At 39.4% G+C, this 288,358-nt stretch overlaps 3 protein-coding genes across 6 annotated transcripts; 1 reads left to right on the top strand and 2 right to left on the bottom strand.

The window, feature by feature from the left end:
* The first annotated feature begins 18,573 nt into the window (after positions 1-18,573).
* Positions 18,574-43,430, top strand: RNF20 (ring finger protein 20). 4 transcript variants are annotated; one of them, XM_061200171.1, is made up of 20 exons: positions 18,574-18,602; positions 19,766-19,920; positions 25,432-25,626; positions 25,747-25,894; positions 26,047-26,229; positions 29,610-29,728; positions 31,954-32,100; positions 32,275-32,352; positions 32,560-32,679; positions 33,805-33,984; positions 34,946-35,081; positions 35,787-35,908; positions 36,031-36,401; positions 37,639-37,756; positions 38,345-38,494; positions 40,039-40,251; positions 40,799-40,924; positions 41,092-41,232; positions 41,975-42,076; positions 42,328-43,430. In XM_061200171.1, exons 2-20 carry the CDS (start codon positions 19,792-19,794, stop codon positions 42,502-42,504), a joined length of 2,955 nt encoding a protein of 984 aa, XP_061056154.1. In that variant the 5' UTR covers positions 18,574-18,602; positions 19,766-19,791; the 3' UTR covers positions 42,505-43,430. The 4 variants fall into 4 exon arrangements, with proteins under 4 accessions (XP_061056154.1, XP_061056155.1, XP_061056153.1 ...); XM_061200172.1 differs by lacking the exon at positions 18,574-18,602 and adding an exon at positions 18,609-18,693 and having other exon boundaries at positions 25,459-25,626; XM_061200170.1 differs by lacking the exon at positions 18,574-18,602 and adding an exon at positions 18,609-18,693.
* An 8,176-nt stretch (positions 43,431-51,606) lies between these two features.
* Positions 51,607-216,692, bottom strand: GRIN3A (glutamate ionotropic receptor NMDA type subunit 3A). Its single transcript, XM_061201087.1, has 9 exons — positions 215,994-216,692; positions 152,427-153,031; positions 136,679-137,726; positions 98,456-98,601; positions 94,266-94,381; positions 85,669-85,820; positions 57,843-58,007; positions 56,415-56,491; positions 51,607-51,946 (listed from the first exon to the last, which is right to left on the bottom strand). The coding sequence occupies exons 1-9, from the start codon at positions 216,690-216,692 to the stop codon at positions 51,607-51,609; spliced, it is 3,348 nt and encodes a 1,115-aa protein (XP_061057070.1).
* On the bottom strand, positions 68,202-68,713 carry PPP3R2 (protein phosphatase 3 regulatory subunit B, beta). Its single transcript, XM_061201086.1, is given in 2 exon segments — positions 68,202-68,407; positions 68,410-68,713. Coding segments are annotated over 2 exon segments (510 nt in total).
* Positions 216,693-288,358: the final 71,666 nt, after the last annotated feature.

Genomic DNA, 288,358 nt, shown 5'->3' with positions numbered 1-288,358 from the left:
ACCAAAGAGCCCAGGTAGGCTCCAGTGTTGGGTTGCCTCAGGCAAAACAACCAACAGGGAGGGAACCCAGCCCCACCCATCAACAGTCAAGTGGATTAAAGTTTTACTGAGCTCTGACCACCACAGCAACAGTCAGCTCTACCCACCACCAGAGCCTCCCATCAAGCCTCTTAGATAGCCTCAAACACCAGAGGGCAGACAGCAGACGCAAGAAAAACTACAATCCTGCAGCCTGTGGAACAAAAACAACATTCACAGAAAGATAGACAAGATGAAAAGGCAGAGGGCTATATACCAGATGAAGGAACAAAATAAAACCCCAGAAAAACAACTAAATGGAGATAGGCAACCTTCCAGAAAAAGAATTCAGAATAATGATAGTGAAGATGATCCAGGACCTCGGAATAAGAATGGAGGCAAAGATCGAGAAGATGCAAGAAATGGTTAACAAAGACCTAGAAGAATTAAAGAACAAACAGAGATGAACAATACAATAACTGAAATGAAAACTACACTAGAAGGAATCAGTAGCAGAATAACTGAGGCAGAAGAACGGATAAGTGACCTGGAAGACATAATGGTGGAGTTCACTGCTGTGGAACAGACTAAAGAAAAAAGAATGCAAAGAAATGAAGACAGCCTAAGAGACCTCTGGGACAACATTAAACGCAACAACATTCGCGTTATAGGGGTCACAGAAGGAGAAGAGAGAGAGAAAGGACCAGAGAAAATATTTGAAGAGATTATAGTTGAAAACTTCCCCAACATGGGAAAGGAAATAGCCACCGAAGTTCAGGAAGCACAGAGAGTCCCATACAGGATAAACCCAAGGAGAAACACACCGAGACACATAGTAATCAAATTGGCAAAAATTAAAGACAAAGAAAAATTATTGAAAGCAGCAAGGTGAAAACGACAAATAACATACAAGGGAACTCCCATAAGGTTAACAGCTGATTTCTCAGCAGAAACTCTACAAGCCAGAAGGGAGTGGCATAATATACTTAAAGTGATGAAAGGGAAGAACCTACAACCAAGATTACTCTACCCGGCAAGGATCTCATTCAGACTCGATGGAGAAATCAAAAGCTTTACAGACAAGCAAAAGCTAAGAGAATTCAGCACCACCAAACCAGCTCTACAACAAATGCTAAAGGAACTTCTCTAAGTGGGAAACACAAGAGAAGAAAAGGATCTACAAAAACAAACCCAAAACAATTAAGAAAATGGTCATAGGAACATACATATCAATAATTACCTTAAACGTGAATGGATTAAATGCTCCAACCAAAAGACACAGGCTTCCTGAATGGATACAAAAACAAGACCCATATATATGCTGTCTACAAGAGACCCACTTCAGACCTAGGGACACATATAGACTGAAAGTGAGGGGATGGAAAAAGATATTCCATGCAAATGGAAATCAAAAGAAAGCTGGAGTAGCTATACTCATATCAGATAAAATAGAGTTTAAAATAAAGACTGTTACAAGAGACAAGGAAGGACACTACATAATGATCAAGGGATCAATCCAAGAAGAAGATACAACAATTATAAATATATATGCACCCAACATAGGAGCACCTCAATACATAAGGCAACTGCTAACAGCTATAAAAGAGGAAATCGACAGTAACACAATAATAGCGGCGGAATTTAACACCTCACTTACACCAATGGACAGATCATCCAAAATGAAAATAAATAAGGAAACACAAGCTTTAAATGACACAATAGACCAGATAGATTTAATTGATATTTATAGGACATTCCATCCAAAAACAGCAGATTACACTTTCTTCTCAAGTGTGCACGGAACATTCTCCAGGATAGATCACACCTTGGGTCACAAATCAAGCCTCAGTAAATTTAAGAAAATTGAAATCATATCAAACATCTTTTCTGACCACAACGCTATGAGATTAGAAATGAATTACAGGGGAAAAAACGTGAAAAGCACAAACACATGGAGGCTAAACAATACGTTACTAAATAACCAAGAGATCACTGAAGAAATCAAAGAGGAAATCAAAAAATACCTAGAGACAAATGACAATGAAAACACGATGATCCAAAACCTATGGGATGCAGCAAAAGCAGTTCTAAGAGGGAAGTTTATAGCTATACAAGCATACCTCAAGAAACAAGAAAAATCTCAAATAAACAATCGAAACTTACACCTAAAGGAACTAGAGAAAGAAGAACAAACAAAACCCAAAGTTAGCAGAAGGAAAGAAATCATAAAGATCAGAGTGGAAATAAATGAAATAGAAACAAAGAAAACAATAGCAAAGATCAATAAAACTAAAAGCTGGTTCTTTGAGAAGATAAACAAAATTGGTAAGCCATTAGCCAGACTCATCAAGAAAAAGAGGGAGAGGACTCAAATCAATAAAATTAGAAATGAAAAAGGAGAAGTTACAACAGACACCACAGAAATACAAAGCATCCTAAGAGACTACTACAAGCAACTCTATGCCAATAAAATGGACAACCTGGAAGAAATGGACAAATTCTTCGAAAGGTATAACCTTCCAAGACTGAACCAGGAAGAAATAGAAAATATGAACAGACCAATCACAAGTAATGAAATTGAAACTGTGATTAAAAATCTTCCAACAAACAAAAGTCCAGGACCAGATGGCTTCACAGGTGAATTCTATCAAACATTTAGAGAAGAGCTAACACCCATCCTTCTCAAACTCTTCCAAAAAATTGCAGAGGAAGAAACACTCCCAAACTCATTCTATGAGGCCATCATCACCCTGATACCAAAACCAGACAAAGATACTACAAAAAAAGAAAATTACAGACCAATATCACTGATGAATATAGATGCAAAACTCCTCAACAAAATACTAGCAAACAGAATCCAACAACACAGTAAAAGGATCATACACCACAATCAAGTGGAATTTATCCCAGGGATGCAAGGATTCTTCAATATACGCAAATCAATCAATGTGATACACCATATTAACAAATTGAAGAATAAAAACCATATGATCATCTCAATAGATGCAGAAAAAGCTTTTGACAAAATTCAACACCCATTTATGATAAAAACTATCCAGAAAGTGGGCATAGAGGGAACCTACGTCAACATAGTAAAGGCCATATACGACAAACCCACAGCAAACATCATTCTCAACGGTGAAAAACTGAAAGCATTTCCTCTAAGATCAGGAACAAGACACGGATGTCCACTCTCACCACTATTATTCAACATAGTTTTGGAAGTCCTAGCCATGGCAATCAGAGAAGAAAAAGAAATAAAAGGAATACAAATTGGAAAAGAAGAAGTAAAACTGTCACTGTTTGCAGATGACATGATATTATACATAGAGAATCCTAAAAATTTCACCAGAAAGCTACTAGAGCTAATCAATGAATTTGGTAAAGTTGCAGGATACAAAATTAATGCACAGAAATCTCTTGCATTCCTATATACTAATGATGAAAAATCTGAAAGAGAAATTATGGAAACACTCCCATTTACCATTGCAACAAAAAGAATAAAATACCTAGGAATAAACCTACCTAGGGAGACAAAAGACCTGTATGCAGAAAACTATAAGACACTGATGAAAGAAATTAAAGATGCTACCAACAGATGGAGAGATATACCATGTTCTTGGATTGGAAGAATCAATATTGTGAAAATGACTATACTACCCAAAGCAATCTAGATTCAATGCAATCCCTATCAAATTACCAATGGCATTTTTTACGGAACTAGAACAAATCATCTTAAAATTTGTATGGAGACACAAAAGACCCCGAAGAGCCAAAGCAGTCTTGAGGGAAAAAAACGGAGCTGGAGGAATCAGACTCCCTGACTTCAGACTATACTACAAAGCTACAGTAATCAAGACAATATGGTACTGGCACAAAAACAGAAACATAGATCAATGGAACAAGATAGAAAGCCCAGAGATAAACCCACGCACCTATGGTCAACTAATCTATGACAAAGGAGGCAAAGATATACAATGGAGAAAAGACAGTCTCTTCAATAAGTGGTGCTGGGAAAACTGGACAGCTACCTGTAAAAGAATGAAATTAGAATACTCCCTAACACCATACACAAAAATAAACTCAAAATGGATTCGAGACCTAAATGTAAGACTGGACACTATAAAACTCTTAGAGGAAAACATAGGAAGAACACTCTTTGATATAAATCACAGCAAGATCTTTTTTGATCCACCTCCTAGAGTAATGGAAATAAAAACAAAAATAAACAAATGGGACCTAATGAAACGTCAAAGCTTTTGCACAGCAATGGAAACCATAAACAAGACGAAAAGACAACTCTCAGAATGGGAGAGGATATTTGCAAACGAATCAATGGCCAAAGGATTAATCTCCAAAATATATAAACAGCTCATGCAGCTCAATATTAAAGAAACAAACAACCCAATCCAAAAATGGGCAGAAGACCTAAATAGACATTTCTCCAAAGAAGACATACAGATGGCCAAGAAGCACATGAAAAGATGCTCAACATCACTAATTATTAGAGAAATGCAAATCAAAACTACAATGAGGTATCACCTCACACCAGTTAGAATGGGCATCATCAGAAAATCTACAAACAACAAATGCTGGAGAGGGTGTGGAGAGAAGGGAACCCTCTTGCACTGTTGGTGGAAATGTAAATTGATACAGCCACTATGGAGAACAATATGGAGGTTCCTTAAAAAACTAAAAATAGAAATACCATATGATCCAGCAATCCCACTACTGGGCATATACCCAGAGAAAACCGGAATTCAAAAAGACACATGCACCCCAATGTTCGTTGCAGCACTACTTACAATAGCCAGGTCATGGAAGCAGCCTAAATGCCCATCGACAGACGAATGGATAAAGAAGTTGTGGTACATGTATACAGTGGAATATTACTCAGCCATAAAAAGGAATGAAATTGAGTCATTTGTTGAGACGTGGATGGATCTAGAGACTGTCATACAGAGTGAAGTAAGTCAGAAAGAGAAAAACAAATATCGTATATTAACGCATGTATGTGGAACCTAGAAAAATGGTACAGATGAACCGGTTTGCAGGGCAGAAGTTGAGACACAGATGTAGAGAACAAACGTATGGACATCAAGGGGGGAAAACGGCGGTGGGGTGGGGATGGTGCTGTGCTGAATTGGGCGATTGGGATTGACATGTATACACTGATGTGTATAAAACTGATGACTGATTAAAAAAAAAAAAGAAAAAAAAATTTTTCTAAGGGCCATCCAATCAGAGTCTTGAAGAGGAAAAATCCACCAAGGTAAACCAGAAGTACTGGACATAGACAGTTGACCAAAAACCCAACAATTGGATTGGTTTTTAAAAGTTTACATAGAATCATGCCCATGATAGAAAAACAGTTGAATTATACAAAAGTCCAGGAAATCAAGAAAACACTGTAAATAACCACATGCGTCAGGTTCAGCATCTTGGGATAGCTGTGTACTTCTGATGTCATCTTCTCATCCTCGTGTGGATTTCATTTCTTCTCTGTTTGAGCATTGTTTTAAGGTGACTTTCAGGTCAGCACCCCTCTCTATAGATCAGTCCAGTGCAGGGGTCCTTTTTAAGTGGGAAATATGAATCCAAGAGTCAACTCCCTTCAGTTTTGTTGTAAGCTAGTTAAGAATACATGATAAGGGCCTTCCCATCTATGCCGGAGAGAGTCCTTTAAATGATGTCTTTTCCAGTATATATAATCTCCTGGTTGTAGGTTATGGGGTATCTGATCTTCATCCAAAGATATATTTCTATCTTTGACAAACTTCAGAAACAGACTTATAATATCCTTTTAATAATTCAGTTAAACTTTGCTATACTGTAATACAGCAATAAGGAGCCATCTAGGAAGTGAGTTTAGGCTGTAATTACCTAACCTGAAATACAATTAGCAGCAGTAGAACTTAATATTCACTAAAACATTTTTTTTTCTCTATAATTACTTTAATTTCCACCAAACATAGTCAAATTAAGACTAATTTATTTGCAAAATAAGTTTGATTTCAATAAGTTTGACCTGATTATTTACATAAGTGTAACAAGAATGGCAATTGATCATGTAGGCTCCTGTAAATTTACTTTGATAGAACTTTTTATAAGGAATCTCAAATTGACTGTTGAAAGACTCCTGAGGCCAGGAACGTCATTCCAAGGACTCACCATGAGATTTGACTGTAATACCTATAGAGTTGGGTGAATTCCTTTCTTCTCAAGGCCCCCAAAATATCTTTAGGTTCTTACACCTGCCAGGAAGTGACCTTTCTTAGTCACCTGGTAAGGTTGCTGGGAACTCTGTAAGCAAGGTATCAGACTGTTTTTTTCTAAGGAAATGGCTCCATAAAGTCCATCTTAGTTCTTTAAAGCTGTCTGGTTATATCTGATTCTATGTAATTCTCAAACATGACATTCCAGTCAAAGCCTTGGTAATATAACCAATGCTCCCATTTGTGTCCTGTTATAAGGAGAACAGATTTTTATTGAACTTAGGCAAATAACTATACTGCCATAAAAATAAGAATACTAAGAATTTCAAATTCTGGAGAGATGTTACAGAGAAAAAGACAAATGTTTCAATTCTGCTTACAAAGGTGTAATTTACCAAACTTCTCCAAGTTATAGTTAGGTTAAGGGGGAAATTTTCCTTATATCTGGAAAAGGAAGATTAAAAGACAGTAATATTTCAGACAGAAAGTCATAAAAATGATCATTCAGCCCTGTGTAACTAATTCTTGTTGATCATGATTTCCGTTAACAGTTTATGAAGTCATAAATCTTTTCCATTAGTGTTCTGGAATTTCTTACCCAGTTCAGTGGTATTATCTAAAAGTTATCAGAAACCTGCACTTGTCAAAAAGTCCTTTCTATTAATCTTCTTGAAGAGCTTCATCTTTGTAAAAACATCAGAGTAAAACAATAACTGTCTGTAAATGACAAAAGACTTTAAATGGCATGGTTAAAGACATGACTACAACGCAATTGAAAAGGAAATTTTGATATTTCTGTGACATACAAAATTTTAAGATAATAACCAGAATTATGACTGACAACATACCAGCACATATCTGAATTTTAGGAATTTCATATAACTTCTAGAACATTTATATTAATAATATTTTCCCATACAATATAATCTAAGAAAGTTTATCATCACTCATTTGACAATGCTTCCGACATAATTCAACATACCCAAATAAGCCTCATGGGTTTAATACCTCTCTTTGAGATGTTTCAGGGAACCTCTGAAACACCCCAAAGTTAGCTAGAGGTCAAAAGGACTTCATTTAGAATTGATTTCGGGGGTTAGTCAAAGATATCAAAAGGTTTTAAAGCACTTGGAAACACTTGGTCAAACAGAATCACAGTCACTGTGAAACAATACTCAGTTAATTATTTAACAAAAGTGACACTAAAATGTTTCAAAGGTCAACTACAGAAAGTTATGACAGGGAACTTAAAAGGTAAAGAAACTTTACAATCTATTATCAAAAGCAGATCAATATTCCAAGAAAACTTTGTCCTATTAACAGAGAGAAAACCAGACTCTACTTTTGCAATATTAAAACTTATTCACTCAATTAAATTTATTCCAGTGTTAGCCAGTCCTGATCACATACAAAACTCTTTTCTCAGGGATTCTTTTCCACAAACCTGTAACTTCCTTTTTTACCTCAGATTTTGTCCCGTGCTTTCCCCTTTTCTCTATTTTTTAACCTCTCTTAGGACAAAATTACTTCCTTTTCCCTTAACAAAATGCATTTACAATCCTTAAACTCTTTTTTCTGTTGCATATGAAGATGTTTTCCTTATTAATTTTAGTAGTCCCAATTATATGTATTAATTATATTCTTAAAACCCCTAATCTCTAGAGAAAACCAAGAAGCAAGCAATTGTGAGCTGTCACACTAGCATTTCCTGATTGGAAAACTTATGAACATGCTCCACAACCTCTAGAAACACAGATTTTCTCATAGCATAATTTCTCTCCTTAATGTGGTACAAGATGTATGGGATAAACTCAAACATCTTTGGCTTCTTAATCTTATAAGAAGATGAAAGTAGTTAAACTTAGACATGCTCAACAATTAATGTTTCATTATTTTATCTTATTTGGAAATGATCTGGATATTCAATAAACTTCCATCATTTAGCTTACTTTAGAAAAAACTCTAAAGTTTTAAATTACCAAAAAGATTTGGAGAAACTATTTAAATAGACATATCATAATTTCTTTTTTTAAAGACCTCAGAAAGATTTTTTAAAATTGAAGTAACATTGGTTTATAACATAACAGAAGTTTTATGTGTACAACATTATGTTTCAACTTTTGTATACACTTACAGTGCACCTACCACCAAAAGTTTTGTTTCCACCCATCACCATACAGTTGGTCCCATTTACCCATTTCACTCTCCCTCTGGTAACCAGTACTTTGGCCTCGTTATCTATGAGTTTGTTTTTGTTTGGTTTGGTTTTATTTTACTTTTTAAATATTCCACATATGAATGAAATCATACGGAATTTGTCGTTCTCTGTCTGATTTATTTCACTTAGCCTAATAGCCTCAAGATCTATCCATGTCATAGCAAATGGCAAGATCTCATCTTTTTATAGCTGAGTAGTATTCCATTGTAAATATATATATATACAAAACATCTTTTTTTCTCATGAATGCTGTAATTTTTATTGAGATATAACTCACATGCCATAAAATTCACCCTTTTAAAGTGTACATTTCAGTGGTTTTTTTCACAGAGGTGTACAATCATCACCACTAGTTCTATCACCCCAAGAAGAAACCCTGTATCCATTAGCAATCACTTTCCATTTCCCACTCAGTCCCTGGCAACCGCTAATGAGCTTTCTATGGATATGCCTATTCTGGATACTTCATATAAATGGAATAATTACAATATGTCTGGGTGCCAGCAGTTTTTACTTTTAAAAAGGCTTCTTTCCCTCTTTTTTTTCTCCCTTTAGGTTTCAGGTTCTACCTGATTGAGTTAACTAGGCTCAGTCTCAGGCCATTTTGGGCTGTGTTTATATTTCTGATCTTGCAAATACTTGCAAGACAAAGACAGTTGCTTTCAATTTCCCAAAGAACTGGGGTGCTGCCTAAATGATATCAAAAGATTGACTTGCCCAACTCTTACCGAGTCCAAGCTCATACTGCTCACCACATGACAGACCAATCAATTGAGAGACGAGATGTTGGGGCAAAGAACAGCAACATTACTTGGAAAACCGGCAGACTGAGAAGATGGTAGACTCATGTCCCAAGGAACCATCTTGCCATAATTAGAATCAGGCTTCTTTTACACTAAAAGGGGAGGGAGTAAAGTCAAACATTTCCTGCTTCTGGTCAGCTTCCAGAGGGGATGTGTTAATTTCTTCCTTCCTGCAGTCATTCACAGGTGGGCCTGGTCAGGATGTTTCCTGTGAACTAAACAAAGGTATTTTAGCTTAATGCTCATTACCTGGGAAGCAGGGTTCCCAGAGATGTTCCATTATGTATAATTTAACTTATAGGCAACATCCCTTTACTGATTAACTTGTAATAGATTACAAAGGTTCTTCCCTATTACATAACTATATTTTAAAAATTTTTGCTTCCTTATATCCGTGAGAAGATTTCCCACTAAACCGGAAATCAAAAAGAGTTCCATGTTCTGGAACTCTAAGGTTCAATGTATCATGCTTTGACTCATCCAACTTTAGGTAGTACTGTATTCAAACCTTTGTTTTAATCCCATCAATGTCTGTTTTATCTATTCGATTTCTTAATGGCCATCTAAAGACTTCCATTCTGCTGGGACAAGTCCTTTTAAAATTTTCCATCTTGTTGGGAAGAGTCTCTTGACTTTCCTCTCAGCTTTTTATTCCCTTGTTAACTAACCTAATTAGCATTAACTTAGTATTTTTATTAACATATGTAAGACCCATTGAGGGGAAGGTGAGATCACAATTTCAATAAGTCTCCCCAAACCATTTTGTTTGTTTAAAATAAGGGAGTTCCTAAGGTTAGCCATTATATGTCTTTGTATCCACCTTTTAATTTGGTCTTTCCATAGGTACCAATAAGCAGTTATTCATGATGAGAGCTCTCTAAAAATTTTCCAGTTTAGAAGTTTATTACAATTTAAAGGGTCCCTCATCTAGAGGATCTTAATAGCAACTCAAATCAACAACACACAAGAGGTGTCCCCACAAGAGAGTGCGAAGGATGTAGCCCTTACAAGATCTAGAAAGCTTACTCCCCTTCAAAAAAAAGTCTGGAAAGTAAAAGGTCTTTGTTGTACAGGTGGATGCAATAAAGATTGAAATGACAAAGGGTCCCTTGTGGACTGGGACCCCTTATGACAAATTTTCCTGAGAGCTGGCATGGCCAGACAAAGAGACTGTCTGGAATCCCAGTGTATTTGATTGGCTGCCAAATGTACACCATATGCATACCTTTCAGATGGCAGAGACCAAAGAGAATTCTCTCACTGGTCAACAAACCAAAGAGGGTACCTCTTTCCTGAACAGCCTAAAGTTCAAGGAAACCCTACTCCTTGCAGCAAGGAGTTTATCAACCACCAGATAAAACTCAGGATTATCAACCAATGTGGGAGGTCTGAGACCCAGGAGAGATATACCCAGGTGTCTGGACTCCCTGAGGAGGTAGATGGGTACAAGGGGCCCTTGCTGGTACCAAGGCTCTGGATCCTCATAGAGCTCAGTTGAAGGAGAGAAATCTGCTCAGTTCCCTTCATGGTCACCCAAACTGTCCACTGAAAGAAAAACATACAATCTAAAAGTTGTTTCAGTTTTACTGACGGAACTTACTGAGGATGAGAGCCTGGGCAGCAGCTCTGAGGAACGGCTCCAAAGAAGTAGGGGAGGAGCCAGTATATATATGAATTTTGGGGGCTAGGAAATACATGTAGTCAAGCACATATCTTTGTAAAAGATTACTGCTAATCACAAAGAAAAGATATCTCAAGTTAATGAATTTAGTGATTTTCTGTGTATGGGAAGATGCAAGAATCTGGGATCCTTGAAATTCTTCCTCAGATACGTATCTTAACTATCTAGGGACCCATTCCAAAGCACAAAATGCTTCATCCTGTTTTTCCATCTTGATTCCCTTCAGGGTGCACTGTTGTTGGGCAACTGCAGTGGGTTTTGACTTAACCCTTTGTATAACTGGATGATAAGTGACACCCTTTGTTCTTTCTTTATTCACAGACGTTTTAGTTCAATAAGTAAGGCATAACAACTTAATCCATACGAAGGGGAAAGGTTACCTACCAGACTATGCTTGGGAGGAAGAATAGGGAAGGAATGTCATCTGAACTCTCTCCCACCTGCTCCAAATAAGATCATGTGTCTCCTGCTTTATAAATGTCTCCAACAGGAAATATTACCATCATCTTACAGTAAAGATCAAGCAAACTGCAAATGTGAATGAGACACTTGTGACAGGTAACACATCAGCTTAAATTCACAATAATCAGTATGTGTATGTGCAAGGTCAGAGTGTTTCCTGAGGTTCTGAGAAGGAGAAGAGAGAAGAGAGTTGGCTGAGGTATGACGGAGGTGATGGGAGTAGGAACACAGCTTTGAGGACTTTACAAGAGCTGGGATGCTGGAGGGAGTCTTGGCTGACTTCACAACTCTGTAATAACTGTAACGGAGTTAGTCATCAGTGTTGTCAGCCTTATTCTTCCTCTGAGGTGGAGAAGGAGTGCCAATAAGGCAAGATTCTAAACATCCATGGGGTCCTGGCCATATATTGATACTACTACTACAAGACCTTTCAGCTAAGTTTGGCCACATGACTTCAAGCCCCAGAAATTCGTAACTGAATATATCCAAATGAATGTAACATCTTAATACATGTAGTTTGTTAGAATCAATGAATCTTTAAATTGATATACTATGCCAGTTATATTGATATCAATTCTCCTTTATTGATCTCAGAATAATTTAAAAGATAGAGAATGAAAAAGACTAGAAATAAGTAATAATCATGAACCACACAAGACATATATATACAATTAAATAATAAATAGTATTTTTCAAATTTAAGTAATGTACAGATTCCTGTCTAAAGGAAAATAAACTTCTCATGGACCACCTAGTGCTTACGTAAATTATTTTTATTATAATGTTTGGTAAAAATATATCAACGTAATCTTGGTATAAATGCCTTATGCTTATATAGCTATAAAACCAAAACATATTTACAAATTCAATATAAATAAAGTCAAATAAGCTTCACCTGAACAACATTTGATGTGACACTTGATGTCGTTTTGCTGAAATTAAGATCCTACCCAAAATGTGAATTTGGTATGATATAGATTCTTTGGAGTTCAATGATCCATCTCATAACTCTTGACTGCGCATTGGGGAAGATGCCTGACCTCTGTCCATGTGGATTCTCTTGAGACTCCTATAAACTCCAAGGGTGGGGACAGGGAGTTGTGCCTGGAAACCTGACTGCCCCAAATTTGTGCTTAGAGGGGTTGAACTGAACAAGCAAGCACAATTACCCTGGGCTGGGATAATGATTATTGCATTATAAAAAAAATTTTTGGGGGGGATGGTGAGAACATTTAAGTTCTACTCTTTTAGTAAATTTTAATTATAAATATGGTTTAATTTTTTTTCATGAAAATGAGAGCATACTATTCATATTGTCATGGTGTTTCATATTAGCACTATAAATTTAGATACGTTTTCCATTGTGAAGCTGTATCATTATTTAGCCAGCCATTCTTGATATGTACCGTAAAAATAATACATCTAATCCTGCTTGTTTTCATTCCAGGTTCACAAAGTAGCCTTCTGATTATCTATAAATGTGGCTTCATGCACACACCAGCTACAAGAAGAGAAATTAATAGCCAGAGAATGAAAATTCTTGTCTTGTTGAAATAATTAACAAAAGGGCATTTTTGTTAGAACATTACATAGAAGTTTGGATAATGAGTGTTTTCTTTACTCCCTGATCACCTTTGGGGGTCCTAAAACTCTAATCAGTTTTGTGTTTGCCCCAGAATAGGAAATAAGGTGACTTCACCTACATACCACCTGGAGAGATATCTTTATGCTAACCAGCCAGCCTTCCTTAGGGGATGCCTCCTTCTTGCATTGCATTTCAAGTTTTAACACTACCTTCATTGTCAGAGTTGGTGAGTTTCGGCAGCAAGAGTCTGGGACATGATCTGGAAAGTCTTAATCAAAGGAATAGAGATTTGAATTGGGCCTTAAAAGACAGATATGATTTAGATGGGTGACCCAGATGGGGCATGGTGATTAATAAATGAGGGTCATATCACACAAGCAAATTCAGCTGTCAACTTCTGAAAGACAGTATGTAAGGTGATTGGCATGGACTGAAAACAAACATGGTAGGAAAATACATGTGGTGGGGGAAAAAAACATGAGGAAGGGAATCTTCAGTATCATCATTCTCTTCAAAACATAATGAGATAAGAAAAGGGATAAAAGGAGTATACATATTGAAAAGGAAGTAAGACAACTATTATTATTTGCAGATTATATGGTTGTTCTCCACCCAAAAAAAGGAAAAGGAATCCAAGAGAATCAACAAGAGAGTTTTGTAAGATAATAAGTCAAAAGCTATATATATGTATATATATGTGTGTGTGTGTATATATATATATATGCATACGCACACACACGTATACATATATAATATAGCACTGTCCTATACAGCACTTATAAACAATTGGAAAATATAATTTAAAAAGTCTTATTCTCAATAGTAGCAAAACCTATGGACTATCTAGATATAAACCTAATGAGTAATGTGAAAGAGTTATAAGAAGAAAACCATGAAATTTTACTGAAACATAAAGGAAGACCTGAGAAAATGGAGAGATATGATATGTTCCTGGTTGAGAAGAATAAATATTAGAAAATTTTCATTTCTCCCTAAATTAGTCTATAAATGTAATGCATTATATCAAAATCTCAATTATATCAAAATCTCCTGCCATAGGCTCCATCTCCAAATACTACCACATTGGGGGACACATATGAGTTTGAGGGGTACATAATTCAGTCCACAGCACTGGGTTATTGGAAGTGTTGGGAAATGGGCTCTTCTTCCATTTTTATCTCTGCAGGAATAAAAACAGAGCCATAATTTCAGAGTAAAATACAATAATCTCCATACAAACCATCATCTGAAGGGATCAAGGGAGTACCTATATGCTAGGAGTTAGACCACTTTTCAGCAAAGACGCCACACTTTCTTTTGCAGAAGTCAAGTGGGAGCCACCGACCTCTGTGTCTCTTAGCAAGACTAAAGTGACATTCTTTCAACTCTCATAGCTCTAGGATCTCCAGCACTGATTACCCCTATCCTTTGCTCAACCAGTGGATGCCATGGTGTGCTGCCAACATCTTCCCCACCCCTCATTAGAACTGAAGAACTCATTTTCCCCAGCTGCTGGGAATGTTGGACGTTGACAGCAGTGAGTTGAGTTCCCCTCCAGAGTTTGCCCTTGGCTGAAGGAAGCCACCTCGTTCAAGCTCCTGCCCCCTTCCCCAGGCCACCCAATATCCACATCCAATGACTGATTGATGTAGGGGTATAAAAGCCTGGTCTCCTTGCCTCAATTCAGGGCAACTCTGAAAGGCTTTCCCAGTTCTAGAGCTACCCATCCTACCAGTAGAGGCCTTTGTTGTGACAGCAACACAGTCCAACTTCTCCTTCTCCCCAGTCCTGCTTCCTTTACTTCCCTTAGGTATTAAACCTCTTGCACACAAATCTCCATCTCAGAGTCTATTTCCTGAAGACTCCGATAAGGAACAATCTCTTGTTCCTATTTGGCTTTGCCCGTGGCCTTTATGTATCCTTCCTTCACCCCTCTGCATTCTTTGAAATTCTTTCTAAGTGCCTTCTGGAATTCCTGATCAATCAGCAAAAATCTTTATACGAAGGTTTGAGACAGACAATATTCTTTCAGTACCCTGGATGTTAGAAGAGTTATATCTAGTTTACTCTTTTGGGGAGGGGTCTGTAATAGGCACCCAACCTTGATAGTTCCTGGGCTTTGTCTCCTGCCCCACCTTGCCCTTCAAGGCCATGAAAACCTAAGTTCATATTTGCCCAGTGTGACAAATACTGTGCTGCTGGAAATGAAAATTCCAAAACTCAACTTTGTAATTATGCTCTGTACCCCCACCCTGATGTAAGTACAGTACTCTCTGCAGGCAAAGTTTTACAAGAGGAACTGGGGGTGGAAGCATGTTGCCTGCTGCCACCTGGTGGCAGAAGTGTATATTTAACGAAGACAGGCAGCAAGTCTGAAGACTTGGGTCCTTTGAGAAATATTCATCAACTAGGAAAAATCACTTGAAATCTTTATGACTCTGTTTGCTCCTTTAAAAAAAGGACTATTACCATATTACTTAAATTATAATGTTGTTGATACAAGCAATTAGAACTTTCGAAGACAAGTGGTATAAAATAGCAAGTATTTTTATAGCACAGCAAACGTTCTGCCATTTAGTAGTGAGGGCCAAAATTATTTTTCCAGGGTTATTCTTTTTTTCTCTTGATTACGATTGTGAACATGTGGTAGCTGATCAGAAATTGGAAACATGGTCAATGAAAGAGGTCTCTGCCATCCTCCATTTCATCTATTCCATTTTCCCAAATCTCTAGGATTAGGCTATCTCTTTGGATCAGGACAGGCTATTGGGAAGGTGTCAGATGACTGTGGCTTTTGGAAAAGATAGATCTCACCAGTAGCTGGAGAATCTGGTTATCTACATGGTGAGAAGTGAAAGGTTTTGTAAAGGTCTGCTTTCTTCTCAATATCTTCTCCAGCACTCTGAAGTGTGGGTGGAGTAGGGGTGTCCTAGCTGAGTTGATCTGGTGCCACTTCCCTGTTAAAAAAGAAATGACAGGGCTTCCCTGGTGGCGCAGTGGTTGAGAATCTGCCTGCCAATGCAGGGGACACGGGTTCGAGCCCTGGTCTGGGAAGATCCCACATGCCGCGGAGCAACTAGGCCCGTGAGCCACAACTACTGAGCCTGCGCCCTGCAACAAGAGAGGCCGCGATAGTGAGAGGCCCGCGCACCGCGATGAAGAGTGGCCCCCGCTTGCCGCAACTAGAGAAAGCCCTCGCACAGAAACGAAGACCCAACACAGCCAAAAAAAAAAAAAAAAAAAAATTAATTAATGAATTAAAAAAAAAAAAAAAAAGAAATGACAGGCCCAAAATGGAGTCACCTGTGCTAAAAGGAAGACTTAATACCTGACCTTACTGCAGTTACAACCTTCTCCAAGAATGTAATCCTAACTGGTCAGTGTGGAATTTTCCGGTCAGCACCAATGAGGTAATCCTTTCCATCCTCCAAAAGGAAGATGAGGTAACCTGGCACATAGATCCCCTTCATCCCATATAGATACATTATCTAAGCCTGAAATGATCTTTATGTTTTGTTTTGTTTTTGACTTCCTTGTCTTACCTTTAAAAACCTCTCCCTTTCTATAGCCTTTTAGAGCTCCCCTCTACTTGCTAAGTGGGATGCTGCCCAATTCATGAATCGTTCAATAAAGCTAATTAGATCTTTAATATTTACTCAGAGTTTTGTTATTTAACATCCCTGAGATTCTCTTTCATCTCTGTGTTGGTTTCATTATCAAGCCGGGTAGCAAGAAGGCTCCAACAGTTTCAGGCCTCACAAGAAATTCAGAAGATAAATAAACTGCTTCAGTCCTAGTATTCCAAGCAATTCACCCTGATTAAACTATCCACTGTTTAGACTAGGACTTTGGCTTGGGGAATGGGATTTACTATTTAAATTAAGACAATCCTTGGAGATGGAAGTGAAGTCAGCTTCCTTCAAGACATATAGAATGAAGGCGTCTAAATGGATATAAATAATCATATGAATAAAATCCTGGTTGTGTTCTATTAAGAAGGTGAGAGGGGAAATGGATGCTGAGTAGGCAATCAACAACGTTCACTTAGTATCAGGGATTGACTTAGCACAATACAACACACAGGTGATAATGTTCAAATGAAATCCAACTAGTGTCAGGGAATCGATAATGAATAGTGGGGATCACGGCAAACAGGAATAAAAGAACAACCCAATTCTAGGCAATGTGGCCACGCAAGAATATAAACCCAGTCTTACTAGATCTTCAACATTTTCAAGAGAAGTTGGTAATCTGGATTTTTATGTAAAATATCTTATTTTAAATGTTGGCAACTAAGTCAGTTTTTGTTTTCAACCATAAAAGGCAGCTGATACCGTCCAAAATAAGCAAAGCATACCTGTTGGCCACATACAGCCTGTGAACCTCAAGTTTACAAACGTTGGGCTAGAATCATTGCTTGCCATTCAGTGGCTCTGTGGATGCAAGGCTTGCCGAGAGCAGAGCAGAGCAGAGCAGCCAAAGGAGGGAAGTCAGAGAATGTCATTATTTCATACAATGCTTTTCCGTGGTGGGTCCCCAAACACGGTTCTCAGGCTTCTGCTTCACCTAACAAAACGTGAAGTCCATTTGGAGCCAGTTACTTCTTTCTAGGCTAGGCAAAGTGTGATAGTACCAGGAACCGTGAACACTTGTATCCCATTGTTTACGTTCTGACGTTATTAGGTAGTATTTCATAGCTCTGCGAGGCATAGAGCTTTTTATCGATACATTAGATTGATTACCTTCCTATCATTAAAACACAGACATTTAGTTTAATTGGGCGGGAAATAGCAGTTTGTTATTAACTAAAAAAAATCAATGCTTAATTAGCTTAAAATAGGCTAGTGTTGAGATCAGAAACCACTTATTGATTCACGTTTATCTTTTCCCTGGTCAATTTCTGCTTCAAAAGAAGCACAAAAGCAATTGTCAATCCCGTTTGCACATTAGAATCTCGTGCGGGTGCGGGAGGGTTGGGGAAATGCTTTTTAAGAAAGTGTGTATGCTCAGGCCCTACCCTAGAGGGAACAGAACTCCCCGAGTGACTCTAATGTGCAGACAGAGCTCTTATACATTTCCCTGTAAGAAAAGTCTACAAGCGCCGAAACCTACCGAATCTCTTGGGTTTTCTCCAGAACCCTTCATTTCAGTAAGAAGGGGCTAGAAGTAATATTTTCCCCAGGTGTCTGAAAACCACTTCTTTCCCCTGGAGATTGACGGGGCCATCAGCCAATCGGCAGTCTAAGGAGAACCAATTGAGTCTCGGTAGAACCAATAATAGACAACAAAAAAATACGCACTTTAAATAAACAGGCACTTCATCTCAGTAGAAAAAGCAGGTCGCAGTAGCAATGGCCAACAAACAGAAAAAAGCAGGGGCACCCCCTCCGGCGTCAGCAAGGCCTCGGGACGCCCGGAGTTCTGAGCTGCCGCCGGGTCCCCAAGCGTTGCTAGAGAGACGACGCTTACTTCTGTGCCGGGGCGCCCTCGAAGCGCGTCACTTCCGCCCGGTTGGGTCTTGTGGTCCACTGCGCCAGGTTGAAGCGACTTCCTCTTTTCTTTCCCTTCTTCCTCTCCCTAGCCCCGCCTCCCGGAAGCCTCGCTTGGTCTTCGCTTGCGGGTAAGGGGTGAGAGGTGGGTGGGCTGCGCGGACCTTGGTGAATAACTGCCCAGAGTTCCGCTCCCGGGCGGCGCAAGTTGGAAGAACTCAGGTTAGATCTCTGACAAGGGTGGGACGGGACTCTGCAGGCAACGGGATCTCCACCCTCTCCAGCTCCCAGGCCTCCCTCTCCGGGGCCTGCAGTTGGCCCATCCGGAGGGTGGGGTCCTTGGCCCCTCTCGAGTTGGATTGAGGCCCTTGTCCTGCTCCTCTCTCTCCAGGCGAGGTCCCACTCAGGTTGCTGCCACCGATACCCTTCTCCTGGAGCTTGAATTGGAAACAGAGTAGTGTGCAGTCTCGTTGATGGCAGGGCTATTTCCTAAAGTAGCAAAGTGCTTTGGCATCTATTCCGCCTCCTTTGAGCTCCGAAACCTTGGGAGGCAAGTAGGGCAGACAGAATATCTGTTCGCTTGCATTGTGCATATGGAGAACTCACTCTTCCAAGGCAGCATGGCTCCCTAAAAGTTAGAACTGGGATTCACACCCAGGTCTAGCTTCCACAGGGTTGCACAAATTCGTGGGGAGAGCGTTTGGAAATAGAGAAGAAACTGCAAATATAAAAAGGAGAGCTAGCATTTCTGAGTGCATACTTCATGCTAGGCATTATGCTGAGTTCTTTCTGTACTTATTTCTTCCTTATAAGGAGCATAGGAAGCTTATATTGTTGTTATTTCTGGTTTAGGAACTTGAGGCTCAGAGATGATAAATGACTTGTCCAGTATTAGCAATTTAGTAGACATCTCCCAGGTCTCTTTCAGCTCTCTGATTCTCCCAACACTACAGAATTAACTTCTTTTCTAATCAAACTGAACTTTTCAGATGTTGACATTTCAGGAAATGAGATTGCTGAAATTTTTCTTGGTCTCTTCACCCTTTGCCCATTGTCTTATTTCTTAGCAGCATCCTATTTAGAAATTTGTAGTTCCGTAAATTCAGCTGTGACTCTTACTCCACAATTTTTCTCTTTCCAAGAGGAACTTAAGGATCATGTTGCTGAGTGTGGAATTAATGGATCCAGGTTAAAGGATTGGCCGGAAAAACTGCTAGTTTTTACATCATAGGTGGACCCTCTTTAGTTCTCTTTGCAAAACTTAACTAAGTTTCTGTCTTTTTTTTCTCTCCAGGAAAAGAGCTATCATCTTGTGCCAAGATGTCAGGAATTGGAAATAAAAGAGCAGCCGGAGAGCCTGGCACATCTGTGCCTCCGGAGAAGAAGACAGCTGTTGAAGATTCAGGGACCACGGTGGAAACAATTAAGCTCGGGAGTGTCTCTTCAACGGTATGTGGAAACAATGCTGTGAGAGTGTGTTTTTCGTCTGTCAGTGGCAACCTGAAAGTAATAATTTATGGAAGCCTTCTGGAGTAAGGGAAATTGATTTGAAAAGAAGAGGGAAATAAAACAGCCAGAAGTAGATGAAATGATGCATTGCTCATTTCTGAAGAAGAAGTATATTGACATTTGATCTTTATTTTTAAAGGTATGTTTATATTCTCTGAAGAGTCTGGTCCCTGATACAGCATTGAGGTATTTAGCATTATAGGCATTTAGCAGTGAGGGAGCTATACACTGATTTTTCATTCACTGAAAACTTAGGTGCCAGGTACTAAGAGACAATGTAGCAAAATCACTGAGAGAGTGTCTTCTTATTTCCTTGTCTGTAAAATGTAATTATAGTGCCTAACTCACTGGGTTTTGGAGAGGATGAAATGAAAGAGTTCCTGTTAAGGAATATTACCTTTAACATGGTAATGTACTATTAATAGTTTTTATTGGGCTAGATATTGTGGCTATAATGGTGAATAAAATAGATATGTCCTTGCTGTTATGGAGTTGACAGTTTTATTAGACTGTTATACACCAACAGCTTATAGTAATGTTATATGTCCATTAGACATCAGAAGCTCACTATAGTAGGTCAGGAGTCTGTATTTTGAAACTCAGCCATGGTGATATGGTGTAAAAATGCTTCACATTTGTATAGCCTACAAAACCACATCTACTCTTTGAAATTGAGGATCAGAGAGAATAATAGGAACATTCAGAGTAAATTGTTGTTAAGTATCATTTCTGAAGTTGTCTGGGGTTCATCAGCCTCCTGTTGCCAGGAGGTGATTTTTGTCTTGGACTGTCTCACGTCATGCATCCCAAGGACATTTATTCATTCAATAATAAATATTTGTTGAGAATCTGTTATTTGCCAGACACTGTGCTTTACCCTAAGGACAGCCTGTGGACTTCAGTTTGTAGGTTGGCACTGAGAAGGAAACAGACTGTCATAACAGAGTGGGAAATGTGCTCTTCACAGGGATAACCACATGTGCTAAGGGAAGCACCGAACACACGTCCCATTTTGGACTTTATCTAGAAGGCAGTGAGAAGCTACTGGAAGGTTTTAAGCAGGGGAGTAACATGCTCTGACTTAGGTTTGGAGAATAGACTGTAGGGGAGCAAGGGTTGTAAGCAGGAGTTCAGTTAGCAAAATTCTTCCCTCATTCCTTCTCCCTCTCCTCCCTCCCACTCTCCCTCTCTAAGGGTGGGGAGCTGGGGCATGTATCCACTGATCCCTGCCCCAGTTGGTTGAAGGTCGCCCTTGAAGGCAATAACTCCTCCTTTGCACTTTGAGGTTGCTGTCGTAAACAAACTGAGATTGTGGAGCAAAAAACTTTGAGACTGCAAGGTATGCTTGAAGTGGGACACTGGTAGGGTGACTGGAGCTGTCCACCGGAGGTGTGCTGAAGGCTGGAAGGCTGACAGATCGTGGCATGGGACGCAAAAGTGTCTGCTACATGTAGGAGGCTGTTGCCGTAATCTTGAGGGATCACGGTGGCTTGGGCCACTGTGGAGGTAGTGTCGACAAGATTTGCTCCTGGATTGGGTGAAGTATATGAGAGGAAGGAGGCACGATGACCCCAGGATTTTGGAAGTATGGAGTTTTCATGAACTGAGCTAGGGAGGGGTGTGAGAGGAGCAGATTTCTGGGAGCTGTGGGGGATGAATCATGAGTTTGATACTGGACATATAAGTTTGAGGTATTTATTAGACCTGTGAGTGGATAGGTAGTTGGATGAGGTGATCTGCCGTCTGTGGAGAGATCTGGGCTAAAGCTGTACATTTGATAATCATTATTTTTTAACTGGTATTTAAATCCATGAGACTATAGGCTCTCCCATAAGGAATGAGCATAGATAAAGAAGTCTGAGGACAGGGCCCTGGAGCACTGCAACCCTTCACGTCAAGGAGATGAGAAGAGACTAATTGAAGAGGAGCCATTCAAGTAGGAGGAGAATAAGAGAGAGGGGGGTCCCAGAAGTCAAAAGAAGAAAGTGTTTCAAGAAGGAGTTGATCAGGTGCTCCTGTTGGGTTGAGCAAGGGGAGGACTGAGACTTTAGATTTAGCCATAGAAATTTCACTGGAGACTTGACAAGAACTGTGTTGGTGGAGTGGCGACAATGGCAGCCTGACTGCAGTGAACTTAAGAGAATATGAGAGGAGGGGAGTTAGGGAAAAGAGGGCAGAGATGTTGCTTTGGAGGAGTATTGATGTAAAGCAGAACAAAGAAAATGGGGCCTTAGCCAGAGGGAAATGTGGGGTTGAGGGAAGGTTTTCTTAATTTGTTTTTTAAAGTAGGAGATATTACAGCATTTTTATTTATTTATTTATTTTAATTAATTAATTTATTTATTTATCTTTTTGACTGTGTTGGGTCTTTGTTTCTGTGCGAGGGCTTTCTCTAGTTGCGGCAAGCGGTGGCCCCTCTTCATCGCGGTGCGCGGGCCTCTCGCTATCGCGGCCTCTCTTGTTGCGGAGCACAGGCTCCAGACGCGCAGGCTCAGTAGCTGTGGCTCACGGGCCCAGTTGCTCCGCGGCATGTGGGATCTTCCCAGACCAGGGCTCGAACCCGTGTCCCCTGCATTGGCAGGCAGATTCTCAACCACTGCGCCACCAGGGAAGCCCCATTTTTATTTATTGATGAAATGATTTGCTAGAGAGGATAAAGTTGATGATGTAGCAGAAAAAGAAGACAGTTACTGGTGTGATGTCCTTGAATAGAAGAGAGAATGTAATATGATGCGCAAGTGGGAGAATGGACCTTGACTAGGAGAGGGACGGTTTATCGACAAGAAGGAAGGCAAGGGATGTGGGTTCAGATGTAAGCAGGGCAGTAGTGAGGGTTGTGGGAGATGGATGTGGACATGCTCTTCTGATTGCTTCTGTTTTTTTTCAGTGAAATCAGAAGCAAGACTCATCTGAGAGTGAGGATGGGGGAGGAAGTTTTGGAGGTGCGAAGAGACAGGAGAAGGTAGGAAGTAGTCATCTTGAAGAGAGAATGGACTCGAGAGAGGGAGTAGGGCTGCTGGGCAGCACTGAGGACCTACCTGAGTCTGTGAGCATGAGTTTAAAGTGAGGCCAGTCAGCATGGTGCTTTATTTTTTCTAGTCACATTTAGCTTCATGGATGTAGGTGGAGAGTCAGATGTTACCAGGATTGGGGTTTTTAGCAGGCAAATATGGAGCAAGGGAGGAGAAGGTTATAAAACAGTGTGACTGGTCATGGAATTTAAGTTTGACAAGGAAGTGAGGAAGTGAGAGGAGTGAAAGACATAGGTACAGGACGAAGGTATAGGACCAGTGGATTGTATAATAGATCCTGGAGGAGTTGAAGAATTGTTGGAGTTGATAAACTAGAGAGAGTGAGCTGGAAAAACAGGTGGTAATTGTGGAGAATGGGATGTTTGAAATTGAGCTTATAGAGAACATCCAGGTACAGCTAAGACCAAGAATAGGAATAACTGGGAGTTTGGTAACTGAGGGAGGTAAAGGACAAGATCATTGGAGGAGAGGAGGTCAGGATACAGGATCTGAGATACAGGAACGATCATCTATATGGGAATTGAAATCAGTAAGAAGTACAACATGAGTAGTATTGGATAAAGTGATGACAAGCCAGGTACTAAATCTTCAGGAAATGTGGGGAAGTGACCTGGGCATTTATAGGTGAGTGCAGCAAGGCAGGGTGGCAGGTGGTCCAGACCAATGGCATGAGCTGCAAAGCTAGGAGGTTTTAGGGAGCAAAGTGGATAATGGCTTAGTGGCAGTGGAGAACAAGGAGGACACCCACCTGCCTCCAGGCACAGGGCTTCAAAGCGTGTGGGAGAGAAACAGCCATCACTGGAGAAGCCTGCAGGGAAACAGTGTTCTTATCCAGGTTTCAGGTGGAGCAAAGAAGGGGAAGGTGATGCTCAGAAAAGAGGTTAAAGATATAGTTTATTAATAGTATTCATAAACTGGTACAGTTGGGAAGCTGTTGACTGTTTTGGTGTATCAAGACTGTTTAACCAAATGGAAGAGAGAAAGTAAAAGTGAAACAAGAAATTGGTGCTCTAATAAATGGTTCTTACTTTAAAATATTCATTAATTTCTAAGTAAAGTAAAAATGTAATCCTTTCGACATGCTGTTTCTTTGACTGAGGTTCTCCTTCCCTCCCCCCCCCACCCCCCATCCCCCCACCAGCTTTTCTTAGAGAGAGGTTAAAGATACTGAGAGGGGTATACAATTACTGATGGAGTGACGTTTTGGCAGAAACAGAAGAGAATGGGGTCCTCTGCACAAGTTGAGGTTTTAAGAATATGGGCATAAGTTGGTAAGTTGTGTGGATGGGTTTAGGAGATGGGAAATTGAAGAACTTTCCATCTGATGGTTTCTGTTTTCTCTGTAAAACGGAGGCCAAGTCACCTGCTTAGGGTGATGTGAGAGGAGACAGGGTTTGGTAGTTTGACGTTGCCTCAGTGTAGAATAGGAGCTAGATCACTTGATCCAGAAAGAAACATTTCCGGACAAATGATAAGATCTGCTCAGGTTAGAATTCATTTTATAAAGGCACCAGTCTCCCTGGTTTAATGACCTTATCTAGAAGTCTCAGCATACTGGATATAGGAATGGAATAGTCTAATACGTGGATTAATTCAGATTGGGGTTTGTTCGCAGAGGTAAAATAAAAAGATTAAAGGCAGAGAACTTGAGGAGCCTGATAGGCAGGAGTTTGAAGGAATGTATTATAGGGTATAGTCAAGGTATGGAAGATAGTGGAGACAGAGGAGAAAGGAGAAAATTCAAGATTTTGGAGATCCAGATGAAGACTGGTATATTGAGATAAGAACATGAGCTATCTGGAAAGATGGTTTTATTCAGAGAATGGAAAGTTGGAATTTAAGATTTCAGATGTGACACAGTTCTAGATAATGACAAAAGTCTAGGATGTGGCTTTTGAAATGTCTGGCTGAAGCACAGTGAAGGAAGTGATCATTGGAGTTAAGGAATTCAAAATGCTGACAGTGTAGATGCTAGAGGATTTGATGGTTTGTCCACACACGTACATGTCCACATGTATATTGAAGTCACCAGATGTGTTGACGGGGACTGGGATACAGTAGGACCTGGTTGTCAAAGTCTTGAATAAATGACGGGCAGTGGTTAGGAGATAGCTGATTGATTGGAGTAGAGGGTGATCTAGCTGGATGGTGGAGCCTCACAGTAGCAGTATTTTGTGGATGTACACGTGACTAGAACAGTGAGCTGGGTGAAGTCAAGGTTCTAGTGTATTTGTGTGTGTCATTCTTTCCTCCCATCATCACAGACCTTTACCTTTATGTATTTCTTCTGCTCCTACTTCTTATCTCATTATTTGCTGTAAGATTTTTTTAATAAATAGCTTTATTCATAGGAACTAAGTAATGCACATTTTAACCCCTGTTGAGTTTAACCACTGATTTGTCTAATTTCTTTATGGAGATTAATAAGACTGGTTTCCTGGGGCAGGAGGAGTTAGACATTCGAACACTGCAAGCCAAAAATCGCAAACTGGCAGAAATGCTGGATCAACGGCAAGCCATTGAAGATGAACTCCGTGAGCACATTGAAAAACTGGAACGAAGACAGGCCACCGATGATGCCTCACTATTGATCGTCAACCGGTACTGGAGTCAGGTAGCTAGCTTGTTAATGTACTCAGGTTTTTATCTGAGCATTGTAGTTCTCCTTAGCAGTCTCTTTATTTCCAAAGTTGCTTCCTTTTGTATTTTCGTAACTGTACCTTCCCTCCTCCAGTTTGATGAAAACATCCGTATCATCCTTAAACGTTATGATCTGGAGCAGGGTTTGGGAGACCTACTCACAGAAAGAAAAGCCCTTGTTGTGCCTGAGCCGGAACCAGACTCTGATAGCAATCAGGAACGGAAAGATGACCGAGAGAGAGGTGAGTGTTGGTGGCGGATTTGCCACTTCATGCTTTCTGGGTGTTTGAAGTAGAGCTTCGCTTTGAGGCTCTCCATTTGAGGGGAAAAAATAGATTTTGATATTTCCAGTTTTATAATTTTAGGGGCTTCTTTTTTCCCCCTGTGTCCTCAGGGGAAGGGCAAGAGCCAGCTTTCTCTTTCCTTGCTACTTTGGCCAGCAGTTCCAGTGAAGAGATGGAATCTCAGCTGCAGGAGCGCGTGGAGTCCTCCCGCCGAGCTGTGTCCCAGATTGTGACCGTCTATGATAAACTGCAAGAAAAAGTGGAGCTCTTATCGCGGAAGCTGAACAGTGGAGGTGAGGCAAAAACCAGGAGACTGGAAGCAGAGGGTGAGAAATAGGAACTCACCTTTGTATGCTAGTTTGTAGTTTTCAAACTCACATATTTATTTTAAATTAAATTTCTTGGAGTCACTTTTAATATGTCCTTGATTTTTGTTTTTCTGTTATCTCTAATATTTTCAAAAAGAGTTGACTCAGGCTTTAGAATTGTTAGATTTCAGTGTTTAAAAAGATAAAACAAAACAAAATATTATAGGGATAGAAAAGTGTCTATTTGAAATAAAAGTGTTATTTTATGTTACTAATTAGATTTAATGCAAAAACTTATATTTGTTCAGTGTAGTTAAGTATTTGTGTAGTTAGGTTGCATCTTCTTTTTTTTTTTTGAATTTATTTAGTTTTGGCTGTGTTGGGTCTTCATTGCTGCACGCGGGCTTTCTCTAGTTGCGGCGAGCAGGGGCTACTCTTCATTGCAGTATACGGACTTCTCATTGCAGTGGCTTCTCTTGTTGCGGAGCACGGGCTCTGGATGCGCGGGCTTCAGTAGTTGTGGCACGCGGGCTCAGTAGTTGTGACGTGTGGGCTGTAGAGCGCAGGCTCAGTTGTTGTGGTGCACGGGCTTAGCTGCTCCACGGCATGTGGGATCTTCCTGGACCAGGGCTCGAACCCGCGTCGCCTGCATTGGCAGGCGGATTCTTAACCACTGCGCCACCAGGGAAGTCCAGGTTGCATCTTCTTAAGTGCCCTGATTTCATGCTTTAAATAATAATCCTGGTCTAGTTGTAATATCTTAATTTCTCTGATTGTCATTAAGATGTTTAACCTTTCATTTCTGAAAGAAATATGTGGAATGCAATGGAGTTTGAACCATTGGCTGGGAAAATAAGAATTTTCTTACTCTGTAATTTTGTTTTTAAAGATACTTGGGCTAAATTATCAATAGAATTAAAAGAAGAGGCATATTAAAGACTTGTGAATATTTTGTGGGCAAAGGTTTCCTTTGCTTTTCCAATAAGGTGTTTGTGTATTTCTGTATTTTATTATTTGGATAACAGATACTTGTTTTAAGATATACAAATCAGAAATCACATGAAGTACACTACAAAAGTCCTTCCATCTTACTTTCCAAAGACAGCCATTGTAAACAATATTATTCGTGTCCTCCCAGACTTTTGTGTTCATATATTACATCTACTTGTGTGTTCCCAGCTAAGCTATGTCTCTTGGTGCAGTGCCTTGCCTCACTCTTCTTTGTTTCTCCATTTTCTAGCACTGTTTCTGGTGTCTAGTGGGTGCTTACATAATGGTGAATGAATGGCTATAAATCTTCCCTGTCACCTAATGTAAACCGAGCTGTATGTTACTTCTTTCTCCCTTGGCTCCACTTGAATAGTTAGAAGGTATTATTAAACATTAGTAATAAGCCACACGGATATACCACATGCATTATGGTTTATACAATATGCATGGTATACCAGATAATATGCTATGCTATATAGCAGAGGCTATGTCGTTATTAAACTTGATTTTATAAATGAATATCAAGTAAAGGAATTGCTGTATTTAAAAAGGAACTAAAATGAGTAGCGCATTAAACAGTACTTTAAAATTGTTCTTTTTGATGGCATGCATTTTAAGGTAGGATTTAAGTTAAAAAATAAAAACATTCATTACAAGTTACAAACTGCTAAGCTATTATTTATAACGTAAAAGGCAATTGCCATTGATGAGCTGAACGTTCTAAGAGATAAAGGTGTATAAAGTATGAATTGTAGCATCAACTGTAACTTTTGGCAGTTCATTTTTTTCTTCATTTTTTTTGGTCCTTGATTCAAAAGAATTACATTTATCAGCTTATTAATTCACTAAATATTTATTGAGCTCTTATTGTATTCTGGGCCTTATTCTCAATATTTTAAGATATTAAGAGGACTAAAATTCAGCCCCTAGTTCTTAGCTTGGGTTATGAATCAGAATCACTTTGAGAGTTTTCGGAGCATACTCTTTTTTGGCCCTGCCCATGTTTATTCTTATTTAGTAGGTATAGGATGGGTCCTAGGTAAGTATCTAATTTTAGAGGTTCCACAAGTGATTCTGATGGGTAATCTTGGTTGAAAACCATGAAAGCCACTGCATGACCAACCTGTATTATGTTTCTAAGAGTGGTGCCAATTTTACTTCCTGATAACTGTCTCTAGGGGCAGTACATAACCCGAGAGTATGTGGTTTCATTTACTAACATTTGGATTTCAGCTATAGTATTTGTGACTCTGATTTTAAACATACTAATTTGGTATGGTATAAGTTCTGTAGATTTACTACCTTCTTTGTAAATAATACTGCACACTTTGGTTTTTGTTGTTTGTTTTTGTTGTTTTTTTTAACATCTTTATTGGAGTATAATTGCTTTACAATGGTGTGTTAGTTTCTGCTTTATAACAAAGTGAATCAGTTATACATATACATATGTCGCCATATCTCTTCCCTCTTGCATCTCCCTCCCTCCCACCCTCCCTGTCCCACCCCTCTAGGTGGTCACAAAGCACCGAGCTGATCTCCCTGTGCTATGCAGCTGCTTCCCACTAGCTATCTATTTTACATTTGGTAGTGTATATATGTCCATGCCACTCTCTCACTTCGTCCCAGCTTACCCTTCCCCCTCCCCGTGTCCTCAAGTCCATTCTCTAGTAGGTCTGTGTCTTTATTCCCATCTTGCCCCTAGGTTCTTCATGACCTTTTTTTTTTTTTTTCACACTTTGGTTTTTGAGCCTCAGGAGTGCCTCTGGCATAGTATTTCAGAATAGGATAAGTAATTCTATGCTCTTGTCTTTATTCTTCATGATTTTATAGGTGCTCATTTGTACAAGGAAATTACTGCTCCCTGCCCTGCCCTTCCCTTCTCTCCCAACAGAGAGATGCTTCATGTTGGTGTTAGTGAATAATAGGAATTTTTGACAGCCTTAGAAAATAGAATTTTATTGCTATTAAGTCTGACATTGATTAGAGATACTTCTGTCTTGTCTACAATTCTAAAATGCAGTTTTTTTGGGTGATTGTGCCTTATCTGAATAAAGTTGTAGGACCTCTCCTTTTCTTTTCTCAAGGCATTTTAATTTTATAGAAAGGGATGGGCGTTAGGTGACCTTGCCTCTGTGTCTACCTCTACAGAAGCACAAGGTTGACTTATTTCCTTAAGCAAGAGCTTTAACTAAGGACTAAGTCCTCTCAGCAAGCCTGGGTTCTTAATCTGTCATGTGAAGATAATAAAAACCAGCCTACTTCTTGAAGTTTTCAGGAAAATAAAGTGAGATAGCACGTTAATGCTTTGGTGGGATACACAGTTGTAAAATCTGACACTATAGATGCTAAACTAAAGTACAGTTCTTCTCCCTCAGATAATCTGATAGTGGAGGAAGCAGTGCAGGAGCTGAATTCCTTCCTTGCACAAGAGGACATGAGGCTACAAGAATTGACAGACCTCCTTCAGGAGAAGCATTGCACCATGTCTCAGGAGGTACTTGACCAGAAAGGAGATGGCAGTTTCCAGTGGCCTGTGGCAGACATTGACTCAGAATACTAAGTGCTTCAAACATCATCTTACTTTAGAAAGTCTGTTTTTATACTGAAGAGCATGCAGGGCAGGTTAAAGCAACCAGCTCTGAGAAATCAAAATCCGAGGAAAGGTTAAGGGAAGGAAATAATTGAATGTTTCTCCTTGACTCTGCCTCTGTTTAAGTGGACATTTTAGGATCTTAGTTTTTAGGAAGAATTACCATCATGGAGATTTGCAAAACAACACACCAAACCCCCAAATATTAAATTACTCCAAATATAAAAGACCATGTACAATGTTTCTGAGGAATAGGTTGGTAGAAATTTATCTGAGAATGGAGCAGTAGGAAATACTGCATTTATGATGACCTACGAACTTGAGGAATGTGGGTTTTCAATCCAAACTTGGACATAAATAGTGCCACGACCAAACTATGTCAAGATTTGGGTGTTTGCTTATTGTATAAAATGATTGAGACAAAGTGGTGATAAGCCTTCTGCTGAAATTTGACCTACCTTAGTTTGGCCACCCAACTCTTATGCTTATTGGTAAGTTACTAGTTAACCGTTTACTTAGTGCCTAGCACTTAAGTACTTTACGAATATTATCTCTCATGGTCAAATAACTCTCATCTTACTGCTAAGGAAACAAATTCAAAGAAATTGGTGACTGGTCTGAGGGCAGCCAGAAAGTGATTGAACTGAGATTTGAATGTAGGTCTGTTTAACTTCAAAGCCTATGTTCTTCATTATGCCCTCTTTCCTAAACTGCAGTGCCAAGGTGCATGCTGGGCTGGTTGCATGGGAATCATTTGGGAAGTTTATTAATACTTCTCATCAACATTCAAAGGGGTTAGAGTATAGTGGTGCTTATAAAGAAATTGAAGTGTAGTAAAAAAAATCAGTATAACTTTCTGTCATGTTTTAAGGCATAAGCTAGGTGCTACCAAGATGAAAAGGCCTTCCTTTACCAGCCCTTTCCCAAATCTCATTTAGCATTACTAAGCTGGAGAGACATATTGCTCTGCTCAGCTGAGCTGATATCCAAGATGGCTCTCATGGCTGGTTGTTTTTTTGTTTTGTTTTTTCTTGTTTTTTGGGTTTTTTTGGCCATGCCATGTGGCTTGTGGGATCTCAGTTTCTTGACCAGGGATTGAACCCGGGCCACGGCAGTGAAAGCACTGAATCCTAACCACTGGGCCACTAGGGAACTCCCGACTCATGGGTGGCTGTTGATGCTGCCTGTCAGCTGAGAGCTCATCTTAGTTGTCCACTGGAGTGTTGCCTCTCCAACACGGAAGTTTCAGGGTAGTTGGACTTCTTACATGGCAGCTGACTTCTTCCAGAGAATGAGTGTTTCAAGAATATCAGGCAGAACCTGCATGGCCTTTCAGACATAGCCTTGAAGTTATGTAGCATCATTTCCACTGGGTCACCAAAGTTGACCCAGACTTAGGAGGGGACAATGACCTCGCCTTTTGTTGGGAGGACTGTCAAAGAATTTTGGGGCCATATTTTAAAACCAACACAAAAGATACGTGGAGATTAATGTGAACATGTAACAGTTTTATAATTAAAGTATTAAATAGCATTAGCTGTGTATATCTCCTAAATAAGCAGAGAACAACATAGATTTTTGTATCTTTATAGCATCTGATTCTAGATTGCCCTGGGCTCAGCTTGAAAAAGAGAATGGAAGTTTTCCTTCCATTCTCTTTGGATTATCATTTGTTGGAATATGGGAAGGGAAAGTAGAGGGTAAAGATAGCTGTCTTTTCTAAAAAAATATTTGAATTTTTATCTCCTAAAATATTTGTCTGGTAAAATCAAGGATGTTATCTTTTGTCTCTTAAAAAACATATTTTCTGATGGGTTTGTGGTCTATATAGGGAAATGGTGCTTCTCAGAGGTAGAAAAATTATTGAATCTTAAGTAGTCTTTTCTTTGTGAGAGTTCTTGTAGACTTGTATAGTTTTCATGATTGTGACTTACCCAGAACTGTTAAACCTGTGATTTCAGTTTTATACTCATGTGTTGGGAAGAGGGTGAAGTAGCTTTTACTTAAATCTTTTCTTTAATGACACATAAGCAAGGGTTAATTTTGTGGGATTTGGGATATAAGGCATTCCTTTTCTAACTTGGTCCTTTTTTGCTGTATTTTTCTGAACACCTGTGTTTGGGATGTAGTTCGCCAAGTTGCAGAGTAAAGTGGAGACAGCTGAGTCACGAGTATCTGTCCTGGAGTCCATGATTGATGACCTGCAGTGGGATATTGACAAAATTCGAAAGAGGGAACAGCGACTCAATCGACACTTAGTAGAAGTCCTAGAACGGGCAAGTGCTGTTTTATGCATAGTTTGAAGACTAGAATCATTTTAAGGAGTCTACTCAGAAAGGATGGACTTGGGTAGTAGTACTTGGAGAAAAAATGGACTTCTTTGAAAGTACTTTGGTTATCAGACTAAAATTTTAGGGTCTCTCACTAAAGGATCTTTGTCTTCTCCATAGGTGAATTCAAAAGGTTATAAAGTATACGGTGCAGGGAGCAGTCTCTATGGCGGCACAATCACTATCAATGCCCGGAAGGTAAAATCGCGACTCCCTGAGGGTGTGTTTTTTTGACCTGGTGTCAGGTATTGTGTTCGGTACTTAGGATTGTGTTCACAAGTTCACAAGTGACAGCGTGGGGTTTTGCTAGAAGAGTGGATCAGTGGAGCTGGAAGCTTAGGAATGGGAATGGTTTAGAAATTCCTTTTCTCTATTCTCACTTTGCTATTTCCTCCTTTTCTCCAGTTTGAGGAAATGAACGCAGAGCTCGAGGAGAACAAAGAGTTGGCTCAGAACCGTCACTGTGAGCTGGAGAAACTTCGGCAAGACTTTGAGGAGGTCACTACACAAAATGAAAAGCTGAAGGTAGGAGACACAGCTCTGAGGGGCAGTAAAATGAAACTTTTTGCTGATCAACTCACATATGTGTTGTGAACTGTCATAATTTATTATGGAAAAGAAAAATGTAAGTTTTGTTGCTATATCCATTTATTTAGTTATATATATATACTTAATATTGGTACCCTGCCTTTTCTGAGAAGGATTTAAAGCAACCTACAAAAATGCATTGGCTGAATCAAAGTGCACTAACTTAAGAATTGTTGAGAAAAAATGAGGAGTAGGGTGAACTAAGGTGAGGATCCAAAGTGGGTTTTCAAAATGGGGCTTGTATACAAGATATATGCAAGAAGCATGTAGCTACCGTACGTAGGCCACTCCCATGTCAGTAATTGCCAAATGTGGGCCACAGAATTTGCCTCTGCAGTTTCTAACTGCCAAAACAGAGAAAGAAACATGGTCAGTGATCCTGTTGGTTTTCAAACCTGCCCATTAGAATTTTCTCTCCCTGGTTCTTGCGGGGAAGAAAGTAGATTCCGAAAGTCTTCCCACCCCTCTTTCAGTCACAACCACCCATCTTTTATAATTTGATTTGTTTCTAGGTAAATATATGAATAAAGATGTTTGAACTGAAAAGACCAAAAAAAAGAACAGAAACAACCTGAGTTGAATCAGTTGAAGTGTTTGGGTAATTAAAGTAAACAGTTACTTAGGAGAAGCATAAGTATTTTTGATACAATAACAAAAATATTTTTCTCCGTGACTGTCAATAAAGAGAGCAAGTTAGTGGCTAGGGTCCTCAACTATGTTCTTAAAATAAGTATCCTGACAAATTTCATAGTGCTCTTCTCTGTCCCTAGATCTGACAGATTTCATAGGGCTCTTCTAGTGTCCTTGGATCTCGGTTGGCACATAATGTAAAACATGTATCAATTAAAACAGTCCTTGGGTGGAAGAATACAGGTACCAGATACCACCTCTTGGAGGGTCTAATTTAAGTTAGGATAGATTTTATGTAACTAGAGGAATAGGTAGATAGATTTCATAAAGTTTGTCTCAGTTGCACAAGACGTCAGAGAGTTTAAGATTTTATTTCCAGGCTAGCATCCTAGATTCTGCCTCTGACTTTCCTTTTCTTTGGGCCCTCCTAAGGTGGAATTGCGGAGTGCTGTGGAGGAAGTGGTCAAGGAGACTCCAGAATATCGCTGCATGCAGTCACAGTTCTCTGTCCTGTACAACGAGAGCCTGCAGTTGAAAGCCCACTTGGATGAGGCTCGGACCCTGCTTCATGGCACCAGGGGGACCCACCAACGCCAAGTTGAGCTCATTGAGGTAACAGCCTAGCTTTGTCTTCTGTATATAAGCTTTCTCCCTCATAAATTTTATAATTTTACTCTCTTATGCTCAATCTTTTATTCATTCAGCAAACATTTATAGAGCGGCTGTAGGTCTTTACTCTGCTAGATGGTGGGCATCCTGCCATCAGAGATCTTACAGTCTAGTGGGGAGAACAGTATCCAGTAGAATGCAGTGTGTTGCAATACAGCATATCCAAAAGGTGCAGTGTTAAAGGAGACAGAACATCTGATTTGACTGTGGAGCCGTCCTGATTCCACTTGCCAAAGTGCAGTATGACTCTTAAGGATAAATACAAGTTTACTGGTAGATAAAAACAGGAGAAGGGCATTCCCAGCAGTGAGAACAGCAGATGTAAAAAAAATAGTTTAGTATGGCTGGAGTCTTATGTGCATTGGGGAGAATAGTGTATAGAAGCTATATCACTGCTTACAAGCCATTATATCATATAATGACATATGTAAGTAATTTTTTTAAGGCAGAAACTTTCATTCATGTGTTCACTTCTGTATTTTCCATTGCCTTTAAGGTTATGTTTATAGTAGTTGGTCTTTTACTGTATGTCTGCCAAAGAGTTGAGTATATCTTACTTTGCTGTTTATATACTGTTTTATTCTTTAGTTCTCCAACCAAATTGTAATATTCTCAGAGTTAGAAGCCATTTCCTGTATTTCTTGAGTCTCCTGCTAGTTCTCAGATCAGTGTTTTGTAGCTGTCTGGTGCTCGTTAAGTATTGATTGAATTGGAACTTTTCAGAGTAATCCCTCTTTGCTTGATATTTTCTCTTTTTCTTCTTAGATCCTTATAGATCAAGGATCTATATACATAGATAAGGAGCTTGATCCTTATAGATCAAATTTAGGAAACAGTAATAGAATATGATGACATGTCCACATTTTGATAAGAAGTTTTGATTGGTTCCTTTTTCTGTGCGTAGCGAGATGAGGTTAGTCTTCATAAGAAGCTGAGGACCGAAGTGATCCAGCTAGAAGATACACTGGCCCAGGTCCGCAAGGAGTATGAAATGCTGAGGATAGAATTTGAGCAGACCCTTGCTGCCAACGAACAAGCAGGTACAGTTACTCTGGCTCCACCCTGTCGTTCGTCTGCTGCACATGCCTTCCTTGAAAGACACAGCGTGGTCACCAGGGTTTGTTATGGAGCTCAGAAGTCCTAAAGAACCTTAATTCAAATCCTGTCATTCATTTTGGTTTACAGCCTGGGTGCTTGGGTTTTTCTTTGTTTGTGTTGTTTTTAAAATTTATTTATTTATTTATTTTTGGCTGCATTGGGTCTTCGTTGCTGCGCGCGGGCTTTCCCTAGTTGCGTTGAGCGGGGGCTACTCTTTGTTGCGGTGCACGGGCTTCTCATTGCGGTGGCTTCTCTTGTTGCGGAGCACGGGCTCGAGGCGCGCGGGCTTCAGTAGTTGTGGCTCGCAGGCTCAGTAGTTGTGGCTCGCGGGCTCTAGAGCGCAGGCTCAGTAGTTGTGGCGCACGGGCTTAGTTGCTCCGTGGCATGTGGGATCTTCCCGGACCAGGGCTCGAACCCGTGTCCCCCGCATTGCCAGGCGGATTCTTAACCACTGCGCCACCAGGGGAGCCCTGGGTGCTTGTTTTTTAACTCAGATTGGCCAGTTTTGTTTTCATCTTCTGAGAAGGAATCTTCCTTTTGTCAGTTCTCCCTGTTTCTCAGAGGTCCCTCACGTGTTCTACACTTTCTTTCCTTGTGCCTTTGCCCTCGTCACAGTTCCTCCTGACATTGCTATTGCTGTATTTAAGGCCCCATAAACCGGGAGATGCGCCACCTCATCAGTAGCCTCCAGAATCACAATCACCAGCTGAAAGGGGAGGTCCTAAGGTATAAGCGGAAACTGAGAGAAGCCCAGTCTGACCTGAACAAGGTAAACCAGGAGGAGGAGAATAAGTATTATTTTCTGTTAAGTTTGCAAAGCTGTCTTGGGGTGAGGAGAGTGGTGTGGTCACCATAAGTGTGGGTGCTGCTTTCCTTTCTCTGCCCTCCCAGACACGGCTGCGCAGTGGGAGTGCCCTCCTGCAGTCTCAGTCCAGTACCGAGGACCCTAAGGACGAGCCTGCAGAGCTAAAACAAGATCCTGAGGACTTGTCTGCCCAGTCCACCGCATCGAAGGCATCTCAGGAGGAAGTCAACGAAATTAAGTCCAAACGCGATGAGGAAGAGCGAGAACGAGAAAGGAGGGAGAAAGAGAGGGAGCGAGAAAGAGAGCGGGAGAAGGAAAAGGAGAGAGAACGAGAGAAACAGAAACTAAAAGAGTCAGAAAAAGAGAGAGATTCTGCTAAAGATAAAGAGAAAGGGAAACATGATGATGGAAGGAAAAAGGAAGCAGAAATTATCAAACAATTGAAGATTGAGCTCAAGTAAGAGCAATGTTTAGAGTAACTGTTTCTGACTTAAAAGCTAAGGTTAGGACATCATGCATGAAATGTTTGAATGATGGCATGGCTTATTCAATAATTGTAATGTATCAGGTGTAACTAAATGTACAATTAATGTGGTCTCAATTCTTGATCAAGTGTACAACTTCAGTGGCCTGTGTGGCTATCGTATAGTCTGGTTCAGTGATCAGGTCTCAGTAAACCCCATTGTTGTAGCCTTATTCTTCATGAATCCAAATTAAGGAAAAGGATGTCATGATTGAGGTAACACTCATGAGAATTATTGGAAATAAATACTGCTGTTTACTAGATTTGGGCAAATTGTTGGCATTAATTATAATTTAAATTATAGTAGGTAGAATATGTATCGCTATAACTTGAACAATATTGATCTCTTTGCCTGACAGTTAAGTAGTCTGTGTATATATCAGATCATTTTAAGAGATTTCTAGGGGGTTTACTCCTACAGGCATTGAAATGGTAAGACAGACCTTTAAGTCGAGAAACACTGCCATAATCTCACATATCGCCGCTTCTCATCCTGCTCAGCCGTACCTTTTCTGATAGAACTGGTTCCTTCTTGCTCCCCATTGGTCATGGTTGAGCCTTTATTGATGTTTGGATTTAAGGGACTACTGTGCCCAAAACATTTGAACTTCTTTGGTATATAAAAGGATAGTTAAGAGGTTCGAAAATTTAGTAAGATAAAGTTTTAGCCTTTAGCTGATGGTTAATCACTCAATTGTCAAATCTAGGATTAGCAGTATATTTTAAACTTTGAATTTTCTCCCTTTTTTTCTCTCTTCCTCTTGCTCTCTTTAAGGCAATTTTTTTCTCCTCCAAGTGTGGTATCAGAATCATTTGGGTGACTTACTTAAAATACATTCCTGGACTCCATCCCAGACCTACAGAGTCTCAGTTTCTAAGAGTGGCGCCCCAGAACTTTGCCTATTTAACAAGTGCCATAAGTGTTTATTTTATAACTATGTTGGAGAACTTGGTCTGACGGGAGAAATGAGTCTTTTATACAACTTTTCTATACTTTCTGAGTGTATCCAGAAATCTCTTGATAGTCTGTGCAAAAGTTTTGTCTTTTAGATGTGGTATATAAAGTGTAAAATAGAACTGTTGTAAAATATTTTGCATAATTCAAAACTCCCTTGCTCTGATGCCCTTTGTTTTCTCATTACACCATTCCCCTCTACCACCCTCATCATAGGAAGGCACAGGAGAGCCAAAAGGAGATGAAACTATTGCTAGATATGTACCGCTCTGCCCCAAAGGAACAGAGAGACAAGGTTCAGCTAATGGCAGCTGAGAAGAAGTCTAAGGGAGAGGTAATCTAATCTGCCATTACCTGTCATTCTGGTCAAAATCTTCCATTTGTGGGATTTTCCTTCACACTTCTGAAGGCTGTAGTTTCTTTAAAGTTGGCATTTAAGACTTAGCAACATTTTCTTCCCTTTCAAAGACCATCTAATATAGAGACTTCCAGATTTTCCACTAGGTGGTAAGGTACATCAGAATTACGGGGAATAGGAGTAACCTTTTCAAACTTTTTGTTCCCCTTTGTGCCATATAAATCATTGTCATACTGATTTTTTTTTCTGGTTACTTTTGGGAAGAATGCCTTATTCTTTTAAAATTGGGAGGCTAGGAAAAAAAAGGGTGAGAACTATTCTAAAGAAAAGTACATTTGCATTCCTCAGAAATGCTGCTTGCAGAAGCGTGTGATGTTGGAATGGAGTGATGTTAAAGCAGGGTTGTGATGTGGTGCACTAGTGTATCATTTGTCTCCTTCCATAATCCTATAAAGGTTCTTTTGGTGTTATGGGCCCTCCATCTGTGCACAGTATTAATTGATTTTTGAAATTGTATTATAGCTTTTTTGTTTTTCTTTTTGTGTGATTTCTTTCCTCCTATAGTTGGAAGATTTAAGGCAAAGACTCAAAGATCTGGAAGATAAGGAGAAAAAAGAGAACAAGAAAATGGCTGATGAAGATGCCCTGAGGAAGATCCGGGCAGTAGAGGAGCAGATAGAATACCTGCAGAAGAAGCTGGCCATGGCCAAGCAGGTGGGCATACTTTCTTTATTTAATGAGCTTTTTAAGTAAATTTTACTTGATAAGTAAGTTATTGACAGTGAAATTTACCCTGTCATTCCAGTCTTTTTTTTTTTTTTTTTAGTTAATATTTTTTTCTCCTATATGTTTGTTTTTACATTGAAGTCTCTCATCCTTCAGTTACTTTGTTTTGTGTATTTGTGAGGAAGGAAATTTACTTCCATTTTCAGATGGATAGCCAGTTATTCAAAAACTGTTTCTTGAGGGATGTATCGTTTCTCTGCTGATCTGCAATCAGGGGATGTAATGAATATAAAATTTTATAAAAAGATATAAAATTTTATACACATTATGATTATAAATACATGAAACCAAGAAAAACATGTTCCCCAAATAGGTTACAAGTAAATAACCAGTATGTTAACTGTAGTGGTTTCTGGATCATAGAACTATAGAGACTTGTCCCCTTCTCATAAGGAACATATATTTCTTTATTTTTAAGTCCCAATGAATTTTATTAACATTCGATAATAAAGATACCAAAAATGGTTGGAAAAACCATATAGGTACATAAATAGACCGAAGTACACATGGGTATTTAATATGTGCAAAAGATATAGTTTTAAATCAGCAAGAAAAAGGAAGACAATTAAATGTGGTGGGCAAAAACAAAATAATTTTGGAAAAAAGTTGGAGATACATTTGAACACTCTACACTAAGATAATTTCCAAATGGAACATATATATAATGTTAAAGAAATCCATAAAAGAGCCAGAAGAAAACAGATAAATTTCTTTTTAAATTTGAAGTGGAGAAGACCTTTCTAACTATTAATAAAAGTCTAAAAAATATGAAAGATAAGATTGATAATTTTGATTTATGAAAAAAACCACACAAAACTACATGGCAGCAAAGCCAAAGGGTAAATGAGAAACCTGGAAAAAATATTTCTAACTCTTATCATGAAAGGGCTTATCTTTCTAATATATATTTAAAAATCCCCAAAAAATGATAGGGAAGAAGACTCAAAAGCCCAAGAGAAGAATAGACAAAAGATATGAATAATTCATAGAAAAACAAATGGCTCTTATACGTATGAAAAGATGCTCAGTGTAATTTATAATAAGACAAATGTAAATTAAAACTATTTTTACATTCAGTTTTTCACCTATCAGATTGTTATGAAACAGATGTTTTCAGAGTTGAAAAGTCTGTAGATTCAAGTCAGTATTATAATTGTGGAAAAGTATGAGAAAATGTGAGGTTTTATGACAGAAATTTTCTTAACCAACTCCTACTTGATCAGTTTGCTAGATTATGGTGTATATAATTTTAGTCTGCTTCAGCTGACCTCTAATGAGCATCAGACCAACAATCAATGCCAATGGCTTCAGATTCCTAGGGCTAACCTAGTGACAAAACTAAGCTTCTTAAAACTGTCTTCTCTGTCACTAGGTTATTTCCATAACAACAGTAGGAAAGTTTAGTTTCCTATGTGCATTTCTTTGGAGTTAGAAGATTCTATTAAAATGAAGGTTCTTCTTTCATATTTTAGGAGGAAGAAGCTCTCCTCTCTGAGATGGACGTCACAGGCCAGGCCTTTGAAGACATGCAGGAGCAAAATATCCGTTTGATGCAGCAGTTGAGGGAGAAGGATGATGCAAATTTCAAGCTCATGTCAGAACGTATCAAGTCCAATCAGATCCATAAGCTGCTGAAAGAAGAGAAGGAGGAGCTGGCAGACCAGGTTTTGACTCTGAAGACTCAGGTAACTAGAATGAAAAAAGCTTTCCAGAATCCTGTTGAAATAGGGTGCTTTCTACACGAAGATACAAGTAAAACAATGATTATTGTGGCATTTTTTGTAATAGGAAAAACTCCCCAAAACTAATGTACACGATTAGGGTACTGGTAAATAAATTATACATCCCTACAGAGGAGTACAGGGCAGCTGTTAAAACAAAAGTGGATCTGCTAATAAGGAAAAATGTTTAAATATATCATTAAGGGATTCATCTGTTTATCCCTTTTGTGTTAAAAATGTGTATGTCTTTTGTGCATGTGCTGTGTATCTTAAAAATTTCTGGAAGGCTGCATGAGAAGCTGTAAGAGTGGTTACCTGATTACGTCTGAACGTTGGGATGAGAGAATTACCATAGTCTTGCATGTAATTTGAAGGGTTCATGGATAAAATCAGTAATAGTTCGAGTTTTCTAACAAATTCTCTTTTGTGGGCCTGTGGATTAACAGAGCCTAGTCAGTTTTTTGTTTTTTTCCTTCCTGTTTGTGTTAAAATGTGATTTTCTTTTTCTAAGGTTGATGCCCAGTTACAGGTAGTGAGGAAACTGGAAGAGAAGGAGCATCTGTTACAAAGCAACATTGGCACAGGGGAGAAGGAGCTGGGTCTTAGGACCCAAGCCTTAGAGATGAATAAACGCAAGGTATGATCGATAACTCTGTGGTCTAAAGTGACAGTTAGTCTTCAGAGGAACAAATAAGTTTAACACTGATGAAATTACAGTGTTAAATTATTCCTTGGGCTTGGTAACATTTTGTCTCACTGGAAATAAGTGGTGATAAGATAATGTTGTTCATACATCCCTCATAGGCAATGGAGGCAGCCCAGCTTGCAGATGACCTCAAAGCACAGTTGGAGTTGGCTCAGAAGAAGCTACATGATTTTCAGGATGAGATTGTGGAGAACAGTGTCACCAAAGAAAAAGATATGTTCAATTTCAAACGGGCCCAGGTCAGTTGTTTTTTCTTCACTTTTTGCCTTTTAGGTATTTTCTGAGCTCTAAAATGACCTATGTTATAAAAGAGTCATTGGTCTATCGTATCAATATGTCATTTCCTATTTAACTGTAAGTTCCTTGAGTGAAGAGATAGTCTGTTTTCTTCACTGAAAACTATCCCCAAAGCCTATCATGGTGCCTGCCACCTAATGGGCATGAAATAAATACTTATTTATTTAAATGAATGAGTTAGTGAAATCATAAAGAAGTAGCAGCAAGAAACACACTAGAGAATTTTAAAGTTCTTCTTTAAATTCTTCTACAATTTTTCTATTTTTTGCATGCCACCTGTTTCTCATGATGCCTTTCTATACTTATCTATAAATCTGTAAATTTTGATCCAATCTATCTTCAGCTTAAAAACTAATTGCCTTAAAATAAGGTGGCCTATCAAGTTTTCATCTTTTTTCTTTTTTTTAAATTTAATCCCTCTAAACTTAGACTGGAGTTTCGCAGAACTGAACTGACAGTAGTTAGATGCAACTGAAGTTTGGTGATATGATTATGGTTGCCTGTTCCGAAACAAAAGAAAATAGCTGGTCATTTGCAATTCTCTACATTCCTAAAATATAGTTAGGCATGAAAGGACAGAAAGTCCTTTCTTTCTGCAACAGAAAGTTCAGGTTGGAGCAATTAATTTTTCTCAAAAATGACAGATCTGGGGGAGTGTGTAACGGGTATGCTATCCCACCACAGGAGGACATCTCTAGACTTCGAAGGAAGCTGGAGACCACAAAGAAACCAGACAATGTACCCAAATGTGATGAGATTCTGATGGAGGAGATTAAGGATTACAAGGTTAGAAAAACTGCCTCAGTGATTTATGTGTGTTTTTTTGTTTTGGCCTACAGTGGCCTACTAACAGATTGGGATAATAAATACTGAACCTCTTTACTTGAAGGTAACAGAGAATGGTTAATTATGTGTGGGGGGGGGGCATGCGGTGCTATTATTGTCTTAGTGCTTAGTGGATTTTTTGCTTATATATAAGAGCCCTTTGGGTCATAAACCTTTATGGTTGCTCTGACTCTGATTTCTTTTTTTTCTAGGCACGCCTGACCTGTCCGTGTTGCAACATGCGTAAAAAGGATGCTGTACTTACCAAGTGTTTTCACGTTTTCTGCTTTGAGTGTGTGAAGACCCGCTATGACACCCGCCAGCGCAAATGTCCCAAGTGTAATGCTGCTTTTGGTGCCAATGATTTCCATCGCATCTACATTGGTTGATCCAAGCCAAGAGAAGAAGAGGGGCAGGCTGGACAGGCACTTAGTCATTAACCACCAAACCTCTACCTCTTCTCTCCTTGACTGTCACCCACAGGGCAGTTTGTCTGTCAACTCCCTTTCCTTCACAGACTTTACGTCCAGGTTCTCCTCTCTAATACCTAGGTGACTTCGGGAGGAAAGGACTGGTAATGGAAGTCTTGGGTTTTAGAATGAATTAGAAACAACTTTTACTTGTCTTCCCTACCAGCTTTGTGTATTTCCTGCTTTTAGACTTTTCAACATCTTCAGGCTTACTGTATAATCTTGGATTGTCCATTCCTCCTGAAGAAGTCAAATTGGTATTTTTGACACAGAGAGAGAAACAAAGAAGAGTAGAGACACATGGCTACTTGCAGTGGGCAGTGATCTTTTAGAAATAAGCTGTCTGCAGGCATAAACAGTACTTGATTTGGGCAGTAAACTTTTTGTAAACTTGGATTATAAAATGGTATCATCATGCTACTTATTCCTGGATGGTTTGAAGCCTTAATGAAATTTATGTCCAGGATGATACAATCCATTTCCTATTCACTAGCTAAGTAATTTGTTAAGGTCAGCTGGCCTCCTTGTTACAGTTATGTAAGTTTTGAATGTTCTACTCATTGATGCCCTTACATTTCTCGAGGCCAGAATAATTTCAAATACTATAGCCCCTTTTATCTAATAATGAAATCAAGATTGGAGAGGATGGAGCACAGGACTGAGATGGTGAAGAGATCTTCTGGGTACTCTGGGACCGAAACAGGGTGGCCTTGGTGAGCTATGAATTACTCTAATCTGCCTCTCCATGGGGGTTGTCGTGACTCCTGTTTTCCAAGAGATTCTCTGTAATGTTTCTGTAGGACTTTATACTCCATAAGCTTCAATTAAAGCAGGATTCAGTTTGCTTTTGTTTTCATGTTTTCCTTTGAAATTTTTCTATTTGTCAGTATTAGTTGATTTTATATCTGCTGTTTTAGAATTGAATTCTCTTGAACAGAAATAATCAACTTAGATTAAGGGGCTAGCTCTGTTTCAAGTATTTATTTCTCTGATTAATTGAAGCACTTTTCTCCCAGTTGTTTTATTGAATCTGCTCTGGGGAGAGATTATGCCTAAAATATGATGGCTTATTTGACTATTTAGTTCTCTCTCATAGTTCGCTATGGGGGTAAGAGATTGTGATTTGTTTTCCAGAGGGTATCAGACTGCCTGGCACTTTAGTTTGAGAGTTCTTGAAGTATAAGATTTATAGTAACCAGAAAACCAGAGGTTTTCTATATCTCTGGTACGGGGTTGTGTAAAATGGATCCCTTCTTGATCACTACCTGTCCTAGAAGATGGGTAAGGACAAATTGCATGTCCTTCTGTGGTCACTACCTGTAATTAGAAGGACTTGCGATGGGTTCTACAGAGTCGTGTGGAATGGGTTAATAAATGAGTCTAACTGAGAAACCTTACAGTGTCATCAAAGAGGTCACGGGCCTCTCGATCCCCCCACCCCCCTACCCAACACACACACAGCCATAAGGGGGTCTGGCCCTGCTTCAGGATACACGGTGCCTTTGCATTCATTAATAGGGCACTTTCCCCTTACTGTTCTCTTCTTACAAGGCAAGCATGAGCATAAGTTTGTTGTGAGGGCAAACAGACTATTTGGGCAGCTAGTGGTTTGGGTTTGGATATTAATTGTTTATGACACTTGGCTAGGAAAGGCAGCTGCCCAACATCAGGGGACCCTGGAGCCTGTGGAATGTTGTGGAAGAAACCAGGAGTCCCATGGGGAGCTGGATTTAGGAGAAGCTCCTCTAGGTGGAGAGAGCAGGGAGCCCCTGGTCCCAACAAACTTCAGGTCCAGGCAATACAGGAGGAGCTCTTAAAGTCATTTTTAGGTAACGACCAAAAACGGTGGTGACTTGGTGCACTCCAGCTTCTCATTAGAGAAGAGGTCAATGAATGGGCTTCAGGAATACCCACAAATGGTATACGAAATTTTGTTTGTGTGTATGTACATTAGTCATAGCTTTTTTCAGATCCTTAAAGAATCAAAATTTCTTAAAGGAATTTTGAAACTTACCAATACCAAAAAAGTTAAGAATCACTTCCCTAGATGCATAAGAGATTTTTTTGAGGATTTCTTTAAAGTAATGCCTATAAATGCCAGTTTCAAAGATTATTGTAGAAGTACTAGAGTCTCTCTTTCTCTCTTTTTTTTAAACATTTCAGGTCTTTTAGAGATGGTCTATTATTCTTTTTTCTTTAGTTGTTACCTTGGAAATTATCTTGGCAATTTGGACCAAAATCAGGGTTGATGTGCTCTAAGGCATATATCTTAACTGCATGGCTTGGCTCTTATCTTCTTACCTACTCTAGGGATCTTTTTCAAAGGTCTTTGGCTGTTTCTGCTAGTGACTGCATTCTCATATGAATTTACACTGGGATTTCTTGGTTTTGTTTGTTTTTTTTTTAATTATTTATTTATTTTATTTTATTTTATTTATTTAGCTGTGTCGGGTCTTAGTTGTGGCATGAGGGTTCTTGGTTGCGGCATGCATGTGGGATCTAGTTCCCTGACCAGGGATCAAACCCGGGTCCCCTGCATTGGGAGCGTGGAGTCTTATCCACTGCACCACCAGGGAAGTCCCTAGGACTACGTTTTATTCCTTTGTTTAATGAGAGTTCCCATAGCATTTTGTTCTAGCGTAGAATTGAACCAAAAGGATCTTAGATTTCTCCTTGCTCACCCAACCCATGTATGCATTTGTGGAGTGCTTATTGTGATTCCAGGCACTATGCTAAACGTATTTCTCACGAAGTCAGACTTGGGTGAGTATGGCCCAGCTGCTTAGCAAGTTACTTCAGCTCTCTCTGTTTCAGATTCTTCATCAATAAAATAATAACTACTTTGTAGGATTGTTTTGAGGATGAAATGAGACAATATATACAAAAGATTTAGCCCAGAGCTTGGCACCTAGTAAATGCTCAAAACAGCATTTTGCAAATAAAGAAATTGAGAGGTCAATTTTTCTTTCTTCTACATTTTCTTTCTGTTTCTAGGAAAAACAAGACTGACATTTTCTTTGGAATCTAGGCCATGTGTGTTTATCTGTGTCTGTCTGTCTCTAAGTCCACCTGTCCCTGTTAAATGATGCCATGGCCAAGTCATTCCAGAACATCAAAAGGTTAGCTTCATTTGCTCACTGCCCTGCAAACAAGTGCATGTGAATGACAGCCACGTCCACCTAGTGGTGAGGATCCCGATCTTTTCTCAAATCCGTTTTCAGCTTAAAATCCTTGAATGATTCCTGTAGTCTTTGGGATACAAATCCAATTTAGCACAGTGATCTTGCCTCTGCTTTTCTCTTTCTGGACCTGATAGCTTGCTACCCACCTTGTGCTTTATGTTTCTGTCATACTGAACTATTTGATGTTCCTAAGTGCCTTGATTGCCATAGTTTCCCAACTCCAGAACTGCACGTGCTGGTTTTTTTTTTTAACCTGGGATGCCTATTACCCTCCACTCGATTTCTCCACTGCACACTACATACACACACACACACACACACACACACACACACACACACAGGAAAAAGGGAAAAAGTGTCTTCTTTGCTCCCGTAGTACCCGATGTGCATTTCTTTATCAGAGTACACGCCACATTGTTTTCCCAGTTTGTGTCTCCCCACTAGACTGAGCTCCATGGGATCAGAATCTGCTTTATGTCTTTCTATCTCCAGCAGCCAGCCCAATGCCTGGCTCAGAATAAGCATCGAAAAAATGAATGACTGAATGATGCACAACAGACTTGGGTAAGTTGGTGGTTGAACTAGGTTATAGTAGGTCTATATTTTTGTAGGATTTGATTTGGGTATATGCCAAAAGATTGTGTGGGAAGAATGCAGCTAATCGCAAAATGCCTGAGACCGCAGGACTGCTGAGTGATTTGCAGCTGTGTTTGCACCAGTTCTTGGTTGGACTAGAAAGCAAAAAGAGATGCCTGAAACAGTATTTCTGTGCTACTCAAGGGCTACAGTGTGGAGTTCAGTGGACCATGGCAGGTGCAATTACCACGTGAGCTTTCTGTGGATCTGGGGACCAGGCTGAGGCATGGGCAGGAGGCAGTATGGCAGAAAGACTAGAGAGGGGGAGGGTTAGAGGAAGAAGGGGAAGTTGTAAGGAAATAATCAGTGTTCTGACAACATAGTATGGTTGTTTGGGAATTGCACTGCTTGCATATGAATCTCTGCCACTACTCTTACTAGCTGTGGGACTTTGCATCTATAAACTAGAAGTCCAGTTTATCTACTCTAGACTAGGTCTAGAGTACCAATCTCACGGAATTTTAATGGAGATTAAATGAGATCACAGTTACTAAAATAGGTGCTCAATAAATGTCAGCTATTATATATAGTATTATCAGTTTATGGGTTGTGAAAAGGACAGATGAGAAGGTCCCTGAGGTTAAAGACCATGCCCATCTTATGATGGTCTCCAGCACTTGACACATAAATATAAATTCTTTAACAAATGTTTGTTGAATTACTAAATGAGGGGGTTTGGAGCAGAGTTTTTTAGAGATCTCTTAATAGTGTGGCTTTTCCTAGAATGTCTCAGACGAAGCTATTGCAGTTTAACTGCATGATGCCAGGGCTCTGAGTTTGCTCAGCACGTTTTGTGTCGCTTTGGACTATACCAAAGAAATAAGCATAAGTCACAGCATCACTGGGTCTCCTGTTAGGAAGGGGCTGGTATCATGTCAACATTTGAGTCCCCAAAGACAATGCCAGCAGTACATCTGGACGTGAAGTTTTTATCTCAACATTTATTCCACAGTCATAGAAACTGAAGATGGAAAAGGCTTGAGGACATCTAGTCCATCCACGTGGTTGTACAAGAAAAGTGGCTGGAACAAAACAGCCTGTTCACCTCATGCTCACAAGACAGCATTTCAGTTCTTCCTGGAGCGGAGCGATTGCAAACACATTAAAGTGAAGACACAATGCAAACACTCTTTACAAACCTTAAGAAAATACTTATAGGTACGTTATTTTCATAAAACGATTAGGAACTAAACTCAAAGCATGAGGGAATCCTGGATTAGATGGGTGTGGGTGGGTGAAGAAAGGAATAAGTAAACACTGCAGAGTGAAGTGGTTTTGATGACTAGAAAGCAGTTCCTTCTGAAGACTGGATGGATTTTCTGGTTTGCCTATCAAATATATGAGTTGGGAGGAAGAGAGGCTAGTAGTTTCTTCCCCCTTAAGTCTTTATCCGTACTGAGGAAGTGGTCACTAGCTCCAAGGCTCTAACAGACCCAGCACCATCACCGAGAAGTCTGTTGCCCAGATGACATAGCTCTGTCCTGCTCAGCAGCTGTGCCACTTACCACTTAGCTGGTTGGCACAGAAGCAGCAGCTCCCATATAAGGTTTGTGCAACAGCAAGATCCGTGGATAATGGAGAGTCACCTCCAGGCACCTTAAAGACCTCGACTGATTGGGTCCCTGTGGCTGCCTCACTTGTCTGTCCCAGTCATTCTTCCAACCTGTCTTCAATTGTTGGAGGGATCCCCCTGCTCTTCCACCCTGGGCAGCCACACTCTGGGGCCCTTATTTTCATTATTTACATGAACCAATAGCCCTATCTGTTCCAACTTGCCCAGTCCTACTTTATTATATGCTTCCTGTGCCAGGAATTCCCCCTTGGAAAACAGGGTTGGGGGGTGTGATAGTGGACTTGTCGTGCACCTGATTTCCTAGCATCAGAGCTTGGAAAAAAATGGAGGTCTTGGGCTTCCCTGATGGCTCAGTGGTTAAGAATCCGCCTGCCAATGCAGGGGACACAGGTTCAAGCCCTGGTCCGGGAAGATCCCACATGCCACGGAGCAACTAAACCCGTGCGCCACAACTACTGAGCCTGCTCTCTAGAGCCCTCGAGCCACAAATACTGAGCCCACGAGCCACAACTACTGAAGTCCGTGTGCCTAGAGCCCGTGCTCCACAACAAGAGAAGCCACCGCAATGACAAACCGGCGCACCGCAACGAAGAGTAGCCCCCGCTCGCCGCAACTAGAGAAAGCCCGCGCACAGCAACGAAGACCCAACACAGCCAAAAATAAAAATTAAAAAAAAAAAAGGAGGTCTTCCTGATCTCATGAAAGAGAAGCCCACAGTAGGAGGCAAGGTAGCATCCCTTATCTCTTTCTTCTTTACCAGAAAACCACCCTCCACCTGAAGACTTCTGATCTTTGTGTTTCTGGAGCCTGAGGGGAGTTGAGAGAACAGAGATGGAAAAGAACAGGAAGGAAGGTTTTCAAAGGACCCACCATTTCATGAAATCTTTTTACAAAACACAACACACTGTTTCACAAATTGCAAAACACTGTTGAATTACCATTCCTACTTAACATGAAGACTGCATCATTTCAACACAAGCGATTATGCTTTGTTTTTCTTTGTCCAGAACATGGAGGCATTTCAAGCAATGCTGACGGCAGTAAGCCTGCTTTCAGCTCCTGCTGCTTCTGGCCACATCCTGGCCGCAGTTTTGGCCAAGTAGTTCCTCAGAAGATATTCGAGGAGCCATGCCCTGGTCGTCTACTTTTTTGTGGGTAGGCAGGGTGGTCTGGCATGTTATCACCACTGCTCAGAATGCCTCCGTAGAGAAGCTTAAGGTAAACCTGATGTACAAAAATCCAAACTTACAAAACAAATACATTAAGGGGTAATTAATTGCATTACAAAAGGATTCTTTACAAAAGAATTCACCTCTGGGTTCCTTTAAATAGCCAACTTCTCAAGTACAGTCAGAATCTGAGCTGCGTTATAAAAAATGTCCAGGTACAACATTAGGAGCATGGCTGTTACGTGAGTTGAGGTACACCTATACGTCAGCCTTCCAGGCTGCGACAGGTTAGGGGTGCAGAGCATGATGGCAGAGTCTCTAGAGCATCCTTAGCTGTTGCAGATGGGCGGGGATGGCTAAGAGGCATAATCTTCCAAAGGCAGTTGCAAACCTCCTTTTGTGTCTGGGGTGAGAACATGGGAGGATGGGCATTTCAAAGCAGAGCTGTCCTTTCTGTTTCCAGGGATCGCTGTTCCCTCATTGTTGAACTGTTTCATCTGTGAGGTTGATGAAGTCTAACTTTAGAACCCGTCCACCTCCCTCATCAGAATCTCTAAGCCTATATCCACCCCAGGGTTTTCTCAGACAGCTAATTGCTAGAGTGTTATCTAATTGCAGCTTAAAGTGTTATCTTTCCTTGGGGGACTGGGCAGCTCTTGGTGGAAATACAGGGACTGCATCCAAAAGTAGGGGAAGAAATTTTGTGGTTGAGGAGCCTTCCCAATGACCTGCAGCTTACAGAGCACGGTGCTTGGCACAGAGCTGAGCACTCTTTTTAGGCCTTCAAACTGATTGGGGCGGAGCAAAGATGATAAGCAACTGAGAAGATAAAGCAATTAATTGATAGACAAGGAAGTCTAGTCCTACATGGTGTCCTGGGGTGGGCGTGGCTGTGTGGACAGTGAATCATCAGGTGTGTGCTGAAGCCTTTTGAGAAAAAGGCTCTTCTCAATTCTCCCCATGCCTGGAGCAGCCAAATTTCTAGAACAATGTTTCTTGAAGAGTAATTTTTAGACCACATGTCAGTCACCTGGGAGTGTTGGTAACAGGTTTCTGAGCCCACATCCACCCCCTTTCCCATCTCATCCTTTGGGAGAAGAGCCCTAGCAGTCAGCATCCTAACGAGTTCCTAAGCGACTGAGAACTGAAGTTCTATAGTTCACGTATTCCTTTCCCTTTCTGCGTGTCCAAGCCTTTGCACACTGGGAAAGGGATGCCTAGGCAGAGGGGAAACAGCTTACTCATATCAATCTCTTGGGGGCATTAGATGGGGTTTGGGGGAGAATCAGAGGGACCAGTGCCCGTTCACAGTTTCTCACAGATGAGGGGGTGTGAGGCTGCAAGACTGACTTGCTAGTGATCCATATAGGTATGAAAAGCACAGGGCACACTCCTGAATGTTTAAGCTTGTGGTGTTCACAGGCTTGAAGTTCACTTCCGGGATTCCTACAGCTAAGACATAGGTGACTGCTGATCTGAAAATAGCCAAATATATGGCTTGCAGAACATCTTCCCTTAACTCACAGTGCCAGCTCACATGTCCTGTGCAGGCAATTAGCAGGAATATTCCAGTTTCATCCTAAGGCCACATCCTTGCCTTGCTTTTCTCTCTTTCCTTTATGAAAGGCACACACTGTAGTGGAGATGCTTAATTAGATTAGAAGTATGGGCCTATTCATTCCTTAGCCAAATTGCTTTTCTGGCCCAGAGCTTTTGTTTGAAAAGCATGGGATACATTTTAATGCCTCTTCTGCCTGTGCTCTTTCCGCTTACCACATCCCTGTTCCCTTTCATAGTGGCACGTAAACATGTTCCTACTAAACGTTAGGATGATGTTGGAGAGCCAGGACCCTTTCAAAAACATGGCTCTTGCCTGATCCAATCAATCCTTGGCCTGCTATGATGTGAATGAGTTCAGTTAATTTTTCTAAGTACCCACCTTCCCGTCCTAAGTTTCTCTAGCTCTTCCCTGGCTCCCCATTCAGACTGTAAGAACAAATCTACACTGGGGGGTTATAGCAAAAGTCACAACCCTGAATAATCCCGCTCTATACTAAGATTAAAACCAACAACCCAGTAAGACAGAGGTGTGAGTAACAATTTTATCTCTTGTTGATAGTGCAGAGAAAGGGCTAAAAACCAGAAATGTTACTGTGGCACCAGGTGAAAAGATTAACAGGAGCTGGGGTTGTCTGGTTCTTCACAGATCCCTCACACGGTGTTTACTTCTGACTAATGTAAGATTCCTGCTCTGAAAAAGACTCCTACCCTGGAGACCTACGAATGAGCTTGAGAAGACTGGCTGCTGCTTTGCAGGCTAGGGAGAGCAGACTTGACCTCTAAGAAGACCCACACCTCAGCTTTCCCCCCACCTTGGTCAGTAGTTACAAAAGAGCATTACAAAGTGTCTTAAGGGCTCAGAGGAAGGCCAGGAACTGAGAAAAGAGAGCAGCGTGGCCACTTAGGGCTCACAAGTCCGATTTGTCCTTTGGTACTCTTCCAACTCCGTTTTCCTGCTCACAGCCAGCTGCAGCTCTTGCTGGATCACCTGAATCTGCTTCTCCAGCTCTGAGAGCTCCTGCATCACTGAGTTCCGAGCCCCATTTAGGGAGTCTGCTTTCCCATTGGTGGTCAGCGAGGCAGGAAGCTCTCTTCTTCTTGGTGGGAGAGGGATGTCTTGGTGGGTCCGGAGGCTCAACTGGTTTTGTCCCCCCTCATCACTGAAGGTGTATTTTCGTCGATTGTCATGACTCAGATTGGACGTATTCCACACAGTGAGCTGACAGGGTCCCACATTGGACCTAGGAAACCAAGAGACACTTTAGATTGACTTTCTACTCTGCAGCTCTCCCCATGTTTTAGCTACTTCCTTGTGAGTAATATGGAACTGGGTACGCAGATGATAGAGATGGAGTCACAAAACCATGGACAGACTGCCTGCTGGAGTGTCAGGGGAATAAAGGAGCCAATGCAGTTCTTTTCAACTGAAGTTCAATGTTTCATCAAGTCTCATGCTGTCCTGAAACTGGAATGGGTGTTTCACCTGGAGGGCTGATGGACCAGTGTATGGCACATTCTTTTATGAAGAACCTTAGATGCTTTTCTGTTCTCTTCCTGCCAGTGAGGCTCAGAAAGCCACACTGACTTGAAACAGTCTATGGCTATGAAGATGACGCTTTGGTAGAAATGAGATTCTGTTTATTCAGCTGTTGGACTCTAAGCATGGTCCTGCCGCTAGATACTCTAATATGACTCATCCTTAGCCCCGCAGGACAACCCTGATGTTTACTAGTTGAGTTTGAGGAGAATAAAAGCATACAAGCTGCAGGTTTCAGCCAAAAGTGTCCCATTATAGGGATGACTTTGTGAGTTGAGAATGACAGCTGAGGTCTGAAGCTTAAAAAAAAAGACCCAAGAAAGCCTCAAGTTCTTGCTGGAATAATGAAAGTCAAATTGAAATAGATTCATAATCCTCTTTCAGGCTCGTGTCGAGCCACCTACCACCATCCTTGAGATGGCTGTAGACAGCAAAAGAGTTACTGCTGACCAGGCACAGGAAGAGGGGGTCTGGTTTCTGAAATACACTTTGACAGATGCAATGAGAAGAGCTTCTTGCTATAAGAACAGATTAGAGCCCTAAGCACATGGCTGCTAATTTCTTCTAGCCTTGTTGAAGGAGAAGGAGGAGGAGGAGGTAGAGGAGGATTATGACCACTTTTGCAATCTACCACAGGGCAAAACAAAATAGAAACACTCTATTAAGTCCTTGTGTCTTTGTTCCCATCCATGTAACTGAATCAAGACTTTATTCCTGGACTCTTACTAACCAGGAGGAGAAGGGATGGACCTGCAGGGGAGGGGAAGAGGGAGAGATAATTAAGTGTTGATTCAGTGACATGGATAAGAACAAAAACAGAAGGACTTAACTAGGGTGATCCTGTTTCATTTTGCCCTGTGGTAGATTGCAAAAGTGGTCATAATCCTTCATTCTTCCTTTCATCCATATCCCTCTGCAGTGTGACTTAGCAGCTCACCTTTATCAAGGGGGATTCCAGGGGAAAGTCTGCTTTCCCTCCCCCTTGAATTTGGCCTGGTCTCATGACTTGTTCTGGCCAATAGAAAGTGGCAGAAGTGGCAGGTGGTGGTTCCAAGTCTTGCACACTTCCACTGCCGCTCAAAACCCTGCTGCTACAGTAGAACCAGTCCAGACTAGTCTGTTGGTTGATAACAGACCATTGGAGAGAGTCCCCAGTCTTCCCGGTTAACCAGCTGAGGCCATCCTAGACCAGCCAGCCCTCTGCTTCTCCCTCCTTTCCCCAAGCTGGCTGTAGATACAGGAGCAAATGTGACTACGATCAGCCAAGTTTGGCCCAAATCAGTAGCCTGCACAGCTGACACATAGATTCATAAGCAACTCGCTGTTGTTTAAAACATTATGAACTGAGATAATTTCTCACAGCAAAAACTGATTGATACGTGCTCCGAGCCATTAAAACACACAAACACATTCCAAACCACTCTGCAGTTCTTTAACATTTGTCATGGTTTAAGTCCCATATAAATGAGCAGGGAGCACCACAGCCCAGCTTTCCTGTGTCCTGGGCTGGGTAAAAGTTCTATAATGAGCTCACTTACAGCTCCATTGTCTTTACACTCGGTCAAAGGTGTGGTTATAATTTTCCTTCTAGCCTTACACTTCCCTTTAATTCTTCCTTCAAATCTTTTCCTATTGAGTTTGAATAATTTCAAAACAATCTTGTTTGTGGCATGTTATTTGTATATATATGGTTTACAATTTTTGTATATCTTGAGGTGAGAGGAAAGAGAATAGAGGAGGTGTATTGGAAACCCAGTGGAGTGAAGGACAGACCAAAATTTACATGAAATCACATGTTGAATAAACTAAGGACTATATATATAGTCTTTTGCAATATCTACTTTTTTCCTCTGCTTTAAATAAAAAAGGAGCAAAATCTTTTCATACCATGGCCCATAATTTCCCCAGGCCTTTCCTCAAACCCGTATGTTAGTAATTCATTCATTTATCTATTATTTTATTCACTCCATAAATATGAAACATAGGGGAGGGATGTCAAGTTGCAGCAGATAAAGGTATTTGCATAGATATTCTTCCAAAGAAAAAAGAGGGAGAGAGTTTTTGAGCCAACGGACCTAACTCTAGGATCATGGAATGATTCATAGTGGGGAAAACCTGGGAGTTAGGCATCAACACATTTTCCTGGAATGTCCAGGCAACCTCAGAAATCAGGCAAATAGAAATAGCCAATCTGGTTTTCTCCAGAGCTTTGTACATATATCTGGGAATATAATACAGAAGAATAAGCAAAAGCTGGCTTCCATGACATACTCTAGGTGGTAGCATCACAAGTGCTCTGATGATTGACATGCGGCTCTGAGCCACCTATGAATGCAAGGTGATAGGTGCTGAATGCCAGATATGGTGTCTAATTGGAAGAAATGAACGTGTTATATTGTTGGCCTCTACAGGGTTTTGACTGTGGTTTGTAAGCTTTCCTCAGCCTTAGAGTGTAAGGCGACCAGTGAGTTAACTGAAGTTAACACTAAAAAGCTTTCACAGGACAATTTTGTAACGCTGAGGTTCAGTATTCCACTAGACCATTCAGAAGAGATGTGACAGCTGTGAGCCCTCAAACACTCACTGCGTTTGAAAGGTTATAGGTGGGTGTTGGGTTGTAGGGAGGTACCACAGGAAACATGGGCCCAATAAGCCATGAGGGTGTGTTGCCTTAGCTCCTTCTCAAAATAAGGGATTTCAGAAGGGAATCTGCCAACAAAAATGGATAAGCTGAGTGAAAGACGCATTTGGTTCTGAATTTAGGCGAGAGAAATGTAAATAGGAGTCATCTCAGTTGGAAATGGGATCACTGGCAGCTCCCTGTTTCTATTATGGCTGGAAAACAAATGCTTTGTTATTATGAGATGGTGTCTTTGCTGCTATGTCTTCTTGTGTTCCTCTCTCGTTAAAAATTTATGTTAAAAATAATCATAGAAAAAAATATATGTAACACGACATAGAACAGCTGTGACCTGATTAGTCTGCAGCTTGTTGCTGATGGGGCCGCAGTGTGATACAGGAACACCACAGACCCTGAGGGAGAGCGGGGTGTGCTCGCTGCCTGGAAAGAGAGGCTTTAAGAGATAACGGAAATGATTCTAACAAGCTCGATGCAAATTGCAGAGAAGGGGACTGCAGCAGTCCCCGAGGAGGTAAAAACAATGAAAAAGAATCATGTTTTCCACCCCCTTTTCCTTGTCCTCTATTGTGAATAAGAAGTGTGAGTGTCAGGTTTTAAAATTACCCAGAAAGCCACGCTTGGAGCTGAGGATCTGCCATAGATGACAGAGTTGCTTGGAGGAAATGCTGTAAACCGAGGCCTCTGGACATAAGAAAGAACCAGGAGGCTGTCTTAGGCAGCATGAAACAGAGGCCAGCCAGGTGCTAGACCCAAATACTTCTAACATCTTCAGCCACCATGAATGAGGCAACAGTCTTCCACAGGCTGGATGTGGGGAAGGTACAGAATTTCAATTTTCAAATGTCAACTATGCATTTAATGCTTGTTACTTCCTATTAATGAGATGCTCTTTTCTGGGGAGTTTGTAGTAACAGTGCCGGGAAATGGGTTAAACAGAACACATCTGTTGCATATTTCAAATATTCCTAGGAGTGCTGGAAAGGAGTGGGGAGTGGAAACATGCCAAAAGGGCAATATTGCATGAAATTGCCTGTGGTACTTACGAATTAAGTCTAACTTGTATTTTGTACACAATAATAGCTAAAATAGCTTTGTTTTCAGGGCTTTAGATGTGTTATCTCATTGAATTCTTATAGCATCTCTCGAAAGTAGGTACTCTATCTCATTTTCACGAATTAGGAAATTGGGGCATAGAGAGGTTAAATAAAGGACTTGCCCAAGACTACACATATTGTAAGTGTCAGAGTCAGTATTTGGATCCAGATGCTTGACCTTAGAGATCAAACCAGCACTTAAACCACAACATATATTGCCTCTACTGCATTTCAGTGTCCATGTATGTACAGATATGTTTTTTATTTTGTCTGTTCTATTTCTATTTGAGACCACATATTTTTACTGATAGTGTTTATCAACAACTTGGTCCTGATTTGATTCATTATACATAATTTCCCTTTTGAGCACGAAGTCTCAGTTACATCTCTAAACTTTTAACAAACATAAATGACACCTGGAACCGGCCTCTTCTTACCTCTTTTCCACACGCTTAGTCTTGAAACGCTGCCGCTTTTCCTCTACGAATGATGTGTTTAGTGCTCTATGTAATCTCTGGCAGAAAGAACAGATTCACACACAGAGACTGTTAGAAACACACAACCAGGGGACAAAGTACCCCCTGAGATTTAATCTCTTCACTACAAACCTAGGCCTCTTTAAACAACTTAACAGTGATGCCGGAAAAAAGATCAATATTCAGTCCCAAATCTCAAGAGAGCAAAAATTCTAATTATAAGTTATTATTCTACCTGGAGGAAAGAAAAGTAATTTGATGGGAAGCTTAGAAATACTCTGAGCTGTAAAAACGTATGTGATATAAAGAAGAGTTATCATAACCAACGTGTGGCAAATGGCCTGGTACAATCGGTAAAGGTGAGTCAAAAACTTAAGTCTGACTTCTTAACAGCCAAAACAAAGAAGGTAAGAACTCCTGATTAATTAAATTAATCATGCTAACATACAATGGAGAGGATCAGTTGTCTGCAGAGTCCTCCTTAGGAGACCAAATAGGTCCTAGGATGAAAGTAGGAACAACAGGGCTCACATGTAACCAAACCAATGAGAGTGACCTATCTAGAAAAAAAGTACTGTGTTAACAAAGCAGAGAGTCAGCATAGCAATGCAGGGGGCAAAGGTGGCAGAACTGGCAGGCTCACTACTGAGAGGCTGCGACAGTGCACTGGGAAGTAGGAGGGAGTCCATCGGGAGGTCAGGATGGCTCCTCCGGCCTCGCCTGACACCACACTCAGGGGGGAACTGCTGCCTTTGCTAGAGCTCCTTCATCAATAAGAAGCCTTCGGAGTACATTTCGGCTCTCAGTGCCAGTTTCCATCAGGGTGAGATGTGCAAAGGAATACGCTTGAATGGTGGTCTGCCTGACATTTTCAGTTCTCTCTGTAAGTGAGTGTGTAGGTGTCTGGATTACATGAAGGAACTTTGATCCTATGAGCTTGGCCTTGGCACCAGTGGACTTCAAAGCTCTGGACCATTGAAATGCAGTGAGAACAGGGGCTGGTAGGTTTATCTAAAGGGAAATGGACTTCAGGCTCATTTAATGGGTTTCAATTTTGGCAAGAAAAGAGTCTACAGGAAACAAATCTTTCACACCATCTCTTCAGACTGTCACTAAGAGAAGCCAGGTTAAAAGCGATGGCTATTGCTTCCACTCTGAGCAACAGTGGAGGGTTATATGAAAGGCACGAGCATTATGGGATAGCTTAATTTAACGGGCAAGTGAATTAATGGGATAGAGGGAACTCCATCTTGTACATTGAGAGTGTCTACACACCCTGGTTCTCTTGGTAACCTGTCATTTGTCAGTCTGACTTGGGGCCCTGGATTCTCCCATCAGTGGGAATTCTGACGTTTAGGAATATTGGAGGAAGATGCCTGTGGCACTCACCTGACTGGTGTGGAGCCAGTATTGCAGCCTAGATTTGTTCTTGATGCGTGGGAGCAGCAGCCTGTACACTACATGCTCACCGATGGTGGTCAAGATGGAGAGGCCAAATCCAATGCACAGCAGCACGAAGAGTCCAGAGAAGTGTTTGATGCCCATTTGCAAAGTCTGTGGCAGAACAGGAAAGGAAAGGCCATGAATGTGACACTCCATCTGGTCCCACGATTGTTCACTCTTAGATGCAGATTCTTTTTTGCTGGACCCAAGGAAAGCTGGAGACTGTTCCTCTGCGTGCTCTGCAGGCATCACTAAACTACACTGTGAAGGGAATCCATCCAGGACTGAGGGCTGCTGCAGGGCACAATTCCTGGGGTGCTACTCACATACAGTCCTATTGTATGAATGGTTTCTGGAGTCGTGCAGAGGCCCTGCGTCTGGACCACCCTATGGTCTCAAGAGAGACACAGAGAGATAGACATCGAGAGAGACTGAAAATTGAAACAATTTAATATATTAAAACATTAAATAGTTATCAAGGAAAGAACCTCTCTCAGGGACAGAGAATGAGTAGATTTAAGGGGAAAAGATGATGAGTTCAATAATTTTGACATTTAGATCTGACAGGGAACATGGAGATCATCTAGTTGAATGTCCTTATTTTAAAGATGAGGAACCTGGGCCAGAGAAGTGAAGGAAATTGAGCCAGGTCACAAAATTAGACAACCACAGAGGAGAAAGAGAAGGGACCTATTTGTTGATTGCTTACTTTTTTTTTTGCGCTGAGATAGGTATGATAACTGCAATTTATAGTTGAGGAAACTGAAGTTCCTGCAGCATTTAAGTGACAAAGCTGGTCTATAAGTCAATGTTTGTTTAGCTCCAAAACCTGGGTTCTTTCTACTCTACAGCAAAAGAGCAGCAACAGCCATAAATATAATAACTTTAACACCTGTGACAGGCACTTTGCTAAATGATTTACACGAAGTCCTTATGAAATAGGTATCATTCAGTCACCGACATCGATGACCAGTCAGTCCTGCAGAAAGAAAGACATTTGATGCCTTGAGTGCCTACTATGTGCCAGGCACTCTCCCAAGTACCGGGGGGTGAAGATAGGAGGGTTATGTCCCTGCCTTCAATCAGCTCGAATCTAGGGAGGAAGCAAACATTTATACCCCATGATAAATTGATCCACGCCTCCTGGGTTTGGCAGAGAAGCTGGCTCATGAGATAAGACTTAAAGTAAGGGAGGTAGAACGTGGAGGCTCGGGTGGGAAAGTAGCACTCTAAGCTGAGGGAAGCAGAAACAAAGAATGTAACAAAGACATGAACTTCCAGCACAGTGATCTGGGGGCTTGTGAAATAGAGAGCTGCGTTCAGGGGTAGGGTGCAGAAGGCCTGTGTCCTGAGGGAGAAACAGGCCCGCGCTAGGCAAACCTAGATTAAGCACCTCACCCAAGATCATACAAGCCAATGCTAAGGAGCCTAGGTGTCATTCCTTTGCTGGAGGCTTTTGGTCACCATCATCATCAACAATTACTTAGCACTTAATATGTGGAAGGCACAGTTCAGAGCTCTTTATCAATGTAGCAACTTGCTTAATCTTCCGAAGGACCTATGAGAGAGGTACTGTTAGTACCTCCATTTTACAGGTGAGGAAACTTAGGAACAAAAGAATTAAGTGACTTGTCCAAGGTCACATAACTAGTAAAGGTCAGAGCTGGAGTTCACACCCAGGTAGTCTGGCTCCAGAGCCTACACTCTTAACCACCTCATTTGACTGACATGAGTGATCCTCCCATCCTCTTGATGGGGTCTTCCTTCCTTTCATTCTCCCCACCTCTACCCCCAGTCCTGGAGAAGCAGCCATTCGGGATGGCTCAGACATGGCTAGACCTCCGTGGTATGCCAGGAAGTCTATCTGGGGGCCCAGACTCAGAGGCAGAGCTTGGAGATTTCAGTCTTTGTGGGAGCCTGGGTCATGGAATCTCTTTTCCTCCATGACACTACTTCTGGCAGTGGCTCTGGACCAAAGATGGGTGCTAGGATCCCTGAAGAAGAAAAGACTAGAGGTGAGCAGGGGCATAGAGTATGCACCAGGTTTAGGAGACTGGGACACAGGCAGGAAAACTAGCAGACAGCTGAGAATGAAGGAGGAAGCCCAGCCTTAGGGAACAAGAAATGCTGGTCTAGGAAATGTGAGAGGTGTATTGGGCCCTGAAGGCTACTCGGGTACGAGGGCTTTTCCTGGGACATCTCTGTACAAGTGGTGACCAACCTGACTTCCAGAAAGTATACACAAATGTGTTTGAAAACAGCCCTTGGCCTGGGCCTGTTGTAATGTGTACAGGATATGGCTATTACAGAAGGATTCAATTACTACTGCTATGGATGAAGAATGAACTGGGGGAATTAATTTTGGACTTTAACACTAACAGCATCAAACACTCAGCAAAACACTAAACAGACTGGTGTTGCTTTCTTATAAGGTGCTGCCAAGATGAAGAAGAAAAATGTAACTTACAGTGAATCATCCTGCTTTTAAAAGCATGGTGTTCCCTCTGTTTTTTTGTGCATAACAGTAATTAGTCTCATTTTCCTCTTATTATCCCAATAACAAAGAGGCTGTATTCAGTTTATTTTATACATTTCTTTCTTAAATTTCTGTTGTTTACATCCACATGCTAATAGACTAATAGAAGTAGTTGCTGTGTTTTTTTTTTTAATTGGACATCTGTGTGCCAGACACCATATATGCATATTATGATCTTATAATAACATTGTAAGTTAAGTATTATTATCCCTATTTTACATTTGAGGAAACTGAGGCTCATTAACTACCATACCCAAGATCATACAAGCTAATAAATGGGGAAGCCAGGCTATGAATCCAGGATTTTCTGATGCCAAAGCCCGCACTGCCTTCAAGCGAACACCATTCACAGGTACCCCTTGCTATCTGAACTCTTACTATTCCCTGTTACAACTTGCAAAAAATTTTATTCAGAACTCACCATCTGAATAGAAAATCCACTATAATCTGCCTTTGGGCACCAATGAAAATGTTTATACTGTGTCTGGGTCTCAGTGATAAGATGTACCGCTGCAGTTGTAATTCAGCTGTCCTTCCCCTAGGACCACACTGCTTCAATGTGCTATGCATTACATATGTGCATCGGCCCCACATTATCAAGTGAAAACTTTTCATCTGATAGAGTGGAACTTGCTCAACTTGACATTTAGCATTGGTCAGAGGAAGAAGAAGAGGAGCAATGAATATTCAATGTCAATCTTTAAAATAAATTTAAGTGATGCAGACAAAATAATGACTGCAGGTGCAAGTGACAGGAGTAGAAACATCACATTCAGAAATGCAATCACAGCCCAGTCTCATGTTGTCAAGAGCTGTATTAATGAAAGCAAAGAAATGCAAACAGACATAAGTTTTTTATTTTCTTCATCCCATTACTTTATCCCATTTGATAGCTCACAGCCACACACTTCTGGAGTCTCAAGAGCCAAGGAGAGAAGACTGTCCCAGGATTTAGCCACAGGCAAATCTCAGGCATTTATGGCTTCACTTAGTCCTTCATAGGCTCACTCTAGCCCATCCAATCTCACTCCGTTAACTCTTTAATCAATACGTAACCACTCAAAAACTTGTCTTGCTTGCTTATTTTATTTTGCTAAATGTTATTTATACTTGTTATATTTCTTTAACATTTTATTTTATTGTTCATTTACATTAATATATATCCACTGTACTGTGGTGGGAAAGCATACTCTGTATTATGCACACATGACTAACCACTGATTAAGCATTAAAGAACTGGTGTTTTAAATGCTTCATATTATGCAGAAATCATTGGTGGATTGTCATATATAACAATCCATGTGTTGTGCATTAGATATTAAACACTAATAAATGTCTAAGAATATTTTAGTGGTATTTAGGGAAACTGGTTGGGCTTTTTGGATGAGGTGGGAATGCTTTATTGTTCATCTCATACAAGATAACGGAAAGGACTCCTAGCATCTGGAAATTTACCAGCCAACATATTTCCAGGAACAGACTAGATTCAGATAAAGGGCGATGCCTGTACTATCAAAGGTTCTGAGTGGTCTCTGCCTAGATCATCAGTGACATGTAGAGGCCAAGACCACCAATTTTGTTGCTGCTAAACCCTCCTTTGCATCTTGCTCAGATGTGGACCCTTGAAACATCTGACAGCTGGTTAGATAACTGACTAGGTTCTGAAAACTCCAGCAAGAAATGCAGTTAAAGTATTTCAGTCATCATTTGCCTCAGATGTTACTGGTTAAATCTTATGATCTAAGCCTCCCTAGCCCCCACTCCACATCTCCCAATACACAGCAGCTACCCATTTTCTCTGGTCCTCTAAAGAGTCTGTAATCATTGCTTTCAATTCCTCTCCTAGATACTTGGTAGCAGGATGAGGAGAAAGCAAATGCTGTTTGTAATTTTGAAGACCTGATTTCCTTTTTTTTTTTTTTTGACACCCCACTATTTTGCCCAGAAGAGCAAGTAGCTCAATAAAATTTGGCAGACTTGTTGTGTCTGTACATATAGCCCATTGTCTGGGCAGGAGGAGGGGCACAGAAGATGGAGACCTCCACCTGCATGAGGTGTGGGCTCCAGAGATACCAACGACAGCTACCGCTGGAGAGAGTTTGCCAGGCTGGAGACAATGAGGTAAGATTGTGTGATGTAATCATGTGGGATTTCTAAAAAATTGTAACAACAATCATGAAAAGGGATAAAGAAGATATTCACTCATAGAATCTGGAACTTTCTCATCAATGAAGACTGAAAGACTGAAAGATTACATTTAACAAAAGAAACAAAAAATGATTTGCAAAATCCAGGGAGACACTGCATGAGTGAAGTTAACAGTGCTCACACATTTGGATAAGAAAATAATCTAGATGGACAGTAAAATTAGGGTCCGCAGGAACTTCCCATCGCATCTCTGGTCCTGGGGGCTGTGGCACCTCTGTCTCTTCTAACCTGGAATCTGCTTAATGGCTCCTCGACATGGCACAGCCCAGGTTGCTGAGGAGATGCCCCCTTTCTGTTCCTTGTGCTGCCAGAGCCCCCGCCCCTTCTAGGTTTGGGAAACCATCTTTTAGCCTTGGACCTGGTGCTTAATGTGCTACATTATCTCCACTGTGCAGTCTTTTGAAAAGTCTTAATTTATTAATAAAATAACTCAGAAAAGTATTTCTAAATATTAAATTTGAGGTGATTACCATTATCCTTTTACTTTCAATTCTTCATTTTCTCCTCTGAACTACAACCATATGCACATATATTTTCCAGAGTTGTAAACTCTGTTATATGTTAATATAACAATTATGCTTTTTAAAAAACTTAATCTAAAAATTTATGGATTTATACAGTTATTTTATTTACTAACTTTAATAGCTTTATATTATCAGTAACTATTATTTTATCATAATTGACTTTACTCCCAAACAGTCAGGTGTTTAATATTACTTATTATATATATATAATAAATATTGCCACAATAAAAAAATCTTTTGCATATAGCATTTAAGAAATCATTTTTGATCCTTTCTTTGAGATATATATTGCAATGGGTGGGATTACCAGGTAAGATCATATAACCGTTCTGATGCCTTGTGATGTGTGAAATGGTCCTCAAGAGTGTGAAAACCATTCCCAATGATTCCCAAGATGCCCCACTGCACAGGATGCTCACATCCTCTCCAACCCTGTTTTGCAACTAATCATTTTTTCCTGTTTTAGGTATTCTGATTTGTATTTATTCAATTTTTCTGGCTACTTTTTCATGTTTGTTTTTCCTGTTGCCCCAGGTATGTATTATATATTTATATGATTTGCCCAATTATGCATTTCAGAAAAGGCATGGATTTTTACTGAAAAAAGCTATTAATCCCTTTCCTAACACATTACATATGTGTCTCAATTTTTAAGTTTTCCTGTTAGCTTTGTTTTGTTAGATTTTATTATACAGGTGTTTGAATTCTATATGGCTCTATTTATTTTGATTATTGGAAACTCTTCTGTTGTTCAGTCATTAGAAATAGCAGTTGTTGGGATGTTTTATGACCAATTGCTTTATTTCTGAAAAATAATGAACACTTCAGTCCATCTTGAGCTTTTTTTTTTTTTTTTTTTTCATCTTGAGCTTTTTTAACAAGAGTGGAACATATTGCTTTCCCTTTATTGAGACTTTTGATTTCAGCCCCATGCTGCAGAGGTACCTTAGACAGTAAAAGGCCACTCCAATCCCGGGGTGGTCTGCATTCCTTTATGCTAATTTTGATTTTTACTTAAAATCCTATTTTTAAAAAAAATATTGGCAACATACACATGCACACACACATACACAAAACATTGTGAGAACAAACATCATGTGAAATTAACAACAAAACAATTTATTTGTGTGTCAGATTTAGTCTAAGAGCTGTCAGATTGTATCCTTTATCTACACAGCTTTTATTGCTGCTCATGTCCCTTCAGTGTTATGGGTTTTCACTATGAATCAGCTAGTGCTTTAAAGCTGACACATGGTTTGTTGCTATTTACACAGTCACCAACCAGTGGAAGAGCTAGGGCAGCCAATACGAAAGGAGAGAGGTCCAGTTCCGATTCTCAGTCTAGTGACCTGGTTCCTTTATCATGATGCCACCTTGTCTTAAAAAACATCCAAGCCTCTCCCTTTTCAAGGCATGCAAAATAGAAAAAACACAGTAGCCAGACTCACGAACCACTTTAAATCCTAACAGAGAGAATCAATAAAAAATTCCTGAAGGTTTTTCCTTGAGAATTCCTCTAAAGCAAGATAGATTTAGAGAATAAACCAACTATGCTAAGGCCATATTTTTTCCTACGTTTCAGAAAAAAAAGAAGTGTCTAGTGGTTTGGGGATTGCAACATATGGTAGAGAGCAGACACAATCCATTAACATACGATTCACAACAACGTAGTGTTACTGATGTCTACAGCCTCAAAACATATTGGTTGCTGTTACTGTTACCAGCTTAATCTAAATACTGTCACTTATTTCTCAAGATGAGATGGAGGTGGATGATGATGTAAGACTGCCTTGCCTAATACTTTTAATTTTAATTTTTAATTTTTTGCACTGTATAGAACCAAAGAGGTAGAAGCTGCTTGCTCCTTGAAAAACAATTCACCTTTTTGTAAAAACTGAGGCTTGGTTTGATTATATTAATAAGACTATCAGGAATAATTTGAGGCAGGTAAATACAAAAACCATAAAAATAGGAGGCAGTGGAGTGAGGTGAAAAAAGCTCAGCATTTGGGGTCACAGAGCCTGGTTCAAGTCCTCGCTTTGCCACTTACCAGCTGGGATATCTTGGAGAAGATTCTAGATCTCTCCATAGCATCATCTGTAAAACTGAGATGATAGCACCCACCCCACAGTGTTGTTATGATGATTAAATGATATAACAAATGTAACAGGACCTGGAACAGCTGTTCAATATGCATTAACTACTATTATTACCCCAAGGAACTGTACAGAACTAGGTTTGTTGGCAACTGGCAATTAACAAAGAGAAGAATCAAAGCATTCTAATTTTGGAAGTAAATGTGATCTCTCTTCCCAAATATTCATACAGTCAGATCTTTCTATTTGCTGAAGCTAGAAACAGGCTCACAGTTCAAGGTCACTGCCACAAAGCCTTGGGTAACTATATTAGGTAGACTGATCAAGCAATTAGCTTGTGAATTCCAGCCACTCTAGAAGCTGAAATAGTTTTCCTCCTCTTGTTACATTTGAACATGTAATCCAACATGTTTCAAACTCTTGGTCCTAATTTTAAATTTCCATATTTTAACGTGCACATTGCAGAGTATACAAATAATATCTCTCTTTCAGAAATCCTCTTCGCTGGCATTACACAAGCTCACTTTTCTCATGCAAGGTTTCCTCCACAAAGTCAAATAGGTTGGGCTAGAATGAGAGTCTCTCTCTTTTAAACTTTCTCCAGTCAACACATCTGTTATCCCCTCTGCAAATGCGGGGGTGGGGAGGATCTTGACATTATTTCCATTGTTTCCTTTCTGGATTAGGATCACACAAATGTCCAGCTAAACTGAGAGTGGGTGTGGCTAAGTACTAAGTAAGCGTTCAAAAGGAACCAAGAGGCCTCCCTCTTGGTAGATCTAGTAGAAGAGGACGAAAGGGGGAAGGGAAGGACCTGAGTAGCGTGAACGTGTTGTGCTCTAGCACTTTACATGTTTAATCTTCTTGAATCCTCAAAATAACCTGGGGATGGATCCTCATTTTAATCAGGAGAAATGACACAAAGAGGTTAAGTAACATGCTCGTGCTCGCACAACTAATAAGAAGTGACTGTGATAAAAACCCAGTTGTAACTGCATCCAAACCCAGTCTGAGTCTTTGAACTATGTTACCCTGAAATGGGGGTAAGACTCATATAACTACAGGATTGGGAGCATTTACTGATCATTAATACATTTTTTTCTAGGACTGCGCAGGAAGTTAAGGGGCTGGATACCTATTCTTTGTGGTTCATAAGTAATTTATTAAATAAAAAGTATGGCAGTGTGTCTTGGTAGATGGGTGCTCTGACAGTAATTCAATTTGTGGATTTACTTGTCCCACTTTTGGTTTTTTTTTTGCGGGGGGATGGGGGCAGGGAAGACTAGCTACCAGCCTCTTCAAAATATAAGGATAATAAATCTTGAAACAGATCTTTCTTGTCCTGAGAAAAATCACCTGGGTTTTGTCCCTTGGCTAAGTACGTGTAGGGAGAGTACGTCTCATTGTCCTGGTATTTTGAGAGGCTTAAGCACCTTCTACAGGGAGTGGACCACTGTGAGAAACAGGACTGATGTGAAGTGGCAGACATTGGGACCAGTCCTGTCCCAGCTCTTCTGAGGACAGCTTGTTCTCCAGGATCTGACAGTAGTAAGTGGGACCACAGAGAGCTGGTAACATCTAGGGTGCAGGCAGCAGTGTACTTACTGGTACACTGGCTCTCCAAAACAAGCAGAAGCAAAACAACTAAAATTTTTTGCTTTTTTCTGTGATGTACTTACTACTCCCACTATGGCTGATTTCAAGCGATCGACATGACATCACTGAACATGGGGTTGGGGAGGGATGTGCACACTTTGATTCTCACCCAGTATGAATAGGCTCCAGCACACCCCTTGGCTGCAGGTTTATTAGGGTGTGAGGGACTCTGGGCTGACTGTTACATTAGACAAAAGGCTTCCCACCATGAGAGAGCTCTTGCCTTCCCTGCCAGGCCCAGGTCTGATTTTAAAAAGTAAGCTTTGTTAGTGTAGACAGCGTCCACCCCTGCTGCAAAGGTGTACCTGCTCGTCTCTGCATCTTTTGAGTGCCAGGAGCAACACCGCTTCAGCATCCTGGGAGAGTCCACTGCAGCTGGAATCTTCACTGACTCTGCTTGTGGGAAGAATGACTCTGAATGTGGCCTATTCTCTCCAACTGGAGTGGGGCTGAGTAATGGAGGTGAGAGAGCTTCCTACGAAGTTTTCTGCCCTGTTTGAGCGGAAGCCCCATTAACTGAACTTAATACTGGAGTGGGCAGCCAACCCTGAAAACCCACCTTCACTGAGACTGATAGTTAGACTGGGCATTTAGTCCAGTCTTAGCATTTCTTACAAGAGCCCTGAGTTTCTGCTCTGAACAGAAACTGTTCAGGAGCTGGAGCAATGAGACAGGGGGAGCCCAGCTGGATTCCTAACCCTCAAGACATGCTCGGGGATTTCTGGATGTACCATGGGGAGTGGGTTGCAGCTTTCAAAAGGGAAAGATGGGTTTTGTTGCCCAGAGAGAGGTGATTAAAAGATGCTTAGCCAAGAGAAATATATTCATCCCTGTTGCTACAATAAGTAGATAACAATCTGTCAAAAGATGCCTGAACACCACAAGTAAATGAAAATAGTTCACCTAATACCTTTTTGGAATTTTTCCCCACATATGAAACCATGAGAAGTAAAGGAAAAGATGTATATTTTCTTATTTTTGAACTTTAAAAGTTCTTCTTCACTCTTTATAGTTTGGCCTCTGAATCAAAACAAAGAAAAAAATACGTTCATAAAAGCCATTTCCTTTTCTTCCCCCGCCCATGCTCCTTCATTATGTTCTCCCTGACTTAGGGCGTTACCAGGAGAATAAATAACACTGAGGTGGTCAAGAGGTTGGTGTTAGCAAATGTTGCTTCACAAAGAGAAATACTTCCCAGCAGGTCAGAGAGACGGTTGCTGGGCCTCTTGAGCTGATCTTTGAGAAGAAAGAAAAAGTTGTTGTTGGGTGGTGCTCTTCTAAAAGCTCACACAATTGTCACCAACTTCTTGTGGCTCTCCAGGCTTCCGACCGCAGCACTGAATTCCTGGAAGGATCTTTTCCCATCGCGATCCTTGCCCAGGACGATGATGGTTTTGTCCACGAGCTGCTGTAACTGCCAGTCTTCCAGGTTGTCCCCCACCGTCATCGTCAGCACCTGGAAGAGCTCCCCGTTGGAAATGTAGCCGTCTTCTCCATGTCGTAGATGCTGAAAGCAAACCTCAGCTTCTGCACCTTGTCTCCCTTGCCACTGAACTGGGAGGTCCCCAGGATGAATTCCCCGAAGTCCACCTCTCTATTGCCGTCTGTGTCGAAGACGTCTGTCACTCGCTGCACCAATGGGTTCTCCTGTAGCTCCGGCAGGGACATGAACTCCTCCACGCTCAGAGCGCCCGAACTGTGCGAGTCCAGCTTCTTAAACCGCTTGCCGAGCCGTTTAATTTCGTCTTGGTCAAAGTGGGAGCACATTTCTACCGGGTAACTGGACTCATTTCCCATTGTGGAGCCAGTCTGCTCATAGGGTCGGGGGAGGGAGCAGGGGCGGTGGGCGCACGCAGGGCTGGAGAAGGACTGTTACACCGCCACGTGGGGTGGGGGGGGGGGCTGGGGGGGGCTGGGGGGGCGGGCTCGTGGGACCTCTCCCCCCGCACCGTCTCCTCTCACCCCTCCCTACCCGTTCGCACGACCAGGCAAGAAAATGGGCAGCTCTGGGAGCCAGGCGGGGGAGTGGGTGAGCAGGGGGAGAAGAGGGGGTGGGAGGGGGGTGTTTGCAGGGGGTAAGATAGGAAGATAAGTAGGAGAGGGGAGCTAGGGGGAATGCCCGGGACAGGCTAAGAGCAGGGATACCCGCTTTCTTCCTTCTCTCGGTACCTTAACCCTTATCTCTTGCTATTTTTAAAAACCTTCTCGTGTCACTTTTCCTTCTTCCCTTGGAAATTAAACTCCAAGGGGGCGGGGCCGCAGCTGTATTAATCACCGCGGTATCCCCAGCATAGTGTGAAATGCAGTATGTGCTTAATATATGTTGAATGACTGTGTAAACTGCAAGCAGGGGCTCTTGATGCTTATTTGCAGGCCTAGTGTAAGGACTAGATAATACATCAAAGCGTGATGTCATGTATACATCAATAGTTGACCCTTGAACAACACGGGTTTCAACTGTGTGGGTCCACTTATATGCAGATACTTTTCAATAGTAAACACTACAGTACTACAAGGTCAGCAGATGGTTGAATCCTCTGAGACAGAACCGGGGATACTGAGAAAGGATACCCAGGGCTGACTATAAATTATACAAGGATTTTCCACTGAGCAGAGGGTTGGCATCCCTAACACCCTGGCATTGTTCAAGGGTCAACTGTTTTTCCTAAATTCTCTGGGAGGGAAAGCCAGGATTGACATCCTTCTGGTACAGTGGCCAATGACCTTTTTCAGAACGTGGGGTTCAGGGTCTTTGTAAGAGACCACCCAGATATTACACAAAATTTCTCACATGGATCATCTACAGGCAGTAACATATTCTTGAGGAATATACACAATGCTGAATTCAGGGCCCTTTTCAAGAAGACACAGGTCCCAAGACCATAGCCTCTGTCACCCTGTTACAATACGTCAAATCCATCCTCTCATACCCAGTCCTTATCTTTGTTGGGCTAGTGCCTGGCGGCCGTCCTGCAGACCACTTTGGGGAAAGGCTGTAATGTGTCCTGAGAAGCCTCTGCCATGTTTTGAGAGTAAAAGTGGCCCCTAGGCTGTCTCACTCTTTCCCTCGTTGCTTCAAGTGGATTTGTCCTTTTTTGTTGAAGATGAATCTCACCCCTGCCTCCCATATTCCTTCCTCCTTTAGGAAGGCCTCAGTTACTCCAAATGCATACGAAGTACATTTGGTTCAAGAACAATGCAGCTCTAAGGGACATGGGGGACTCCCAGGACACTAAATCAAACTGAAGGGGCCAAACCCGCTCTCATTTAAAAAAAGGCTGCCACCTTTTCTGTGCTTTAGTTCAGCCAAAATATCAGCCTATAGGTAACCATGCTGAAACCGGCACAACAAAGCCGTGGAATACCTTACCATTAGATCTACACAGTTTAAAAGAAAAGGAAAGGTTTAGAGACTAAAATATTTGATGACTGAATTATTATCCTGACTGAATTAACTAGATCTTAAAGAAGCACGGTAGGGTGGAAAGAATTTAGAATAGTATAATAGGGGCGGGGCGGCGGCTGTTAGCGCGAGACCGAGATGGTTAACGCGAGACCTTTAGCTCCAGACTTCGAGACCTCGAGACCTCGAGACCTCGAGACCGTTAGTTTTCGGCGTTTAGAGGTCTCACTCGGCCGACAGTCAGCCGGGCAGTGGTCCTCACGGCAGAGAGTGCGGTGAGAAGCGGATCGCGGTCTTTTGTCAGGGGCCCTCCCTTCCAGGCCCTCTGGCCTCGGGCTGGTGGGTGAGCCGGGGGGCCCGCGGACAGGCTGAGGGCTGTGTCCTGCAGAGCTCCAGAGCCCTCGCCATGGCCCCCTACTGGCCGGGCCCAGGCCTTGAGGCAGCAGCGAACCTCTGCCCCATCCCCACCTCTGCCACCTAGTGGCGGCGGCAGTCACCGTGGGTCACAGTCCGTGGGACCGGGCCCTCGTCTGGGGGGTCTGAGGAGCCTGAGGGCCGGCTGGGTCCTGGGCGCCTGGCTCCCTCAGTGATGACGGCTGCGCAGGATCTGGGGGCCTGGCCCTGAGGGTGCTGCCAGCTGAGCTCTGCCTCTTCAGTCGGGCTGGGCACTGGCGGGAGGACCCAGACTGAGTGCTGGACTAACGCTCCCGGGCAGGGTAACCGGCCCCTGCAGGGACCCCTTCCTCTTAGCCAGGGCCTGGGCCTCAGAGGGCGAAAGTCGAGCCTTGGGACCTTGAACAAGTAAAATGAGGGGTAATGATGTCGCTTTGCTTACAGAATTTGTTAAGTGTTAAAAGCCGCAAGGAGGCATGGAGACAGAACTAAATGCCTCCCCTTCCCTTTCTTGTCAGAACAGAGAATAACATTTGTTTTGGTAAGGTTTACAGGAACGTCATGACCTCAAGAACAGAGGATCTGACACCAAGAAGTCTGCATCAACTAACCACGCCCCTCCCTCACCTTTCCTATAAAAGGCCTTTGCTGAAAGCTTTCTGGGAGTTCGGCGTTTTCAAGGTATGAGCCACCCGTCTCCTTGCATGGCCCTGTAATCAACCTTTCTCTGCTCCAAACTCCGACGTTTTGGGATTGTTTGGCCTCACTGCACATGGGGCACACGGACTTGCATTCTGTAACAATAGGTCAATCCAATCTTAACTGTCCACTTAGTAGCAGTAAGCAACTTGGAGAAGTTGCTTAATGTCAGTTTTCCCCATCTGTAAAATGGGGCTAATAATATATTTTACACAGTTGTATGAGGATTAAAGCTGTTACTAGCCACTATGATAAATCATTATTATTGTTGTTATTATTACTAATTTTATTACTATTTACCCTGCTGGTGGAGATGAAGGCTTAACGAAAGAATACTTGGCAGCCTGGGCACTTAAGTGTATGTGCATTCATTTAATGCACACTCCTTGTGTACCGTGTACAATATGCCAATCGCTGCTCTAAGCCCTTTGCCAGCATTAACTTCAGCTCCTCCAGGGCACTGTTCTTTGGGGGCTGATGGCAGATTTTCCATTGCAGGCTTGAGGAATACAGTGACGGACCTCACTCGTACTCTTATGGAGTCCTCATGATTTTCTCCTGAGTAATGCCTTGATGGTTGTCCTTTAGGAAGGAGTCATCAGTGTGGAAACTCTTAAGTAAGTGTCTTCCTCTATGCGGTGTGTTATTAGGAGGTAGCGAGGGGCAGTGGTGAGAGCATAGGAATTAAATAGACCAGGTTCCAGTCCCTGCTCTGCCCCATGAGCTGTGAGCTCTTAGAGGAGCTGTTACTGTCCCAGCCTCAGTGTCCTCATCTGTAAAGTGGTGATAATAATCACCTGCTTTATATATTCTAAGAGTGAGATGAGGGATTGCATATAGAAATATTATGTAGAAGGAGAAATATCGTCCCAAGAGTTAACTAATTTAATGGTCAAACAGACATTACCAGGAAGATGGTACCACTTCTTTGAAATAAAACGGTGCACAATCAGAATTGCTTTACTCCTGCCTTGTAGAGGAGGTAATGTGATGCTGGATCTGAAATTTTAGTCAGTGTGAAGTCGAGTTCCCCATTGTTCCACATTTTATAAACTTTGTAGTTCAGCATTATTATGGGACTCAATGCCATTGTTTCAGTTTTCTCCAGCCATTATTCTTAGTCATTTCCATGGAAAACACTATTTGTCACTCTTTCCATTTATCACTGTGGGGGGATTTGGATTGCTGGACGTTCACTGCAGGAAGCACATTAAAAGGACTGGCTGATTGTTTTGGAAGAAATCAGGATTCTGACACCACTTCCATTTCAGTAAGCCATTTTTTTTTTCCTCACGAGTTTTCAGGAAAAGGACTATGAGGGGTTACATGCAAATACAACTGACACTGGAAAATAAAGTAGAAACAGAAGTAATGAGAATTGAGGCTCATATAAAGCTTCATCTTCCAAGTTATTAAGCAGAACAAGTTTCTGAGTAATTCACACAGTCACTCTGGGAGCTTTACAGGTGGAAGCCCTCACCTTTCTGTGGTTTTGCTGGGCACCATCTTTAACATCTATTTGTATTGAGGTAGCCACTGTGTAGACTGTGGAACCACATCGCCGTGAGTTTAAAAGCATTCATGAGCATCAGAGTTCTCACCTGCAACTCAGAAATACTATAATGGTGTCATATAATGTTATTATAGGTTTAAGTGGGATAACATCTAAAAATTAAAAACAAAACAAAACACAACACAACTAAAAGAGCACACCAGCGCACATTAGGGGCTCAAGAAATTTTATACCTTGTCTCCTTACTTTTCCCTTTCCTACTCCTTTATTTGCTTTCTCCAAAGCAGAAATTTGACTCTGGCTCTATGTGTTTTATCTTCCTTGGATGTGACAAACCTTGTTTGAAGTTTAAATCCATTTAACAAATATTTCAACAACATGGATGGACCTAGAGGGTATTATGCTAAGCGAAATAAGTCAGCGAGAAAGACAAATACAGTTTTCACTTATATGTGGAATCTAAAAAATAAAATGAATGAATATTATAATACAGAAACTGACTCACAGATACAGAGAACAAACTAGTTGGCTGCCATTGAGGAGAGGGGTGGGGGGAGGGTCAAGGGAAGATACGGGGATTTAGAGGTACTACTAGGTATAAAATGAGTAAGATTTAAGGATGTAATGTACAGCACAGGGAAAATATGAGCAATATTTTATAATATCTTTATACAGAGTATGATCTATAAAAATAGTGAATCCCTATATTGTACACCTGAAACTAATATTGTAAGTCAACTCTACTTCAATAATAAAACAATCCATTTAACACATTATATATTGAGCACCTACTATGTGCCAGGCCCTGTGCCAGGTAATGGAATTTTCTGTGGTGAACAAGACACAGTCCCTTGAGAAATCTACAGTTTAGTAAGTGGTATGGCTTTAAGGATGTATCACTATTTGCTCAGTCTTTTATGTTTATCATGTATATTCAAAAGGATCAAGAGTAATATGCTTGATTTTCTTTTGTAATTCTGGGATGGTGTTTAATATGAGCTTTGGAATATATGGTTTTTCAATCATAGTTTTGCGATTTAACAACTCTGTGATCTTGGGTAGAGTTACTTATCTGAGCCACTGTTTGCTCATGTGTAAAACAAGGATACAATTGCTAACTTATAGCATCATTTTCAGAATTAAATGAGATAAAATGCATAAAGTATTATTAGACTCAGTGCCTAGCACATAGTAGGTACAAATATTGTAGATATTACAATTATTGCCTACTGGAGACTTGTCTAGAAAATTCTAATTCTAGTAGATTGTTTGTATATATACACATGCAAATATACTCAAGTACTCATTTGTTTTCTACACAGATATCTCTTGAGCATCTGCAATATGAGAGGCATATGGTAGTGACCTAAGGCAGATACTTTCTCAGCTGTCTCTGTCCTCATGGAGCTTACCGTTTGTAGGGAAGATACACATGAACCAAATTATCATGCCTATAAATGTACAGGGGCACCTGTGGTGAGTGTCACAGATGAGAAGTAACACAATAGGAATTTAATCTAGTCAGAAAGATTAACAGAACTTTAATTGGGGAAGTGATGATTGAGCTGAAATCTCAGGGAGAAGTTAACTGGATGTTTAGGCAGGGATGCGTGTTCCAGGAAGAAGGACTTCCATGTGCAGAGGCACTGGGGCAGGAAGAGCATATCAAGTAGGACAAACTTAAAGGCCAGTGTGGCCAGAACAGGGAGGACAAGGGAGAGCATGGTATTAGATGAAGTGAAGAGATGATCTGACCATGCCTTAGACACTGAAGAAAGGGCAACATTTATTCAATCATTCCTTTACAGGGCATCATTTATCCAATTATGTTTTGACATATAAAGCATTGAGGGCATTCAGAGATGGTCCCTACTCAGAAAGCTTACCTACTGCTGAGTGAACTGAGGCATTAGAGATTGTGATTAATTATAGCACAAGATGGAAAAAGAAAGATGTCATCAGAGAGGTAAGGGCAAAGAGCTATAAGAATTCAGAGAACTGAGAAGTTGTTGAGAACTTCCTAGAATTCTTGCTGGGGACAAATGGAGGAAGATTTTTTTCCCCAAGAAGTATTGTTTGATCCTGATGAAGACAAGGGTGACAAATACCATAATCATAGAAGTAGGAAAGGGAGTAGGCATAGATATACCAGCAACTAGTTTAATGCGGCTGAAATACTTGAGCAAAATATGAGAGGGTTAGCTGGAAGGAAACAGATCAAGGGGAGTTTTGAATGTTTGGCTGAAGACACTTGGTTTCCATATGACAGGGAAAGCACAGATGAGTGACCAAATCAGAATTTTGTTCTAAAAAGATCAATCTGGCATTGTTAAGGGTGAGCTGAACAGGGGGAGAGCCTGGCAGTTGGGAGAGTGGCCAGCAAACAATGACAACTATGCATGTTTGTCTGGAATATGAGAGCCTGAGCTAGGATGAAAGAGGCACTAGAGGTGAAAGGTGAGGTGTATTCATTTGCTAGGGCTGCCATGACAAGTACCAGAAACTGGATGGTGCTTTCAACAGAAATTTATTGTATCCCAGTTCTGGAAACTAGAAATTTGAAATAAGGATGTTGGCAGGGCCATGTTCCCTCTGAAACCTGTAGAGGAATCCTTCCTTGCTTATTCCTAGTTTCTGATAGTTTGCCAGCAATCTTTGGTGTTCCTTGGCCTGAAGCTGCATAAATCCACCCTCTGCCTTCGTGGTCACATGGTGTTCTCCCTGTGTGTCTGTCTTTGCATGCTAGTTGTCTTCCTATAGGGACACCAGTCATGTTGGATTAGGGACTCTCTCTACTACAGTGTGACTGTTTAATCTCATCTTTGATGACCCTATTTTCAAACCAGGCCCTATTCTGAGTACCAAGGGGTTAGCTCCTTAGGACTTAAACCTATCTTTTTGGGGGTACAATTAGACCCATAATACTAGGCCCGGTGTCTTACTGGACAGAAGGACAGAGGGAGGAAGCAAAGGTGAGACTCCAAATGTGACTGCACTGGCTTCCCTGGCTAACCAGCCCTGTGCTTGGATGTTGCAGGAAGCCACCTTTACTGTGTGATGAAGGACTCACACGGTGTGTGTAAGGGCTCCAGGGCTCCCCGCCCTGCACCCCCTGACGATACTGGCTTCTCATCCAACTCCCACAGCCACATGGGAGGAAGTGTCTTCAGAGGAAATGTCGGGGCAATTTCTCACATTCTTAGACTTGGTTAATACCATCTGTGAGATATAAAAAAGATGGTTTTCTGATATTTTGTGACACTTCACATTATAGCCACTAGGTGATGATCTTCACACATTTCCTTCCTTTTTTTTTTTCAAGCTGGAATCTTCAGAGCCTGGAGAGTTAACTGTTTAGCACTGGGAATAATTAGGGAGGAGTCCCGTTTCATGTGATTCACCCACAGATTTCAGTGTATGGAAATCTAAAAAAGTGGAAGGAAGACTGTCTCTCACAATAGTCCTAATCAGTCTGAGCACGAGTTCATTGAATTCAACCAGGGGAAAAACAAGGACTGTTAACAGTATGCGATCTTGGGTATAACGGATGCTCAAGCATCTCTGGTATATAAAAGAGGAGACCCTTATTCCATGTTATCTGTTTCATTGCTCATTAGCATGGGTAAAGCGGGACACTTGCTGGAATTAGTTTTCACTCTATCAGAATTAAAACTTCTGTCATTTATAGTAACCAGAGAGCAACAGAGAAGCAGCCCTAGCTTTGTGATGATATGGGGTGAGGAGAAAACAAGACTAGAGAATTGTAGGTCTCCAGCTTGTGCACCCAGCAACCGGACTTTGACATACCATTGACCACATTTAAAGAAAGTAGTTACTGTTGTTTCTTTAAAGATCTGTTTTAAGTTCAGGCTAATGGTTTGTATAAGCCACCTTCCTGTTTTCCCACTCAACCTAGAAGCTGAGTTGGACAAAAGGAATAACATGATACTGTAAATGCTGGTTAATCCAGCACATTGCAAAACAGAAAATTCCAGAATCATGTATTTCACAAGTCCTCCCTCCAAAAGTCTTCAGTTGGAATTATAAGGTGCTTCTGCTTTTTTGGAGATGGGTCCAGGAGTAATTTTTTGCATGTGTTTATTATTTATCAAATATTTTTTCTTCTATGTGCATAGCTCTATACTCAGGGAAGGAGGGGGGAACATTTGCTAAGCTAGGTGTTCTCCATAAACTATCTCATTAAATACATTTTATTACTTACAAGCAGACTCTATTATCATCCCCAGTTTTGGGGTGAGGATGTGAAGTTTTAGAAGTTTCACGGCTTGCACAGACACGGTGATGGAGGCAGGAGTCAAATCCTAGGATGTCCACTTCCAGAACTGAAATTCTTTCCATTATTCCAGACTGCCTTCCATACTAGAAAGGATGTCCCTGCCCTCGTGGAGATAATGGTGGGCTCCAAGGCAGAACACAGGAAAAGTCAAAGACCTATAATTTATTCCTGGGTCTAGCTGTGGCTGCATAACAAGTGGGCCAGGGAAGGTGGCCACCTGTAATTTTAGAATCCCTGAGGAGGGCACCACTAAAAGCATGTGGAGTCCTGTACATCCAGCGTGGTTTGGTGCGGTGTCTCTGGAGGGTGGGGCCAAATTGCATTGCTTTTAATTTCGTGCCTTGGTGTCTTGCTCACGCTCTGACCAGAGGGCTCTTCACTCTACAGGGGCTTCCCTCCTCCAGAAAGCCTTCTCTGATTCCTTCTTGCTCTTCTGTGAGTGAACCATGGGCTTGCCTGTGTCACTGTTCCACCTTGCATCTTCTTCTACTGCTGCCCCTGTGGGGTGTGGTCTAGGGCAGGGGTCCCCAACCCCCAGGGAACCGGGTTGCACAGCAAGTGGTGAGCGGCAGGTGAGCCAGCAAAGCGTCATCTGCCGCTCCCCATCGCTCCCCATTGCTCACATTATCGCCAGAACCATCCCCCTCCCCCCCAGTCCGTGGAAAAACTGTCTTCCACGAAACCGGTCCCTGGTGGCAAAAAGGTTGGGGACCGCTGGTCCAGGGGGTTTCTTCACAAGTCTGTCTCTACCTGCCTGTGAGCTCTGTATTCATCTCTGCATCAGCTGCACCTGGCGTGGAGCTGGCACACAGGGATTCAAGACATGTTTGCTGACAGATGAATGAATGAATGAATGAATGAGTGAATTTGTTCTGGTAGCAGAGTAAGAGAAGATGAGGCCTTTCTGAGACTGGGCTCCCTTTCTTCATGCACAATTCCACTCCACATCATAAAAGGACATAGATACAGCTTTGTGTTTCTTCAGGTTTCCAGAAAGCGCTACCTGGATAGGTTCCATCTGACCTTATGCTTGGCTTAAATACTAAACTTAATTACTTAGGCTAGTCCAAGGGAAGCACTCAGCTGTCAAGGTGGTTCTTGACTTACACAGGTTTTCAATTTAAAGCAATCTGCAGTCATTAACTCTCCCTGCCTTGCCGTAACTTTCATCAGGTTGAAGAGCAGACACTGACATTTTAAATTGAAAAAGGAAGGAGTAGGGATGAGAGAGGTGCAGGAGGCTGTTGAGATGTGACGTAGTTGTCAAGAGCAAAAAAGGACTGCATTAAGACTCCCCCCTCCCCCACTCCCATACCATTCCGTTTGGGTCTTTAAAAATAAACTGCAAAGAAAATTGACAGGCATTGAAGCTTCTTGATGGGACTGTGTGATCTTTTCAGATTTCAGTGTATAGTTGACTAACGCATTACTCCTCCCCACAAAAAATTAGCAGAGGGAAGAATGGGCCTGCTGTGAGAAAGCTCCATTTTCTCAGTGAACAGATATTAATAGGTTTCACACTAGGTGCACGTTTTGGTGGTCTGGGGCAGTGGTCAGGGATGGAGAGCCCACACTGGAGGCCAGTCAGTTCATTGTCCTCCTCTGTGTCCCAGGATCCAGATCTTCAGCTAGTTAGGTTGGGATCCCTCTAAACGCACCTGCTTGAGAACCACAGCATTCTCTTAAGCTGGACATGCTGCTTGGCTCAATCTTAAGGGCAGGAAACAGGCTTCAGAGAACTTAAGTGATTTGCTGAAGGTCACTCAGTTGGTTCATGGCAGAGTCAGGACAAATATGGTAACTACCACTCATTCAGCAGCTACCACATGTCAGACACTTTTATGTACATTATCTCTGTTCCTTACACCAAGCCGAATCATCAAATATTCTTCTCTCCATTTTGCATAGGAGGAAACTCAGAGAGGTTAAGTAATTTGTGTTCATGATGTTTTGATGTACCTTTTACATGTGGATATTTTGACACCGTGGTTGTTTTTGCATTTGCACCTCTACCGTGGTCCTAAAGACAGACCATTTACACTTCAGCTTAAAAAAATTACCTAATAATGAGCTTCACAAACATCTTCACTCCACCCCTGTTCCATGGCCTCATCCCTTACTGGATGAAGTTCAGGAATGGGGGATGCCAAGGATGGGTAAGATTAAGAATGAATTAAAGGTCAGGTTGGGGTTGGGTGCCAGGAATGGGGTGAGGTCAAGGACTGAGTAAGTTCAGGGATGGGGTGAGGGTCAAGTTGAAGGTGAGGTCATGGGTGGAATGGGGCAACGTTTCTTAATGTGCACTTTCCTTAATAATAAAAAAACACTGAAAAGATTAGTGATTTAATTTTAGACTATTTCAACATTTCCTTTTCCTTTTCCCTACCCGATGTAATCGAGGTCTCTGGATTCCTGAAATAGAGCTCTCTCCAGTGCAGTGTTCCACTTCTTGCTTAGTACGTATTTGTTTCCCTGAATACTCAGTGACAACACAAGGAGACCCATGGATTCAGAAGCAGAAAACCTTGTAAAAACCCAGGAAGATATGGATTCAACTGAGGCTCACAGAGATTCAGTAACTTTCCCGAGGACATAAAACTGCCTCCTCACAGTAATGATGGAGCAAGGGTGACTCCCAAGACCAAGGTCATTCCAGTGGTCTGGTTGTCCTTCTCCCTTCTTCCTGATCAGTGCAAGGCATGATCTCCCTCCCTGCAGGTTGGACCTCTGCAGTTGCAGAAGCCGCACATTCATAGATGGTCAGGCTGCCAGCGCTTTCCTTCAGCTGGCCCCATCCCCACCTTCATCTGCCATGAGGGGCTGTTCTGGACATTCTTTTGCCCTTCCAGATCCACTTTCCACCTCTTCCCATCCTTCTTTGTGCCCTGGGGAGGTCCTATATGGACCACATTGACAGGCTTCCTTGGCTTAAGGCAGTGGTGGAAGATTGGAGGGCCAGAGGAGACTAAGGTCAGGTATTTACTTCCTGGCTCTCTCTCAGCCAGGTCACTGTGGCATGGCTATGTCCCTAACCAAAGGCTGCAGCTCCTATTAGAATGCCCTCTCTTGTGCCTCCCTGGGTTCTAGGAGTGGCTCTCTCCATTTTCCCCTTTGAGCTAAGGTGTGGTAATGGCTCCTTCACTTTACCTGCCCTGAGAGATTGCACTATTTCTGTTGGTTTCCTTAAACCATACCTCTGCCAAGAGTTTCTTGAAAACTCTCCTTAGACTGTTTGAGTATGCTACCCATTCCCTGCCCAAACTGTTTCCTCTTCCTTCTTGACTATTCCCAGTTGGTTAAAAGGCACATTATTCAACCCAATATTTAAAGGAGACTTTCAAAAAGAGGTATCATCATATATCTTAATAATTCCTTGAAGAATTTTGGGAGTTTCCTAAGCTGTGATCTGCTGCCTTCCTTTTCCTGGTTTGTAAATAACAGATTTCACAAAACTGTTGCCCTGGAACTCTTAAATTCAGTCAGTGACTCAAAAAAAAAAAAAAAAATTACATTATTTTGCTGAGTCAGAGGGAAATGAAGGCAATTTAAAGCCTGCCATACGTGTTCCCCCGTGGAATCAATCCACGAGTCCACTGTGGGCAGAGGCACAGCTATGCTAGGAGGATCGTGAAGAAACATCTGAGGTCAGTTTAAAATTCCTCTCTGAAAATTGCTGGAGTCTGACCTGCAGAATTGGACCTGCAATTTCCTAGGTGACTCTGGGAGCAGATAAAGCCCTAAAATTAAAAAAAATGAGTTTATCCTCCAGAGAGATTGCAGCTAGACAGCTCTGGTGTTGCGAAGAGATGGGAGGTGAATAGATCAAGGTTCTGACAGGGGACCAAGTATTAATGTCCAACTGTGAGAAACAGGTGGAAAAAAGCATCTTTCATGTCATGTTACTAGGTGACCATATATCATTCATTAGGCAAATGAGGATATTTTTTTCAGAGTGAAATTGTTTAATTACTTTGTGACAGCATACATGGACTAGGACTGTACCTGGAAAATGGGAGGTCAGAGGAGTGTCTTTCTCAGGAGCACCTGTTGGGAGAGGTACCCTCCAGAACATACCTGCTTCTGCTGTGCTGTGCTCTGCACCCCTCCCCCTGGGGAGGACGAAGGAGGAGGGATGTGGTCATTAAACTACCATTTTATTAACTCTTCACAAGAAGTTACTGAAGAGATGAAGAAGCTGAGACTGAGGTGGGTTAGTGATTTTTCCCAAGTCAAGTGGATGGTAGAGGCAGGCTTCAAATATGGCTTCTCTGAATTCAAATCCAGTCCTACTTTCTTCACACTAATAGCCCAGCAATGTATGACATTTGAGGCAAAAGGGATGGCAAGCAAAGTACTGACAAGCATGCTTCCTTCTTCTGACCTTTTCTGGGAGAAAGCTAAATCCCCCACCCAAACAGCAGGTAGAAACTCATGGATTGAGTGATAGAAAATCCAGCAGGCACAGGGCCTTCACAGAGGAGACTAAGCTCAGCCAATGAGCTGAAGATGGGTTTCATTTAATTACATTGTACCTTTAGGTTCTGTGAGGATGACATCCTGAAATTCTGTCTTAGGTTGTTCAAGACAAACATGCCAGTCAGTGCACAAGGATATGCACTCCGTTTAAATGCACACAGGTGAGCAACATTGCAAAGCAGATTGTTACTGCACAGACCAGAATATGCAGTAGTGCAGGCCATCATCACTGAGAAGTGCTCCATACATGTTCTTAACATTCCCTGAAGCTGGGGGTGGCACCCCCATCTCTACACACACATGGATGTTATTATAATCTTTATTTCTGTCTCTGAAGTTCCAATGAAGGGTACACCTCTCTTCCATTCTCCTCATTCCTACCTCTCGCCCCGTTCCAAATTCAGCTGACCTGGAAAATGGGCCCAGGGTCGTGTTAACAACCATAACTTGATCCTGATATCAGCCTCTTATCCAGTTGCTTCCATCTCACTACATCCAGAATTTCCCAAATGCCTCTCCCCTGAATTTGTCCCATTAAAAACCATGGTTGAAAAAAGATGTGGTGTGTTTTGCACATATCATCTGAACAGTTTATGGCTTTTGCCGATTATTTGTTTGTTTTTCAAAATCTGCCTTCTTTTTTGTCCACACTTAATTTGGTTTTGTTTGAAATTACTGATAAATCTGTACAGCCCTGGAACAGTTGAAACCTCATCATCCTTAAGGATATAAGTTACTTTGTGGTTATCATACTTGGGTATAGGCTCAGTATTTTATAAGCATTAATTATCTGCCTTAATTTTCACCACAATCCTATAAAGTAGACATTATCACCCCAATTTGCAGAAGCTGAGGCTCAGAATGGACAAGTAACATGTCTTGTATCACACAGGTGGTGGCGTTCAAACCTAGAACTGTTTCCAAAGCCCATGCTTTCAACCATTATGCTATACTGTAAATATATTAAATATTCTCATCTCAGGATGATGTAAAGGAAAGACCGTAATCACTGTATCAAAGGTGGAGGGCTCTTGAATATGATTAAATCCAAATACCTCATTGTAATGATGACTAGAAGTGGGTAGGATGGGAGAGAGTGTAGAAGAGGTGGTTGGTTGCCTATTTAGCATTCGTTCTCCTGTCTCCTCCTTCCTAAGGGAACCCTGCTTTCGTTTCATTTCATTTAGAGAACCCCATTCTCTACGGGGCCATGTATTTCAAGGGAAGCTGCCCCTGGAGCAGCTAATAAGTCCTGGAGGATGAGTCATGACTGGCTAACCTATCATGGTGATCTCATTCCCCTCACCACTGATTGGCTTTAGACATGGACAGATGATGTAATTTTGGCCAATGAATATGAGGAAATCTACTGGAGAATTTCTGGGAAGGTTTCCTTCTAAATAAAGCTGCAGAAAGATACCTGAAGATATCTGTGAACCCCAGGAAGTTTTCCTGATGGAAGGAGAGGAAGTATTAATATTTCTATTATTTACTATGCCAGGTTTTTTACTCGGTCTCTCCATAAATGATCTCTTATTCTCAGAACAAAATGACAAGGCAGGTTTTATCATATCCATTCATGGATGAAGAAATTCAGACTTAAGAGCAGTTAAGTCACTCAGTTGTTAATTGGTAGAGCCAGGATGCAAGTCCAGAAATGTATGGCTTCAAATTTATCATGCTTTGTGTTAGATATTTTCACACTAGAATCAATAGATTTATGTTAGTGCTTGTTAGTCTCCAAAAGTATGTTCCCCTGTATGTGCCCAGGTGGAGTTAGGTTCTGAGCCTGAAGAGCCCTGTACCCTCAGAGGCTTGCCCTGGGAGTCAGTCCATCCAGCTGATGTCTTGGTCTGATGGTCCTCTGAAATGGCGCAGCCTAGAGGTATGCTTGTGATCAGGGAGGTGCCAGTCATTCTGTATTGCTGGCTTTGGGGGCATGACGGGGAGGCTCCCTTCGTCTTGTCTGATGTCTTGCTGTCAACTTTGAATCACTTGGAGATTTTGGCTTGAGTTAACCATGGTCACAACAAATGGTAGGAAACATGAAATGATTGTTGCTTTCTTTGCACAGTTTAAGCAATTGGTTTGTTTATTTTCTAGGCTGAATTAATTCAGCTGACCAGTGTAAGCCCAATTTTATTTCTTTTAGGAAAAGCCATGCAAATATCTCCAAAAAAATATAAAAATGCTTGCCTTACAGGGTTGTAGTGAGAACCAATGAGTTAATGTCCCTAACAGTTTTTGTCATGTGATAAGAAACAGAGCATGCTAGTTCTCTAATTCCTCATTTCCCTCTTTGCTTCCTTTAAATCTTTGCTCAATGACCATCTTCTAAATAAGATATAATATGAGATTATAAAGGGAGATATGATTCAGATTGCATCAGGGACTATGGGCAGGCTGTGAAGAAGGGAGATTTCAGCTGGGAGTTTATAATGAGAAGGCATTAGCTAGGTAAATGTCGGGGGGTGGGGAGAGGAAGGGTATCTGGGAAGGAGGATGCAACAGCATGTGCCAAGACCTCAGGGCAGGAAAGCCACTGGTGTATCTCCATCTGGAATGACCATTTTGGTGGGGTGTAATGAGCCACGAAGAAAGTTGCATGAGATGAGGCTGAAGAAGTAGGCAGGGTCAAGTCCTGCAGGGCATTGCAGGCCATATTCAGCATTTCAGATTGTTCCCTAATTAACATGGGAAGCCATCGCAGGCTTCTAAGTAGGAGAGTGATCTGCCATGTGGAAAACAAATTGGAGAACGGCAGGCATGAAAACAGAGAGACCAGTTAGGAGACTTTTGCAGTGGTCCAGGTGAGGGATGATGGCTTGGACTAGAGTGATGACAGTGGAGATGACAATAAATGGGCATATTTGAGACATATTTTATAGAGGAAAAGATATGGCTTGTTGATGGATGCAGAAGGTGAGATGTGGGAGGCATTAAGGATCCCTGCCAGTTTCTGGAATGAGATACTCGATGGACAGAGGTGCCATTATCCAAGATGTGACGCACAGGGAGAAAAGCAGATTTAGGAGAGAAGAGCAGGGTTCAGTTCTGACAAGTTAAATGTCAGATGCCTGTAAGATATTCAAGTGGAAATGTCAAATAGGAAGGTAGATATATGGTTCTGGAGCCCAGAAGAAGAGTTGGTGTTGAAATACAAATGTGAAAGTTGTTGGCGAAGAGAGGCTATTTGGAGTCATTATTGTTGGCTTTAGATTTTTTTTTTTAAATGTCAGGCAGACCTCATACTGCTTTATTTGGCTTCTCTTTTAAATGCTGGAGCCTGTGGCTCTTGTTACACCTTTTAGTCTCCTATCTTAATCATCCAGTTTCTGGCTCACTTTGCAGGTTTCTTTCTAATTACATCGTAAAGGCAGAGCATTGCAATAAAAAGATGTAGATTCTGACTATTTGTGTGCCTTGGGCAAATCACTTAGGATCTCTGGATATTAGTTTTCCATCAGTAAAAGAAGGGAATTGGTTGTTTTCAGTTTAAAAAATCTAGGATTATCTAAGAATTAGCAGTTATAAGTTAATATCTATTTCTCTAAGCAGGATTCATCACTGGACCACTGGGAAGTTAGATCTTGAGAATATTTTGAAGTCCACATTGTGACCAGCAATTAACAGTTAAACCAAACACTGTTAATGTCAATCTCAGATACTATTGCTGTAATGCAGAACAGCATTTCTTCTGCACTTGTGGATATAACATATAGGCAAAAAATAGAAATTCAGACATTTACGCATCAAAATAGCATCACAGTTAAATCCAAGACAAACTTGTCTTACAGAAAATTCCTATTGAATAGGCATCCTTCAAGTGAAATTAGGAGTAATCTAAATACCATGGTGAGTCTTAGGAGATGTAATAGCCTGGATTATTGGCCACATATGACAGCATTTCCTCATATTTTTCAAGGTAAAGCTGTACAAAGCATCAACATTATCAGCAGTTTTTCCCTTACCTCAGTGACAGCGAAACTTCTCTTGCCACAGGGAACCACCTTGTACCACTTGTCATGTAACACATCCATAAACCCATGTGACTTGTATTGACTGATTAGCTCAGATATATTGGAGGTCAAAGGAGAGTTGGGAGGGAGACCAATGCCGTATCCTAGGAGAAAATATAATCTCAGATGAGTGTTTCACCTGAGAGGTTCCTGAGATGTTGCCACCATGCTTGCGTGATGTTGCTGTCAGGCCTGGTAACAAGGGCATAGTGAGCTTTCACCATCTTTCCTTCAAAGAACTCAAAAATGTCCAAGGTGTACGGGGAGGGGGAAGGGTAAGCTGGGACGAAGTGAGAGGGTGGCATAGACATATATACACTACCAAATGTAAAATAGATAGCTAGTGGGAAGCAGCCGCATAGCACAGGGAGATCAGCTTGGTGCTTTGTGTCCACCTAGAGGAGTGGGATAGGGAGGGTGGGAGGGAGACGCCAGAGGGAGGGGATATGGGGATATATGTATACGTATAGCTGATTCATTTTGTGATACAGCAGAAACTAATACACCATTGTAAAGCAATTATACTCCAATAAAGATGTTAAAAAAATGTCCAAGGTATGATTACCTTGGATCTGCTACCTCTCTGAGTAAAAGAGATGAGTCTGGAAAGGAGAGGAATGAGCTGTGTAGTGTGTACTGGGGCACATTGTATTCCAAGGCTTTCTGCCCTTCCCTTCAAGATATTCTTTAGAAGCCATCTTTGAGGTCTTTACCAGGGCTAGGATTCCCTGTCTACTCCCAGAACCCCTCCCCTGGACCTTAAATACACAAAATTAGATGAATTACAATCCCTGGTTTATGAAATACTCTTATCATTGGTCATGCATGACCCTCTTTTACTTTTATTTTATTTTTTAATTATAGAATGAGACCATGTGAATGTACAATATAGCATAAGTACTAAAACATCAGCAAAAACTTGTTGTCAAAAAAAAGGGAATCTGATAAAACCAAGTGTTGGTACAAATGTAGATCAATAAGATCACTTATTCGTTGCTTGTGGGAATGCAGATTGATGTACCCACTTTGGAAAACCGTTTGCTATTACTTTGTATAGTTGAAGATTTATAAGCTCTAAGACAAGCAACTTTAAGTACATTCCTAAAGAACTCCTCCATAACCACACCAGGAGATAAGTACAAGAATGTTCTTAGAGGCATTGTTCATAATAGCAAAAATTGGAAACAACCCAAATGTTGACAAGAGAATGGGTAAATAAATTGTGGAATGTTTACACAATGGAATATTGTATAGTGTGAAACATAATGAGCTAGAATGACATGGAATAATATGGATGACCCTTAGCAACACTGAATGAAAAAGGTCTATCCCAGAAGATTATAGCCTGAATCCATTGTGTAAATGTAAAAACATTCAGAACAAAACACTGTATTTTTAAGAATTCATATGTATGTGATAAAAGTATATTCAGAAAAAAGTCAAGGAATTGATAAACCAAATATCTGTGACAATGGTTATTCAAGGCAAGAGAGGAAGGGGAAAGGATGAAGGAGGAGCATAAAGAAGATGTAATTGTTGTCAGAGTTTTATTAATTAGCTTGGACTCTGTATCCTCACTTAGTATGGGGCTTTACTTGCTTTCCAAACTGTTACTTCACTGTTAATCTCTTTGAAGAGCCATGTGAAAGAGCTAATTACCTACATTTTGTCTGTAGCTATTGGATAGCATAGTCGAAAAAAGATGTATTGCCCTCAAGATGATTGAGGAAGACAAACTGAAACTATAGCTAGCTCCTTTTTTCGCATATAAAGACCAAAAGGCTGTCAAGAATCCAAAGATACTTCATGGAAACAAATACTTGCTATAATGATTCCATCTTTTTTTTTTTTTTAATTTATTTTTATTTATTTATTTTTGGCTGCATTGGGTCTTTTTCGCTGTGTGTGGGCTTTCTCTAGTTGCGGCAAGCAGGGGCTACTCTTCATTGTGGTGCTCTGGCTTCTCATTGCGGTGGCTTCTCTTGTTGCGGAGCTCAGGCTCTAGGCGTGTGGGCTTCAGTAGTTGTGGCACACGGGCTCAGTAGTTGTGGCTCACAGGCTCTAGAGCGCAGGCTCAGTAGCTGTGGCGCACGGGCTTAGTTGCTCCACAGCATGTGGGATCTTCCCGGACCAGGGCTTGAACCCGTGACCCCTGCATTGGCAGGCAGATTCTTAACCACTGCGCCACCAGGGAAGCCCAATGATTCCATCTTACAATTTATTTCCAAGGACATTAGTTTTTGTTCTTTTTTTAAATTACAGATACACAAATCCTTTTTTAAAAAATATAGGGCTTGAGATTTGTGTATAACTAATAAAAGAGAGGAAATAAGTAATACAGAAAAAATTTTTGCGTTTTAAAGAGCTATATGTTTTTTCCCCCCCTGGTAATTTTGTTTGTTCCTTAACAATGGCGAGTCAAGGAAATGATGACAATGTCAAGAGCATGATTAGAATTTTCCATTCAAAGAGCTATTTTGAGTGCCTATTTTGTGCCTAGTAGTTTTGGTTTGAAAGGCAAGACTGACAATAAAAGACTTTACACAGGCAGTCTGTTCTTCTGCTGATTCTACCATGAAATAACATTTTTTTAAAGTAATGGGTAACTATAAGGAAGTAACCGATTTTCTTTAGAAACTTTTATTATAATGAATGCTATTGACAAATTCAGTTGCACAGATTTTCATTCAGTACCTATTTACATGTCAGGCACAATACTAGTCATGTGTATGATAATATTCACTGACTAATTCACACATTTATTCATTCACTCATTCGTCCATTCAACGAATATTTATGAGTGAATAGGCACTGTGTTAAGTGGTTGGGATTTAGCAGTGAGCAAGGTAAATATGGTCCCTGCTGTCATGGAGTATACACTCTCTTAGGGAGACAGATATTAAACAATACACTGCATAATGATTATTTCATTACAACTGAGGCATCCCAGCTTGTACCAGCTTGAGGGAGAAGAACTGGGACTTATACAAACAAATAGTAGAAGATCTTGGAACTGTCTGGTGGGTATGGATTGATGGTCAGGATCATTAGGCCAGGTTTGCTGAATATTTTATATTTTTTCCGCTGGAGGCAATAATTTTCAACAACAACAATTTCTAATACTTATAGATGGCTTACTATACACCAAGTACTGCTCTATAATAAACTTTTTACATGTCTTACCCCACTTTGTAGATCATGCACTAGTCTAAGATTGCATACTGGAGTGTGGCATACAGGTCAGTTAAATCACTCTGGGATTCTAATAATGAGAACTAGAACATACTGAGCCCTACTCTGTGCCAGATACCATTCCACATGTGTCTAACCCCTATGTGAACCCATGCAGAGTAGAGACTTAAAGATTGAATAAATATACAGCCCAAGTTCACACAGCTCATAGATGGCAAAGCTAGCATTTGAAATTAGGTCTGTTTGAGTCTAAAACCAATGCTCCCTCCACTGTATCCATTATAGCATGTGACCAAGGCAAAGGAATACTTGACCTATTCCTCCCCTTCAAACAGGCCCTATCACTACAATCATATTGATATAATCTCCCTAAACCAGGCAATGCAGTAAAAAACTACAATCATCTAAACTGGTGGTTTGAATTCAGCAGACACAAGTATATATTATTCACGGGCAGATTTTGTCATAAACTTCTCAATAAGTTGTGTAAATATAGTGTAAGTACAGCCCCAATTGGTATATGATTGTACATAAATGAGGAAATTAACTAGCAAGAACCCTCCCTGACTATATTGTTTCTCCTAAAAATCCCCTTAAAGCCAGTAATTCCAGCACAGGTTACTGTAATCATGGCAGAATTGTTTTCATTTTTCATTTGATAAGCATTTATTGCATTCATCTATTCATTAATTCCACAAACAGGGGTTGAATGCTATTCTGTCCCAGACACTCTGCCAAGTGCCATGGAATTTACCAAGTTAAATTAGACACCAAGTCTATCCATATGAAGCTCATGGTGGCACGGGGGAGATGAAGCATGCATAAATAACTACACAGCATGGTAGGATGTTATAGGACTTTTCTTGAGGAAAAAGAGAGGTGAGTCATAAATTCAATAAACATAAAATATAATGACAAAGATGCAACGAAGAGGATGAAGAAAACTCTGTTGTTAGGAGGAGAGAGATTGCTACCAGATGAAAGGATGAGAGAAGGCATCTTGGAGTGATTCTTGATAGTGGTATTTTGGATAGATGAGACCAAAATGCATGATAAGAAAGTTTAAAAATTGGAAATTAATATTTACGATAAATTTACATATTCTAAGAATAGAATTTTGGCAGTACAACAAAAGTATAAAAATTGCCTTAGGGAAAAAGCTATGTTGAAGTTGCAGAGACATTTATAAAAAATTGCTACATAGGAGATAATAAATATTAAATCACTCCATTCCATCATGACAAGGTTAATTTGTAATTGACTGCTAAAAATAGATTCCTGTTCTTTAAAATTTTCTGTTAATGCATATATTAAATATTGATATTTTAATAATTATTGGCATAAATAATTATTATTATTATCTAATTAAAACAAACTATGCATATGGAACAAGGGGAGAAACAGGAAAACAAAGTTATGTGGCAATTAGAAGAGGTATGTGTTAAAAGACATACAAATCAATTTTATTCAGAAACATAAAATAGTAAAACCATTTTTGTCCTCTTTATCAGCTGCTTTTCAAATTTGATTGTGTTCATTGGTCAAAGAATTCTTATTTTTAAATTGCTGACTCAACTTAGCAGCCTGAGTTGCTTTCATTATCATTAGAAACGTGGCTTTGCAATAAAGACGAGGTTGACTATTTTGTGGTTGATAGATGAAGCAAAATGGAATCCTTCAACCCTAGAGATGAAGGCTTCAGGCACCCTTGAAATTGGATACAGCTTAATAGCCCAAGAGAACAATTTTCAGAATAGAATTCTGATCTTTTCCCCATGGATAAATCAGCTTTACTCAGCTAAGAGTGGTGGAAATATATTTTGGCTAGCAAATGTATAGTTAGAAATTCATAGACTTCAAAAATCTTCCTGAAATGTGGTTGGAAAATAGATATTTTGAAAATAAGATCTTAGATAGGGTTAAAAAGACTTCAGGAAGAAAAATTAATTCCGTTTTACGGTCTGGCCTTGGAATACCATATTTAGCTACTGCAGGGCAATGGTTGAGAACATATTGGAATAGTCCTAACCTTAAAGGAGACTTTAAAAATGGGTTTCCCTTACCCCCAGCACATCAAAGTGGAGAGAGAAGTATGTGTGAGAAGCTGAGATATATGAACGCTATCTATCCTAGGATAGTTTATAATGAATTGGTCTCAATCTATTAATTCAATATAATGAATAATAATAATAATTTATTGGGCACTTACTGTGTGCTTGTACATGCTTAACACATATTATTTTACTTACTCTTCACGACAACTCTGTCATAGATGTACTATTCACAAACCCATTATGCAGATGAGGAAGCTAAAGAACAGATTAAGTGACTTGCCCAATGTAGCACAGTTAGTAAAAGAAACTCTATTCTAACCCAAGTACTCAGACTCCAGAGCTAGTGCTCCAAGCACTGTATTAAATAATTAGTGGAAAGCAAGTAACAGAACAAACTCAAAAACGCGCAAAGTCTTCAGCAGAAAGGTCACAAATCAGTACTGTGCAGTTCCATTACTCTTTCTTCTCATTTGACCTTTACTGTCAGCTAACTCCAATGCATAAATTTGGGACATGTATTCATTTATCGCAACACTTTCTTTTTTTCCAGAGCGCACAATATGTCTTTTTGTCCCTGGTGTATGGTTTTTAATATGACCAGAGACTTTCCATATGCTCTTGAATTCTTAATAGTTTTGGTTTGCTGCACTGAAGACTTATGAAAAGGTTTCAAACTCAATGTGGACTATTATCTTTCATTTGTCCCACTTGACGTTTAAGCCTTAAATAAATGCAGGATGGTGAAGTTGGGAGGGGTATTCAGTAGTCACACCGAGTTGGTATAATGTCGTTACTACAGAGAACGAATGTACATTCAGCATGAAGGAATCAATGGACTCCGTTTTCTTTCCTAAGTTCCGGAAGTCATTTAAGCACTTTGGAAAGTGTATGCAGACCTTCAGGGTGCTTTTGATTACCTACAATAATAAGTGAATTAGGTACTTATTTCAAATACAACCTAATAGTTATATAATACGTAATACATCATTTATTACATAACTGATATATGCTTTGCATTATACTAGGTCCTATGACAGGATACAGATAGACATATAAAACATTCCTGTAAGCTAAGTGGGTAAAAATTGTTCATAAATTGCTTTTATGATATATTTATGCCTATGAAGTCTAATTAATTAATAATAAAGTCCACATTTTCATAAGTTCACAAATCCTAAATGTTGCTAAAGGAAAGCATATAATATTTTTTAAAAATTTCATGAGAGAGAAATATTCCATAAAAATCTATGAGATTAACTTTTTTGTTAAAAGCAGCAATCAAGACTTTTACTAGTATCTCTATCATGTTGTTTTTAACTTATGTGTCCTCCCTTTGTGTTTTACAAAGTTCTGCTTTTAGGTTGTAAACTTGTTCACAGAGGCAGTATTGAATTAAAATTTCTGATTTGCACCTCACCCAGAGTAAACCTGCAATGGTTTTTTAGAATAAGCCAACAATGACGAGACCGTTCTCTGTATTCAAATCTGTAGTCTCTCTGCTCTCTTGCAGAGAGAGCACTTCCTTGCGCCATTTTGTATTTATCCCCTTTGAAAACAACGTGGTATCTGGAGATGATGGGAACTGCAAGACACCAAGTCTCAGGAGCACAGATGGAAATGTAAACAGGAAACCAGTGGGGAGTTAATTGTGTGGCATCTGGCACTGGGGTCTAGCAGAGGCAAACAAGCTATCTCACCACTGCCTTTTGACAAGATAGGGTTGCCCCCTAAGACAAAGGTGGAAAATAGAGTCCTTCATTCTTTTGCCCACTACAGATAATTCATTGTTAACAGCTGCTAATGGCAAAAGGGACCTCAATTACCCAGTGCATCTAGGACAGAAAAAAATAACATCTCTTCCATATCCCTAGATGCCACAAAAAATGGGAATTTTCCCACTGCTACATCAAAATGAGGTTATATAATGAATGTTCTTTGGTTTTCTAGTTTTTCTTTGGCTTTTCTTTTTGTGCCCTGCTACATCAGACTGTCATCTTTTTTTTTTTTAAAACATCTTTATTGGAGTATAATTGCTTTACAATGGTGTATTAGTTTCTGCTTTATAACATAGTGAATCAGCTATACATATACATATATCCCCATATCTCCTCTCTCTTGTGTCAGACTGTCATCTTAATAGAAGATCCCTACCACTAAATCTCTCTCTTCCTGAGTTCTATTCCTGGTTCAGGTGGAGGTAGCTTTGCCTGGAGAGGGGATTGATTTCTCTTAGGAGGAGGCTCGAAGAAACAGCATCAGCTGTTACATTCTCATTCATCACGAAAACGAAGACTGAGTAAAAAATTTGCTGATGTGTTTAGGGGAGACAGGGACCAACTGTGGTTGGGGAATTGGAATCTGAATAGTCTCGATATACTAGTTAACATACAGGAAAGTATAGTTTTCTGGAAATAGGACTTGGGCACCCCCGTGGGATTGTTTCAAGTCAAAGTGCTTTCTGACAAGTGAGTATGGCTGTTTTGGGAGCCAGCATGTACTGTCAGAGGAGGGAAGCTGGGAACTGGGAGATGTGAAATTTGCTGGTTCAAGCTACCAGCTCCATATATCAACTGTTGTCCAGAATGCAAGGAGCTACTGACAAAGCAGTCTTTCTTTGGTTCTGAAGTTTGATTGATTGGTTGACCAAATTGAAAGCAAAAATTTGCTGCCAGTGGGAAGAAAGACAAACTCAAGGTCCCAAACAAGGTTTTGTTTAGGACTCTTAGAGGTTACTAAACCACAAAAGTTGATTTTTTTCTACTTATTTTTCAACTAGTGGAAACATTTATTAAAGGACCATGAGATTTGGATTCTAATTCCAGTATTATCATCTAATTGTGTGATTATGAGAAAGTGATAAAATGTCTCTGGGTTTTCTTGTGGATAAAACTGAGTAGATTGGATTAAATCAACACTGGGGTCCTTCCAGTTGTAATGCAGTCATTCTAGTTTTAGCATCAGATTCATTACAGGATTTGGACATTAGAAAATACAGATTAAATTAAAACTGGACTCCCTATTTATTACACTGTCACCACTCCCAGATATCTAAAGCAACATTGTTTGGATAACAATGGCGTTTTGGTTGTTGTTTTTCTAACAATTGGATAACAATATGTTTGTGGGGTAGGGAGAAAATAAATACCTAACTTCAGCAACTTAATAGCTGAGTGCTTAAGAGCTGAAAATGAAAACAGGGAAGATGAATAGGTCTTTGCCTCTGACATTGGCATTTGTGACTTGCTAGGTTGGCAAACTGAGCACATTCCGAGTAAAAGTGAATCAAGAATGACTGATTAATACCTTCCATGGCAAATGGCTTCCCCACAGTTAGAAGTTTGCAGTCAGCGTCTACTGACACTTCATAATCCAGAAGGGCTTTGTCCATGATGAAGGCATCTAGTTTCTCTGGATCATTCCTATGTTTAAGACGAAGAGAAGAAAAGTGAAAAATGATTCATTAATAGACAGGAAACCCTAAGGCTGACAGCTGGCTTTTGTTTAGGGAACAGAAACCTGGACAATAAGGGCAGTACAAGCTGGGCAGCTGCTGGCTCTGCCTTGCTGACATCTCACTGACCTGCAGAGAATAGACCAGGGGAAACAGACACTCTTATAAGAGAGCATGACATCTTTCCAGTGGATTCATCTACCAGTTTCTTTCATTACTTCTAAATCCAACAACAAAACCAGAGCGATTATGAATTGAATGGGAAGGTAAATAGTCAAGGTTCATTTCTCTTACAATAACTGAATGACTTCTTTGTGTAAGCATTGTATTTATTGTTCTCCATACATTTTACCCCTTATAATAACCTTGAGGGGGGTGGTAGTATCCCATTTTAGCAGATGGAAAAATTCAGGCTCAAAGAGTCAAAGTAACTTAATCCAGTCTACATAGCCAGTAAGTGTTGGAGCTGGGGGTCTCATTAATCAGTGTGTGAAAATTCTTAATTCTTTCTGTCATGATCACTATCATATTCTTCAGAGATCAGGCATTATTTCATATTTGGGAGTACATATTAAGGAAGTGCAAATAAGAGATCCTGCACTCTTGGGGAAAAGGGAGTTCAGGTCTCTTTAAAGTCCATAGGCTGGTGTTCAATAAATGGAATGGGAAGATTCCATTATTATATGTAATAGATCTTTGTAATCTGATTTATTAATATATCTCCAGAGATTCATGTTTCACTCCCATCCCAGGAGGCAGTTCAGGCAAAAATCATTTAAAGGCAGGTGTTTCTGGACTATATCAGTGAGTCGGCTGTGGGCTGGGCTCAAGGTGCCAACAGACATCCTTGTGCATCCTTCATGTGTTCTCCCCAGTGTTTGGACATAGGCACAGAGATGGTCCCAAGGAAGGCAGTCAGCACTGGCTGAGCTCCACTTACAAAGGTGGCAAGGGAGGATGAGTTTCAAAGGGAAATGTTTAAGGTGTATGCAATGACTCTTGTTTTCAGCTACCTCAAACTTTTTTTGGAAAGATATAGGACATACATCCATTTAATAAAGGCTTTCTGACCCTCAGTGCTGTCCAAACAGCTTGGCAAAGAGAACAACTCTTTTCTATCCCATCTGGGTCCAGTCATTCCTCTCTTAGAGCCAAAAATGAGGCTGTTAGAATTCAATACATAGGAGTAGCTTCTAAACTCAGAGGAGAACATGGCTAGGGCCCATCAAAAATCTAAAAGAGAAAGGCACCCTTAGACATCTCTAAGATTCATCATTGAGCGGCAAGTACCTTTCTGATGGCTTTGTCTGAGCCACACATGGACATACATTAAGTAGGTCAACATCCCTTCTTGGTGCCAATGACCATTGCTTCCTCTCTCTACTCTTTTAGGAGGTAAAATAGCCACTTCAAAATAAATCCCTTTTCCAGGAATATTGAATTCAAGTTACAGTGAGGCCTATGTTTAACTTTAGCCAAAATGAAAAACATCTCCCAGCTCCAGAGCTGTGGGAAGCTTCTAAAAGGGCTGGGGATAAGAACTGTCTCCTGGAAGCTGAAGATGAGGAACCTTAATGGAATCCTGGCAGTAAGATAAAAATCAAGCTGAAAGATGCTTCTCCAGTCAAATCTTGACTCTCACAGTATCAGAGTGTACCTTGTGAGCTACACAGGAACAAGTTACCATTTACTAATACTCTGCAAATATTTGTGGCAGCAATAACAATACAAAAAATTAGGGCTCAGTTTTTCTAACCAGTATTTCCTGAGGTCCATCTCAGTGGTATCCCTAAATAACTCATGATCTTGAATTGCAAAGTGAAGTTATCTATGGCAGGTCTCTATTGCATAGCAAGGCAAGAAGCAATTAGCTCACAGACTCCCATGGGGCCCTGAGTCACTGGTGAGGAAGTGGCAGTGTTTGATCCAGGTATAAGGACCTTCTAGACTGGTTGAATCATCCTTATAGTTGGCATGGCCATGGCCTACAGTTGTTTCTCCCATTATAAAATCATACTGTCTTTTTGAGCATTCATTTAATAACACATATACCACAAAAACCAGTCAGATATAAACATACTAAAAGTAATTAATACTTTACTAGGGATTAATTTATTGGAATACTGTCACCTCAGAAAGCAGGGCCCTAAGTGAGTAGGATGAAGCCCAGGGGAATTCTGATGGGAGAGGGGAGGGACAGGTTTAACACAGGAACCTGTCTTTATAGGCAACTCCAAGGGTTGTGCTTGCAGGTCAGGGCACTGGGATGTCAGGGGGTAACTTGAAGACTGGTTGTTGGGAGTGGTGGCTAAGAGCATAGGCTTTATCTGGGCCAAAAGTGGAGAGAGAAGCCCAGAGAGAAGAAGGCAGAGGGCATTGATGATAAGCTCTGTTCCAATTTCACCTCAATCTATGAGTCACCTGGGGAGCTTTTTAAAATGCAGATTCCGGGACAGGGCCTGAGAGTTTGCATTTCTCACATGCACCCAAATGCTATCTGGTACACGGATGCTGCTGAAACATGGACTGTGTTTTGAACACCAAGGACCTACTCTCCGGTTCTGGTTTCCAGACTAGCCTGCAGCAGTGGTTGGATTCTAGAGACCTGGTTCTAGTCCTGACCCTGCCACTTGCTAGCTGTATTTCCATGGACAAGTTGCTTCTTTTGGAACTCAGCTCCTTCATCTGTGCCTGTTTTCCTGCCTAACAATTTCTTCTCCCCAGGCTAGAGGAGGGCCAACTCTGAGCACTTGGGCCTTCTAGGTGAAGCCTCCGGAATAAATGAATACCCTGAGTGGAGTGGAACTGGAGACTGCAGCAGTGGCTTATCTCACCCTTTCACACTGCCATAAGGGCCCAGTTTGTCAGCCATTACTATCTAGCGGGGAGCCATCGCTGTCTCCCTGACATCTTATTCTTTTTCTCAGCCATGAATTTCCCTAAAGGAGAGGATAAAGAGGAGGAGCTGGGAGGCAAAGGAGCACTAAACTCTGTGTCAGAGAGGGACTCTAATGTTTTAATGTTCTTGCAAAATTGCAAGTGCCATTTCATAGTGCTTCAACACTATATATAACTGCAAATCTGAGAACACAAGGCTTCCTTTCTAGACTGTAGCTTAGTCCATAAAATTGTTTTAGGGGCTGATTACTAGAGCTCTTGAGAAACACAGAGCCCCTGTGTTCCATAAAATTATTTATTTCCCTTTCTTAAAAAAAAATTTGAGGTGCCAAGTCTTGTTGTCCTTTGGGGAGACTATTGTGTTTGACAATAGAGAAACCAGTTTCCTGGTGCTGCACAATTCTAGGGACTGGAGTTTGAATGTATGTCATTGTCCTGAGACCATCAGGCAGGAGGGAGAGGACTGCTTGCCTGCATGCTGTGGTGCTTATCAGGAGCCATTCATACCCTTCTCCCAGGCAGACTAGATGAGCAGACCCATAACTGCACCAACCTCTTTTGCATTCAGCTTCACTGAATTACAGGCTCTGATAATCTGCCATGGTAATGTGATTGCTCTTGATTGCTTCTCATAAATGCCGATGAGAAGGATGCAGGCATGGGAATCACTGCCTTTTATCTTATTTTCTTTCTACAGGAAAGCTCTAAGATAAAGTCCACTTCCTTGTGATAAGAGGAGACAGTCCACATGCTTAGAGATTCACTGTGAAGGAAAGGGTTGCTTTGGGGCACTTTATCCTCTGGCCACATTCCCTGAGTGTTTGATCATTTCAGCATCATTGTTTTCCCAAGTGATGTCAAACCAACATTTACTTCCCCCACCATCTGCTACACTAATGACTGCACTGGCACTTTGATCAAAGCTACGGCCAACTTGGGACTGTGCAGGAACTAGTAAACTAGGTCACATAATTAAATACACACTTATTCCATACTGCCTCCTGGATCTCACATGGTGTGAGATATTACTGAACACACAATGGATATATTTAGCTATCATTTTAAAAAAACCGACAAACACTACCTCAATAGCAAGACTTCTTTTTCATTGACAACTTTTTGGATGCAAGAGGTTGACACTCACTTCAGATACTCCACTCCATCGGGTGTGTCTGGTACATTGTATCTTCTCATATACTCATGCATCTCTGGGAAGCTTTGCCTCACATAATCTTCAGCACTGCTTTCCCGGACAGTTCCAAAGCGGAAACCTTGAGAGGGATGATGTAGCTATGAGGCAGAAAAAGAAGTGTCTTTAATACAAATTATTCTTAGAGTTGTTTTCAAAATTTTCTTTTCCATCATTCTTTGGAATCTAATAATGACTTAGGATTTTTCAAATGCACACAGTCATAAACAAATTTCCTTGTGCCATGTGTACATGCTCTTTCATACAAGCTTTCACATAAGTAACTGTTCAATCTTCACATAAATAATTGTTCTATCTTCAGAAGCAAACAGATGAAAACAACAAACACAAAGTACAAAACAGCTTTCTCCTTTATACTGAGAACCTGTCAGAATTCTTTAGAAACTATAAAACGGTGTGTAGAATCAAACTTGGTATTAAAAATTGCTTATCAGACAAAGCATAAAGTTAAGATAGTAAATTAAAGATTGTGCCTTTCCTTGGTTAGAAACTACACAAAGGCCAAGTTAAAACCTTGCATCCTGAGATTGAAATATACATGACCCCAAAGAGTGAATACATCTCTTTTATGTTTATTGGTCTTTATGCTGCAGTATATTTTAAGTTTGTTGAGTTTGTTTTTGGTGTAATTACAAAATGACCTCTTTCCTTTAAATAACTGTGTTACCAGTCATGCTTTATATTTGCTCAAATGGAATGGTATGTAAGACAATTAGGAGCAACAGAGGAGGAGGGTAGCAGGAATAGATCCAGTAATGGCACAGTTCTCCAGAATGTAAGACCTCACAGTGAGGAGAGGCAGTGTACTGGGAGTCCTGTAGAAGCTTTCTGTCACTAAGGATAATAAGAATATAGCACATGAGGCAGTATAGTTCATGGAAGTTGTACAGAAGTGTTAATATAGAATCTAGACTTATTTAAAATATAAGAATGAACTGGGATTGGGCTGTATTATGAAAATAGTAGAATGGACTGTAGTAAGCAGTATATTAGAGATTATACTTCTCCACAATTGTTATGTTAAAGTTCTTTAACTTTTTTGTTCTGCTTCGTGTTAACATATTTGATATCATTGGTTCTGACTGAAGCCCTGGGGACAGGAATTCACTGATGGGTTTCATGGAGTTTATAAGTCTCCTGAAATTCTAGGCAACATTTTATGTAAATATGTGTTTGTAATTTTCTTCTATAAGGAAGATAGTACAGAGTTTCATATTTTTTTAAATAATTAGGTTTTCAAGTTGTTTATAGCCCCTACAGGTTAAGAAATCACTGAATTTGGTAACAAATAACTTATATTTGAAGATTAATTAGTTTTGACACACACCAAAGGTCTAACAATATGGCAATAGTTAAATAAATTATATGCCACATCCTTATAGAATGTTATCTAATGTATAAATCATGTTTGTGAAGCATATTTAATAAAACAAAGCAAATGCTCATATGACAAATTGAGAAAAAGCTTTTGTATGGTCTGATCAAAATTAAATATGTATATAATTATTTTAAATGCTATGACCCCCCCACAGATATCATACATGTACACATACACACACACACAAACACACACACACACATACGTCTTGGAAAAAAAAATATCAAGATATTAACAATATTAACAATGGTTCTTCCATTGATGGTGAAACTACAGGTGTATTTATTTATTTATAGATTGTTTATAGAAACATGCCTCATGTTTATAAGTAAAAAAAACCTTTATTTTACAATCAGTGAAATAAATCACTCATTAATTTATTCAATATTTGGGGGAGGCAACTTTGTATAATTTTCAAAGTTACTGGGCCCACAAAGGTAAATACCTGCAATCATTGCCACAAAGGGACTCACCACCTGGTTTGTGGTATTTCTTTGGATATCCCACTGTTGAGCAGGTGATATGGCAAACCCTTGTGTTCCATACACTGAACAAATTCTAATGTTTTATGCCAGCATAACCTTAATGAGGCATCAATAATAATAGCTAACATTTATTGAATATTATGTGCCAAATATGATGTTTACCTGCATTATCTTGATTAATCCTCATAAAAATTTTATGAAGAGGGCTCTATTAATACTTCCTTTTTAAAGATTAATCAACTGAAGCTCAGAGAAATATAGTAAGTAATAAGTAAGAGTAAGCAATAAAAGTAATAAGATAACACAGCTATAAGTAGAAGGGACTGGATTAGAACCCATGTCTGTTTGACTTCAAAGCCCACGCTGTTACCGACCACATCACCCTGCCTTCCAGCTCATGGCAGCAAATGGAGAGAAGTTGTTTATTAGAATGAACTCACTAGTCTTTTAAAATATTCTCCTTAAGCCTTAGGCCTAGGCTGCTCTCACAATAGCAAACTGCAGCCCTACGGCTTGAGCAAGGCAAATTTATCAGCATTCTGTTTGTCCAACACCTATTCATTGTTTAAGGCCTAGAACAAGACTCTCTGTTTGAAGTCTTTGGCCTTATCTAGCTTCACCCTCCTATCCAGGAGGAACAAAAACAAAAATAATTTACTGCTTATTTATCTGTGCTGATACAGCACCTTGAATATACAGAATATGTAGGCTAGGTACTTATTTAGCCATCTTTCACACTTTTCATGCCTATCTCCTTTGAGCCTCCCAAGAAACTTATGAGGTATTTCTATTATTTTCCTTTTATAGATAAAGAAACTAAAGACTAGAAAGTTTGTTATTTGCCCAAGGTCATAGAGCTAGTAAACGTTGGATCTGGAATTTGAACCCAGATAGTCTGATGGAAAATAGTGAGCTCTGAACACCATGAACAGAGCTTCTGACACTATGTCATACTGGCTCTGGGTCTGGTCATTACAAAACTTGCAACTTTTGTGACAGTCAGTGAGCTAAGGGCTTTGCACATTTTGAATTCTCACAATAATCCTGCAAGATAGATGTTATTTTCTTATTTTACATATTAAGATGCTGAGGTTCGGGCAAATTAATAATCAAATTCTCATAGCTAGCCATTAGCAAGATTCAGCTTATTCTTTTCCCTAACATGCAGACCAGGTTTCATTCATCTGTGGACCACAGTTACCTATTATGACACTTGGCACCTGATAAGGGCTCTATACATGTTTGTCAAATCAATTAATTTTACCACTATTCTTCTATCCTCGCTTCACCCATTTAACTTCTATTCATCCTTCTATTCTCAGCTCAGTAATCACGTCCCTAACTTGCTGTCTAGGCCAGATGCTCCTTTCCTAAGCCCTCATAGCACGCATAGCTTTCTTTTGTAGAACTTATTACAGTTGCACTTTTAAAATTTAATTGTGTAACAGTTTAATGTCTAGACTTTCAGCTTTTTCACTGGACTGGAAGTCTATGTAAAACATTTAATTAACTGTTGTATTCCAATGCCTTTCACCATGTAGTTGCTCAATAATATGCTTGATGAATGACTGACAGATTCTTTGAACCCACAGGGAGATGAGAGCTTTGTCATCCTATTAAGCACAAAAGGGACTAATGACATAGCTTACAACTCAAGCTTTTGAAACGAACCCTCCTTTTAAGGTAAAAGGGTCTTAGGTCAGTAATTAGAATACTTTTGTCTTACACATGAAAATAATCCTTTTTAGAAGTCCATTTTCTCACGTTATGCTGTGACACTATCTTTATGGCCCATGAACTATTTCTAGGCAAACTCTGGACCTCTTTTCTTTGCTGAGTGCATCAATACAGCACTCCTTCCCAAGACACTGGAGGGAGCTGTGAACCAGCAGATCAAAGCTCGGAATTCCAGAAGAGGACTAGCTAGCCCTTTGTGTTATCTCCTTTTCATGTTTTCCCACTGCCTTTTGCCCATGGGCTCCCACATCTCCCTGACATGGCTCTCATGCCTGTGAAGGAGCAGTTTTGAGAATGGAAAGTTCCTTCAACATTAACATAAATAACTAGGTTCTATGGGAGGAAGAATTTTGTTAGTCTGACAGGAACCCCACTCTAACCTGGAGATGTATTACAAACACTGCCACTTCTCCAGTCCAAGCCACCATCGTTTCTGCCCTCTGCACATTCCCTCTCTTCCCCTCCAATCCAGTCAGGGTAATCTTATTAGAGCCCAAAACTGATCATGTCACTCACTTGCTTAATACCTATCAATGGCTCCCCATAGCCCTTGGGATGAAGTCGAAGTTCCTCACGTGGCCTCAGCATGATCCTTCTCCTGCCTTCTTCTCTCCAGCCTCTTCTCCCCACTCTCCCCCTGGCCTCTAAGCTTTAGCCAGTTCTCTCAGTTCTTCCAACATATACTTTTTGCTTGATCAGAGCTCTTGCCCATAGCCTTCATTCTGCCTGGGATGCTCTGTCTCCTCAACCCTAACTTCCCTTTGTGTAGCTAACTCTAAAATGTCACTTGCTGGAGAAGGGTAGAGGGAAGGGATAGTTAAGGAGTTTGGGATTGACATGTACACACTGCTATACTTAATAAGAATAACCAACAAGGGCCTACTGTATAGCACAGGGAACTCAGCTTAATGTTATATGGCAGCCTGGATGGGAGGGGAGTCTGGGGGAGAATGGATACATGTATATGTATAACTGAGTCACTTTGCTGTGCACCTGAAACTATCACAACATTGTTAATTGACTATACTCCAATATAAAATAAAAAGTTAAAAAAAATAAAAAATTAAATGTCACTTCCTCAGAGAAGACTTCACTGACCCCTAAACTAGATTAGGCCACCTGTAGCACCCTCCCATTGTACCCTGCAATTTCATATTGCATTAATAACATTTGGGATTATTTGTTCAATGTCTACTTTTCCTGCTAGCTTATAAGCTTCCATGAGGGTTGGGCCTATGCCTGTCTCATTCGTGTAGTCATAAGTCCTCAACAAATGTTAGCTGCTATTACTCTCATCATCATCATCATCATTATGCAGCAAACACAGTGCTTGGTACAGAGCAGATGTTTGATAAGTATTGGTGTAATAAGTCTTCATTATTAACACAAATTCTCTTAGGTTAGATACATTACAAATTAGATACTTTTGTCACACTTCATGTTGTCTTTCTTTCCTTTTAAATATTAAATTTTTTCCTTTAATTCTTATCTTAATTCTTTCAAAACAGTATGTTCTTTTTTATTTCTATGTGTGAGTTCCAATAAAAAAAAAGCATGAGCTACTGAGCAGTCACAGAATAATAGAATCAGAAAAGGGATCTAAGAAGCTATTGATGCAATTGGATGGACTAGCATAGTCTGCCCTTTGTGTCCATGTGGTGTGTAATTCAAAGAGCCAAGGATGTCAGAAAGCCTGCATCCAGGAGGGAGGATAAAAGTATACAAAGAGCTGAAGCAGTTGAGCTGCATTACAAGCATCACCAGGAAGTTCCAGAGAGAGAAAAATTTCTTTAAAGTTTCAGCTAAATATTTCACCAGCTCTTCCAATTCTGTTGATATTTGTGTCAGCCTCTTCAGGCCTTGCGGAAATATCTAAGGTTAAACCACGTATTTGTATGTGAATTGTTCAGTATTAATGGAATACTGAACTCTACCCAGAGCACCTGTGTGGAGAATAATCAGATAGACATTTTGCAGAAAGCGGAGAAGTGGCTCAAAACAAGATGGAAGCAAACTCAAGAAATAATCAAGCTGCTCTGTCCATGGTAGATATGATTTAGATTCAAAAACAATCTCAATATTAAGTATTTTCATTTAAGCTCTACATTTGTATTTTTCTGAGATTGTTACTTAAGTATGAGTGGAATGTAGTCACTAGATCTGGTAAAATGTCCTTTGGAGGTGGGTGGAAAAGGCCATTCTTAATTTCATCAATGGAATAGGATATACTAGGTATTGGGACCATAGTTCCTCCCCGTGCCAATATAATGTCCAGTTAAAACCTATGGACTGTATAATAGAGGGTGGTCTCAGAGTTCGGAGGGGCTTTAAAAGTCATCTACTCTGTTCACTGATGCTTGAATCTTTGATAGCAAAGCTAAATATATTACTTGGAATTTCTTCAAAATGTAGATTCTGACTCATTAGGTCTAGGTTGGAGCCTGAGAATCTGAATTTGTAACAAGCTCCCAGGTGATGCCGATACCTTGGTTCATGGACCAGATGTTAAGTAGCAAGGCTTTACTTATAACGTCACTATTATTTGCCTGTTAAGTCTCTGCTTGAATGTCTCCAGTGACAAGGAAATCACTTCTCTTGAAGCATATCTTCTGTATAGGAAGGATGCCTTTGTGTTCCACCCAACAAATCTATCTATTTGAATATGTAATAATAATGATAATAATAAAAAAATAACAGCTAATATCATTTTTGGTTATTGTGGGTGTTCTGTTCATAAAAGGTTAAAACAAGCTTGATGGATCAGCCAAGCTCCCTAAAACAAGCACATTCATCCTTGAATCCCTGGGGGTCCAATATTTGTGTTCAATACCTAGCTGTCTTGGGAGTGGCCGTAGGAGAACTGAGCCCTCCCTGCTCCTTCCTCCCCTTGCTGGCATCACCACATCTTCACACACATCTCTGCTGCCACACTGGCCTCTTAATGCTTCTTTTTTCCACTCCGCTTGGGTTACAGGTGGGGGCTAGGGACTGAACTTGAAGAGAGGTATCAAAGTCAGGGAGGCTGTAAAAATAAGGAGTCCAGACTACAGGAAAGATGAGTAGCTGCAGGAGATGCTAGAGATCATTTAGTCCATTCATTTTTATATATATCTTGCATTTATTAAGAACTTTCCATGTGTCAAGCATTGTGCTAAAACTTTAACATGGATTGTATATTTTAAGCCTCATAGCAACCCTATGAGGTATTTATTATCATCTCCAACTTTCACATAAGAAGTAAGGTATGTGTTTAAATAACTTGCCCAAGATTGCTCAGCCAATATAGGAAGGTTCTGAACTTGGTCGGACTGCAGAGACTTTGTATGTAAACATTCCACTGCACTACTTCCTGATCTATACGATAAAGAGACTTACGCTCTGATGAAAAAGGTGAACAAGAGACTTGCTCCAGGTCACACAAATAATGCAAAGGTGAGCTTGAAAAACCTGAACTCAGGCCCAAGTAGAATCCTGTTGAATGTATAATCCCCTCCCCAAATGAGTATGGCTGATAAAAAAAATTGTTCTTTGTTTCTTCTTTACAGTAAGCTATGTTCAACAACACTTTCCCATCTACTATTTATGAAACCACAAGTTTCCAGTCTTTATGTCCTTCTCTAAAAAATAATTTCCTGAGTTAAATTTGCTCAGCAACATCCATAAATGGCACTACGGTACTCATTTACTAGGCCTCTGGAAGTCCTTGGTATTTCTCTGTCTCATGTATAGTCATGCAAGGGTAGGGTCTATTATCATAGTCTTTGTAGTGTCTAAAAGCTAGATATTATAGGATTTCTAGAGGGGAATTATCGCTATTCTGTTACAAATGTTCAATCTCTGTCTTTGTTGACTGTTCCCTTTCTTTGATGAAATTCACTTTGTTTTGCTTCTTCTCTGACCGTGGTCTAATGTGTCATTCTATTCATCTGGAGCAGGCTACCCTTTTCAGTTCACTGAGACCATTCCAATTTATTCAAAATCCCCTTCAAATCCCATTTTATGCTGTGTGATTTTTTGGAGCTATGTCCATTTCTCCCTTATATGCCAGATTAATTATTTCACTATGGGTACTATAACACTACTGGTGTTTCCAAATACAGAGACATAGAATAATAATAATCGCATTGGTGGTGATGATGATGATGATGTAGCTCACCCTGTGCCAGGCATTGTTTACATACTTTGGAGATATTAACTTTTATAATCCTTACAACAATCATATGAGGTTGATTCTATCATATCCATTTTATAGGTGAGCAGCCTGAGGCGCAGAGGAACTAACTAACTTGTCTAAGCTTATGGAGCCAGTAAATGACAGAACTGGGCAGTCTGTGTGGCTCCATTATTTATGCTCTTGACTACCATTATACATAGCACAAAAGTTTTTGGCTTTACCAGCTATTCCCTTAATTGCTGTGAGAATCAGTTCCCTTATATGTAAAGCGGCTAACTGAAAGAGTTCAGCCATTGTACATGTAGCCCAACAGCCAATGGGGGAGCTTACTTAGTCCCTAACAACTTCTTAATACTAGTAGCTATCTGTTGTGTTGATTACATGCATGGCCCTCCATACTCATAATCTCATTTCAGCCTTCCTATATCCCTATGAGATAGGTTCTGTTAATAGCTCTAGTTCATGGTTGTGGGCAAGTTCAGAAAGTTGAAAGAACTTTCCCCAGGCTCTTCAGCCCATGCTGTTGTTATACCCACTTATCAGCTGACTCCAGAACCCAGCTACAGGTAAAATTATTGTCTTAATGGGATTTTCAAAGGTAATTATGATCACAGTGCAATTACTTTAACCATAATTCCTCTAAATATGTAATTCCACTGTGACAGAATTGAAGTTTGAACCAGGTCAGCTGAGGCCAGAACCGACACCTCTTACAGAAAATGGGAGGATTCCATTCAGCTCATGGCATCAGAACAACCCTGTCTTTTTGTTTATATAATTGACTTGCTATCCAGCCAAACTTCAAGGTGAAAAATGACCTGTGGACTGTGGAACTCAAACTTCTCACTTGAGTCATTGCGCAGCACCAGCAGTACTGTACCCTGCAGACTGAGCAGGCAGTAAGGTGCTTGCTGAACCTAGACTCAGCAACTCTGGGCTGATTAAATGCAAATGAGTGAAAACAGCTATAAATTTACCTGCAGTCTAGTGATGTAAGCTTTTTGGCACAACTCTACCCAAATCCTTATGGCACAGGGACTTGTTTTAATGCCATTTTTTATTTAATTATATAACAGAATAATTAAATATTAAAGTATGTCCAATTGGGCCTTCATTCAGGGTGGGCTGGATGCAAATGTACAGTAGGAGGTTTAGCCTAAAGGTCAGTAATCCCACAGCATCGACCCCAGGAAACCAGCCTCCTAGAGATCCGCTAAAGCAAAGCATCAAACAAGCAGAAAGACAAACTACTGAATAACAGAAAGAAGAGAAATGCTTTCCTCTTGCTTAAATTTTCCCTTAGGCTAGCCCTTGGTGGTGACTTGGGCTGTATTTAATAATTTTGTTTGCCATGGCTGAAGAGTCGATCTATCTTTGCTCTAGAGTGCTCAGGGAATCAGTGACTGAGCCATTATGATGGAGGGGCCCTCAAAGATTCAAGCATCTATCCTGAATATATGCATCCAGGAGAAGATACCTCCTCACTCCCCCTCCTCCAGGGCAGCCTGCCTGTAGCCTTGCTGCCAGCTTTTCCATTTCAGACCATCTCCCAGTTTATGAGTGAGCTGGTGTTTGCTTATCTTTCTCTTCTGTTAGCACACTTGCTCCTGTTAAATGAATCACAAGAGCAGCACAACTAAAGTAGCGTTTTTGCTTTGTGAGCCAAGCACCAGCGGGTAGCAGTCAGCTGAGTTAAAGAGGCATTTTCTTTCTCCTTCTTTTGCAAATTTCAGAAAATTTTCATGCAGCAATAAAAATGACATGCAATGATTCATTTAGTTTGCAGTTGAGAAAAATGAAGATCAGCAAGATTAAGCAACTTGACCAAGATTAGATAGCTAAGTGGAACTATGTCATACACACATTTAACAGATTGAACTTGTGTGCTGCCTCTAGAATTTAACCTGAATGCAAGTTCTAAATTCCACTATCTTGAGTAATTCTCACAAACAAACTAGGAGCATGAATTGAGTTTATAATTCATATGCAGAAACTGGCTTGATGCAAACTGAAAAAGCAGGTCCAGGAACTTTTTCTAGTGTCTAGATAGTAGCAGTAAATGCTTTTAAGTGTTTGATGAATGAATATGCCCAGAGTGGAAAGAAAAAACAGTTTGCTCAGAACCAAAAATTCATGGTGTTAATTAATCTACACTGAGTTTAAAAAGATAAGTTAAATGTATCTCATCAGTTTAGAAGTAATTGTAAGTGGAAGCTATTTGATTGTTTTAAGATCATCTGTTAACATCAGTGTACATTAAAAAGTAGTAAAATATTTTTAACTACAAATATTGATTTATAAAATTTGGTCACTTATTGAACTCTGAATTAACTCTTCCTCTTTTTTTGGGTTCATATTCTGAAGGATAATTTTCAGATAAGTGGGCTTATCTGAAAAAATAGACCATTTCTTCTGAGAACTATAGAATGTTAGACCCAAGGTGATCTTAGAACCATTTAATTCATAATCCTTAATTTGCAGATGAAGAAATAGAGTTGATCAGGGTTAAATGACTTGCCCAAGGTCAAAGACTTGATTATGGCAAAGTTGGAACCAGAACCTAGTTTCTTGGACTTTTGAGATAACATGAGTCATATTAATAAAAATAAAGCGTGACTAAATAGGTAATATTTAAGGATGAAAATTGAACAGAAACAACCTTGAATATCCAGATCAATGTTTAAGCTGTTAAAATGGAAATTATGGAAAAACTTAACTAGTTTCACTTTATGAAAAAAAACGTTCATTTACTTAATGCCACAACAGAACATGAATCTATTCTCACTGTAAAATGCAAACAGAAGTTTTATAGCATAGAACATTATAGTAGCTCTTTTTCCTTCCTGATTCTACAGCCTCCTCCAGTAGTAGCCATTGCTGATATTTTAGTTGTCATCATGCATATTCTTGAGCTTACCTCAGTCTCTAAGGGGCAGAATTTGGTATTCAGATGTCCTTTTCTGATTACAGCCTGGAAAATGTTCTAACTTGTTTGAGACTACTGTTTTAACAAACATGAAATAGGAGTTTAAGCCTAAATATGGAGTTAGCTGGCGTGCAAGCCACAAACAGAGTGACCCCAACCTCTTAGATTTCTATAGTAAGTTTTTTTTGTATTTGTCTATTTATTTTCAGCTAAAGAACTTCAAAAAAGCCTTCCATACATTTCCTCCCAACAATCCTGGGTGTCAGGAGGAAGGAATTGTTGTGTTCTCCATTATAGAATAGGAAACCAAACTCTGGAGAGATTAAGTGGGTGCAGTCTATTGATTGTATTAATGGCTCCAATTCTTCTCCCCTCTTTGATTCACTTCCTTTGCCATTTCACCATGAGTGCCCTCCCTCTTGGACTCTGGTCCCGAGCAGGTGACTTACTTTGGTCATTGGAGTGTTAGCAGACATGATGTTAGAACAGTCTCAGAAAAGTGCTTGTACCTTTCTGCTTGTGCTATAACCCTCTGCTGTCACCACGAGAAGGACATGCCTGGTTTGCCTGCTGGATGATGAGGCATGTGGAGTAGAGCCAGGTCACCCCAGCAAATATTAAAGCCACCCCAGATCAGTCAACAGCTACCTGCCCCCAGATACATAAGTAAGCCTGTACTAGGTCAGCCAAACCTTGCAAACTTGTGAGCTATATAAATTTTTTTGTTGTATGCCACTGATGTTTATGGCTGCTTGTTATGTGGTATTACTGTAGTAACAGGAAATTGATACAGTGATACAGTGGTAATAACTATAAATGAGAATCCACAAATTTAACTGAGACTCTGCCTCTAAGCCTGGTGCTCATGTTATTTGGCCCAATTTTGCCTTTTTGCATTTATACATGCTATTACCTTTGCGTGGAATTCCTATTTCTGTTCCTCCTATTCTTCCTTTAAAATCCAGGTTAGGTACCATCTCTTTTCAGAAGCCTTCTCTGATCTTCCCAAGAAAGAGTTAACTATCCTTGTGGGTGCCACCTCTCCCTTTTGCATATTTTTATTATTTCATTAATCACATTGCAGAGCAATTAGTTGTTTATTTGCATGTGTTTCTGAAGGGAATATGATTTTCTTTGAACTCTTTTAGAAATCATCATATTGCCCTCATTAATATTTTTAGAATTATAGTAATTGATAGAAGAAAGGAATAATTTCTTGCTGAATGATTTTAAGCATATTTCTGATTTTGTTTTGCCTGCTATCTAAGTTAGGATCCCTAGGTCAGGTGAAGGTTCAAGAACAAAGAGTCCATTAATTCAGCACATATATATTATATATACTGTGTACCATTACCATGAGTAACATAGGACAGGTCTCTACTCCAATGGAAAAAAACGATTAACAAAAGGCAAACTAGATACTTACAGATAGTGACACAGTAAAGAAAGAAAGAAAAAAAATGGTATGATGAGATAGAAATTCAGGTGAGGTGGTCAGGGATATTGACATCCTCACTTGGTACTTAATGGTGAACGCGCTTCCTTTCCTGGTTTTACTGCAGGGTTTAATCTTGACTTGATTATACATTTTCTGAGAACAAAAATTGGGTGTAATGTTCTTTACATCTTACATAGACTCTAGGCACAGAGAATAGCTTGCTGGCTGATTTATTAAATTCATTGTGTGTGTGTATGTGTGTGTGTGTGTGTGTTTGTGTGGTGTCTTCCCTTCAGATTTTGAAATTTATGCTACTTGCTTGGAGGGTTATTATAAGTCTGTAAATTCTACAAATAAATTTCATATTCCTTGGTAATACTTCTGGGCTGCTTCTGAGATTTCCCATTTGGAAATGGTCATAGGCTTTATTCTGAAGATGTATGTCAAAGCATAAATCCTGAATGCCATGACTGTTGGCTGTAATTCTTCCGGGAGAAGTCAAGGATGCAGTTGTTCTTGGCCTAAAGTTAGAGGTATGAGAAAAATAGCTAGAGTGGATCCTCAGCCCTTATATTAGATATAAGCTGTTCTTCTTCATTCATCTGGTCATCTGGGATTATGGTCATCTACAACTCTGGAGAATTTAGATTTAACAAATAATTACAGAGCACTGATACTGGCCAGCCACTGTGTTCAGAAATTTTATACACATTATCTCATAATTGCATAAAGACAGGGCTATGAGTAGGTATTATTTTCAAGTCTATTTCTTAGGTGAGGAATCTGAGGCTTGGAGTTTAAGTAACTTGCCCAGGATCACAAAGCCCAGTTATTTCCCAGAGACAAGATTCAAATACAAGTTTTCTGACTTGAAACAGGATTTAGAGGTCTTTCATTTTTGTCAGCAAATGTTTATCAAGTACCAGGCTTTGTATACAAAAATGATCAAAATGGCATGGGGCAATTCCCATGAGATGCTTTTATGTCACCCCATAAACCTCCGAGTAAGAGAGGGAGAAGAGAAAAGGAAAGAGTGGGTTTGAGGGGTTCTGTGTAGCAGTTTGTCAATTTAGAAGAGCAATTTTTGCATTGAATTCCCTAGAGAGCCAGCAGTTCCCAGTATTCTGTTCCCACCGAAGACACAGTCCCCTAGGGATGGAACTGACCGCCAATGGGTTGATCAGGGGTCCCAGGCAGTAAGCCTTGTGTCATGCCTTGTGACTGTGGTTTACGTGCTTTTCCCAACCTCCTTGGACCAGGGGACACCTGGGACAAACTGGCTTTCATATTTTCCTTCAAAGCAAACTGGTCAAGTAAACTTTTCTTTTATGGGGCTTGGTTTTCTATCAGCATTTAGTTTTTATGTATTCAGACTTTCCTCTAATATGCATAATTGCTGAAAGAAAAAGGCTCTAGAACAGCCATGAATTATGGCTCTTAGGGGAATGAACATTGCGGTTAATGTTGCAAGACAGCTTCCATTATAATCCTGTTTTCACATCCTTATGATTTTTTAGGGGGGATTAAGGGGAGGTAGAACTTTGCTTTGAGCTAAAATTTTCCATGGTTTGACTCAGCCCAAGGTGATTTTCAAAAATGAAACATTTGCACAAATGCCTCCATTTATTTCTTGAGTTATTGTATTTGGAAAATGCTGTTCATTTTTACTCCAAGTATTAATGCATAAAATATTCCAAGTATGGATGGCTATTAAAACTTCAGTCATCACATGCCACTTGTCTCAGGAATGACATCTGAGTACAGCTGTAAAAGAATTATAATTCCCAAAGGCTAGATTCTCTGTATAACCATATTATAGCATTTAGTGCAAAAATGGTTAAAATATTTCATTATTTTCAGAGTTTCACTGTAGTGCTTGGTTAGCACACAGCTTTTCACAGTGGAAATAAATATTTAGGTTACTTTTACTACTTTCAAATTTATAATGAGCTCTAAAGTGACAAAATACATTTAAAAATAATTTCTGTACTTTTTGAACTATAGTAATCGTGGTTTTAATTCTTTAGCTTAGATCTGTTTTAAGTGTGTCTCTTGTAAATGACACAGTATTGAGACAAAAAAAACGAAACCAACTTTTGGGGATCAGAATTACTAATAATTATCATAAAACCAAAACCAATTCTTCCCATATCTGAGAATATCTATTTAGAACTTGGGGCACGTATGTAGTAAGTGTTTTGTTCTATTGGTTTGTGTCTCTAACTTGTTTTTCCCTTCCACCTATTATTGGTATAGTTTGATATTCTGAAACATAATCTTTTTTGTGGCTATTTTTTGTTTTATGTGTATGACTTTAGATAATTTATTTATGTTTTACCTATGCTAAAATACTGCCAATGTACCTAGTCACTAAGCTGAGAAAATATTAGGTATATTGTAAAGTTTGATACAAATGAAAATTGTATTATCACTTAAAATAATAATACAATTAATTGTTTGCAATGATATTGAAATATTGTTGAGAACTGTCTTGTATGGTCAGTAGCTCTTTCTCGGCTTTTCCACTTGGTGACAATCTTTACATTCTTGTTCAAGATGAATGACATCTTCATTAGGTAAATATTTCACACTGAATAACCTCTTGGTCTCTTTTAGAATTTTGTACCTTTATTCTATTCAATACAATGTTTTATGAGCTTATCATCCTGATTAGTTACCCTTTGAATATTATCTCTATAGTCTTTAAATCTTATTCTTTTCTTTTGTGACTGGAGATCAGGCATTTTATAGAAAATGGCCAGGTGTTTTCTCATTACAAATTCTGTTCTGGTACATACATACACACGCACATATATGCATCCATACACACATATATAAAATATATGTATATCATAGACTGTACTATATATACTATGTTTCTCATTATATACACATATATAATATGCAAATATTATACACAATATATTATGACATATACACATACAATATATAAGCATATAACATATATATTATAAATGTGTATTATAACAAGACATATATTAGCATATGGAATATACATATACATAAGAAATATGTATACACATATATATTATATTATATATCATTATGTTATATATGTGTATACATATTATGTGTATGTGTATTATATATATAATATGCATATTTCTTGCTAATGTCTAGGCTACATTATTTTCTGATTCTTTCCCCCTTTTTCCTATAGCATATCCACACAGCCATTCTCATCACCTGGAAGGAGGTTAGATTTCTGTGTTCTCCTTTCAAGGTCTCTTTTTTCTCTCTCACTGTCATTATCTGCTTAAGAATGAGCTTTCCTCTCCTCTTATCCTTCATAGTTCTGTTTCATCATTCAGAGTTCATTCAGCTCTATGTTTACTTCCTCGAGGAGGCCTTCTCTGATTGTGTCTCCTGCTCCCCCCACCCCCAAGTTGGTAAGCTTCCTATAATATACTGGCATAGCACTCTGTTCATCATCATAACGCTTGTCTCATAATTATGGTCATTTAATGTCTGATTCCCCTGCTAGAATGAAAGTTCTCCAAGGGGAGGCTTTGGGATTTGGCTTGTCTGCTGTTGTAACCCCAGGCCTTATCTTAGTGGCAGACATAGGGTGACATACATATTTATGGAATGGGTGGATGAATGAATCGCCTGCCTGCCATTCTCATTTTAAAAAATAATTTCTATATTTAAAGTCATTAGTCAGTATGACTAGGCATTTAATATAGTTTTTCCTATAATTGCTATAGAGGACAGGCTAGTTATGGTACTCAATGGCTGAAAGCATTTCAACAACTTTTGCCCATGGGGAACTATAATTTCACCTTATGATATCATAAACCACTCAAGGATTTCATGTAGTTACCAGAACCTTGGGGTAAAATTATAACCCTGAAAGCCCTTGCTGCCTATTAGTCATTTGGTACATGACACAAAGCAAAATATATTCAGCATTCTCGGACTTCAGTTTGGCTCTTAGTATATTGGCTGCTCGATTTTATATTTGACCTGCAAAATATTCAGCTCCCTGAAAGCATAATCCATCTAAAAATCTAAGGTAATTCGCAAGTACTAGATGTACCTCAAGCAGTAATTAAGTGAACATATTATGAATTTCTTATTTGTTCTGATAATTATTTTTCTCAAATTACATTCCTGAAATGCTGAGCAGAGCTTTGGGAGCTGCGAGCATTCCTACCCTTGCATGCTTAAGAAGTTTTTTTGTAAAAATTAATTAATTTTTGGCTACGTTGGGTCTTCATTGCTGCGCGTGGGCTTCCTCTAGCTGTGGCAAGTGCGGGTTACTTTTCGTTGCGGCGCGTGGGCTTCTCACTGCGGTGGCTTCTCTTGTTGCGGAGCACAGGCTCTAGGCGCGCGGGCTTCAGTAGCTGTGGAGCACGGGCTTAGTTACTCTGTGGCATGTGGGATCTTCCCGGACCAGGGCTCGAATCTGTGTCCCCTGCACTGGCAGGCGGATTCTCAACCACTGCGCCACCAGGGAACCCCGTAAGAAGTTTTTGAACATAGTTTAATAGGAGGCAGCACGTTGTGCTGAAAATTGTGATGGATCTGAAATGAGGAAACTTCGGTTCAGGTAGCAGCTTGAACTTTCAAAAAATCACTTAACCTCTCCGAGCCTCAGTCTTCTCTGTTATTAAATGTCTTTTCTGCCTCCCAAAGACATAAGGGATAAATTGAGGTGCTGGAGTGAAAGCGTTTGGGAAGCAATGGAGAGCTTTAAAAATCATTTGTATCATTATTATTTGTCATAGTAGTGAAGCAAAATAGTCATTTTCTAAAACCATGTAAAAATGAAAAGAAAATCACTGGATCAGGCTAAAAGCTTGTATTTCCTATATGTAATACTTTCTCTTCTTTCAGCACTCAATTGTAGATGAGAACTAGTGCAGGCCTGTGCCGATGGCAACCTTTTGTGAATACATGGGCATCTCCTTTCATTCCTCCAGGCTAGCTGGAAACAATGATTTGTCCAGTGATTTACAGGATGTGAAGAGCAGGGTGAGAAATGGGTTAATAATGGTTCAAAGAAGAAGCTGATAAGCTGGTTGCTATCTCTACAGAGGAAAGAAAAGCGTGAAAAGGCTCACAAAGCAACACAAGGAAGAGCTTCTTGGCAGTGAGGGTCAACCAGTGACAGAGACGAGGGGTTCTTTTCCGAAACTCTTTAGAAGATGGACTTTTGTGCTACTGGTTTGGCTGGAAGGTGCAGAAGCAGCATAGGTCAGTTTGACAGTGGGGAAGGGAGAATTCTGGGTGGACCATGAAGAACAAAAGTGTTATAGGTCCATTATCCAAGATGTCTACCAGCTGGGCTAAAATTAAGGCTGGGGCTCTGAGTCAAAGCATTGCTCCAATGCTGGGAGAGGACCAGAGCTAAACAGGATCGCAGTATGAAAGTGACTGGAACCTTAAACTCGTTAATAGGCAAGGCACCACTTATGAGATGGAGGTAAAGTTTAGTCCTGGAGCATGTCATGATTCAAGGGTAAAGGGCCAGGAGCAAAGTGACCTGATGCTCGCTCATGTGAGAACTGACCTACAGAGATGCTTCTTCAATCTTTTTAAAGAAATTTATCTATTTATCCAATTTTTTCTTTCAGTTTTATTAAGATATAATTAACAGACAGTACTGTATAAGTTTAAGGTGTGTAGCATGATGATTTGACTTACACGTATCGTGAAATGATTACCACAGTAAGTTTAGTGACCATCCATCATCTCATGGAGATACAACATTAAATCCTTCTCCAATTTTATTGTACAAATGAAACACCCAGGAATCTTGTTAAAAATGCAGATTTTGATTTAGTAGGTATGGAGTAGGGCTGAGATTCTGCATTTCTAACAAGCTCCCGGAGATGCCAAAACTATTGGTACTTGGACCACACTTCTGAGGAGAAATGATTTAGATAGCACAACTTAAATTCTCCCTGAATGAAATTGGGATTAGTTCCTGAACCTGGTTGGGGGAAAGATAAGAAAGAGGGCTGTGCCTGAACGTGAGGGAGAAGTGACCTCAGCTATGAGAAGTAGAGATAGAGGGAACTGATCTTGGCAGGAAGCTATGCTGGCTGCCTTTTCCTTTGGTCTGTTCCACAAACCTGATGGTTGGTGTCTTCTCCCTAAAATTCATCTAACTGTGCAGTGGTACATATGTTCCTTGCTCTATGTAAGCAGAATTATCTAGTCTAAATTAACCCATATAAGAAACCAAGAGAAGTCTCTCCCCTCCTTCAGGGAACAGGTCTTTTCTCAAAATATATGCAGAATATATAGGGGCCTTTTGGAGGAAATTTTCTTAATACAAGGAAATGGCTGATGGGAGAATTTCAGGACCTGTGGCAGGAAGAAAGACGTGAGGTGCCTCTGATATCATTATTTCTAGGGGTGAGCAACCCTTTTACATGAGTGCCAATTCAGTAAAACTAAAAATGTTAGTAGAATGTTTTTACTGTCTTATTTTATATACATATTTTGTATAATCTACTTTTTTTACTTGATGATATATAATATATCTAGCTCATTTTTGTTTGTTAATGGCATCATTATGTATCAACCTCCTCTTAATGACTATGAATTATGTCTAGCCTTTAATAGTATAAACAATAGCTTGATGAATAGAGACTGATTTAGTCTCTTTGAACAAAATTTATGTGACCTGAGCAGTGCTGAAGGTGGAGTGGAGTACCAGTTTGAGGGATTTAACAGGGGGAAGATTAATTAGCACCAGAGTTCATAATCAGACACTACAGCTTCATTTGGAGCTTTCCAACTGCAGGCTAAGAGGAGAACTTAAGTGACCATTTCACAGGAAGCGGAGGCAGGGGAGCAGGGCAGCATCTGAGACTGTGACCTTATGCCACAGTGGTGGTAGATGGAAGATACTCTGCAGATAAATAGCTGCTTCTTCTTAGTGTATGAAGTACCCAGGAGGGCATAGTCTTGCTGCAACACTTCCCTGGGTAGGCTTGTAATGATGCTGATTGTGAGGGTGAGATGGGAGTTAACTTCCTGGATCTGTGTCTCTCTCACTTCGTCATCACATACTGAGTCACATACTATACTGTGTGTGCACAAATTCAAATGTCACAGCCTCAGCAGCTGTCTCTGCCCTTGAATCATCTTTGCACATGAACAGCTTTCCCAGACTAAGTCCAGGGGTGGAGAAAGGGCTGGTTGGAGTAAATCAGGTTGGGGAGGACATTCTTACTGCATGTATAAATGAAACACTGAGTGGGAATAATTCACAGTCAGATATTGTTGGAAATGAATCCTGCCTCTACCATTTATTAGCTATATGACCTTGGATAACTTACCTAATTTCTTTTAGCCCTGTTTCCTCATTTGTATGGATGCAGTAAAGTTTAAATGAGAAAAATCCATGTAAAGCAATTAGCATAGTCCCTGGAACGTAGCGGGAGTCCAATAAATATTATATTACTTATTGATGATATTTTCAGTTCCTATTTCTGACGTTATGTCTGTGGTCTTATTATGAAGCTAAGTAGTTCATATATGACCCTCAGGATGCTGATTGATCATCATTTTAAACACGTAAACCACAGGAAATGCACATATTTATATACCTACTTTCACTTACATTCTTATTTGCAGTAAGATTCACTTCCATTAATTCTACATCTTTAGATCATGCATGAGAAAAAAGCCTAGTTCAAATATAACTTAAATAAACATTGATAGGTTCTGTTTTGGTTGGCACTGTTAAAATTTTACTGTCTTTTGGCATTTTTTAGGCAGCAGCTTTTTGATAAAATGTGATGGTAAGTGCACTTCCAAGTTTGAAAAATATGAATGGATTCTGACAAAATGTCTGTCTGAACTTCAGCTATGCATAACATCATCTATATTATATGTATATGTATATATGATATATATAGTGCAACTGAATCTATATTATATATTATATAATAATATATTATTATATAATATTATATATATAGTGCAATTGAATCTATATTATATATATACACACATACACACACACAATGCAATCAAATTGGCTGGAGCAGGCTTATATGCAGTTGCAACTGGGAAAAATGTGCCCCAACTGGCTGAATATCCCAGACTGAGTTCATAATAGAAGTGAACTCACAGTTAAGCCTCCTGACTTGCCACTGGATACACTAGTGGTTAGATCACATAGCTTCTGATTTGATAAAGAACCAAAATGTCAAGTTGAGACTAAATCATAAAAATCCAACATTCACCTTAATTCACATTATTAATGGAACTAAAATATGTATTTTAGACATAAAAGGAGTCCCTTTGGGGGTTGCCACATAGATATTTATTGAGGATGAAAATGAGATTTTTCACAGGGCAAACCATCAAACTTAGCATCAAACATCTATCTATTCAATATCAGGACTTTGCCTTTTGTATCACAGTACCTCACCCCTTACCAGGGCTCTCCATCTATCCATTCCATAACATTGAGTATGGAATGGTCTGAATGCTTTGAATGATTGTGAGACCAAGCAGTGAGGTGTGGTCAAGATGAATCCAGTAGGATGGAGACAGAGGGTGGGAGCACCTCTTACCTGCAGTTGAAGGGTGTAGCCAGGTGATTTCCACATTATGTCCAGCAGTGACCTGGAGTAATTGTTCTTTCTAATTACAAATGTGTGTGTCCATTTAAACTGTTTTAATTTTTATATAATATAAATGTATGTGTGTGAACATACATACAGTCCATAGACATGTATATGGATAATTGTTTATAACTACAAAATATATATGTGAATATTTACAGATACCCTAGGACATATTCATTGATTTAGAAAGTATCTATGTGTAAAGACAGTGCTTGCTAAGTAGATTAATAATGTAAACAAAGTTATAGGCCAGTTTTCCCCTAATTTAAGGGAAGGGTTTGCAAAAATTTGGCATGTTTTCTGTTTGTATTCAAATGAAGGAAGTGATGTTTGACATTCATTAAAGAAAACCCAACAGGGTGTCTAATTGAAAACATTTTGCTGCAGTTAGTATGAATTACTGTATCTATTTGAAAGTAGTAAAGCTGCAGTTATTTAAAAAATTCTATAAAGATGCCGTCTCAAAATTATTTTGGTAGTAGGTAAGGAAATAAACAGATTGCATGCTCATTTGTTCAGTTTTCCATTTATCAGCCTGAATTAGCAAAGTCTTAATTTTTTTTTTATTAAAGTTCCTTCAATTAAAGAATATTCAGGAAGGGAAGAGAAATATCCATTTTTCAAAACTCCTACTAAGTGTCATGTACTGTGTATATGATCCTTACTGGACCATTGAATATTTCTGACCTAACTCCACAATCTGCTGCCAGGGACCCAGAACCACCTAGGCTGTGGCAGCATTAATCTGTCTCATGTTCCCATTCAAGGATCCTATATCTCTGACCCCTGTCTCCACTATGGGCATCATGGTCTTAGGTTTTCTTTGCTTTGATAATCTGCTTATATCAATCTCATGGCTCAAACACTATGGGTCACTCTTGGATTTGAAACTCACTTGGGTATACTCTCCAGCTGCAAGTGAGAGGTGCTCCTGCCCTCTGCCTCTTTCCTACTGGACACATGCTGGTCACCTCTGCTTGGGCTCTTGGCCAGGTCCATTATCTGAATGAGTGGTTGACATATGCTTAGGCTCTAGGAATACAGGTGCATAAGATAGATCTGATTTCTACTGTCATGGAGTTTATAATCTAGTGGTGGATGGAATAAGAACTTCAGACAGATATTTTACATCCATCATCTCCTGTAATCCTCTCAAATGAGGATGCAGAGGCCATGGCAAGTAACCTGCCAAACTCCACACAAACATACATCAAATTTAGATCTGTCCAACACCAGGATTTTGCTCTTTGTATCACAGTACATTGTCCCTTACTGGGGGGCTTTATTCATTCCATAGCATCTAGTATGAGAACGTTTTTGTATGGTCTTATCAAAAGCATTTGATTGATTGATTGATCGATTACAAAGTAATCCCTGCATAATGCTATAGCCCTATTCCTATGATGCTGCCATTTTTCATTCATTTATTAATTGAAGAACATTTGTAAAATATTTACTGTTTCCCCAACACTGTGAGGATCCAGTGATGAGCAAGACACAGTGGGACAATTAACAACTAAACCAATAGATAACATGACAATTTCAGTTTGTGTTAAGTCCTGTGAAGGGAATAAACTGGATGGGAATGAAAATATGCTTCCACAAGTCTCTGTGAAAGCATAGCATCTTAAGGATGTAAAGATTTTACTATGGAAGTGCTACTCAGTGAGGAACTCATTCTACCTGGACTTGAAAGGCTGCAGACAGCAGGAGTGCATGTGTAGCAAATATTGCTGTTGTGACTATTGTTATGTCTGAATTATTCTCATTCTTACTTGGCTTATTATGCACTTTCTCATAACATAAATAATACATGAACATTGTAGAAAATATGAAGTGGAAATAATAAAATAAATATTTTCTGTAATTACACTGCTCAGATACCAGTGCTGTTAACATTGTGTTATATTTCCTTCTATGCATGTTATATTTCCTGTACATATGCATGTTATAAAATTGGAAATATAATATATGGTTTTGTATCCCAACTTCTCACTTAACATTATATTTTGATTTTTTGACATTTTAAAAGCTCTTCAAAATCATCTCTACTGGATGCATTTTTATAGCACATAGGAACATTGTAATGCATTAACTGTGCTGTTGCTGGACATTTACGTGGTTTCCAAGTTTTTGCTATTTTGAGAAAGGCTGCAGTGAATCTTTGCAATAACCTGTTATCTATCAAGTTATTTTCTTTGGACAGATTCCTAGAAGTGGAAGTCAAGGGTGAAAGGGCATGAACCCTTTTAAGGCTCTTGATATAAATGGCCAAATTGATTTATGAACATATTGTAACAACTTACAATAGCAGTATATGCTGGTGCTAGTCTTAATGTGCTTCCATCAAGATTTAGAACTATCAATAGAAGACGCCTATTTTGATAGGTAAAAACATCATTTCATTACTGTTTCAATTAGCGTTTCTTTGATTACAAGTAAGATTTAATATTTTAAAAAATTACTGGTAATTTTGTTTCTTTTCTGAATTGCTGTTAATATTCTTTATTTATTACTTGATTTTAACATTACTTATTGTATACATTCCTCTCTTCCTGGAAAGATTTAAGGCAGCTTAATGGTCACATAAAATACAAGATAGCATAAATTAAAATAGGGTGAAGTAGAAAAAGAAACTGTATGAAGCCAGGAATGATGTTTAAAATGCATACCACAATGACAATATATCTGCTATTAGTGCACAAGAATTTTGCCTCCAAGCTCTGTAGAACTGAGCTCAAAAAGAGAATCTTGCCATTTATCCAGTTCACACTGGCAATGAAAGAGAGAGAGAGAGAGAGAGAGAGAACTAATTGTTCAAGATAAATATAATTAATATTGGTATTAAAATCTGACAAGACTTTTAACTATTTTTATTATTATTTTGTGCTCCCTAGTTGTCAGACACTATGCAAGTTGCTTTACTTGGATTATCTTAATTTCTATGACTATTTAATGGGGGCAGGTACTTTATTAATGTCATTTACAACAGTGCTTGGCATATAGGAATGGTCAGTGAGTATTAGCTTTTTCTCTTATTATTACTAATATTATTTCAATATTTAGAACAAAAAATCCCTTGAATCTTCTTTTAAAATTATATATATATATATGTATAAATTTTTTAGAAGATTCGGCAACAATCAAACAAACGGACAAAAAAATCCTTTGGGATTTTGATTGGAATTGCTTTACACCTATAAACTAATCAAGGAAAAATTTGACATCTTTAAATATAATACTTAGTCTTTCAGTTTGGTAATATGGCAGTTTGTTTGGAATTTATTAAAATAGCTTTATTAAGATATAATTCACATGCCATACAATCCACCGATTTATGATTCAGTGGTTTTATTTTATTCACAAGATATGTGCAACAATCAGCACATTCAATTTTTTATCCAAACTGTCTTTTATGTTTTGTACATTAAAGTTGTTTTCTTTTAATGCAATTCTTATAGAGGACACTTCCCTGATCTATCATGAATTTTTGTTGCTACAGTGATTGGGATGTTTCTCCTGTTGTGTTTTCTATCTAGAAGTACATGGAGCCCATGGGAAGTGCCGCTCCACTCAAACTACAGCATTTCTTACATTTTTCTTCCTTTGAGAAATTTTCTCTCTAGAATGTCTGGTAATAAAACCCTTCTAGTTTATTGCTTATCGTATTCTTGTTCCCCTTTTCTTGGCTTTCCAATCTTGTAGCACATGATGGAGGGTCACGACTACACCCTCTCCCTCCAGTCTTGGGGCTTCTGCACGGGCTGCCATGTCACCCTGAGATGCTCTTATCCTGACATGCTCTAACACCCCACGCAACTCCTCTTTTCTCATTTCCCTCCTTAAGGTCTTATCCTTCAGATCTCAGCCAGACTTTCTCTCCTCAGGGTGGTGGTCGGGGAGGGGCTTCTCTGATTCTCCATTCAGATCAGGTCTCCTGCGAGGCTCTCAGATTCTGCTGTATTTTCCTTCACAGTAACTAACCACGGTTTAAATCATTACCTGATTTATGTGTTCCCTTGATTAATATCTTTCATCCCCACTAAACTCCATGTTGCAAGGACAGTGTCTGTTTTGCTGACTATTAAATTCCCAGCCACCTAGCATGGTGCCTGGAACAAAAGTTGCTGTTATTGGATGAATTAAAGGGAGAACAAATAAATGGTATGGTGTAGTTTAGTTTTCTTCCCTCCCACCTCAAACTCCATTTTCAATGTCTTGTTTGACCTAGAGTTCTGGCACCCCTCCCTTCTTTAAGGCCAGCTTTTATTATATGAATTCATATGTTTTATTGGGCAGCCACATGCTGTTATATGAAGATCAATGAAGGTGGTTTTTATTATTTGGGGAAATGCTTATCATTTCATACTAGGGCTGTGTGAGTGTCCTTTAATATTTCTTATTAAAGTTTTCTCTTGCCTTCATAGGCAGGACTGTTTAATTTTTAATATTTACTTGAATGTTCACCAGGACTCTTTCTAAAGCAGCACCATCATTTGCCTGTACAAAAAATGACACTAGTCTCCTAATCCCTCTAAGGAGGTGACTTTTTTTTTATATGTTAGAGACAGGGGGCTAAAAGGAGCATTTTGTATGAGAAGCTGGAAAAAAACAACTAGAAAGTGCATTAAAATCAGCAAATAGTTCATTTTAACTGCTCATGTATCCTTTCAACTGGGTCAATTCAACGATATGAGGGGAGGCAGGGCTTTATTTTTCAGTGTACCTTATGATTTATGAAGTGATTTTCTTATCTCTTATACCTCACCAGGTTGTATGTCAATGGCTAGAATGTTCTAAGAATGCCCAGGTCTACTCCTTAGACCATAGACCCAGATGAAGAGCTCACTGGATAAAAATAATGCTGCAGGTTTTATCCACCTGTCAATCATCCCAAAAGGCTAAGAGTAAATGACTCTGGATGATGAGGCAATGAATGGGTGCTTGCTTCCATCTGTCTACATTACTCTATTTTCTGCATTCCCTATAGTGAGTAGTGCTAGTTTTATGTCAGAGACATACCCATATAAGCTCTATTAAATATATTACTCACAAATTCTTGCTTTCATGGTCTCATGCTTCAACAGCCCACCCGCTTTGAAACACGGAGCTTGCTTCCCAGAAGAGTTGGTGGGAGGCTGTGAGACGCTACATATATTACTTTTAGTGTAAAGTAAATTATTCTGGCAAAATAGTTTAGTTAAGTGAGGATAGAACTATCCTCTTGAATTTCATTTGTACAGCAGGCCATTCCCTCTCCCTTGGGGTTATCTGTAGGAGCAGCCAGCAACAAGATTATTTCTTCCCTCCGACACCCTGTCAGAAAAAAAAAAAAGCATTCCAACTTGCCTTGGCTGCTGTAACATATAGTGAATCATAAATTGGTCCGTCCTGCACAGCCTTTTGCCTTTAATTTTATTTCTGATTCAAAGTGGTTGGTTGAAGCCAGTGAATCTCAACTCTGAAAGGGTGATAAAATGTTCACACTCTTAACGCTTAACAGTTTTTTTAATTGTGTTAAATGTATAGCCAGCATGCGAAACAATTATGTCCAAGAAGAAAAATGGAGCTATTACAGTCATCGTAAGTTAGCTAATATCATGGTTACAGATGCGTATAAGCCAGGACTCAATTTTCTGATGGATTGGGTATAAATACAGATCATAAATCTTACTTTTTAAGTCAATAGGTTTTCATCCAAACACATTTCCCATAGGAATATTTTATAAGTATTTTTTTTAGATTCCAAGACTGATATCAAAAAACTATAGCCAAATTTTTGGGCTAGAAATAGATACTATTTACACGAAAATAGTAAAACACTATTTCTATAATTTAAAATATTTTATGTAACAGACAAGTAGTTTTAAGGAAACAGTAGATGGAACTCTTGGGAATCTCTTTTTTAGGTTGGGGCTGCTTAGATGGCCTCTAAGAGCTGAAGACATCAATTCCTAGGAGCACATTTCTTTTTTTATTAACATATTTATTGGAGTATAATTGTTTACATTGTTGTGTTAGTTTCTGCTGTATAACAAAGTGAATCAGCTATACGTATACATATATCCCCATATCTCCTCCCTCTTGCGTTTCCCTCCCACCCTCCATATCCCACCACTCTACGTGGTCACAAAGCACGGAGCTGATCTCCCTGTGCTATGCGGCTGCTTCCCACTAGCTATCTATTTTACATTTGGTAGTGTATATATGTCCATGCCACTCTCTCACTTCATCCCAGCTTACCCTTCCCCCTCCCCGTGTCCTCAGGTCCATTCGCTATGTCTGTGTCTTTATTCCTGTCCTGCCCCTAGGTTATTCAGAACCGTTTTTTTTTTTTTTAGATTCCATATATATGTGTTAGCATACGGTATTTGTTTTTCTCTTTCTGACTTACTTCACTCTGTATGACAGACTCTAGGTCCATCCACGTCACTACAAATAACTCAATTTCGTTTCTTTATATGGCTGAGTAATATTCCATTGTATATATGTGCCACATCTTCTTTATCCATTCATCTGTCGATGGACACTGAGGTTGCTTCCACGTCCTGCCTATTGTAAATAGAGCTGCAGTGAACATTATGGTACATGACTCTTTTTGAATGATGGTTTTCTCAGGGTATATGCCCAGTAGTAGGATTGCTGGGTCGTATGGTAGTTCTATTTTTAATTTTTTAAGGAACCTCCATACTGTTCGCCATAGTGGCTGTATCAAATTACATTCCCACCAACAGTGCAAGAGGGTTGCCTTTTCTCCACACCCTCTCCAGCATTTATTGTTTGTAGATTTTTTGGTGATGGCCATTCTGACTGGAGTGAGGTGATACCTCATTGTAGTTTTGATGTGCATTTCTCTAATGATTAGTGATGTTGAATATTCTTTCATGTGTCTGTTGGCAATCTGTATATCTTCTTTAGAGAAATGTCTATTTAGGTCTCCTGCTCATTTTTGGATTGGGTTGTTTGTTTTTTGGATATTGACCTGCATGAGCTGCTTGTAAATTTTGTAGATGAATCCTTTGTCAGTTGCTTCATTTGCAAATATTTTCTCCCATTCTGAAGGTTTTTTCGTCTTGTTTATGGTTTCCTTTGCTGTGCAAAAGCTTTTAAGTTTCATTAGGTTCCCTTTGTTTATTTTTGATTTTATTTCCATTTCTCTAGGAGGTGGGTCAAAAAGGATCTTGCTGTGATTTATGACATAGAGTGTTCTGCCTATTTTGTCCTCTAAGAGTTTTATAGTGTCTGGCCTTACATTTAGGTCTTTAATGCATTTTGAGTTTATTTTTGTGTATGGTGTTAGGGAGTGTTCTAATTTCATTCTTTTGCATATAGCTGTCCAGTTTTCCCAACACCACTTATTGAAGAGGCTGTCTTTTCTCCATTGTATGTTCTTGCCTCCTTTATCAAAGATAAGGTGACCATATGTGTGTGGGTTTATCTCTGGGCTTTCTATTCTGTTCCAGTGATCCATATTTCTGTTTTTGTGCCAGTACCATACTGTCTTGATTACTGTAGCTTTGTAGTAGAGTGTGAAGTCAGGGAGCCTGATTCCTCCAGCTCCGTTTTTCTTTCTCAAGATTGCTTTGGCTATTCGGGGTCTTTTGTGTTTCCATACAAATTGTGAAATTTTTTGTTCTAGTTCTGTGAAAAAAGCCAGTGGTAGTTTGATAGGGATTGCATTGAATCTGTAGATTGCTTTGGGTAGTAGAGTCATTTTCACAATGTTGATTCTTCCAATCCAAGAACATGGTATATCTCTCCATCTACTTTTATCATCTTTAATTTCTTTCATCAGTGTCTTATCGTTTTCTGCATACAGGTCTTTTGTCTCCTTAGGTAGGTTTATTCCTAGGTATTTTATTGTTTTTGTTGCAGTGGTAAATGGGAGTGTTTCCTTAATTTCTCTTTCAGATTTTTCATCATTAGTGTATAGGAATGCAAGAGATTTCTGTGCATTAATTTTGTATCCTGCTACTTTACCAGATTCATTGATTAGCTCTAGTAGTTTTCTGGTGGCATCTTTAGGATTCTCTATGAATAGTGTCATGTCATCTGCAAACAGTGACAGCTTTACTTCTTCTTTTCTGATTTGGATTCCTTTTATTTCTTTTTCTTCTCTGATTGCTGTGGCTAAACTTCCAAAACTATGTTGAATAATAGTGGTGAGAGTGGGCAACCTTGGGTTCTTCCTGATCTTAGTGGAAATGGTTTCCGTTTTTCACCATTGAGAACGATGTTGGCTGTGGGTTTGTCATATATGGCCTTTATTATGTTGAGGTAAGTTCCATCTATGCCTACTTTCTGGAGGGTTTTTTTTTATCATAAATGGGTGTTGAATTTTGTTGAAAGCTTTTTCTGCATCTATTGAGATGATCATATGGTTTTTATCCTTCAATTTGTTAATATGGTGTATCACATTGATTGATTTGCGTATATTGAAGAATCCTTGCATTCCTGGGATAAACCCCACTTGATCATGGTGTATGATCCTTTTAATGTGTTGTTGGATTCTGTTTGCTCGTATTTTGTTGAGGGTTTTCACATCTATGTTCATCAGTGATATTGGCTTGTAGTTTTCTTTTTTTGTGACATGTTTGTCTGGTTTTGGTATCAGGGTGATGGTGGCCTGGTAGAATGTGTTTGGGAGTGTTCCTCCCTCTGCTATATTTTGGAAGAGTTTGAGAAGGATGGGTGTTAGCTCTTCTCTAAATGTTTGATAGAATTCACATGTGAAGCCATCTGGTCCTGGGCTTTTGTTTATTGGAAGATTTTTAATCACAGTTTCAATTTCAGTGCTTGTGATTGGTCTGGTTATAATTTCTATTTCTTCCTGGTTCAGTCTAGGAAGGTTGTGCTTTTCTAAGAAAGTGTCTATTTCTTCCAGGTTGTCCATTTTATTGGCATATAGTTGCTTGTATTAATCTCTCATGATCCTTTGTATTTCTGCAGTGTCAGTTGTTACTTCTCCTTTTTCATTTCTAATTCTGTTGATTTGAGTCTTCTCCCTTTTTTTCTGGATGATTCTGGCTAATGGACTATCAATTTTGTTTTTCTTCTCAAAGAACCAGCTTTTAGTTTTATTGATCTTTGCTATCATTTCCTTTATTTCTTTTTCATTTATTTCTGATCTAGTCTTTATGATTTCTTTCCTTCTGCTAACTTTGGGGTTTTTTTTCATTCTTCTTTCTCTAATTGCTTTAGGTGTAAGGTTAGGTTGATTATTTGAGATTTTTCTTGTTTCTTGAGGCATGATTGTATTGCTATAAACTTCCCTCTTAGAACTGCTTTTGCTGCATCCCATAGGTTTTGGGCCGTCACATTTTCATTGTCATTCGTTTCTAGGTATTTTTTTATTTCCCCTTTGATTTCTTCAGTGATCTCCTGGTTATTTAGTTGTGTATTGTTTAGCCTCCATGTGTTTGTATTTTTTACAGATTTTTTCCTGTAATTGATATCTAGTCTCATAGCATTGTGGTCGGAAAAGGTACTTGATATGATTTCAATTTTCTTAAATTTACCGAGGCTTGACTTGTGACCCAAGATATGATCTATCCTGGAGAATGTTCCATGAGCACTTGAGAAGAAAGTGTATTCTGTTGTTTTTGGATGGAATGTCCTATAAATATCAATTAAGTCCATCTTGTTTAATGTGTCATTTAAAGCTTGTGTTTCCTTATTTATTTTCATTTTGGATGATCTCTCCATTGGTGAAAGTGGGGTGTTAAAGTCCCCTACTATGATTGTGTTACTGTCGATTTCCCCTCTTATGGCTGTTAGCATTTGCCTTAAGTATTGAGGTGCTCCTATGTTGGGTGCATAAATATTTACAATTGTTATATCTTCTTCTTGGATTGATCGTTTGATCATTATGTAGTGTCCTTCTTTGTCTCTTGTAATAGTCTTTATTTTAAAGTCTATTTTGTCTGATATGAGAATTGGTACTCCAGCTTTCTTTTGATTTCCATTTTCATGGAATATCTTTTTCCATTCCCTCACTTTCAGTCTGTGTGTTTCCCTAGGTCTGAAGTGGGTCTCCTGTAGACAGCATATATATGGGTCTTGCTTTTGTATCCATTCAGCCAGTCTGTGTCTTTTGGTGGGAGCACTTAATCCATTTACATTTAAGGTAATTATCAATATGTATGTTCCTATTACCATTTTCTTAATTTCTTTGTGTTTGTTATTGTAGGTCTTTTCCTTCTCTTGTGTTTCCTGCCTAGAGAAGTTCCTTTAGCATTTGTTGTGAAACTGGTTTGGTGTTGCTGAATTCTCTTAGCTTTTGCTTGTCTGTAAAGGTTTTAATTCCTCCGTGGAATCTGAATCAGATCCTTGCTGGGTAGAGTAATCTTGGTATAGGTTTTTCCCTTTCATCACTTTAAATATGTCCTGCCACTCCCTTCTGGCTTGCAGAGTTTCTGCTGAAAGATCAGCTGTTAACCTTATGGGGATTTCCTTGTATGTTATTTGTTGCTTTTCCCTTGCTGCTTTCAATAGTTTTTCTTTGTATTTAATTTTTGATAGTTTGATTAATATGTGTCTTGGCATGTTTCTCCTTGGATTTATCCTGTATGGGACTCTCTGTTTCCTGCACTTGATTGACTATTTCCTTTCCCATATTAGGGAAGTTTTCAACTATAATCTCTTCAAATATTTTCTCAGTCCCTTTCTTTTTCTCTTCCTCTTCTGGGACCCCTATAATTCGAATGTTGGTGCATTTAATGTTGTCCCAGAGGTCTCTGAGGCTGTCCTCAATTCTTTTCATTCTTTTTCCTTTATTCTGCTCTGCAGTAGTTATTTCCAATATTTTATCTTCCAGGTCACTTGTCCATTCTTCTGCCTCAGTTATTCTGCTATTGGTTCCTTCTAGAGAATTTTTAATTTCATTTATTGTGTTGTTCATCATTGTTTGTTTGCTCTTTAGTTCTTCTCGTTCCCTGTTAAACGTTTCTTGTGTTTTCTCCATTCTATTTCCAAGATTTTGGATCATCTTTACTATCATTACTCTGAATTCTTTTTCAGGTAGACTGCCTATTTCTTCTTCATTTATTTGGTCTGGTGGGTTTTTACCTTGCTCCTTCAACTTCTCCATATTTCTCTGTCTTCTCATTTTGCTTAACTTACCGTGTTTGGGGTCTCCTTTTTGCAGGCGGCAGGTTCATAGTTCCTGTTGTTTTTGGTGTCTGCCCCCAGTGGGGAGGTTGGTTCAGTGGGTTGTGTAGGCTTCCTGGTGGAGGGGACTGGTGCCTGTGTTCTGGTGGGTGGGGCTGGATCTTGTCTTTCTGGTGGGCAGGACCGTGTCTGGTGGTGTGTTTTGGAGTGTCTGTGAACTTAATGATTTTAGGCAGACTCTCTGCTAATGGGTGGGGTTGTGTTCCTGTCTTGCTAGTTGTTTCACATGGGGTGTCCAGCACTGGAGCTTGCTGGTCGTTGAGTGGAGCTGGGTCTTAGTGTTGAGATGGAGATCTCTGGGAGAGCTCTCGCCAATTGATATTACATGGGCCCGGGAGGTCTCTGGTGGTCCAATGTCCTGAACTCGGCTCTCCCACCTCCGAGGCTTAGGCCTGACACCCGGCAGGAGTACCAAGACCCTGTCAGCCACACGGCTCAGAAGAAAAGGGAGAAAAAAAAAGAAATAAATAAAATAAAATGAAATAAAATAAAGCAAGGTTATTAAAATAAAAAATTATTAAAATAAAAAATAAAAAAAGTAATTAAAAAAAAAGAGAGCAACAAAACCAATAAACAAATCCACCAATGATAACAAGCACTAATAACTAAACTAAGATAAACATATAAATTAGAAACTAGTCAGTCACATACAGCAAACCCAAAGTCTACAGTTGCTCCCAAAGTCCACTGTCTCAATTTTGGGATGATTCGTTATCTAGTCAGGAATTCCAGAGATGCAGGGTACATCAGGTTGACTGTGGAGATTTAATCTGCTGCTCCTAAGGCTGCATGGAGAAATTTCCCTTTCTCTTCTTTGTTCACACAGCTCCTGGAGTTCAGCTTTGGATTTGGCCCTGCCTCTGCATGTAAGTTGCCGTGTGGCGTCTGTTCTTCACCCAGACAGGACGGGGTTAAAGGAGAGGCTGATTAGGGGGCTCTGGCTCACTCAGGCTGGCCGTGGGGGGAGGGAGGGGTATGGAATGCGGGGCGAGCCTGTGGCGGCAGAGTCCAGCGTGATGTTGCCAACAGCCTGAGGCACACCGTGTGTTCTCCCGGGGAAGTTGTCCCTGGATCACGGGACCCTGGCAGTGGCGGGCTGCACAGGCTCCCGGGAGGGGAGGTGTGGATAGTGACCTGTGCTTGCACACAGGCTTCTTGGTGGCTGCAGCAGCAGCCTTAGCATTTTCATGCCTGTCTCTGGTGTCCGCGCTGATAGCCGCGACTCGTGCCCATCTCGGGAGCTTGTTTAAGCAGTGGTCTGCCTTCTGTGTGCAGACTAGGAAGGAATCCCCTCTCCTCACGCACTCCGAAACAATGGTCTCTTGACTCTTAGGCAGTTCCAGACTTTTTCCCGGACTCCCTCCCGGCTAGCTGTGGCGCACTAGCCCCCTTCAGGCTGTGTTCATGCAGCCAACCCTAGTCCTCTTCCTGGGATCTGACCTCTGAAGCCTGAGCCTCAGCTCCCAGCCCCCACCCACCCCAGCGGGTGAGCAGAGAAGCGTCTCAGGCTGGTGAGTGCTGGTCGGCACCGATCCTCTGTGCAGGAATCTCTCTGCTTTGCCCTCTGCACCCCTGTTGCTGCGCTCTCCTCTCTGGCTCCAAAGCTTCCCCCCACCCACCCCCCTGTCTCCACCAGTGAAGGGGCTTCCTAGTGTGTGGAAACTTTTCCTCCTTCACAGCTCCCTCCCAGTGGTGCAGGTCCCGTCCCTATTCTTTTGTCTCTGTTTTTTTGTTTTTTCTTTTGCCCTACCCAGGTACTTGGGGAGTTTCTTGCCTTTTGGGAAGTCTGAGGTCTTCTGCCAGCATTCAGTAGATGTTCTGTAGGAGTTGTTCCACATGTAGATGTATTTTTGATGTATTTGTGGGGAGGAAGGTGATCTCCACGTCTTAGTCCTCTGCCATCTTGAAGGTCCTCCAGGAGCACATTTCTTAATAAAATTCTTCTAGGGAAGTCTGGGAGTTGTTATTCTCAAAGTTTTCAGGCACACAATTATAACAGGAAGACATGGGGAGATTATCCCAATATAACTAAAGAAGAGTTAGAGAAGGGAAAGAGGCAGGTGTTCAAGAGCATTAATGTGGAGGCACAGGGAAATTTGCCTGGGGTGAATTAAATGAGCTGTGGGAAAATGGAATGAAAATGGCAGCATAGTACAATGGGACCTGTCTTGATACCCAGTGGGTGAGGGGGATGAAAAGATATGAAAATAAATGAGACAGACTGTGAGTAAGGGGCAGAAGAATTTTCAGAGTGTGACCAACACTCCATATACACCACCTCTCATTCAGATTTAGGAGATTTTTACCTTACATGGGAAAACAAATATCCCAAGAGAACCACAGGAGATCTGTGACTTCTATGTAAATGATACCTTTTCACTCCTCAGCTAAAATGCTATGAAAATGGAATCTTGAAAAATACCGGAAAAAAGCAAACCACATAAACCCAGTTTCATCAGACATTCAAAGACACACACACGCTAATTCTCATGGTTTGGACTGGGCACTGATCAGCCTTTGTCCTATTTGATAACTGCCTTGGCAGATGGGATAATATCACTCTTCATCTCAAAAAGTTAAAATTCAATCTACAGAGAGACATTCAAGGGCCTGCATGACTTTGCTTCAAGGTACTTTTATCTCCTCACCTTCTACACCTCATCTCTCCACAAACCCATATTCCAACTTTATGCCTGCTGCTTCTCCTCAGACAGTAATTTTTCTCCCTACTGCCTTCTCCCTTGGGGATCTCATACTCCCCCAGTGCTTTACTACACAGTGTCACCTCTCTGCCCAAGATTCCCACCAGCTTCAATGTCACTTCTGAACTCTGGCTCCATGTTTCCCAGTGCCTGGTGGATTTCACCTGGATGTCCAATACAGCTTTTAAAATGCCCGGTATGAAACTGACCTGATCATCATATTTTCTAGCTCTTAAACTGCCTTTTCTGCTTCCTTGAATGGTACCATCCCCTCAGACACTCGGGCCTGCAACTTTGAAGGTGTGACTCTTTGTTGCCTCTCATATCCAATTAATTGCCAAGTCCTACTGACCTGGTCACCGCAACGTTTCTTGACTCTTTCTTCTTTTTATCAGTGACAGTAGCTATAACTTCAACTCTGTCCACTTTCTCTTCTAATCGTGTTTACATGCTGCTGCCAAAAAAACCATCCTAAATGGATTCTGCTCCTCTGTGCTATTCCATTGTTCAAAATGTCAATGGATATCTAGTGTCAAGTATTCACTTTCCTTAGCCTGATGTCAAAGATCCTGTGATATCTCAACCGAACTTACTTTTCAGACTTGGATCTTCTCTTTCCTTTCATGCTGTGGCTAAAGTGAACTCCTCAAGATATCCTGACTGTGCCTTACACTTTCCATGTCCAAGTAGTTCATTCTGTTCTTTTGCTTGGAATGTCCATTCTTCTTTCTTTGACGCACATGTCCAAATTCCAAGTCTTCTTCAAGAATAAGCACACATTTTATCTTATTAATTAAGCCTTCCCTTGAAGGTGATCACACTTTCCTTGAACTTTGACATATTTATTTGTTTCTAAACTTTGGCATGCTTACAACTTTATTTTTTGTAGTTCTACTTTTAGTTTTTTGAGGACCTCCAGACTGTTTTCATAGTGGCTGTACCAATTTTCAATCCTACCAACACTTATAATTTTCTAAGTTATTTCTCCTTGTGTTTTTATCTTTTTTATCTTTTCTCCCCTACTTGACTTATTTACTTCTGAATTTCTCCACATCATTTAGTGTAAAAAAAGGATAGAGTCACTCAAAGAATTGAGCATTGGTAGGAGAGAAAAGAGCTCATGTGAGTGAGTGGAATATAGTTAAGAATGAATGCTGAGTGACTGAAAGGGTATGGAAATTATTTTGATCATACCTCTCCATGGGAAGGTGAGGACATTATGTCATCTGCATAATACCATACATCTGGACGAAAACTGAACAATTCTGTCACCAACATTATTTGCCAAAAGCCCAGATGTCGAGTATTGCTTAATCAAGTAATCTGGGTGTCTTTATATGAAAAAAAAAAAGTGAGAGACTTTAATATAGAAACAACTTTAGGAAAGAGAAATACATTTTTGGGAACCTTAGTGGATCTTCATTTATTATCTAAAATTGAAAATGTTTTAGATTTAGGCTTGTCCCACTTCATTAAGACCTTACTAGATGTAACACAAAGTTGACATTGTCCATTTCCTCTCACTCTGTCTTGTGGGCTGGGTTAGATTATAAAAGTGTCACCTTTTTATTCTGGTGGAGTTGGGGTTGGAATGATTGTTTCATTTTGCTTAAAAAAACTTTTACTGCTTTGTATGGTTTATCTTTATGCTTTCTTTCTAATCCCTAAAATAATCATTACTTCAGGTTTCTCATGCATAACATCCATAACAATTTTGGTAATCTTTGGTTCTGATTAATGAAACTCTAGTCAGTATTGTGTTCACCTTTTTACATACGATAATGGTCTGGAATCTTCACAACAACAGGCATATATATTAGATTGTTTCTTATACTAGATTGGATTGAATGGTTTCCAAGTCGAGTTTGTAATTTAAGAATCACATTGCAAGATTCTTGCAAGAAAATTCGAGTAAGCTTCTATTAAGATGGTGAACCTTTGGGAGATCTATAGGCCTCTTGGGGCAAAGAATAAATAGAGGCTGCTAATACCAGTGCAGTGTGAATGCTGAAGCATCACCAAAATCTCTTTTCAGGGTAACACATGTATTTATACTACAGAACTTATTTGTATTCACTAAACTCCAGCTGATAACCTAAAGTCCTGAGTGCACAATAAGAAGTGATGCAATTCATTGCCTGTCAATGACCCATTGTTTGTTGAATCTTTTCATGAGGTTCACGTCTCTTACGAGGAGGTTTTCAGTATATGGGTCAAATTTCTCATGTTCATTTGTTTGCAAAACAGACCATATCCTAATCCAAACCATTTATGAGAATTCTCTAAAGCTGCCACCAGCTTTCTGGGCCACTCCATCATTTAACAAAGACAGTTGTAAATGTCCTATTTGTTCATGCTCTGTGCAATTAATTTTAAATGTTTGATAAAAATATGTAGTAAATGGTTCAATACCATGAGATTTGATGTGAAAAGGGATATTTGAAAAGGCATGGTGAATGTTTCACAGTTTGAAATGCTCAGCTTAGCTCAAGTTGCTTTAAACACAGTGTGTCCTGGGGATGCCCACTGAATTGCAGCTTTCTCCAGTCTCTCCTAGATGGGTCTTACACATTGGAATACACTTCTGCTCTGGATCTGCATTCTGTTCCCCATTGGGACTGTAGTACTCCCTGGAGTCCTATTCTAATTGCTTTGAGCCCTGACAACCGCCTCCTCTCTACTCCCACCAGGTTGGACCAAGTTCTCCATACTCCCAGTCACGAAAGAGGGCTTGTTTCAATCCAGAGAGAACATAGACATGGCTGTCCTTACTCAAGTATCACCACTGCTTTACCTGCTTACCTGAACTTCACCCCCTTCCTCCCTTCTACCCTTACAGTCAGATGTCTAGGATATCAAAGGCGGCCTAGAATAGATACAATTTTCTTGAATGTTCTTGGACGTTGTAATGTGACTGCTGGCACACTCCTCCAACCCCAAGGTGACCAGTTTTCCTTACTCTATAAAGACACCCTGTTCCTAGCTAACCTTGCCACCTCAGTTAGCTCAGTACTCCTTGGCTATACCCATTGAGTTTTCTAGCATCCGACTTTGGGTGCTTATGATAAAATGTTAGTTCTTTCCATTTTACAGTTTTTCATGATGAAAAAAAGTTTCTTTACAATTTAAAATATGGACCTTACTATTTATTTCCATTAATTCCCAAGAGAAGTAATTAATCAATTTTGAAGTTTACTTTGGGTGAAAATACTTCGTAAGACTATTCCCTGATAGCTATTCTGCCAGATGGTTAACTAACAAAGGAAAAACTGCACAAATAGATGTTTCTACCAGAAGGACTTTCTCTGGAACAAACATCTCCTAAAAACATCCCTCACTCTTTTTGTTTCATTTAATAAAACAATGAAATATTTAGTGCAACCAGGAAACAGGCTTTTTTGGACTATTCTCTATGGATGGTTCAGAGAATATTCTTCTGTTAGATGAAAGAATATAGACATACTACAGCATAAAATACAATATATGGAGTTAAAGTTGACAATAAGGAAATCTAGAGTTAAAAGAAGTATTACCTTAGGGTCATGTATTCCAGAAAGCTCTTCATAGATCTTCTCACCTACCATGACAGCAGCCAAATTCGCCGTGTATGTAGAAAGGCAAAACATACAGAAAATGGCCCAAAGGTTCATCAGAAACCTTCCAGTCCAGCATTTTGGGGGTTTGATGGCTGCTGTTCTACCAAACAAGAGGGCATAACAGACATTCAAGGCTGAAGAGAAGGAGAAAACTTTACTTCTATTCCGCCCCTTGGGAGTCATACCAAAGGGGCTCTTCCATTCATAGAGAGTGAGGAAGATGGCAGTGATGTGCAGAGCCACAAAAATCCCCAGCCACATTGTCCAATGGAGTGGCCACATGAAGGCTCCAATGGGAGCTGCTGTGTCTCGGGTCCTCACTAAGATGCCCAAGCTGGTGGAGAAGAAAGGACTGGTGAAATCTATCACCTGGCTTCGTGCAGTATTGATGCTGAAGGAAGTGACTGCCATGTGGGCTGACCCACTGAGGAGTTCACCCACCAGCCCAGTCCAGTGCCCATTTTTCCAGGCTCCATATTTGCCATCCCCAACAATATAGAGATCAAAGTCAAAGTTCATGTCTTCTGCTAGCTTTTCCAGCAGATCAATGCAATATCCATAGCAGCACTTCTTGAATTTGATGGGCACTGTATCATTACTGCTATGAAGGCTGCTAAAAAGGCTGTCCAATATGGAAGAATCATTAGTCATGGGGTCTAGACAGAGTTGGCCAGCAGGGCACAAGCCTTCATCATCTACCTCCCGTGTGAAGACAAATGGATGCTCGATCAAAGTAACCACTCGCAAGTGTAGCTTACTTGGGTGTTGGAAGTGGGTTTTGTGCCTCTGGGCTTGCTCTGGCCATATTCCATAGTCCATGATAATCTTCCCCTGCTGCCAGCTGCCCAAGCGTGTCCACATTGGCTTTCCCAGGGGGTCATGTTGCAGATTCCAGATGAAAAAGTTGTTTTCTGAGCTGATGATAGTGGAACCTTTTACTTTGATGGAACCACTGAGGCCTCTGAAAGTGGTGTTGGCTAGAAACCTGGCAAAGAGGAGCAAAGGCAAAAAGTGAGGAAGAGAGGTGAGGCCAAAGTCCGGAAGCAGTGCTCATCTTTTCTTCTCTGTCTTAATAAGAAGAAACTCTATTTTTTTTCAAAAGGCACTGCCTATAATTACTTTAGGAATTAATAAGCTGGACTCTTTCTAGGACAAGAGTCCTATTTCATTGAGCAAATGAGATCTCATCCTCAGGTTCTAACACCTGGGCTGGGTGCTTGACTTGTGGTCTTACTCCAAATCTTTATTCCTAGTTAAGGAATGTGTTAATTGTTTTCTGTTGTAAATGGTTAATTATATATTCTCACAAATTTCCAAGCTATGAAGGTTCTCAGCATCTTTAACATGTCTCATTTCTACTGCTCACCACATTCAATTGCAAATAAATCAGCTCAATAAATATATTATCTTTGGTGCAAGGAATAAGTTATAATACATATGTATATACTTTTATAATTGCTTAAAATTATATTCATAATTCTAGAAAATAGCCAAATCTTGTTATCAGTGTTTCTCCTTTTAGCATGGAAACAATCAACATGTCTGTCCCCATGAGGCCAGTCTAAGCTGCATGTTGGATACCATCCATGGAATAAAGAAAAAGATGATAAATAGACTTGCAGTTCCCAGGACAGCCTCAGGCTAACCTCCCTCTAAGTCATTAGAGAAAAACAATTGGCTCTGGCTCTAGAGAGAGCTTCTGCCAGAAGTCAAAGAAAGGAAAATTAGCAACTGAATGATATACTGATTCCTAACCCTGGGAAGCAGGGCACTGTCAGTATATGTTCTGCTATGGACAAGGCAGGGAAATGCTTGGTCAGTCTCTGTCTTTCTTGAGTTTGGGAAGATAAGACAGTAAGAGGTAACATATGAGCTTGAGGCACCTCTGTACTCTTAATTATGGCCTTGTGTCAGAATAAAAGCCCACACTTTGACATCAAACACTCCTGTGTTAGAATATTGGTCCACCCACCTTCTAGTATTGTCTTGGACACAAATTTACTGAACTCTAAGCTTCAGTTTTGTCATCAGCAAAATGGGGGAGGTAATTACATTTTTATTTTTAAATTATTTCTACTGCAAGGGTTAGAAATAATGCATGTGAAGTATATACCACACCTTTTGACATAGAACAGATGTTCCAGATATGGTAACTATTATTTAATGTCATTCAAATTTTTTCAATCAAGGCTGTCCCAGGTCACTTTTCCTAGTCTTTTAATAGAACTTTTCTAGTTGGAGGCACAAAGTACTGCATTATGATAAACTCATAGAGGGTACTCAAGACTTATTTCAAATTAAAAGAAATTAAATTGAAATGTGGACTGTAACATAGAAGATTTTTATGAGGAGTTGGATGATACAGAATGTGTTTCTTCGTGAAACACATTCATCCATTGCTTGCCACAAACATTACTCTGTAATTTATAAATGCAAATACCAGTAGTAAGAAGTTGTGCTGCCACAGAAGAAACATAGAAAAATCAGAAAGTGTGAAGAATATACTAATTTTCGTTAGAGATATAAATGTAAATCACATTTGAAGATGCTACTGTCACTAAATGCAATGAAACTGCTCATTTTGGTAGATTGCGTATAATAGTAATTATTCATGTTAGCTCTCCCCAGTGGGACTCTACCACTTAAAATGAATTCTATTTAGCAACAAGTAGTGAAGTCTCAGTTATCTTAGACTTTCAAACAGTTTTCTGCTTCTTTAGGGAAGTAGGGAACCAAATCATTAAAATATACAGATTAATCAACTGATAATTACCTAGGTACTATAATAGAAGGGTGATTACAACTGTGTTTCTGATGAGCAATTTACTGTTAGATTTGTTAAGACACACACACACACACACACACACACACACACACACACACACACTGACATAGCCTAGGGAATAAAACAGTTATTAGTAAATAGGTTAATTTTATTTGGTCAATTTAGTGATCAGGAAAGTAAAGTTAAAGTTGTAGAAAGAGAAGCCCTTCATTATTTTAAGAATAGTTGGGGCTTAATGATTATAGACTTTTAACTGGATGGACCTACGAAGGACTACCACTGAGTAAATATATACTTAAATCATCTCAGAAAAGGGGTCTTCAGGAATCTTTTAGAGATTATATAACTCCCTCATTACAGTAAAACCTATTCCTCATTATCGATGTTAAATAGCATTCAACATGGCCATGACTAAAGAACAATGCTCAGTTGTCTTTGAGGCACTCATCTATCACAGAAAGACATATCAATCAGGATCTAAATGTCTTTCATTTTCCCAGATTGGAAAATCCAGTGTTTGTTTCACTATGCAGTTGGCACCAAGAAATTGGGTGTCAGAGAATCCCCATTAATGATGGATTATTTCTATTTTATTTTCAGTTTTACAGAGAGGATAAATTAAAATAATCTCATTAATAGCTTTAGTTATTGTCACCTTCACTATGTATTCTTTGTAATGGAATGACAATGCATAGCCAAGTTTGAATATTCACTATGTTAGTTAAAAGATTACAGTGTTGAAATCTTGCTTTTGCTTGAAGTGATTTCTACCATGTTCCTTTTTATCTTGCCCTGGACTCTTCTTGGATGAACAAGAAAAAGGAAAATCAGGAATAATTTTATTGGCAAGATAAACTGATACAAATACCAGGCACTGTTCTTAGTATGAGTTATAGAGATGAAAGACACACTCATTGTTCTCAAGGAGCTCAAAGTCTAGTGATGGGGAGAAAGAAAAGCGAACAGGCAATTCTAAACCAGTGTAAATAAGCATCCTGATGGAGGTAGAATTGGGTGCCATTGGAACAGAAAGCAAGGGCACCCACACTCTAGGGGTGACAAGGAAGGCTTCTGAGAGGAGCAGGTGCAAGAGCTGAGTCTTGAAGAAGGAATTACAGTTAACCAGGAAGAGAAGCTGGGGCTTGATGCTGTCAACACAGGGAGATGCATGTGCAAAAGCCAGAGACAGAGCGAGCAAGCTGCATGATGGTAAGTGGTGAGAAATAAGGCTGGAGATGAGGGTGGGAAATGAGTTACAAAAGGACTGAGGCCACGATGAAGCTAATGGAGAGCCATCGAGAGAATTTTTCTGGGGAGGGACAGGATCATCAGATTTGATTTTAGAACAATTTTGTTTTCCTGCTAGCTATAGAGGAAATGGTTTGGAAGGAGAAGGTGGCTGAGCACAGTTTCAGCTGTGAGGAATAATGCTCCTTTCTGCCTCTTGCTTCCTCTCTTCCTCTCTCTCTGCCTGTTTCACAAGGGCCTTAAGGTGACAAGGGCTAAGGTAATAACAGAAGTGGAGAAGATGGCAAAATCAAGAGATACATAGTTTCAAAAAGAAAAGTAGTGATTTTGAGAGGGTCAAATGCACATGATTGCATTTAATTCACAAACTGTATTAAGAATGTGTAAAACTCGGCTTGATGGAAGGTCATATAAATAAGACCTGGAGTATTTAAGTTGATTATCAGCTAAATGTAAGCCCACAGAGCACTGTGGGAAAAAAAAAGAGAGAAAAGTAATCTTAAATTCTTTTAATAGTAATTTAGAGCCTGGGTCACAGGGACCAATAATAATACCACTACATTCTGTGCTGATCATACTACTGCTCCAGCCTAGCTATGAATTCTCAATAAATCTTCCAGTTCAAATATGATGAGGAAGGGTAGGAGGTGGAAAATTTAACAAGGGGTGGTAAGTATAACAATCTGATTGGAGAGCAGAGTAGAAACATATTCAGGTTGCAACTGAACTCTAGAGGCTTTGCATGTCCATTTTGCGAGACTAGATTTTATTTAACAGGAAAAGGGGAGCCATGAAGATTTCGAAGTAGAGTAGTGACGTAACCATAAGTCTGCATTGGTAAAACTGCTCTGGCAACAGGTACAATGTGTCCATAGGAAGGAAGAGATAGTGACCAGGAGACCACTTAGAAGACTAGTACAATAGTTCTGTCATGGTATGATAAGGGTCTGAATCACACTCCATGAGTGAGAATCTGGTTTAGCACTGTGCCTTGTGCATAGTGAGTGTTTAACAAAGCAGTTCAGGTATACATCTTTCTTATCAGCAGATCTCCCAAGATACCACTCTGCTTGAAAGAATAAAGGTCATTGGTTAATCTGCATGGAGGTAACTTATTACTTCAGTAAAATTCCCAATTATGTCACTAATTAAGAATATGTGTTGATTTGAATAGGAGCTGAGATAAAATCTGAACTTTTCAAATTATGTAAAAAATGTTTTTGAGACAGTTCACAAATATAAGCAAGATCAGTGTTTAATGTATTTAATATATTTTAGAAGCCACATTTGCACACGAAACTTGACTTACTAATTAAAAGATTTTCTTATTCATTAAAATAAATGAACAAAGATATTAACAAAACATCACCCAATCAATCATTTATTCATTCCATAATACTCACTTTTGCCAGGCACTATTCCAGATTCTGGGGGATATAGTAGTGAACAAAAGAGACAAAAATCTATGTAGCTTTTAGTCTATCGAGGGAACAGAATAAATATGATAACTAGGGAATATGAATGGGATGTTAGTGCTAAGTGCAAAGGAGAAAAAATAAAGCAGAGTAAGGAGATAAGATGTGTCAGGGTTGGTGGCAGTAGGGTGGAATTTTAGATTAGAGAGGCCAGGAGAAGGTGATATTTGAGTAAAGGGCTGAAGAAAGGGAAGGAGCTGACCAAGAGGATATCTGGGTAAAGAGCATTCCCTGTATAGGGAGCAAGGAGTCCAATGTCCTTGAGTGTGACGGTACCGGGTATGTTTGAGAAATAGTTAAGGGAGGGAGGGGCAGGAGAGTTAAAGATGAGGTCAGAAAAAACTTATGGGGAGTGGGAGGTGGGGAAAATAGGATTTTGTAGGTCCCTGTAAGGACTTTGTTTCTTCTCTACGTGAGATGGAAAGCCACTGGTAGGTTTTGAGCAGAGAAGTGATAAGATATGACCTACATTTTAACAGGCTCGTCTCAGTGTTGTGTTGAGATGGACTACAGAGAGACAAGAGCAGAAGCAGAAAGACCAGTTAGGAGGCTGTTTCAAACACCAGACAAAAGTTGATGATGGTTTAGACTGAGGTAGTAGCAGTGGAGGTGAGAAGAATTAGTTGGATCTTGATAAATTTTGAAGCTGCAACTGACAGGATTTGCTGATGGCTCATATAGTTGCTAGGAAAAGGAAACATAAGGATGACACCAAAGTTTTTGCCCTGAGCAATTGGAAGGATGGAGTTGCCATTAATTAAGATAAAGAAAACTGTAGAAGAATCAGGTTGTGAGGTGGGTGAGAACCACCAGGAGTACAGTTTTGCTAATGTTAAGTTTGAGATAATTCATAGATATCTAAATGGAGTTGTCAAGTAGGTAGGTGGTGATCTTCCAGAGTTCAGGAAGTAGGTCTGGACTGGAGGTACAATTTGGGAGCCAAAAGTCTATATATGGTATTTAAGGAGATCACAATGGTAATTGTAGATGAGAAGAAGTTCAAGGAATGAGTCCAGGGCACTTCAACATTTGGAGGTGGTGCAGGTGAGGAAGAACTAGCAAAGGAAACTGAGAAGTAACCAGAGACATAAAGCGGGCTGTGTTGTGTTCTAGAAGCCAAGTGAAAAAGATATTTCAAGGAGGGGACACTGATCAGCTGTGTCAATGCTTCTAACAGCTCAAATGCAATGAGGACTGAGAACTGACTGGTCGCCTTAGAAACATGTAGGCCACTGGTGACTTCATGAGAGTAATTTCAGTGAAGTATTGGAGCCTAATGTTTCAAGGGAAAATGGAAAGAGAGAAACTGGAGGTAACTCTTTAGAGAGTTATGCTATAAAGAGGAGAAAAATGGAATAGTGGTGGAGAGGAAAAATTAAGTACATATATAAATATAAGTATATATATATGTGCAGGCTTTTATGATGATGGGAATGATCTAGTAAAAATAGAAAAATTGTGGATGTAGGATAGAAGAGAGAGAATTCCTGGGACAGTTCCCTTGAGGGCCAAAAGGGATTGTGTTCTAAGGTGCAAGAGGGCGTGATGCTCTTTGCTGTGACAAAAGAGGAGTATGGACATGAGAGAAGGCAGAGAGAATACAGGGTCCAGAGGCAAGTAGGTGGGTGGATATGGACAAGAGAGCTTGTGGAAGTTCTCTCTTGATTGCTTCAACTCATTTAGGGCATTTAAAAGGTAAATTATAGAGCTCATTATACTCTCCCCCTTATAATTCATTTGAGAGAAGGTTTATTGTATTACTCTCAAAATGAGACCGAAGACACTCTTAAAAATGCAGAAAGCAAATAACTTTCATAAGAAATGTATTAGATCAATTCCAACTAAAATGTTTAGTGTTTTGTTTTCCCACTTGAGTTTGCAAGAGTAAGTTGTAAAACTACCTGGGCCTGCCACTTTCTAAAAAATTGTAATTTTTCAATCACTTTTTCAATCTCTTCTATTAAACTTTCTATTTCTCTGGGTCCATCTTGGCGAATGATATCCTCCTAAGAATTTGTTGCTATAGAACTGTATATAATATCATTTATACTAATCTTAGGATTTCTTCTAATTACTTAATTTGGGTTTTGTTAATTCCTTCTTTCTAGATCTCCTCCCACCTCTCTCTTTTCTGGGTTTTTGGAAGAGGAAATATTTGTGTTCGTATATTCTTTAATAATAGAATGTTAACTGCAGTATTTATCTTAATTTATTGGCTTAATTACATATTCATGTATTATTTTTACTTTTTAAAAACTTGCTCTAAAATTTACTAAAGTTAAATTAAAATCTCCTACTGTAAATAATGTTGCCATGTTCTTAAAGATTTTAAGACCTGTTGCCCCTGATTTTTCTTCTTATTCAGCATATAAAGTTTTACTAATCTTATGTTTTTATATTCATTATAAATTTGTTATCTTTTCTTGTCTTGAACTAGTTCTATCATAATCCCGTTGTTTCCAGTCTTCATTTTGGAGATGTATGAATCTACCTTTGTGTTGTCTAAATGCATCATCATCCTATGTGTCTTCTTCCATGCCCAGTTGTTTATAAGTCATATATTTATTTCTACTTTGATCTTTTTTTCACGCATCAGCTTGTCTCTTTGCATGTCTATTGCTCTCATTTGTTTTTCATTTCTTTTAAAATTGCCCTCTTATCTTTGCTTTTTTCTCCTGTTATAGTTGCCTTCCATTAACTATATCTGTATCTGGGAATATCTGTTTTGCTCTATAAATCCTTAAAATTTATTTTTCCCTTTGGGGAAAATTGTATCTCCAGTCCAGACCTCCTTCCTGAACTCTGGAAGATCACCACCTACCTACTTGACAACTCCATTTAGATATCTATGAATTATCTCAAACTTAACATTAGCAAAATTGAATTCCTGGTGGTTCTCACCCACCTCACAACCTGATTCTTCTACAGTTTTCTTTATCTTAATTAATGGCAACTCCATCCTTCCAATTGCTCAGGGCAAAAACTTTGATGTCATCCTTATGTTTCCTTTTCCTAGCAACCACCTAATTGCGGCCAATTAACTCCATCTTTGACTTTTTAGACTGTAAGATCCTCAACGGCATGGATTTTGACATTCTCCACATTCTGAGAGCAGTCTCTTCCATACAGTTCCTGTGAGGAATGAACAAATCCTCCCTTTCCCACTGCTCTGCTTCATAACACTGCAGGCTGTCCAGCTGAGACTTCAGCGTTCATCTAAGCATCTATCACACTGAGTCATCTTAGGATCTTAGGCACAACACGGTACCTGGACAGGATAACTGCTCAGTGATGTTTGTGGGATAAATGCAATTAAACACATGTTTTCTGCTCAAATGAGACATGGGTCTCTTCAAGAGCACTTCCTCACATTGCCAGAAGAATGGGACTCAATCAGCCAGGAAGTATTGATATTGTAATTGTAATTTATAGATTATTCAGAGCATTAAAATTCCAGTACATTTCTCCCTGAACAATGGAGAGTATCAAAAATAGAAATTAGTTCTATGGGAAACCTCTCTGACGATAAGGAATTTAATAGGAATTGGAAATTGCTAAATTTCAATCTTTAAAGCAGAGGGCCCCACATTGTAACCATTGACTATATCCTCTTTTAAAACAACTTACAAAGCTCATCTTTTAAAATAGATTTCCTTCAGCTAATGAACAAACAGCAATTTAGTAACATATTAAATGTACATACGTACACACATGGACCATTGGGGTCTGTTTTGCCAATAAGTGAAACTATAGAGTGGAAGGAGAGCTCTTGTCCTTCTTGACTTTTTTCCCAAGAGGAGAAAAATATCAATACTAATCTTTGTGATTGAGTCATGTTCGAATATACTTCTTGGGCTGTGTGTGTGATGTGATGGGATCACTAAGTCAAAAAGTCAGACACATAGACATAGTGCTCTATTTTTCTGCTTTCATGTGGCACAACTGGCAAGCTGGTACTTCTTTTCTTTCTGTGTTTTTCTCCCACAGTAGTTAGATCTGTTCCATATTCTTAGGTTGTTTTCCTTTCCTTTCATTTTTTGATATAAACCTTGACTTCTCTCCACAATTATGGCCTGTGCCCATCCCTTGGACGGCTCCTCTTGCTTTGTGTAATATCCCACCTTAATTCCTTCTAGCTCTCTAGATCTGGCTCCAGCACTAGTCCAGGTGATGATATCCCTTCCCTTAGCATAGCCCTGTCAATGGGACACTATGTAGTATTTGCCACTGGAAGTTGAAGTGGCCCCGGGATAGATCTAGAATTAAGAGTACCTCTTTTTTTGACATAGTTCCAAATTTTATAGTAGATGCATACAAAGTAAAAAGTATTCAACAAAGAATATAATCACAATTTCCACTCAGGCAAGGAGAAGCTTGGAAGTTCTCCTAATGTGGGAAATGTCCACAGTTTAAAACCTGCTGGAAGCTAGATTAAGCAAATTTAAGCTGTATTCTTCAAAACAGGGTCCTGAGGGAATACACATCTTTCACTGTTCCTTATTTGAGGCCCCCATGACTTAAAGAAGATTTTTGACACAGCTCTTGGCATGACTTAAGTGACATAGAGGGATGGGCAAATTCAAAGTATTTAGCCAAATTAGTCCAGTGACAGGAGTTCTTACTGGAAACATCTGGAAACACAGACCTTAACTGTTGTCCTTAAGATTCATGACACCAAAGCATGTGTTTTCTAGAAGTACTGACTCCGTGGTAGCCTTGCAGAGAAAGTTAACTTAGGAGTAACAGCTGGACACACTAGGTCACCCCACAGCAATGGGTTCTCCTTGGGGACCCAAGGAACCAGTGTTAACATCATCCAACCCCTGGCTTTCAGGTTCAATGCAACTGCATTTCTTTTGAGTACATGTTGAAACACACAGGCTAACTAGTTTGGCTCAGTAGAGGTCTTTAGGACAAGAACACTTATACATGGGTAATCGCACCTCCTGATTTATATAGCTTTTGGCTGAAAGAATATGAATGACAAAGTAATGGGATCCCAGTTAAGGAAAGTTTATATTAATTCTGAAAGAGCCTGCAACTTGGATTTAGACAGTTTAAACCTTCCCCTATAAAGTACTAACTGAATGACCTTAGGCATACCACTTAACTTTTCAAGGTAGGAATCCTTATAGTTAAGGAAATAAAATTTTCTAGAGATTAAATAACTTTGGCAGGGTCACAATGCCAGTAAATTATTGTAAAGGTGAATGGGAATACCCCAGATTAGAATTATATCATGCCACCTCAGGTTCTCTTGGAACTCTTCTACTATCCAGCAATGAGACCAGGAACATCATCAATTTATACCTTGGGACTTTTGAATGGGTATTTGTTTTAGTCTTTTTTTTCTGAAGCTTCCTAGTGCCTCATAATACATGGCACATATATGTTCTGGATAATACATGCAGAATCAATAAATAAAGCAACATTTACTATTAATGAAAGGCCAGTGAATCTTGGTATTGCTTGACCATGTAAGCATAAAGATGAACATAGCCTGGAGGGGAAAGAGTCTCTCTAGCACATTGAACCATTTTTCAAGGACAACTGAGAAGGGGGCCTAACAATGCCAGCTAATGCCAGAGGATAATCACTAGTAGAATGGGTGTTGTCTCAGTGAGGAATGATAACCAAACTGCTAGGTCAAAAAAAATGGATAAAAAATATGGATAAGTGGAGGAGCATATTGTCTCTCGCTGAAAGAACAAAAGAAGGGGGTTGTAAGCTTCCTGGGAGCAGGGCCCCTGTTTCCTATTCTTTGTGTCTCCAGCATTAGCTAAGGTCCTAGCCTAATATTAGTAAGCTTCAACATATGTTTGTGGATGAATAAATGAATTAATCACTGCCCACCTGATACAGAACTGAAGTGCAGAAGCTATTCCAAGAAGAAAGGCAAGATTCCATAGCCTTCTGAGAAGCTAAAATAACTATCAGGACTATGATTAATTAGCTAAAGGGTCAGGGACTTCTTAGGCCAAGGGGAACAAGGTGTCTATCGATGTCTAGGGTCTTGGAATTATTAAAGGAAGGATAACTGCCTTTGACCAGGCTATGAATAACTCAAGGGGCTCTTTCTCCAGAAACATAGATTCATTACAACCCAGGGCCTTCAGATAAGCATGGGCAAATCCTAACCCTAAGAACAGCAGGGAAGTCCTCAAACTCCTATTCATTTTCAACAGAGTCTGGTGTTTAGAATGAGGTAAGGGAGTAAATGTGTGCAAAGCTAAAACAGATTTGGAGAAATAAAAACAATTTTTTATATCTTAATGGTTTTTTAAAAATTACTTGCAAGGATTTTATGCTGTATTACTTTATTTGGTTAATTTGTTACAGGATTATGATTTTATAAATATGTCATGCCTAATGTTCTGCCATTCAAGTGACATCCAGACTGCATATAAAATGCATACTGCTTAGCTTGGCATAAAAGCTCTGTGTGGCATGCTATCAAATTAACAACTTTTCCAGAATCATGTCAGATTCTCTTCATATGCAGTGTACACGCCAACTGTACTAAATTTCTTTCAGAGCTTGGTAAATTTGCATATGCCATTTTCTGTGCCTGTGAGGAAATGTTTGCTCCAAACCAGAAAACTCCTATTCATTTATCAAGATCCAATTCCAGTATTTCTTCCTCATCATCAACTCTCTGAGAAGAGTTAATTATTTCCTTCTCTGTGTATTTGAACATATTTCTATTTTTAAGAATAACGTATCCCTTTGTTTTATAACCATTTACTTACTTTTCAACCTCATGCACTAGGCTGTCAGCTCCAAAATGGCAGGATGCAACTCTTCATTTTGTCTGCCTCACCCTAGTTCAACAAATAGTCACTGACTGCACAGAAACACCTTTGCACGTGTATTTGTGAAGTTACTGCCAAATAATATATCAGATATCATTGCTTCAAAGTAATTAACATTTAATAAAACAACTTGCAAATAAATTGTTAAAGATCACAGTATGAACTTGGCCCCCAAGTGGTTTTGTCTACATTTAGTTATGATGGATGTTTGCTCTGGCATGTGGGGACCCAGGAGGAATTAAATCCTTTTTACCTGTTATTACGTCTATGTAGTCTGCCATGAGAAATGATTTTTTTCTAGTCTAAAGGCCTATGCTGAAAAAGCCACATTTTTGGTGATTTCATTAACATTTTAAAATGTTAACAATTCTGTCAGCCTAAACTGAAAATGACTGTGTGAGAAATGAAAGCTTGCATAACTCTGACACTCGATATTCATGGCTCATTATCCTCACGACTTTCATTATGCAGTGAGGAAGTAGGGTCAGCCTCACAAAATTTAGGAATAATTAAGAAAATTACTATATGGAGATGTGACTTATGGACTGAGAATAACGAACTTTCTAAAAAGACTGTATTCAACAAAATAAATAAGGATGATGAAAAATCCACAGATGTTTTATAGCTTAAGGCAGCTTTTCAGTTATTCATTATAAAGACTCCTTGAAGGCTTTTGCTCACTTTCCTTGACCCTTTCCTGAACACTTTGAAACTTTCTCTTTGACTGTATTCCTCAGGGAGTTTAAGAAGTCCTAGGCATATTTCCTGAAGTTCTTTAAGTTCATTCTCAAACACATCCACGGAGATGAAAATATTGTTGCTGACCTGTATACACTGTGAATTGCTTCCAGGCTCCAAACCTCACACTCTTCTTTCACAACTTTCGAAGTTTGTGGAATAATCATGTGGAAATAGCCACAAGGGCAGAGGTTATCTGCTAACCTAACATTCTATCAAAAAAAAAAAAAAAAAAGGAAAAGAAAACCGGATGGTATCTAGGTAAGTTAAAAAAACTCTGTTTTTAATTTAGACAAAATTTTATTTATTAACCACCCATTATTCTTCTAGAACAACAGATGGTGTAGGATGTAAATATAATATAAAATATCCTTTTCTTTCTACGTTAATTTCAATAAATGGCTATTAAGTAGCTGCTATATGCCAGGCATTAAACTAAGTTCAATAGTGTCTCCACTTAATAGAATTTATATTTTAGTTCAGAAGTCAGACACACAGACAAATAATGATGATGGAATAGACTAAGTAACATCATATAATTTCATGTACAAAGTGCCATGGGATCTTTATAGAAGGAGGCACATAACTTTAATATAAATTAAATTTTGAGGAGGCAGAAAGATCAGTTTGATCTTGATAAAATGAACCCCTAAAGTATATACAACCCAAGTCAACAAATATTTCTCTCTGTAGCTTCTAAACATTTTTAGAATCCAAACAGAATTATTTTTCTTGTGCTCTCCATTTTATATGAGACAGAAAGACATTAAAAAATTTAATATAGTTTTCACAAGTGGTTTTTCCTGTCTATTGTTTAAGATTGTCCTTCCAAAATAATGACTATTTGACATTATAACTAAAGGCTTTGCTTATATTTTTGTTATGAAGGAGGATGTTTCTCATCCCAGATAAAATCCTGAGCCTCTGTGAAGTGCTAGTTGAAAAACAGTAGATTAGGACTTCCCTGGTGGCGCAGTGGTTAAGGATCTGCCTGCCAGTGCAGGGGACACGGGTTCGAGCCCTGGTCTGGGAAGATCCCACATGCCGCGGAGCAACTGAGCCCGTGCACCACAACTACTGAGCCCGCGTGCCACCACTATGAAGCCGGCGCACCCTAGAACCCATGCTCCGCAACAAGAGAAGCCAGCACAATGAGAAGCCCGCACACCACAACAAAGAGCAACCCCCGCTCGCCACAACTAGAGAAAGCCCGTGCACAGCAACGAAGACCCAATGCAGCCAAAAAAAAAAAGATTAAAAAAAAAACTAGATTAGTTCTGGATAGTGGCTATAAAATAAAACATGCGTAGACCTTACTTTTTTTTCATAGACTTTAATCTTGAGGAAATTCAAATACATTATGGAAAAAATGGAAAGTTCATTTGATGATAGGACATCTAATTTTATCATTTATAGATTCTTAATATTTGAGATATTTTATTTTATTAACATTCTTTAAGGAGTGTGTAGGCTGTGCTTAAACTCTGCCATATATATGGCATTTAGCATGTTGCCTTGCGCATAGTAGGTGCTCAATCCATACATGTGAAATTAAATGTAAAATGCTTGGCACCTTCTGATCTTTCCTCAAACGTTCATGTCTTTTAAAAGGCAAAACACCATGAGGTTACCTTGTGCTCCTCAACACAGTCAGATGTCCCTGTTCCAAGAGGACTTCCTAAAATGGGGCCAGACTATAGCTAAGCCTTCATCTCGGAAACAGCAATAATTCTCTGATTTGGCCTCTCTGACTGTAGGTGCTCCATTTCAGGAAAAAATCTAGGCCCCTGTAAAATATCCTTTAAGGATTTCTCCTTTTTCCAGGGATCATGAAAACCATGTCTATAGGATGAATTATTCTTTAACTTAAACAGGCTTTTTCATTCTAGATTCTGAACCAGATTGAGGAACTGGAAAAGAAAGGTATACATTTTACTCTTGTGGAACTCTTAGTTCTATCTATCTATCTATCTATCTATCTACTTACCTATCATCTACCATCTACCTATCACAACTCTTCCATGGATAGTAGGATCTACTGTTATATCTTTTTTACATAAATGGGTATAGGACATAGAAAACTAAGGCTCAGAGAAGTTAAATCACTTGAGCAAGTCATGCAAAGCTAAAATTCAAGCATAGGGAGTCTGGCTCCAGGGTCTATGTCTTTAGTCACTTCTCTATTCTGCCTTATTCATCATAGCCTGGGAGTAGAGAGAAAAGTCTATCTCCAGCGTGACTAATTTTTTCTCTGTATAGATTTAGAGAGATTTGTCCAAGTCTGTTGATATAGGAAAGAGTGAGCAGGGATGGAAACATTTGTTGTGCATCTACTATGAGCTGAGCAGTGTTAGGTACTTTTCATATAGAATTTTGTGGTGTCTTTATTACAATATATCAAGCTATTTAATATTATCTTAGTTTACTAATTAGAAAACTGAGGCTCAGAGTTTTTAAATAGCTTGCCAAGAACACATAGCTAGTATGGGACTAAGCCAGGATTTAAAAGTGGGACTGAGGATTCCCCACTATATGCCATGTGCTTTCTGCAAATGGGATAGATAGGGAGATTTTACTTCCTATCACAGCCCTATGATTGGGGATGTAAACCAGGTCTTGCATCCTACCTTGATAAATATTGTCCTGAAGTGAGATTTGCAGTTTCCACATCCATGCAGTTCATCGTGCTGGGAATGAGAGCAAGTTCTGGCTGGATCATGGTGGCTGTGGCCACAGCTCTTGCGACCAGTTCCATGGCATCTTGTACATAGTACTCAAAGACAGACTGTGTTGTTTTTCCATGAGCAATGAGCCCTAAGGGCAGACCTTCTGTCCTCAGTTGCTCAACATTCTGGGAATCCCCCAGCACCCAACGAAGCTCAGGGGGTGCTACCCCAAACTGGGTGGTAATTTCGAAAATCCGCCGGATACTTTCCATGTCGCAGCCAAACATCACCATTGTGGGCGTACTGTTCTTAACGCTCTCAAGCTGGACCTGGAGGAAGCTCAAGAGGTCCTCAGTGGAGGAGAGGTTGATGGTGATGTTGATGATAGAGCCCAGGTGGAACTTGGAATTATTCTGGGTAAGGACGAGGAAGTTGGTGATGTTCCAGTCTTCCTGGCACAGCAACAAGCTAAAATTGTACCAGTTGTTCATGGTCAGGATTGAGACAGTGACATCAGCATCAGAACTTAATGAATTTTCTAAACTCAGTTGGAGGTGAAGGGGATTCTGTATTTAAAGATATGAAAAAGAAGAATTAGAAAGTAATGGCCAAAGATTATAATATAGGGTACTTTTGCTTTCTTATGAGGCTTTATCTTTTATTTTTCCCTATGATATTCAAGTGCCTCTAGGATAAAATTCCCATAATTTTGAAAGCTATGTTTCCTGTCTAACGGAATTGATTCCTTACAACTGATTTCCTTATAATTTTTGCTCAAAGTACCAGAGGGCAGATGATTCTTGGTGTAAACGTCAGGGGTGACACAACTATACATTTAGTCTTAAATTTTTATCAGGCTTGTCTACTTCCTACAGACAGTCTCCTTTAGGCATCCCATTTCTAACTATCCCTCTTCTTAACTCATTTGTTCAATTTTCCTGTCAGGTGAAATAATTGAAAGAAATTACTTTTGCTTTCCTTTAAAACTACTAGTAGAAAAATCTTAAAACAGTGCAGGTGCTTGTATTAAGGATGGTGTGGAAAAAGGATGCATCATAGTTTCCCAAACTTCTAGCCCCTGAGGAAGGCACATTTAATATATGTGGTGCTATATTTGAATGTTTATGTTCCCCAAAATTCATATGTTGAAATCCTAATCCCCAATGTGATGGTATGAGGTGATGGGGCCTTTGGGAAGTAATTAGGTCATGAGGGCAGAACCCTCATGAATGAGATTAATGTCCGAGAGGCTCAAAAGAATTCCCTTACCCCTTCCACAATATGAGGACACAGTGAGAAGCTGGCAGTCTGCCACCATGCTGGGACCCTGATTTTGAACTTCTAGCCTCCAGAATTGTGAGAAATGAAACTCTGTTTTTTACAAGCTACCCAGTCTGTGTTACAGCAGCCTAAATACACCAATACATATGGAATAATTAACAATATACTCATAAAAATTAAATACATAGTCTAAAATTGAAGGTTTGATTGCATTTCTGTATCTACTGAGACTGGATTCTTGCTGTGAAAGGTGAAATGTGTGCCATTTAAACGCATTTATGTAACTTCCACCACAATTTCATCTACTTATAGAACTCACCAACTCAATGAAATAAAAGTATCTTATTTGAAAAATCACAGACTATTAATCATATAGATGAAGTAGAAATAGTCCTCTAATGAATGAATCTGTTAATTGTTCTTCCTGAGAGCAGACATTTGACATATTTATCCTTTAACACTGACATCCTGAGGATGGTTAGCACAATGCTTTACACAAGGTAGTGTACAATAGACACAGTCCAAATTGAACTAAATATGGTCCCATTTTGGAGCTATTAGACTATTGAACAATTTTTGAGAACTTGCCAAACATTCAGGTCAATAACATGAGGAGGGCTTTCTCAGTAAAATTTCATGCCCTTGTACAAAAGGAAAGAAGTATGGCCTTCCTTTATCTACCAAAAAGTGTATAACAAGAAATAGAGTTTGAGCTGAACTTTTAATTCTTTGAAGGGTTAAAAGGATTCTGATATGTGTAGAATAAGGAGTAAGGATTCCAAAGGAATTTATGGGAGAAAAACTATGACCAAACGCAGTAAATGAGAGTAATCATAATGGTAAGTAGGAGGGAGTCTTAAAATTTATTTTGATAACTTGACTTTTGTCCTTCCAAATTAAGCTTTTGAGCAGGACTTGTAAGGATAAAACCTTACAAGCTTTTGGAGGATCATCTATGGGCAGCATTCAAAAGGGAGAGGGAAAATAAGCCTTCTAAGATTTTGATTAGGTGCTAAGGGTTTAAACTGGAAGCCAGTGTTGGTAATGATAGGAAGAGTGATTAAAAAAAAGGTTTTTTTAAAATTAAAATTTACTGACAAGGTCAGATGTAAGAAGCAAAAAGAGAAAGGTATCAAAAAACCAGGAGGTAAGTAGTTCCTGTTTCTAGGCTTGGGATGCCATATAAGATAAAGGACCAGAAGCTTCATTTCCTCACTCTACTACTGATGAATATAAATTGCTCCAGAGAGTTCTTTGTGTCCTCCTCTTTTAACTTTCTTCCTTTCCTTCTTCCTTTTTATATCCTCCTGTGCCTTCACCCTCTTCCAGAATCAATGAGCAATGGAAGGCAAGCTATACATTTAGCTGGCAGGAACAAATTATTCCCAACTGTTTTCTTGGCCTCAGTTCCCTATCCTGTTGCCAGTTTTCTTTCTAAAACATAAATATGACCGTATCATTCTTCTGCACCATAACCTCTGAATCACCCATAGGACAAATTTCAAACTTCACCTCTAACACTCCAAACATGTACCCCAAGACAGGTCATAGTGGACAATTTATTTTTCTTGTGTCAGAGTGAGCATTTTCACATCTACACAAATTTTATATGCTGAATTCTCCACCTGTGAATGTACTTGCCTATATTCATATTCATCCCTAAGAACTCAACTCTTGCATGCAGATTTCCAGAAACTAGCTTACGTTCCACTTACTACTGTTTCTGCTGCTGAGCTTTTTTTCTCACAGTATTTTGGCCCTTTTGATTTCCTGCAGTGGTGAACTGGGTTTTTGTTTGACTGCTCCTCTGACTGTTGCCCGAGCAGAATTAATCGTCTCATGTCTGTGTCAGGGTGTCATTTTGTTCATCCCTCTTATTACAGCACCCTTCATACTGTAAGTTAGTTATTTGGTTAAGTGTTTATCTCTCACACTAGACTGGAAGCTCCTTTAGGATAAGGACCATATCTCAATCATCTCTTCTAACACAGTTATTAGTTAACCAGAGATAGTATTTATCAACTGGAATTTTCTTTTGTCCATCCTGGGCTATGATCATAATCTTGTCACTGAAAGACTGAGAAGAAAACCATTTCCAGCAGAGCTGTATGTCCCAATATTTTGCCCCCAGTGGGGACAAAGGCCCATCTATCCACTTCCTACAGAGAGATTCATTAAATCAGTATGTGAGGATCATGTTCTAATGGAGGCAGAGATGAAAATATTCTCCTCTTGCTAAATAGGGAAGTTAAATTAGCTAATCACATTGAGCATTCAGCACCAGAGAGACAAATGCATTTGGCATGAGAGAGTGACAGAGGAGTAAAATGAAAGCCCCTCCCCATGGATTATGTGATCCGTATAATCACACTCATCCCTACAAACAATTCTGGTAAGAAAGTCTAGATGTGGAAGTTAATCCTTACATGAATTTAAGGAACACAATTCTTCAAATAAATATTTATTAAATAATAGTTTAGAAACATCTAGTGATATTGTATTTATCTGGCAGCCTCAGAAGCAAAATCTCCTAATTTCTCTCCATATAATAATCAAGGGAAAGGTGCGTGTGCGTGTGTGTGCGTGACACACACACACACATATGAAAACTTGTAACAAAAAATTCAAGCCTTGTGATTAAACACTTCGTGGGCTCCACTTTGCAAAACAATCTTTTGTCCTTCCTCAGTACCAGCTGTGCCCAAAACCTTTAAGCCATAAGCTCTAGCAATTTGGCATGCTGCTATTCCAACCCCTCCACTAGCCCCATGAACCAGAACACTTTCTCCAGCTTTCACACGGGCACTGTGAAGCAGAGCTCGATAAGCAGTAAAATACGGGATCCCGATGGCAGCTCCTTGTTTAAAGTCCAGTTTTTCTGGCAGTGTGTAAACAGTGTGATCGGCTGCCAGAGCGTACTCTGCGTAGCCCCCAGAGATTGTGCTGGTAGTGAAAACTCTGTCACCTTTCTTGAAAGCTAATTACATTGATAAAATTAAGAAATCTGTTGGTGAAAAAGGAGTTGATGTGATTATTGAAATGCTAGCAAATGTAAATCTTAGCAACGATTTGAATCTTTTGTCACGTGGAGGACGAGTAATAGTTGTTGGCAGCAGGGGTCCTATTGAAATAAACCCACGGGACACCATGGCAAAGGAATCTAGAATAATAGGAGTTGCTCTCTATTCATCCACCAAGGAGGAATTTCAGCAGTTTGCAGCAGCCCTTCAAGCTGGAATGGAAATTGGTTGGTTGAGACCAGTAATAGGTCCCCAGTATCCATTGGAGAAGGTGGCCCAGGCTCATGAAGATATCATTCATAGCAGTGGGGCTACTGGAAAAATGATTCTTCTCTTAAAATGATTAATCCTTCCACAGATTTCCTGCGTAATTAAAGGTTTCTTACCTCAGTTTTACATACAATACATTTGCTTTAATTAGCATTCATTTGATTCAGTGAGTTTCTTATATTAAAAAAAAAGATTTATCTTTAGCGATCATAGAAAAAAAAAAAAAAATTCAAGCCTAATAGTAAAACTTTCATCAAAATCTGGGACAAAAATTAAACAAGACCTATCAAATGAAACTGAGAATCAAAATCTATGTCTGACAGATAGTTTGCTGTTTGCAGAAGAACAACCCAAGGCCTGAAGGAAGGTATAATTTAAAAAAAAATTTCTACATTGTTTATCTCCTAAATCAGAGATCCAATAACAAAACAACTTGAGTCAGGAAGCCTCTCTCAACCATGCTGACAGTAAAAACTGCTTCATAAGTGCATTCAATTTATATAAATTAAAATATACAGGCTCAGTAGGAGGAGGTAGGGGGAGAGAAAAATGAAGTTAAGTAGTACTGATAATTCTAATTATCCTAAGTGAGTGTATTCTTTATTACCTATGACTATTATATATAGGTATTATGTATTGTAATAAATACATGTTATTACACACAGTTATATACCCAAAATCATATATGCCAAATTAAATAGGTAATTTTTAAAAACTGAAGTATAGTTAATGTACAACATTATGTCAATTTCAGGTGTGCAACAGTGATTTGACATTCAAATATATTATGAAATGATCACCATAATAAGTCTGGTAACCATCTGTCACCATTCAAAATTATTACAGTATTATTGACTACTATATTCCTTAAGCTGTCTAATACTTCCTCATAAGTTATTTATTTTATAACTGGTAGTTTGTATCTCTTAGTCTCTTTCACCTATTTCATCCAACCTCCGCCCCAACCTCTGGCAACCACCAGTTCTCTTTAGCTATGTCTGTTTCTGCTTTGTTTTTGTATGTTGATTCGTTTTGTTTTTTAGATTCCACATATAAGTGAAACCATATGGTACTTGTCTTTCTCTGTCTGACTTACTTCACTTAGCGTAATACCCTCTAGACCCATCCATGTTGTCACAAGTGGCAAGATTTCATCCTTTTTTATGGCTGAGTAATATTCCATTGTGTGTGTGTGTGTGTGTGTGTGTGTGTGTGTGTGTATCACACATCTGCTTTATCCACTCATCTTTTGATGGACACTTAGGTCGTTTCTATGTTTTCACTAACTTAAGGACTTTTCTAATGTAATTTTCCTATACTTTGAATTGAGTCTTTATTTCTAAGCAAGATAACATGCCACTCCACTTCATTGAGTTTTAGGGTTTTATTCCCATCATAATCTGCTTCTACATTATTTGGGGGCTGACATTCCCAAAAGTATGGGCCAGAAGTGTGGATGGGAAATGGCCATGTTGAAATGCACTGATGGAATGAAATCTCAACAAGTCAAGTGCAGAGCTGGAAGGAGAGAGGAGTTGCTAAGACAGCAGTGCAGTTGCCAGTGTCAGAGAATTGCAGAAGTGTCAGAGGTTTATTCAATTGTGTAAGGGAAGATTGCTTTAGCTGTTATGGAGCACAGTGGATTTACAACTAGTAAAAGATTAAAATTCCACAGAAACAAAAACCAGGCAAGAAGGGTAAGAAAATGTGGAAAAATAAAAAGATAGAGGGGCCGTGCCTTAAGAGATATTAGAACACAACAGAAAATGCAATTTTTATATAACCATAATAATTAAAACAGGTAAGTATTAACAAAAGGATTAACAGGTAAATAAATAGAACAGATATTAATGCACATTAAGAAGTACACTGATTTAATATACTATATTAATATATTGAATACTATACACTGAAAATTATAAAGGAATACAGAGGAAACACATATGAAGTTAGGAGTTGAGAAAATAGATTATTTGGGAAAATAAATATCATTTAAAGTCCTAGTTCTACCATATATTAAAAATAAATTCCAGGCCATTTAAGAGTTAAAAGTACAATGTCAAATCATTAAAAGTTAGAGCAAATAGGTAAATGTGTCAGAAGTCACAATGATAAAGAGAAATACATTAAATAATACAATATGCTTTATTTCCAGCATTAAACACCTCTCATAAACAAACAAACAAAAAAATAAAGGAACATGAGAAACAAAAGAATATTTGCAACATATTTGACAGAGTTAATGGTCACAAAATTTAAAGAACATTTACTAATCAATCAGGAAATAGAACCCTTGACTGAGCATTCATTCAATCAAGAAAATTAATTTTAAGCTCCTACTGTGAGCCATACTCTCTGTAAAAAATTTCCTGTTGTCTATACAGTGGGTGAGAGATAGACAATTTACAGATAAGTAGACAAACACTTAGTATAATTATAAATTATGGAAATTACTGTAAATGAAACTAATAGCGTGTAGCAAGACTAGGAAAGGGGAAAGAGTATCCCAGGAAAAGTGTAATAATTATGATTAGTAGGGTAGGTGGATGCACGTATTTGCACTGTATAAGCACTCTCTAATTGGGACTTTAGAAAAAATAAGGGATGTGTATAAAAATGATTAATCACTATATATAGGTAAACACAAATATTGATTTTTTAAAAAATACACATTTAACTAAAAATGTAGTTTCATTTTGACCATCCATTCCTCTTTGACTAGGTACAATCTTCCCAGTCCCAGACAAATGGTTGGAGCCACTACCTGCTTCTACATTCCCTCTGCTTGATTCTTTTAATTTTATTTATTTATTTATTTACTTACTTACTTATTTATTTATTTATTTATTTATTCTTGGCTGCGTTGGGTCTTCGTTGCTGCGCGCGGGCTTTCTCTAGTTGTGGTGAGCGGGGGCTACTCTTTGTTACGGTGCGCAGGCTTCTTATTGTGGTGGCTTCTCTTGTTGCGGAGCTCGGGCTCTAGGCGTGTGGGCTTCAGTAGCTGTGGCACATGGGCTCAGTAGTTGTGGCTTGTGGGCACAAGAGCGCAGGCTCAGTAGCTGTGGCGCAGGGGCTTAGTTGCTCCGCAGCATGTGGGATCTTCCCGGACCAGGGCTCGAACCCATGTCCCCTGCATTGTCAGGTGGGTTCTTAACCACTGTGCCACCAGGGAGGTCCCCTGTGCTTGATTCTTTACCCTCCCCTTTTGCAGTGTCTTCAGTGTTCTTGCTCAAATCCTAAACTGTCCCTTCTGGCTGGACCACTGTCTTCAGTCAGCTGAGCTTTTCTCTCCTTTTGTGGGACAGTAAGTATTGTGCTTAGGACTTAGTAGTCCCAGCAACCTATCCTTAGCTTCTGGCTCCATCATTTACAAGCCATGTGGCTTTCAACAAGTCACTCAGTGTCTCTGAGTCATAAATTTCTCATCTCTAAAATGAGGAAGATACTACCTCCTACCTTACAGAATCATTTAGAGAATTAAATGTGAGAATGTGATAATGCATGGAAAGTAACTGGCCCAGAGTGAAGGCCCAGTAAGTAATAGTTGTTACAGTTTTCTTAGAGTTAAGTCATTGTGTTGGACATGCCTGCTAAAGTGACTACAATACAATTTTTTTCTTTGCTATTGCTCTTTTTCCTTTCTCTTTTCTATTTTCACCCAATGGTCCCTGCAATAAGTATCTTTTACAAATACCAATTATACCAACTCCTTAGCAGGAAAAGAGCAACTCCATCTCAGGATGGGAGCCGCTATTTATTTGGAAGACATCATATTCACAGCAGAGCACACCCCCCCCCCCATAAAAAATCCCCAAAGCAAAAAACTTCTTTCTTTGGTAACTAGCTCCAGTGTGACATCACGAGTTAAGGAATTTTGGGTGCCAGTTGTTGGAGATCCCCCATCAATCTTTGTTCTTCCCAAGAGCACAGATTCAGCTATTTTGGGGATCAGTAAGTTTCAAAAACAGGATTCATTGCAGCAACGAGCTTGTCAGATGCTTTGAGATATTCCCTGACAGAAGAAAAGAGGTAATGAGGTTGGGTTTGCTTTAAGAGAGGAGAAAAGATGAAATTCTCTCAGCTCTTTCCTGGGCAAGCAAACCCATTTAGTTTTGACTTCTAGGCCAAAGCTCAGAAAGCTCAAGTGAGCATAATATTTCCGCTACTTTTAATGGAGATGAAATTCCCTTCTATTCCTAAGTCTGATGATTGCTAAAGGTGTTCAAGGGGCTCAGAACTGCTTCCTACACTGCTATCGCTTCTCCTCAGCCAAGGAGGCTGCAGGAGGTTTGCTGTTTCTCATTACTGCACAGCTCATTTGACCTATATTATATAGAAGTCTTTTTCTTTCTGAAAATTAAAGCTTATTCCTTTAGAAGCCCAGGCTTTTAAATAAATTAACTGTTTTTGTGGTTGCATTAGGGATTCAGGCAAACATAAGGCATAGTCCCTGCCCAGAAATTGTAATCTAATAATAATAATAATAATAATAATACAAATGAAAAGCTAATACCAATGGCCCTAGTGCTTTTTGCATATTGTCTCATTTTATCCTCACAATGACCTCATGAGGCGATTACGATGATTAGCCTCCTTTAACAGATGACAAAAATGAGGCTCAGAAAGAGTGAGTAATTTCCCCAAGGTTGCACAGCTACTGAGAAATAGAGCCTGGGTCCAAAATCCAAGTTTGTAAGACGTGAAAGCCTGTGCTTTGGGCCAGTACTCTATACTGCTCCCTCCACTTGGTAAGAATAAAATGTGCATTAGAGTCTTGACATTTGTAGATTTAAAATTTATAGCTCCAGTTATTTGCAAGTAATCCTAAAAGCCCATGGAATCAAGTCCCTTTTAAGATGTGTCATGGTATGGGTTAGAATGACATGCCCTGTGCGGCTGGCACACGGGAGCCAGTGAGGGGGGCCAAGCCCGCTGCTCAGCATGCACAGGGCTTCTCAGCCGTTTTCTTCCCTCATCCTCCCATTTGTAGCAACTCTTGTGAAACAAGACTTGTGTTTCTTCAATAATGACAATTTAACAAAGAAAGCCAGTGGTATAATTAATGACATCAGTTTTGTGTTTGGTAAAATAAGAAAGTTTGGAGAAGGTCACTTAAGTTTTTCATTTAGATTCTACTGAACTTCATGGACGAAACTATAATCTAGAATGGTGTTTGACTATTATGTATGGGACTGTCAACAAAGATCTTAGGACATATCCCTCAGGATTTTTGAGTGATATATGAAGCAATATATAAGAGAGTAGTAGAATACAAGGAATGCTTCAGAAGGCAGGATTATGGATACATGGTACAGTTGGCATAATACTGCCAATCATGCTGGGTGTGGTCTATTTCACTGCAGCAGTTTGAGGAAAGCTGGTCTTCCCTCCTGGAAATAGAGCAGACACCGGTAGACTGGCTCAGTTTTAGGAGGAAGTATTGGTACAGATACACTCTCTTCAACAACAACTGGCTGATGGATTCATCCAACAAAGCAAGTGTTGAAAGGCTATTATATGTCAGGCCATGGGTACAGAGATGCATGTCTTCAGGCAGAGGAATGAGCAGACACATGCATGCAGTGGGTACTCTTTGAACCAACTCAGTCCTTTTTCACCTTAGGCCGATTTCCAGAAAGAGAAGTCAGGGGCATAGCAGGTCAGCTTGTGGCAATCACTCAAGCTTCCTGTGCTGGGCTTTCGATCACGTATTTTTTCCCATTCTAGATCCATCTAATTATCGATACTCAACTCTTTCATCTATGTTCCACCCACTTCTACCTTTTGTTGTGGATGGTTATACTTTGTTTCTCTCACCTGACCTTTGGTAATCTTGAAAGCCTTTAGCTGCCACTCACTCTCTGAGCTCTGTCCTCTCAGCCCATGCATACAAGATATACCCTGCCCAGGTACAATTTCTGGGGCTTAAAACTGTCACCAGTATACCTGGGGAGGGGGAGGACTTTGTTTAAAAGGATGTGGCTACATAAGATATGTAGTCATATGGTGCTCAAGAGAGCAGTCAGTACAGGCAAAATGGCCCAGTGTAGGAAAAGGTGAACCAGGGACAGGGAGTCACTGGAAATGTGGCCATTTGACATCAGGAAAGACTAGTAGCAGGCAACAAGGTCCAAAACCTTGGTTTGGGGTTCAGTAGGTCACTGCAACTCCCAGGGGAGCCCAGAGGAGAGAATACTTTGGCTCTATTTGGAGTAACTCAGACCTTTGTTTGAATTGTGGCTCTGCCATTTACCAGTTCTGTGTGGTAGACTTTATGAAAATCATTTAGCCTCGTGGAGCTTCACTTTACTTTTCTGTGCAATGAAAATGATACCACCTACCTTGCAAAGTTTGTGAGTATTAAATAACATAATATATATAAAACATCAGCACACAGAAAACAGTAAGCGGTAACTTATAATAATGATGCTGTTGCTGATGAGGTTAGGAATATTATACTAAGAGAACTGAAGTATAAGGGCTAGACTGGTGGTTCATTCAGCTTATTGAATGAATAGTTGAGTATCTGCTTTGTGCCAGTCATTGGGTACTGACTGCTGGGACTACGGTAGTGAATAAGGCCTAAGTTGTCTTTTCTTTTATGGACTTTAAGGTCTAGAGGATACTATTATCAGCACCAAGATACAAACTGAGGATTAATTTAGACATAAAGCAGCAGACCAGTGACAAGAAATAGGGCCCAAAGTTTGAGCCAGACTAAAAGGAATGGTGATTTGGTTTTTCAGTTTTAGATTATGAGGCAAATATCTTCACACCCTTCTTTGCTGAATTTCAGACAAGCCCTGGGTACTGGGGCAAGACCAAGTTTACAGGTGAAGGTCATGGATGACATGGAAGGGAGGAGGAGGCTAGAAGAAGTCAGGATCTGACAGTTAAGGAGGTGTCCTCACATGCCCGACATGTAGTAAGTATCTGGTAAATGTTAGCCTTATTACTATCATTGGTGTTGTTAACAAAATTAGCCCACTTACTTGGGCTGGCACAATTGATCCTTCCCTCATGACTCAGAGCATTCTGATGTCAGCACCAGTCACTGTGCCTGACTGCAGGACCATGATGTGCTCAGGGGCCATGGAGCCAGCTGCTTTCCATGTTGACTGAACTAACTAGGGCTGAGCTTATGGAAATGCTGGAGCTCTTGAGCCTCTCTCGAAAGTGTATTTTTTCTCTTTCCTGCTACGGCGTAGGGTTACCTACTATCCCCTTTTGTTTTGTCAGTTTGCTAACTTTCATCAACTCCTTGCAGCCTCTTTTTAATATACTTTGAGCTAGAAAGAGTATAACTCTCATGTCACTATTTTGTCTCAAATAAACGTAAAATACATCAAGACCATCTTATAAGCAAATATTAAGGAGGCTGTGGACTGGATTTGATATCAGGACTGTTCTGGGGAACTTGACTTCCACTTCTTTAACTGTGACAAGAGAATAATAATAGTCAACCAACTACCTCAGGACAGTGTGGAGACCACATGATGATATGCATGTGAAAGTGATTTATGAAGTAGAAAGCACTGTTACAGTAGGGGACACGATGCATTTGCATGTCTGTTTTCTGGACAGTAGGGGGTTGGCAGGATCAATAAGCTGGATAGAAGTAAAGGAGGCATTTCTAGAGTAGAATATTCAAGTTAGATATAATTTTCAAATTCTATGCCAACTTTTTCATCTTCATATTACAGGGGATAACATTATTTGTTACACTTCAAAAACTTTTGGAATAAAGATGTTGGTTTAAGACTGATTTTAGTTCCTATTTCCACACTCAGGTTTTCGTCAAATTAAGTAGTATTTGAATGAACCTCCACATTTATATTAGCAGCAGGGCAGATGATTTATAAGATAATTAAAATTTATTGAAGTATTCAAACTATTGTTATAGACACTCTCTCGGTGACAAACTTCAGCATATTTTCTTATAATGGGAACTGTTGAAATGTGCACCAGATAAACTGTCTAGCATGCAAGTTAAATTTCCTATGGAAATTTGATTATTTTATGTCAATGCAGCTTGAAACTATTATTAAGAGATGGCTTATGTCACATGCTCATTTGCTTTATTATACTAAGAATGAAAAGTCAGCTAAATGTTGATTATTTCTATTAACTGACACCACAGTTGACATAAACTTTTTTCTCGATTCCATAAGCCATTTTTTAAATTGATACAAGTACATGTTTTGTACATTTAAACCATGGTTCAACTAATTGTGATGTAACATGGCTTTCGTATATTCTGGTTTAGCATTCCAGATTAATTTTCATAATATCATAAAATTTATAAAATCAATTTAGTTGCATAATGGCTTCTTATTTCATTTGAAAAATTAGATGGACTCACATTCATTGCTTGCTACCTGACATTGACCAGTTTAATACTAGAAATAGTATTAGCATGACCTTAAATAGTATCTAAGTAAATTTCCATCTTACCACCTTATTTCAAAACTTGTGATCTATTCATTATGATTAAGCTTTGCTGCAATACATTTTATTTCACTTGCATTAATAGGCACACATTAGCATAGTTAATTCTTTGTACCTTTCAAATCCTGGTTCAAAGTAAGAAGGCATTAGAAATATTGAATTTAGTTTCAAAGTCTCTGGTCACAGAGGCAGTACTTTCTCATGAATTAGAGAAAGTAGAATTAGAGCCTTCAAACTCTTAAAGCCTCTATAAGCAGTTCTGGTGACTTCAGGTCCAGAATGATGAATCCTGAATGAACAGACCTGTGTTCATTCAGGATGGTCTATGTGAGCACTGTCACGTATTATGAAATGAAAAATGAACTATTTGGTTATTTTCAAATTTAAGATTTGGATTGCATCTGGCCCTGTTGTGAACTCACTTGTCACATCATTGCCCGTATCCATTCAAGCCCAGTGATAATCAGATAAGGCAGAAATATTAAGTTTGAAGGTCCACCAGAAGCTAATCAGTGCACTTATGATTTTATCATTTGGTTTGTAAGGGACCTTAAAGCTCACTTAATTCAAACTCCTGTACAGTTTACAGAATGCCATGTATTAAGGTGCAAGAGTGAGTTAAAGGTCTTTCTCGTTCTATTTGGAAAGTTGATAATTTGTTTAATTGAGGTGGTCTGTCTTCCTTACAGTCTTTTGTGAATATGACTAAATTTTTAATATTTATGAATATCTACTTGTGTTTAATTTTATTTTAAAGGAAAGATTCAGGCTCAGCCCAAACTTGCACACTCTAATATCTCTCTGCAGTCCTTAAACCACAAATAATTTCTCTTTATAAAAGAGGTATAAAGAGTGTACTGATTTATGAATTCACTAATTTTTCTTCTCCACTGTGACAAACATATACAATCACATCATGTCTTGAAAGGGAAACATTAATCGCTAACATATCTAGTGCTAAAAAGAATTAAATCAAATAAAATGGATTTTCTGGGTTTCCATCCAACTTACTATATGAACTCTGGAATGATCTCTTTCTGGAATTACTTACTGTCCATATATAGTCATCCTGTTAGCATTATTTAGCCTCTATTGGCATTATTATTGTTTTTAAACTCTTGCATATCACACCAAAGGCCTTTAGGCTTTAAAATGAGAAGAACCACCAAAGATCGTCATTATGTTTTCTAAGTCAGTCCAGGGAACATAGACCCACAAAGACATCAGGGACCTTGAGAGGTCTTTACTGTTTCCAGAATAAAAGAGAATTGATAACCCAGCCTTTGTAACTCAGTCCAGCATCTCAAAGTGCTAAATTCACAATGTTGATGATTTTCTCTCTCCCTCTGCCTGTGTCTTGGGTGATCCTGGAGAGTCCTGATATCTTATTTCTTGCCTCCCTTTCCAGATTATGCAAGATCCATCAGAGCTGACTGTTACATCTCTGTTTTCTAGCCAGTCATCCTTATCTCCTTTGAGGCACAACAGGGGTGGTACTGTTTATTCAGTTGTCTAAATCTATCTTAGTTTCCTTTGATCTTGGAAGCCATTTCAAAAACCTTGGAATTCCCAGCTCTCTTGCCTCTACATCCATGGATCATTTTCTCTGCCCAGAACACTCTTTACCTCTCTTTTTGCATCACTAACTCCCAGTCGTCTTTCAAGGCTGTGCTCAGCTTTCTTTTCTCTGGTTAAACATTGTTACTTGCCTCACCCTCAAGTTGTATTACTTGCCTGCCTTTTATCTGCAGCCCCACCATATTTTGTACATTTGCCTCTCATTTATTACATGGCATAATCATTAGTTTACTCATCTCTCTCCTTCCCTGGAATATTTGGGGGCTAGAGATGTTCCCTCATATAGTGAAATCCTGAGTTACATTGCCCAGAAAATAAGAGACTCACAGAGAAGTGTTGGTTGAATGAATAAATCGTGATATGTAAGTTTAGATTTAGAGGAGAAGTCTGACCTTTAGCTGAGATGTGTGTCTATTTTTTATGTCATTTTCCTTCCTGTTTGACTAATATGGTGTCTCTCTAGAGCCAAGAATGATTATTATCTGCTTTCCCATAAAATCCTATCCTTCCAGATGACACAAATCTTCTCTGATGTCAATCAGAAAAGTGGCACCTGAATGCCAAGAGGATTGACAGAATTGCTCAAATGCATATTCGCCCCAGGCACTGTTTAGAAACACAAGTGAATCATGATATGCTCAAACTCAGTGTGTGTCAGTCATTTTCTTTACACTAAAGATGGTTGTGGAGAAATATTTATTGTGCTTTATAAATTATTCGTAATTGAATTTGTTTAAATGCTCAACAGTGATGCATTTAAAACATGATTCAATGTACAAAAGTATCAATACTGAGGCAACCTTTCAGTTACCTATCTGTTATCTAGAGTGAGGTACCATTATAGAACTGGAGAAATGACTTTGAAATCTCCGTGACCAACCTACAATGGGATTCTAACAAAGTAACTGGAAATGACAATAAATAAAAACTATGTTAAGGGAAAGAAGAGGACAAAGGAAGATGACAGAAGTCTTATCAGGATTTTAAACCTTAAAGTAACACACCTATTATTACTACGAATAACAGAAAGTATCTTGGAGTTTGCATAAAAGAGAAAGTAATTAAGCTTCTCCTTGAATTCAGAGACACAACTTGGCTTGGAGGATGGGAGAGGGGAACATGGACACCTGAACTACAGTATGAACTCTCCCCCCTCCTCGCCCTGCGTTAGTCTAGTTTGCCACTTACTGTAGATGGGGGAAGTATGAAGATGCTTACTCTTCCTCAAGAAAATAAAGTGTAGATTGTTATGAGTTGAAGTAAGGTGGGTCCAGAACTGGTACCTGCAGTGTCTGGCAATTTTCTTTTTTTTTTTTTTTAATTTATTTTTGGCTGTGTTGGGTCTTCGTTGCTGCGCGCAGGCTTTCCCTAGTTGCGGCAAGCGGGGGCTACTCTTCGTTGTAGTGCGCGGGCTTCTCATTGCGGTGGCTCCTCTTGCTGCGGAGCACGGGCTCTAGGCACGTGGGCTTCAGTAGTTGTGGCTTCACGGGCTCTAGAGCGCAGGCTCAGTAGTTTTGGCGCACAGGCTTAGTTTCTCTGTGGCATGCGGGATCTTCCTGGACCAGGGCTTGCACCCCTGTCCCCTGCATTGGCAGGCAGATTCTCAACCACTGTGCCACCAGGGAAGTCCTGGCAATTTTCAATTAGAGAAAAGATGGGGAATTTTTTCTTTCTTCTCTCTCACCTCCCTAATGACCTTGTTCTGGAATTTGCTTCAGCAGTTTCTCTCTCTCCCCGGGATCTCCCATAAGCTTACAAATATCCTCAATATCATCCACTTTCCTACTCCAGCTACTATTCTAGTTATTACTCCTTTTCTGCAGCACAAGTCTGAAGATGTATCAATACTTAAAATTACTTGTTCCTCATTTTTCATTTTTCTCACCTAATCAGGCTTTTGAATTCACCACCACCACATTTATTGAAGCAGACAATGACCAAATACTACTGAAGTGAAAGGATGATTTTCATTTTACAGGTGACTCACCTCTAAATACCATACAACACAGTTTTTCACTCCCTCTTGAGACACTTCATCCTCTAGGCTTCTCAATTCCATAGATGGGCCTTGTTTTCTTCTTACCTCACCAGTTTATCAGTCTATCATTTTTCTAAATTTGATGCCCCTGGCTCTGTCCTTGCCTCCTGTTTTCTTATCTATGCTACAGCCTACTAAGTTTAAGTACCACATATACCCTTTATTCTCTAACCTGCGCCTTGTGTATTTGACTGCCTTCTTGATGTCTCTTTTTGGATTCCTGTTAGGCATCTGAAACCTAACAAGTCCAAAGAGATTCATTGTGTTCTTTCCTCTTACCCCACTCCACCCCTGCCAAATCCACTTCCTTGAAAGCCCTCCCCAAGTACCATCATCCACACTGACTGCTCCGACCAAAAACTAAGAAGTCTTCATATCCCTCATTAATCCATCAGTAAGTCTCATTCACTCCAAAATATATCTCAAATTCAATCACCTTCGTCATCTCACTTTCTTTTTTTTTTTAAGATATCTGCGCTCCCATTTTCTTTTAATACATTTATTTATTTATTTATTTATTTTTGGCTGTGTTGGGTCTTTGTTGCTATGCGTGGGCTTTCTCTAGTTGAGGAGAGCGGGGGCTACTCTTCATCGTGGTGTGTGGGCTTCTCATTGCAGTAGCTTCTCTTGTTGCGGAGCACGGGCTCTAGGGTGGGCGGGCTTCAGTAGTTGTGGCACACAGGCTCAGTAGTTGTGGCTCGCAGGCTCTAGAGCGCAGGCTCAATAGTTGTGGCACACGGGCTTAGTTGCTCCACAGCATGTGGGATCCTCTCGGACCAGGGCTCGAACCCGTGTCCCCTGCATTGGCAGGCGGATTCTTAACCACTGCGCCACCAGGGAAGTCCCCATCTCACGGTTTCTAGAGCAAGCCTCCCTCCCCTCTGTCACCTATGCTAATGTGACAGCCTCCTCATTTAGTCTCCCTGCCTCTACCACTGCTGGTCCAGCAATCAGTTCTATACATAGCAGGCAAAATGATCTTTTAAAAAAATCTAAAATCTAAAATCATTCCTTTGCTTAAAATACTTTAATAATTTCCCACTGCAACTAAAGCAAAATGTAAGCTGTTTGCCCAGTGCCCTAAATGATCTGGCTCTGCCTATTTCTCTAAATTCCACACTCCACTTGTGTGGTCTCACAGCCCTTATACTCAAACCTTGTATTTGGTGTTCCTTCTTATTTTATGCAAAGTGGGAATACTGTTCCCCCATGTGGCTGATTCTTTCTCAACATTGAGACCTCAGCTCAAATTTCTGGGCTTTCTATCTAACATGAGCAGCCTCCCCACTGCATCACCCTCCTATCATTTTCTTCACAGAACATGATTTTATCTTCTTCAATAACAGAAATTATTGGGACTTCCCTGGTGGCATATTGGTTAAGAATCAGCCTGCCAGTGCAGGGGACACAGGTTCGAGCCCTGGTCCGGGAAGATCCCACATGCTGTGGAGTAACTAAGCCCATGTGCCACAACTACTGAGCCCGCCTGCCACAACTACTGAAGGCCACGTGCCTAGAGCCTGTGCTCCGCAACAAGAGAAGCCATTGCAATGAGAAGCATGTGCACCACAACGAAGAACAGACCCTGCTGGAAGCAACTAGAAAAAGCCTGAGTGCAGCAACGAAGACCCAATGCAGCCAAAAATAAATAAATAAATAAATTTATTAAAAAAACAAATTATCTTATTCATTTGTTGATGAATTTGTTGACTATTTTCTCACTACTAAAACGAAGTTTCTAGAGGGCCCAGACACTAGATCCTTACTATCTCCTCAGGGCCTAGAGTATTGTTGAATGGTGTTTGTTGGTTGACTGACTCAAGATATCTCTCTATCACATATTAAAACTGAACTTTCTACCAAAAACTTCAAAAGGTCATTTTTTGAGCAATAAGGCGTATCCTAGAAATTGTCCCAGTAGAATAATTTTGGGGCGGTTGATCTATAGAAATCTGTCTTCTTTGCTACCTGTTTCCATCCACGCCTCCATGGTGCTCCCTTTGCCTTTATTTCTCCCTCTGTCTCTGTCTTGATCTTAATCTCTATCTTGGTCTCTAAATTTCTTTGTCTAAACATTTGTCTCCTTTGTGGCCCTATCTCTAGCTTTCCCTCTTGTTTAAACACAAGCAAAGGGCTTCCTTTAAAAGGAACATAATAATGGCAAGTGACTGTATTTACTGAACATTAGAAACCATTATCATATTCAAACAGCTTGCTGTTTTGGCTATTGTCTTTGAAAGATGAGATATTTTAGCTATTATGGCACATATGACTCATTATGGCACAGCTCTTTACTGCAAAATTGGCTATCTGTGGATCAAATCATGTTTCCTAAAATATTCTCATACAGTATTTCTCGACAGAATAGGGCTAGTCCATTCAATAAATTAATGTAATGTTACAGAGAGTCTCAATTTAATTTTTTGGTGTCTGACGTCGTATTCACTTTCAGAGTAACTCATGTTTTTAGGCAATATACTTTATATTTTTATTTGTTGAAAATATTTGTTGAATTGCTACGATATGGCAGGCACTGTAATACATATTGGAAGTGTGATGGGAATGAACAAAACAGACATGTCATCTGTCTCTATGGAGCTCAGAGTCTTAAGGGGGAGGTGGATATTAATAAAATAATACATTAATAAAATAAAAAATAATAGTAGGTAACAGTTATTGGATGAATGTTTACTATGTGCCAGTCAATGTTTTAAGTGTCTTACAACTATTAACTCATTTAATCCTTACAACAATTCTATGATGTAAGAACTACTAACATGCCCATTTTATAGAGGAAGAAACTAAGATCACATATCTGGTAAGAAACCAAGATGGAATTCAAAATCAGTCTCTAGAAGCCATACTTTTAATCACTACATTTTCCTGCCTGGAGAGACTTGTTGAAAAAAAAATGAAAGGCAAGAATCATTCCAAGTAAATTCATAATTATAATGATAAGTTCTATGAACCTAAAGTGAACAGTATAAAGAGAGTACAGTCCAGAGTGACCTAGTCTGGGGAATCAGGGAAGATTTTCTTAGGGAAGAGAGGGGGAGGATTTAATTAATTTATATTTCATTCCCTCCAGCCCTATTCTGCCCTACCTAATACTACAAGAACCTTCTTTTCAAAGGAATTGAGAAGCTCCTCACTGACAATTTGGTAGTTAATTCATTCTCTGACCTTTCCACTTCCTGCAATATAATCAATCTTTGCTGTTGCTCACCATAGTGCAAAGTCAGAACAAATGAATATAGGTCAGATACACGTAAAAACACCCTGGGTGGCAATGGGGTCTGTCTCAGGATGAATGTGGCACCTTCAATAATAACCCTAACAAGTGAACAATATTAACTCCAATTCTTTTGTGACCCATTCTAGCCACTTGTAGATAAAGCTATAATCTGGAGAGGAATTATTTAAGAGCATCATAATCAGATTATGCAATTAAGGTCCTGGAAGGACTGACACTATTGCATTTAATTTATGACACTGTAGTAAATCATTTCAGGGAAATGGCACCTCTCCTTTTAACACAGGTCATTAGGAAAACAGTCCTCACCGTCCATGTGACAGAACACTAGAATGTGCTGCCAGAGGAGGTCATCGTAGGTTCTTTTTAAGCAACAGCTCATTTAATTCCCACATAGGCCAGGATGCTTCAATTTGTTCCTTGGGTACAGATTTCATTCTTCACCCCAGCACTTATCTAAAAATGTAGAACATTGCACACAAGGGAGACCAAGAGAAAGAATGAAGATGAATGTGTTGCCAAATGACAAAGTTTTATAGTCTCTCAAATCCAAGAGGATTGATCTCTTTATTTTTTTCACTTGCAGATGAAACTTACGGATTTCAGAAAAGAAGTCACAGACGTGTAATGAGGTGGTGAGACTAAATCAGCAAATGAGAAGCAGGAAACATCCCAACAGCAATTCAACAGCCGCTGAAATTTGCAAAATATGCCAGTATCTCCCAGGAGAGTAAACAATAATGATGTTGAAATGTCAACTGTGGAAATAGTATGTTAAAAATGCAGTGCAAAATTTCCCAGCAGTATATTTTGTCTTATAAAGTGTAGCCTTATGCACAATAGTCCATAAGTAGCCTCAGGGTTGTAGCTACACCAGCAGAAATCTCTTTACTTCTCTGTCCATGGTAATCACTAGTGAACGCAACTGGGGACACACTGGCTAGCTTAATTTATTATCACCAGTTAATTGTCTATGTCTAATAAGGTTAAACGATGAAATTCAAACCCAAATCCTATATCACCCATTTGACTGCTCTTCTTGAAGGCTAGTTTATTGTCTGATCCTGCATATCTTTGGCACAGTCAAGAAAGGCCTCCCTTTTGGTTGCCCTGGTGATGCTTTCCTCATATGTCTTTTAAAATATCCCAGATGGGCAGCTCCTCAGAAATAAGAAATGGATATAGATGGGAGTCATATTACTTAAAAAGTAAACAAATTATTAATGTACTTATCTTTCTAGTTTAAGCAAACACTGCTTTTGTTTTAACTTTTTACAATTGCTCCCAGTACTAATAGAGACATTTCTGACACTATACAATATGCCTACAGTTTTCAGGTAATATCAAGGCAATTGTTTTCATTCTTAACTGTGGCATCCTAAGAATTTGGGATTAGCAGGCAGTGAATTTTGACTCCCTTCTTGGAATGTTAGGGTAATGTTCTACTCTTTTTTATGCTTAATGTTTCTGCCAAAGAGGAGAGTGAAAAGGAGCACGAAGTCAGAAGTTACTCACTATGCTTTTGATAGTTCTTTGGCAAGGCTTTCCCTTTAATGTTAACCAATTAATTGCATCTCCCCGATCATTAGGTGAAGAAAAGACGGAGTCCCTCAATGAAAAAGACTGGGGTACGGGGCGGTGCTCAGAGGTGCTGCATGTGTAATAGACAGGAAGAGAATGAGAACAATCCTACCGTTTGGAGGAAGAGCCTAAAATGAGTTTGCTGATGAGAGTAAAATATTTGTCATTCTAAAGGGTCCTGAGGCCATGTCAGTGATTGAGTGCTAATAGTAGTCGAAAGATCACTAAGTGACTAATGCAATCCCATTTTAGGACTTGAATAGCTAATTGGATTTTATGATTTTCGGGGATTTAACATTATTATGGGCAATGGGTTGTCCAGTGGTGGGAAGACCAGCATCATATGCCTTTTAAATACCTCTTCAAACAAGATAATGTGGTTTTTTTGTTTTTTTTTTTTATAGGTAGAGCCAATTAAAGCATATTTTGCTCCAGCGGCACTAGAGGACTACATGATAGTATTGCTAAGCCAAAGTGGGAGTAGAATGCTCTGTATGAAAGGGAGACATGGGGTACTGTGGCTTAGCCCCCAGTGAGCTGAAGGTCATAGATATTAATGTGGCCTGGGAATTATCTGTATGATACCTACCATGACAGGGTTCTATTTATATAATTATAATTAATAATGAATAAGTCATTTTGGTTTAGAGACCCAGAATTAAATTTATCATCTGTTCAAGGCATAAATCTTCAGAAAGAATGGGATAATGATTTGTCTTATGCATTTCTATGGCTAGCCTGACATTTTTATACCAGATGAGTGAGCATGTAGCTCCAAAGTTATAAGGTCTACACTAATGTCTCCCAGATGTTTATCAAAAGTCCTCAAAGTAACTATACAGACTCTCACATAAAATTTCGCAGTAAATTCCCCAATATATGCATATGTCTTAGGACGTATTTTATGAACCTCACATAATAGCAGAAAGCTCAGGATTAAATTTTTGACTGTAATAAATGTTTTCAAAAAGCTTTGAAAAGGATTCCAAATGATCATAACACACAGGCAATTTCAAAATTCTCCCGTGACCCTTGGCAATGGACTTACTCTTTTAACGGCATGTTCATATTTTCCCAGCCATAACCTGTATCCTGATTCTTTTTTTTTTTTTTTTTTTTAAACATCTTTATTGAAGTATAATTGCTTTACAATGGTGTGCTAGCTTCTGCTTTACAACAAAGTGAATCAGTTACACATATACATATGTTGCCATATCTCTTCCCTCTTGCATCTCCCTCCCTCCCACCCTCCCTATCCCACCCCTCTAGGTGGTCACAAAGCACCGAGCTGATCTCCCTGTGCTATGCGGCTGCTTCCCACTAGTTATCTATTTTACATTTGGTAGTGTATATATGTCCATGACACTCTCTCACCCTGTCACATCTCACCCCTCCCCCTCCCCATATCCTCAAGTCCATTCTCTAGTAGGTCTGTGTCTTTATTCCCATCTTGCCACTAGGTTCTTCATGACCTCTCTCTTTTTTTTTTTCCCTTAGATTCCATATATATGTGTTAGCATACTGTATTTGTTTTTCTCTTTCTGACTTACTTCACTCTGTATGACAGACTCTAACTCCATCCACCTCATTACAAACACCTCCATTTCATTTCTTTTTATGGCTGAGTAATATTCCATTGTATATATGTGCCACATCTTCTTTATCCATTCATCCGATGATGGACACCTAGGTTGCTTCCATGTCCTGGCTATTGTAAACAGAGCTGCAATGAATATTTTGGTACATGACTCTTTCTGAATTATGGTTTTCTCAGGGTATATGCCCAGTAGTGGGATTGCTGGGTCATATGGTAGTTCTATTTTTAGTTTTTTAAGGAACCTCCATACTGTTCTCCATAGTGGCTGTATCAATTTACATTCCCACCAACAGTGCAAGAGTGTTCCCTTTTCTCCACACCCTCTCCAGCATTTATTGTTTCTAGATTTTTTGATGATGGCCATTCTGACCGGTGTGAGATGATACCTCATTGTAGTTTTGATTTGCATTTCTCTAATGATTAATGATGTTGAGCATTCTTTCATGTGTCTGTTGGCAATCTGTATCTCTTCTTTGGAGAAATGTCTATTTAGGTCTTCTGCCCATTTTTGGATTGGGTTGTTTGTTTTTTTGTTATTGAGCTGCATGAGCTGCTTGTAAATCTTGGAGATTAATCCTTTGTCCGTTGCTTCATTTGCAAATATTTTCTCCCATTCTGAGGGTTGTCTTTTGGTCTTGTTTATGGTTTCCTTTGCTGTGCAAAAGCTTTTAAGTTTCATTAGGTCCCATTTGTTTATTTGTGTTTTTATTTCCATTTCTCTAGGACCTGGGTCAAAAAGGATCTTGCTGTGACTTATGTCATACAGTGTTCTGCCTATGTTTTCCTGTAAGAGTTTGATAGTGTCTGGCCTTACACTTAGGTCTTTAATCCATTTTGAGTTTATTTTTGTGTATGGTGTTAGGGAGTGTTCTAATTTCATACTTTTACATGTACCTGTCCAATTTTCCCAGCACCACTTATTGAAGAGGCTGTCTTTTCTCCACTGTATATGCTTGCCTCCTTTATCAAAGATAAGGTGACCATATGTGCGTGGGCTTATCTCTGGGCTTTCTATCCTGTTCCATTGATCTATATTTCTGTTTTTGTGCCAGTACCAAACTGTCTTGATTACTGTAGCTTTGTAATATAGTCTGAAGTCAGGGAGCCTGATTCCTCCAGCTCCATTTTTCGTTCTCAAGATTGCTTTGGCTATTCGGGGTCTTTTGTGTTTCCATACAAATTGTGAAATTTTTTGTTCTAGTTCTGTGAAAAATGCCAGTGGTAGTTTGATAGGGATTGCATTGAATCTGTAGATTGCTTTGGGTAGCAGAGTCATTTTCACAATGTTGATTCTTCCAATCCAAGAACATGGTATATCTCTCCATCTATTTGTATCATCTTTAATTTCTTTCATCAGTGTCCTATAATTTTCTGCATACAGGTCTTTTGTCTCCTTAGGTAGGTTTATTCCTAGGTATTTTATTCTTTTTGTTGCAATGGTAAACGGGAGTGTTTTCTTAATTTCACTTTCAGATTTTTCATCATTAGTATACAGAAATGCAAGAGATTTCTGTGCATTAATTTTGTATCCTGCTACTTTACCAAATTCATTGATTAGCTCTAGTAGTTTTCTGGTAGCATCTATTGGATTCTCTATGTATAGTATCATGTCATCTGCAAACAGTGACAGCTTTACTTCTTCTTTTCCGATTTGGATTCCTTTTATTTCTTTTTCTTCTCTGATTGCTGTGGCTAACACTTCCAAAACTATGTTGAATAATAGTGGTGAGAGTGGGCAACCTTGTCTTGTTCCTGATCTTAGTGGAAATGGTTTCAGTTTTTCACCATTGAGGACAATGTTGGCTGTGGGTTTGTCATATACGGCCTTTATTATGTTGAGGAAAGTTCCCTCTATGCCTACTTTCTGCAGGACTTTTATCATAAATGGGTGTTGAATTTTGTCGAAAGCTTTCTCTGCATCTATTGAGATGATCATATGGTTTTTCTCCTTCAATTTGTTAATATGATGTATCACGTTGATTGATTTGCGTATATTGAAGAATCCTTGCATTCCTGGAATAAACCCCACTTGATCATGGTGTATGATCCTTTTAATGTGCTGTTGGATTCTGTTTGCTAGTATTTTGTTGAGGATTTTTGCATCTATGTTCATCAGTGATATTGGCCTGTAGTTTTCTTTCTTTGTGACATCTTTGCCTGGTTTTGGTATCAGGGTGATGGTGGCCTCGTAGAATGAGTTGGGGAGTGTTCCTCCCTCTGCAATATTTTGGAAGAGTTTGAGAAGGATAGGTGTTAGCTCTTCTCTAAATGTTTGATAGAATTCGCCTTTGAAGCCATCTGGTCCTGGGCTTTTGTGTGTTGGAAGATTTTTAATCACAGTTTCAATTTCAGTGCTTGTGATTGGTCTGTTCATATTTTCTATTTCTTCCTGGTTCAGTCTCGGCAGGTTGTGCATTTCTAAGAATCTGTCCATTTCTTCCAGGTTGTCCATTTTATTAGCATAGAGTTGCTTGTAGTAATCTCTTATGATCGTTTGTATTTCTGCAGTGTCAGTGGTTACTTCTCCTTTTTCATTTCTAATTCTATTAATTTGAGTCTTCTCCTTTTTTCTCTTGATGAGTCTGGCTAATGGTTTATCAATTTTGTTTATCTTCTCAAAGAACCAGCTTTTAGTTTCATTGATTTTTGCTATTGTTTCCTTCATTTCTTTTTCATTTATTTCTGATCTGATCTTTATGATTTCTTTCCTTCTGCTAGCTTTGGGGTTTTTTTGTTCTTCTTTCTCTAATTGCTTTAGGTGCAAGGTTAGGTTGTTTATTCGAGATGTTTCCTGTTTCTTGATGTAGGCTTGTATTGCTATAAACTTCCCTCTTAGAACTGCTTTTGCTGCATCCCATAGGTTTTGGATCGTCGTGTCTCCATTGTCATTTGTTTCTAGGTATTTTTTGATTTCCCCTTTGATTTCTTCAGTGATCACTTCGTTATTAAGTAGTGTATTGTGTAGCCTCCATGTGTTTGTATTTTTTACAGATCTTTTCCTGTAATTGATATCTAGTCTCATAGCGTTGTGGTCGGAAAAGATACTTGATACGATTTCAATTTTTTTAAATTTACCAAGGCTTGATTTGTGACCCAAGATATGATCTATCCTGGAGAATGTTCCATGAGCACTTGAGAAAAATGTGTATTCTGTTGTTTTTGGGTGGAATGTCCTATAAATATCAATTAAGTCCATCTTGTTTAATGTATCATTTAAAGCTTGTGTTTCCTTATTTATTTTCATTTTGGATGATCTGTCCATTGGTGAAAGTGGGGTGTTAAAGTCCCCTACTATGATTGTGTTACTGTCGATTTCCCCTTTTATGGCTGTTAGTATTTGCCTTATGTATTGAGGTGCTCCTATGTTGGGTGCATAAATATTTACAATTGTTCTACCTTCCTCTTGGATCGATCCCTTGATCATTATATAGTGTCCGTCTTTGTCTCTTGTAATTGTCTTTATTTTAAAGTCTATTTTGTCTGATATGAGAATTGCTACTCCAGCTTTCTTTTGATTTCCATTTGCATGGAATATCTTTTTCCATCCCCTCACTTTCAGTCTGTATGTGTCTCTAGGTCTGAAGTGGGTCTCTTGTAGACAGCATATATATGGGTCTTGTTTTTGTATCCATTCAGCCAGTCTGTGTCTTTTGGTGGGAGCATTTAATCCATTTACATTTAAGGTAATTATCGATATGTATGTTCCTATTCCCATTTTCTTAAATGTTTTGGGTTTGTTATTGTAGGTGTTTTCCTTCTCTTGTGTTTCTTGCCTAGAGAAGTTCCTTTAGCATTTGTTGTAAAGCTGGTTTGGTGGTGCTGAACTCTCTCAGCTTTTGCTTGTCTGTAAAGGTTTTAATTTCTCCATCAAATCTGAATGAGATCCTTGCTGGGTAGAGTAACCTTGGTTGTAGGTTTTTCTCCTTCATCACTTTAAGTATATCCTGCCACTCCCTTCTGGCTTGCAGCGTTTCTGCTGAAAGATCAGCTGTTAACCTTATGGGGATGCCCTTGTGTGTTATCTGTTGTTTTTCCCTTGCTGCTTTTAATATGTTTTCTTTATATTTAATTTTTGATAGTTTGATTAATATGTGTCTTGGTGTGTTTCTCCTTGGATTTATCCTGTATGGGACTCTCTGTGCTTCCAGGACTTGATTAACTATTTCCTTTCCCATATTAGGGAAGTTTTCAACTATAATCTCTTCCAATATTTTCTCAGTCCCTTTCTTTTTCTCTTCTTCTTCTGGGACCCCTATAATTCGAATGTTGGTGCGTTTAATGTTGTCCCAGAGGTCTCTGAGACTGTCCTCAGTTCTTTTCATTCTTTTTTCTTTATTCTGGTCTGCAGTAGTTATTTCCACCATTTTATCTTCCAGGTCACTTATCCGTTCTTCTGCCTCAGTTATTCTGCTATTGATCCCATCTAGAGTATTTTTAATTTCATTTATTGTGCTTTTCATCGTTGCTTGGTTCCTCTTTAGTTCTTCTACGTCCTTGTTAAATGTTTCTTGCATTTTGTCTATTCTATTTCCAAGATTTTGGATCATCCTTACTATCATTATTCTGAATTCTTTTTCAGGTAGACTACCTATTTCCTCTTCATTTGTTAGGTCTGGTGTGTTTTGACCCTGCTCCTTCATCTGCTGTGTGTTTTTCTGTCTTCTCATTTTGCTTATCTTACTGTGTTTGGGGTCTCCTTTTCACAGGCTGCAGGTTCGTAGTTCCCGTTGTTTTTGGTATCTGTCCCCAGTGGCTAAGGTTGGTTCAGTGGGTTGTGTAGGTTTCCTGGTGGAGGGAACTAGTGCCTGTGTTCTGGTGGATGAGGCTGGATGTTGTCTTTCTGGTGGGTTCGTCCACGTCTGGTGGTGTGTTTTGGGGTGTCTGTGGCCTTATTATGATTTTAGGCAGCCTCTCTGTTAATGGATGGGGCTGTGTTCCTCTCTTGCTAGTTGTTTGGCATAGGGTGTCCAGCACTGTAGCTTGCTGGTCGTTGAGTGAAGCTGGGTCTTGATGTTGAGATGGAGATCTGTGAGAGATTTTCGCCGTTTGGTATTACGTGGAGCTGGGAGGTCTCTTGTGGACCAGTGTCCTGAAGTTGGCTCTCCCACCTCAGAGGCACAGCCCTGATGCCTGGCTGGAGCACCAAGAGCCTTTCATCCACACGGCTCAGAATAAAAGGGAGAAAAAATGGAAAGAAAGAAAAAAAGAGGATAAAATAAAATAAAATAAAGCAATTATAATAAAAAATAAGAAAAAAAATTATTAAGAGTAAATTTATTAAGAAAAAAAAATTTTTTTTAATTTTTAAAAATAGATTTATTAATTTTTTATACTAAAAATAAGAAAAAAATTATTTAGAAAAAATTTATTAAGAAGAAAAATTTTTTAATTTTTTAAAATAAAAAATATGAAAAAACTTATTAAAAATTTTTTTAAAAATAGAAAATAAGGAAAAAATTATTAAGAAAACATTTATTAGGGAAAAAAAATTTTTTTTAAGCCAAAAAAAAAAACACAAAAAAACAAAAAAAAACGGACGGACCTAACCCTAGGACTAACGGTGAGAGCAAAGCTATACAGACAAAATCTCACCCAGAAGCATACACATCTACACTCACAAAAAAAAGGAAAAGGGGAAAAGTTAATATATCCTGCTCCCAAAGTCCATCTCCTAAATTTGGGATGATTCGTTGTCCATTCAGGTATTCAACAGATGCAGGCACATCAAGTTGTTTGTGGAGCTTTAATCCGCTGCTTCTGAGGCTGCTGGGAGAGATTTCCCTTTCTCTTCTTTGTTCGTACAGCTCCCGGGGTTCAGCTTTGGATTTGGACCCGCCTCTGTATGTAGGTCGCCTGAGGGCGTCTGTTCCCCGCCCAGACAGAACGGGGTTAAAGGAGCAGCTGATTTGGGGGCTCTGGCTCAGTCAGGCCGGGGGGAGGGAGCGGTACGGAGGAGGTGGGGCGAGCCTGCGGCGGCAGAAGCCGGCGTCACGTTGCAGCAGCCTGAGGCGCGCCGTGCGCTCTCCCGGGGAAGTTGTCCCCGGATTACGGGAGCCTGGCCGTGGCGGGCTGCACAGGCTCCCGGGAGGGGCGGTGTGGAGAATGACCTGTGCTCGCCCACAGGCTGTTTGGTGGCGGCAGCAGCAGCCTTAGCGTCTCATGCCCGTCTCTGGGGTCCGCGCTGATAGCCGCGGCTCGCGCCCGTCTCTGGAGTTCGTTTAAGTGGCGCTCTGAATCCCCTCTCCTTGCACGCCGCGAAACAAAGAGGCAAGAAAAAGTCTCCTGCCTCTTCCGCAGCTGCAGACTTTTTCTCGTGCACCCTCCCGGCTAGTTGTGGTGCGCTAGACCCTTCAGGCTGTGTTCACGCAGCCAACCCCAGTCCTCTCCCTGGGATCCGACCGAAGCCCGCGCCTCAGCTCCCAGCCCCCGCCCGCCCCGGCGGGTGAGCAGACAAGCCTCTCGGGCTGGTGAGTGCTGCTCGGCGCCGAGCCTCTGTGCGGGAATCTCTCCGTTTTTCCCTCTGCGTCCCTGTTGCTGTGGGATCCGCGCTGATAGCCGCGGCTCGTGCCCGTCTCTGGAGCTCGTTTAGGCGGCGCTCTGAATCCCCTCTCCTTGCGCGCGGCGAAACAAAGAGGCAAGAAAAATTCTCTTGCCTGTTTGGCAGCTGCAGTCTTTTTCCCGGACTCCCTCCCGGCTAGCACCGAAGCCCGAGCCCCAGCTCCCAGGCCCCGCCCGCCCCGGCGGCTGAGCAGACAAGCCTCTCGGGCTGGTGAGTGCTGGTCGGCACCGCTCCTCCGTGCGGGAATCTCCGCTTTGCCCTCCGCACCAATGTGGCTGCGCTCTCCTCCGTGGCTCCGAAGCTTCCCCCCTCTGCTACCCGCAGTCTCTGCCCACGAAGGGGCTTCCTAGTGTGTGGAAACCTTTCCTCCTTCACAGCTCCCTCCCACTGGTGCAGGTCCCGTCCCTATTCTTTTGTCTCTGTTATTTCTTTTTTCTTTTGCCCTACCCAAGTACGTGGGGATTTTCTTGCCTCTTGGGAGGTCTGACGTCTTCTGCCAGCGTTCAGTGGGTGTTCTGTAGGAGCAGTTCCACGTGTAGATGTATTTCTCATGTATCTGTGGGGAGGAAGGTGATCTCCGCGTCTTACTCTTCCGCCATCTTGCCCCTCCCTCTGTATCCTGATTCTTTAATTTTTTTTTTCTCTTTTGAAATTGATTTTTCCTAGGAAGATGGGTTGTTTAACACTTCTAGAGGTTGGACATGAGTAAGGGAAGTTAATGGTAAGTATGTTAATATGTATTCAAGGTCAGATAGGTCTCAGAAAATTCAAATAATCTTTTCCAGAAAGAAACAAGAGCTATTATTTGTCCATCTCAGCAGCTTCCAATGATAATAAATAACATTTTAAGATGCCAAAGGGGTCATCTAAAGGCAGTTTTAAATAACATACCATTTATTGAAACAGAGTACAGCTACCTGCTTATAGAATCTTTGGTAGACTATCCCTGGTGTTTTGAGGCAACAGAACCTGGTGATTAAAGTCTCAAGAGAGGAGCCAGGACCTTTGGATTCTGAAGTTGGTGCCAGAGCAGCTCATACACTCACTATCTAAGTTCTCAGAAGGAGAATCTCTGAATCTGTAGGGATTTAGAAAACAGAGGACTGAACTTAAGATCAGAAAAATTCATTTTAGTACTTGCTTGGTAAATAGTACACCTGAAGCTCAGTTTCTTTAAAACTTCATTTGTAATTTGATGGATTAACATCTTCCTCCTAGAGTTGTAGGGTGTTGTGTGAGGTTATGTGAACTAAAATTATTTTGTAAATTGTAAAAGACTCATCAAATGAGAGTGATTGTTTTTATTATACAGATACAAAAAAAAAAAAAAAAAAGCTCATGCCTTGTCCCCGAGACCTAAAGGGAATGAGACACTCTGTCATAACCTCACACTGTACTTATTCCTTCTTCAGTTATAAAAAAAAGTCTGTTGGAGAATGTAGGAATGGTGTTTTTATGCTATCAATATGATGGTGTAAAAGGCCTTTCAAAAAGTATTGTTTGGATATGCCAAACAAATTTATTATTTATACAACCTGTCTCTTTTAGTTACTATTATTCTTCTAAATTCTTTTTCATGGAAATCTTTTGTTTTAGAGAACTCTTGAGTTTACCTCAGTAATTTGGAAGGCTGGAAGAAGGAACTAAAGTGCTGGCAGTAACAGTCCAGTCTTTAAAAACCAGAGAATTATTTTTTATTTATTTATTTATTTATTAATTATTATTATTATTTTTTGGCTGTGTTGGGTCTTCGTTTCTGTGCGAGGGCTTTCTCTAGTTGCGGCGAGCGGGGGCCACTCTTCATCGCGGTGCACGGGCCTCTCACTGTTGCGGCCTCTCTTGTTGCGGAGCACAGGCTCCAGACGCGCAGGCTCAGCAATTGTGGCTCATGGGCCCAGTTGCTCCGCGGCATGTGGGATCTTCCCAGACCAGCGCTCGAACCCGTGTCCCCTGCATTGGCAGGCAGATTCTCAACCACTGAGCCACCAGGGAAGCCCGAGGATTATTTATAGGTAAATGATAATTGAGAGTCTGGGCAGAGTAGGGGTGGGCGAGTGGAAACTAGGGGGCTAAGATTATTAAGGATCTAAGTCTCAATTATGAAAAAATCTCAAATGACAGATAATAGCGATTTTGTATTGAATCAAATTCTCTATGTCAGAATTCTTATTTTTTTGAGCATCAAGCATAAATATAAATTAAGACAAAAGTTCATTTATTGTTGCATGGAGAATGCCCAAATATGTGCAAATGCTAGTAATCTTTTGCAGTTATCAGTGGATATATTAAGTCTTGACAGATGACCAGTGTCTCAAGTCTATTCTCAACAGTAATAATTTATTACCTAAAAAGAGAGCTCAACTAGTGTAGAGGTCTGTAGTAGTCTGATACTTTCCAATTTCTACCCTGGTCCATAGATCCATATTATAACTCAGAGATTTATATTTATGGCAAAATTGTATAGTCAGTTTAATCAAGTTGCTTTCTTAATGGAGAGGCTACTGAAGAGAGTCAACCTCTGGTGATGAGGTACCCGAGGGAGGAATTTTGCCAAACAATTACAGTGACATTACGTGGCATAAAGTCAACTGGCACCTAGGCATTGTCCCAGGCAATCTGAAAGACAAAATAGATGGCCAAAGCAAATAATTCACATTAATGTATTTTTCTTTAAACTCTATACTGTCTGATTCAACTATCTGTTTAGTTCAGATGAATTGGAAAATTGCCCAGTCTCCACAGTTCTCAGCACACAGGTACACAGGCCTAACATACTATGGTAAATGTTGTGAAATAATAATTTTATTGAGAATAAAACAGTATCAAACAATGTTGAACAAGGAGACATTAATCACTCACAAATACATCTCAGAGTTAGAAGATATCATAGCATCAATGGCATCCACTATAGGCCTAGTCAGAGCTGTGTGGAGGCTTTGGAGCTACAAAGAATGAATATGATTCCTGACTGTGCCTCTTACTAGATGAGTGACCTTAAGCAAGTAAGGTCCTTAAGTAAGTGACCTTAAGTAAGAACTCCCTAATCTCTTTGCCAATAATGTAAGAAGAAAAATATTAGCTATGTGAGAAGATCTGGTGAGAATTAAATATGATAATGCATGATGCCTAGCACATAGTAATGGTGCATTGAATGCTACCAATCATTACTACTATTTCTTTGAAATCTGAGTGACACACTGTGTCTATTGTCTCTCAGCTCCAAACCCACCTTCCTCTTCTTTGCTTTGGGATGCTGGAGCTAGTGTACTACAAATCACATTTCTGTTTTGCCAGGGGATTCTGGTAGGCTCTGCCAATAGAGGCCACTAGAGGGAGACTGCAGGGCTGGAGAAGAGAAGGGACTTGCTTCTTGTGGGTTTTCTGCCTGCTCCAGTTTCCATTAAGCATTGCTTCGATTGAAGCAGTGCTTCTTCATTCTTTCAACAGTTTCTTTCCAGGGCAGAAGCCAAATCCAGTGCAGCTTTTCCGGCACTTGCAGAACCACTTTATCCTGCACACTCAGAGATACCACCACCAACCAGCCAGTTAGAGCTCTGTATCTGAGCCCTGATGGGCCCTCCTTAGAGCTCAGAGGCACCATCACTAGTTGAGCAGCACCCCTTTTTCTCAGATGTCCAAGTTTTAGCTTCACAGGGCTCTTCCTCTAAGCTTTGAAGTATTAGTATTTCTAGCCTCTTCCTGTTGTTTCCTCAGCTGCAGGGATGGTAACCCCTTTCAGGATTTGCTATCTTCACACCACAGAGTTCTCTTATTATCCTTCCGGTTACCAGACTGACAACTTTGTACCTAGTTAATTACTTATTGTATTAAATTTCCTCTCTTCAAATAAGTGGTATGGTTTCTACTTCCTGAGTAGCCCTCACTGACACACTCAATATCTGACAGTTTATTTAATCATTTGGACAGCTTAGAAAGATCTCAGTTTTGAGAGGGGGGCCTTTTTAACCACACAGAACAACTTTCTGAATTTCACCAGCTTATCCAGTATCGACATGTTTCAAATAAGGTTACTGCTCCAAAGTCACATAACTAGGTGGAAGTTATGAGGTAGACAAGGCAGCCAGTAGGAAATGGCATGAAGGCATGGATAGAAATGAAATGATTGATTGCTTGTTCAAAGCAAAACTACAGTGATGAATCACCATTCTAGAACTTATCTATAAAATTCCAATAAAATTCAGGAACTGGTCTGATGCAACATTCCTCAACTTCCTATTAAAATATCAAATAAGACATAAAAATATGAAAGCTCACAACTCTAAAAGCTTCTATTAACAATCAACTTATTGCTAGAATGGAAAGATGTTGCACAAACTGCAAGCTAGTGGAACCAGAAGAAAAAAATATGAAATTGATATTGTATCTGAAAATAATAGCTAATATTTCTTGAATACTTAATATATACCAGGCATTTCTTAATACTTTTTTGTAAGTTATTTCATTTAATCTTCCTTAAAACTCAATAAGATAGATCCTACTATATCTTATAAATGAGGAAATTAAGGCATAGAGAGGTTAAGTGATTTACCTGGTTACCTTTAGCTAGTCAATGGCAGGGATGGGATTAAAACTCAGGTAATCTGGGTCCCCTGGTTTTGTTTTTTTTTTAAATTCAAACAGAAAGTCACAAAAATTATAATCATCCTCATCAGTCCCCTGGTTTTTAACTCCTATAATGATTATCACCTCTTTCCTTCTATCACTTAGCTCAATTAGAAGAGTCACCAAGGCCCCTCCATTGCATGAGTTCTGCTTTTTGAGGTAGTCAGAATGACATTCAATTACTTTCCTTCTCTGATTAGTATTTTTATTCTTGAATCTAGATAAAAGAGAAATTGCATATCCAAGAGGAGTGTGTATGGGAGAGGTTTAATGCCCACAAGCAAAGCACCATAGAAGGTAGCAGGATCAGAAATTACTCTAGAAACATGCAAAACCAACTGCTATGGTGGTTTTTTGTTTTCGTTTTTTTCATGTAATTCATTGGTTCAGATCAATGATTCTCAACAAAGAGGGCACATTGGAAACACCTGGGAAATTTTTTACATACACAACCCTATGTCTCTCAAGATTTTGAGCCAAGAGGTCTAGAATGGAGCCTAGGTGTGTATTTTGAAAAGGTTGCCTAGGTTGAGGAACTAATTAAGAGTCACTGGTTCATATTACCCGAAGGTGACTCAGCAAATTCGCTGATTCAGAGAAGCAGATTCCAGCTTGGTTCAGCAGAGTCACATCACATGCTTGATGACTGCTAAAGACTGAGGTTTGGTTTAGGCAATAGGCACAGTAACGTCCTGTCTAGCTTTATTTATTAGAAGGGGATTTAGTCAGAACAAAAGTGAATTCAACGTAAGGCAATTAGCAATCTAAGCAGTCTGTTTGATGGCAGACAGAGGGTATAGATAGATTTCTTATTGTTCTAGGATAAGAACTCCTTCCACCCAATTTAAAAACAAACAAACAAACAAAAAAACAAACCATGGGCCCTATAAATATGCTGTAGAACAGACAAAGGAAAGGAAAGACATAATTTGAAAATACTTTATTTTAGAAAGCAAAGGAAAATTAGAGAAAAGAAAAAACCCACCAAAACCCCTGATTTTTAAACATTAAGATGGATAACATGACTCTATGAAACATGAGTAATTCACAAGAGGAGAAATGCTGAGATGAACAATAATAGAATGGAATGAAAAAGAATAAATGTTAAATGGAAAGAAACGGAAATTAAGAATCCAATAACAGATTTCAAATATGCTTTGGAAGCATAAAAGGCATGATAGCTCTTGCAAAGCACTGAATTACTGACATGGAAGACAAAATTTAGAAAACCTTTCAGGATACGGAACAAAAGGATCAAGAACTGTAAGTAATGGAAAAGGATGGGGAAGGTGACTGTGTGTCTAAATTTGTACTCAGTTCCAGTTTTATGCCCACTGTCCTACGTAATTATTAACCACTCCCTCCTTTTTCACTTTCAAAATTGTCCTGGTTTGAATATAAATTATTTGATCACCTAACTATGGGGGACAAACCTCAGAATTATGGTGTACCTAAGAAAGAAGCCATATACACAGGAACAGAAGGACTATTCAAAGACATATCTGCAGAAAAGTTTTCTGTTTTTTTTTTTTTAATCTTAATTCGATGGACCAACCTTATTCTTCACAAAATCAATAAAAACAAACTGTGCTTAGACACATATCTGGTTAAAAATGTTTTAATAAAACTGTCAAGCATTTAGGAAGAAAGAAAAGAAAAAAGAGAAAGAAAAAATGGGTTTCTCATTACTGCTATGTTAGATGCTCAAAGACAATAAAATGATACTTAACTGAATTTGTTTGGGAAAGAATTTTATGCTGTGTCAGTTGTCTTTTATCTGTAAGAAAAATAACAAAGCCATGCTGGGATATATAAAGGTGTAGAAAATAAAAATATGCCATTCATATATCCCATGTGAAAAAGATCCCTGGAAATACTCCAATTAACTAGCACTTATTTTCCCTTTCCAGGAATCTATGCTAAGGTAATAATCTACAAGTGGACAAAGAGTCTATGAACAAAGATCTCTATTGTGGAACACTGTATTCCACAATAATTGTCAATTTTTTGACAAAAATTGTAAAAAACTTAAATGTCAACATTCTAGGCATATTCAAAAGCTTGGGATAATATGCAGTTAATAAAATAATGGTGACAGTGGGTTTCCCATGACTTGGAAAACACTAGCAACATCACATCAAATAACAGAATCTGAATAGAAATTCTCCACGTTATAACAAATACTAGGAGAAATATTTCAGCAAGTTAAGAGTGATTGTTTCTGGATAGTGAAATTAAGAACTTTTTTCTAAGCTTTCGTATTTTTCTTATTTTTAATTAGAAAAAGGTAAACAAAACAGAGAAATATGATTTGTTTGAAGTCCGTGGTGACTTATAAAAGATTCATGACATGATGGAAGGGAGCAAGGCAGAATAAAAAATTGACTGTACATTTATAATTTCAGAAGTTCATTCATTCATCCCTTAAACAAATATTTGAGTGACTACTATGTGCAAAGCACTATAATAGGCCCTTGGATTATAATGGCAAGTAAAACAGAAAACACTAACCTCAGAGAGATAAAAACATGTATACATTGCAGATGACATGATACTATACATAGAGAATCCTAAAAATGCCACCAGAAAACTACTAGAGCTAATCAATGAATTTGGTAAAGTTGCAGGATACAAAATTAATGCACAGAAATCTCTTGCATTCCTATACACTCATGATAAAAAATCTGAAAGAGAAATTATGGAAACACTCCCATTTACTACTGCAACAAAAAGAATAAAATACCTAGGAATAAACCTACCTAGGGAGACAAAAGACCTGTATGCAGAAAACTATAGACACTGATGAAAGAAATTAAAGATGATACCAACAGATGGAGAGATATACCATGTTCTTGGATTGGAAGAATCAATATTGTGAAAATGACTATACTACCCAAAGCAATCTAGACTCAATGCAATCCCTATCAAATTACCAATGGCATTTTTTACGGAACTAGAACAAATCATCTTAAAATTTGTATGGAGACACAAAAGACCCCGAATAGCCAAAGCAGTCTTGAGGGAAAAAAACGGAGCTGGAGGAATCAGACTCCCTGCCTTCAGACTATACTACAAAGCTACAGTAATCAAGACAATATGGTACTGGCACAAAAACAGAAACATAGATCAATGGAACAAGATAGAAAGCCCAGAGATAAACCCACGCACCTATGGTCAACTAACCTATGACAAAGGAGGCAAAGATATACAATGGAGAAAAGACAGTCTCTTCAATAAGTGGTGCTGGGAAAACTGGACAGCTACATGTAAAAGAATGAAATTAGAATACTCGCTAACACCATACAGAAAAATAAACTCAAAATGGATTTGAGACCTAAATGTAAGACCGGACACTATAAAAGTCTTAGAGGAAAACATAGGGGGGCTTCCCTGGTGGCGCAGTGGTTGAGAGTCTGCCTGCCAATGCAGGGGACATGGGTTCGAGCCCTGGTCTGGGAGGATCCCACATGCCGCGGAGCAGCTGGGCCTGTGAGCCACAATTGCTGAGCCTGCGCGTCTGGAGCCTGTGCCCCGCAACAAGAGAGGCCGCGATAGTGAGAGGCCCGTGCACTGCGATGAAGAGTGGCCCCCACTTGCCACAACTAGAGAAAGCCCTCGCACAGAAATGAAGACCCAACACAGCCATAAATAAATAAATAAATTAAAAAAAAAAAACACATAGGAAGAACACTCTTTGACATAAATCACAGCAAGATCTTTTTTGATCCACCTCCTAGAGTAATGGAAATAAAAACAAAGATAAACAAATGGGACCTAGTGAAACTTCAAAGCTTTTGCACAGCAAAGGAAACCATAAACAAGACGAAAAGACAACCCTCAGAATGGGAGAAAATATTTGCAAACGAATCAACGGACAGAGGATTAATCTCCAAAATATATAAACAGCTCATTCAGCTCAATATTAAAGAAACATACAACCCAATCCAAAAATGGGCATAAGACCTAAATAGACATTTCTCCAAAGAAGACATACAGATGGCCAAGAAGCACATGAAAAGATGTTCAACATCACTGATTATTAGAGAAATGCAAATCAAAACTACAATGAGGTATCACCTCACGCCAGTTAGAATGGGCATCATCAGAAAATCTACAAACAACAAATGCTGGAGAGGGTGTGGAGAGAAGGGAACCCTCTTGCACTGTTGGTGGGAATGTAAATCGATACAGTCACTATGGAGAACAATATGGGGGTTCCTTAAAAAACTAAAAATAGAATTACCATATGATCCCGCAATCCCACTACTGGGCATATACCCAGAGAAAACCGTAATTCAAGAAGACACATGCACCCCAATGTTCATTGCAGCACTATTTACAATAGCCAGGTCATGGAAGCAACCTAAATGCCCATCAACAGACGAATGGATAAAGAAGTTGTGGTACATATATACAATGGAATATTACTCAGCCATAAAAAGAAACGAAATTGAGTCATTTGTTGAGACGTGGATGGATCTAGAGACTGTCATACAGAGTGAAGTAAGTCAGAAAGAGAAAAACAAATATCGTATATTAACGCATGTATGTGGAACCTAGAAAAATGGTACAGATGAACCGGTTTGCAGGGCAGAAGTTGAGACACAGATGTAGAGAACAAACGTATGGACATCAAGGGGGGAAAACCGCGGTGGGGTGGGGATGGTGGTGTGCTGAATTGGGCGATTGGGATTGACATGTATACACTGATGTGTATAAAATTGATGACTGATTAAAAAAGAATAATAATAAATAAAATAGAACGAGAAAAAAAACAAACAAACGTATACAAGAGGACAAACATTGAAAGGAAATGTATGTTATGATGGTGAAATTATTAGTTTCTTAAATTGTAAAGACAGTTTTCAACATCTCCATTGCATAGTTTTTTGTATAAAAATGATTATTTTTAAAAGTCAATGAATAAGAGTATAATTAATAAAGTAAATATGTATACATAAATAAGTATATAAGTAAATGTATATATATGAATATATAAATGCTTATGTGATATACATAAGTAATATGTACATACTAAATATATGTATGTATGTAAATATATGTGTATTTATATAAACACTTACATAAATATAAGTAAATATGTATACATAATAAAATAAACTAAAAGCAACCTTCTTAGACCACTCTGGCCCAGAGTTCTATCAGCTTTTTCAGAATTATCCACAAGAATTCTGCAGACTATTTGCTTAGCAACTTCCTTTGCACAGGATTTAGAATCACTGAACCCACAGTAGAGGAAAGAATGCCAGTGATGAGATGCAAGGACATTTTTGTATTTTGAAATGACATTTCTTATGAGTCCCTCTTATGAGGGACTTGAATCACTTTGTCATCACTATCTCATTAACTGTCTCATCATAGAAAAGTTATCAGTTTTCTTTAAGAAAACCCCACAAAATCAAGGGAGTTTGTCAGATTTTTGCCATAAGCTTGCTTTTCTTTAGTGCCTGTTGAATTTTAGTGTATGGGAACAGAGGTTTAGGGAAAAGGGAAAAAAAGGAACTAGCATATTTTAAAAAAAAGTTGAGTGCCTACTATATATCATATGATGTTGCTAATCCATTTGAGATAAATTATTCTACTTAATCAGTACCTCCAACACTATGAGTAGTTATCATCATCTTATCTCTATTTTATGAGTAAGGTTTCTAAGATTCATTTATGGGTACACCTGGAATGGATTACATTAATTATCTTTTATTTATTTATTTTTTATGGCTGTGTTGGGTCTTCGTTTCTGTGCGAGGGCTTTCTCTAGTTGCAGCAAGTGGGGGCCGCTCTTCATCGCGGTGCGTGGGCCTCTCACTATCGCGGCCTCTCTTGTTGCGGAGCACAGGCTCCAGACGCGCAGGCTCAGTAGTTGTGGCTCACGGGTCTAGTCGCTCCGTGGCATGTGGGATCTTCCCAGACCAGGGCTCGAACCCGTGTCCCCTGCATTGGCAGGCAGATTCTCAACCACTGCGCCACCAGGGAAGCCCTCATTATCTTTTAGTACCTTTTTTTCCCTCTTGTTCTCTTGCTTCACATGAGGGTGGCCACCCCTCCTTTACAACAGGTACGTATTCTAGTTTTTCCTAACTGCACCTTAAAGCTGCTGTACTTATGGTTACAGGCCTATGTCACCTCCTGTTGCTTAGCCAGTCACTGAGGCGTTTCTGGTTAATACTTGCCTACTCAAATGCATTAACATTTCTAATCCAGAAGGCTGATCCTCAAGCTCTAGCAGGCCTGCAGGTTATTTTTTAAAACATCAGTTACTTAATTCACTCGATGTATATGTATATCAAATCATCACGTTCTGTGCTTTAAATATCTTACAATTTTATTTGTCAAATATACCTCAGTAAAGCTAAAAAAAAGTGAGTGAGTTGTCAACATTTAAGGACAATTTTACATTAAAAAAAATCCACACTCTGGCTTCCTTTGAACATTCAGAATATTTGGCAACATCCCATGAGTAACAGCTGGTTGGAGGTGAGTGGTGGCCAGCTGTCTCCTTCAGAAAGGATAGGCACCCTTCAGTTACCTAAAATTTTTACTACTCCCTACTGAATTATTTGGGACTGTTTTTCACATTTCCATTACCATCCTGGCTCCTATATGGCATCTGAGTTTGAGACCTCTGCCCCAGGTCATAGATTCTCAAACTGTACTATGCATATATAGAAATCACCTGGGGGAGTTTCTTTAAAAAAAAAAAAAAAAAAAAGCAGGTATCAGGCCACGGCATATAATTTAGTGGAATTCAGTGAGTCTAGAATCTAGACTTTAAAGAAATTACCTACTTGTGATTTTGTTTCAGGTGGTACCCAGTCACAGTCTGAACATTAGGGGAGACTCTTAGGATAATGTGGTTCCCAAAATATACTCGGAATCACCTGTGGACACAATCATCAGCGAAGTTGTTTGGTTTTTGGATAGATTTCTACACTCCAACCCCAGGAATTCTGATTTGATACGTCTGAGAATACATATTTTGAAAAGTTATCTGGGTGTTGCTGACACACAGATGGCCACCACTCCAGGGGCTGAAAGCCTAAGGAATTACACTTATTGACAGAAAAACAGTGAGTACAATGGGAAGCTAGGAATAGAACTGGCTAACCTTAGCCAGATCTGAATTCTTTCTTGTCTGATTCCCTGATATTTTGTTTGGTAAGAGATGACAGGATAAAATACAATTCCAGGCTTTTTCTCTTTTTCACTATTGATTATTTCCAGTAACTTTACTTTTCATCAACTCTAACTTTCTCTAATTTTACATGTCAAGAATTTTTGGCCACGCAATATAGTGACATTGGATGGGGTATGGGGGCGAGAATTTGGGAAAGCAGTGACTCAAAGCCAGTAGAACGACATCACTTTTATCTGGGGACAATGAAAAATTTAATAGGGTAGTAGAAACACTTTTTCTACTTCTTACAAAATCAATTTCCTCAAGGCCTTACTCTTCCAGCTTTGTTCTACGTAACACAGTAAATTCTGGGTGGTCGTGAACTCTATCCCCCCAGTGAATGAGAATTCTTTTTCATAAAGTGGGACATTTCTTAGGTTCACATCACCCCCACCTTGACAGATGAGGACTTTTCCACAGGTGTTACTTAGTTCCGTTACACTGGAAAGGATGGAAACGGACCATTGATTCAGTTTGATCAATAGTCACTGAGCATCTCTTATGAGCCACCCACTGTGCTAGAAGCTTAGGGTTCAATTTAGTGGAGGAGAGAGACACATATGTCCACAAATAATTACACGGCTGTGCAACAGATCTAGAAAAGAAGAATGCTCATGGTAGAAATGACACAGAAGTTAAAGTGATAAACTGGGGTAGGGATAGGGTGGGCAGCGGACTGCACAGGTGATATGTAAGCAAAGTTTTGAATGTTGAATAGGAGTTTCAGGCAGACACCGGGGAAAGGGCATTCCAGGCAGTGAGAGCAGCATGTGAACGTGGGCATTGCTGAGCGGAATGCACGGGGTGAAGGTTAGTATCTAGAAGATACGAGAAGAATTAAGCCAGGCTCAGGTGATGAAAGGTCTTGAATACCACACAAAAGCTGCTTAGAATTCATCCTATAGGTTAGAGCTTTGCAGAGTGTCGGGGGTTCCTGAGATGATTTTAGGTTCCTCGGGGGGCTTGACGTTAAAAAACTCTGAATTGCATAGTGAGAAAGTTAATCCCTTTTCAATTAAATGTTTAATCCTTCTGCTAAATCAAGGAGAAAGCCTCAGTTTGGTGTCAGTATATCTTTAACACTTCCTAACACCTGGAAAAGTTCCCTTTTAAAAAAAAAGCTCAGGCAATTCTACCTGGCCAGAATTATTCTGTTTTCATTGTGTACTTATTTTCACAGTTAACTTCTATTTATGGCAAGGGGTACTGGTTTTTCATTAGTGTCATGATGAAAAGATCTTTAAAAATAAATTTAAATAAAACAGTTAATTTTAAAAATAGCAATAGGTGATCAGAGATACAGCAGAAATTATGAGGGCAGTACATGAATGCCTAAAGTTTGGGAAACAATGCTGTTATTTTTAGGAAGTAGGGAAAGGGTTCAAGCAGCTAGCGAACTACTCTTCTGACAGCAGCTTGGAGAATATAATGGAGGATCCAAGAATGGAGGCAGAGAAGTCAAGAATGGAGGTGATTGAACTACTGGCAGACGTGGTGTGGCCAAGGTTAGCCTGTTGGTTTATTCCTGATCTTTCCTAGGGTTACATCATCACATGAGGGGGATCCTAAGCATTCTCCTGGCCTGAGCTGCGGCTATTTCTTGATGAAGATGCAAAGATCTTTAAGTGGCTGCTGCCCAGCAAGTGTTAAAGGCAGACTTGAAATAAAGGTCAGAATGAGATTTAATTATTTTCCAGTATTCTAACCTATGATGGACTATTATTTAGAAACTGATGCAATCTCAAAACTCTTAACTAATGGATTTTTATGAATATAAGCAGGCAATCTTAGCTTTAGTATTTGGTTTCCAAAGTGTTTCATTCTAATCTGTGTCCTGGCTGTGGGTCTCCTATCCTGTTAGCTCCTCAAACTCCCTCAGTCCCCCTCAGGTCTAAGATAGGTGGCAGACTATGCAGGCAGTTAGGGTGAGCACTTTTTTAGTCCGTTTGGGAAGTGGGAAACCCTGCTCCTCTTTCCTCCCTCTCCAGCTGCTGCTGACCATTTAGGAGTTACAGTACCACCACTCCAGTTCAATGCAGGGCGATAGAACATGGGTGGGCTGTTCCTACTGCCAAATGAGTACCCAGGAAGATGTGCCCTGGCCTTCTCAAACTGGAATTAGAATCATTTTCCCAAAGAAAAAGATGTTTCAATAAAAATGCTTCTCATCTGTTTTTAAGATTTGAATGTACAAAGTGTTTTTATGTATATTAACTCACTGAAACCCTTATCAATTCTTTAAAATAGCGTGGTAGGTGCTCAATAAATACCTGTTTAATGAGTACTATTTATAATTTATAATGGAAGAAATTGAGGCTCAGAGAGGTTTCCAAAGCCATTCAGATGGTTCTGGAGCTATAACTTGAAGACAGGTCTTCTGGTTCTCCTCCTCACTCCACATCCCCTTGATCTCAAACAAGAAGAGCCTTGTTACAGATAGTGTTTGGTGTCTATAGAACTATAAAAATCAGAGTTCTGCTATATTATGATCAAACAGGCTCTTGTGCCCTGGCCTGAGGTCTTAACAGCCACAGATAACATTGTTTCAATGGAAAAATCAATTCTGTATTGGAGATTAATTCATCTGCAAATCACAACAACTTGGTGCATATCTTTCTATATAGATATATAACAGAGAAATGCTTTTTAATATAATGATTTACATTTATTGATTTTTTAAAAAGAAATCACACACACATTTTAATTCCTAGAGATCTTATGCTTTCTGGGCACCTGTATCTCAACAGAATGTCACGAATTGAAAAGAATTATCTGCACATGTTTGTGAAAGGCCTTGAGGACCAGGTTCTGTAAGATTGCTGATAGTTATTGACCTGTGTTTCTCTGGCTTTAGGGGAGGCATGTCAGAATCTTGGGATTTGGGGATAGAATGCTTTTTTGAACTATATTCATAAAAGCTAGAGAATCTGATATATTCCTTTAAGGCTGGTGGATCCTGCTCCAATTTTGTGAATTACTCTTGTAGTGATTGTTATTAAGGTATGGGTTTCATCCATCAGGAGTGTTGATGAGTGGAAAAAGAATGATAATATTGCCATAGTAAAGTGTGTTTTGAGCAATGGGGAGGCATTAGACTCAGTGCAGTATACTTTATGTTTGCTGAATGAATAAATGAATGAAAGTTGCTTTGCTTTAAGAAGATTTATCTAGCAGTGGTGTGCAGAATGGTTTGGAGGAAAGGAACTAGAGATATTAGGGGCTATTCAAGAGTATTGGTGGGAGGAGCTGATGTCCTGTGAAAATAAGAAGGAAGAATAAGGACATGCAAAACATACTGAGGAAGACAACAGAACCAGATGCCAAGAAAAGGGAGAAGTCAAAGATGCTATGAGAAATCTCATTATAGGTGGGAGGGGACACCATCTCAGGATGTCTTTAAATATTTTGAGTTTAAGGTGAGAATGAGAGATATAACTGGAGATTCCAGTTAGAAATTCCTGGTGTTGCCATACGCAAAGAGACAACATCAAGAGTCTAAACCTTGGGAAATGCCCATATGTAGGAGTGTACTAAAGCTGGTTATTGCCTCACTATTTATACCTCCTTTGAAATTGTTTGAACTTGTTAGTATTATGGATTCAACAAATATTTATTTCTATGCTCATTCCTACCTCAGGGTCTTTGCACCTTTGTTCTCTTTGCTTGTAATGTTTTTCCCTCAGAAATTTGCATGGCCCACTCCTTACTTCAATCTCTGGTCAAATGTCACCTCTTCAGACAGGACTTTGTGACTAACCATCATCATTCTTTAATCCTTTACCCTGATTTATTTTCTCCATTGTACTTGCCTTTACTTAATAATACCATATTATATATTTATTTGTTTGTATGTCTTATTGTCTGCCTCCCTGACTAGAATATAAGTTCTTTAAGAGCAAGGGCTTTGCTGTTTTATTTCTTGCTGTATTCTAAGCTTTATATTGAGCACTTAACTTGGGAGGCTGGTCACTGCTGTTTGGAGTAAGGGAGGACATATAACTTGGCATGGAGGGGAAACCATTCTATGTGGGTTGAGCCAATCAGGTGTCTGGAGAATGTGGCCTATGAGATTTAAGGAACACAGTCAGATGATTTGATTAGAGTTATAAAGTCATACAGAGTTCAGGCTAAGTCCTGTCATGGTAAATTAGAACCACGTCCATGCAGAAGTTATAGCAGGGCAGAGGAAGAAGCTGCTGTCCAGACAGGAGGATGGAGCAGATGAGAAGTGAGAGCCAAGAGAAGAGCTTTTGGGCCCCGGAGGAAGGGAAGAAGAGAGTAGCTGCCCAACACTCCCCAGTGGTGCAGTCCAGCTTCTCCTCAAGCAGTTCCACTCCTCGTCATTTTCCTGTAGTTTTTCAGCACAAACCCCTTGTTTTTGAGCTCCATGGAGTGAGTTTTCTGTTCCTTCAAACTCCAAGCCCCAGACAGCAGTAAAACTGTCCAACAGAATTTGTGTGAAGAGGGAAAATGTATATCTGTGCTGTCAAGTATAGGAACCACTACCCGCATGTAGCCACTGAGCACTTGAAATGGGTTTAGAGTGCCTAAGAAACTGACTTTTAAATTTTATATCATTTTCATTAACTTAAACTTAAGTTAAACTTAAGTTAAACTTAAACTTAAACTTAAGTTCATATAGGGCTAGTAGCTATCAATATTGGACAGCCCAGCACTATGGTTATTACTACAAGAGGTCAAATACAAGAAGCGCAATTAGTAAAAGACAATGAAAGGGCCAAAAAAAAAAAAAGAAAAGAAAAGAAAAAAGGAAACCATAATTGTGTCACAGAACTCAAGTAGAGGGTGTTCCACAGCACCAAAAACTAAGGAGGATGAGTCTGGTAAAGTCCCATTAGTAGCAGTGTTATTTATCCTTTCACAGTAAATACCTGGTCCAAACAACAGGGGTTGGTTCAACAAATCATGAAACAACTCATTCAAACTAGCCATTAAAAAAAATAGAAAAATCATTAATGATATGGGAAGATGTTCATAATACATAAGTTAAACAATTTCATAAAATATCATGATCCCAATTTTATAACACATTCATATGTCTAGATCTCTGAGCTGTGGGTTTATGGGTGATTTTAATTTTATTCTTTGGCATTTTATTAACTTTAAGAATTATCTACAAAGAACATAATTTTTAATAATCAGAAATAAAGGAACAAATGATATGCTTAACACAATAAAATGGCTACATCTTTTCAAGCTGCATCATAAACCAAAGTGATAGTAAATACAGCTGCTAAAAATAATTATCTATCTTACATTTCTAAAGTTAGTCATTCACATTTTCCTCCCAACCTCTCTAGACACACACTCTGAGATATCTTACTTTAAGGTTTATAACTGCAATTATGGTGACAGAACAGCAGAGATTGTTGGATCTTCTTAGAAGGCAGAAGAAGATCTTTTCTTAGATGGACTAACCTAGTCAAAAGACCCATAGTCAAAAGACCAAGAAATGGACTAAACGCTACTTGGAGTCCTTTCCTGCCTTGAGAGGTTGGAGTCTTAGGATGCGCTAACTTAAAGCTATATTTTAGAGACCACTAGATGGCGCCCTGTACCTGCAACCAGGTGAAGGCACATTGGATTAATTCAGGCTTGCATTTATCATTCATTTTCAGGTATACACCGAAGCATTTCCTTATGTGTATAACACACTGTGTGACGTGACTCAAATTAACTCCTTGTATAGCATTAAAACAATAACAGCGCTCTATATGAACCTATTAAATTCACAATACATAGAAGCAAATTCTTTGTTTAATGGAATCCCTGTTTAAGTACATCTGGTTGGGACTGAACAAATAGAATTCCACAACTGAGCCAGATTGTAATTCTATTAGATAAAGACATGCTGAGCATCTAACTTCGTTTATGGAAATAAAAATTTTTAATTTTAAACTGGTGAGTATTCACCCAACTTTTGTTTGGCTTTGAGTTGAGGCTTTCAATAGAAAAATACACCAACTGATTGTATGCAGGTTGTGCAGCCATCAAAGTGCTTGATACTGAAAGTTCAGTTAATGACCACCCCTAACTGAGAAGAAAGTAGTGACAACCCATGTCTAAGTCATCCCTAAGAATGCTACTGAAAGATCCAGACAGAGCCATTGTCTGGAACTGTACAGGCTTAGCACTTGCAGAGCAATGAAAATATAAAGCTAGGCTCAAATACAAAGGAAAATACCACCTTTTAATACAGAAATACCATCAACTCAGAATGTCCATGCTTCAAAAGCCATGTCAACTCTGACTTTTCAGAAAAAAAAAAAAAAGATGAATTCCTTTCTTCTGTTCTTTGATGCCATCTTCCAACTGGAGTGACAATAAGGCTTTTTTTACTTAGACCCAAGTGTTTCTAAAAATTTTAAACCATTATCCTTGAGAGAATAAAATATATCAAAATGTTACTCAAGGTTATATGAGGACACCCATGGGGTAGTAGCGCATATGCATTACTTTTATAATCAGAAAAGCGATACACATTTTAAAAGTCCCTGAAAATTGTACGCATCAAACAATTTTGTTTTAGTCAGGATTCAACCAAATACAGTCTGCCTTATGGATATCCTTTTTTATAATCCTTAGTATATAACAGTGCTACTGTCTAAACTTTGATCTAATAAATGCCATAAGTCAGTTCCATTAGTATGGATAAAGCCTGCATGAAAAAAGGGAAACTTCTGAACATTCAATCCATGTCAGGTGAGACTCTCCCCTTTCTAACAACCCCTTTCTCCCCTTCTCCCCCAAGAAGTCTAGACTGTCAACTGGGTCATGTTTCTACTGTTCCTTAAGTTTAGTTCCTAGAAGCCTCCTATGAGAAATCAGGGTAGTAGATAAGACAAGACTTGTGAATTCCTCACTAATACCGACAGATAGAAATAGAACACTGCTTTTTACCTCTGACGTAACTGGTCCAAAGATCCAATCATTTAGAATCCATACAAAAAAAGCAACTAGTTGAAACTGGACCTCAAAATTCACTTCATTGCTGACCAAATTTACACATACCTAACCTGAGGTGCCCCTCAGTGAGTTGGAATTCTAAGTGGGGTTTCAAAACAGCAGAATCTTTTTTTTTTTCTTAGGCTTGGTCCACTGGAACCAGATCTCTTAAGCCTAAATATCATATACATACTGAAAATGCATGTAGAAGTACTCTGGAGAGAGCAAGCTAGAATATTTGAGTTCTCATTCTGATTATTTTGTTTTTTTAGTAAGCTACGTCAATACAACGTGCTAAAAGAATGATCATTAGAATAAAAATACACAGTGCTCTAGGTACTGTGCTTAGAATTTTGCATACATGATATCATCCTCACCGTAACTTTATGAGACAGTCATATTTTGTGGATCAAAAATTGAGGCACAGAGATATCAGGCATGTTTTCTCAAGGAAAGATGTCTAGAAAGTTGTAGAGCTAAGATTCAAACATAGGTCCGTGCTTCTCAAAAACCTATTCTCTTCACCCCTACTTTGTATTTCGTCCATCTATATGTTATTATTGTCTGATTTGTAAAATAAATACTAACTGTCTTGCTCACTTCACAAAATAATTGTGAGGATAAAATTGAAATATAGATGTGAAAGGATAAATTTAAACATATACTACAATTAATTTGTTCCTGAAGTCTATACTTTCATATGAAGTATTAAAAGCAGTGGTGAGGAAATGTGAAGGTAACTTGTCTTTTTTTTTCTCTTATTATTTTTAATTGTGTAGGCAATACATACTTATTTTTAGAAAAATATCAATAGAAGCATGCACAGGGGAAAATGTGGACTTCTACCATTCAGTTACAATCACATTTAACATTTTTATAAATAAAATTCTAGACTTTATATTTTACAGAAGGTTACACTTTACATACAATGTATACTTTTTTCTCTCTCTGTGTCAACAAATATTTTCATTTTGAATGGGTATGCAGTATTCCATTGTAAAGATATTGATAAATCATGATTCATTTAATTAAACTTTTTTTTTTATATTTGGTAACAACTTTTTATTCTGAAATAAACACACTTGGTATCAATACTTTATTAAAAAGTATTTGTTAAATAATAAATTAAGAAATACATCTGTTTCTCAAGAAAGTTGACAATGAATGTGTCTTGTACAGCTTATCAAAATTTGGTGTTCATCATGGAGGACTTTGAACTATCACTTAACGACATGTAAGCCAGAAAACAAAAATTTGTTTAAGAAGTATCGACCTCTACTTCATAATTTAAAAGTCATTTTCAGCAGACTGTGCACTAATAGTTTAACTGGTACAGCAGCAGATGCTACATTTGGATATCACGCTGTAAAGAATGATTTTTCATTTAGATCAAGTGGTTAGTCTTCCAAGTTAATCTTGAACTTTTTTATTCCACTATTTTTTGTGCATATAAGGAAAATGAAGACAAAGTTAATATGTAATAAACTTCTATTATTGGATATTTAGTGTGAAATATGCTTTAAACCATAGAACCTAGAAGTAGATCTCTCTCTCTTTTATCTTTCTTTTTTCTGCAATAATTCAAAAGCAGTGATGAATCCAGTCTGTTCTCGGATTGTAGGCTGACAAATACACTAAATTCAGAAGGAGCTTTTAGTCTATTTTCCCCTTGGTGATGTCTCACTTCCTACAATGCATAACTCTTTTAGTCCTTTTATGTTGTCTATACATTGTTATTTACCTCATAGGACTGTTAAAAGGATGCTTGCTATAAGCGCATTTGTGAAGGAGCCTTGAAAAGCATACATTCTACAAAAATATATATGGCTGGGTTTTTTCCTAAATCTGTCTCAAATGAAAAGCAGTGAGGCATAATTCAGCCTCACTAAAAGAGAAGTCATCCTGCTTAATTCTTTACCACTTGAACCCTTGAAGGCTCATCTCTACAGACAGACCATCCCTGGCCAAGCAGATATTAGCTTTTCAGGGTCAGAGTTTACTGCAGCTGACACAATACCAGCCCAGGTAAGTAGGATCAACCGACTCCCTCAGTACAGGAGGAACACAGTCTCCCCTGAAAGTGTCTGACTCCTTCACAGTCAGGAGATCTGAAAGTCTAGCTGAGGTGTTAGGTTGAGGGATGGTGGCTGGCTTACTCCTTGTTTACCTTTTCCCCATTGTTCTCTTCTCCCACCATCCCATACAGGAAAGATCTGAGAAAGAAATGAGTGGCTTAAAGATTGCCATTAGTTTGTTATTCATGCATTTACTCAAAAAGCAATGTGGCAGATGCTGAGATGTTCTTTCTTCCTTCTTGCCTAGTTTTAGAGATTCCACATCCCATTTGTAGTGCTGTACTGTTTCTCTACTCTTTTGTGTATGTGAATGGGAGTAGCTAGAGTAGGCAGGAGAAAAGACAATGAGATTCTCACCTCTGCATTTAGTGGTGCCACTAAAGTGTACAATACTTTGCTATGAGAGCTCCACATATTTGCCTAGGGCAATGATACTCAAAGTAGCTGGTTTGCAAACTGTTGTCTATCCAAGGTGAGATAAGGAGCTTGTGCCAGTATGAACCAAATATGAACCAACACACTGCTTTCTTCATCAAGAAAGACTTGCCAAGAAAATAATGTCAGATGAGCCGAACAGTGGGCTTAGTGGTATGGTAGGCGGAGGTGGGGTAGAGAGGTTAGACTGTGTGTCCGTAGTCTCATGAGGAATCTACTATAATTTCTCCTATAGGAGAAATGAGAGACACCAACATTTCTGAAAAACCTTGGGCATCATATTGAAGCTTCTATGGCAATACCTAAGGCTCTAGAAACTGCATTGATGATGTGCATTTATAAAGACTTGCCATTGGTATAGAAACAGTACCTATGGCATGTCTTCTAATCCTAGGCAAGGGTGCAAGCTAGTTAGGAACATAGTTCTTTTCGGGGGTGGGTACTAAACCCACTTACTTTTTTTTTAAGAGAAATAAAATGAGGGAGTGGGTAGAGAGTAAGGTGGAAGATGAAGACATGTTACACTGTGAATCACATTCTATTTTGATTAGTAGCAACTAATGGAGAATTAGTGGTGAATTAGGACTAGGATGATTCTTATCAGATCAAAACCAACACCTCTCTACTGGTTATTTAGCTAACACTATAAATTTTTCCAAAGTACTTCACTTTCTTATTTGATTCACACAACAACTCTGTCAGATTGGTAAAGTAACCTTCTTTTGATTGACAAGCCTAGATGCTCACAGATAGAGTCACAGGTACACTGAGTCTTTTTTTGAGTACTATTTAATATACCTTCCATTATGTCATGCTCGTTTAACCAACATGACTGGAATTTGACTGGAGGTATTCATGAAATAAAATCTAGTGGCACAAAATCCAAGGTGATTTCTGCCACACCAGAAGATAAAACATTAAGGAATTAGACACCAAAATTGGTTTTCAGTTGATTCAATCATAAGTTAACTCCAAGATGTAATAGCCAAGGAGATCAAGACCCAAGATTCTCTATGACTATTCTATGGCAGGCGCAAAGAAAAGGGGTGAGACAGATTAATTGCCCAAATGAATGGTGTGTGCTAGTCTCTTCTGCTCTATTTATCTAGAAAAATAAGTAAGTGTTGTAAACAAAATTCCCAGAATGGAAATAAAAACTTCCAAATTAATCCCAGGTCTCTGTTTTTCAAGAGGAACCTGTAAAAGATCACTGCTAAGAAAAGTTTTGCATCACTTGACATTTAATTTGAAATCATTTATCTTCAAGTTAGCAACAATTAGGTGCTACTATCAGCCATTCATCATGAATTGCAGAAGAATACATTTCCCCCAGAGGAGAGAGAACAGTGCCTTGAATAGAGAAAGTCAAGGAAAACCACCACAGTTGAGAGCAGATGTTTTAAAAATAAATGTCCTTTACTTGTCCCCTCATGAGGCACATAAGTTATATTGTGATATCATTGCTTTGTCCCTTGTACCATACAAAAGTGGCACCATGCTAGCGAAATTCTAATAAACAGAATTCAGTACTTAGCCCTGTATTATAAAAATGGACCATCCAAAACACTTATATTTCCATGGGAATAAACATATGCTAATTAGTTAGCATATATGGCTCGCGAGACAGGCACACGGTACATTCAACAAGAAAAGAAAATAGTAGTGTGGTCACCTTTTAATTGCATGGGTTTGAATCTAAGCCAATTATATTACTCCATTAACTCTGCCTAATGAAACCAATATGGAATTAACATGAAATACACATTTTAGAAAGAAATGTGTATCTGTCACTACCTCAGTAGGTAAATTTGAGGCATTAACTTTGGAGAAACAATACAAACTCTCAGAAGAAAAAGTAGTAGGGGGAGTGAAGAGAAAGAAAGAACTGTAGAAGCTGAATGTTACTTAAATGTAAATGTTAACTTCATCCACGTGCAGAATCATTATTTGAAGGTCATGGGAACAGAATTTAGTTGGCCTCAAGTGGAGGTTTGGGTGTGATAAAGTCAGAATTTTTGGGGTGGAAGCATGCTTTGACTCTATCCTATATGTAATGTTGTATTAAGCTTTTATTATGTAGTGATAATACACATACGGTTTCCAAAAGTGGGTAGCTAACTATCTTATTTTAATGGATTTCCCTGATTGAAGGAAGTTGGTTCCTTCCAAGCTGATGAACCTATGCGTTTATGTTTCGAATAAATAGTATACTGAGATACAGTAGAAATACATCTACACGTGGAACTGCTCCTACAGAACACCCACTGAACGCTGGCAGAAGACGTCAGACCTCCCAAAAGGCAAGAAAATCCCCACGTACTTGGGTAGGGCAAAAGAAAAAAGAAGTAACAGAGACAAAAGAATAGGGACGGGACCTGCACCAGTGGGAGGGAGCTGTGAAGGAGGAAAGGTTTCCACACACTAGGAAGCCCCTTCGCGGGCAGAGACTGCAGGTGGCAGAGGGGGGAAGCTTCAGAGCCACGGAGGAGAGCGCAGCCACAGTGGTGCGGAGGGCAAAGCGGAGAGATTCCCGCACAGAGGATCGGCGCCGAGCAGCGCTCACCAGCCTGAGAGGCTTGCCTGCTCACCCGCCAGGGTGGGCGGGAGCTGGGAGCTGAGGCTCGGGCTTCGGTGCTAGCCGGGAGGGAGTCCGGGAAAAAGACTGCAGCTGCCGAAGAGGCAAGAGATTTTTTCTTGCCTCTTTGTTTCGCGGCGCGCAAGGAGAGGGGATTCAGAGCGCCGCCTAAACGAGCTCCAGAGACGGGCGCGAGCCACGGCTATCAGCGCGGATCCCACAGCAACAGGAGCGCAGAGGGAAAAACGGAGAGATTCCCGCACAGAGGCTCGGCGCCGAGCAGCACTCACCAGCCCGAGAGGCTTGTCTGCTCACCCGCCGGGGCGGGCGGGGGCTGGGAGCTGAGGCGCGGGCTTCGGTCAGATCGCAGGGAGAGGACTGGGGTTGGCGGCGTGAACACAGCCTGAAGGGGCTAGCGCACCACAGCTAGCCGGGAGGGAGCCCGAGAAAAAGTCTGCAGCTGCCAAAGAGGCAAGAGACTTTTTCTTGCCTCTTTGTTTCGCGGCGCGCAAGGAGAGGGGATTCAGAGCGCCGCTTAAACGAACTCCAGAGACGGGCGCGAGCCGCGGCTATCAGCGCGGACCCCAGAGACGGGCATGAGACGGTAAGGCTGCTGCTGCCGCCACCAAAAAGCCTGTGTGCGAGCACAGGTCACTCTCCACACCGCCCCTCCCGGGAGCCAGTGCAGCCCGCCACGGCCAGGCTCCCGTGATCCGGGGGCAACTTCCCCGGGAGAGCGCACGGCGCGCCTCAGGCTGCTGCAACGTCACGCCGGCTTCTGCCTCCGCAGGCTCGTCCCGCCTTCTCCGTACCGCTCCCTCCCCCGGCCTGACTGAGCCGGAGCCCCCGAATCAGCTGCTCCTTTAACCCCGTTCTGTCTGGGCTGGGAACAGACGCCCTCAGGCGACCTACATGCAGAGGCGGGTCCAAATCCAAAGCTGAACCCCCAGAGCTGTACGAACAAAGAAGAGAAAGGGAAATCTCTCCCAGCAGCCTCAGAAGCAGCGGATTAAAGCTCCACAAACAACTTGATGTGCCTGCATCTGTTGAATACCTGAATAGACAACGAATCATCCCAAATTTAGGAGGTGGACTTTGGGAGCAGGATATATTAATTTTTCCCCTTTTCCTTTTTTTGTGAGTGTAGATGTGTATGCTTCTGGGTGAGATTTTGTCTGTATAGCTTTGCTCTCACCGTTAGTCCTAGGGTTAGGTCCGTCCGTTTTTTTTTTTTTTTTTTTTTTTTACTTAAAAAAATTTTTTCCCTAATAAATGTTTTCTTAATAATTTTTTCCTTATTTTCTATTTTTAAAAAATTAAAAAAATTTTTTTAATAAGTTTTTTCATATTTTTTATTTTAAAAATTAAAAAATTTTTTTTCTTAATAAATTTATTCTTAATAATTTTTTTCTTATTTTTTATTATAATAGCTTTATTTTATTTTATTTTATTTTATCCTCTTTCTTTCTTTCTTTCTATTTTTTCTCCCTTTTATTCTGAGCCGTGCGGATGAAAGGCTCTTGGTGCTCCAGCCAGGCATCAGGGCTGTGCCTCTGAGGTGGGAGAGCCAACTTCAGGACACTGGTCCACAAGAGACCTCCCAGCTCCACGTAATACCAAACGGCGAAAATCTCTCAGAGATCTCCATCTCAACATCAAGACCCAGCTTCACTCAACGACCACCAAGCTACAGTGCTGGACACCCTATGCCAAACAACTAGCAAGACAGGAACACAGCTCCATCCATTAACAGAGAGGCTGCCTAAAATCATAATAAGGCCACAGACACCCCAAAATACACCACCAGACGTGGACGAGCCCACCAGAAAGACAAGATCCAGCCTCATCCACCAGAACACAGGCACTAGTCCCCTCCACCAGGAAGCCTACACAACCCACGGAACCAACCTTAGCCACTGGGGACAGATACCAAAAACAACGGGAACTACGAACCTACAGCCTGTGAAAAGGAGACCCCAAACACAGTAAGATAAGCAAAATGAGAAGACAAAAAAAACACACAGCAGGTGAAGGAGCAGGGTCAAAACACACCAGACCTAACAAATGAAGAGGAAATAGGCAGTCTACCTAAAAAAGAATTCAGAATAATGATAGTAAGGATGATCCAAAATCTTGGAAATAGAATAGACAAAATGCAAGAAACATTTAACAAGGACGTAGAAGAACTAAAGAGGAACCAAGCAATGATGAAAAACACAATAAATGAAATTAAAAATACTCTAGACGGGATCAATAGCAGAATAACTGAGGCAGAAAAACGGATAAGTGACCTGGAAGATAAAATAGTGGAAATAACTACTGCAGACCAGAATAAAGAAAAAAGAATGAAAAGAACTGAGGACAGTCTCAGAGACCTCTGGGACAACATTAAACGCACCAACATTCAAATCATAGGGGTCCCAGAAGAAGAAGAGAAAAAGAAAGGGACTGAGAAAATATTTGAAGAGATTATAGTTGAAAACTTCCCTAATATGGGAAAGGAAATAGTTAATCAAGTCCTGGAAGCACAGAGAGTCCCATACAGGATAAATCCAAGGAGAAACACACCAAGACACATATTAATCAAACTATCAAAAATTAAATATAAAGAAAACATATTAAAAGCAGCAAGGGAAAAACAACAAATAACACACAAGGGAATCCCCATAAGGTTAACAGCTGATCTTTCAGCAAAAACTCTGCAAGCCAGAAGGGAGTGGCAGGATATACTTAAAGTGATGAAGGAGAAAAACCTACAACCAAGGTTACTCTACCCAGCAAGGATCTCATTCAGATTTGATGGAGAAATTAAAACCTTTACAGACAAGCAAAAGCTGAGAGAGTTCAGCACCACCAAACCAGCTTTACAACAAATGCTAAAGGAACTTCTCTAGGCAAGAAACACAAGAGAAGGAAAACACCTACAATAACAAACCCAAAACATTTAAGAAAATGGGAATAGGAACATACATATCGATAATTACCTTAAATGTAAATGGATTAAATGCTCCCACCAAAAGACACAGACTGGCTGAATGGATACAAAAACAAGACCCATATATATGCTGTCTACAAGAGACCCACTTCAGACCTAGAGACACATACAGACTGAAAGTGAGGGGATGGAAAAAGATATTCCATGCAAATGGAAATCAAAAGAAAGCTGGAGTAGCAATTCTCACATCAGACAAAATAGACTTTAAAATAAAGACTATTACAAGAGACAAAGAAGGACACTATATAATGATCAAGGGATCGATCCAAGAGGAAGGTATAACAATTGTAAATATTTATGCACCCAACATAGGAGCACCTCAATACATAAGGCAAATACTAACAGCCATAAAAGGGGAAATTGACAGCAACACAATCATAGTAGGGGACTTTAACACCCCACTTTCACCAATGGACAGATCATCCAAAATGAAAATAAATAAGGAAACACAAGCTTTAAATGATACATTAAACAAGATGGACTTAATTGATATTTATAGGACATTCCACCCAAAAACAACAGAATACACATTTTTCTCAAGTGCTCATGGAACATTCTCCAGGATAGATCATATCTTGGGTCACAAATCAAGCCTTGGTAAATTTTAAAAAATTGAAATCGTATCAAGTATCTTTTCTGACCACAACGCTATGAGACTAGATATCAATTACAGGAAAAGATCTGTAAAAAATACAAACACATGGAGGCTACACAATACACTACTTAATAACGAAGTGATCACTGAAGAAATCAAAGGGGAAATCAAAAAATACCTAGAAACAAATGACAATGGAGACACGACGACCCAAAACCTATGGGATGCAGCAAAAGCAGTTCTAAGAGGGAAGTTTATAGCAATACAAGCCTACATCAAGAAACAGGAAAAATCTCGAATAAACAACCTAACCTTGCACCTAAAGCAATTAGAGAAAGAAGAACAAAAAAACCCCAAAGCTAGCAGAAGGAAAGAAATCATAAAGATCAGATCAGAAATAAATGAAAAAGAAATGAAGGAAACAATAGCAAAAATCAATGAAACTAAAAGCTGGTTCTTTGAGAAGATAAACAAAATTGATAAACCATTAGCCAGACTCATCAAGAGAAAAAGGGAGAAGACTCAAATCAATAGAATTAGAAATGAAAAAGGAGAAGTAACCACTGACACTGCAGAAATACAAACGATCATGAGAGATTACTACAAGCAACTCTATGCTAATAAAATGGACAACCTGGAAGAAATGGACAGATTCTTAGAAATGCACAACCTGCCGAGACTGAACCAGGAAGAAATAGAAAATATGAACAGACCAATCACAAGCACTGAAATTGAAACTGTGATTAAAAATCTTCCAACACACAAAAGCCCAGGACCAGATGGCTTCACAGGCGAATTCTATCAAACATTTAGAGAAGATAACACCTATCCTTCTCAAACTCTTCCAAAATATTGCAGAGGGAGGAACACTCCCCAACTCATTCTACGAGGCCACCATCACCCTGATACCAAAACCACACAAAGATGTCACAAAGAAAGAAAACTACAGACCAATATCACTGATGAACATAGATGCAAAAATCCTCAACAAAATACTAGCAAACAGAATCCAACAGCACATTAAAAGGATCATACACCATGATCAAGTGGGGTTTATTCCAGGAATGCAAGGATTCTTCAATATACGCAAATCAATCAACGTGATACATCATATTAACAAATTGAAGGAGAAAAACCATATGATCATCTCAATAGATGCAGAGAAAGCTTTCGACAAAATTCAACACCCATTTATGATAAAAGTCCTGCAGAAAGTAGGCATAGAGGGAACTTTCCTCAACATAATAAAGGCCATATATGACAAACCCACAGCCAACATTGTCCTCAATGGTGAAAAACTGAAACCATTTCCACTAAGATCAGGAACAAGACAAGGTTGCCCACTCTCACCACTATTATTCAACATAGTTTTGGAAGTGTTAGCCACAGCAATCAGAGAAGAAAAAGAAATAAAAGGAATCCAAATCGGAAAAGAAGAAGTAAAGCTGTCACTGTTTGCAGATGACATGATACTATACATAGAGAATCCTAAAGATGCTACCAGAAAACTACTAGAGCTAATCAATGAATTTGGTAAAGTAGCAGGATACAAAATTAATGCACAGAAATCTCTTGCATTCCTATATACTAATGATGAAAAATCTGAAAGTGAAATTAAGAAAACACTCCCGTTTACCATTGCAACAAAAAGAATAAAATATCTAGGAATAAACCTACCTAAGGAGACAAAAGACCTGTATGCAGAAAATTATAGGACACTGATGAAAGAAATTAAAGATGATACAAATAGATGGAGAGATATACCATGTTCTTGGATTGGAAGAATCAACATTGTGAAAATGACTCTGCTACCCAAAGCAATCTACAGATTCAATGCAATCCCTATCAAACTACCACTGGCATTTTTCACAGAACTAGAACAAAAAATTTCACAATTTGTATGGAGACACAAAAGACCCCGAATAGCCAAAGCAATCTTGAGAACGAAAAATGGAGCTGGAGGAATCAGGCTCCCTGACTTCAGACTATATTACAAAGCTACAGTAATCAAGATAGTTTGGTACTGGCACAAAAACAGAAATATAGATCAATGGAACAGGATAGAAAGCCCAGAGATAAGCCCACACACATACGGTCACCTTATCTTTGATAAAGGAGGCAAGCATATACAGTGGAGAAAAGACAGCCTCTTCAATAAGTGGTGCTGGGAAAATTGGACAGGTACATGTAAAAGTATGAAAATAGAACACTCCCTGACACCATACACAAAAATAAACTCAAAATGGATTAAAGACCTAAGTGTAAGGCCAGACACTATCAAACTCTTAGAGGAAAACATAGGCAGAACACTCTATGACATAAATCACAGCAAGATCTTTTTTGACCCAGCTCCTAGAGAAATGGAAATAAAAACACAAATAAACAAATGGGACCTAATGAAACTTAAAAGCTTTTGCACAGCAAAGGAAACCATAAACAAGACCAAAAGACAACCCTCAGAATGGGAGAAAATATTTGCAAATGAAGCAACTGACAAAGGATTAATCTCCAAGATTTACAAGCAGCTCATGCAGCTCAATAACAAAAAAACAAACAACCCAATCCAAAAATGGGCAGAAGACCTAAATAGACATTTCTCCAAAGAAGATATACAGATTGCCAACAGACACATGAAAGAATGCTCAACATCATTAATCATTAGAGAAATGCAAATCAAAACTACAATGAGGTATCATCTCACACCGGTCAGAATGGCCATCATCAAAAAATCTAGAAACAATAAATGCTGGAGAGGGTGTGGAGAAAAGGGAACCCTCTTGCACTGTTGGTGGGAATGTCAATTGATACAGCCACTATGGAGAACAGTATGGAGGTTCCTTAAAAAACTAAAAATAGAACTACCATACGACCCAGCAATCCCACTACTGGGCATATACCCTGAGAAAACCATAATTCAGAAAGAGTCATGTACCAAAATATTCATTGCAGCTCTGTTTACAATAGCCAGGACATGGAAGCAACCTAGGTGTCCATCATCGGATGAATGGATAAAGAAGATGTGGTACATATATACAATGGAATATTACTCAGCCATAAAAAGAAATGAAATGGAGGTATTTGTAATGAGGTGGATGGAGTTAGAGTCTGTCATACAGAGTGAAGTAAGTCAGAAAGAGAAAAAGAAATACAGTATGCTAACACATATATATGGAATCTAAGGAAAAAAAAAAGAAAAGGTCATGCAGAACCTAGTGGCAAGACGGGAATAAAGACACAGACCTACTAGAGAATGGACTTGAGGATATGGGGAGGGGGAGGGGTGAGATGTGACAGGGTGAGAGAGTGGCATGGACATATATACACTACCAAATGTAAAATAGATAGCTAGTGGGAAGCAGCCGCATAGCACAGGGAGATCAGCTCGGTGCTTTGTGACCACCTAGAGGGGTGGGATAGGGAGGGTGGGAGAGAGGGAGATGCAAGAGGGAAGAGATATGGGAACATAAGTATATGTATAACTGATTCACTTTGTTATAAAGCAGAAACTAACACACCATTGTAAAGCAATTATACTTCAATAAAGATGTTTAAAAAAAAAAAAGAGTAAATAAAATATTTTTATCCTTTATAAGTCTTAGAGTAGGCTATTTATGGTTTTTTGCCTTGTTTGATAAAGTGTGCGTCATATGCTATTCTATTGAGACTTACAAATGGTATTCTAACATTTTTGTTTTCTATAATAAAGCATTTTTAAACTTCTCAAAAAAAAATAGTATACTGAAATAAAAGGACTATGCTACTCTCAGGGGTTTGATCATATCAGAGGTATCTCTTTCCATTCAGGAGTTGTGGCAGGATGCTATCAAAACCATTATTTACTAATTAAAGGTTTCATATGAAAGAAATCAGTAGCCCAAAAGAAAGTGGGAGAAAACATTGTTGCTGTTCCTGCTCTAAAATCAATTTTGATTTGTCTGATCATGTGGACAAGTCCACTCTCTTCTAGAATCCTTTAATCATGCACTGGAACAGTCAACAAATTAGGTCACTGGGCATAGACTCTAATAAGGACAGTGGCTAAATTAAGTCAATTTGATTTAATGTGTAAAATGACTTCATCATTCTTTTATATTTAGAAAGTTTAAAAAAAAAATCACATCATTGTATTAGAGAAAGGTCCACTTTTCAGAAGCCAGGGGAAGATCGGTTACTATTCTTGCTGAAAGCAGATGGTGGTCATATCTTAAAATTACATGTTACAGTGACTTGACATTGAGCTGGACATTTTAAATATAGAACATTATAGAATGACATTTAAATTATATACTAAAAGTAAGACAGGTTAGATATGTTTGAATTTAAAATACAAAGATGAATGAAAGAAAATGTCCTCAGTTGGCCAAACTAGATCTGAGTTAATAAAATAATCCCTCCCTTTCAAGATGTGTGCCATGAAAGTAACAATGACAACAGTGATTTAAAATACACTTCTGAATTGAAATACAGAAGTAAATGTGCTTGACATAGTATTTATTTTATTGTCAGCTTGCAAGGGTTGTCCCTGGAAGACTCTTCATCCTCCAGTGGTCCTACAGCTTTGAAATTTACTTATTCTAGATGCTTCTTCACAGTTTCTCTGGTCTCCAAGTTGTAGTGTGCTGTATACTACAAAAATTCATCATGGAGCACAGACAATTTCACTTCTAACTAAGGAACACTAATTTTGGGGAAAATTCTTGCTATTTAAGACTCTTGCCAAACAATCTACAAATGGAAAGGAGTCTGGAGAATGTGAACACTATTGGCATGTATGAAGTATTAGGTAATAAAGAAGCAATGATGAGAAGCAAGTGAGGCTGACTCTTGCATTTGTTAGATCTTATTCTGCATATCTATTAATAATGATACACCTTATGGATGCAATTTCATGTTTATAACACTCTGGGCATTGGCAGCATTGTGCACCTGTGTTTTCCATGCCTTCCCATCTGCTGCCTACAGTCATTCAGATTCAGGTGACGGAAATATTTCAGATAAAAGTTAATTAGCCTGCACTCTGCAGATCAAATCTCTACAGTTCAGCATTAAATAGAAATCTTCTGGGCAACTGCTGAAAGTAGCCTGAGGCTGCCCTTCCTAAAATTAAAAATGTAAGATTCGTTTTTCTAGAAAAAGAAACCTTTAGTACTCTCTTTATATTTCACGCATAGATTTGATCAAACTTTTCACATATATTTGTTCTTACTCATTTTATTTTTTTATCTCTGTATATATATCGAAAATGGAAGAGAGATTAGAAATATTTTTTTTCAGCTACAGTGATAGAATGAAAATGATATAGAGTTAGAAATTCTCCCGAGTCTGGACTCTATTATTAGTACACCAACCAATGTTGATCAAGCCCCAGAACTTTCCTCAGTTTCTCAGTTTTTAAAATGGGACCAACACCAACTACCTATTTGTTTCATAAATACTTTGTGCAAGACTCAATAATGCTTGATATTTTATTAAAAAATAATGCACAAAATGCAGAAAACTCCTATTGCTAAAAGGACCCCACCTTCTCCGTAAATATTTATCTTATTGTCAACAGTTAAGTTCTCAAATAACTTCCTTTATTGAAACTATATATATATATATATATATATATATACATATATATATTTTAACCCATAGGAAACTAAATCATTATAGTCTTCTTTACTTCTAGATAACTGGAGCAGAAATGGGCTGAACACAACTAAATATAGCCAGTCTTTGAACCCACATCACATAGAGAGAGAGTAGGGACAAAGAAACAATCCCAAATGAGTCCTCCCATCCATTTTTACGGTATCAGATAATATTTCTAATGCCTTTCAATACCCAAGACTAATTAACCACTCTACCTATTGCTTCTGTACTAATTGCAGATTTCCTGTTTACTCAAAGGAATTCCGAGGGAGATGATTTCTTCTTTACCCCGTCGACTAAAGCTCAGGGACATCGTCTAAAGAAGTCAGAAGGGGCAGGTGCTCTTTCCAACAGGTGCTTTTAGAGTTCCTCAGGGGAGTGAAAGACTCTGGCAGTCTGGGATCTTCTATGCCCATTCCCCGCGCTAGTCATTAGAACCTCGACTGCTCTCCACGCTCCTGAACTTCGACTTCTATTCAACACTTCCATAGGGTATCCACTAGGTTTCTCCCAACTGGTCAAAACGTGAAGATTTTTTCGCTTATTCTCCCACTTCCTTACTTCCATCTGCTACTCTACCTCTCATTTTATGTCCATCTGCGCTTTAAAATGTTTTATTTTACATCTACTGAGATCCTTCTACCTATAACCTACGGATATGGTCCGATCCTTAAACAATATCAAAGTTGCAAAGCCCCACGACCCTCAGGTCTTCATCCGCGTTCCCTTGCCTCGCCCTCCCTCCGCCCCCGCTACCGTCCCGGCCCCCAGCGGTGCCCATCTCCACTCCACGCGCCAGACTCCTCTCACCTGACTCTCCCGCGGAAACTCGTGGCGCACGATGCTGATAACTGGAATGTGCAGGACGGAGCTGACCAAGTCGAGCTCCATCATCTCGCCCAGGCCCTGAGGGAAGGCGAGCAGCGCCGATACCCCTTGCACCACCACGGTGTGACACACGCTCTGCAGAAAGGAGAAAGGGTCACTGCTCCACGGCGAGCTAGGGGAGGAGAAGGGCAAGAGCGGCAGATCGCCCAAGCCCGCCTCGATGGCCATCACTACTTCCAAAGACAGGTTGTAGGGCAGCAGCCCTTCCACTCGGTTCAGGTTGTCCACGGCGAAGAGGAGGGCATCCCGAGGCCACAGGGTCTCGGCCCGGTCGCCCTCCCCGCGCTTCCATGCGCCCGGCGGCCCCCGGCCATACAGGGCGCTCCCCAACCAGCGTGCGCCCGGCGAGGGCGCCGGGGGCCGCCAAGTCCCTGGCTCAGGTTCATCTCGCTGGACGCCTGTCCGGCTGCCGTCCGGGGCGCGGCTGGCCGTGCGGGGGGCCGTGGTCCAGGGCTGCAAGTGCACCGCGCCCACCCTCACCGCGTGTCCGATGCGCTTGAGGATCTGGCAGGGTTGCGGGTGCGAGGAGGAGCCGGGCACCCCGGCCAGCACCAGTGCGCAGGGCGGCGGCAGCAGCAAACAGACCCTGCTCAGCAGCCACCACAAACTCAGTCTCCTCATTACTGAGACCCGCAGGAAGAAAGCGCGCCCCCTCCGGCCCCCGGCTCTCCCCCGGGCAGCCGCCGCCTAAGGTCTCCGCCCCCAGGTTCCGCTGGCAGCTCACTCCGCGCGGCGAAGCTGTCCCAGGAGCTGAAGCGGGCTCCGGGCCATCCAAGTCGGAGCCTGGCGCGCCCTAGGCAGTCTCGGGACCTGCTCCCAAGTCCCTCCGCCTCGCATCCTCTGCCCGCCCGGTCCCTGCGCTGAGCGGGGCGGGCGGCGCTGGTCACCCGCGGCTTGGGCGCTTGTTCCCCGCCCGCCCCATCCGCAGGGCGGCTCGGGCACTGCGTCCGGCCCCGCGGGGAAGCTGGACTGAGAAGCGGCTGGGATTCCTAGGGGGCAACGGTGACCGAGGAGGCAAGGTTCTCACTTGGATTCTTGTCTCGCCCAGGCGAGACCCACTTATTTCCTTGGGGTCGCGCAGGAGAAGGCGTTCACGCCCGAGGTGCGGAAAAGCAGCCAAAGCCTCCTTGCTCCACCGTCGGCCACCCTCTCGCGGGCTCCCCAAGCGCTGGCTTCATTTTTCTTCTTCCCTCGCTACTTCCTCTCTTCCTTTCTTTCGTCCTCTTTCCGCCCAGTCGCCGCCGCCGCTGGCTTCCTCAGAGGAGCGACGCGACTGGCCAGCAAAGGGTGGTTCTGCTGGGAGCGCAAAGTTCTCCCCGCCTCAGCCGGCGCCTCTGCTGCTGAGCCCTGGCGCCAGCCTGTCGCTTGGCTGTGCTAGACGCCCACTGTTGGTGAGATTCCCGGGTGGCGCTTCCCGCGCCCCTGGCAAGTTCTCTCCCCTCCAAGGCTAGGGGTCATAGTTCGCGAAATTCCTTGCGACCTAAGAGGGAGAATTCTGGATTCGGAGTTGCGCCCGAGGAATCTGAAATCCAGTAGGTTGAAAGAGGCCGTGATTTTAAGAAGCTTCTCTTCGATGTCTTGCTTTAACGGTTTTTCTAGCTGAGGGTATTAAAGCAAGAATCATATACACGTTGAATCTTGGCTTCCTGCTCTCTGGCGCATGGGCCTTTGCCAATTTTTAAGGATCCCAATGTTTTGGGGTTCTCAAAATTATAACAGTGAATTCGAAGCAATTATTTGATCAAGAAATTAAAGAGATTTAAAATACTTTGAAAGTATACTTTCAAGCACAGTCAACAGCAGTTTGTAGTTTAGACCAAGGGTCCTCCAGATCACTGTTACTAGTAAGTGCTTTCATTTGTGTGGTAATACAATGAGGTCAGTGAGTTATGATTTGATCTTTTCCTCCATGATCTGAACGATCTGGAGTTAGAAGGAAGGAGGGGGTTAAGGGTAGGCCTGTGGTTTCCACACATACAGTACATTTATTTTATTTTATGCCACAGTTTCATTTAGAAGGAGAGTAGGAGAGATGTCTATGGGGCAGAGCAAGCACCCGGGATCAGGAGTTCTGAATTTCAATAACACTTCCGGAGAACCATGACCTTGGCGATTTACTTCACCTGACCTTGCCCTGCTGTTTGGATCTGGTAAATTGTTATGCAAATGCAGCTAGCTTTTAGCTCTGGAGAGTTGTTTTGATTCATGAGGTACAGTTTCCATCTTGCTTTAAATCCTTGGGATGAAGAGGCTCTAGCTAAATAAAATTCCCAAGAAGCTTGCAAAGTGAATGTTGTTTTCCTCAGCACAGATCTTGAAAGTCATCTCAGAGCTAACCTTACCTGACATTCTAATTAGCTCTTGCAAGACTGGGATGCCGGAGAAAAGACTCCCATGAGGCAAAAGTGGAAATCACAGTAGAGTCTGAACCAGAAGGGAAGGATTCCTCCTGAGGCCATAGAGAGGCTCTCATGCATGGACGCTGGAACTTTCCTCTTGCTCCAGATGATTCCACTGATTGGGATCTGAATAAGAAAACTATAGAATTTTGTGGTCCTTGCCTTACAGGAAGACTGGGAATCAATTAATTGTGTAGGAAGGAGGTGTGTTTGTGTATGAGTATGTGTGCATGGAGGAATATGACATTCCACATTATGACCATACCCTCGAGTGATTATCTTAGTACTTGGCATTACATGTATGTTCAAACCAGATTCCCAAGAAAGTAGTCGGTGATGAAGAACAGTTGGATCTCATCTGTTAATGGCATTCGAGAGCCGCTGTGTTACTAACCCTTTCCAGTCAGGCCCTAACAAGGGTCCTACTGCCCCGTGTCCTTGGAGCCAATAGAACAGACCAAGTTCAGTGTAGAAGCAAAGTAAAGTTTTTTTCTTTGATCAGAGAACGGAGAGGTGCAGGCTCGCACCCCAGAGAACGTGCTTTCCGTGACAGGCTACAGGTGGGGTTACTTTATAGGGATCTCGTCAGTGGGGCGGGGCAGAGTCCTCACCGGGCACGCACAGCTGTGCTGCTTACGTCCCAGACGGAGCACGCAGGGTCTCTGGGCGGGGCCCGCTGCCGCCATCTTGAATTGAGTATCCCGCGCGGTTTGTGCACACCGCTCCCGAGCTGCGGCGTCGATGCAGGCATTTCTCACGGGGAACACTCTGGTCTGAAGTGCTGAACGTGAGGCCTCTGCACCGGCACCCCATGAGTAAGTGAAACTGGACTAAGCGCCAAGGAAAGAAAGGTTAGACTTTATTTTATTACCCGGGTTCTGTTTTTACTTCCCGGGAATTGTTAATGGGCTCTGCTGGTGCCCGTTGTGTGTCCTTTAGGCCTCTCACGAGTCCTGGGCTACTTGGGGGGAATGCCTCCACTGGCTGTTCATAGAATAGAGGATGCTTCCCACAGTTCTGAGGACAGTGCTGGCTCATGATAAAACTAGCTAAATCGTTCAAATGCTGTTTGCATGGTGAAGAGCAGCCCTTCCTTCTTGTGCTTCCTCTGGTTTCTTTGAGGGTTTTTCAATTATGCTAACCTGATTTCCTTCCCATTTTCTCATGCTGCTTGGTTCTCTTTTTCCATATCACTGTAATCTGAACATCTCTGACATGATTCTTTTCTCTCCTTTCCCCACATCTTCCTTTTTCTTTCCCCTTTTTCACGCTTCAGTGGTCATAATTTTGAAAGCTTTTTAATGATTCAGTCATCAGTTCAATGACCATTTATGAAACTCCTACTATGTGCAGGCATTGCTGTAGAACTGTCCAGGGGAATGGATGAATAAACTCTAGTTCAGAGAAGTTGAGGATATTTTTTTTCCTCCACAAAGTCACATAGGTAATGAGTGAACAAAATGCTAACATCGAGCTTATATTTTAGTGGGAGAGACAGACAATAAAACATACAAGTAAGTAAATGTAGGATGTGTTAGTTGATACTAAGGGGAAAAATAAAGCAGCAAAATGGAAGTATTATGGAGGAGACTGGGTAGTAATTTTAGATAGGGGAGCCAGGGTAAACCCCTCTGAGAAGATTACTTTTGAATAAGGACCTAAAGGGAGGTGAGAAAGTGATTCATATGAATACTTAAAGCAAGAATTTCCGAGCAGAGGAAACAGCAAGTGCAAAGGCCCTGAGGCGGGAGTGTTTCCAGTATGTTTGAATAGTAGTGACGGGTCCAGAGTTGCTGGAGCAACATGACCCAGTATGAGAGTGATGGCTGGCGAGGTCAGACAGGCAATGAGGAGGCGGCAGACAAAGTAAGCCAATCATTAACTTTGACTTCTACTCTGAAAGGGATGAGAAAGCACTGGGAAGGAGAGAGTTAAGAAGAACTTATGGACTTACGTTTTACCAGGACCACTCTAGATGCTCTGTTGATAATTAGAGGAAAGATGGGCTAGGATGGAAGTCAGGAGACCAGGTATGACGCTGTTGCAGTAATCCACGAGAGATAATATTACTGTCAAATCATAAAACAACTTTATTGCATTAGTATTATGATTCCCATTCTATAGAATAGAAAATCATATCTGAGGAAAGTTGAGTTATTTGCACAAAGTCATCACATAGTTAGTGAGTGGCAGTGTGGATTAGAAATTTTAAGTTCATCCCAGCTGCATTGTTGGTAGCAAGAATCAGCCAAATTTCGAAATTGGCTCACTCAGAGAAGATGAAGCTCTTTTTATTACCAGATTTGAGATGAGAACTACTAATCTAAGAACCCACGTTGGAGAGTTAAATAAACCAAAACAAATCCAAATGTTCACAATTTAAAATGTGCTTTTGTGCACATCTGTGTTTTCTGGTACCCGGCACGGGTAGACTGAAAGTTGAGATATTCGGAGGTAGCCCAGGAAAGGCTGCAGTGAAGGATGCTGGATGAGTCAAGAACTTGGATGCTGTTCTCATCTCTGTTTCCCTATGGATGTGACATTTAACCTCCTGGAGCTCAAGCTTTCACCTGTGTACTGGGGTTGTGGTGACAGCTCTTGGTGGTTGTCTGCATGGCAGTGCGTGGACTCCTGTGAACCCTTTCAAGTTCCACGGGAAGAGGAAGCTTCTTGTAGGGCTATCAGTTCTGTCACATTTATAAAGGTTTGGAAAACTATCTTTTTTTTTTTTTTTTTGCCTATACCCTGACATATTTCAAGTTCTACCCATATCTAGCTTTGTTTTTGTAGATGGCAACAATATTAAATGGCATGTTTCTATCTGGGTCTGTCTTTTATGCAGTAGTAACCGTGTAGGTTTTTAAAATCAATATTCAGATGAAAAGTGTGCTCACCTTTAACTAATAACACGCATGAGCCCAATTGTGCCCTCTCCCACGTCAACTTCTCTGTCTCTATTGCGAGAGACCTCATGGTTATAAGAAGCTTTCTGGGTAGAAACAAACAAACCAAAAAATATGTGGAGTTGGTAGAGGAGCCATGGTAGCAGAATTTGAGGAGGGAATGAATCTAGAGAATCTAGGGAAAAAACAAGCCAGTTTAGAGGAGCAGACCCTGAGGGCTCATCTATATAAAGCTTAATTATTCTTTTCTTGTTCCCCTAGTTAAAAAAAAAAGCCTATGTCGACTTGAAACCTTGTAACATTATCCTATATTCTACTAATTAGGCATTAATTTTGGCAATAGTCATCCTCTTCTAAAAATGCAAATAACTCTCATGATTATGGGACTATCCATCACACATTACTGTAAATTATTTTACCCCAATTGTTGTAAAATTAATATCGTGTTGGGAATTTTGGTGGCGGGAAAAGGAATTCATTTTGTATTATAAGGGAATTTGGGGATATAGAAAAGAACCAGTGGAATTTCACTAAAGAAGTTTTTGGCAATCTGAGGGACTGGAAACAGGAGAAAAAGAATATTAGGAACTAAGAAAATGAGGTGATGAAAAGGAAGCAAAAAATTATTAGTCCATCTTGACTATTTCAAATAGTGCTTAAGCTTTGCCCTTATACTGGAAAAATAAAGAGAAATGGCTTCTCTTTTGTATCACATGATTACCTATACCTGGGAAACCAAATTCAGTGCAAAGTTATTACCAACATATAAATTAGGAACTGCCAATAGTTGTCTTTCAGCTGTGAATAAGAACACAGCTGTGGTGTCTTCAGACTAGTTGTTGTCAGGGCAGTAAGTTATCAGCTGTGACAAGAGCGTGGCCTTTTCAACATCCACCAGGACTATTAGCTGAGCGTTTGGATCTCCTGATTCTTGTCCTAAACAACGCACCACAGGGAACTCAAATAGGACTCGGAGAGGCCAATATGGCAGTCTCCCTCCATCTCTCTCTTTCTTTTATTCTAATCATTCCAATTTAGTGTTTATCCAAATGAGTTATAGAATAAAACTTGGCCCATTACAGATTGTGACATTTTTAAAGGACTTTTTCTTGCCCAGTTTGTAGCATGAATTTTATAACTGTAGCCAAAAGAATTTGGGAATTTTCTAAAGCCTATTTGCCTTTCTAGATCTCATGCCTTACATCTGTGAAAAGCATTTTGTTTTTAAAAAAATAGTTTTTGTTTCTTTAGAAAGAGATTTTACGGGAGGTTTTCAGAAGATGCACAAGAATTGGTAAATCTTCATTATTCTAGAACTTATTATCTTGAGTGTCTTTTTCATGTTAGGCACGTTGTATACATGATCTGCTAATGTTTTATAGATGATGAAACTGTTGCTTGGTGAGGTTGAGTCATTTGCAAAGGACTGGGAGGCAAACCTAGATTTGATTCTCTGACTCCAAAGTCCATGCTCTTTTAATTTCCACTTCAGGCCTGGCTGACTCTTGAACCATTATCTAACTAATGTATAGGGATGAACATAATCACAGAGCTACTTGATTATCACTTGTCAGAGTATATCAATGAAAACTCTAAAAGTTTTAACATTGAAGGAGGTCTTAGGGAATGGTTTTCTCACTGTTTAATAATGCACATAAATAGGCGTGAATCATAATTTTCTATTCTCATATTGGGCCACAAAATATCCAGGAGATATATTATCTATTTCAGTTGTGAAATGACTCCTACCATGGCTGCAGTTGGAATGTCATTGGAAATATCTCATAACTCATTATCCTCTTTAGGATTTCTGTTCAGCAACCATATAGGATATCAAGAAATATTTCAATATGTAAAAGTTTAGGTGATTTGGGATGGTGCTTCTGGAACGTTCTTGGGAAAAGTTTAGTTCAAGGGCAACCTTTATTCTCTATAAGGAAGACCAGAGTCTTTTCTTCATAGACTGTAATTGACAAGACTTCTATCCTGATCAAAATATTGAAGAGTTTGCTTGGTATAAGCTAGCTCACTCAAAAATGAGTTTGGATATACTTTATATTGTGATGTGTGAGTTTTGGCTAAACAGAGTTATCCTCTGTGACATTTCCAAGTGCTACAATTGATGCAGACAGAAAAGAAAAAGATCTCATGATTTTGCTGAAGGATAACCTCCTGGGAACTGAACCTCTCTTTGAAATGAGAGCTAGTCATCTAGAAATTGTTAGTGAAAGAAGAATTACCTCTTCCTGAATTTGAAACCCCCTCAAAAAACACTGTACCTTTTTCTTCTGGGGGTGCCATAATTGGGTTAAAAAATCAATTGCTCCCCTCCCCAACAGTTCTATCACTGCAGTATACACTATGGAGGGCAGACTGAGAAAGACTGAGACAGTAGCAGAAGATTTACCAATTCTTGATTAACTTATGATCACATGGAATTCTACCAAGAGCTCAATGGGAACACATTCCGTCCATTAAAAATGCTGGTATAATGAGACTGATTAGGATGAAGCAGGTTGAAAATAATAACTACTGTATTCTGGAATGGGATGACACCTCTTTTTTTTGAAGAGCTTAATGCATTTTTGCAAAATTAAAAAAAATTTCTAAAGTAAGAAGAGGGTAGACATATTAATATATTTATGTAGTTTTAAATCAATTATAAATAGCTGATGCCTGTAGCAGAGAGTCAATAAATGAATAGCCCAAGGTTCCACAGCAGAATTAAAATCCCATTTCTTTTATAGCAGTAAAAATGGGAGGCAGAATTTACTACTGTGACCACAGATGGGGGAGCTGGTGCTGTGTAGTCTGGTGTTTCTCCTCTGATGTGCTCTCATGCAAATGAGACCCCTATTTGGTTCTGATATTTGATACCGTTAAGGTGAGGGCTGAGGGCTGGTAATGAAAACACTTGCAGCCCATTTGTTTATAATGGCCATATCTGCCTTAATCTTCATTTGTATTTTTTAGCTGAGAGGTTTGCAGTTTCCTCCAGCCTTAGTATGGCTTCTTCCTGAAGTCCTTCATCTGGTTGGTGGCTCAGTCATGTTTCTGTGGAGTTTTGAAAATGGTCTTCAGCAAAAGCAATCTTCCTTTGCTATTGTACCAGCTATTCAATCTTCCTTTTTAAGACTCCCTGCTACCTCCCTGCTGCTTTCTAAATCAAGCTGTGATTTTCCTGGTTTATCAGCCTCAACATCATGGGGTTTAAATTTGCTATTAGAGACTTTTTTTTTTTCTTTACTGGTATCTTCTCCAGTGCCGAAATATATCATCTTCACTCCAGAAGAGGGTGGCCTGGCAGCATCCACAGTTAGTGGTGCAGGCATCTGTGTATGTATGGGATACAGTCTGTATGTATATGGGATATAATCTCCCATTGTCTATAGCTTTTTTGCTTTTGCATCCATAATTTTCAAGTGACTACAGTATCTGTAGGTTGCCTGTGTATTATTTTGTTCTGATTCTGTAATGCCAGCAAGTCTTTGTCTACATAGTCAGGGGCTGTGGTTTAAAGAAATGAAACTAGCTAATGCAATCTTTGACTATATTTTTCACAAGGTCAGAAAATATGATAATGAAATTACACTGAATCCTATGAGTGTATTAGGAAAGTCTTTAGTAATATATTCATATATAATGTATTATAAAATAGATGTGTGTATAATAAAAATATAATTTAGCAGTAGGTACAAGTTGAATTATTAATCTCAATTCTCTATTCCCCTGTATTAGTAACATGGCCTCATGCTAGGTGGAATATATATCCCTAGTCCTTGGTTTGGGGCTTGGCTAACCCATTGCTTTGACCAATGGAATTTTAGTGGATATGATGCAAACAAAGGCTTGATATGTGCTTGCACAGTTGGACTTTTTTTCTTGAGCTCCCACTTTTCACCCAAAGAAAAATATTCTTTGGTTAGCTGCTGGTCCAAAGACCATGAGAGGTATGTAGAACAGACCTGGACCCCACTGCAGCTTGAAGCCAAGTCCAAATGACTTCAGCCTGGATCAGCTGAATTCCAGTGAACAGCTGTCTGGTGAGTGAGAAATAAGTGCTATGCTTAATGCTGAGATTGTTTTGTTATCTGTTATGCAGCAAAGTGACTGATACACATGTATAAATCTGTGGGAAAAATTAATTAGATGCATTGTGTTCACTTTCAGGAGAAACATGCCAGAGATAAACCAGAGATTTATGGGTTAAGAAAAAACTCTCAAACATCTCCGTAGTATATCCTGGGGTTAGCCCACATTCAGTCCAAGCTCTTATGTTTGTTGGGTTGGCAAAAAAGTTCGTTTGGATTTTTCCGTAAGATGTTACAGAAAAAAAAGAATGAAATTTTTGGCCAATCCAACGCCTCTGTAACCTCACACCGTGAATATTCACACTCTTTTCATGACCCAACACAATGAAGATATTGAACCATCGTGAAATTGAACATATTCAGCAAGTACTTATGAAAAACAATTACATAAATTCATATAGTGCCTAGAATAAGCGTTATCAAGGTTAAAATGAATACATCTAGTCACAAAATAATCTTAAAATAACATATACTTTATTTGCACTTTTCAAATAGCATGAAGAGAGATACATACAGTGTAGTAATATTAAAAATTTTTTTTATCTTTCCCATTCATTTCCTTTATTCATTGCAACTTTTCCACATTTCTTTCATTTTAAATTGTCCTTAAAATCTCCTTCTCCCTGTTCGAAGATTTTCTCAGCCATAGCCTGTTTTCTCCGCCTCTAGCTTTCTTCGGGGTTCTGCATAACAAACCCTGAGAGAACTGAGCCCAATCCAGCTGTCAGGAGACTGAGGACTTAAAGCCAGAATCTTCTTTACTGCCCAGAGTTAGGATAAAGGCTGGGAACACTCATAATTTAATAACTGTTGACACATCACTTGTGGAAACGAAATCAGCTCTGTGTTAGGGATATGATAAATGTTTGGTGTAGAATGCAGACACAAGTGAAAAGGTCCCTGCTTTGGTGTTAGAGAATTTTGTTGTTCCAACAAAGCATTAAAAAGATATGAGAAATAAAGCTTGAAATGGAAGATACTTCCTGAATTGCTAGTGAGTTCTTTGTAAGAATATCAAACATAAAGGAATCAACAGAAAAATGTTAGACGACAGAAAATACAATATATGCCAGAAATCAGAAAGTGGGCCTAATAGGATAAAATAAAGCCTAAATATATTATTAATACACATATATACATATAAATATTGTTTTTAATTTGACATAGTAAATATAGGGGTTCCCAAATTTTATGGTCTCCAAATCAGTGGCATTTTGGGTTGTAAAAATGCCACTTTACTTTCTATAGTTAAAATTTAATATAGCTTTCAAATTTCCATTCCTACTGATGGTGAAAAACAAAATAGGCCAATTTAAGGATATTCAATCTGTTTGATTTAACACAATCCCTTAGGGTTCTTTCTCTCCCATTCTCCCTTCTTCCCTTTCCTGGGGTGGAAGTGGACTTATGAATTGTCCTGGTGTTCAGTGAGGGGAGTTAGCTTTGTGGACACCTCTGTCTCTGTTCTGGCTTACACTGGCATCTCCCGATGTGGGCTGCATCTTCTTTTGAAGCCTTAAGCAACATGCCTTCTGTGTCCTCCTTGTTCTAACTCCAGGATTCTTTGAGCCATTGGCTTTTCAGCCACTTCTACACACCTCTTAAGCAGCTATGAGAATTTTCTGACACTTGTCCATACAACACTGGGGAGTGTGGAATATGGGGAGGCTGCCCTCAGGCCTCTATCTAGGTGCTGCCCTCAGCTACTGTTCAAATGCTTAAGGACTTGTCTACAAGGCTTCCAAACCCATAAGTTATGCTCCAAGTTCCTAGGGAATAGTTCTTCCTTCTGTGGGATCCTCTTAACCTGTTTGGGGTTCATATAATCAATCTTTCTCCCCCTTAAGGATTTCAGCCCCATATTGGTTTTCTCTTGGTGGTAATAACAAATCACCACATATTTAGCTGCTTAAATTAACACACATATTATCTCATAGTTTCTGTGGGTCTGGAGTCCAGGCACGGCTTACCTGGGTCGTGTTCTTAGGGTCGCACCAGGCTGCAAGCCAGGTGTTGGCCAGGCCGTGTTCTCATCTGAAGGCTCAACTGGGAAAGACTCTACTTTCAACTAATTCAGGCTGTTGGCAGAATTCAGTTCCTTGGTGCTGTAGGACTGAGAGCCCTGGTATTTGGCTATCGGCTGTTGGCTGCCCTCAGATCGTAGAGACCACCAGTAATTCCTAGAAGCTGCTCGCTGTTCCTTTCCATTTGGGCTTCTCCAAATTGGCAGCTTATTTTCTCAAGCCCTCAAGGAGAGAATCAGCTAAGATAATCTTATGTAAACATAATCAAAGTAATGACATCCCATTACCTTTACCATAAAACATAACCTAATCATGGGATTGACATCCTGTTAACTTTCCACATTCTATTGGTTAGAATCAAGTCACAGGTCTTTCCTTTACTCAAGGGTAGGGATTTTTTAAGGGAGTGGACACAAGGAGGTGGGGATTATGGGGACCACCCTGAGGTCTGTTCATCACAGACCCCAAAATGAGGTAGAGAGCTGGGTACCTTCAGAGGCCCACTGCAGAAAAGTTGTAGTCACATCCCCTCTACTTCTCCTTTTCCTGTCAGCTGTTAATGTTTGTATTTCTTCAACTAACTCTTATATCATCATGTACACTTTTCTAATCTATCTATGGATAAAATTTATGACCTAAGGGTTGGTCTCTAGATCTTTCAAGTTTTTAGAATTCCAAAACAAAAACAAAAATTTTCTCTCTCAAGCCTGGCTCTTGAAAATGTGGGCTTTAAGAATGATCCTCTATGCTGTAATTTTGCAAAAATCTACTCGGGAGCTAAAAAGCCAAAATATGATTCTATCTTTTCTCTTTCTGCCTTAAATTATGCAATAAACCTCTTTTCTCTGTCTAGCTTTAATGATGAGATAGATGCAAAATTAAAAACAAATTAATTATCAAGAAGGAAAAATAGATCAGGTGATATTTCAAAGTATAATTCTTGTCCATAGGCATGAAAACAGTGCAGAATGCTATTATTAAATGACTACTTCTTGAAAGCTTGCATATCAACATTGAGAAAGCTCACTTTTTACCTAATATAATTCAGTTGGATTAAAGAGCTGAGTATAATCACATAAGAAAGTTAAAATATATAGATCAGAGTACTTAAGGCTACATTGTTGATGCTTTGAAGAAATAAGAATATTCCTATGATGATTATAAAATCAAGCTATCAACATATATGGAGGGCTGCACACATTTTTGATAAAATGATCTGGTACATGGAAATTAATACCAAAAACAAAGAAGAAAAATAAGGAAGAAAGGAAGAAAAACTAAAAGTTGTAAATAGAAAGGTATTTTGCAGTACAATTGAAACACTGTAGAAACCTGGAAAGCAAAATAAATATTTAACAAGAGAGGAATGATTAAGTTATTTATGGCATATTAATTGTATGTTATTTCATTCATTCAGTAAAAATGATGAACCTGAAAATTTTAGCTTTTGGTAAATCACCTACAAATATGAAAAAAAACCTGAGTATGTATTGCATATACTTTGCTTACAAATCTGTGTACGGACTCTACATGTTACCGAACAAAAGTTCCTGTGCCTGATGCGCAGTGAGGCCAAACAAACCAAAAAGTCAGAGTTTGGAGCAGAGAAAGGTTTATTGCAGGGCCAGGCAAGGAGAATGGGTGACTGATGCTCAAAAAAACCTGAACTCCCCAATAGTTTTTTGGGGAGAAGTTTTTATAGGGAAAATTTGGGGTGAGGGCTGCAGGGCATGTGACTTTCTTCTGATTGGCTTGGGGGTGAGGTAACAGGGCAGTGCTCCCGGCATCTTGTGCTCAGCCTGAAGTTACCATCCTCCACCTGGCTGGGGGCCTTAGTTCTGCAGAAGAGCTCAAGATACTGTTATGTATATTCTTTGAGGAGGAACCAGGACCCTGCCCCAAGGCTGCACTATTGTTTCTTTCTTTCTTTTTTTTTTTTAAACATCTTTATTGAAGTATAATTGCTTTACAATGGTGTGTTAGTTTCTGCTTTATAACAAAGTGAATCAGTTATACATATACATATGTTCCCATATCTCTTTCCTCTTGCATCTCCCTCCCTCCCACCCTCCCTATCCCACCCCTCTAGGTGGTCACAGAGCACCGAGCTGATCTCCCTGTGCTATGCGGCTGCTTCCCACTAGCTATCTATTTTACATTTGGTAGTGTATATATGTCCATGCCACTCTCTCACCCTGTCACATCTCACCCCTCCCCCTCCCCATATCCTCAAGTCCATTCTCTAGTAGGTCTGTGTCTTTATTCCTGTCTTGCCACTAGGTTCTTCATGACCTTTTTTTTTTTTTTTTTCCTTAGATTCCATATATATGTGTTAGCATACTGTATTTGTTTTTCTCTTTCTGACTTACTTCACTCTGTATGACAGACTCTAACTCCATCCACCTCACTACAAATACCTCCATTTCATTTCTTTTTATGGCTGAGTAATATTCCATTGTATATATGTGCCACATCTTCTTTATCCATTCATCCGATGATGGACACTTAGGTTGCTTCCATGTCCTGGCTATTGTAAACAGAGCTGCAATGAACATTTTGGTACATGACTCTTTTTGAATTATGGTTTTCTCAGGGTATATGCCCAGTAGTGGGATTGCTGGGTCGTATGGTAGTTCTATTTTTAGTTTTTTAAGGAACCTCCATACTGTTCTCCATAGTGGCTGTATCAATTTACATTCCCACTAACAGTGCAAGAGTGTTCCCTTTTCTCCACACCCTCTCCAGCATTTATTGTTTCTAGATTTTTTGATGATGGCCATTCTGACAGGTGTGAGATGATACCTCATTGTAGTTTTGATTTGCATTTCTCTAATGATTAATGATGAGTATCCTTTCATGTGTGTGTTGGCAATCTGTATATCCTCTTTGGAGAAATGTCTATTTAGGTCTTCTGCCCATTTTTGGATTGGGTTGTTGGTTTTTTTGATATTGAGCTGCATGAGCTGCTTGTGAATTTTGGAGATTAATCCTCTGTCAGTTCCTTCATTTGCAAATATTTTCTCCCATTCTGAGGGTTGTCTTTTCATCTTGTTTATGGTTTCCTTTGCTGTGCAAAAGCTTTTAAGTTTCATTAGGTCCCATTTGTTTATTTGTGTTTTTATTTCCATTTCTCTAGGAGGTGGGTCAGAAAGGATCTTGCTGTGATTTATGTCATAGAGTGTTCTGCCTATGTTTTCCTCTAAGAGTTTGATAGTGTCTGGCCTTACACTTAGGTCTTTAATCCATTTTGAGTTTATTTTTGTGTATGGTGTCAGGGAGGGTTCTAATTTCATACTTTTACATGTACCTGTCCAATTTTCCCAGCACCACTTATTGAAGAGGCTGTCTTTTCTCCACTGTATATGCTTGCCTCCTTTATCAAAGATAAGGTGACCATATGTGTGTGGGTTTATCTCTGGGCTTTCTATCCTGTTCCATTGATCTATATTTCTGTTTTTTGCACTATTGTTTCTTGATTGCTTCTCCCTTGTCTCTGTATTCCCTCCCTTCCCTGATTAGGAACTGTTTGAATCTGCCCTTTGGAACTCAGGGAAGGTTAAGGAGGCTGAATGAAGCCTATTTCCTACAAACAAGAAATGGAGGACACTGAAAGGATTTGTACCAGGGAGGACCCCACAGGGTTCTGCTCCATTTCATACACATTGATAGAAATTGGAGAATGTCAGAAAAATATTAATATAACATAATGGTTATTAGTTCTTTTAAATTAGTAGTGCCTCCAAAAATAAACTCAAAATGGATTAAAGACCTAAATGTAAGGCCAGACACTATAAAACTCTTAGAGGAAAACATAGGAAGAACACTCTTTGACAAAAATCACAGCAAGATCCTTTTTGACCCACCTCCTAGAGAAATGGAAATAAAAACAAAAGTAAAAAAATGGAACCACATGAAACTTCAAAGCTTTTGCACAACAAAGGAAACCATAAACAAGATGAAAAGACAACCCTCAGAATGGGAGAAAATATTTGCAAATGAAGGAACTGACAGAGGATTAATCTCCAAAATATACAAGCAGCTCATGCAGCTCAATATCAAAAAAACCAACAACCCAATCCAAAAATGGGCAGAAGACCTAAATAGACATTTCTCCAAAGATATACAGATTGCCAACAAACACATGAAAGGATGCTCAACATCACTAATCATTACAGAAATGCAAATCAAAACTACAGTGAGGTATCACCTCACAGTCAGAACGGCCATCATCAAAAAGTCTACAAACAATAAATGCTGGAGAGGGTGTGGAGAAAAGGAAACCGTCTTGCACTGTTGGTGGGAATGTCAATTGATACAGCCACTATGGAGAACAGTATGGAGGTTCCTTAAAAAACTAAAAATAGAACTACCATATGACCCAGCAATCCCACTACTGGGCATCTACCCTGAGAAAACCATAATTCAAAAAGAGTCATGTACCACAATGTTCATTGCAGCTCTATTTACAATAGCCAGGACATGGAAGCAACCTAAGTGTCCATCATCGGATGAATGGATAAAGAAGATGTGGCACATATATACAATGGAATATTACTCAGCCATAAAAAGAAAAGAATTTGAGTTATTTGTAGTGAGGTGGATGGACCTAGAGTCTGTCATACAGAGTGAAGTAAGTCAGAGAAAGAAAAACAAATACTGTATGCTAACACACATATATGGAATCTAAAAAAAAAAAAAAAAAGGTTCTGATGAACCTAGGGGCAGGATAGGAATAAAGATGCAGACATAGAGAATGGACTTGAGGACACGGGGAGGGGGAAGGGTAAGCCGGGACGAAGTGAGAGAGTAGCACTGAAATATATACACTACCAAATGTAAAATAGATAGCTAGTGGGAAGCAGCCACATCACACGGGGAGATCAGCTCAGTGCTTTGTGACCACCTAGAGGGGTGGGATAGGGAGGGTGGGAGGGAGACCCAAGACGTAGGGGATATGGGGATATATGTATACATATAGCTGATTCACTTTGTTATACAGCAGAAACTAACAACATTGTAAAGCAATTATACTCCAGTAAGGATGTTAAAAAAAAATTAGTAGTGCCTCATTTACATATTTTAAAGTGAAAAAGTAATATACAAATTAAAGTTATAACTAATCTAGCAAGTGATTACCCAGCTACTTCTCATATTTGAAACATGTTTAGGAACCAGAAAATAAGCAAAAACATATCCCAGGAGCCAAAAAAGAAAAAAAAAAAAATTGGGAATGCTGATGCTCTGAAGTTCACACATTTTATTTATAGAAAAACACTTCCAGCTGTTACTCAGAGCATTCAAACCAGCCTTATTCCTATATCACAGCAGATTTGAAGAGATGGTCAGAAGACAGGGAGCAAACCTCAGAAAATTAATGATAATAATAAAATCCATACAATATCTTGTACTTTTTATAAAATGCATCCACATACATTGTTTCATTTGATTCATACAAGACTTTTGAGATACTATTTTTAGAGTGTGTCCAATTTACAGAAGAGGACATTGAGACTTAAGTAGTTAAGTGTGTTTGCCCAAGATGGTGAAACGTGACATCTGACTGTCTTCCCACTTCTCAGCATAGTGGGTTCTGGATCAGTCAGACTTGTTTTGCCTCCTGGCTTACCAGCTTTGTGAGAATTCTTAGCCTCAGTTTCTTTGTTTATAAAATGGGGAAAACATTTATTGGGCTGTTGTGCTAATTAAATGAGAAAATGCAGGTAGAGTGCTTGGCCTAGAGTCTAGCTAGTAATATGGAAAGTTTTAAGTGCCTATACTATGCCTATATGCTATGAACTATGCTTCTTCGTCGTTCTCTTAGCTTCCATGGTTTTCATTCTAATCACGAAGTTAAAAAGTTAGGAACACTGTGCTTTTTCAAGTGCAGGTAACAATTTTCCTTCCAGAAAATCTTAATGACTGGAAATACGTAGAATTCTACCTGATGCTACTTTATATCGTGGATTTTTAGAAGGAATACAAGGCCCAGAAAAAATGGACATCAAAAGCTTCCATCATAAGAAAAGATTTCTGTGACCTGTAGAAACTTGAGTAAAGTGGTACTCCTTTGAAATGAGCTTGAGGCATCATGTTATTCTTTCTCATGCTGTCTTTTGACTTCATGAAGTACTTAATATATTTTTTAAAGTCCTTCTGGCCAGATTAATTGGTATTTTCTAGATTATCTTGCACGCATAAAAGGGCCAATCAAAGAAATAGTTTTGGTGCTGGTAATTTTTTCACACACACACACGCATACCACACATCCTTGGCCTCGACTGTCTTGACTGCCCTGTATCGAATTTCTGTCATGTCTTTGTTTTAATAGGTAAACCTTTGAACCCAGGGAAATAGGCCCGATTGTGTGTATAAAAAGATAATGGGATCTACTCTTTCTTGGGTCATATATATGCACTTAACTCTTTGGTACCTCTCCAAAATTGCTTATGGTACCAAATAGGTGTGCAATAAGTAGCGGCAAATTCAGACTTTCCTACTTCCAGCAGACCAGGTACTAGCTGAATTAACCATATTTTACTTGCCTTCTAGCAGTCAGAAGAATAGATGTATCACATACTGGGATGAATGAATAAATGGCAGGGACCACTGAAGGTTTCAGCTCTGGTCCTCCTTCCCACCCTCCACAACTCGTCCGCAAGAATACAAAAGTGATTCATAAACACTTCTGAAAAACGAAACAGTAGAACAACAACAAAACAAAAATCCTCATTCACAAACAAACAAGACAGAGAAGCACCTGGTAGAAGCTACTGGGGTTAGGACCTACAGATGGAGACAATCTTTCTAAAATGCCAGTCTGTGTCCTCCCTTTTGTGATACATTTGAGCTTATGACTGTGGCCAACTAGACTAAGCCACAGCTGGGATCAAATCTTAGATTGAAATGTTCTAATACATGTTTCTTTGTGTTAAGGTGACAACTGATGGGGAATATTACTGGTGATTTTAGAAAATTCATAAAGAGAAAGTTAACCAAGTGGTGTGTAGAGGGAAAGGAATGGCTTGAATATCAGCAAGAGGACCTAGCATCTGAGTAGGAAAGAAGGCTCAGATTTTTAATGGAGAAACCTTTCTGAACTTCTGAATTGTCACTCTGGCACATACTGTGCACTCAGTATTAACTGTAATTATTACTGACTGAAAACAAACTCTATATACCATAAAAAAAACTACAAAAACAACTTTGAAAAGCATAGGGTTTTAGTATATAGGCAAGTTGTATTAGTCTTCGAAAGCATCTCTGCATTTCAATAGAGTACAGTAGACAGCTGTTTATTCTCTTTCAATTAGATTGAATCGTCACAAACCTGTACACTTGGATTGCATTAGTTTATTCCTTTGAAGAACTGCATGTAATGAATTTTATTTAATATTATGCACTTGTCTTTTTTAAAAAAAAACTTTAGAATTTATTTTTATTCATTTATTTTTGGCTGCATTGGGTCTTTGTTGTTGTGCACGGGCTTTCTCTAGTTGCGGCGAGCGAGGGCTACTCTTCGTTGCAGTGTGTGGGCTTCTCATTGTGGTGGCTTCTCTTGTTGCGGAGCACGGGCTCTAGACGCATGGGCTTCAGTAGTTGTGGCACGTGGGCTCAGTAGTTGTGGCTTACGGTCTCTAGAGTGCAGGCTCAGTAGTTGTGGTGCGTGGGCTTAGTTGCTCCACGGCATGTGGGATGTTCCTGGACCAGGGCTCGAACCCGTGTCCCCTGCATTGACGGGAGGATTCTTAACCACTGCGCCACCAGGGAAGTCCCGCACTTGTCTTTTATTTTAATTGCTATGACAAGATTTGCTAAGCATTTTCTGGAAATAAGGTTGAAAATTTTCTCTACTACCTTAGTTGCGCTTAGATAAAATTCTCTGAATAATTCTTTTAGAAATAATTTATAGAAAAATCTTGGTTTCCCTTTAAGAACTGTGATACCCTTTCCTTTCTAGAAATGAGAAATATGATGTGTTCTAATACCTCTTTCACTGTCTTTACCAGGAAGCTCAGTAGTGCCAACTTAGAAATTTAGCTAAAGCAAGCATATTGACATTCTTTTAGCCTTTTTAAATACCAATTTCTTGATTTTTGTGTTTTATATCATTTATATTCCACTATTACATTTCATGCTTTTTTTTTTTTTGGTGGCCTGTTGTCTCAAATCCTTTGTGGAAAATAATCACAATTATTTGTGATCAAAATTTAACCATCCAATCAATCAATTCCACCAAGTTCTGTGTATGTTGTTTGAATTAAGAGAGAAGTGTGCAAATGATACATTTAAAATGGACACATTATGCATTTATCTGAATTTATTAAATTTGACAAGGGAAATACTCAGCCAAAATGCAAACAAAGAACTTCTGGATGTTAGACCCTTAGGATTGAAAGGACTTTGGAGGTCACCTAGTTACACCTTCAATCTCTTAGCTTTTGCATTCCTATTGACATGATTTTCTGAAGATTTTGTAAAGCTCGGTGTACAATTCTTCCATTTTTAAATCTTGTGATAAATAAGCATTTAAAAGATACACTCAAATTAAGGTAGGATTGTTCAATAATGATAATGTACATCACAGCACATCAAATAATTTTAACTAAAAGTGAAAGTATTTTGATCTCTCTTATTTTCCTCATAATTTTTACATTTATAAATATCCTAAGGCTCATTCAAACCACTTGTTTCTGAATTATTTATATTCATCTAAATGCTAGTAAGAGTTATCTTCTATCTAAAAATAACATCTAATTTGTGCCTTTGTAAACTTTTCTAAGCTTGAGAAATAAGAGAAAGCAATTTATTTCATTATTATTTAAATTTGGGTGTGAGCTGAAAATGTATTACGTTTTAAAAATGTAGAAACTTAGTAAATAGTTAATCTCAAACACAGGGATCTGTATACCCTAGCTGTAAAGAATAACAAAAGTGAATTGTAGTTTCGGTCAGTAACCCGGTCAGTAACCTACATCCCACCTCACCCAACACTCTGTCAAGTTGCAGAAAATATGGAAAGATTGTTTAGGAGCCCTGGAAAATCTAACTGAGGAACTGGGGACGTCTGAATCATAAAAGTAACTGCCAAAAAAAATAAAACTGCTAGCTATGGTTGGTTTTGTGTAGGAATGGGCAGTCATCACAGCTGGGGTTGCTGGACTGTGTTGAGAGAAGAGGTTCCCGCTAGCTGTTGTGGTAGTATCCTGCCCATAGAATCATCCACTTTCCTGATTCAGTGAGCCTCTTCCGATGCTTTGTCTTGTGGAAGCATTTCCTTCTAAAAAAAACTTGAGTCATGTGCAAATGGTTGTGACGTTCCCTTTCCCTGAAAAGGAAAAGGAGAAAAGCTTCACTCACTTACTTTGGGTAGACTTAAAGTACTCCTTTGGGTGCCTAGAGAAGACGTCTTTAGAGGTGAGAACCCCGTCTTAGTGTGTTTGGACTGCTTATAACAAAATACGACAGGCTCAGTAGCTTGTGAACGACAGAAAATTATTTCTCACAGTTCTAGACTGGAAGTGTGATTTCAGGGTGCCAGCATGGTCTTCTGGGTTGCATACTTCTCCTTGTATCCTCACATGGCAGAAGGGGCTAGGGAGCTCTGTGGGGTCTCTTTTATAAAAGCACTAATCCTGTTTCTGAGGGCTTCACCTTCATGACCTAGTCACTTCCCAAAAGCCCCTCCTACTGATACCATCACATTTGGGGCTTAGGATTTCAGCGTATGAATTTGGGGGTGGGGACACATTCAGACCATAGCAAATCTTTTGCAAAATGTCCCTTGTTTCCTCCAATTTAAATTTATACCAGTACCAAAAATAGGCTGAGGGCTTTCCAAATGGTAGACCATGGGCATTTCTTCATGGGCAAATGCCGCATTTCCTTTGAGGATTGCAGTCTTGAGATGACAGCTTGTGTTTGCTCTTTTCTTCCTCTGATGTTTGTGCTTTGTTAGTATCACTTCAGCACATCACATGTTCAGTTAGCCAATTAGTGTAAAATTATTGTCATATGTGGAAGTGTTTGGATATAGATAAAAACACACAGGCTTTTTATTTTCAAAATAATGTCCATACAAGGTCACTCAAATATTAATATTCCAACCAGACTTGATCAGCTGTCAGGTGAGACAGTATCACTTGCCAGAGCATGCAAGTGACCCACACAATTCTTCTGCTAGAATTCAGTGTGGATCATGATGTTTTTATACTCAGGCATTGAAAAATCATGAACGTCTTTTTCCTTATTTTTTTTTTTCCTGATTAATTCTATTAACCTATACATAATTTGCGTGGAGAAGTTCTAGTCAGAAAAGCTCAATTCAGACAACGCAGAGTATATAAAAGTGCAGCCTCTCTTGGGTTCCATCATAGAATAATCTGAGATGGAGATTTTGTTTTTACAGTAAAATTTAGGGAAGCTGTAAGATTATTGCCAATTTTCTGTTAATGACTTGAATTTTTAAGTTACAAACATGACAGTTGATCTTTTGTGCATTAAGTCATATCGAGATTATGTTGAGGATGACACCCCAATTTAGGCACCAAATTTAAGAAACAAATATAAGGACATTTAAAATTGGATACAATTTTAGATGTCCTGGGAAACTCTAATTTTGGCATGTTTTAATGTTTTTATTTATTTTTATTATGCTTGATTAATTGACCCCATACTTGTTAAGTACTTTTATATATTTTTATCATTGGTTTTTTAATGAAAAAGATTATGACAGATTCAATATGGAAACAGGAGGGTAGAGAAAGCTATGTATCAAGAAAGGTGTTTGGGGCTTCCCTGGTGGCACAGTGGTTGGGAATCCGCCTGCCAATGCAGGGGACACGGGTTCAAGCCCTGGTCTGGGAAGATCGCACGTGCCGCGGAGCAACTGGGCCCGTGAGCCACAACTCCTGAGCCTGCGTGTCTGGAGCCTGTGCTCCACAACAAGAGAGGCCGCGATGGTGAGAGGCCCGCGCACCGCGATGAAGAGTGGCCCCCACTTGCCGCAACTGGAGAAAGCCCTCGCACAGAAATGAAGACCCAACACAGCCATAAATAAATAAATAAATAAATAAATAATTAAAAAAAAAAAAAAAAGAAAAGAAAGGTGTTTGGGCAGGAATGTAACAGTCAAGGAAAGATGATGCCAGAAACAGAGTGGGCCCATCATGGGTAAGTCCCACTCTTCATGGTCTGTAAGAGATCTAGGATACAGTTCTCTGTGAAAAACTAAGCACTTGTAGAGCATCGTGTGGCTTCAGGTAGCTGTGAGGCATTGTGGAGTCTTCTCTTGACGTCCTAGGCCAGGTTCTCCAGAAACATGAAGAGTTGAATATAGGAAATTTACTGGAGAGTGTGCTTGGGAACAGCACCTGTGGGGGGTGAGGAATTGGGCAGAGAGAGAAGGTGATGTAGTTGCAGCAGAGTCCTCAATAGACCCACAGGGAACCCTGGAGCAGGGCTGGCCTCTCAGAGCTATCCCAAATTGAGGCAAGGGGACAGGGCCTTTGCTCTCTCTCCTCCGACCTTCCCTTATCAACCAGGCATTGGAAGAGGGCTGCCTCAAGAGGGTGTGAATCTTGGGTGGGGTTGCTCCCTTTATTACTGGGCATTTGCCAAAGACTGTCTTGGTCATGAGCTATCAGCTATCAGTACTCCTGGTAGCTGGGATAATGAGGTCTCTGTTCTGAAGGGGGATTATGGTGGCCTGACCACAGCATTCTTTGTGATTACCAGGCCCTGTTGAATGTAGAGCATGCAATCATTATATTACTATTGTTATTATTAGTGATAAAAGCTAACATTTATTGAGACCTCTTCATGCATTGGGTACTGTGCCTAATGCTTTGTGAGGCTGGTCACTTTAAGCGTGACCTCATTGTGAGGCAATATAGAGCAATGGTTACAAATACAAGTTTTGGAGTCAAAGTGTTTGGGTAAAATGCCAGCTTGGCTTTCTGCTTTTTTACCTGTGCAACCCAGAACAAGATATTTAAACTTATAGATGCTATCTCCCAGAGCACCTTGAAATATTAAAATAATGAGCTTAATTGTATGAAGCATTTAGATCAGTGCCGTCATATAATTTATACTTAAGAAATGTTAGTTATAAGTATTGTTTTTCCCACTTTACAGATGAGGAAACTGAGGCTTGGAGAGGTTAGGTAAATGCTAAGGCACATGAACTCAGGTAATTTGACTACTGAGTCTATTCTCTTACCTTTATTGAGCACTTTCTGTAATAAAGTGCTAAGTATATGTGATAGGTAGAGGTCCAGGAAATCTAATAAATTGTGTTTTCCATGCCTTTTGGATAAGAGGGTCCAACTGTGTGAAGATTAACTCCATAAAATTAATATGAGAAAATAATCATTTGTTTATTCATTCATTATACAACAAAATTTTTTTTTGACTTGGGCCATAGTGTTTCAGCTGTTCTGCTGGACTCTGGGATTAAAGTGGTTAGCAAGACTCATTGTTCCTCCCCTTGAGGACTTATGATCAAATCAGAATAGCATGCTAAATTTTATAAAAGGTAAGTATAAGTTATGTGGATATGAGAGGAAGAGCGAGTTTCAGATTTAGTTAATACTTAAGAACCTACTACATTTATGGCAAAAACTGCCACTCTCATACTCATAACCTACAAGTATCACTAATGATCACCCTATTTCCGCCTGACCCTTGATGTGGCCTCACAGCATGTAGTAGAAGCACATTACATGTGCTCAAAAGGAAAATAAAAAAGTGAAATTTTTGTGGTACAGGTGAGCCATTTCATTCAACGGCTATATGCCCTGGAGAGAGCATGAAATGGGAAACATTACTTTGCTATTCAGGCAGTTGGCTTCAGTTTCCATTTATTTTCTATGATATGAACACTTTATCGAGCTGGGCATGATTCTTATGTTAAAGACACTTACTTTTCAAAAATATAGCCTCTAAACATAAACTAACTATTTAATCTGTGCTGAATTGAAGAAACAGCAATCTGTTCCAATCCTGAAGGAAAAATTTCTGGTGTTGAACTTATAGGTCTCCAGTGTAGTATAAAATATGCCCATGTATGGTAGGCATGATCTGTGATTACAGGGATTTTTAGTGGTAGTTTTGATTATATGCAATTTTTGCCTTGTATATTGACTTTAGAACTTAACCCTTGAATATGATGTGACTTCATATAGTATTGTCCTTAAGTAAATGGATCCTGCAACCAGGTAAACTTGGGTTCAAATCACAGTTCCCACATAACATTTGTGATATTGGGGAATTCAATTAACTTCTCATGCTTCATTTTCCTCCTCTGTAAAATGGGGATAATCTTATAGCATAGGATTGTTAGGAGAATTAAATGAGAATATATGTAAAACCCTCAGCACAGTTTATTGAGCAATAAGTGGCATTATTTAAAAAATCCTTGTGAAAGGTAGAACTCTAAGAGTCAGAGTTGGCACAATAGCTAAAAGTTATTTTTGTGCTGATATGCGTATTAGGAGCCAATAAAACATGGAAGAAAGTAGTGTATAAAACAGTGATTAAGTTTAATTTTGGAGTTAGTGCTGAGCTTGAAACTCCACTTACTACACTTACAAGCTTTGTAACTTTGGGCAAGTTATTTGACTTCTCTAAGCTGCTCATCTGTAAAATGATGCAACTAAGAATTCCAAACTCACAGGGTTGTTTTGAGAATTAAATGAAATGATCCATATGAGGCACTTAGCTGAGTTCTGGCACATAGTATGCCCTCAAAGGTGTTAGCTATTATTATGGGAAATTTTCATACTCGGTAGCTTTTTAACTCTCACAGTTTTTTATTTTACAAATGCAAGAAGGGAAGTTCAGTGATTTGTCTAGCTAGTAAGTGGTGACGCTGTCTCAGTCATGGATCTTTTGACTCCAAGTTCAGGGCCTTTCCCACAACCTGCTTCTGGTCGCTCCTCATACTCCCTTTCCCCTCACCCCCAGCCCCACACCTTGTCCTAACCTCCCCAACAAAACATGGGTAAGATGCTGTTACAGTTTATGCTTCTGATGTAATTGTAATATAATTGCACAGACCTGATACTCAAAATGGATCCTAAAACTAAGATTAAACTCATGGAAAATCCCAGCAAGGTTTCAATAACATACAACTATGTCAAACTCTGGAAGGCCACAATACCTGAATGAATCTCCAGAAATAATTCAGAGGATATGTCAAGTTTAAATATTCAGACAGAATTTTAAGAAGAAAACTAAAGATAACTTTCTGTAAATACAAAGCGCAGATTAGAAGTGGCAGAAGAGCATGAAAGTAAACTTTTCATTGTGGTTGTTTTAGTTTAGGAAGGATTCATGATAATTGCACTTCATGGTTTAGAAAATCAAATACAATCTCTTGTTGCCTCATTAAAGTCCATTTTTTTTTTTTTTTTTGCTAGTTACAGAAGCCTTTCAATATTTACATCTTTAAAATCCATTTTAGTGTTCACATTTATCAACTGGGAGTGCAGCGTTTTCTTGAGTGGAAGAAACAAGTTAATGCTGGATGTCCACTGCTTCAGTACCTAATAAAATTGACCCATGTCTTTGAACCCTGGAATCTAGTGTGATGAGCAGGTCCTTAGCATCATATTCAGAGACATTAGGGTGCCTGCTGCATATCGTGTCTGTGGCATAAAGGAACAATATACAAATTCAAGGCCATGGTGGTTTTAGTCTAGTCAGTCTGGATCACAGTGATTCTCCACTTCGTTTAGCTGTTGAATCCTTCTATCTTTTGCATTTAAGCCTGCCTAACATCCACTGACTCAAAAGTGAGGCGTGTAGTTTCAACAAGATTGATGCAGTTGTCCCACTTCCTCTTCTGTTTTTCTTTTTTTTTTTTTTTTAACATCTTTATTAGAGTATAATTGCTTTACAATGGTGTGTCAGTTTCTGCTTTATAACAAATTGAATCAGTTATACATATACATATATCCCCATATCTCCTCCCTCTTGCGTCTCCCTCCCTCCCACCCTCCCTATCCCACTGCTCTTGGTGGTCACAAAACACCGAGCTGATCTCCCTGTGCTATGCGGCTGCTTCCCACTAGCTCTCTATTTTACGTTTGGTAGTGTATATATGTCCATGCCACTCTCTCGATTTGTCCCAGCTTACCCTTCCCCCTCCCTGTATCCTCAAGTCCATTCTCTAGTAGGTCTGCATCTTTATTCCCATCTTGCCCCTAGGTTCTTATGACCATTTTCTTTCTTTTTTTTTTTTTTTAGATTCCATACATATGTGTTAGCATGCGGTATTTGTTTTTCTCTCTTCTGTTTTTCTATTGCTGCCTGTTCTCATTCTGACTCAGCTCCTGTTCAATTCCTGGCGCTGGACTGAGTCTCTCCACCTCTTTACATTGTGTCTGAGGAGCTCCAGACTTCCATGTCACCCTCAGAGATTTTGACTTCTACATTTTACTGCTTTGAATGTCCTCTGTTAGGATACCCTGCCCTAGTTTGCTTTCCTCCTCCTAACTTACTTACCTACCTACACTCTAGGAAGATAATACAACCCAAACAGCTGGTTGGCGGCATCAGGCAGACTTCTTCAGATACTTGCCCCACTCTTGGGGGATTTCATAATTATCACCACCCCATCCCCCAACTCACATGATAAATTCATATATATTATATACAATTCTTGAATTGCTTTGTACACCACCATTTCTTGCATAAACTCTGCTCAACTGCACACATGTGGTATTATTTTCACACGTTTCCTCCTGGAAATTATAATAATAACTAATGTTTATATAGCACTTACTGTATGCCAGGTACTATTCCAAGCACTTTATACACATCAAACTTATTTAATCCTCAACTCTGTTGGGTAGGTAATATTATCTCCATTTTACATATGAGATAACTGAGCTGCAGAGAAGTTAAGTAATTCATCAAAGGTTACCTGAAATATTACTAAATGAAACTTATACAGTGTTCTAACTATGTTAGTACATTAAGTCTACTCAATCACTGACAGTATGGATTCTTTATCCCCAAGTGGGATGCAATAAAAAAAAAGTGGGTTCTGGGTTACAATATTCAGTTAACAATGTAAGATACATTTGTCTATAGAGTTTCTCATTTCCCCATTGAAGTACCATCCTTCCCCTCAAAGCCCAGTTCTTTTAATTGTCTTATTAGGAGAAAATCCTGATAGAGCAGTGGTCCCCAACCTTTTTAGCAGCAGTGACCGGTTTCGCGGAAGACAGTTTTTCCACGGATGGGGGAGGGGGGGTGATTCAGGTGGTAATGTGAATGATGGGGAGTGGCAGAAGATCCCTTGTGCGCCGCTCACCTCCTGCTGTGCAGCCCAGTTCCTAACAGGCTGTGGACCAGTACTGGTCTGCGGTCCAGGAGCTGGGGACCCCTGTAATAGAGGATGCATAGTAAAAAGTAATGTGACTCAGAAGAAGAAATGTAAATGCTCCATAAACATATGAAAAGATGCTGAACCTTACTAATAATCAGGAAAATGCTAATAAAAACAATAAAATATTTTCACCTAACACATTGCCAAAATTTTAATCATGGTACTCACAAAGTTGTGGGAAGTCCCATTTATGCTCTGCTGCTGGATGTACGCATTGGTATAGCCTTTTTTGGATGGCAATTTGGTAGCATTTTATAGACTTAAATATAATCTTCAAGACAGCAATTCCACTTTTAGGTATCTGTCTTAGAGAACTATTCAGATGTGGACATAATAAGTAGAAGGATGTATACCATAGCATTACTAGTAAAAGCAAAATCCACAAATTGATAATAAGTTAAGTAAATTGTGGTACTTGTATTCATAGAACATCATGTATGTAGCAGTTCCAAAAAATCAGGTAAATATTGGGTTGACCAAAAGGTTTGTTCGTTTTTTTCTGTAAGATGGCTCTAGTAGCACTTAGTTGTCTTTAACTTCATTCAAAATAATTTTGTTAGATTGTATGTGACAGATGTCATATCAGCGTGCATTTAAAAAAAGACATCAAAATTGGTGAATTTTTGTGTAGCCATTTTAATATTGATGATGGAAGAATAAAAGCAACATTTTTGGCATATTATGCTTTATTATTTCAAGAAAGGTAAAATGCAAAAAAAAAAAAAAATTTGTGCAGTGTATGGAGAAGGTGCTATGACTGATCAAACGTGTCAAAAGTGGTTTGTGAAGTTTCGTGCTGGAGATTTCTCACTGGACGATGCTCCACGGTTGGGTAGATCAGTTGAAGTTGATAACGATCAAATCAAGACATTCATTGAGAACATTAACGTTATACCATGCGGGAGATAGCCGACATACTCAAAATATCCGAATCAAGTGCTGAAAATCATTTGCACCAGCTTGGTTATGTTAATCACTTAGATGTTTGGGTTCCACGTAAGTTAAGCAAAAAAAACCTTCTTGACCATATTTCTGCATGGGATTCTCAACTTAAATGTAATGAAAACGTTCAGTTTTTAAAACAAATTGTGACGGGCGATGAAAAGTGGATACTGTACAATAATGTGAGAGATCGTGGGGCAGATGAAATGAACCACCACCAACCACACCAAAGGCTGGTCTTCATCCAGCGAAGGTGATGTTGGGTATATGGTGGGATTGGAAGGGAGTTCTCTATTATGAGCTCCTTCCGGAAAACCAAACGATTAATTCCAACAAGTACTGCTCCCAGTTAGACCAACTGAAAGCAGCACTCTATGAAAAGAGTTCAGAATTAGTCAACAGAAAACGCATAATCTTCCATTATAATAATGCAAGACTGCATGTTTCTTTGATGACCAGGCAAAAAGTGTCACAGCTTAGCTGGGAAGTTCTGATTCATCCACCATATTCACCAGACATTGCACCTTCGGATTTTTATTTATTTAGGTCTTTACAAAATTCTCTTAATGGAAAAAATTTCAATTCCCTGGAAGACTGTAAAAGGTACCTGGAACAGTTCTTCACTCAAAACGATAAAAAGTTTTGGGAAGATGGAATTAGGTATTTGCCTGAAAAATGGCAGAAGGTAGTGGAACAGAAGGGTGAATACGTTGTTCAATAAAATTCTTGGTGAAAATGAAAAATATGTCTTTTATTTTTACTTAAAAACTGAAGCACTTTTTGGCCAACCCAATATATATGTACTGACATCTGAAAAGCTCCAAGATACATTACTATGCAAAAAGGCAATTTTAATTTTTATTTATTTATTTATTTATTTATTTAATTTATTAATTAATTAATTTATTTTGGCTGCGTTGGGTCTTCCTAGCTGCGCGCGGGCTTTCTCTGTTTGCGGCAAGCGGGGGCTACTCTTCATTGTGGTGCGCGGGCTTCTCATTGCGGTGGCTTCTCTAGAGCCTCGCAGAGCAAGGGCTCTAGATGCGAGGGCTTCGGTAGTTGCAGCATGCGTGCTCAGTAGGTGGGGCACGCAGGCCCTAGAGCACGCGGGCTTCAGTAGTTATGGCACGTGGGCTCAGTAGTTGCTGTGCGTGGGGTCTAGGGAACTTGGGCTTTAGTAGTTGTGGCTCGTGGACTCTAGAGCGCAGGCTCAGTAGTTGTGGTGCATGGGCTTATTTGCTCTGTGGCATGTGGGATCTTCCTGGACCAAGGATTGGACCCGTGTCCCCTGCATTGGCAGGCGGATTCTTAACCACTGCGCCACCAGCGAAGTCCCAAAAAGGCAATTTTTAGAAAAATAAAGGTACCTGTTAATCTAAGAAAGACAAAATTACACACCTCTATATGAACATGTATACCATATGCATATAAACCAAATAGAGTAGCAGCTGTATTGGGGAAAGCTATCTGGAAAGTGGACATACTATTGTTTGAAGTTTTTATATATATACACACAAATACATTCATGGCTTTCTTTTTGTGTGTACATTTAAAGAAAACAAATAAATGTATGTCTTTTTACAAAGAGTTTGTGTCTACCATACTATTCTTCCTTGTTTTATTTGCTTTTTTGAAGAGGACTGCAGAAGAGGGCTATTCTTTGATCATTTTCTATCTACTCATAAGAGGCTATTCTATGATCAAGGCAGGTTAACATCAAAAGTTTCCTAGTGTTTGTATATCATCTCCAAGGCAAAGTGGACTTAAATGACAGGGGGATAGCAACAATCATTAAGCACAATTCATTAGAATTTCCCAAGGTCCAAACCCCACTGTTCTTATCTATATTACTCAGTTTCCCAATACTGCAGCCTAACTTGACCCTCTAAATGTTGGGTTTACTCTTTTCCCTTTATGTGACTAGCTCATCTGGATGCCAAATAGGCTTAACCCTTGGATTTCAGATGTTCCAATGATATCTTTGTTTTTTGAATTGAAAAAATTTTTATTTTATTTTTTTCTTTTCCATTGTGATTTATTACAGGATGTCAAATACAGTTCCCTGTGCTGTACAGTAGGACCTTATTGTTTACATTATATATAGTAGTTTGTATCTAATCTCAAACTCCTAAGTTATCCCTCCCCCAAGACCTCTCCCCTTTGGTAACCATAAATTAGTTTTCTATGTCTGTGAGTCTGTTTCTGTTTCATAAATAAGTTCATGTATGTCATATTTTAGATTCCACATATAAGTGATATCATATGATATTTGTCTTTCTCTGTCTGACATACTTCACTTAGTGTGATAATCTCTAGGTCCATCCATGTTGCTGCAAATGGCATTATTTCATTCTTTTTTATGGCTGAGTAGTATTCCATTGTGTGTATATACCACGTCTTCTTTATCCATTCATCTGTCAATGGACATTTAGGTTGTTTCCATGTCTTGGCTATTGTAAATAGTGCTGCTGTGAACATTGGGGTGCATGTATCATTTTGAATTATAGTTTTCTCCGGATATATGACCAGGAGTGGGATTGCAGGATCATATGGTAACTCTATTTTTAGTTTTTTAATGAACCTCCATACTGTTTTCCATAGGGGCTGTACCAATTTACATTCACACCAGCAGTGTAGGGGGGTTCCCTTTTCTCCACACCCTCTCCAGCATTTGTTAATGATGGCCATTCTGACTGGTATAAGGTGGTACCTCATTGTAGTTTTGATTTGCATTTCTCTAATAATTAGCAATGTTGAGCATTTTTTCATGTGCTTATTGGACATCTGTATGTCTTCTTTGGAAAAATGTCTATTGAGGTCTTCCACCATTTTTTGATTGGGTTGTTTTTTTGTTATTGAGTTGTATGAGCTGTTTGAAAATTAAGCTCTTGTTGATCACATTGTTTGCAAATGTTTTCTACTAGTCTTAGATCGTCTTTTTGTTTTGTTTATGGTTTCCTTTGCTGTGCAAAAGCTTACAAGTTTGATTAGGTCCCATTTGTTTATTTTTGCTTTAATTTCTATTGCCTTGGGAGACGGACCTAAGAAAACATTGGTATTATTTATGTCAGAGAATGTTTTGCCTATGTTCTCTTCTAGGAGTTTTATGGTGTCATATGTTGTATTTAAGTCTTTAAGCCATTTTGAGTTTATTTTTGTGTATGATGTGATGGTGTTGTTCTAACTTCATTAATTTACGTGCAGCTGTCCAGCTTTCTCATCACTGCTTGCTGAGGAGACTGTCTTTTCTCCATTGTATATTCTTGCCTCCTTTGTTGAAGATTAATTGACCATAGGTGTGTGGGTTTATTTCTGGGCTCTCTATTCTGTTCCATTGATCCATATGTCTGTTTTTGTGCCAGTACCTCACTGTTTTGATTACTGTAGCTTTGTAGTATTGTGTGAAGTCTGGGAGAGTTATGCCTCCAGTTTTGTTCTTTTTCCTCAGGATTGCTTTGGGAATTCTGGGTCTTTTATGTTTCCATATACATTTTAGGATTTTTTTTTTCTAGTTCTGTGAAAAATGTCATGGGTAATTTGATAAGGATTCCATTAAATCTGTAGATTGCTTTGGGTAGTATGGTCATTTTAATAATATTAATTCTTCCAATCCAAGTGCATGGGATATCTTGCCATTTCTTTGAATCACCTTCAGTTTCCTTTATCAGTGTTTTACAGTTCTGAGCATATAAGTCTTTCTCCTCCGTGGTTAGGTTTCTTCCTAAGTATTTTATTTTAGTTTATTTTATTCGGATGTGATTTTAAAAGGGATTTTTTTTTTTTTTTTACTTTCCCTGTCTGATATTTCATTGTTAGTGTAAAGAAATGCAACAAATTTCTGTATGTTAATCTTGTATCCTGGTACCTTGCCGAATTTGTTTATCAGTTGTAGTAGTTTTTGTGTGGAGTGTTTAGGGTTTTCCATATAGAGTCTCATGTCACCTGCGTATAATGACAATTTTACCTCTTCCCTTCCAATTTAGATACCTTTTATTTCTTGTCTGATTGCTATGGCTAGGACTTCCAATACTATGTTGAATAGAAGTGGTGAGAGTGGACATCCTTGTCTTGTTCTGGATTTTAGCGGGAAGGCTTTCAGCTTTTCACCATTGAGTATTATGTTGGCTGTGGGTTTGTCATAAATAGCTTTTAGGTTGAGATAAGGTCCCTCTGTACCCACTTTTGTAAGAGTTTTTATCGTGAATGGGTGTTGAATTTTATCAAATGCCCATCCCAGCCACAGGAGCACCAGTGTTCCATTCAGATGTACCTCAGGCACTGAGTTTACAAACCAGCTGTGGCAAGTAAATCCGTGGATCTCACAGTTGCTGGGACACTCAGATTTCAGCCCTGCTCCCAAAGTTGCTTGGTCCCTGAAGATCCGCTCAGGTTTTAGCCCCACCTCTGCGTGCGGGCAACCCGCCAGTGCTTGTGTGCTGCCACAACTTGTAGAGGCAGAGCCATACTCACTGAGAGTGCACCTAGAATGAGGCTGCTATGGCAGACTCTGCCCCTCCCTTCAAGCGCACAGGTTAACAGTGGGACTTCAGTGGCATACCCAGGCTCCTTCCTGCGCACAACCCTGGTTGCGGCCTGGAGCACACTCCAGCCCCTTCAGGCTATCTCCACGCAGCCAATCCCAGTCCTCTCCCTGGTCTGTCCTCTGAAGCCCAAGTTTCAGCACCCAGCCCTGAAGCACACCAGCAGATGTATGTCTTGGGCTGGAGAGTGCAAGGAAGTGGCTAGGACCCTCTGTGCTATTCTCTCTCTGTTCTGCCTGCTGCAGACCAGCTGCTGCGCTTTCCTCTGAGCCATTGATGCTCCCTTTCTACCCTGGCTGATCTCCCTGCCAGTGCAGCAGCTTCCCAGTGTGAGGGAACTTTTCCTCTTTCACAGCTCCCTCCCAGGGGTACAGATCCCGTCCAGATTTCTTTTTTTTTCTTTCATCCTACCTGGTTACATGGTGATCTTTCTTGTAATTTTAGCTTTATGAGATCTGCCAGCATTCAGCAGGTATTCTGTGAGAATTGTTCTATGTGTAGATGTATTTTTGATGTATTTGTGGGAGGAGGTGAGCTCCACATCCTTCTGTTCCACCATCTTGATCTGCCCCTTCCCCCCAGTGATATCTTTGATAGCTCTCAATACTTTTTCTAATGAACCCACTGATAGTCTCTCTGATTGCCCATAATCTTGTGCTTCCAACCTCAGGCAAAACCATGATCCTAAAATGGACTAGGCAGGCTTCTGAATATTGTGGACCTCCAAAGGCTACTATGAAGGACTTCAGCTCCTTGAAACTGGGAGACATAGGAGGTCAATATGTAAGAAGCAACCATTGTACTTTGGTCCCCTGTCCAAGAGGCAAAGTAGGGATAATGTGAGTTGTGCTTCCCAGGCCACAGGCCAGAAGTTTCCTGGGAAAAAAACTATGAATACAGTGAGAATGATGCCAGAGACTGGATGAGGGAACCACAAGAAACACGTGTGGTAATTAAAAGTAGGGACATGGGATATAGTTGCTAAAGTGACCTTGTTCTGCTAAATGATGCACGTTTTTCTCAGACTCAGTGTGGTCATGGCACACTACTTATAGACATTGCTTAGACTCCTTCATTCATGCTCCATTAAGCTCTTCATTGTGGTCTCCTCTTTCTCCCACACCGCCCCCTACCTGCTGCCTGTCTTTTCTCAATATGATGGACAATGTTTGTCTTTGGTGATAGCAGGGTTGTTGTGCTGAAGGCATCTTAGGCCCATAATCCTGCTTTTTATTTCTATAGGCAACCAACAATCTGCCCAGGTGCTCCTGGGGATCTAGTATAATGGAAGCAAAAGGACAAGGTGATGGCAACATGTTGTTAGGCTTGGTGTAAAAGGAGAAGGAAGAGCACTGGCTGTAATAGGAGCCAAACTGCAGCCTTTGTAGACTCTATGCTTTCTCTTTACACTCAGGAGTATTTTGAAATCTCTCAGCCTGCTTAACTATCCTAAAGAAATAGAAGAGAAGAGTTGAGTTATCATCTATTCCTGAGCCAGAGCCTTAGTGAGAGAATAGTACAATCTCCAAAGACTGGTGTAATGGTGGCTGCAGGAATCCAAGGGTGAAATTCAAGAGGGAAAGGCAGAACCTAAGGAGAACCTAGTTGTAATCTCTTGGTCCTATTTGGAGGTATATTCCAAGGTTCTGGGCCTAGTTTAGGAGAGGGTTTCAGTTATCTTTAGCAATAGTAATTTCTTTGCCATTGGGGGTGTTCAGACAGAGGTAGGATGACTGCTCCTCAGGCTTGACATTGAGAAGATTAAGGAAGCAGGTAAAATAGAAACTGTAGATGATACCACAGGAAACTGGCAATCTTAGGATTTAGAGTTATTGAATTCTTGGTATTAGTCAAACATCATATGGAGTCATGAAATATAGTTTATTTTGAATTTTTGGCAAAAGAAATGCAATAGTCTATCTTTAATTTGGTAATTGATCCTAGGATAATCATTTAGGTGATTAAACTGATACCCTAAAAGCTCACGAACAAATTCAGTAGAGGCAAACATTTATTTATATGGTATTCTACCTAATTGTGAAGATCTTATTCTTATAAAAGTTTTTTTTTTTAAATCAACATACATGCACATATCCAATGAAGACATTCTTTGTACTTCTCAGAATCAGTAATTTAAGAACAAATATGTAGAAAATGTCTTCACGTTATTTGTCTATATGATCTTTAGAATAACCAAAAGTGTTTAAACCAGGGCATTCACCATACTTGTTTTTCTGTCTACAGTCACTGAATTTTTTTTTTTTCCTCATTTTGATTTGTAAGTTTTGGCCCAACACCCAAGTCTCTGAGTACACATGTTAACATGATTTGGAGGCAATAGGGTGCTTAGAAACCATAGTGATTTGTGTTGTTAAAACAGATTTTTAAAGTAATAACAACTCTTGAACTTAAGCTCCACTCTGGCAAAGGCTTGATTAAAAAGAAAGCATTTGCAGTTTTCAAATCAACTTATTATTTGTGCTCTAAGGACAATGAAAAGAAGCACTCAGCATAACCAACCATCTTCCAAACTTAATGAAATGCAATGAGAGTGAAACACAGTTATGCAATGTATCACGTTCCTAGAAATTTAAACACAATGAACAATCATTGTTCTCACAAAATATAACTCCTTTGATCATTCCCTCTTTGTCCTTATTGTTTCTATCATACATTTACAGGGTCATTTTTCAAAGACAATGAGAGGAATAAAAATGATTTTTTAACCCCCACTAGGAGCCACCTCATTTTAGCCCTGATTCAATTGCAGTGTGAGTCAAATAATTTGCTCTTTGTACATAATTTACATGCAGCTTTTTAATATGATGTGTAAAGTGTCTAAATGCTTGGCTTGGCTCTTCACTGTAATGGAATATTTGCAGTTCAGAGACAATAGTAGTAGTAATAGTAATAACAATAATAATAGCAGCTAACATTTATTGAATGCTTCCTATATGCCTATTACTTCCATTTATAGACTATATATGTACGTATATATATGTGTGTGTATATATATACACATATATATTTATTTATTTTAGCAACTGACTCTTTGGTACTGGCCTCTCTAAGTTGGCAAAGGCTTTCTTCCTGAGAATTCCTCCTCTTATTTCCAGACTGGATCCCATAAGGTTGAACTTATTAAACGTGTACTCACCCTCTGGTAGGTGATAGGCACTTGCATTATCTGCTGAGAGGCATGAGAGTAACAGTTGCACATTGTGATTTATAAGAAATATATATTTAATCTTCATCCCCTTTTCTGTCACAAAGCTCCTAAAACCCTTGGAATTTCCTAAGTGGAGAGAGCAAAAAGGTGTGTTTTGTTATGCTATGAGGCAACTTTTGGAACCTATGTAGGGATGGGGGCTGGTTACCAGGGGAACCAATTATGTGATTGAAGGGTTAAAACGTTTGTTCCCACACCCCTGATCTCTAGAGAGGAGGGAACTGTAGATTGAATCAACTGTCAATGGCCAATGATTTAGTCAGTCATGTCTATATAATGAAGCCTCCATCAAAACCCAAAAGGACTGGGTTCAGAGTTCTTCCAGATTGGTGGACACACAGAGATCTTGGGGAGAATGGTGCCCTTTCCCCATACCTTGCCCTATGCTTCTCTTCCATCTAGCTGTTCCTGAGTTATATCCTTTTATAATAAACCAGTGATCTGGGCTTGTAACTGGCCTCTGAAGTCGGTAGCGGGGGGTAGGGGGATGGGTGGGGGGAGGAGTCTCGTGGAACTGAACCCTTAACTGTGGAATTCGATGCTATCTTCCAGTAGATAATGTCAGGATTGAGTTGAATTATTGGAAAACCAATTGGTGTTCAGAAAATGGGTTTTTGGTATGTAGAACTACCACTCCCAAAGTGGAATTGGGTCCCAGAACCTAAAGACATATGGTCACTGCCCGCCATGAATACTTACTTAGGTGCTGTATATTAAGGAGGACATACAAGCTGTTATATGCTTAATACTATTTAGAGGTATAGCTTTTTAGTTGACTGTCTTTCTGGTTAAACAATAAGCTCCTTGAGTTTAGAGACCATTCTATGCTGTCTAGTGTTACATATCCAATTCCTAGCATAGTGCCTGGCTCAAAAATTGTTTGCTGAGTTAATGGTCTAGTGGAGGAGATAGAGATATACACAAATATTATGATAAATGATACAGCAATAAGAAGTGAGATCATGATGAAAGTGGAGACTGAGATCATAAGTATTATCCTTCTCCTTTAATATATTATAGCAGTATGGTGGAATTCTATTGTTATATCTTTAATTTGATAATGACAGTGATAGTATATTAGGTATAATAATACCTGAACCACAGTATATGGCTTTTAACGTTTTTAGGTGATTTCACAACCTGAGAAAATATATTTTCTCTCATTCTGTAGGTATGCCTTTTCATTTTTTTGGTTGTTTCTTTTGCTGTGCAAAGTGTTTTAGTTTGATGTAGTCTCACTTATTCATTATAATCACGCCATATTTTTGGAGTAGGTAAAAGTGTCATTGCCCTCATTTTGCAAATGAGGAAATTGAGGTAAAAAGGGTTTTAACAGATGCTGTGTTTTCTAAGCAGCGTTGCTATAGATACAATCTATGCTGAATAGACAGCCCATTGGCTAGTCATATTTTAAAACATTTATTTATTTTTCCAGCTTTTTGAGATATAATTGACATGTAACATTGTGCAAATTCAAGGTGTACAGTGTGTTGATTTTATATAATTATGTACTGTGAAGTGATTACCACAGTATGGTTAGTTAACACCTCCATCACCTCACATAATTACTCTTTCTTTTTTATTATGAGAACACAAAATTTATTCCCTTAGCAACTTTCAAATATATAATACGGTATTGTTAACTATAGCCACCATGTTCTACATTAGATCCCAAGAACTTATTCATCTTATATCCAGAAGTTTGTACACCTCTGACCGACATCTCCCCATTTCTCCCACCCCTCAGCCTCTGGAAACTACCGTTCTATTCTCTGTTTCTGTGAGTTTGGCTTTTTTAGCTTCCACATATAAGTGAGATCATACAGTATTTGTCTTTATCTGACTTATCTCACTAGCATAATGCCCTCAAGGTCCATCTATATTGTTGCAAATGGCAGAATTTCCTTCTTTCTTGTGGCTAATGGTCCATTCCATTGTACACACACACACACACACACACACACACACACACACACCCACACACACACACCCACACCCCCACCCCCACCCCCACACACCCACCCCACATTTTCTTTATCCATTCATCCATGGATGGATATTTGGGTGTTTCCATATCTTGGCTATTGTAAATAATGCTGCAATAAACATGGGAGTGCAGATATCTTTTTGATATAGTGATTTCATTTCCTTCAGTTAAATACTCAGAAGTGGTATTGCTGAATCATATGGTAATTCTATTTTTAAGTTTTTGAGGAACCTCCATACTGTTTTCCAAAGTAGCTGTATCAATATAGATTCCTACCAACAGTGCACAGGGATTCCCTTTTCTCCACATCCTCACTAACACTTATTTCTTATCTTTTTGATGAAAGTCATTCTAACAGGTATGAATTGATATCCCATTGTGGTTTTGATTTGCATTTCCCTGATGATTAGTGATATTGAACATTTTCTTTCATGTACCTGTTGGACATTTGCATGTCTTTTTTAGAAAACTGTCTATTCAGTTCTTCTGTGCATTTTTAATTTGATTTTTTTTTTTTTTTTTTTTTTTTTTTTTACTATTCAGTTGTATGAGTTCCTTGTAGTTTTTGGATATTAACCCCTTATTAGATATATGATTTGCAAATATTTTCTCCTGTTCTGTAGATTGCCTTTTCATTTTGTTGATGGTTTCTTCTGCTGTGCAGAGCTTTTTAGTTTGATGCAGTCCCACTTACTAATTTTTCCTTTTATTTCTTGTGCTTTTGGTGTCATATCCAGAAAACCATTGCAAAGACTGATGTCAAGGAGTTTTTCCCTATGTTTTCTTCTAGGAGTTTTATGGTTTCAGGTTTTTTTTTTAAGTCTTTAATCCATTTCAAGTTAATTTACGTGAGTGGTGTAATATAGAGGTCCAATTTCATTCTTTATCTCTAAGGTACTCCCTTATCCACAGCTTCATTTTCCATGTTTTAAATTACCTGCTGTCAACTGCAGTCAAAAAACATTAAATGAAAATTTCCAGAAACAAACAATTCATAAGTTTTAAATTGCATGCTGCTCTGAGTAGTGTGATTAAATCTCATTCCATCCCACTCCATCCTGCCTGGGCCGTGAATTATTCCTTAGTCCAGCCTCTCTTGCCTGTTAGTCACTTAGTAGCCATCATTTCAGTTATCAGATCAACTATCCAGTATCACAGTTCTTGTGTTCAAAGTGACCCTTATTTTACTTGATAACTGACTCAAGAGTATTTAAGCTGGCAATTCAAATATTCTCTTACTGTGCCTAATTTATAAATTAAACTTTATCATAGGTAAGTATGTGTAAGAAAAAACATAGTATATGTAGGGTTTGGTACTATCTGCAGTTTCAGGCATCCACTGGGGGTCGTGGAACGTGTATGTCATGGATAAGGGGGAACTACTGTATTTTTATGCCAGTACCATACAGTTTTAGTTACTATAGCTTTTTAGTATAGTTTGAAATCTGGAAGGACATCAGTGTTTTTTGATATCAGGCGCTATGCCCTTTGGACATAGCTGATAGAATTAAGGGATAACCTTGATCCAAGGTCAACCAATTTATAAGCTAGTGTGATGGAAAAAGATAAATTGAGCCTATCTGATTCTGCCTCTGGAGAATACTGAGAGAAAATGGCAGAATCATGTAAAGCTAAAGTTATGAAGGAACAGAAGTAATAGACACAGGATAATAGATACAGGGTAATGGGCACAAGATGGGTGGCAAAGCTGGTAGAGAAGCAGGGAGACACAGGTAGGGAGAGAGTTGCTGAGTCATGTAAATGGATGAGCATTTGAGGGAATAGATGTGAGGTCCCTTGAGCTGCAGTGGACTCAAATTAAGTCTCCAGTTTATGCTGTTCCTGAGGCCAGATGTTCAGGTTTTCATATGCTCCTCTTGTAGTTTCCAGGAACTTGAATGAATTGTTGTTTTTGTAACCCTACAGCGTAGGAGAATATTGTTTAACTATAGTGCCAAGGTTTGACGATCAGCTCAAAGGTATTGCCAGTGCCAGGCTGACCCCAGGCCCAGCAGAACTGGCTGCCTTGATGGGAGTCCAGTGTAAGACTCAGCCAAGGAGTAAAATGGCAGTGACCCATTATTCACACCGGGATATAAAGTTGGAGTTGTGACCATGGGGATGTGAGCAGAGTGAGTATAGCAGAAAAGTCATGCTACCAGTCAGTGAATCTCTGCTTTGAGGCCTCCTCATTCTTCCAGGTTGAGAACAGCAATGGCTTCTAACCCTAGGGCAAGACTGAGATAGTTGCTAGGATCTACATGGATCCAGTTGTAACTCTGCAGTCTCATCTCATCCGTCTCTGCCCTTACTCGTTAAATTTTCTAGCCACATTGGCCTTTTTCAGTTTCTTAAGTGTTTTAATTTTTTCTGCTGACGCCCTTACTTTCTCCTCATTAGTAATGTCTACTCATTCGTTCGGTTTTGGGTTAACTGTCCCTTCCTCTTAATGCCATCCTTGACTAATAATTTTAAATACTCTAAAGTAATTCTGTACCATCCCTCTACTTTATCTCAGAACAATCTATAGTTTTTCCTCAGGGCACTTAACAAAATTTATAATTATATATTTACTTGCATGTTTATATGTTAAATGTATGTTCTCCCCACTAGACTTATACCTCACAAGGGCAGGGCCTATGTTTGCCTTAGTAACTTCTATTTCCCTAACACCTGGTACAGAATTAGACTTTAATAACATATGATAAATGAATAAGTAAATACATGAGAATTAAAGCAGTGTATGGGTAAGGAGTTGGGCAGTCCATTATTGAACCAAGTGTTTGCTTTCCTTCAATACAAGATCATTATTGTTACCTAATGGTAATTTTCTTCTTACTATAAAACTGCCTTGTATTTTTAGTGATTTTTATTCTCTCTGCCTTTTTTAAAAAAAGCATCTAATCAAGGAAATTTCTTTTCTCAGGTGAATTTCTTGGTGTTATGTGACTGACATATGTTGAATGATACTGTTAATGACAGTCTTAAATAGTTGCCTTTTAAATAATTTTTCAAAAAGCTTTCCAAAAGAAAGTCACAGAACACACAATGTCATTTGTAAATGATGTCACCCTTTCCTTAAAAAATTCTGCATTTTTTATTTCAGTTGGAAATCTGAGTATCATGACATTTTTCTTTTTTCAGAATGAGAGTTTAATCCTGATAGCCTAGTTTTAGCTGGCCTTGTAGAATTTAGCATGTCAAAAACAATCTTATCTGTTTTTCATATCAGATTCTAAAGCAAATTCACAGTTGGATCTAGCAGACGGGAAGGCAGGGATGTCAAAGAAACAGATGTTGGCATTGTAAAAGCAGATGCTCTGTGCTTAATTTTACATGCCAAAAATTTCTATTATTAAAATTCAACATCTGTCTTTTTAGAGGAATTACTCTCAGCCAGGTTGAAAGTAAGCCCTAGTATTCAATTATAGGTATTCTGTGACTCAGAATGTTATACTTTTGAAAATCAAGCCAATAAACCAGATGAAAAACCTCTTCCAATATTAGAAGGCCTTCCAGTGATGTATGCAAGTAGCCTCCGACATGAAAAGTTTTTTATATGATTTGCATCTAATTTCTGCCTTCTGAACACTCCCTTGTCCCTTGAAGAACCTGGCAATGACAGGGATACTGGTGTAAGACTACCCATGAGAAGGAAGACGAAAAGGAACTGAAGTCTGAGCCCAGGAGTGTTCCTAGAGAGACTTTTGATCAGTAATGAAGGGAGCCTTATCTAAGCCTGGGCTTTGAAATCCTGCATCCTTGATAAGGTTAAAGATACAGAGCTGGCTGCCCTAGAAACGTAATTAAAGCCCTGCCTCTCTGAGAGAAATTAAGCATCGGCAGGAAGGAAGGCACCAGCAGCTGTCAGGAGGCCATTTCTTCAAGGACAGCCACACCTTGACAGTATTTTAAAAGTGTTTCCCTCATCTGCTCTGTGAACTCCTAAAACTCAGTCCTTTCATCTCTGATTTGACAGCTGGCCTTGAACAACTTAGTGAGTCTGTGCTGCTTTTCCCATGCAGGAAACTGCATTCATGCACAGGCCTTCTCATTTGTGGCAACTCAAAGTTGCAATGATTGGACAGTGAGTCTATGGATGGCCCATTCATTAGGAGGGAGGTGAAGGGGAAGCATCATATTAAACAAGGAACCTGAGTTTCCAGGGTCATGCATTTCTAAATTAGACAGTTGGAGTTTCAGTGCAGCTTTTCACTTGGCTTTTAAGGGAGAGGGTTGGAGAATCCATTTAACCCCACAGAAACTGGATGGCAGAAGGGCACTTAGGCACTCAACGTGTGTTGATCTGTTTTCAGACATTCTGAAGTCTTGGAGGAAAGTGTGTAACACCTTGTAGGTTTCCATAATACTTCCCAACGTGGGTTCTGTAAGTCCACTGCAATTCACATCAGGAAATGCCAGGAGGAAATTTCTTTTCACCTGTGGATTAGGCATCTAGATATTGATGCCTGTAAGAAGGATTTGGGTTTGACAATGACCAGGGCATGAGAAAATCCACAAGGGAGTTTTCTGAGCACGAAAGAGAGAAATCAAAAACTTGTTAGGAAAGGCAGAGAAAAAATACATTTCTACTACAAGAAACCATCAAATATATACTTCACTTCTGGTTGAAGACTGAATTTGAAACTTGGGAAGCATGAAATTGATAAATATGCAAGATTCTGAGGTACTTGAAAGAAATTCACTTGGTAATGACAGTGGTGGGGAAGCATGTCTCTCAGGACCATTGAGAGGGTCTAATAAGAAATCTGTAGCTGTCCAGGATAGTGTCTGTTACATAATGCTGAGATCAGCATTAAAAGCAATAAATAAAAACAAACATAAAATATTGTACAGCCATTTCTTTTAGCACTTGATATTTTAAAGCTCCCCTTTTGACTTGTATATGCTGAGTGTTAGGATAGGTTTGCTCTAGCATGCTGGCTTTTGACTTTGACCTCCTTGAATGTGCAACTGATTCTTTCATCCAGCTTCAACTTGAGGAGCTGGAGTAAATTGAGACAGAGTGACAGTACCAATATTTTCTCTAGTATATAAAGAAACATAACACAGACACCAGAAGTGTGCATTGTTTTCTGATCCTTCCAAAGGATTGTGGACTCTGACAGCTTGCTCTGATTCCCTCTGATGCAAGAAGGAGTACTCAGATCTTCCTGGGTGAATGAGAGAAAGCTTTATACAGCTGCTGTTTTGGCTGAGATCTAAAGGCTGAGTAAAATCTTGCTGAAGGTGTAAAATAGAGAGGCATAGGCAAGCGTGGTATGACCCGATACCTATAAATTCAGCTCCTATCTTTGGTTCCTGTAATTCACTTTTTATCCAGTGGCCGAAGTATTCTTTTTGAAACATAAAAATCCGGTTACATCACTCCTCTGCCTGGTACCCTCTTTTGGCTTCACAATGTCAAACCTCTTATTTCTCCTGATCCATTCTCCCCCTGCCCATGACTTTTCAGACACACTGGACTTCTGTTTCTTGAACCTGTCAACCTTTCTCCTCAGTCTTTACCCTTGTTCCCTGTGCTAGAAAGTTCTCCCTCCAGATTTTCAAAAGTTGGTTTCTTATTATTCAAGCCTTTCCTGAACATCTTCCCAATCTAGCTACTCCTATAATATTTTTCTGTTATCTTGTATTCATAGCATTTATCCCTTTCTGAATTTATTAATTTTGCTACTTACTGTTTCAGTAAAGAGAACATAGTACCATGAGACTAGGGACATATCATCTAGCTTCAGTAAATTTGTTATGACAGAATTGTCACAGGTGGTAGGTGCTCCACAAATGCTTATTGAATGGATGAATGAAGAATGAAAGAATGAATATTTTTGTAAAGTTGAAAAGCAGTGAGTGTCAGAAAATAAAGCTTAAGAGGTAGATAGACACTTGACAATTAAGGCTGAATGCTGTGTTAGGAACTTTAAACTTTATTCTGGAAGAGTATAAAAGGCATTGAATAATTTTGAGAAGGGGGTTAGTATCAGAATGGATTTGAAGGATGGATTGATGAAGAAGGCTGGAAATAAGGAGATGACTTAGACATGTGTTCCAATACCCTTCGAAGGAAGGGTGGTAGAGGGAGGAAGTGTGTCATGGTGATCAGTTGTGTAAGCTGTGAGGTCACACTGCATGGGTTTGAATAATGGCTGCCTATTTTTTCTTCTGTGAAATCATGGCAGATTACTCATAGCCTCTGAACCATTTATGAAAATGTGCCTTTCAGATCTTTGACTGCAGGGAGGGAAACAGCCCCAGCTGCTGCACTCTGAAATCGATCACTGCATTCCCACTGAGGCCGTATTTCCCTGGGCTGCTGCTGGCTAGTGACTGAGCGTGCTGGGGATACTAAGGCAGGTCCTTTCCTGGGAGCTGTGGGACTCCTCTGAACAGTGAATTTACTTTGAGGACTCCCTGTCTGCCTTTCAAAACTTTTTTAGGACTGCACTGCGGTCTAAGCAGTTCCGACTCAACCTTTCTTCCCTCCCTCCCTCCCTCGTTCGCATAGGTTAGATCTGCATCTTGGTTAGATTCCTCTCGCAGCCTCCTCTGGCCTCCATCTACTTTCCCCTCACATGTGTATTCCCCAATAAGTATCTTGCTAATCCTGCCTTGATGCCTGCTTCTTGAAGACCTGAACTGACACACTCTTAGTCTTAATTCCCTGCTGTTGTTGTTTTTGTTATTTGAAAGGCAATTTTAGAGAGAATAGATAGAGCTTGGTGATTGCCTGGATGTTTGTAATAAAGCAGAAGGAAGAGTGTACTCCCAGGTTTTTGATCACCTGATCTTAAGTAACTGAGGCAAAGGTGTTTACTTGCACAGATAAGGAATACTGGAACTATGTTTGAGGAAAAAGGGAAGAAAAATGGGTTTTGTTTGGACATATTACTCTTGAGACCCCTCTAAGACATCTTGAATAAATGCCTGGTTGGTCATTTGATCCATGGATCTGGAGCTCAGAGAAAATTTGGGCTAGAGATTATGAGGTAGGTGTCATCAAGGTATGAGTGCAAGCCATGGGAACGGACGAGACTGCACAGGAAGAGCAGGAGAGCTGAGAGAGCTTCCAGGAACAGCAATTCTTAGTGTGCAATGGAGAAGGAATCAGCAAAAGACAGAGAACAGACAGTTGATTATAAAGCTGCAATTAAGTTCAAGAATAGAAATATAGATTAATGCAATAACAGAAAACTCAGGAAATGGCCTGGATTTACATATTTTTTTATGTGACAATACAGTGGAATTGGAAAGATTGTAGGAATCTGGGAAAATATTCAAATTCATACCTAACATCATAAACCTAAGTATATGTGTAAGTAGATAGATTAAATAAGTGTAAGTCAAACAAAAAAAATTTAGATTATCATATACCCAATTTTGATTAGAGTTGATAGAATTACTGAATTTTGGAGAGTTGATACTTTTCTATGTATTACATGAAAAAATATCAGATTCAATTAAATAAACATTTAAAATATTTGTAAAATTAAAATAAATGTAACCAAAGCAAAAATGGAAATCAACAAATTTAGAAATATTTAGAAAATTTACAAATCTTTAAAAAATTTACATTTTAAAAAATATTAGAACATTTAGAAATACTAGTAAAACGAGAGACAAAGGATTCATACCAACATTATTCTATAAAATATGAAAAGTTCAATAAATAAATTGGCAGAAGACATAAAAAAAGAGATACAACTATAAGCAAGCATATGGAAGATTTCTACCTAATTAATGATGAAACATGGATGAGTGTTCAACCTCTTTATTCATCCAGGTATAAAAATTAAAATAAAAATGTTTGGAGGTACAGTTTTACACCTATGAAAATAACAAAATGAAAAATAACTTGCCAATTATTGTATTGAATAGATTCCTTTATTTCATTTCTCATATTTTATCAATCATTAAATTTATTTACTAATTTAGCAAGTATTAAATAGCACCGAGTGCTAGATACTGCTCTAGGGACTAAGGATACATGGTGGTTAAGATAAGGTCTTCCTTAATATCACTCATTAGAACATCCCCTCCTTTTTCTCTCATTAGCATTGTCTTAAGGGTTTATTCATCCTTTTTTTCTTGCTTATGGTGATAATATTCTGAATCTACTGGGTCCACATTTTTTTCTATCAGTTTTTTACCTTGCTACCAGAGTGATATTTTTAAAATATATTTTTGTGAACTTCATTATACATGTCAAAGAGTATATAAAATATGAAGCTTAGATTTGATTTTAATTTGCATTTTATTATTACTAGTGAAGAAGAACGTCTTATGATTAGGGGCCATTTGTGTTTTCTTTTCTATGAAATGCTTATTCAAGTCTTTTACCCCCTTCTTTTGGCCAATTTAATTGTCTTTTTCATAATGATTTGAAGGTTTTTATGATTTATACCTACTAATCCTTTGATACTTGTGTGCATTTCATTTTTTGATTTGTAATTTAAAACTAACTCAGTGTTGAATATAATAAACCAATTTGGTCACAATTTAATCCTTTTAAAGCGTTATTGGATTTGGTTTAATAAAGTTTAAAATTATTTTTTGTCTATATTCACGCATGAAATTGACTATTATTTAATCTTCGGGTTCTGTCTTTGTTAGGTTATAGTAGCCTCATAAAGTGAATTGGGAGAATTTCCTCTTTTTTGTTTATTTTTCTTTTTTTTAAAAAAGATTTTTATTGGAGTATAATTGCTTCACAATGTTGTGTTAGTTTCTGTGGTACACCAAAGTGAATCAGCCATATGCATACATATGTCCCCATATCCCCTCCCTCTCTTTTTTTTTTTATTCAAACAGAAAGTCACAAAAATTATAATCATCCTCATCAGTTCACTCAGTCCCATGTAATTAATTTTTTTTTCATCTTGATCTTTTGTTAGCACTTTTATGAATTCATCAGTTTTCCATTAGAGTTCTGAAAATGCTTATTCGTTCAGTTCAGCAGTATAGTCGGTTACCAGAAACCTGTACTTGTCAGTCTTTTCCATGAATTCCTTGAAGATGAAACCCTTTTATAGGAACATTTTTGCAGAAGCATCAGAGTACACCCAGAACTGTCATTAAATGACAAAAGACTTAAAAATGACCACGGTTAAAGATTTGATGAAAGTTCATAATAATGCAGTTGACAAGGAAATTTAGTCATTTCTGAGATATACATTTTAAAGTAATAATTAGAATTATGACTAACATTATACCAGAACATATAAGATTTTTAGGAATTTCACGTAATGTCTGAAACATTTATATTAGCATATTTCCATACAAATAACCCAAAGAAAGTTTAGTATTAGTTGTTTTTTTAAATTTTTTAAGTTAATTTATTTTTTTTATACAGCAGGTTCTTATTAGTCATCAATTTTATGCACATCAGTGTATACATGTCAATCCCAATCGCCCAATTCAGCACACCACCATCTCCACCCCCCTGCGGCTTTCCCCCCTTGGTGTCCATATGTTTGTTCTCTACATCTGTGTCTCAACTTCTGCCCTGCAAAACGGTTCATCTGTACCATTTTTCTAGGTTCCACATACATGCGTTAATATACGATATTTGTTTTTCTATTTCTGACTCACTTCACTCTGTATCACAGTTTCTAGATCCATCCACGTCTCAACAAATGACTCAATTTCGTTCCTTCTTATGACTGAGTAATATTCCATTGTATATATGTACCACATCTTCTTTATCCATTCGTCTGTCGATGGGCATTTAGGTTGCTTCCATTACCTGGCTATTGTAAATAGTACTGCAATGAACATTGGGGTACATGTGTCCTTTTGAATTATGGTTTTCTCTGGGTATATGCCCAGTAGTGGGATTGCTGGGTCATATGGTAATTCTATTTTTAGTTTCTTAAGGAACCTCCATACTGTTCTCCATAGTGGCTGTATCAATTTACATTCCCAGCAACAGTGCAAGAGGGTTCCCTTTTCTCCACACCCTCTCCAGCATTTGTTGTTTGTAGATTTTCTGATGATGCCCATTCTAACTGGTGGGAGGTGATACCTCACTTTAGTTTTGATTTGCATTTCTCTAATAATTAGTGATGTTGAGCAGCTTTTCATGTGCCTCTTGGCCATCTGTATGTCTTCTTTGGAGAAATGTCTATTTAGGTCTTCTGCCCATTTTCGGATTAGGTTGTTTGTTTCTTTAATATTGAGCTGCATGAGCTGTTTATATATTTTGGAGATTAATCCTTTGTCCGTTGATTCGTTTGCAAATATTTTCTCCCATTCTGAGGGTTGTCTTTTCGTCTTATTTATGGTTTCCTTTGCTGTGCAAAAGCTTTGAAGTTTCACTAGGTCCCATTTGTTTATCTTTGTTTTTATTTCCATTACTCTAGGAGGTGGATCAAAAAAGATCTTGCTGTGATTTATGTCAAAGAGTGTTCTTCCTATGTTTTCCTCTAAGAGTTTTATAGTGTCCAGTCTTACATTTAGGTCTTGAATCCATTTTGAGTTTATTTTTGTGTATGGTGTTAGGGAGTGTTCTAATTTCATGCTTTTACATGAAGCTGTCCAGTTTTCCCAACACCACTTATTGAAGAGACTGTCCTTTCTCCATTGTATATCCTTGCCTCCTTTGTCATAGATTAGTTGACCATAGGTGCGTGGGTTTATCTCTGGGCTTTCTATCTTGTTCCATTGATCTATGTTTCTGTTTTTGTGCCAGTACCATATTGTCTTGATTACTGTAGCTTTGTAGTATAGTCTGAAGTCAGGGAGCCTGATTCCTCCAGCTCCGTTTCTTTCCCTCAAGACTCCTTTGGCTCTTCGGGGTCTTCTGTGTCTCCATACAAATTTTAAGATTTTTTGTTATAGTTCCGTAAAAAATGCCATTGGTAATTTGATAGGGATTGCATTGAATCTGTAGATTGCTTTGGGTAGTATAGTCATTTTCACAATATTGATTCTTCCAATCCAAGAACTTGGCATATCTCTCCATCTGTTGGTATCATCTTTAATTTCTTTCATCAGTGTCTTATCGTTTTCTGCATACAGGTCTTTTGTTTCCCTAGGGAGGTTTATTCCTAGGTATTTTATTCTTTTTGTTGCAATGGTAAATGGGAGTGTTTCCTTAATTTCTCTTTCAGATTTTTCATCATTAGTGTATAGGAATGCAAGAGATTTCTGTGCATTAATTTTGTATCCTGCAACTTTACCAAATTCATTGATTAGCTCTAGTAGTTTTGTGGTGGCATTTGTAGGATTCCCTATGTATACTATCATGTCATCTGCAAACAGTGACAGTTTTACTTCTTTTCCGATTTTTATTCCTTTTATTTCTTTTTCTTCTCTGATTGCCGAGGCTAGGACTTCCAAAACTATGTTGAATAATAGCGGTGAGAGTGGGCATCCTTGTCTTGTTCCTGATCCTAGAGGAAATGCTTTCAGTTTTTCACCATTGAGAATGATGTTTGCTGTGGGTTTGTCGTATATAGCCTTTATTATGTTGAGGTAAGTTCCCTCTATGTCCACTTTCTGGAGAGTTTTTATCATAAATCGGTGTTGAATTTTGTCAAAAGCTTTTTCTGCATCTATTGAGATGATCATATGGTTTTTATTCTTCAGTTTGTTAATATGGTTTATCACATTGATTGATTTGCATATATTGAAGAATCATTGCATCCCTGGGATAAATCCCACTTGATCATGGTGTGTGATACTTTTAATGTGTTGTTGGATTCTGTTTGCTAGTATTTTGTTGAGGATTTTTGCATCTATATTCATCAGTGATATTGGTCTGTAATTTTCTTTTTTTGTAGTATCTTTGTCTGGTTTTGGTATCAGGGTGATGGTGGCCTCATAGAATGAGTTTGGGAGTGTTCCTTCCTCTGCAATTTTTTGGAAGAGTTTGAGAAGGATGGGTGTTAGCTCTTCTCTAAATGTTTGATAGAGTTCACCTGTGAAGCCATGTGGTCCTGGACTTTTGTTTGTTGGAAGATTTTTAATCACAGTTTCAATTTCATTACTTGTGATTGGTCTGTTCATATTTTCTATTTCTTCCTGGTTCAGTCTTGGAAGGTTATACCTTTCTAAGAATTTGTGCATTTCTTCCAGGTTGTCCATTTTATTGGCATAGAGTTGCTTGTAGTAGTCTGTTAGGATGCTTTGTATTTCTGCAGTGTCTGTTGTAACTTCTCCTTTTTCATTTCTAATTTTATGGATTTGAGTCCTCTCCCTCTTTTTCTTGATGAGTCTGGCTAATGGTTTATCTATTTTGTTTATCTTCTCAAAGAACCAGCTTTTAGTTTTATTGATCTTTGCTATTGTTTTCTTTGTTTCTAGTTCATTTACTTCTGCTCTGATCTTTATGATTTCTTTCCTTCTGCTAACTTTAGGTTTTGTTTGTTCTTGTTTCTCTAGTTCCTTTTGGTGTAAGGTTAGGTTGTTTATTTGAGATTTTTCTTGTTTCTTGAGGTAGGCTTGTACAGCTATAAACTTCTCTCTTAGAACTGCTTTTGCTGCATCCCATAGGTTTTGGATCGTCGTGTTTTCATTGCCATTTGTCTCTAGGTAGTTTTTGATTTCCTCTTTGATTTCTTCAGTGATCGCTTGGTTATTTAGTATCGTATTGTTTAGCCTCCATTTGTTTGTGTTTTTTACGTTTTTTTCCCTGTAATTGATTTCTAATCTCATAGCGTTGGTGGTCAGAAAAGATGCTTGATATGATTTCAATTTTCTTAAATTTACTGAGGCTTGATTTGTGACCCAAGATGTGATCTATCCTGGAGAATGTTCTGTGCGCACTTGGGAAGAAAGTGTAATCTGCTGTTTTTGGAAGGAATGGCCTATTAGTATCAATTAAATCTATCTGGTCTATTGTGTCATTTAAAGCTTCTGTTTCCTTATTTATTTTCATTTTGGATGATCTGTCCATTGGTGTAAGTGAGGTGTTAAAGTCCCCCACTATTACTGTGTTACTGTCAATTTCCTCTTTTATAGCTGTTAGCAGTTGCTTTATGTATTGAGGTGCTCCTATTTGGGTGCATATATATTAATAATTGTTATATCTTCTTCTTGGATTGATCCCTTGATCATTATGTAGTGTCCTTCCTTGTCTCTTGTAACATTCTTTATTTTAAAGTCTATTTTATCTGATATGAGTATTGCTACTCCAGCTTTCTTTTGATTTCCATTTGCATGGAATATCTTTTTCCATCCCCTCACTTTCAGTCTTTATGTGTCCCTAGGTCTGAAGTGGGTCTCTTGTTGACAGCCTATATATGGGTCTTGTTTTTGTATCCATTCAGCAAACCTGTGTCTTTTGGTTGGAGCAGTTAATCCAGTCACGTGTAAGTTAATTATCGATATGTATGTTCCTATGACCATTTTCTTAATTGTTTTGGGTCTGTTTTTGTAGGTCCTTTTCTTCTCTTGTGTTTCCCACTTCGAGAAGTTCCTTTAGCATTTGTTGTAGAGCTGGTTTGGTGGTGCTGAATTCTCTTAGCTTTGCTTGTCTGTAAATCTTTTGATTTCTCCATTGAATCTGAATGAGATCCTTGCTGGGTAGAGTAATCTTGGCTGTAGGTTCTTCCTTTTCATCACTTAAGTGTATCATGCCACTCCCTTCTGGCTTGTAGCGTCTCTGCTGAGACATCAGCTGTTAACCGTATGGGAGTTCCCTTGTATATTATTTGTCATTTTTCCCTTGCTGCTTTCAATAATTTTTCTTTGTCTTTAATGTTTGCCAATTTGATTATTATGTGTCTCGGTGTGTTTCTCCTTGGGTTTATCCTGTGTGGGACTCGCTGTGCTTCCTGGACTTGGGTGGCTATTTCCTTTCCCATGTTAGGGAAGTTTTTGACTATAATCTCTTCAAATATTTTCTCGGGTCCTTTCTCTCTCTCTTCTCCTTCTGGGACCCCTATAATGCGAATGTTGTTGCGTTTAATGTTGTCCCAGAGGTCTCTTAGGCTCTCTTCATTTCTTTTCATTCTTTTTTCTTTATTCTGTTCCGCAGCAGTGAATTCCACCATTCTGTCTTCCAGGTCACTTATCCGTTCTTCTGCCTCAGTTATTCTGCTGTTGATTCCTTCTAGTGTAGTTTTCATATCAGTTATTGTATTGTTCATCTCTGTTTGTTTGTTCTTTAATTTTTCTAGGTCTTTGTTAAACATTTCTTGCATCTTCTCGATCTTTGCCTCCATTCTTTTTCCGAGGTCCTGGATCATCTTCACTATCATTATTCTGAATTCTTTTTCTGGAAGGTTGCCTATCTCCACTTCATGTAGTTGTTTTTCTAGGGTTTTATCTTGTTCCTTCATCTGGTACATAGCCCTCTGCCTTTTTATCTTGTCTATCTTTCTGTGAATGTTGTTTTTGTTTCACAGGCTGCAGGATTGTAGTTCTTCTTGCTTCTGCTGTCTGCCCTCTGGTGGATGAGGCTATCTAAGAGGCTTATGCAAGCTTCCTGATGGGAGGCACTGGTGGTGGGTAGAGCTGACTGTTGCTCTGGTGGGCAGAGCTCAGTAAAACTTTAATCCGCTTGACTGCTGATGGGTGGGGCTGGGTTCCCTCCCTGTTGGTTGTTTGGCCTGACAGCAACCCAACACTGGAGCTTACCTGGGCTCTTTGGTGGGGCTAATGACAGACTCTGGGAGGGCTCATGCCAAGGAGTACTTCCCAGAACTTCTGCTGCCAGTGTCCTTGTCCCCACGGTGAGCCACAGCCACCCCCCGCCTCTGCAGGAGACCCTCCAACACTAGCAGGTAGGTCTGGTTCAGTCTCCTCTGAGGTTACTGCTCCTTCCCCTGGGTCCCAATGCACACACTACTTTGTGTGTGCCCTCCAAGAGTGGAGTCTCTGTTTCCCCCAGTCCTGTCGAAGTCCTGCAGTCAAATCCCACTAGCCTTCAAAGTCTGATTCTTTAGGAATTCCTCCTCCTGTTGTTGGACCCACAGGTTGGGAAGCCTGATGTAGGGCTCAGAACCTTCACTCCAGTGGGTGGACTTCTGTGGTATAAGTGTTCTGCAGTCTGTGAGTCACCCACCCAGCAATTATGGGATTTGATTTTACTGTGATTGTGCCCCTCCTACCATCTCACTGTGGCTTCTCCTTTGTCTTTGGATGTGGGGTATCTTTTTTGATGAGTTCCAGTGTCTTCCTCTTGATGATTGTCCAGTAGCTAGTTGTGATTCTGGTGTTCTCACAAGAGGGAGTGAGAGCACGTCCTTCTACTCTGACATCTTGGTTCTACCCCTCTTTCTTTTTATTCTCTGGATGAATTTGTATAAGATTGGAATACCTGTCTTTGAATGTTTGGTAGAAGTTACCTAAATTTCTATCTGAACTTCCTATTTTCTTGATAAGATTTAAGCAGGTTCAGTTTTTTTAATTGATATAGGTGTATTGGGATGTTCTCTTTCTTCTGGAATCAGTCTTGATATGTTATATTTTTTTGGAATTTGTTCATTTCATATGTTTTAAAAACAATTGTTCATAATGCCTAATCTATTTAGTCTCTGCTACATCTGTGGTTTATCTCCTTTTTCATTACTAGTATTTTCACTGTGTTTTCTCCTACATGCTCTAATTTTCTTTTCATTAGTCTTGCTTTTCTATTTCTATTTATCTTTATTAAAAAACCCAACATTTTGCTCTGTTGATCTCTTTATTTCATGTTTGGTTACCATTTCATTATTTTCTGATCTAACCTTTATTTCTTTTCTTTGCTAGCTTTGGCTTTATTTTGATGATCTTTTCCTAATGTGTTACTCTGCCTGCTTAGATCATTGATTTTGAAGTTTTTTTCCTAATGAAAGCAATTAAGGCTTCATATTTCTAAGTACTACCTAGCTGCATTCAACAAGCTGTAGTAGGTCATATTTTCATTGTTGAATTATAAATATTTTCAGATTTCCATTATGATTTCTTCTTTGACCTATGAGTCATTTAGAGGAATGCTTTTTTTTTTTTAATTTTTATTTATTTGTTTTTATTTATTTATGGCTTGTGTTGGGTCTTCGTTTCTGTGCGAGGGCTTTCTCTAGTTGCGGCAAGTGGGGGCCACTCTTCATCGCGGTGCGCAGGCCTCTCACTATCGTGGCCTCTCTTGTTGCGGAGCACAGGCTCCAGACGCGCAGGCTCAGTAATTGTGGCTCACGGGCCTAGCTGCTCCGCGGCATGTTGGATCTTCCCAGACCAGGGCTCGAACCCGTGTCCCCTGAATTGGCAGGCAGATTCTCAACCACTGCGCCACCAGGGAAGCCCTAGAGGAATGCTTTTAAATTTCCACGACTGTGTAAGACTGAATAGCCATATTTTTATAGTTGATTTTTAAAATTTATTGCATTGGGTTCAGCAAATATGTCTGATTGACACAGTTCTCCAAATTTATTGAATTTTATTTATACATGTGGCTTAGTAGTTGGTCATTCTTCATAAATATTTTTACTGTGCTTGAAAAGATGTGAAGCTTGCAACTCTTGGTTGAATCCTATGTATGTCAGAGCAAGTTCCTTTATTTTGCCATTCACATCTTCTACATCCTTGCTAGTTTTTGTCTTCTTTCTCTTCCATTGGTTGAGAAACATAATAAAGTTTCCCACCATGCTTAGATAAATGGCTGATTTTAGGGCTGGGGCAAGGAAAATATGACATGAACCTGGAGCATCTTATAGTGCCAGAGAGTAAGGAAGTACTCAAAAAAATAGGAGGATGGGACCATGTTAATGGGACACAAGAGCCAACCTGAAAGAGCTCCCAAAGGCCAAAACCAGAACATTTTGAGCAAAAAAGTAGATAATGTGGTATTGTATTATAACCAAAAGTATAAAATCCATCTGTGTGAGTATAAACTGATACAAATAAATGATTGAAATAAGTAAACAACATAGGAGAAACTAATCTTATGATGTGCCAAGCACAGATATGGACATTGGAGTTGTGTCAATAAAAAAAATAGACAAAAGTTCTTGCCTTCCTTGTGCTTATGTTATGGTACAAGGAGAAAGATGATTTTAAAAATAAGTAAATTTTATAGACTCTTGGGAGGTGAAAGCTCCTAGGTTGATAAATAAAACAGGGAACAGGGAAGGGAGTGCTGTTGTAGTTTTAAGTACATCAGACATCATGCAAAGGTGACTTTTGAGCAGACACAAGGAAGGAGTGGAAGAGTTATGCAAACATTTAGGGGAAGGGTGTTTCAGGGATAGAAAACAGAAAATAGAAAGGCTTTGAGGCAGGAGCATGCCTAGGTATTCAAGAACTAGCAAGTAGGTTGTAGGTGGAGTAGAATGACCAAAGGAAAGAGTAGAAGGAGATGAGATTAAAGAAGTGTATTAATTTCCTAGGGCTTCCATAGTAAAGTACCACAAAGTTATTTTTCCATCCAGTTTTTACTGAGCTATAATTGACATACAGCACTGTGTAAGTTAAAGGTATATAGCATAATGATTTGACTCACATACATTATGAAATTATCACAGTAAGTTTAGTGAACATCCATCATCTCATATGGATACAAAATTAAAGAAATAGAAAACAGTTTTTTTGTGTGTGTTATGAGAACTCATAGAACTTACTCTTAACAACTTTCAAATATAGCATTCAGCAGTGTTAACTATATTTATCATGCTGTACATTACATCCCTAGTACTTATTTATCTTATAACTGTGGAAGGCTGTCCCTTTTGACTGCCTTCATCTAATTCCCCTGCCCCTCACTTCCCCTGTTTCTGGTAACCACAAATCTGATCTCTTTTTTGAGTCTGTTTGTTCTTGAAGTATAACTGATCTACAATACTGTGTTAGTTCCTGTTATACAACTCAGTGATTTTTTTCTATACATTTCAAAATGATCACCACGGTAAGTGTAGTTGTGATGTGTCACCATACAAAAATATTACTTACTTATTGACTATATTTCCCACCCTGTACATTTCATACTTGTGACTCCTTTATTTTGCAGCTGGAAGTTTGTAACTCTTAGTCTCCCTAATCTATTTCTTTCCTCTCCCCAACCCCCTCTCCTTTGGCAACCACTTATTTGTTCTCCTTATCTTTAACTCTGCTTCTGTTTTGTTATGTTTGTTCATTTGTTTTGTTTTTTACATTCCAGATATAAATGAAATCAAACAGTGTTTGTCTTTCTCTGACTCATTTCACTTAGCATAATGCCCGCTAGGTCCATAAAGAGCATGTTGTCTTTTTTATGGCTGAGTAATATCCCATTATATGTATGTATGTATGTATGTGGGTGTGTATATATATATATATATATATATATATATATATATATATATATATATATATATATATATATACACACCCACACACACACATATATCTCACATTTTCTTTATTCATTCATCTATTGATAGGCACTTAAGTGGCTCCATATCTTGGCTGTCTGTTTCCTGTCTCAGGTTAGGCAAATTTTCAGCTATTAGGTCTTCAAATATGTTCTCTAGCCCTTTCTCTCTCTTCTCCTTCTGGGACCCCTATATTGCAAATATTAGTATGCTTGATGTTGTCCTAGAAGTCTCTAAACTCTCCTCATTTCCTTTTATTCTTTTTTCTGTAAAGCTTCAGTGATTTCCACTACTCTGTCTTCCAGCTCACTTATCTGTTCCTCTGTATCATCTAATCTACTTTTGATTCCTTCTAGTATATTTTTAATTTTAGTTATTGTATTCTTCAGCTCTGGTTTTTCTTTATGTCTTCTAACTCTTTGTTAAATACTTCTCATGGTGTTCGTCCATTCTTTTCCTCTGTTCTTTGATCATTTCCTTTAACTCTTTATCAGGTAACTTGCCTATCTCCACTTAGTTCTTCTGCAGTATTATCTTGTTCCTTTGTTTGGAATATATTCCTCTGTTGCCTTATTTTGCCCAATTTGCTGTTTTTATGTCTATGTATTTGATAGGTTGGTTACATTTTCTGACTTTGGAAAAGTGACCTTTTATAGGGGATGTCCTATGCATCAGTGCACTCCTCTCTTGTCACCAGAGCTATATGCTCTAGGGTACACTCTGTTTGGCCTGTGTGAGTCCTGTTATGGCAGGCTGACTACTGTGGGCTATCTGGTAGGCATGGCTGGCCCCCAGTCCCGTTAGATGGTTGCCAGGCCCTGCCTTGTGTGGAGGTTGCCAGCTGCTGGTGAGTGGGGCCAGGTCACAAGGTTGCTGGCTGTGGGCCCCCAGGGGCCCCAGGGCTAGTGCTGCCCCACTGGTGACCAGAGCCACGTTCTGGAGTGGGTGGCTGTTGGCCTGGGGGTCCCAGATCCCCCAGATGTCAGACAGCTAGTGGGTGGGGCAAGTTCCTAACATGGCTGGCTGCAGGGTTTGGGGTGTCCCAAAGTTGGTGTTGGCCAGCTTGTGAGTGGGACTGGATCCTGGGGCAGCTGGCTGAGGGGTCCACAGTGTCTCAAAGTGGTGTAGACCTGCTGTTGGTTGGGTCCAGACCCCAGGGGGTCCTGGGGCTAGTGCTGGCTCACTGGTGGGCTGAGCCAGCTTCCCGGGTCTTTGGCTACAGGTTCCTTGGGAGCCCTGGAGCTGGTGTTGGCCCTCTGGTGGGTGGGACCGGTTTGTAACATGGCTGGCTGTGTCATCCAGCATGTCCCAAACCTGGTGTTGGCCTGCTGGTGGGTGGGGCTGAATCCCAGATGGCTGCCTGAGGGGCTATGGTCATCCTGAGGCTGGTGTCTGCCTGCTGGTGGGTGGGATTGGGGCCTAGGGGATCCTGGGGCTGGTGCCCACCCACTGGTATGTGAGGTCAGTTCCTGGGGCTGGTGCCTACCACTGGTGGGTGAGGCTGGTCCTGTGGCTAGTACCAGCCCACTGGTCATTGGAGCTGGGTCCTGGGCCTCTGGCTGCAGGGTCCTGGATGTCTTGGTGTTAGTGCCAGCACACTGATGTGTGGGGCTGTGTCCTGGGGCATCTGTGGGCTCAGGAGTTCTTAGGCAGCAGGCCTCCTGGTGGGTGGGGCTGTGTCTCTGCTCGGCTATCTGCTTGGCCTGAAGTGTCCCAATACGGGTGCTGATAGGCTGGTGGGTGGGACTGGATTCCTGTGCTGATAAGCTAGAGGGAGGATTCCAAAATGTTGCTTGTCAGCCCCAGTGTCCACATAGTAGAAGAAGCTCTACCAAATGGCTGTCATTAGTGTCTATATCCCCAGGCCCAGACCCAGTTCCCTTCTGCCTCTCTGGGACACTCTTCAAGATCAGCAGGTGGGCCTGACCTAGGTGCCTTTCAAACGACTGCTTCTGCCCTGGACCCCAGAGTGTGTAAGATTTTGTGTGTGCCCCTTAAGAGCAGAGTCTCTATTTCCCACAGCCCTCTGGGCCTCCTAAAAGTAAGCCATGCTGGCCTTGGAAGCCAAACATCCTGGGCTCCTCTTTCCAGTGCATGACCCTGGGCTGGGGAGCCCAATATGGGGCTCAGACCACTGGCTCCTGGGGGAGAGCCCCTTGCGATTGTAATTACCCTCCCCTTTGTGGGTCACCTACCCAGGGTTTGTGTCTTGACTATACCGCTTCTCCACCCCTCCTACCCATCTCATTGTGGTCCCTTCTTTACATCTTTAGTTGTAGATCTTTTCTGCTAGTCTTCCAGTTTTTCTCATCAATAGTTTTCTCTATAAATAGTTGTAATTTTGGTATGCCCATGGGAGGCAGTGAACTCAGGGTCTTTCTACTCCACCATCTTGGCTACTCCCCACCGCTCGCAAAGTTATTTTATTTTATTTTTTTTTAAAGTCATGTTCCTTGCTTTTTTAAAATTTTATTTATTTATTTATTTATTTTTGGCTGTGTTGGGTCTTCGTTTCTGTGCGAGGGCTTTCTCTAGTTGCGGCAAGCGGGGGCCACTCTTCATCGCGGTGCGCGGGCCTCTCACTATCGCGGCCTCTCTTGTTGCGGAGCACAGGCTCCAGACACGCAGGCTCAGCAGTTGTGGCTCACGGGCCTAGTTGCTCCGCGGCATGTGGGATCTTCCCAGACCAGGGCTCGAACCCGTGTCCCCTGCACTGGCAGGCAGATTCTCAACCACTGCACCACCAGGGAAGCCCCGCAAAGTTATTTTAAGGGTGGCTTAAATCAACGTAAATTTATTCTCTCATAGTTCTGGAGGTTAGAAGTCTGAAATACAGGTGTCGCTAGGTTGATTCCTTCTGGGGGTTCTGAGGGAGAATTTGTTTCATGTCTCTCTCCTAGCTTCTGGTGGTTGCTGGCAATTCTTGGCATTCCTTAGTTTGGAGATGCATGGCTCCAATCTTTGCCTTCATGGCATTCTCTCTCCACCATCCCCTACCCCTTGTGTGTCCATGTTTTTGTTTTCTTTTTCTCTTCTTATAGGGATATCAGTTATTGATTAGGGCCCACCCTAATGCAGTAAGATCTCATCTTAACTAATTACATCTGCAAAGACTCTATTTCCAAATAAGGTCAGAGTCTCAGGTTCTAAATGGACATGATTGGAGGGAGAATACTATACAACCCACTCTTAAGATATAACACAGGCTGAAATCATTTAGGTCTCTCTAGACTATAGTAACATGTTTGGCTTTTACTCTGAGGGAGATGGGAAGCTGTATGAGGGTTTTGAGCCCAGAAGTGACATGAGCTGTTTTAAAAGGGTTATTCTGGCTGCTGCATTTAAAACAGACAGTAAGGGGCAGGGTGAGATGAGGGGAGACTAGCTGGGAAGCTATTGCCTCCTATTCTTACTAAAATAATTCAGATGCCAAAAGATTGTGTTTTGGATTAGAGTGAGACCAAGGAAATGGAAAGTGATTATATTCTGGATGTTTTGGAAGTAGAGCCAACAGGATATTCTGATGGATTGGAGGTGGCACGGTTGAAAAAGAGAGGAGTAAAGATTACTCAAGATGTTTTACCTCAGCCACTGGAAGAAAGTAGTTGCCATTGAATGGAGATAAGAAAGGCTGTGGGGCGGGACAAGTTTAGGGGAAATATTGGATGATTCATTTCTGATATAATTTCAGAAGCCAATTAGATATGGAAATGAATATGTTAATTAGGTAACTGACTATGTAAGTCTCAGTGAGTGCAGTGAAGAAGACTTGGAAAGAGACATAAAACTGAGAGTCATCAATATATAGATGGTATTTAAATTTATGAGATTGAATGAACTCACCAAAAGAGTGAAGAAAGAAAAGAGATGAGGCCCAAAGACTGAATCTTAGGCCACTTCAACAAGATCAGAGATCAGAAAGAATAGAAGAAGGAGCTGCTGGTGAGGGAATACGGAAATCAAGAGAGTGGGGTGTCCTGTTATCCAAGTGAAGATAGTGTTTCAGGGAGGAGGGAATTATCAACTCTGACAAATGCTGGGAGGAACATGAGGGAGACCAAACACTAAACATTGAATTAGCAGTGGGGAGGCCATTAGTGACCTTAATAAAAGCACATTTAGTAGAGTGGTGGTCGTGGATGCCAGCTAGGAAAGCCACGAGAAAACAGGAGAAGAGGAATTGAATGGAATGGAGAACTTGGTGTGAAATTTTGCTATAGAGCATTGGTTACCAACTGGGGCAGTTCTTCTCAGGGGAAATTTGGTCATGTGTGGAGACATATTTTAGCTGTCACAACTGGGGCCGGGGGTGCTACTGGCAACTAAGTGACAGGGCACAAGAATGCTGCTAAACATCTTACAGTGCATAGGATATCCTTCACTGATGCATCCAGACCATTCTCCGTTCTTCCTCACGAAAACTTAGCTTTGAAACTATTGTCACCTCTCTTTCATACCCACTCTCTTTATGCTATAGTTATCTAACATCCTCTAGGTAATTACCCTTCATTTTTAGAAAATTTAAACTCTTGATTCACTCTCACCCCTTGAACAATTCCCATCTTAATTCTTATTGATTTCAATATCCACATGGAAAATCCAGCAGTTCCCCAGTTCCTTGAATTTCTCCTCTTTTGGTGAGCTCGTTCTCCAGTTCATCACTTCCACAGTCTTCTCAGCCAGGGTCTTTGTTGTTGCCGGTCAGTACAAGCCCTCCATAAACTGTTTCGAGCAGGCTACTTTCTGACCACTGCCTCCTATCTTCCCAGGCTATTCGCTGTTCTGGTTCCATTCGTGTGATTTCATGGGGGTCCTAACATTTATTTTCTATCACATTTTAATTGTTTTTCACGCGCTTCATGTTCTCACTTTTCTCTTTACCTTGCTGAATCATTATCATTACTCCATTCCATACAACTTTTTCTTCCTTATTTTTATCTCAATTCCTTTTTTTTCACTTTGCTAAAACCTAGTTTTCTCTTCCTACTACTTTCCTGTACTTCTGAAGCTGAATTGTCTCACTTAAATTTCGTGACCACAACCTCAAGAAGATTATTAGTGTTTCTAGCAATCATTCTATCTTTTTCTACTTTATTTACTCTTCTGACAATTATTCCATAATTTCTCAAACTCCCAGATTTCCCCACCAGCCTCCACCTTACTCTCCATTGATGACTTGTTCTCTATTTCATGGAAAATTAGTTCTCAGAATAGAACTTCTGGGACTTCCCTGGTGGTCCAGTGGTTAAGACTCCACGCTCCCAATGCAAGGGGCCCGGGTTTGATCCCTGGTCAGGGAACTAGATCCCGCATGCCACAACTAAGAGCCCACATGCTGCCACTAAAAAGATCCCACGTGCCACAACTAATACCTGGCACAGCCAAATAAACAAACAAACAAACAAATAAATAAATAAATATTAAAAAAAAAAAGAATAGAACTTCTTCAAGCTTCCTCTGCCACATCTACCCACCCACCAACATTTATACTCATATACTTGGCTTTCCCCTCTGGTACTAAAACTGAATTTTCTGAACCCCTCAGTTTAAGGCCAACCATTTGGACACTTGATCCCATTTATCTTCAATTTCTAATTGCTTTATAGTTTCTCTTTTAGAGGAGTTTTCATTTCGTGTCTATTTGTAGATTAAAAAAACATCTTCAGATTTATTATGCTTATATTGGATCTATGGATGATATCTTTCAGTAATTCTGGAAAAAAATTTCTGTTATCTCTTGGATCCATAGAAACTATGGGTAATATCCATTATGCAGCCATCCTGGAATTTTTTTTGGATAATTATTAGAATTTATCCCTTTGTCCTCCACCGTCACTTAATGGCACTTTAATACTTTTTTCTCTTTTTCTCTATGTACAATATTCTAGGCAATTTCTTAAAATCTGTCTTACTGTTCACTAATTTACTCCTTGCCTGTTTTCTAATCTTCTGCATAATTCTTCACTTAGTTTTAAATTTCAGTTTGTTAATATGTTTATTTCTTTTAGAGAAGCGCAATGGCCAGCCTCCTGCGTGTTTTAAAGTTCTAGACACCCAAAAGTCTGTATTTTTCTCCAGGGTATCCTAGTGACTTGGTGCTTGCTTTTCCTTCATATGTGTTCACACTGATCCTAACTTTACCAGATTCCCTTACTTTCTTGTCGGCTCATTCAATTATTTAAAACATTTCTTCCCCTCACCTCACCCGCTTTCAAATTTTAGCAAGCGTTTTCACATGTTAGTTTCTGAATGTTTTCAGTATCTCTGTTCTACCCTAGTGACAGAAATGGAAGTCCCATAAATTCTTTCCAACAATTAATTTTTAACAGACCCCCCCCCCCCGCCCCCGATTCAATGATAGAAAAGAAATACTAATACAGTAAGGCATGGCGTTGCAGGCTAGGGCCAAGGGGCCAAATCAAGTCCACTGCCTCTTTTTGTATGGCCTATGAACTAAGAATAATTTTAACATTTTACAAGAGTGAAAAACAAGGATAGTATTTTGTGACATGTGAAAATTACATGAGATTCGAATTTCAGTATCCATAAATAAAGTTTTACCGTAGTACATTTAAGCCCATTTGCTTATGTGTTGTCTATTGCTGATTTAACACTATAGTGGCAGAGTTGTGACAGATAGAGCATGGCCCTGAAAGCCTAAAATATTTACTATTTAGCCTTTTACAGAAAAATTTTTATAGACCTCTGCTGTAAAGCAACGCCTTTCATGTTTACCTAATACAGGGACTTGAGAGATAGAATTGCTAAGAAAGGGATAGTTCCTTTATGATCTATGAGTGTAGGTGTTTATTTACTCCAAGTTTTTTCTCGTTCAAATGCTCCTCAGATTCTCTTTGACACTTTGGCACTGATGATCGATATTTTCATGATACAAATCACATTATTTTTAATGCTCTACTCTCCTTGATATATGTTACTGCGATTACTTTTGCCATATGGTAACAGATAGAGCTCGGGAATTTCTAACTAGGTTGCTTCTCCCATTTACACTTGCCATTTTTAAAAACAGAAAATGTCCAAGTTCCATATAGTGTAGGAGTTTTCCATTTACTCTGCAGAAGCATGTTACATGAGGAGGAAATAAAATCTACAGATGATATGCATTAAAGCAGTTTCCTTTACTTCTGGGAGTTAAAAACATTTTGTCAAATAACTTAAAATAACCTTGCTCCTTTGGTAGAAATTGCACTTCCAGCAGCCGATAGTAAAGCTGTTATCTGGAGGAGGGAATCATCTGTACAGTTATTGTGAAACATTCCCAATCATCAGCCGTGTTACAAATGTGCCCGAGATCATCTTCCATTGTATATTTTTAAATCTTTCACTCAGCCTAATGAGATTTCTGAGTTAATCTGTGTGGAGAAACTTAAATTAGGGAAATTAAATAACCTCTTTCTTTCCCACACATTTTGAGTTTCCATTAAACAATAACAGTAGTAATTTAATAAGATATTTCTAGTATAAAGAAGAGACCCTGGAGGAATTCTGAACCACGACTATTGAATGGGAATGCCACATTCTTCTGTACTTAGGGTCACATGAGAAAATTTAGCTGGAAGAGGGTTGTTTCTGGATGAGTCGGAGGTAATTAAGCAGTGGGCCAAAGAGAGCCTCGGAAGAAGGAGTCAAGGACAGGATGAATTTGCAGGAAGATCTGCAACAACATTGCAGATCCAAGTTAAGAGAGGTTATCAAAGACATTTCAGAGGCGAAGAAAAAAAAAATAACCACGTGGCTGTTCACAGCAAGGATTGCAGGTAAAAGCCATACATGTGGTGCTGTTAGTAGTGAATATTTTGTATGGGCCAAGATGCAGTTGTCTGCTTTTGCTTTTTGAGTCTGGCTGATTTAAATGAGATTTATTCCTATTAGTAAACATGCTGTTTGAGAAAATGCCACAACAAAAAGTGAATTCTGATAAGGTCTCTGGTAAAAGTTAGGACTATGCTGGCACAACTGGAGAGTGTGGAGACAGAGCAGGAATCCCGGCAAAATCCCAGTAAGAATTTCCTCTCATTATAACTATCTCTTCCATTTCTTTGCTTAAAATAGTTAGCCTCATCTAGAACAGAGGTTCACAATTCTGGTTGTTAGAATCACCTGTGGAATTGGCACACGCACGCGCGCACACACACACACAAATGGAAATTATGTCAGGCAACAGATGTGTTAACTAGCCTCATTGTGGTAACCATTTCACAATATATTATATGTATCAAATCATCACATTGCACACCTTAAGCTACACAATATTATATGTCAATGCTACCTCAATAAAGCTGGAAAAAAATTCAGATACACTGAATAATATGGATAATATAGACTCTATATTTTTTTCCTCATACTTTTATATTAATCTGTATTAATCTGCAAAGATAGCTCCTTCACTTGAAGATATTCCCTTAGACTTGGCTCATTTGAAGTAACAGGGTAAGCTGGGGTATGTATGTATTTGGGAAAAACTAATATTAAAATTTACATCATGCATTCTGTTTTACTTATAGTGTTATATTTGTGTGTGGTATTAATATAGAACAAGGATTCCTGGTTATCTAACCCATGAGTCAAGTGATCAACTGATATACTTTAAAAAGAAAGCTCATCAGAAACTGACCAATAGGGGGATGGAGGACAGAATCCCATACTCCACAAGGGTTTCAGGAAGCAAAGTGGGACATGGTGATAATGATGAAGAGTATGTGTCAAGTACTGGCCTAAACCCTTTACGTGTTTTGTCTTTTTAAAACGTTCACAAATAACCCTATGAAGATTAATGCCATCTCCTGGTAAGAGCTACATCCATATTTACGAGTTTGCTCTGCTTGGGAGACACTAGTATAATGGGGAAAAAACTTTTAAAATTAGAAACACCTGAATTTGAATCCTAATTACATCAATTGTTAGATGTTTGTTCTTGGGTCAGTTATCCATTTTGAGCTTCTCTTTCCTAATATTTGAGATGAAAACATCTTGGCTATTATGTGTGATAATTAGAAATCATGCATAGAAGAAACATAAATAGTATCTGGCCATAGTTGGCATAAAATAAACATTAGATTCCTTTCTTTGTCTCTTTCCTTTTCACAAAGTACTGACTGTTCTAGGTGCATTTTTCTCCTTTAATCCTCACTACAGTTGTGTGAGTTAAATATTATTACTTTATTTTACACTTGAGGAAACCAAAACTTAGAGAAATTAAATAACTTGTGTGAAGACAGGTGCTAAGTCACAGGATCAGGCTTTGAACCCAGGCAACCACCTGGGTGAGAACACTGAGATAGAACACTATTTACCTGTTAGGTAGTATCCTTAAATTCCCTTTAAACAGGCACATGGATACTTTTTTATTTGGATGTTCTACTGCTGATCACTACAGGATACTATACAGAGAAAAATGGAAATAAGTATGGGAATGAAAGACATTTCAAAATTATATCCTTAATCATTATAGACTCCAAATAGTACCAGGACTGAGTTTTTCTTAGCCTCTTTCTTGACTTATTTTTTTAGATTATTCAGCAGAAATCCTCTACATCCCCATTCTTGCAATTTTATTCTTAAGAAGGGTGGAGAGAACTCTTCAGTTTTCCCCCATTTTTTCCTTTCTCTCCACAAAATCTCTTGTTGGTTCTCAAAGGAGAAAATAAGTATGAAATTATGGCAATTAAGAATAAAATCCATGACCAAAGTCCCACTTTTTCTTAATTTTTGCAAAAGATAGAATTAGTTCAGGTAGGTCCATAAATTTCAGATCAGTGATCAAGTTAATCTAAGTCTTGAGAATAAGTCAAGATGTCTAAAGGAAGAGTGATTCCCAAGTAGATAATCGTATCTCATTATGATTAGAGTTTGTTAATTGGCTATCACAAAACAAAAGACAAGAATCTCACAAAATCCCCAAAACAAACCCCAAATGAAAGCAACTTGCTAGAAACAACAGAGAAACAAGCTGATAAAAAGAATAAAGGGAAAAAGATAAAGGATGCCAGGTTTTCATAGATTATCTTTTTACTGTTTTATTGACTATAATCAGGAAACCTGATAAGATGGTACAGTGCTTTTTTTCAATGACTTGAACAATTCACTCAGTTGCCACAGAACTTCCCTGTGCCTCCTTCAACAGGTCCAACTGTAGTGATTACCACTGAAGCATGTGCACCCTCAATTTTCTCACTTTTACCAGCAATTTAAATTTCAATGTAAGCTCAGATATTTGTGTTTGGTTTCCAGAGCTGATACATTTTGCCTGCACATTTTGGAAATATTACCATGGAAAATAACTGATAAAGATTAAATTAGTGGTAGAAATTATAATGTATGTGGTGATATAATCTCTTAAAAAATGTCTTAAAAATAATGAAAGTAATTTTAACTGATTTTAAGCTGTAAATTTCTCTCTATATATATTTTAGAAAGTGAACACAACAAAAATTAATTATAGTTACCTTTGGGAGAAGAACTGAAGGGATAGAGGTTTTGGATGAGAGGAATAGAGAAGCAATGCTTAAATTTTTTTAACCTTTACTGCTCAATTTTTTAATCCACATATGTGGATTAATTTTTTTTTTAAAGTCAAAAGTACAGTAGAAATCTGGAGACCTCTTTTTCTTTAAAAATTTCTTTACTAAGAAGTAACTAATAAGTAAGATATTGATATTATTTAAGGATTAAGCATAGGCTTTAGAAATCTTACATTTTCATGTGACAAAATCTGTCTGAAATTTACTTAAATTCATAGAATGTATTAAGTTTAATTTTTTGTATGGCATATTTATGGAAACAATGGAATATTTTACAGTAGCTACCATATCAACTGGTAGAAACATCCATTGAGTTATTTGGTATAATAATTGCATACATGGTCCTTGCCCCTTAATCCTAAACTTGTTCTGTTGTAGTTAACTGACAGCTTCATTAAATCATTCTTATTACCTTTGGGTTTTGCACTTCTGAAGCTGGAACTCATGTTCTCCATTGATGTGTTAACAGTCTTATCAGCAAATCTGCTTTGCTCTGAGAAGAGTAAACATCACCATTAAATTTGTTATTCGCCCCATGTGTGAGGACTTCAAGCTCAAGAATGTCATGCTGAAACCTTACCATTATAACATAAGGAATTCCACAGGAAATGACTTTCTGATATTAATAGTTAGAAAAACCCATGATAACACTAAAATACAGTTTTATTCAATTCTTTTCCAAAGTCTTTGAGTCTGTGAAGCAAGAATGTTTTCACAGTTGCTTAGGAGTTACCTGGCAGTGATATATGAAGGTTAAGAGATTGGGCTTTGGGGTTAGACAGACCTTGGCTCTGTTCTGTGTTTACCACTTGGTAGCTGCTTAACCTTGAACAATTTATTTAACCTCTGTGAACCTCAGATTCTTCATCTATAAAATGCAGATAATATTACCTTACTTTATAGTGTTGAACTGAAATTAAATGGACAATTAATTTAAGGCACTTAGCATTCAGTTATTATTGCTATTAATATTTTCATTGCTCCATACTTCCCTCATATTTATGAAAACTTAGTTTGTACAATGAGGAAGTTTGCCTAAAAGTATAATCAAAATAGCTTAAAACTCTGATAATGATAATAATAATAGCTAACATTCATTGTACTCTTTCCAAGCACTTTTCTTTCATTATCTTATTAGATTTTTCACAACATTGGACTTATTCTGCCCAAGATGGACTAGCAAAGATGAGATTTACCCTTCTACCTAAAGTAACTAAATCAAGACATTGTACATGAGGAGGAGAGATATCTCTGAGAGATAGGAAACAATTGCAGTGAGCCCTACAATTTCCCTAGCTTACCTACTTGATAGCATCTCCATGCCATGGTACAGAGAGGGGGAAGTCCATGTCTACCCCAGGAGACTTCCTGAGCTGAGAAGACAAAGGTGAGAGTCTGGTGAGATCAAGGTAGCTAGAGTTTACAGAGCAGAGTATCAAAGAGGAGGGAGATGTACAGAGAACTGGAGATCTTCAGAGATACCCTCTTCAGTATTCAAGAGAGTACTGATTAGCACATGCATATGAAGAAGCTACTGAGGCATAGGAAAAAGAACAACCTGAAAGGATTACAGGGAAGGGTAGCTGGCACTCATATAGGGCCAGCAATAGTCCCTGTTCCCACTAGCCAGACCTTATAATTTATGAGACATTGGATAGAGCACTCAGAAAAGTCTTGCCCCAGTAGTGAGAAATCATTAACCCTAGTCTAAGTGTTGCTCTGGTTCTGCCTGACAAATGTTAAAAGCAAGGTCCAAAAGGGTCTAATTGTTTCCAGGTTCACTCTGGACAAAGTACAAGAGTAGTTATTGACATAAAAAAAAAAAAATCTAGCACCAGACAAGATAACATTCACAAAGTCTGACATCCAGTAAAAAATTATAAGGCATTGGGCGTCCCTGGTGGCACAGTGGTTAAGAATCCACCTGCCAATGCAGGGGACATGGGTTTGAGCTCTGGTCTGGAAAGATCCCACACACTGTGGAGCAATCAAGCCCGTGCACCACAACTGTTGAGCCTGTGCTCTAGAGCCTGCGAGCCACAACTACTGAGCCCGCATGCCACAACTACTGAAGCCCACATGCCTAGAGCCCGTGTTCCGCAACAAGAGAAGCCACCGCAATGAGAGGCCTGCGCACTGCGACGAAGAATAGCTCCCACTCGCTGCAACTAAAAAGAAAGCGCACGTGCAGCAATGAAGACCCATTGCAGCCAAAAATAAATAAATAAATTTATTTTTTTTAAAAGTGTTTAAAAAAATTATAAGGCATATAGCAGGAAAGTACAATTTGTAATGAGAGAAATCCCTATATTAAAACTAACCAAGAACTAACCCAGATGTTAGAATTAGCAGAGGTTGACATTAGAACAGTTATAACTGCATTCTGTATGTTCAGAAAGCTAGAGCAAAGATTAAACATGTTAAATCAGACATGAAAGATATTTTTAAATATCCAAATTGAACTTCTATAGATGAAAACTACAGTGTCTGAGATGAAAAGTACACTGGATGGAATTAATGACAGACTGGACATTGCAGATGAAAAGACTAGTGAATTTCAAGACATAGAAGTAGAAAATATCCAAAATGAAACACAGAGGACTAAAAGGGAATAATAATATTATTATTATTTAAGAGTACATTAGTGAGCTGTGTGACTACTTTAAGTGTGTGTAATTGGAGTTTCTGAAAAGGGAGGGCCAGAAAAATATTTGAAGAAATAATGAAAAATTTCCAGTTGGGTAAACCCACAAATACAAGAAGCTCAGTGTGAAGAAAATGAGAAAATCTTAAAAGCTGCCAGACTAAAAGATATATTACATATAGAGGAACACAGATAAGGATTACAGTAGATTTCTCAGTAGAAGCAATGCAAGTGAGAAGATAGTGGAGTGACATCTTTACTATACTGAAATAAAAAAAAAATCTGCCAACCTAGAGTTCTATACCCAGTGCAAATATCTTTCAAGAATAAAGATGGTGAATAAAAGACTACTGTACTACAAGAATATGAAAGAAAGTCCTTCAGGTAGAAGAAAAATGATACCATATGTAAATGTAGAGCTGAACAAAGAAGTACTTTAAACACCCCAGTTAAGAGCAGAAATTGTTAGACTGAATAAAAAGACAAGATTCAACTATATGTTAACTACATAAAATGTACTTTAAAGACACAAATGGATTAAAAGTAAAAGGGTGGAAAACAAGAAACCTGATAACGATAATCAAAAGAAAGCTGAAGTGGCTATATTAATATCAGTCAAAATAGATATCAGAGTAAAGAGTTTTACAACACTGCTGGAGAGAGAGAAAGAGAGAGACAGAGAGACAGAGAGGAAGAGAAAGAGAGATCTTAAGGAATTGGGGGCTGGCAATTCCACAATGTACAGGGCAGGCTGGCAGACTAGAGACCCAGGAGAGAGTTGGTATAGTTTTGAATCTGAAGGGAGGCTGGAGGCAGAATTCCTTCTTTCTTGGGGGGATCTGTCTTTTTTCTTATGGCTTTCAACTGAACGGATGAAGTTTGCCCCCATTATAAAGTTTAAGTGTTAATCACGTCTAAAAAAATACCTGACCAGACAACTGGGTACCATAGCCTAGTCAAGTTGATATATGAAATTAACCATCACAGGTGGTTAATATTTTTAGCCTCCTTTTTTAGATGAAATAAACTAAGGCTCAGAAAGATTAGATAACTTGCTCAGGGACACATGTCTAGTAAGTAGCAGAACTGAGATTCAGGCTCAGGGAAGCTGCCTCTGGACAATATCCTATTAATCAGTATGTTACACTGCTGAATTTAAATGTTGCAATATAGAATTATCTCCTCCTTTGAAACAGACTCTATTTGACTAAAATCCTCTTTTAGGTGATATATAGACACCTTCGTTGAATCTCTGTATAGTATACATTTGAGGGCTAACTTCTATCCCTTAGATTAAATTTGTTAAGTGAGATCAGATTATTCTACTATGAGGCTTACTAGAATATGAGTATTTGCTTAGCCCATGGATGAGTGCAGCATAAATGTGAACTCATTGTGATAAAAATATCTTACATTTGGGCTTCCCTGGTGGCGCAGTGGTTAAGAATCCTCCTGCCAATGCAAGGGACATGGGTTCGAGCCCTGGTCCGGAAAGATCCCACATGCCGCGGAGCAGCTAAGCCCATGCGCCACAACTACTTAGCCTGCGCTCTAGAGCCTGTGAGCCAAAAATACTGAGCCCACGCGCCTAGAGCCCGTGCTCCTCAACAAGAGAAGCCACTGCAGTGAGAAGCCCGTGCACCGCAACCAAGAGTAGCCTCTGCTCGCCACAACTAGAGAAAGCCCGCGCACAGCAACGAAGACCCATCACAGCCAAAAAAAAAACCCCCAAAAAAGAAATCTTACATTCATTATGCGTCTATTATGAACAGACACATTTTGCATGTATTATTTAATCTTAGAACATTGCAGGTTCTCTATAAACTTTATTTCCATCATAACATTATGGACCAAATGTTATGAATAAATGGTCACATTATTTAGGAAAAGTATTCCTTTTGACTTTGTATTGAAAGATTTCTCTTGTGTATTTTATTAATAAAAATTGTATATACTTAAGGTGTACAACATGGTGATTTGATATATATATACACACACACACACACACACACAGTTAAGTGAATACTATAGCCAAGCTAATTAACATATCTTTTCCTTACATAGTTACCGTTTTTCCGGGGCTTTTGTGTTTTTTTGTTTTTTGTTTTTTTTTGGTAATTAGAGCACCTGAAATCTACTCTCTTAACAATTTCCAATATTCAATAAATATAGTGTTACTAACTATAGTCATGCTGTAAATTAGAGCTCTAGATTACATTAGATCATATTCATCCTACATAACTAACTTTGTACCCTTTGACCAACATGTCCTTATTTCTCCCATGTCTGAGCCACTGGTAACCACT

The sequence above is a fragment of the Eubalaena glacialis genome, chromosome 9 (genome assembly GCF_028564815.1).
Source record: "Eubalaena glacialis isolate mEubGla1 chromosome 9, mEubGla1.1.hap2.+ XY, whole genome shotgun sequence".
NCBI lineage: Eukaryota > Metazoa > Chordata > Mammalia > Artiodactyla > Balaenidae > Eubalaena > Eubalaena glacialis.
This window is presented reverse-complemented; position numbering and strand designations above follow the sequence as displayed.

Bases quoted from the DNA above. Each gene is read 5' to 3' on its own strand.
- GRIN3A (XM_061201087.1), bottom strand. From the start codon at position 216,692: ATGAGGAGACTGAGTTTGTGGTGGCTGCTGAGCAGGGTCTGTTTGCTG. The intron at 137,727-152,426 runs GTAGGATGCAAG...CCTCTTTGCCAG, and splicing joins TCAGGACAATATTTATCAAG to GTTTCTAGCCAACACCACTT. The intron at 56,492-57,842 runs GTGAGTGCCACA...TCTTTCTGCCAG, and splicing joins ACTGGCTCCACACCAGTCAG to AGATTACATAGAGCACTAAA.
- RNF20 (XM_061200171.1), top strand. From the start codon at position 19,792: ATGTCAGGAATTGGAAATAAAAGAGCAGCCGGAGAGCCTGGCACATCT. The intron at 32,101-32,274 runs GCAAGTGCTGTT...TCTTCTCCATAG, and splicing joins TAGTAGAAGTCCTAGAACGG to GTGAATTCAAAAGGTTATAA. The intron at 33,985-34,945 runs GTAACAGCCTAG...TTCTGTGCGTAG, and splicing joins GCCAAGTTGAGCTCATTGAG to CGAGATGAGGTTAGTCTTCA.